This window comes from Molothrus ater, chromosome 10 (assembly GCF_012460135.2).
Source record: "Molothrus ater isolate BHLD 08-10-18 breed brown headed cowbird chromosome 10, BPBGC_Mater_1.1, whole genome shotgun sequence".
Classification (NCBI taxonomy): Eukaryota; Metazoa; Chordata; class Aves; order Passeriformes; family Icteridae; genus Molothrus; species Molothrus ater.
The window spans coordinates 8,382,678-8,623,685 of NC_050487.2; the positions used below are offsets into that span (position 1 = coordinate 8,382,678).

The 241,008-nt window shown below is 43.3% G+C and overlaps 5 protein-coding genes across 6 annotated transcripts; 2 read left to right on the forward strand and 3 right to left on the reverse strand.

Moving 5' to 3' along the window:
* Positions 1–17,783: 17,783 nt before the first annotated feature.
* On the reverse strand, positions 17,784–92,597 carry PAX3 (paired box 3). Of its 2 annotated transcripts, none has more exons than XM_036388362.1 (9): positions 92,513–92,597; positions 91,464–91,699; positions 89,950–90,079; positions 89,157–89,291; positions 42,461–42,660; positions 32,279–32,444; positions 30,979–31,193; positions 19,944–20,190; positions 17,784–19,416 (listed from the first exon to the last, which is right to left on the reverse strand). In XM_036388362.1, exons 1-9 carry the CDS (start codon positions 92,595–92,597, stop codon positions 19,382–19,384), a joined length of 1,449 nt encoding a protein of 482 aa, XP_036244255.1. In that variant the 3' UTR covers positions 17,784–19,381. The 2 variants fall into 2 exon arrangements, with proteins under 2 accessions (XP_036244255.1, XP_036244256.1); XM_036388363.1 differs by having other exon boundaries at positions 42,461–42,666.
* Positions 92,598–103,859: 11,262 nt separating this feature from the next.
* On the reverse strand, positions 103,860–108,434 carry LOC129046782 (RING finger protein 223). Its single transcript, XM_054515911.1, has one exon. The coding sequence runs from the start codon at positions 107,867–107,869 to the stop codon at positions 107,024–107,026; it is 846 nt and encodes a 281-aa protein (XP_054371886.1). The 5' UTR covers positions 107,870–108,434; the 3' UTR covers positions 103,860–107,023.
* A 15,004-nt stretch (positions 108,435–123,438) lies between these two features.
* On the forward strand, positions 123,439–158,571 carry SGPP2 (sphingosine-1-phosphate phosphatase 2). Its single transcript, XM_036389248.2, has 5 exons — positions 123,439–123,648; positions 137,470–137,628; positions 147,326–147,505; positions 149,652–149,741; positions 155,093–158,571. Exons 1-5 carry the CDS (start codon positions 123,439–123,441, stop codon positions 155,633–155,635), a joined length of 1,182 nt encoding a protein of 393 aa, XP_036245141.1. The 3' UTR covers positions 155,636–158,571.
* Positions 158,572–163,027: 4,456 nt separating this feature from the next.
* On the reverse strand, positions 163,028–198,302 carry FARSB (phenylalanyl-tRNA synthetase subunit beta). The gene is made up of 17 exons (XM_036388928.2): positions 198,179–198,302; positions 197,145–197,200; positions 196,067–196,221; positions 195,385–195,457; positions 194,987–195,102; positions 194,421–194,571; positions 193,606–193,714; positions 191,310–191,380; positions 189,954–190,015; positions 189,807–189,858; positions 188,270–188,331; positions 187,646–187,853; positions 187,143–187,223; positions 184,112–184,204; positions 183,147–183,264; positions 177,833–177,985; positions 163,028–163,293 (listed from the first exon to the last, which is right to left on the reverse strand). The coding sequence occupies exons 1-17, from the start codon at positions 198,234–198,236 to the stop codon at positions 163,142–163,144; spliced, it is 1,770 nt and encodes a 589-aa protein (XP_036244821.1). The 5' UTR covers positions 198,237–198,302; the 3' UTR covers positions 163,028–163,141.
* Positions 198,303–199,268: 966 nt separating this feature from the next.
* On the forward strand, positions 199,269–221,862 carry MOGAT1 (monoacylglycerol O-acyltransferase 1). The gene is made up of 6 exons (XM_036388737.2): positions 199,269–199,464; positions 208,196–208,374; positions 208,769–208,970; positions 211,555–211,729; positions 215,133–215,332; positions 218,209–221,862. The coding sequence occupies exons 1-6, from the start codon at positions 199,371–199,373 to the stop codon at positions 218,361–218,363; spliced, it is 1,005 nt and encodes a 334-aa protein (XP_036244630.1). The 5' UTR covers positions 199,269–199,370; the 3' UTR covers positions 218,364–221,862.
* The last annotated feature ends 19,146 nt before the right edge of the window (positions 221,863–241,008 follow it).

A 241,008-nucleotide genomic window follows, 5' to 3' on the forward strand; every position in this document is an offset into this window, starting at 1 on the left:
ATAACCAATGCTGGCCAAGAGCTCTGCATTCCAGGAGGGGACCTGAAGCAGCTCAAATCTGAGAAAAGAGACCTAACCAGTAGAACTGTGCAAGCACAAAACTGAAATCCCATGGTCACACACAAAGAGGCAAAAGTCCCATCCAGCCAAAACACCTCTTCTTTACAGAGTGTATAAATTTTAATCACAAGTCATGCCAGGACATAAACACACAACTGAAAGAGAAATCTGTTGTTTAAACAGCTCTTGAGAGTGGCTGAGAATAGGATTAGAAGTGCTGGGATGTTTATCCTTTCTTCCAGTGCAATTGTGCAGTCAGACACAAATCATGGGTAATACCTGTGGGATGCCTCCCACTCATCCTATCCAGCTAAAGGAGATTTGTTTTCTGCATGGCACAATGGTATAATTGAGAGCTGGCACAACATTCTGACTACAGTTTTTGTGATAAGCTTAAAACACCAAACACACTCCAATGAACACATCAGTGCTTCAAATATGCTCTTCTGAGATTGGGACCATTTAATTTTGACTGCAGTAAGTTTCAAGCATGAACAGCTGAAAAACTTGTATTCCCTGAGAGTCTTTTAATGCAGAGTTTGCCTTTTTGATTAAACTCATTGATTTCCAGCTGTCTGTGCAGTTGTATAGCAACTGTGTATAACAAAGCAGCTAAAAGCGTGTCACATGGTACAGGATACGATAATTTTTAAAGCATTATATTAAATACAAATAATGAGTAAAATGCTGATATAAATAAAGATTTATTAAAGGAAATCTCTACCTGTCTACCAGAGGGATATATTTAAGTTTAGGTCCCACCTAGGGATGTCAATTTGGATTTTGTGTGTTTACCCTATAGGGCCAGTAAGAAAGAAGAGCAGGTGAGAGCTACAGCCTTGCCCCTCCCCAGCCCACTCTGCTTAGGGCCTAAAGTTGTTTGCTATGAGTAACCTCCCTGTGCCAAATTTAAATGATTTTCACCCTCCTCAGGTGAGCTGTGCACCTGAGCTGACACCAATATAAAACTGGAGAAAAAAGCTGGCTAATATCCTCCACATCCTGATCTTGCAGCAATGAAACAAATGTACACACAGAAGGATAAAGGATCAAAGCTGATCACAGCTGAAAGTTAGAAAAACACATTTTTCTTTTTCCCCTCCTTCCTAAAAATAAAATTAAAAAAAAAACTTTTAAAAATTCTACACTTAAGTGACTTGAGAGGACAGTCAGGGGGAAAGCAGTTCCCATTTAGCTCACAATTCCAAGACTGGAAGCAAATTTCACCATTCAGCAGGGGATTTTTCTTCAAATGACCACAAAATGAGAAGTGTCATTTTCTAGAGAGCTCCTGTGGAAGCCAGGAGCCCTGCCAGGCTGATAGTGCTCAGTGCTGAGGGCAGATTACACTCCCTCTCCTCCAGCCCATCAGGATCAGCACTGATAAGCAAACATGAGAGGAGCCATGTGAGGCTCTGACAGAACCACTCCACTGCAATTAACTCCCTCCCTCCACGCACAGCAGTTTGGATGAATCAGCAAATACCACAGAGATAGAAGAAAGAAGAGACAGAAAGGGTTTTGACAGAACTTGTGTATATAAGTAAAACCACATGACACTGCATGACCAAGCTATTTATGTGATTATCTAATGATTCTGTGCATCAAAAACTTTCAAAGACTTCTTCAGTAAAAATGCTCTGCTGAAAATAAAACTAATACAGCTTCACTTAAAGCTATTTTATTTAGAGGGGGGAAAATCTATAATCTTGGCATTATGTCAAACAGATTTAGCTTATTCCCCTTCTCCTAAAAAAATTCCTGCGGAACTCATTGGTTCATCAAGGTCACTGGACCACACAGCTTTTACATTTTTTGCTGAAGCAAAGCCCATGCTCAGTTTTAGGAGACCAGGAGCACATTACCCCTCCTGGGGTGTCCTTTCCAAATCACAGATTTGGATGTGTCTGTAAAACCTCCAGGGTCCAACCAGCTCCCAGTGAGCCTGGGCAGCCACACCCTGAGCTCAACACAGGTTTGACTCTGTTACCACACTGACACCTCAGTGACTCAAGGCAAAGGACAAAGCCATCACTTGAAAGCTTTTGACACTTTTGCCACCAAAACTACATCCAAGTTTAGTTCTCTTCAGACACAGAGGCAGGAATTATGTCATCAGCATGCAATACAAGGTAAGGAGTGCTTAGGACAGAAAACAAGGACAGCTACCCCAGCAAACATATTGGGCCTGACCACAGGCTTCTAAATGAGCCAGAAGAAAGCACGATTTTCTTTTGACTTCTTGAATATGCATTGAGCATTTCCTTGTACACACAGTGATACCCAGCCACGTGACCTCAATTGGCAGAATATTTTATCTTTTGTGCTAATTTTGTGGCCCCTTTGGTTGTCCTTTGTCTTGGGGGATGAAAGCAAATACATGGCAGGGAGGGGGCACTGTCATCTTTATTTACTGCAGTTTCATGTGCTAGGTCACAAAGCATTCCCAGGCTGCAAAAAAAGGCTGTGTTGCTGAGAATTTATAAAACAAGTTGAAAATAGTGTGCAGTTATACTACAAGAAGTTGTCAATCAAGGCTTGCTGTGCCTTCCAATTATTTATTTTTTTTTTAGAATAGCCAAAAGAGATGGAAAGTCTCCAACTATGTCATTCTGTAATGGAGGAAAAGAGTCTTTGTAGGGTTCACATTAATTTGATTCAAAACAAACCCCCCAGAACTTACTTTTTCCCCAGAAGTATCAATTCTATTAATTTACTAAGCTTTCTTACATGGCAAAGGATTTCCTAGTACACATCCCACACAAAAAAAAAAAAAAAAAAGAAAAGAAAAAATCAGGCTATTTCAGCTGCTAAAGTTTGTACAGATTGCTGCACTTATTGAGTTTCCAAGCTCAGGAAGCAGGCAAGCTCAGGAGAACATGGCAGCATGTGTTTAATTTCCAGCATGTGCTCTCCAAGCCTCACTGCACTCATACACATGACTGACAGAAGATTTCAGTGTAGACTTGTGTGCTCCTCTGAATCCAGGCCAGAGGTACTTGAACAATTCCATAAAGTCATTTTATGTCTTTCTGTGATGAGAAAATTGTTTCCTTACTAAAGATCAGGCTCTTTTTGTCTATGCACACAGGTATGTTGCAGATGAAGAGCCAAAAGTTTGCAGCATCTGCCATGCTAACTAAACAAGGTAAAGACATTTACAGTGCAAAGCTTGCTTTAATTCAGGCACACTTAACTTTTCCTGCAACAGCAGTCCCTGCCATGAAGGGTTTTATGCATTGGTAACTACAGCAAAAGAATGCTCAATGTCTGCAGCTGCCTACAGGCTGCAGGAACACTTGGCCACCCAAATGTATTTTAGGCTCCACATGGGTGCAGGGAGCTTAATTTGTGGAGTTCAGAGTTGTAAGTAGTCAAAATATACCTATAAGATTCTGTTCTAGATGTAACTCACACAGCAGCAAACATCAGAACTTACACAGCCAAATCAACTTACTCCAGATTTACTCCAGTACGAGGGCACCACAACATATCTGCCATTCTAGCTGATCCAGCTTATTTGTCATAATTTTGGCATTCAAAGGAAGAAAAACCCTAATTCAGTAAAATGTGTCACAAGGGTATGCACATAGTCAAATAAAATTAGAGAAGACACTGATATTTCTCAGCAGGAGTTTAATCAGAAGTAAACCTTCTTGGAAAGCAGTCTGAGAGAGCTGCAGTGCTAATTCACAAAGGGTGGGTGGAAACTGCAACATGCCTGCATTTCAGTGAAGCCTTTCCTAGAGTATCTCAAAATGCTCAAACTAAATTCAAAGTGGACGCCTCCCCAAAAGCAGCCCACACACTTCAGCTGCAACGTGTTACAGAGGGCCACAAGAATTAGCAAAAAGTTGGGGAACTAAAGCAAGACCCATGATCTAATTGGTTTTAGCATGTTTCCTACTAGCAAGGAAGAAGGAACAAGAAGGTTCTTAGTGAGATCACCAGATGAGTGATGTTAATTCAGAACACCAGTAAGCAGAGAGAGGAAAAAATACAAACCAAAGACAATTAATGAATCCCTCTCTTCTTGCAATGCTAAAATTTTTATAGTTCAAGGCACTTATTGACATGTAGAACTGAGCTTGCTGCCACAAACAGCTCTCCAACTCCATTTCCTACAGCAGCACAGCCCCTTGCCTGGGCTAAGTCCTCATTGCGGTGCTTTGTAATGCCCTCCCTTCCCCAGCACTTGGCCTGGAGCATTCTGGTTATCTCAGAGGTGTAAATCATACTTCACAGCCCAGAGCTCACCATTAATGGAGTTATTTTGGCTCTCCTATTCCTGTTTCACACCCCACACACAAAACAAACAGAGGTGGCTGTAAAGGAGACTGACAAGGTTACACATCAGAGGGTTCTGTGAGCTCTGGAAGCACTGTGCTGGTTTCATACACAGAAAACAGAATGAGGTGAATATTCTCACTTTATAGGGAGCAGGTTAACAGCCTCAGAAGTTTCACATCGTGGTATGTGTGTTATTTGTCCCTGCCCTTGCCACCCTCACCACCTTCTGTTTCCAGAGCAGGCAACCAACACAGCATTCTGTGGAGGCACCAAAACTGCAGTGCCTTGTCACGTAGCCTTCTGCTGAGGAAGGATATGTACTGCCACAGCACATGTCACAGCTGAGATACACAATACACAGAGCATTTCCATACAACTTCAGAAAGCTTCAACCTATACACCATAACTCCTTACCTCATCAGAAGGCTTCAGGCCTCTGCCCATACACAGGAACATCAGGTCACTTCAGAAGGCTGCAATCAACTGCCCTTCTTGTTCTTGAGCCCAGCCTTTTATCCCCTCCTGTTGATGCCCTGCACCTGTGTGCCCTCTGCTCCCTTTGGTGGTTGGGCAGTGCCCCTGGGCACTCCATGGCTCATTGCTGTCAGTGCTGCTCACCTGCTGCTCACAGCTGTAGCTCATTGAGGATGAGGCTGGGCCAGCCCCATCCCAATCATCACAAACTGTGTGCCTACAATGTACCTTTTAACCCCCTTCTCTATGCACACCACTGGTCAGATAGGGGCCTTGCTTGTCCTACAAAGATGGCATTCAACTCCCAAGGCTGCACACAGCTCTTGTGCCACACCTCCAAACCTAAAGCTTCTCCAGCAGCACCTGGTTCACTGGATACTCAGGAAGGCAGAGGGATGTGGCTGCATTGAAGGCTCAGAAACGCTGTCATGGCTGAGGATCTGCCTATGGAGCTGTAGCATGGAATCGTCCTTCTCATTTGTTACTCATAAGGTCTCCTGGGCAGGGAAGAACAGGCTTTGACACACAGAAGAAAAAAGGCCCACAATGCCACCAACATGTCTATCATTGACAAAGAGACATTTTTCTACTGCACAGAGATAGGACAGGAAAAAGCTTCATCTCGTTCACACACACACACACACACACAGAGGCACGAAAGATGTAAAATTGTTTGAGGAACTTTCAGTCTTGTTTTTAAGTGAGTTATGAATGTTTCCAAAAAGCCTAAACTCTAGACAATGGCAGCACATTGCTGAAGAATGTTTAAGGGATTTAGGCGAATCTGATAATTGCTTGGTAAGACAAAAGCAGAAACAGCTTACAGAAATAAAGGACATGGGTTTGAAGGAAGTTTCTTTAATTTTTAAGATTACATAGCATACACTGCAAAGAATAAAAAACCACTGACTACAAGATAAAAACAGTAAAAAAATCTCCTGTCAGGAGAGCACATTTACACAGCCTTTCAGAGCACAAAAAGAAGCCAGAATTCTATGTTTGGAAGAGTCCGTCTGCCCATTTGCTCTAAGCCCTAACAAGCCACTTAATTCAGAGTGATTTCAATTTCACATACTCCAAAGTCAGGAGCATGATGTGAATACAGATAACTTGAACTTTCATTTTTCCACTCCAAACTCTGTAGATGGAGCAGCCAGGACATGCATAACAGACGAAACAGTGATTTGTGCAAGATCTGCAGCTCTGGTCTTGTTAATATAGTCAAAACCATTTAAACTGGAGTTGCATGGATTGAGCAAACGTACATCTGTGAACATTTTCTGGCCTGTTGAAAAGCTTGTGTTCATCCCTTCCACATCAGTGTTCTGCACATATCCTACCCCTGTATTTAGGCAACAGGAATGGCCTCTGCCTCAGATGGCCCCTGTTTGACCAACAAATCCTTGAAGGCTGAGCAAGTACAACTGGGAAAGTATCACCTTATTATTATTATTCTATCTTCCTTATTAATATATTAATTTTATTATCTTTCTTATTATCTTCCTCATTCTTATTATCAGAGACAGAGCACTCTGAGCTGAATCAACACCTACATCTACAAATATTCATGCTGGTAAGCAGGAAGCAAAATATTAGTTTTATGAGAAGGGGTTATGAGCATCAACCTCCCTGCTTGCACATCCCACCAGGAAAGAGGAACATCTGAACATTTAGCCCAGGCTGAATAGATTTAAAATCTTTCTCTGAATATTGACAAAATTAAAAATCCACACATCCCTAAAACAGTTCATGCATAATCACGAACACCACACACTTTAGAAAAACCAAATCCTCAACCTTATAATTCCACTAGCAGGAAAAGTTAATACATACATGGAAATTTATTTGCCCCACTTTGGCTTTGTATACATAGTAAGGAAAAATCAGAGCCTACCTACTGCCTGGAAATTATTAGCATGCTCAGAGAGGCTCTGAGCAGCCAGGGGCTCCGTGGTGCAGCCTGGGTGTAATGTATCCAAGCAGTTACACACAGGATACAAGTGGAGAGCATTAATGGGAGACCTTGGCTGAGGAGGACTCACGTCAAAGGCTCAGAAGATGAACACGTGTGCTATCACAGAGCAGTGTGTCATGGCACAGGCAGGATATCACTGAGCACTTCAGCACTGCTCTTTTGTATTAAGCACAGCAATATGCTCTGTATCAGAACTCTTCTTTTTTCAATACTTATTAAGCAGGAGAAAAATTAGTAAATCAGATGGTAGGCTGATGTGTTCAGTACAACTCTGAGCAAAGCTTGTGCAATATTTTAGCAAACATTTACTGCAGACACAGAGAAGCCCTTCCCATGGTAGGTTTATGATCAGCTGTATTTACCATTCTCTATAAATGAAACGTACACTTCAATTAGAAACTGGTGAAGAATAAATACATACAAAACATGCACAAGGCAAGGACTCTAAACTCCCTGAACACACAACCTGTTTTTCCACTAGATGCATTTTAATTACATTTTGCAGATGTTTTTTTTCAATCTTTTGCCATAGCATATGAAATTAATTTTTGAGGCAAGGGAATGCAAGAGGAGCTTTTCCACATTTACATGTTAAACAGTATTTGCTGGTCTAGGCAAAATGCATCCTGCCATTCCAGGGAGGCACTTCCCAGGGACACTACACTACAGTTCCCAGGTCTGAAGGACTCAGAAGCAACAGCATTCCACTACAGTGGGTGTACGCATAGTCCTTTGGATTAAATTCAGGGTCTCTGTGTAGGATGGATTTCCATTCCTGTTGCACCAAAGTAGAAGCAAAACCAAAACTGTCCACTTTTCACCCTCATTTTAAAGTTTATAAGATTTCTCCAAAATTTAGAAAATATATATTCCAGCAACAAATGGATTACAAGAAAACAAAAGAAAGAAAAATCTTTTTCCTTTACCTATTTCAAGCAATACTCTGCCCTATTGTGAGGGTAACGATTGTACAAGATAAATGTGTAAATCTTCACTTGAGATCTTGGCAGCAAAAACAGCCCGGTGCATTTTGCAGAGTATTTTGGTTTAAGGAGTTCAAAGAATACTTTCTTCTTCAAAGTCAAATTTCATCACCGCTGGCCGGGTCATGTTCCACTTCTTATTTCGGATCCTGTCCTCGATGAACTCCTGGTAAGGATCTTGCTTTGAAACTGCTTTCTTCGAGCGGACATAACCAAAGAAGACAGTTAATGCCAGGAAAGAGTAAAACAACATGACAAAGAGGATGAAGAAATAGGCGTTGTCATATGGTTTGTATTGTCGCTCTTTTTGTTCTGTAGCATTTTTCCTCGTGTCCAGGTTCCTTTCCAGAAGTTGCAGAACACATTGTGAGATGAGAGAAGCTAAAGCTGTTTGGTTCATTTTGGGGAGTTAAAAAAGCATGTCAGAAAATAGAGGGGAGTGAGCATCCAGGGGCCCCAAGTGATGCTTCATTGAAGTGGGACTCTGTCCACCACCTCTGGCAGAGCTGGATCTGGCCTGGAACCATTTCCTCTTTTGGTAAGGAATGCTGTTAAGCACTTATTGGGTCTCAGTCATTTGATAATGAGGCATTTGGCTGATAAGCCTGCCTTGTCTGCCTCTGAAGTCTATGAATAATACAATAATTGAACAATAACAAAACCCTGAGACACACATCTGCCAGAAAGTTTAAAATGTGTGATTTGATTTTTTATTCCCCTACCCCCACAATATTTGGGCAACAAATCTGCTCAGGTTACTAGGGGAAATGACTTTAAAAGAACCAGTGGGGGTTTAGGGGAAGAAGAAAAAAAAAGGTATTTCAGTCAACTACTATCTACAAGTTGAACATAAAAATTTAAATTTGAACTCAAATTTGACAGCCTTGGAGCTTAGGTGTAAAGTTGAAACTTTCAATGTGTTTGCATTGAGCATTAGGATTGGTAGTCTGTAGCTGTGTGCTGCCAAAAATACGTGCCACACTGGAAATATTCAAGGAGCACTATCCAAACAGAACAGAACTTCTTATAAAGTCATTCTGGAATATGAAACCTTTGACTGCCACTGACAAGTGGACTGCACTGAATATTTTCAGACAAGGAGCAAGGAGGTTAAGTCTTCTCCAGTGTGGTTTGTCACAGGTCATGTCTACTTGCATAATAATAGCAGAGCAGTGCTCCGTGGATTCCTGCTTCCTATTGTGTTTTACAGGCTGGGTCACTCTAAAGTAAATTGTTGTTTTACAAAGTAGTGAAACCTTATCTCGCTACAAAAAAAAAGTCCTTACTGCCACAAACGACAATACCAGCTGTTTCTTTCTGTGATCTGAATTCTGGGGAATAAGCACCATGACTTTGAAGTGGAGAGCACATCACCAGACTAGCAGTTTGCCAACTCTGCACTGTTTCTTTAGGCCTGACCCCCTGAACTGATTGTATGATGACTAATTCACATGCTAAGATTGCAGTATATCGGTATCACTAAACAGCCTGCGTTTGTCATTAAGGGTTTCTTGTAAAAAGAAAGATGAAAGTGAAGTCTGTAATTTTATATGAGCAGCAGACTACGGTATAAGTACATTTAGAATATGCAACTTCTAGAAGAAATGCTCAGCTCCACATTTTAACTATTTGTTTTAAAATCAGCCCTTAAAAAAAAGAAAATAATAGAAAGAAAAAAGATTTAAAATTCCAATAAAGAGCATTGCCAAATCTTGTTCTTGGTTGGAGCCAAGTTACAGGAGAGATCTAATTCATCTATTCTTGTCAGTAAAGGAGAAGAGATTCAGGGGACTGAATCTTGTTTTGAGGCAACAGAAGAAAAGTTTTATCAGCAGTCAAACTACAAATAAAATACATGCATTCAACTAGTATAAAATATTCAGGGGAACTATGCCCAATTTATATTCATGTAACTGGAAAAGGATTTTCATTTAGGTTTTGTAACTTTTCCAGAACTCTGTAAATTCTTACTGTTTGTTTGTTTTTTAAGGAATTTGCTTCAGTAAAAGAAGCCTGCAATTCTGCATAAATTAAGTTGGACACATGTTAATTCCTGCAAATTTCTTGCCTGCTTGAGAAACACATAACCTCTGTTGGCCAGTTTCTGGGGCTTTTGAGATTGGCAAAATAATATTTAAAAAATTAAAGGGGATTTTGAGGAGTAGGACACCCCAATGGAGTCAAGAATTGAGTGACAAAAATCACACCAGTGAATTCACAGTGGCAATTGCAATGAACAAGGGATGCTGTGCTTCACCTTGCCTATTAAAACAGTTTCAGCCTGATTCCTGAGATGCATACTCATTATTTCCTAGAAATAGGTGTTTCAACTCATCTTATGCTATGCAGTGTACTGGCATCCTCACATATCTAAGCAGGTTTTTAGTGCTTGACAACAGGCACAAAAAAGCTTTCTTTCTCCAGCATTCAGACAGTTAGAGACACATCAGCCTAAGCCTGGAAGATAAATTACTGTGTTAACACTGGGCCATGCTGGTATCTCACAAACCCAGAATTCTGGCCCAACAAACTCAGTGTGACACATTACCTGTCCCACACCGGGCTGTGACGTGCCCAGGTCACCCAGAGGAGGGGCCACCCTGAGCAAAACTGATCCTGTATGTCACCAGCTCCACGTGGCTGCTCCCACACACCTGAGAAAGGCTGCTGCACAAAGGAGGACTTGCTTGGGGTGGTAATGGTGGCCTCTGCAGGGAAGGTTTAAAGGGTTTGCATGCTCACAGCACAGCTCATCCCCTCCAGACTGGGAGGAGCTGCTCAGGGTGAACACAGAGCTCACCTGTGCTGCTCTGCTTCTTGGCCCCTCCTGAAATGCCCTTGGCCAAACACACCTCCACCAGGAGCCAGATGATGGGATCCCACCCCTATCAAAGGCAGATGCTTATTTATCCTCCTGCTCATCTAGAGTAGTCTGGTCTTATTTTAGCTTAGGGTGGTTCCAGACACTGTTTCTGCATCTTGTGTTCTGCTAGGTTACACAAACAAACAGGGCTTTTAAAGTTGCTTTTTCTCTCCTTTTTTCACCCTCCCCCAAACAGTTAAAAGTACATAATCGTGCTTTGAACAAGATCCTAAAGAGCTATTTCCATAAAGTGATCCAATTATTTTTAGAAATGTAAGTACATGAAATTCTTCAAATGCAGGGGGACAATGAGTGAAGATTAAAAAGAAAGTAAAAGATTAAAAGGAAAAGACCATAAGAAAAACTCAAAGGGGGGGAAAAGATCAAAAAAGAGGATTAACCATGTTACTTGTTGTTTTTCAGAAATTAAAGAAGTATGGAGGATAAGGAATTTGTTTCCTTTTGGCCCTAGAAAAATGCCAATTATGGTAGCTAAATTGCCAGGATCACATATCAGTATGCTTTGGAAATGTGAGAAATGGATGGGAAATATAAACACAGGGCAATAGCTTACAGTTATGTTATGAATTAAGCCACAAAAATATCAAGATTTAGTCACTGAACAAGCTGCCAAAGTTAATCTTTCCTGATGATCTTGAGCAGAATCAGAATAGAAGTAACAGAACTGTAGTTTCACAGATTAAAATTGCCTTGTCCTTTGCTATCTCTGGGTCCCCACACACCTAAAATTTCCACTAAAAATCAAAGGAAAATGGGTGCACATGGGCATAAGATTGAGCTCCTTATCTATTCTGTGTATTTTTTTAGGAATTTGTTTTATATTTAGCAGTAAAAAAATTAACAACTCCAAGTTCCTCTTTGGCAAGAGCACTTGTGATGTTATCCACACTAGTAGAGATATTTTCCTTTAGATGGGTGCTGGAGAAAATCCAGATCCAGATCCTTCAAATATCTGGCATTTATGCAGCCCTTTATGAATAAGGATTACAAAAGGAGGTGGTAAGGGTTTCTGCCACAAATTTGATGCCTCTCTAAACCCCAGGATTTATTTAGAGAATTTACAGGGTTATTTTAGCCAAACCAAGTACCTTTACTGAGCCTCACAGGTGGTTTTGCTGTGCTTGGTTCTCAGCAAAGCAGGGCAAGCCAGCCCTGCAGCCTGTCCCTGTCCCCAGGGGCAGCACCTGGCTGGGACAGAGACCTCCCTCCCAGGCTCCCCCCTGTCTCAGCACAGCAGGCACAGTCTGGGTCATGGCTGGCTCCACAAAATGCTCTGAAACCAAAGCCAGGCTAAGGCACAGGCTCTCAGCAGTAAGCCAGGCAAGTGCAGTGACAGAGCAAAGCCCCAGAGATCCTGGTGCCCACCATGGCCCACTGCTGCTCACACATGGATCACCTGGGACCTCTGCAGCACTGGCACAGCCCTGCCATGTCCCAGCAGCACCTGAAAGGGAGGGGATTTCATTTTCACAGTGCTCCATGCACCAGGAACCCACTCCAGAAGTGGCACACGCTGTTCCCAGCCATTCTCAGAGGATAAACTGAGCTCTGCCCCAAGGCGGCACCTCTGGGAACACTTCTGGCTGCTCCCCTCAGCCACTCCTTGCTGACCCCACACACACGAGAAAAATGCACTTTTAGGGACACTGAGGGGCCACAGCACCATCTCCCTCCCACCCACTCTACAGCAACACCCATGTGGAAAACCATATTTGGGGCTAACCCTCAGCAGAAAAATCCCCTCAGGTTTCTCAGAGGATTCCCAGCAGGGTTCCTGCTGTCTCTGCACCCACCCACGGGGAGCGCGGAGCTGTTTCCGCTGCACGTGGCATCTGCACATGCTGGCACCAGAGGCTCCAGATGGCTGCCACACACCGGGCCCAGCTCAGCACCTCCAGCCCAGCCTGGCCCTGGATGGGCCCCAGGCCCAGCAGGCCACAAGCTGCTCCTGGCACTGGCTCTGTGCTCTCCTCACAGCTGGCTCCTCTCAGCTGGTGAGGTGTGGGGTCCCACTTGTGGGTTTCCCTGGGTCTGGATTGAAGGCACTTGAGACAGTAATTCATGTTTGGACTCAGGTGTTTATTATTTCTCATCAGTAAAACAGTCTCACTACTGTGAGTTTGGCAGCTTTTCATTAGAAGGCACAAAATGGCCAACAGTCTCTTGTTCCAAGGTCTTTTAAGACTAAACTATCCAATTAAGAACTGACACCTGGATAATTTTCCCTTTTAACCCAATAACTGATCCCACAGAGACCCCAGTGCAGACTTTTCTGCCCGATTACAAAATGTCACCCAAACCCATGAAGAAGAAGGAAGAAGAAGCATGAAGAAGAAACCCAGGATGACACCCTGTGTCCTCCATCTTGCTTCCATCCACAACACACTAAAAATCCCAAAACCTAAATTCTCACCAAGTGATACACCTACACTACTCTCTATTATCTGTTTCACACTTTTGTGGATTCCAGTCTATCTTGAAGTCTAGAAAACTTTCTCCACGAATGAGGGTCAAAGTCAGTGCTCCCCTGAGGGTCAGGGCACCCCAGAGCAGACAGAAATATCCCAGTGCCCTGGGTTTCCACAGTGAGGGACAGGTTCTGGCTGCTCCCCTTGACCCCCCACCATCCCCAGCCCACACCTGGCATGGCTGCACTGCACTGCACTCAGAAACCCTTCTGGGCCTAAAGGAAAAGCTGAGCTCCACCTTGACTTTTCACACACATTCACTATCCCCTTTTCAAGTCAGGCAGCCATGACTGTGCAAATATTTCCCTCAGGTTTCAGTGCCAGATCAAACAGTGATGTGACTTTTTGGGAGCGCTGTAGTTGGTGCTGGTGCTGGTGCTGCCGGTCAGAGTCTTTGGGAAGAGCAAGGGAAAGAGAAATTCTGTTGAACTGATGCAGGCACTGGGATAAAAGATGTGGCTGTTGGACACCTTCAGAGTGGCAGGACTCAAGTTTGTTGGAGAGCCACAAGGGAAAGGATGCAATGAGGAGAAACCATGATATTGAGGGCAACGTGTGTCTTCCACCACCTGGAGACTTCAGAGGGGGACGGTGGAAAAAGGGTTCAGTCAAACACTGTGTCATGAACTCCACAGAGGGGCAAGACCCCAGTGATGCCCTATGGCTCATGTAGTGCAGAACCAGGTGGTCCCTGCAAGCCACACCATCCCCAGCCCCGACAGACCCTTCCCCAGGATAAATACAGCCAAAACAGCATTTCAAAGCACTCAGGAGATTTGTACCCATACTAATTATTCTGGTACTGACCGTGGGGACACTCACATGAGAGTGGCTCCAAAAACATTTCTTCCATCTCAGAATTTCTGAATTATAAAGCATCACGGTTTGAGTGTGCAGAGTACCTGTAAGCATCACCCTTTTAAAGCTAAAATTTTAAAGGTATGTACATTTGAGATCATTATGAATAAATGCATATATATGGGGAGAAAAATGTTTGTGCAAATAAAACTGAGTCTGTGAGGAAAAAAATTGGATAATTGTTCAGAGCCATGAGAAGAACTGAGACCATAATTGTGTACAGCATAAGCAAAGATACCCATGTGAGCACTGAAAGGAGGGGAGTGTGGGGAGAAACAAGTAGCTTAACATTTGGTTATGGCCTAAGGGACAAACTTTGCTGAGGATGAAGACACTGAATGGTTAATAAAGCTTCTGAACTGTTTCCAATTCTCAGACAAGGAAGCAATAGTTCCGCTCTTACCAGCAACTGCTCTTTCATATTTGTGTATCAAGCTGGCTTTATTAAATTATTCAGCAAAGGTCAAATGTGATGTGTCTTCCTAGTTTTATTATGATTTTTCATGACATTGCCTGAGTAGCTGAATAATAAACAGTGCATGTCAAAATGTTGCAGTGCCCAAGCTGTCCACAGCCACCCTGGGTTAATCAGCCACTGGTTCTGAGGCCATGTAAATGCACTAAGCAAAGATTTAAACTCTGTGTGAAAACTGCAAAGTATTTTTGTGGGAATCACGATGGCAAAACAGAGCCAAACACTAGCACTGTGTACACATCCTGATTTTGAAGCCTGTTTGTATGATAAATACCTGTAAGTTTTTCAACCTGACTAATCCTCTAGCTGTGGCATTTTGCTCCCCAAGACTGATGAGAATTTCCCAGCCTGTGATGAGCTGCCCAGAAGTGCTGGGACTGAAAATCTGACATGCCAAATGGCCTCTTACCTGCAATGACCACAGAAGCAGACTGCAAGTTTTATTATTTTACAATAGACAAATATCTTGAACAGCTTCAAATCAACTCACATGCTTCTTTGAATAACCCTAGGACTCTCCAGTTGCTCCAGGGAATATCTAGATGTTATTGGAAAAGTGAAAATAAATTTAAAATGGGATTCTAATCAGGATTCAGGTTTCCTTCCAATTAAGCAGAACATTGAAGTGAGCAATACAAAAAAGTTTATAAATTCAAGCTGTTCCAGGTTTCTGATGGTCGCATTGATATTGCCTTAAATTAATTTCTTATTTCATAAAAAGGTATCTTCTAGTAATCCACTTTATAAACTTTAAGGCCAGAAAACTTTATGGATAGCAAATGCTGAGAATGTTCATGGTTACTAAAACAGCAAAAATGTATGCTTTACACATCAGCAGTAACCAGAGATAATGCATTTCTTAAATGTGCGAGAATAAAGCACAGAATTGAGACATAACAAATAGTTTACATGCTGCTGTCCGCCATACTTCTGAGAAATGCAGACATCCTTGCTACCAAAAAATATTAGTAGCATGTGATAATTTGGGTTGGGGTTTGGAATTGCAAAGTTAAGCAGCTTTATATTTTTTCATTACTTTTGGAGATACAGAACTCTAGCCAGATATTTTGTGTTTGAATTTGCACAGACCTTAACCTAGGAATTAAAAACCTAACTCTAATACCACATAGGTGCAGAAACAGATTTCTGAGGACACAGAACCTGTTGGACAATCAGCTATTTTCAGTGAAGATTTGTAGATTGGGATAGGCATTTTGTGCCTTTCAAAGTAGCCCAGAAAGATACACTTCAACAGCATTTGTTATTTGGATGGAGACTTTTGAGCAATACTGAGCAGAAAACCCTGTGAGATCATTGGAGAAAAATGTTTCTTTCTAGCTTTTATTTAATCAAGAAATACTGAAATATCTAGGGAAAAGGATAATAGGTGTCATTAAAAATTAGTCTTTTCCTAACTCATTCATTAATGCCTGCATAAAGGAATAGCAAGAGATACTAAAGTATGGCAAAGTGCATATACTGGGTATTATGATGGGAGTAGAAGTCATTTTTAGATAAAGGAAGACTTAATAATAAATTTAAAATCATGGTTGTGACACAAAGAAAAAATTTTTTTATGAAAACCTGTCTCTCAAAGCTTCCAATTGTAATGAGATGACAGTTAGTTAAGCAGCTGTGGTGATTTATTTCCATCTTGTAAAATATGCACACTCACACGCAGAAAAATAAGAGGAGGGACCCTGAGACCTGCCCTTTCTGCACTCATAAGTGAGTGGTTCTTGGACTCTATTGCTGTGAGCACATTCCTCCCAACTTTTGCATGGCTTTTCTGTCAAATGCAATATCCATATCAGGCTCATTCCCCTTTGACTTTCTGAGCATTCAGGATTCATATCCCAGAAGCTCATGTGGTTCCCAAGAACTTCTTCAGTCTTGACAGTGATAACAAGAATGGATCAACAGCATCCCAAGTTATCCTTATAGCTCTGTCAAAGATTTCTGCAGCACATAATAAACCAAGATACTGCTCAGTCTCTCTGCCCAGGCTCCTCCCCTCCCATGACAAGAGCTCCTCCCAGTTCTCCATTGCATGGCTTGACTGTAAGAATGGGTGATTTTCAAAGAATCATAGAATGGTTGAGGTTGGAAGGGACCTTAAAGATTATCCAGTTCCAACCCCCCACCATGGGCAGGGACAGGGCCTTTCCTCCCTATCTCTCGTTTCCAATCTCTCCTGCTCTGCATTAGGCTCTCACACAGGAAAGTGCTTGGGGCACCCTTGAGAAGAGGATGGAGCAGCTAAAATGCCCAAAATTCCCTAATGTGAGGTCAGTGGAGCACCTCAGTGGGATTGAGGGAATGGGGAGAAATCACAGCTCGCCCGGCCCTGCAGCTGCTGGAACAGAAAGGAAGGTGACATTTTTCAATCACCCTGTGACAAGGGTACACTCCTCTTGGGAAGGAGCACCCGGTTCCAAACTGTGCAAGCAAGTAGGATTCTATCCAGTGGTTTACAGAAAAGGGATTACAAGTGGGAGATAGTTTACATGGCCTGTGCAGCAAGGACGTGAGGCCCCTGCCAAGGGCCAAGTCCTGGGAAGCAACATTGAAAAAAATCAGAAGAAAAGAAGTTTGGAGAAGGGAATACGTGTTAATAAGAGAGTTTTAAATTTCACTTTTCTCAGAAGTTAAAAAGTGTATCAGAGAAACAGAAACTGGAAAGGAAAAAAAGAAATCTCTTCTCCATTTTTAATGTCCCTCTGTTCAAGAAGTGTATTCCTTCCTTTTCCAATGGAAGTGGGCTAGACTCAAAAGAACAAAATAAAAATAAAATGCACACCGAAAAAAAGGCAGAAAGAAATTAAAGGTGGTTACATCCCCTACAAAATAGTGAGGAAATTAAATGCTCACCAAGCCTAGGGTAAGTAAAATTCCCTTGCACACTGATTTGGCACTAAAATTTACTCCACCCATTTTGAAGGGTCTTCTCCATGTTACAAGCAGTTTGTGTGTAGGCCTATTAAAAAATTCTTGAAGCTTCTAAGGAAAAAAAATATAATTTAGGACAGATACCACCCATAACAGATTACAAATTCCCTGCATTTTCTGAAGCCATCCCAGTTGCCCTGCTTGTGCTGAGTTTAAACCTATGATATTTCATTTTGAATGCATGGTAAGGGCTTTTCCCTTGTTGGAAAGAGGTACTGCTGGTACCCACGGCACTCAGAAAATGCAAAGTTTATTATCTCACACACAGAGTTCCACGTGGCACACAAGCAGCACCTGGGCACAGAGGCTGCCCAAGCCCCCCCAGCCCAGGATGTGTGCAGAATACACTCATATAATGAACACAGGCTGCATCGAAGATAACATGGTTTATTTCTTCATGATATTCAGATTAAAATGTATCAATGTATTTATCACAATACTACATTTTAGGACAAAATCATCAGTGCTTTGAAAGTCTTCATAATGTTTATTCATTATAAATAGTAAATATTTACTGAACTTTTTACATGAAAGACATTTGTTTTTTGTTTTCTTTTTTTTATTTTTTTTTGTTTGTTTGGGTTTTTCTTTTTTTTACAACACATTTTGTTGTAGAGGCTGCAACACAAAGATAATATTTCATGTTTCCATTACCCTTAAGACCGTTGTGTGAACTAACCTCTGTACTGAACCTAGTCTAACTCACTACTTCATAGTCCTTAACTCTAAAAGGAATGTATTTGTGTTCTGCCTCCCTCTTTGTTCCAAGAATAGAGAGAAATAAATAATCCCACCTTCCATCGTCCTCTTCCTCTCAACATCACAAAACACAAATTTATTGACATTCTAAAATGTCACGATGCAAACTTCTTGTAAACCTTGGTTCCTATAATTATACTGTCTATATTGGATATTGCTGTATAATTTAAACAGATGTCTCAAATACAGGTCCATCTCTGTCTGTGTCCTGTACAGCACTAAAAAACATGTAAACGTAATTTCTTCCTATTGTTTCCTGAAGATGACCTTTAAATCATGATTAGCAAGCTGGATTTCAGTAATCCAGCAGACTGCAACATTTCTGTATTTTATCATCAGGAATTATGCACTGCAAAAATAAAAGTACCTGCAAAAATATAGTTCTGATTCTATATCTATGACTTTGGATGATCCCAAAGTTTGTGTGAGGTACACAGTATTGCACATTGCTAGGCAGTTATGAAAAATCAGTCGCGTTGTTGGTGGTGTTTTTTGTCTCCCATATTTGTTTAAAAAGGTAAAACACACTGGGAAAACATATACAAAAAGGTAAAATCTGGGTTTCATGTTACACAAGATCTCCTCTCTTAGTAAAGCCAAACCTGTGAGTGACATTTATTGACAAGGTGATTACAAAGCACAGCAGGGTAACCAATGAGTTGCTCAGGAAGTCTTTCACACTTATCCAGCTTCCTAGGGACAGGTGACATTTCCTCTTGATGACAATTTCCAGTGTGTACAGTGAGAGGCTCTTCCAACCTTGCTTCAGAAACTAAGCTGTTTTAAAGTTAGACTAAAGTCAGCACTGGATGTCAGATGAGTCAGAGTACACAGAGCTCAACTGCTCTAAGTTTAGTTTCAAAATGTTCCATTTGTCCCAATCAATGCACATTAATTTCAACAACAACAAAAAAATGGAATGTTTGCCAGGCTGTGATGTTAAATACTGCTCTGTTTTGTATACCCACTCATAATGAAGCATGTCACATTTATTCATTATTGCTTTTGGCCTTTGTCTTCTGTATAGCTTTGTCCAGCCTTCAAAAGTCTACTAAAAGCTATGACTGGAGAGAATATAACAAGCTTGTTTCTCTCAGTGGGACTGCCCCAGTTTAGGCTGCACTGTGTTGAGAAGATCCCTCATATCCAAGCCTTGGAGTGAGACCGGAAAACAAGACCAGCTTTAACTTGAAGTGGACAGTTCATTTATGCAATATCTGGCTTCAGATAATGAAAGGCACCTGCAAAAAAGCAAAAGAAGCTTTTTAAGTCATGCTGTGACAACCTCACAGCATGGGGCCATGCCAACTACAGGTTGACAATGTCATATTTAATACTGATGTATCAAAGGAAAGGGACTAATATTTTTATTCCTAGGACAAGTTTGACAAAACTCTATGTATCTGGGATTATATACTGTAATGATTCTTGAGCTGACCTCATTAAGAACATGTGTTTCTAATAGTGGAATGCCAGCGGTTATTTCATTTTGGACAACTCTTATGTTTTACCTAATGGCAATCAGGTTTCATGTCTCAACAATTAATAACATCAAGATGTTGTTGACATCACTTAAGAAAATAATTATGCAGCAGAAATCCTGCTCGAACAATCAGCTATCTCACCAGTGCATGGCTTTGAGGAGAAGTAGCAGTGAGCCCTGAGGATCTCTGCTCAGAACTCCCTTCCTCACAGACAGACAGACAGCCAGCCAGCTCAGGCTGTGGACAGCTGGGTGCCCTTCCCAGTGCCCATGTGCCATACTCACTTTGGCCGTACTGGCCGTACTGGTAGCCCGTGACGGGGTCCATGCTGTATCCCGTGGTGCTGTAGGTTGGTGGGCAGTAGGACTGGGAGGTGGGCAGGCTGTCTAAGCTCTTCATGTGCTCTAACCTCTGGCTGCAGCTGGCTGACACAGTGGTGGTGGGCTCCAGGCCCCCAGTTAGAGGGGACAGGGCATAATCAGTTTGGGGCTGGTGAGGCACACCACCGTGGTTAGTCAGGAGTCCCATTACCTAGAAAGCAGAAAAATAGAAAGAGTTAAAATAGATTAAGAACTCCATTGCTTACAGAACCACAGAAGTTCTCAAATCTATAATTTGATTTCCTAAACCAGGTAGACTTGATACTTGAACTGTGCTTTGAGTAGCTAATCCCAAGAGGAAGTAGAATTTGGTTGCATCATCCCCCAAAAGAAAATCTGATGGCTAGCAAGCAATAAGAAGCAATACTGGGGCAAATAAGGAATCATTTTTTTTTAACTTTTATGGTTTTAGAGTGCCTGATCCCAGCCCCAGCTGGGAGTTCTGCAGATGTTTATAAGAGAACAAAAAGAGAACAAAGTTTAACCATAATGTCCTGCATGATCTACAAACATAAAAAGCTGTGAAAAAGCTCACACAATTTTCCTCTCCAAGATCAGCAACGATTACAGTGAAATCAGTTTGGAGCATATCCCAGTAGCACTACTGGTGGAATTAACAAAGAACACCACAGAATCCTGATGTTCTGGGGTAGGCAAAGGGGCAGAGCAGCTGTACCCCCACTGCTGCATGCCCTGTTTGCTGTAAAGAAGTGAATGTGCCAGAGTAAAGTGCTGGTTATAACACCGGTTATTGATTCCAACATCTGAGTTAGAGGACACAACAGAAAGGCTCAGGCACTCCAGAGCAACTTCAAGTCAGCTGTGACTCCTTTATTAAACTGCTTCTACAGGGACAGTTACGAAATCAGTAGCTGAAAAGAGTTTACTGGAAAATACATGCTTGTGCCTATAAAAGCCCAGCCCCCCCAGGCCATCATTTCCAGTAGAAGAGCAAGAAATAATTTCAAAAGCATCTGCATTTTCAAGCACAGAACTACAGAGAAAAGTTCTTGTTGTTCAAAAATCTCTCCCACTACAAGTTGGTGAACATTTCCTCTCCTGGTACACCACTGTAGAACATTTTGAAAATAAGTGTATGACTGAGATTTGCTTACTTTTTGCTGAAATAAATTGCAGTTCAGAGCCTGACAAGCATTCTGCAGCTTCTAATAGATGGGTGACATACAACTTTTGCCAAAACTGCATATTGTGATAATTTACAGGCTCTTCTTGCTCCAAAAAGGCATTACAATTATCTGACATGTGCTATTTGATAATCATTTTGCTTTGCATCAATTCTTGCCATAAACTAAAGAGAGTTTTTTTACAAATGGAGTCTATATTTTATAGACTAAATTAAACCTCATTAAAACCAGATCTGTTTCCTGAGGTTCTGATGCTCCTCCTGAAATTTTACTTATTTTCCATCACAAACTAAAAAGCATTGTTATTGCAGGGAGCTTATGTTTCCAGCTTTGAGTTGTTTGCTTTTTTTGTTGGTTTGGGGTTTTTTCTTAATAAACAGATGAAACAAGGTCCAGATATAGTGATTTAGGTGGGAAAGAAGACGTGTCCAGTTTTTACACATCTGATTAGGAAAAGAACAAGAGGTAGAAACAGAGTAGCTCAGAAAGAGAAACTCAGATCCCTGCATTGAAAACACAAAATCTGTTTGCATCAAATACACCCAGGATATCTCACTGGAAAAAAAATGCTGAGAAAGAAGTTCAGTTACTGCATATAGCACTGGAATGTTCACTTTTGATTCACTGGGCTGAAAAACATGAGTTTAACCAGTGGTATTAGCTGAATGTTTCACACACTGAAGTATGCATGCAAAAACAAATTCCAAATTATATGCAATGACTGCGCTCAGATATTGAAATCTTACAACTTTTAAAAGTTTTTTTATAAACTTTTGTTTATAAAAACAAGATTAATTTGGATTTAGCATGTAAGATATTTTCCATTTAACTCAACAAATACATTCAATGCCCAAAAGTTGTTAAAATATAATAATTTTGGTTAATAAATAACAATAAATATATAAATAATAATTAATAATAATAAAAGATAATTGTTGTTGTTAATAATAAAAAACTCTGAAATCACCACAGATTGAAAAATAATGTTATCTGTACATCATTTTGTGCCAAAACTCCCAAAAAGTTGAAAATACTCAGCTCTCAAGTTTTTGTTCTAAAAATTCGTTGTGAAAACTTCAAAATTTCTATTATTTTAGCAATTTCTGTTTCAGAAATTCCAAGTATTTTTCTTATAACTTTGGAATTTGATATGGTCCAAAATATAGCATGCTTAATGACCTGACATGCATCAGCAGGAGACAGCATTAGAACCTATGTAAATTCAGGTTATATTAATCCTTGTCCTTTGAAATTAACACTAGAAGAGTTAAAAGAGAAAGAACTAAAAAAAAAAAAAAAAAAAAAAAAAAGGATAACTTAAACATTTAAACATTTACATTGAAAATTACTACTTTGGGAAATATTTATGTTGGCAGGAGTATAATGGTTTTGACTACAGTTTAAATTGCACAGGGGTTTATCAGAAATCTCAAGTGCACAACCCTTTCCATTGCCGTGCAGGGCCAGTGTGACACCGATATTTGCAGGACTTCCCCACGTTTTGTTCCAAGTTCAAGAGCAGAAAGAAGGGGCTGGGCTGAGCTCCCCATGTCCCGGGGGAGCTCCTCTCTGCCTCAGGGCTCTCACATCACTGCCTTGGCTGCCAGCACTTTTAGAACCAATTGCTAATTTGGGTAAATAACTATTTTACCAACTGCAGATTTCAACTAGAGGTTTGTTTTAATTTAATGTTTTCAATAGAATAAAACCCAAAACAAAATTATTTGGACTTTGCCAGCAAAAAGAGTGAGCTCAAAAACTTTCGGATTGGAAGCTATTTTAAAATTGGAGATTTGTCTTGGAATTTAAACCCGGGTCCATACAGAATCTCAAATGCCACTCAAACACCATTAGCAACTCTATTTGGATTGAAATTTCTTTCCTTTGACAAAATGAAAATTAGCATTTAGTGAGATTTACTTCAACTTTTTTTTTTAATTAGAAAATAATTAGGCAAAATTTTATTAAGTGGACATGCACCTAGTAAATATTCTGGAGCTGAACTGACTGAGCTGTCTGTCTCTGAGCTGGAGAAAACTGAAGTCTGAACAGTAACCAAGTTCCCAGAAATATCTTCCTCAGAGGCCTTCAGAATCATCCTGCAGTTGATTAGTATCTAAATAATTCGATTTTTGGTCATGTCTGTTTTGAAAGCTCCAAGGGAAGTAGCCTCAGGGCAGGAGTCTTTGCTACGGTATGTGCCATGACCTTCTCACCCATACAAGGAGTTACAGGAAGGGCATGGCTAACTTTCACCTAATCAATTAGAAATCCATTAACGGGCCATGTCTGCAAGATGCTCAGCACCCTCAGCTTAGCTGCACAGGAGACACACAAGGATCTGGACTTTGCAGCTCACATCTTCTGTGGGTATGAAGCAGAATAGTTCTAAGGTAGGATTGCTTTATAATAGTTAAGGTAGAAAATAAAGTTATTCAATCTCTATACCATCCAAATTACTGGAAAATATGTGCTTCCTTTTAAATCACTTTGGGAAAGCTAAATTAGTAATTATGAGCCTCACTGACCCAGAATCCAAGGGCTGAGCTAACACCCCATTAAAGTGATACAATAACTATTCTAGTAGTTTTAGAGTAGAACTACCATAAATGCAAAAAACAAAATCAAATTTAAGTTTTTTAGCTACATATGTTTTGTTCTCACCTTTTACAAAACACACACAGGAAGGTTAAGGCACAGTCTTTGTGCTTATACAATAAAATACAATATATAATTGATGAAATCACTCCATTTGAAAACAAAGGTGACATTAGGAATAAGCAAACAGAACACAGTGGACTGCTACAACCAAAGTCTGCAGAGAAGTTTTTAGAACACATCTGAAGCAACTTAAAATATTCAGTAGGACAAATCCCTTGCTGGTGGAGTCAGCACAGAATCACCAGCTGAGGGTACCATCAAGAAAGAGAACTGGAGGGATGAAAGCCTTAAAGGCATGAACACAATGTCTGGTCCATTATCAGCTGCTGGAAAATACTTCTATTATCACCAAAATAAGGGCCATTAAACTAAAAAAAAAAGCTTATTTTATTGAAATGAAACATTCTGGCTGTTAACATGGTTAGTATTTGAGAATGTAGGACCCTCCATAGGCACAATAAAATTCTCATATGTTTTAATTCATTTACGCATGCTTGCGTTTAATATGCTTTGTGACCATGCCTGCAATTAATATGATTTATGAGAAAAGAACATGTGCAATATTTTTTTGGGTACAGTGATACTATTTTTCCCCTCCTGTGAATGAAAGATTTAATGAAACAGCTCAAGGAAAATGGTTGGCAGTTAACATATTAAGTTGAACTGACAGAACCATGAGTAAACTTTAGCACAGTTAATGATATCCTCTTATCTGACCCTGACACATTTGCAGCATGTAATTTACAGAAGCTCTGTCCAGGGAATCTTGACAAATGCTCCTAACGATGTCAGGGCAATGTTCCATTCTAATGTAAAACAGATGTGGGTCAGATACCCTCATTCATCACTAACACTGAAAATTTTAAACTCCTTCCGAGATGAATGGCATTACCTGCTGTTAGCTCTCTTCACTGTAGAGAAATCTCTCAAAAAACAAAATATTGCACAAGAAAGAACACAAAAAGGATTGCTATCACTCACTATAATGAGAGATTTTAGAGGATTAATTAAAGTTAATTAGCTATATGGATTTATAGCTATAGGATCCTAGAACCACACTGCTGATCCCTTTTATATATATAATATTTCTATTGAACACAAGAAACCTGACAGAAAGCAATTTTTTGCCAGACGGCAAGAGCTGGCAACCACATACTTGGTTAATGAAAATTAGAGCAAAGGTACTGACTTTGGGCATTGATGATCTGACCCTCTCATCAATGAGACATGATACTGATTTCACACCACCAGGTATCACTGATACCTACACTGAATTAGAGAAGGTACACTGATCCTCATATAGGATCATTAAGAGGATAACTTGATTCTTTCATCAAATACATTTTTACCTACAGATAATTGCCAATTTTCAACACATTATTACAGTCTGTCACAAAACTCATGTCTTTTTAAAGTGCTATATCACAGAGTTCCAGAACTTGGTAACATCACTAAAATAATTCTAAGATCAGCTAATTCTTGAGCCCCTGAAAAAAACCAAAGATCACTGAAAAGGCAAAACAAAGCTCAAAGATGAACATATAATTTATGAATATATAAGCATATCTATGCAATTAAACATCTCCCAGCTTTTTCAGGCAGCCCCAGAGACTGGAGTCTCGTGACTTTAAATGCTCAACTATGGCAATATTACTCAAAAGAATTCAAAACAAGCCTAAATTTGGTATTAGGTTGCTCCTTTCCTGTGAACTCTCCTCCTCCCACCTTCTATTCATCCCCAAACACAAAAGAAGGATTCTGGCTATTATGAACGCCAACCCAGCTGTCACTAGCTCAGCTATCACACACCTTCCCTCAACAACTGGGATATATGGATTTGTTATGGCTGAAAGCAAAACTAACCAAAAGAAAAAAGTTAAGGTGGGCATTCAAAAAGATACAGCTTAAACAGTCACCTGTTTATTTTTTCTGCTATATTAATGTATTTAGTAAATATGTTATTTAAAAATGTATACTTATATAAAATATTCTATATATTATAGAAAATATGAGTATATTTGCAAAATAAATAATACTTGTAGTTATTTTTACTCAGTAACAACTACAATACTATTAAATCTCATCTATTTTACTCAGAGAAACAAAAAATAATTAACCCCATTATCCAAACTTTAAAAAAAGAAAAAAGAACAAAAACTTGTGTTCATGAAGATTATATCATGTGAATTAACTTTCTTACGAAGGAATCCATGCCTTGTCTCATGTTCTTGAGTCATTAAGCAAAGAGCTCTCAAAGCCAAGTGCATCGTGCCAAAGATCTTCAATGAGCTTCTCATTGCTGTGGGACTTGAACCCAAATGAAATGTTTTTGTGGGCAACCAGCTCAAGGTAATCCAACAGAAGGTATGGGGAAAGTATAATGAATTAATAGTTGCTTTTTTTCCCCTGCTCTTGTCCCTCTTAATGAGGGAATGAAAATTTTTAGCCCTGGTTCCTGTGCCTCCCCTAAAAACAGAGTTAACAAGACAATATGAACATATCTAACTGATTCGACAGCTGCCATCGGTTCCATACATCAGGTTAATGAAAACCAAGTGCTCTCAAAGAGTTAAGAGAAGCCCAGTGCCTGAGATCCACCTCACCAAAAGGAGTTACAGGGTAACTCTTAAACTCAGGCAGTGAAATGTTTTGACAGTAGAAGAAAGAAACCTTGAAAGAGCTTGCCTCTTTACTACTGTTCAAGGAAAAGTTTGGGATTTTCTTATCAAGATTATTCCTGAGCTCCAGGTAATGGCATGAAACTGCAAACTTTGTTAAAGACTGTTATGATCTCCTACACAGCCAATTCAATATTCAATCCACTTCCCATTTTCAAACTGCAGCCTTTAAAGCTACGGGTTTGATTCAATTATGGGGGGGAGAAGGCAAGGAAGAGGAAACAGTAGATCTGAGAAGTTTTCTAGAGGGCAAGGAGGAAAAACAATTATGCCTAGCAGGAGACAGGTTACACATGTTTGTTCTTTTCCTAGTAAAATCTTAAAACTGAAATGCTGTTTAAGGCTGGATTATCCTACAGGTTAAGTATCCTACAAGTTAAATACAGGAAGCACACAAAATCACAAAGCAGCAATCCCAGCAGAGTATTGCTGCTCCACCTGGATCCACAGCAGCCAGAGCAGCACTCTCCAAACCAGCAAACTGCCTGACCTGGTGTAGGCAAACTCTGCTGCTCTGACACTAATAAAAAGCACATGAGGAGGTCAGGGGATGCTGATGTACACTGGAAAAGCCTTTTTCCTTATCTTAAATGAAGCAGTTCAAAATACTGATATCCTGTCTTTAAAACAATCTGCCCTTCACCAAGACCATACACCTGCAGGTGGGAGACAAATGTTTCTGCAGTCACTGCTCTGCTTCACAGCAAAAAGCCAGTGATGGCCACTAATCATAAAGTGCCATGCCAATCCAAAAGCATGTTTAAGTCCTGTGTACATACATTAACATCCAGATATGCTATCCCCTCATAATTCTGAGTTAAAAAACATTTGTTAAAAGAAAATTCACTGAGCAACTAAAACCCGATTTGAAAAGGAAATACAATATTGCCATAAATGTATTCATGACAGGCAAGAAGCTGCATAATAGGCATAGAAAACATAAAAATATGCAATTTACATATATTACACACTAATAATCTCTTTTCTGACATTATATTTAAAGAGCCCTGGCTGAGATGGCATGCTTGCAGTTGAGTTGCTTTTTCATGAAATACAAACACTCCAGGCTGCCATCTCCCCAAGACATTAATCCCTGACTGTTTCCAGCAAAAGTCAACCCATTGCATGCCTGCAAGACAGAGGTTCTCTCACCACATCCAGGTAGTAATAAATAAACCAGATGAGCAAGGAGAATAATCAGTCATCTGAAGGGTATCTGCAAATCTTGTCTTGACGTTAAAAAGTATTAAACAAGGTGGAATCCTTTCTGTTCTCTTATTCTTAAACAAGATCAACAACTTTTCAACACCCAGCTTGCAAGACACGTATGTAATGGAGCGTTTTTCTTCCTAGAACTGAGAAATACAATCCCTTCTCATGCCAAAATTCAAGGGTAAAACAATAAAAATAAAATAACATCACCCTAGGTGTCTCTGCTTATCTTCTACCTTCACCAGTGTTTGCCTTAAACACCATATTTGTCCATCATATTAAAGAAAAAAGTTAGAACCATTGGATGGAGCTTTATTTCCTCTGTAGAATGGTTCCATTCTACAGAGAAAATAAAGCTTCCCTGGTGTCTTTGTGTCAGACCCCCATTTGTAATAAATCGATGACGAAGAGGAGAGAGAGGTTTAAGTCTGCTAAGAATATGATCCTGTGTATCTTAGTATTAGATTTTGTTGTATCTTAGTATTAGATTTTGTTGTGTATGTTTAAGGATGGGGTTTTTTAATCACAAAATATTATCTGGGCTTCAGACAAAAGCCCCCCCCTTCCCCCTCCCTACTTCAGTCACCACAAATTCAGCTTTAGACTCAGTTTTTCAGGAGCACTTGCCAGCAAGAGACACATGGATGGGTGGAAACATTATGTTAATTGCTCACACACCCAGATTTATTGTGGTCAAAAATGCACAGGCTAGTAAATAGACCCTCTCTCTTTCTCATCTAAATTCCATGCACGCAGGCAGGGCAGTGCAACATGCCCACTCAGCAGGAAAACTCCTGTTTCCCTTTTTCATGAAACCCCAAATGCAGAGCTGGCTTTCAACTTTACCTTACCTCAGCCTCCCTTCCAGCACCTCAGGAAGAGCCCTGAGGAAGCATGGAGAGGGGATGCTCAGTGACACACCCCACAACTAAGGACATTTCACACACCAACATTGTGACCAGCAGCTCAGGCTCCTTTGGGCATCAAGAGTTTCACTGGTTTGCTACAGTCCCACAAATTGTTGCACACAATTTACATGTTTCAGGCTGTATTACTGCATTATATAAAAACAAAATCTGAATGTGTCACTTTATACATCTCTACATTTTATGCATGTCTCTAACTCATTGTTTAGGCACCAAAACTGATATAGAGGAGTTGTTGGCAATGCCACATGAATTCAGTTCTGGGTTTTTCATTTGTTTGTTTGATGGGAAGATTTTTAACATTTGTTGAAGATAATCATTTAGTTGCCAAGAAGTTGCTCCAAATCTAAATGGATATAAGTAATCTCCTCTATGCACTGAGCAATGAAAGCATGATGTCAACTTTAAAGGGATCAGCATCCCCTAAACCTAGCTGTACCTGTTGGTAGAGCTGCTGGACACAGCCAGACGTGCTAAGCACTGGGTTAGAAAAAGGCTTCAGAAGTCTAAGGAAAACAAATAAACAAACTATAAAACAACAGAAGTCTTCTAGGGTAAAGACAGAGCTAGGTGTAAAAAAGTGCAGAATCCCCTTTTGATTACATCAAACCTCAAATCAGCAAGACTTTGGCAGGAGGAGACCTGGCCTCACATTTTTGTCCCATTTCACCCAGCCATCACAAGATTTCTTTACTGTTGTTGTGCTCCACTTCTATGTCACAGACAATAAAAGCTTTGTGAAAGGGGAAAAAAAGAGATCACATTTTCCATAGCCAGAACCAACACACATTTAAACTGACACTAACAACTACCTTTTATGGATTAACATTGAAAACCAGATAGATAATTATGTCAAAAATTTGGAAGCCTTGCACACTATGAAACTAGCCATTAAAAAAAAAAAGAAACAACTAATATAATGTCATGGATTTTGTTGAAGTTTGCATTTAGAAATCAGAATTCTTTCAAACAAAATCTATTCAAGTCTTGTTGGAAGTACATCCGTTTGTTTTTCTGTTGGCATTTTTTTCCTGAGGTTTCAAGCCATGAAGTTTTGTACCACACTCCATGCTATAGGAATCTGTGAATCTTAATTACATTTACCGTTACAAAAAAGGGTTTATGAACTTTTGCCTTTGGGCAAAAATGTTTATTTCATTGCCTTTGTTATTCATTCTTTTCAACTCCAGAGCCTTTGAACTTTTCAGCTGCACAGAGTTATCACCGTTGCACAGGAACCAGGAACTGCACTCCCGAGATGCAAACCACAAGTTGAAGAAAACGAAGGAGGCAAAGATATACGAGTCGTTATTTTGGCCACCCTTTGTGCCATTAAAATCTCATTTTCTGCCTATTAGAATGCCCTCTCCCTGCTTAGGCAGTGGTGATAGTCAGTGATTAGTGTGTAATTGAGTATAATTGTCTTTTCACTTTTCATTTGTGTCATTCTGAGCTTCTCCCTGTTTTTCTAACCACTGAGAGGAAAAAAGGGTAGAAAGCAGATAAAGCTGTTAAAACTCTCACTTTCAGCCCTGAAGAGATTCCTGATTGTAATTATAGATTGCATCTTCTTTGTGACTCCTCAGAATTTAGTGGACATCTCTTTCCAAGCACCTGGGCAAAGCTCTTGCTAATAAAATAAACTACCATCTATTCAAGCTTTAACTAATAATGTCAGCTTCAGACAGATGCCATGTGTAAGAAAATTTAACCAATCTTTTGACACTCAATTATCAAGGCGATTTATTAACCTGATTTCCTTAAAAGAGCTCACGCAAATTAGAAAAACAATTATGGTATTCATGCATTTATATATTGCCAAAGAGCAGTAATACTTCTAATTTATGTATTTATAACTCGATTACAGCTCATCTCAATACACATTTCTCAGTCCTTGGAACTCTTCTCATGCAACTCACCCATAATTTTCCTGGACAACTTGGTAAAATCTTGATGATGTTATTTTAATGAGATATTTTATTCACAGAAAAAATACAAGCTCTGTTTTCTGTACCTAGCCATGGATCTTCAGGAGAAGAGCAGTGCATTACAAATGCTTGACAACTGGATGCAAATATGAAGTCTGCATGATTCCATTATAAATCAGTTGAAATTAAATATAAGCTATGACTCTTTATTCAGCCAGTAAGAGGAAAAAAATTAAAAAAAAAAGGAAACTAGCAAACTGAAATCATGTGGCTTATATAAAGAATACATTATGGTTTAAATTTGGCAATTCATTATACTGTGGCCTGAGGGAATAGACTCTTTGGTTCTGGTATACAGCAAATCCTCTGTCTGAAAACACAGGACTGACCTGAGGTGAGAGGCCATTGCCAATGGCAGGGTTCATGGGATTGGAGGGCCCGGACGGAGGCACAAAGCTGTCTGTATAGCTGGAAAATCCATGCCTGGTGCTGGGCAGGCAATAGGCAGAGCTGCTCTCGGGGTTCGAAGGGAGGCTGCTTTGGTGTACAGTGCTTGGAGGGAGAGGCTGAGGTCTATGGACGGTACTGCTTGGATCAGACACGGCTGGAAGCAGAAGAAATATGTTGATATGTTTTCCTCCTTTATTCTGGCATAATAAGTTCATTATGTGAAGCTCAGCTTAAGAGAACTGCATCAAAACCTGCATCTAAATACTGGTTAAGTAGAAAAATAAATCTATAATTTTGTTAGATATTTAACCAGCCTGTGAATTTACACAAAAATTCTTAAACAGACTGTAAATACCATAACAAGAGGAATGCGGTTTTCAGACAACCCTTAGTGAGCACATATTGTCAGCAATATCTTTTTAATATGTCTATATATAAAAATAAAGGAAAATATTTATTTACTTATAGGACCAGCTTTCCCCTCCTGCTCACAGCTCAGAAATCCCACCACGGTTTGTATCAAGTCAAGCAATGGACAGGAGAAGCCCTGGGCTTTGAAAAATTCCCTCAATTAGAACCTCCACTGAGAGTTAGGATCTAAATCTCAAGGATGAAGCAATAAGAGGACACAAATTATTTTATAAAATCTCACTCATAAGGTTTTTATTTAATACTAAAATCTAACAAAGCCTAGATTTGAGGGTCTGTTCCCTCCCACTCAAATCCATCGCAAGTTCACAGAATTTCTGATAACATTAAGAAAAATTGAGATTGAGACTGGTTACTGACTGATTTGAAACAAGGTGGTCTGAATAGCTGTTTTTTCCACCCCCAGATAAATATTCAGAGTATTTACACAAGTTCCAATGCTCCATCAATGATAGTCACAACAAAGACAGAGTGCACATGTCCCCTACATCACACCAGACACTTCCAGCAAAGGAGGCCAGTGCAGTGGCAGGACAGGGATGAGTGTCCATCACTTTACCAAAGCTGCATGTCTGCTGGGCAGAAGGTGATTATTTCTCTGGAGAGCACCCTTCCCATGGAGCCACCCCTTTCTTGCAGCAAAACATATCTCAGTTCTTACATGCCTAAAATAAACAGGCTTGCAGGATCCTGCCTGAGTCAGACCCTAAATTAGCCAACTCATTAGAAAAGAAAATATTTCTACAGTGGATGAGCACAGGAAACCCCCCCAATAACACTATTTTAACAAGTATCTGTGGGCTACTGTACCTTGGGGTATGGAGGTGGGTTGGTAGGAGGGCTCAGAGAGCTGGTACGTTGGCAAAGTCGGCATGGCACTGGGTGGGAATCCTCCAGGGATCAGATGGTTGAAAGCCATCAGTTGGTTGGCTCCTGCCTGCTTCCTCCATCTGGCACGACGATTACTAAACCAGACCTGCAAATGTTTTAAACATGAACATTTCATTTCTGCACATTTAGTACAGATGTATCAGAAATAATGGCATTGCATTTCAAACATGGGCAGTGTCTGAGATGAGAGATGCAGAAGATGCACACTGAACTCAGTACTCCTAGACAAGAAAGTTACCCTTGGCACACATTTCCATGGTCCAACAGATTCAACACAGGAATTCTGATCCCTGGTTTCCTCTCAGATTCAGCCTCTCCTGAGAAAAAAAGCTGTCTACTCTTTCAAGCTTTAGTGGTTTTAATCACTATCATTACTGTGCCAGATTTAATGACAAAGTGGAAACCTCTCCATTTAATCTAAGTGCCAGCCAAAGCTATTTCATCTGTACTGTATTGTCTTTAAGTTGCTGACAAGTTAGTGGCATCACTTAATGCACTGTTAGAAGGTGCACATACTTATATATTGGGATAATATATTGCCCTAATGATCAACAGAACTTCAAGCTTTTAATTAGAAAAATACAAGCCCCATGTACAAAATACACAAATCCCTCCCAGCAAGTTTTCATGTGTTCACATATGCACAAAACAGTAGGTCAGAACTTCAGTACTAGATTAGCATTTCAGAACCACTTTGAAATCCGTTCCCAGGACAGCACACCAACCAGATGGGGTTTGAACTGTGGGACATTTTAGCTATAAATCTGCTTTTCTTCACATCATTCTCAGTTTGTGTTTTAAGCTTTCCGAGGCTTGGATAGTTCTTACTACATCCAAGATACAAAGAGGCAAGACATCACAAATGCAGACATAATAGGAATTGCAAAACACATTAATTGTTAATTTTGATATTTTAACAATTCCACACATCACGAATTGGAAGGGCAAAGAGTGCAGGAGTGCCTGGAAAAGGCACATTGCCTTGTTGTGGGGTCAGAGCAGGCTCCTGATGACAGCTCTCAACTCCATGGTGGAGCACTGAGGGAAAGAATGGTTGGTTCAGGTAACAGAGACTGCACACATTTGTAACCAAGCAGCCAGTTGCTAATAATCCTACACCCTGAAGCAGCTGTGGTGCTCATCTACCGATACAATTCATTAGATAAGACCTCAACTGAGTATTAATACCTGATAAAGTAGATCTGCACAGCCTGTAAGGCAGCCTGGCCTGAAAGCCACTGAGGCACGTTAGCTGATGAGCCACATATAGATGTGTTCGTAGAAGATGGGACTCAGATCTGTAACCCTTGAGCAAGCAGCCCTTGCTGGCTTATGAATCAGGCACCAGAGACTGGGATTCTAAGTGTAACACCATTTATAAACCATGAGTGGCCCTCACACTAGAGGGTAACAACCTTTTGGGCTACACTGTGGGTTTCTCCTCTGCTTGCTATTTCATGACAGGAGTGGTGGGACTCACTGAGCCATCTGGTTTCTGCCATAGGCCATCTGTCACCATGTAGTTTGTTCTGACTTCATCCTCTTTTCAGAATGAGATGCTCAGTTCACACAGCTGCCTCCTCCTTTGGCTATAACATCTACTCCTCAATTATACACACCCACTCCAGTTTAAGATCTAGGACAGAGGGATAGGTGGAGCCTCTGTTCTATGTCACAAATCCCTCTCTTGTTGTTTTGCTGTACATACTGACCCCCCTGTCTCCACATGAACCATTTCTGAAAGCAGCTGGCAGGGACAAGGCACCAGGGTGGAGATGCAAAACCTGCAATGGAGCAGTAGTTGAGGATGGGTCTAGATTCAGCCTGTAGAGCAAGAAAGGGACCTTGCTCTAAAGATCCAAAGAACACTTAGGAAGGATAATGGAGGTCAAAGAGTGACCAGGGAACAGCAAACCCTTGTTGTAATTAGTTGACCCATGTCATTAACTCTGGCTTTTTGCCTTGACACTTTCTCTTCTTCAGGTCAAGAGGGTTATCTCACGATCTCCAAGTGCTTTGGGAACATGAACAGAACTAAGCTACATGGATGAATTTCACTCAGGAAAGTGAGGTAAAAAGATTTTGTTTTCTCTACAGATAAGCATTTGCCTTCAAACTCCAGATATTTGTTAAAATGAGTCAAATGCCAAACTTTAATTCAGTAGTAAGCAATTTACATAAATGACAAGTTTTCTGTTTTTATTTATGGACAGATTTTTGGCTCATTTTGTAGACTCACATTTTTTCCACAACTGCAGCTACGTATTAGACATCTCTGAAAGGAACAGACTCCACGGTATCAAAAAGTCTGCAGCAGCCACACAATGGACATGCTTGCACAGAGCTTTGTTGCCAGCTGGAGCCCCATTATATTGTGTGAGACTCTGCAGGGGTGCAGAAACAAGGCTGTGTACTGCCACCTCAGTCCTGTGCGATTGGGATGCGCCAAATGAGCGCTACTTGATGGGCACTCATGTCACATGGCACTGGCACAGTCCTCTGGCACCAGCCTCTTGCTTTCCCTGGCGGCAGGAGGGCAGATGGCACCTGACTAGCACCAGAGTTAGTCCAAAATTAACTCACCAAAAACCCTTGAACAAGTTCAAAACTTCAGAGGAAACCTTACTGCCACTAATACCACACAAGTTCATCACTACAGAATGGTAGAGGCACATAAGAAAACAAAAATACAAAAGCCACCAGATCAAGAAAAAGTTACTAAAAAATAAATAACTGAAACCCAAATAACTGAAACCTAAGTATTTTATTTACATTTTATGTAATTCTTATTAAAATTAGTCAAATCCTATGCTTTATTCAGAAGCTTGAACAGAATTATGAATGTTGAAGTCAGAACATATTCAGAATATGTTATTTTAACTGAAATTCTTGGGGGTTTTAATCATAATATTTCCCTTAGACTATATTAATCATAATATTTCCCTCAGTCAGTTGCCTTGATCTATTTCAAGAGACCAGAATTTTTTTCATTTCTTAAATCCTCATGTAACATGGAAAATTCATGTACAATACTACCACTAAAGAAATCCTGAAAACTTTGCTAATCTCAAGCCAAAATTTAAAAATAAATTCAGTCACCACAAGCCAGTGTGTCTGCTTAGAAACATATTGTAAAAACCTGGGGGAATATTTTCTTTTGTTTATACATTTCCAATATGATTTAAATGCAATGTCCCCTTATGTGCAACAGATTTCAAATTCCACCAACATGACAAAATCCTCATCTTATGAGTGGCCTTTTCAAATCTAGCAGGTCGCCATAGGATGCTCCTTTCTCCCACAACCTCATTTGAGGGGCACAATCATCACCTGGCTGCAGGGATGCTTCCAGTACAAAGCAGCCCCTGGAAGAGATCCCAAGAGTCATCCTGTGAGAAAGTGCCACCCTGCAGTGGACACAACAGAAATCAAACTCTAAACTATCTAAAAATGGACAGAGGAAACACAACTTGGCTGAGGGATCCAAGCATTCAGAAACTATATCTGCACAGAAGCCAAGTCACACTCACTGGAGTGAGGCTTGGACTCCTCGGTTCCTATGTCACTTTCAAAGGTGGAATGTAAATGATCCAGATGATTTGGAAACAAACTTGAATCCCAATGTCTGGCCAACGTTTATAGCTCAAAAATAGAACTGAACAGGATGAAATACAGAACAAAACGGGGGGAAAGTAGTGCTTTAAGTACTGGAGGCTCCAGTTTTCCAAACACCTGGGACTGGACTGACCAAAAAAGAAATCACTCTGCCACAGAACATAAAAACAGTAATTTGCACCAGTGTAGATGGATAAGGTGAACTAATAGGTTTCTTCCATCTCTATTTCCTGATATTTGGATCCATCCTCTTATTATCATTTTTTCTTAAAGCAGTTTGCAAGTGATCATGCCAATATCTTATTTTGTTGATCTCAACAGGATATTCTTTAGAAGATGCATTTATGCACTTGGGAACACACTAGTGTAATTAGCCTTGACATTTCGACAGTCTGATCATAAACACAGAGTGTTCTATGTGCTTTTAAGGCAAAAAGATCTCTGATTCAAGAGGGAAAAACATTCAAGATGTGAATGTTACAAAAAACCCGTGGATATTTTGTTATACAAAGTCCTGACCATTGCAAGCACGAGTGCCAGAAACACAAAAGTCAAGAGACTGATGTATTGTTAATGGCACTTCTAATTTTAGATGGATTCTAGATGGGGGGAGGGAGGAGTTGATTTGGTTTTTCCTCATGATATTTTTCATGGTAACTGCCTCCCCCACCCTCTTATTCTCCACCTCTCCCTTCCCACAAAATTCACATGTTCAAAACAAAGTCTGACCATCCTGGAAGCCAGAGTCGGCGGATGTTCCACCAGGGAAAGAATGTGGGCTGTGCCAGAAGCAGCAGGGCTGCCTTGGGAAGAGGGGAGGCTCAAGAGGAAACTGCAAACAAAGCTGAGCTCCACCAGCCCAGGCAAAGCTGACTCTGCTACCTTTGAAAAACATGGCAGGGTGACTGCTACAGACACCTTCAGGGTCTGCTCCTGCAGTCCCTACAGATGCCAGACCTCGCTTACTTCAGCAGCCCTTCAAGGGCATGCACAGGAAATAAGTTTCTTATCCTCCCTTTTCTTTGTTTTTGCACTAGGGTGAGTTTCCATCCTGGCTTACCAGGGTATCAATACTATGAGCTGCAGGGAGAGCACTGCCAGGGAGCAGCTATGGAATGAAGAAAGAGTAGAAACAGAATTGCTTTTTAGCACACAGTTGAAAAATCAGCTTGACTGTGACATCTGCACACCCCCAGCCTCGCAGGGATATGGTCCACTGCATACAGATGCACACCATGTTCCCTCACAGCATCCCAAAGCCTGCTGAGAGCAGTCTGCTATGGCCACCAGAAGGAATGTCACAAAGCTGAGGGTTCCCTGCCTGCTGAAGCCTGCTCTTTATGGGCATGGGAAGTGATGCTGTTCAGGATACTACCAGTTATCAGGGTGCTAGAAACCAGAGTTCTTTGTAAACATACAGGAGAGAGGGAGAAGAGAATAAAAGGGAAAAATATACCAAACAAACCCCAAAACAAAACAAAACTGAGAAAACCCCACAAAAAAAAAATCCAAAAACAAAGAAAGTCAAAATGAAACCCAGCACACCACACACAAAATAAAACAAAAAAAAAAAACAACACAGACTAAAAGTCACTAGCCTGTGCCAAAGGGAATAGGGACTTCCAACCACCTCCCAGTGTGATCCAACATACTCCAATCTCTTAGGTTTCTTTGAGAAAACTTTGACTCAGTCCTACAAAAATACTTCTAAAACTCTGCAGCGGAATAGTTCTAAAAATTATTGAGTAATAAGCAAATTGAGCTGTGTATTTATAAGTTAAAGTGACACTAATTAGAGCCCTTAGGCAGCAGGGACCAGAAAGAGACAATCAAAATCACATCCCTCTTTTCCTTTATATTTAAAAATGTCCTCTTGGGCCCACATATGAATGCAGTTGGTTAATTTACCCATAAGAATTTCCCCTTTACAGGGGAAGGGGGACCTGCAATTACAGGGTTATCAGTAGATAATGATACACACAGCATTTTCTTTCTTTAGCCTTTTTATGATGCAAGAGATTCAGTCACAAGAAAAGGCATCAGAAATCCTCCACAAAACCACATCAGGAATAACTAAAGATCTGATGAAAGTGAGTCTTGAGTGTTCTTGAATCCATCCTGCATTCCTTTGCCCCATCTTCCCATAGGACTGGGCAGTTCAGTATATGCTCAAACTATTTCAGAGGTTTGAGCAAACTAAGACTTTTCTTTGGCACAGATTCCCCCTCCCCAGTGATTTCTCAGAGAGTGCTTTTCACTATTTTCTACTGAGAAAATACTACTAAAGCTGAGAAATTGGACTTCAGAGCCTTTAAACTTTACTACTAGCTCAAGAGTCATAACTTCTCTCACCTTTCCCCTTACTCCTCTCCAAACTCTTTCCCTTCCTGCACCACAGTGAAAAAAAGAAAATAATATCCAAGCACAACACTTAAAATACATTTTTTTAATAATTCTTCTTCTAGCTACTCAAGACATCTGAGCTCTTGGGACTTATTTGTTGAGGTTATAATAAAGTTTTTACAATAGCTAACAAGCTGATTACAAGCTTGACATGGGAACATTCAATTCCATGCTAGTAGCCTGGAGAGATGTGCCTAAATTTTCAGACATGCTCTGCTGATAAACAACTTTTTTTTTTTAATGCCTTCAAGCAAATCAGTTTAAAACTGGGATTTGGCTGAGAAGAAACTCTTCAGGGTGGGAAATAGTCATGATTCAGAATTCTTCCTGACTTGCCCTTCTTTTTCACCATTATTCATGGATGAAAAAGAATCCAAACAAATTTTTCCTATTTCATGTTGGAATTAAACAGGGGGTCCGTGTGCCAGCTGCTTCTCACAGCAGGGCCTCCTGCCCCAAGGATCCATACAGCTGGGGCACTCCTTAACATGGTCCAATACACAAGTCTCATGCCCTACATTTCTGGCAATTTGGGATGCCTGCCATCAACACACAGCCCCAAAAGATTTGCCTGCATGGCCAGCCCCTGTTGGCCAAGGCAGGTTCCTGGCCAGCCACAGGACAAACCTGAACCTTATTTAAAAATCTTTTGCCAAAAGATTGACGTCAACACTCCCCACCATCGATCTGAAACAGGCCCAAGCTGCTGCCAAAGCTTGCCCAGTTCGTCTAAAAACAAGTCTGCTGTGGGAATCAAAGGTGGCCAGAAAAGATACTACCCACTTCATTCCTGATGCCATAACTCCACAGCTCAGAAAGACCCTTTGATCAACACTGAAGATAAATTCACTTTTCAAACTTGCCTTCAGATTGTCCGTAAAAACAGGCCACAGACCTTAAGGGCCTGCAATGCAACATAATGATGGTTTTAATGAGGTTTTAAACTGGACAGGTAAAGTACTGCAATTTTGCTCAAAAAATGCAAATCTTTAACTTCACATTCCCAGAGTATCACTTTTTTTAAATTATTTTTAAGGAAAGGTCCTCCTTTGGAACTGTGCTTATCTTTCTGAATTTATCTGATAATCTCACAAGACCAAAGAATTCTCCTCTTCCTTCTGCATCTAATGTGCAGAGAAGGGCAAGTGCCTTTGGAAGAGGCAGCAGAAGAGGTTTTCCTGGCTTATATCACATCTAGGTTCAAACACTGGGGGAAAAAACTCAATGGTCCTTGAGGGGAAAGGTGCTGCAGGAGGAATTGCAGGGAGCATTTTAATTCGTTATTACACCCAGTGTTGAAATATTTGCCATGATTACAGTTACACATCTCGTGACTCTTACAATGTGGAGTTTGTTGGAACACTTCTTTCCCCAAAAGCCTTTCCTGTTCCCATGATTAGGTACACAACATTCACAGTGTAAAGTCTGTTTTCAGTTGCTTGTTGCTCTCAAAAAATTCCCCTTAGGGGCTGACATGTTCTACTCTTGATCCCAGACCAAAGGCAAGTTTTTTCCTCCACCTCCAAGCAACCAGGTTAGAAACATGCATTTGGTTACCCTTCAGCAGTGGGAAAGTGAGGAAAACCACAGTTCAGTGGTGTAAGACTCTTCCTTTCACGAGAGTAATAGACAGCCTCAGGGAACAGAAGGAAAGGGGAAGCACAGGGTGGCAGAGTAGAGAAAACAAAACATGAGATGGAAGTACTACACAGAGGGACTGAGGGAATAGCAAGGTTGATCCAGTTGTTGTCAACTAAATAACTGCCTAGGCAATATAAAACTACTGTACAGAATTGGACCTTACAGCTCCAAAGGAAATAAATAAATAAATTTCTGGGCTTAGTTGGATTCAGGCCGCAAGAGCCAGCTCTTTTAGATAATGCTTTATTGGGAAGCAGTCAAAGAGACCTTTGTGTATATATCCATATAAAATTTGGTATCTCTGATCTCTATCATAATGTTACCAAAAAAGAAGTGTGACTAAGAAAGCCTGAATGCTACTTCAGTATGGCTATCCAGCCCTCTCAGCCTCAAGTCTCTTAGGGTTATTTTCTTTTCACAGGTCGTCTTTTATTTCATGCCCATAATACATGGCTATTTTAAGGGGCTATAGAGAGGTGCTGAATGCTGATAAGGCAAATCCTGTATCCCTTAATCCACTGCTAAATCATTCTGCCAGCCTTCAAGTGTACCAGACAGATGGAGTGCACTAGGAAACTGCCCACAGGCTGGTTACTTCAACCCCAGCTCATCTTTAATCCAGAAAGGTTTTGTTCTGGTATTTTAATCATTGATTGACTGGGAACTCTCTTCCATGCTGGGTTAGGTAAAATATCCATGTCAGAGGTACTGGGGAATTCGTGAGGCTGTAGATCATACGAGTGGTGTGAGACAGGATGCGTCTCGAGGGAACCAAGGAAGCCATGAGGAATGCAAAAAGTCACAGGGTTAAAGCCACATTAAGACAGCTGTTATGTTAATGAGAGTTCTGCTTTTCTTCTAGCTGTGGGTCATTGATTTAGAAAAACATGAACAAGGTCTTTTTCATTTTATCGTATTTTTCCACTGAAGCTAACATAGACCAAAACATCATCTCCAAGATCCCATTCGTCTTGCTAACACCACTTGTGAAGCAAGTTATCTATGTAATGTTTGTGTGCAAATGATTCCTGGGGCTTGATTTGGTCTTACCTGGCCCACGTCTATCTATGGAGCTGTTTTGCAAGCATTTCACTTAGTAAACATCTTAAGAAAAGAGTCATGCACAACTGAGTTTGCCTTCCAGACAAATTCATCCACCCATCTGATTTTCTCCCACAGTCATAATAAACACTTACAAGAAATGTGGCGTGAAGTTTTCTGCAAAAACATTTAGCAGGTAAAAAGTCTGAGCCTTTCAAGACAGACACTCAATAATACAGCCATGCTGCAATAGGTGTGATTGTCTTCAAAAGTCAGAGAGGTGTTTTGTATTGCTTATTTCAGTTTGCAGAGTCTGAATGCCTCAGGGTGAGTTTTAAAGGTCAAACCGTAATAAGAGTTTTACCAAAGAAACCAACTTCACCTGTATCCTTGGTCAGACCACAAGTCACCATTCATTTCTCTTCCTTTGTTAGATCACATGCTTCAACATCTTGCTTGTCACCCAACCACACATTGGCTTGGTAACACTTGCAACTCAGACTGATTTAAAAGGGGCATACTTTTCCCAGCAATTTGTAGATGTCAAGTGGTGAAAGAGCAGCAGAAGATTCTGCCTGCAGTATTAAACTTTTCACAGCATGTGTTTCTTGGATATTAAACAGGAGAAGTCCTAATCAAAACTTGAACTCTGAGGTGCAGTTTATTCCAGGATAATTTGGCAGCTATTTTCCTAGGTTTAGACAGCTAAAAATCCAGGCTCATGCTTTTTAAAAAAATTTAAATCAACTCCATGTTACTGCTCTGGTACATTAGCTTGCTTTAGCAACCCAGATATATATGAGGCTGTGAAGACTTAGAAGTTGAGACCGTATTTTCTTTTGAATTAAACTCAGAGTGGGGATAAAAGAGATATTACAGAACTTATACCAAGTCAACTTCTAACCAAAATCTAACCTAAAAGTGAACAATAGATTCTGCACCAGCCACCTTCCTCACTTGCATGGCTCTGTAGACACATTTTCCTTTAAAAACGTTTTTCTCTCCTTTTTTAATGTCTTGAAGACCCAGACAACAACAGATGAAATCAGTTAGGTAACTATAAACTGGCCCAACAGCTGAGCTGTTGTATGCAGAGTGCTGTCAAGTGCATAAAGCAAACAAGTGGGGATATCAGACTTTCTTCTTCTTTTTCAAAGATTCTGTACTATGTTCATGGTAAGTATGGAACAATTAATGGGAAGACACAAAAGTTTTTTCAAAGCAGTTCTCTTAAACAGTTAAAAAAATGTCCATGTACAGATGTAAAAACTCTACAGCTATAAACAATGTTGTTTCACATTTTCCTTCTACTCCAGAGCAGGATCATGTAGGAATATAAAAGGGCTCACATGCTAACAGAAAAAGAAACTCCTTTCATTAGGCAGCTTGTATTATACATACCTGGACACGAGCCTCTGTGAGCTTGGCTCTTTGTGCAAGTTCTTCCCTGGTGTAAATGTCAGGGTAGTGTGTCCTCTCAAAAGCTCTTTCCAGCTCTTCCAGTTGTTCTGCTGTGAAGGTTGTCCTGCTGCGACGCTGCTTTCTTTTTAAAGGCAAATCTGGTTCAGAATCAATGTCAGAGCCTTCATCAGACTGAGGTGCTGATGCTCAAAAAAGAAACAAAAAAAAGGGCAAAATTAGCTTTAGTTAAGGAGAGAAAGAACAGCAAAATATTGACTCAGTCAATGACATCCTTTCATATGGAGGCTGTCTTGGACCAAATGCCCCTCACAAAGCCTGAGTGAGAACTTGAGAAAAGTCAGCAAGAAACAAACCACATACAGCATGACCATGACCCAGGATGGGGCTATCAATTCTTGCAATCAGCAGTTTCTAGAGAAATCAATACGGAAACTCCTTCTGGACTTCACAGACATGCAGATAGGGAGGTCATAGACAGGGCCAGACAGATCCCAGCAGCCCTACTTATTTCCCCTGGCCATCAAATGAACTCCAGCCACAGCTGAACTCAGAGCTATAACTGTGAAGGCAGCAGAACCTCTTCCAGTACTCAACCACACTCACTCTCTCCAGTAAATGGTAATGAACCAAAAAAGCAGACTTTCAAAGCCAGTCTTCACTTGCACCAGCTGCTGTCCAGGCAACCAGCATTCCTTCTTGCCTGAGTCTTCAGGGGAAACCACCTAAAGAGGGCAGACACTCCCCAGTGATGCTGAAACTGCTTGTTCAATGGAAATACAAGCATTGCTGCTACTACTTCAGCAGTGCCAAAAAAATTATTGATATAGACATTGATTTAATATAATCCTTTTAATGTAATTGATTTGGAAGCAAACTGTTTCTCAAGCTCCAGCTAAAACCCCCACCAGGTTCATTTCTAGCTATCTTACATTTCCAATTTCACTCAAGCTGTTTGAGCTAATAAATACAGCTAATCTGTTTACTTAGAGCATGAGAAACAAAGTGCTTTTTCAGACAATTCAGCTGAAAAGTTTATTAATTTCTACACACCAAAAAAAAAAAAAGAACAATTACTGCTAGACCAGTGGCTCTTTTGTGAAAGGTGTCTTCATTTTCCACACTTCATCAATGTCTTGAGCCCAGCAAACACTGACATAAGGAAAAACTCCTGTGGATCTCAGCATCAATATAAGGAACAAATATCAGCTCCCAGAGTCTCTTATTTGCAGTGAAGGTTTGTCCCAAGACTGGACAAAGAGGTTCTCATTCTTGAGAATATTTTTCTCTAGAACAAAGGAGAATCAGCACAAACATCCTATCCTAAACAGTTCAAGTCCAGTCCTTATTAAACAGGCAATCTGGAGTATCCCAGAATTAATATTATACATTGTCTGAATTAGTGACAAATCCCAAATCTTCTCAGCTAGACACCTGCATTCCTCAGCAACTGCCATGTCACAACCCTGCAGGATGGCTCCACACTGTCATCCAGCAGCAAAAAGAAACATAGGCTATTTTAAATATAGTTCCCCTTTGTCCCTCTGAGATACAAATCAGCCACCTTAAGCAGAACAGCTCTTACTGCCCAGCTGGGCTGGGGGAGAGCACACCAGCCACACCACCAGGGTCACACTGGCTACCACGGCACTCTGCCCTCACCTGGTGGGGTGAGATCTGAAACAGAGCTCAGAAATGTCCCTTTTGGAGACAACTTCTCTGACAAAAGCTGCCTTTAATTGTGTACAATGAGTTAAAAGAAAAGGAAGTTGTCAGGAAGATGTCAGGAGCACTTTCAATGCACTCACAGACTCCACGTGTATGAGTAAAACCTCTTCACACATCTATGTATATGTCTATAAAAAGCCAGCTTAAACTGTGCAATTTAAAGGGGATATTTACTGCTGAATTCCTGAAGCAAACTCCCTCACCAACTGAGGGGGAAGTATCAGGAGACACACCATTATCTTTTTAAAAATGTTTTATAAAGACTTAGCAAAATCTTGACGTGTTTCCCTGTGCTCTCATTCCTTTCTGCAAAAGAATGTAGAACTAAAACCCTGGATTCATTTCATTTTCATTTTATTCATTTTCATTTTATATTTCATTAAGCAGTATATGAAAAGCACAAAGGTAAACCAATAAAAAAATAACTATAGTATCTAAGAGTCCAGAACAACATGTGTAATCAAGGGCAAGAATTTAAAGAGAAAATAGTAAAATTAAAGTAGGGATAAAATGTATATCACATCAAACTACTTCAAAATCTATCTGCTTTCATTGGCATTACTTTTTGCCAGGCCTGGCTGCTATGTGCAGCTTTATTGAAAACATTGGCTTCTTTTGTCTTATTTGCCCTGTAATATGAAAGTCAGGCAAAAGTAATCTCAAAGGATAGCTACACATCTATACTACAAACTGTACCGTTCTTATTTCTTACAAAGTATTCTTAAATATCACTATCATCAAGGAAGCCTTTATTCTTATTTTTTCCTATTAAAATATGATTATGAGACTTTTGTACAGTGAGAAGGGTCAGAGTACTAGCTGAACACAAAAATTGGATACACCTCAGCCTTTAGAAAAGCAATATATATATATAATATATGTCCAATACACACAGCGCATTGCCCTCTCTCTAAGCAGTCTCGCTAACAGTTCTACTGACTCCCATGATATACAAAGATATTATTCAACACTGGCAAAGCTGGTGAGATTTTAGCTGAGTTATTTCTACATCCATCACCTCCACAAACAAAAAACATGCATATCACTAACCTTTACATGTGTCCTACTGATCCTAATTTTCCAATCCCTCAAGTCATAAATAGAAGGAGACTCACTGCCATGGGAGATTGCCTGGCTGGGCCCCTTGGGATCACCAGAGCCCCTCTCACTATACAGCTCAAAATTGGAGAGACAGCCAACAGCACTACCAGTTGCTGAGTCACAAAGAGTAATTAAAAAAGGAATTACAGAATTAAAGAGAAATTATTTGTCCCTTAACTGCTCATGACCTATCTGGTGGCCTAAGGAAATGCTGCATGCTGATTATCACCACAAATGCACAACCCCACTGCCCAATGTCACAGGCATTTGGTCACCTGGAGTTCTGCAACCATCCCTTTTCCAAACACTGTAAATAGACACATGGGGCAAAAACCCAACAACAAAATGACACACAAGGGGTCATTCTGTGGGCTGTTCTTCCTCCCAGCAAGACATTTCATTTGAATAATTAAATAACAATAACATGACAACCATTTAAAGCCCATGCATTAGGGCTGCAACAGAGTGCACCTGACAGAGGCAGGCAGAGGGGTTATCATGGAGAGGTTATCATCCTGTGACCCGGGGAAGCAGAACCTCTCTCACAGCTCTTCACACCCTGTAACATTTTTAATAACACATTACACAGTCTCTTCCTCCTAGTGTAACAGCCAGAATGAATTATGTCTAGCCAGGGATCTCATGAAATAAGGCAAATGAAAAAAAAATTAAAAATAGCAAAGGCCAGGGAAGGGTTTGGTAGCAGTTTATTAGCTAGCTACCCTCCACACATCCATCTTCTCAGTTCTTTATTTAAGCAAGATTAATTTCAGAGTCTCCCCCTTGTGCCAGCTGCAGCTCTGGAGCTCCCTGGGATGTTCTCTCTGCCAGCCCTGGGGCTCCCTGGGGTGTTCATTCTGCCAGCCCTGGGGCTCCCTGGGGTTGTTCTCTCTGCCACCCTGGGGCTCACTGGGGTGCTGTCCCTGCCAGCCCTGGGGCTCACTGGGGTGCTGTCTCTCTGCCAGCCCTGGGGCTCCCTGGGGTTGTTCTCTCTGCCACCCTGGGGCTCCCTGGGGTTGTTCTCTCTGCCACCCTGGGGCTCCCTGGGGTGCTGTCTCTGCCAGCCCTGGGGCTCACTGGGGGTGCTGTCTCTCTGCCAGCCCTGGGGCTCACTGGGGTGCTGTCTCTCTGCCAGCCCTGGGGCTCACCATGGCAGCGGTGGCTGCCGGCGCCCGTCTGATCCCCGCAGCCATCCTGGCCGAGGCGAGGCGAGTGACCTCCTCATGTTTGCTCGGGTGCAGGCAAGGGGAGTGCAACGGGGCCGCCACCCCCACACAAACCCACAGCAAATGACAAATGACACTTTCTCTTTGTGATCTTTGGGATTTTTGTTGACTTATTTGGAGGCTTTTGTTGGGTCCTAAGAAATGGCCTGTGGCTGAGGCCTATTGGGCCGATTTCCACGCTCCATCTGTGGTATCCATCAGCGGGGCCTTTGCCCGCATTCAGGGCTCTGACACCTGCCTGGCAGGATGCGGGAGGCACAAAGGCGGCTGCCGCGGAGGCGGGGGCGCTGGGCCGGGGGGCTGGGGAGGGCAGCCGGGTGAAGGGGATGCACAGCAGGGGTTAATCCAGCTCCCCCTCCCCAAACCTCCGCACCTGGAGGCGTCCCTCCAACCCTGCCTCCTCCAGCAGAGGTGAGGGGCTCAAACAGCCCTCCTCACACTGAGGGGGAATTAAGGAGGAAAGGGAGGGAGAGCAGCAGAACTGCCCCAGGATGGGGGTGTCACAGGCACCCGAGGAGCTCCCCAAACACACCTCTGGTGCTGGCTCCCCACCATGGAGCAGTAAGGCATTCCTGCCTGCATCCTTGTTTGTGTTGGGGTAGGCTTTCAGCAGCTGGCTTTTAACAGTCAACAAGATAGAAACACACCAAGCATCCTTTTCTTCCCCAAAATAAAGTCCACAGAAAGATAAAACAGCATCCTTATCCCTCTCTCTCCTTCCCTCTCAGCAGTCCTGTTTAGGGGCAGGCTCTTATACCCATACAAAATATAATGAAGACTCTAGAGCACCTCTCCCTCCCAGCACATCAGCCCTTCGTTTTTCTGTGTTTGCCTGGGGAAACATGACGCCAGGCTCCCCCCTCTCCTCCTCCTCCTCCCAAAACCTCACTGTCACAGCAAGGAGCCATTAAAAAGAAAATACACCCTGCCAGGTCTGTGCTAATCAAACCAGGACAAATAAACTCTGACACTCAACAACTCCCCGAGTGCCTGCAGCCCAGGGAGGAGACTACAGATTAGTTATGAATATGGCAGGCAGCAGGGGACGAGCTCAGGGGTCCCGAGTCACCCCACAGCCACCTGTGAGCTCTTTAGACACAACTGAAGCTGTGTTTATCTAAGATAAAGCATGCTTCAAGGAACAGGAGAGCACCCCTAAAGTTGAGGTTCTCCCCCCAAAGCACTTTTGGGCAAGGTTACTGATACTCAGAGCTGCAATTTTACCCAATTCAACGTTTATTTTCTGTGCTTCAACATCCATGAGGTAAGAGGACAGAAGGGAGATTTGGACACCCTAAGTTTCACCCTATTAAGTCACAGCCCAAAACTTGTTATCAACTGGACTCCTTTTCTTTGAAAGGAAAAATGAAATCAGATTTCAAGAAACAAAGAATGAAATAAGAAGCCACAAAAGATTTCTCAGATGGGTTTATGATAAAACATGCTAATGCTGCTACATGCTTCTTTTTTCCTATTAAAAGTGAAAATTTAGGAATCAGCAAATATATAAAGAAATTCTCAGCCTTGCTAGAAAGTAGCAGAGTACCTAATACAATACCCACAAGTAGTAGAATTGCTTTTAACCAGTTCTACTGGCATTTTGACTATGATATATCAAAGAAGGAGAAATGAAACCAAAAAGAAAGCCTCTGTTCTAGACAGGAATATCACTCATCTAACAGGGATTAAGTCACACTTCAATTACTCCTTTGAAAACCGCTGCTATTTGTAAAGGGCATACTTACAAAAAAAATTGTAAATGACTTTAACTCCACAGGCACTTTAAAAAAAGTCTGCAGTGAGAGAATGAGAGAAATGTTGAGAAAATATGTTGCTACTAAAGTAAACTCGTTAATAAGAGCAATTAATCCGTTGCTGGAATTGGAAAAGATCAAGCCCATATCCTGTGAGCTCTAAGCTGAAAAGTCAGCACAGAAAGGAAACAACCACCACAGCAGTGATAAAAGTGATCTTCTCGAGAAAAATTGATGGTATTTTTATTTTGTTTGGGCTGATTCACATAGAGAAATGTGCTTTGTACGGCAAAGTGAAAAGGAAAACAGTAGCTGCAGTAAAAGGAAAAGGCCAACAGTGACTTTTATTTACAATTACCAAGAGACAGGCTATTATTGACCATATGTGCCACAATCGCCCTCCTTATCATGGGTTGGCCATCATGTCCACTGGGAGCTGTTAATGAACTGGGTAATTGAGCTGCTGACATGTGTTACCAAAACAAAACAATAGGAAGAAGAGACAAATGAACATTTTATTTGCCAATCAGAGTAGGTTCCGCTTTTCAGAGAACTGTGCCTAAGTAAGTGGCTGAATACATAAAACAGTGCATTGAAGGCAAGCAGATGCATGCACAATAATGGTTAACTGACAGCCTATGGCCCATCTGTGCTTAACATTTTGTTAAAGAAATTACTTGACTTGCTAAAGAGACAAATCATACAGCTGCCCCAAGTGCTGCATTATAAGAGATAAATCATTAGCTAAACTGTTTCATGCTTAAAATGACAATGCATATTAACAGTTATGCAGGGACATTTTGTCAGCACAGCTTGATGCAGTTATAAGTGACAAAAAATGTGACAGCTCATAGCTATTCAATGATTTCAACTTAGAAGAGAATGACAACACTGTGAAAACAATTTCACCGCATAAACAATAGACAATTCACAGGCTCTTCTTTTTTAAAAATATATTAAATTTTTTTTGCAATGATGAAATAATATGGAAAAGAAAAAAAAATGCACAGCGTCTAACTGTTCTGCACCATTAATCTGCTAGCATGTACTTCATTCAAAATCACAGAGCATCAAAAAGGAACACATTCCATTTTAAATATCAAAGACTGCATCGCCAGCACTAAGAATAAATGGCTAATTCTCAACTGTGCATGAAAGGATAAAGAATTTCTAGAGTGAAAGGAAGGGAAAAGGAAACTGCAAATACAACTACAAAAATCTCTTCTTATTCCCCCACCTCCTTTGCCAAAAAGAGATTTGCTTTGTTGATACAAGTAACGCTAAAGTACTTACCAGCTTTGCATGTGGGTCTGATCCCAACTTTCACTGCTGTAAATTTACACTGGGGGATTACTATTATTATTACTATTATTGTCATTATTATAATTATTCTTATCATCATTATTTACATTATTATTATTAATTCTTATTACTTACATTGAAAACTAAATATAAAGGAACTGCAGTTAGCACTTAGATCCTGGGTCCAGGGACTACACACACACGTATTTAAAAAAAAAAAAAAGTCAAATAAATAAAGTGATTTGGTAAAAGCCATGTAGCCTGTGGGAGGTTTCCCTGTGGTTTCAGAAGTTGGTATTTATGTAAGGGTTAGCTCGGGTTTAATGACTAAATAAAATTTAAGTTGCTACAGTTTTCCCCACAAAGCCAAGACTTCCTCGCTGACTGCGCGGAGTTTCCATTCACTAGCCTCAAAAGGCTGCTCTGCTGTTTCTAGTGGTACACGAGCAAAGCCGGATCCGGGCAAGCTTCGCCCCTTGCAGTCTGTGTGTCCCAGCTTTGCCGGCGGACCCGGGCAGAGCGCAGCGAGCGGGAGCCGGCGCTGCCGTGACCGGGCGCGCTCCGAGCGCACCCCGGACCGCGCCCGGCCCGGCCGCGCCGAGCGGCTCCGCGATAGCGGCGAGACCAGGCAAAAGCGCCGCTCGTTGCTTCTCTCCGGGAGCTCACGAGTGCCCACGTCTGGGGGCTTTTCCAGCCCCTTCCCACAGGGAGCACCCCTGGTAACGCTGAGAACTGTATTTAAGTGTTGCGGCATGTTGTCTGTTCACTTACGAATACTAACTAGGACATTTCAAGGAAAAACTTCCAGAGGATTAAAGAATTTTGCCTCCAAAATTAAAAAAAAATAAATAAGGAAACCAAATAACCTCATTTGGATTTGTGTTTCTCCCAAGAAACTTTAAGAATTTTAGGTGACATTTTAAAACAAGACAGGGAGACTTAGGAGGAAAGTGAGATCTCTCTTGCAGAAATCCCAGAACACATTAAGAAAGGATTGGTGTCATGTCTTCAAGCCAGTATCAGCTGATGGAAGAGCTAATTGATAAGCAATTAAGACCGAAAGCATTGAGTATCCTGGGAGATGGAATTTGTCAGTTGAGAAATTAAATAAAGCAAATGAAGGAGTCTCTGGACAAATAATGAGACTGTATTAGTGAGTTAAAGCACTGCAAATAATTGAGTTGTCAGCAATCTCTCAATTGTCTAAGGCAATGTGGATTTTTCAGAAGAAAAAAAAATCTATAAATTATATTTGCCTCAATCCTTTGCAACAACACCATGCAAAAAGAACTCTTAAAGTTATATGAGTTGATCAAACTACTGATCACACCAAGATAGAAAAGGCTTACAAGCATTTGTCAACATCAGCTCTCTCTTCACTGATTCCACTTGTAGCAGTGCTAAAAGATTTTTGAAGAAAACAAAAACTGTACAGATGGCTAAAGTAAAAAAAAAAAAATATTTTAATAAACTTCCTATTTGTCTCAACTAGTTCTAGCACCTGAATTAATAACATTCTTGATTACAAAAAACACTAGCAGAGCAAGCTGTTATAGATAGCTTCATCTCCATGCCATGATTACAGTCCTCAAAGTCTCAGTGGGAAATCAAGTTTATCACCTTTTCTTAAACCCACAGCTGCAGCCAGACTACCCCTCAAGCCACTTTTACCCACTACAGAGGTACACTATTATGACCATCTCTATTTATCGCTTTCAGGACTAAGAATGGCCAAAATATTTCCAGATGTTTTTTTTTTTTCCTTAAATAGAATATTGGTTTTTGTCACTGAATACAACTCCATTTCCTCTAGAAATTACTTAAACTCAGCAGGAGACTTTTGTGAAAGAAAACTAAAAGTACTGACTTTTTTCCCCTCCGCTTTTCAGATTTCAGTCAATAAAAATAGCTTATCCTTTTCATCAAATATTTTTCCTATGATTGATTTCCAAAGACACTACCTACTCCTGCAAAATGCTTATTTTCCAGCCAAAGCTGTTAGTAACTCTAGGTCACTTCCATCACAACTACATAAGAATTGGGGTGCTGACCTCAAAATCCATCATCTTCTGTCATGAAACCTGGTCCTACTGGGTATTGAGCCCTCCAGTCCCACTGGTCAAAGACAGCCCCTGCCTTTATGGTTGTTGCAGTGTTTGGGATAAAAGGACCCTACAACGGGATAGCAGCAGGGTGCTCAGTACCTCTTTGTGTTACTCCCTGTGGGGTTTCTCATTCCAGCCCCTACTTTGGGTGCCAGCATGGGGGGGTGCAGGACTGTGCCCAAGACTCCCTGAAGCACACAATGCTCTTTCATTCATTACAGTGCCTGTGATGCTGTTACAGTAATTACCTTGAGTCCATCCAAGAACTGGTCACCTGCAGGTGCTCCTTGTTCCTCACCCTGTGAGGTTTGCACGCCCATGAGCTCCTGGCATCATCCTTTAATTACATTTCCTAGAGACTGTCTTCTACTAACCTCACAAAAGCTATTGGAGTTCACAGATGTCACCTGACCAGAGCACTGCCATAATACTGACGCTAAACAAACACAAGAAAATAAAGCACACACACAGTGCTTTGAGGACATGGACCCTGGCTTGCTAATAATGAAGCAAGGTATACAGATTGCTATCTATTCCCAAGAAACAGGGGGAGCTTCGTTTCCAAAGAAAACTCACAATTTTTCAGTCCAATAAAGCAACAGAACAAAGCCCCCCACCAGCTGACCCCAGAGCAGTCAGTGAAAGGGAGTGATGGGCTGTGCTGGGCTGCAGCCAGCCCCACAGCACCTTTATAGCATGGAAAATGTGCCTGCTGGGAGTCACTCTGGATGCAGTCTCTATACCACAGACATATGTAATTCCCTCACATTTGCTCTCATTTACTGCTTGTTGACAGATGCTGATAAATGTTCTTGAAAACCTGCAGGAAGGATGGTTGCTGGTGAATGCCTAATGGCAGAGATGTCAAAAATTATTTGACTAAATACACACATACTTAATATCACCAGCTTTGAAACCTCTACATATATTAACCAATTTATAACTGCCTCTCTGAATTATTAGCAGTCCTAAAAACTGAAAAAGTAACTCTGCACCAAATTTAGTGCAATAAACACACTGGTTTCTCTTAACTATTCACCATACACATACAGCAGAAGTGGTAGGATGCCTGTTGATGAGTCCTGTAGGCTTTTGCATGGACACTAACATTACAAAATATGGGTTCACTCATTTCCTTTTTTTCCTACTCCCACAGTGTCCCTAACATAAGCATCCAGAATTTCAATGACTTAAAATTATGTGATTGTCTAAAGAGAGTATTTAAGTATATATAAGGTACAAAACCACACATACAACCAACTCATTTGCTCCCTGCCATTCCCAAAAAAAGATATTCTGAAGAATCTAAGTCTACATTCCTACTATTAAATGGAAGTCACATTGTATCAGTGGTCTTTGGATCCACCCTCGAGACTCAGATGTAGCCCTCACCCACCCTCAGGCATCAGGAATGTTCACACTCAGAAAACACAAGGTTTTTACTTTAGTTCCTTTTACCCAAACGGGGAACCCAATGGAAAAACCCTGTGGGGTATTTTTGGAGAATGAAGAGAAACTCACTTTTTGATGATCTCCCACAGACTGAAAATCAATGGTTTCATTAAAACTGATTATTTTACCCTCCAGAAATAGGGCAAATTCTCAAAGATAACAGTGAAAGTAGCTCCAAATCAGATTCACAATATTTAAAATTAGAGGGGAAAAATCGCCAAAACACAAACAGATTAATCCAGAAAAGCTAAAATACAGTCTTTCATCTCTGTAAAATCAGCTATCTTAAATTGTTAGGCTGTAGGGTTAATTGATAGCATCTATTTAAAGGTTCTCTCTGTTTCCCCAGAGGTCCTCAACATTTCAGTGGGAAGCAGGAGAAGATCTGGGAGAAGCTTCATGTCCTCTGTAAAAATCCTGGCTCCTGCTTCATCTTGCCTTTCAGTGCTCTGGCACCACTCAGAGTTCTTTTTTGCTTCCACTTGTACTTAGCTAAGAGCACCACAACCTGCAAGCACTCTTATGTGCACTGCTGGGTATCCAGGAACAGATGAGAGTCCTAAAAGCTCCATCACAAACATGCAACAAGTGAGCTTTCTTTGGTGGGAATAAAAGTAGTCCTCCTTGTTTCTAATTTCTCCTGAAAACATCATATTATAGCACATTCAAAACCAAGAGGGCTTCTCAAAAGCAGACTCTGCAGAGCGCTTGGCATTTTCCTGCCACCATATGAAAACATAACAGGTCCTAAAATGGAAGTTTGAGTATCTCATCTCATAAATCCAGACTGAAAGAGAAATACCTCCATGATGAACACTGGAAGAACACCAACCAGTAACACACAGCCTGCCTTCCCTTCCTATGCAAACAAGCAGCACATATTTTCCTGGGCTTTTCTAGGAAGCTTAGAAAAGACAAGCATTCAAACCCAACTGAATTTCAGCAAAAAATCATGCTCTTTCTTTTTATTTGACAGCAAATTTTTAAAATGCTAATTTTTTCCTTCAGTTCATACCCTATGGATTGTGAGATGTGATTCTCCGCCTGCTTTAGGTCAAACCCTGCTGAGAGCCACTTCAAAGTGGTTAATACAGATTAGGAAGTCAAAACTTGGCCTGCAAGCCAGCCGGACAGAGCCCGAGGAGGGGCCTGACAGATGCCCCAGATGCGTCCAGGGGGAGGCTGCCAGAGTGAACCCTGCACAATAGCAGAGAGACAGAAAAGAATAAAAGCTGCACACTGCCAGCCAGCCTCCTGTGTCTGCAAAGGAAAACCAGCATCAACGGAGAAACCAGCTCTTGGCAGCTTTTCTAAGTGGCTTCCTTTTTATTGTTAGACAAGCAGGACAGGGAGATCCAGGGTCCCAGGTTTAATCCTGCCCAAGGGGATCACAAAGCACAGAAACAAATGCAAGAGGGCTACTCTGTGAGGGTAGTGGACTTTTTGCCTTCGTCTACTGTTGGCCAAGTAATCAGTGTTCTTCTGTGCCTGGTAGCATATAAATGTGTCTTTGGGCTCACAGCAGAAGCCTAGGACATTTGTTGTCTCAATAGACATCTAATGAGACAGGAATTCTAGAGGTGCTTTGCTACTGTGACATCTTGCCATCGCCTGCTGCAGTTTTTGGGTACCAGTGAGCTCAATAGCCTCCATCTCTACTTAAAAGTCTAAATGTGTCTGTGCACCTTCATGTGCTTACATCATTAGGTCCTTTTCACAGAGAAATCCCAAGATCTGTGTTGGTACAGCTCCCAGCACAGTGGCAGTCCACAAGCAGGGCTCCTGTTTACCATAGAAATACAAATAACAACAAGTGGCTGAGCGACAGATGGCCTGGAAGCATTTCTGATGTTTTCAGTGACAATTACCTATTCAGACACTCCAATCAGACTTTCCAAATCACAGTCTAAGGGCAGTTGTAAACAATATTTTACAAACAAACTTTGACCCAGGCTGTATTCTGATGAACATCCACTTAATTCTAACATACATGATCATATATAAATGGATTAGCTGATATGTGCAGTGGAAAATTTCACAGTGAACGCTCAGATTTGGTATCTTCAAAGAAGAGCCTGCATCTGTCATTAAAACGAAATAACAGTCATGCTGTTCTGCTCAGGTACTAGAATTTGTTTTGCCAAAATCCTTGCACTTTTTCAAAGTCACCTTCAACTTGAAAATTGTTTTGCAAAATTTAAGCATCCAGAGTTTTGGGTTTTTTTTTCAATCTGACTGCTCAGGAAAAGAGTTTGCAAAAAGTGTTTCAATCCAAACAAAATCTCATCCAAGCTTCCGTGCTTTGTTTTGCATTTTTAATCCCATATCATTTGGAATTATTCCTATACTGTTTTATATAAGACATGAAACCACTAGAAGTGCCATTAAGATTTTTTTTTATTAGGATCTAACCCAAGAAACCTAACAACCAGGGTCTGTCTAAGGAAGGGTCTAGACCATCTTCTGTCCAACTTGCAGCAAGTGGGACATCATTGCCTGCCTCTGAACAGGAACACATTTAACTAGAAAGACAAATATCAAGCATCTTTGCCTCCAGGAATGCTCTTGCATTGGAGACTTCAATTTTCATTATAATCTGGGACCATCAAGGTTCAGTAGGAGGTTTGTGATCTTTCTAAGCAAACCTGGATTCATTTTGAATAAAAAATGGGCCTATTTATGGTTTTGCATCAAAGTCATGAGAAATGTCTGGTTTTGCATGGATTCAATTAGAGACAAGCCTAAGGCACAAAAAGTTCAGATCCTGATCAGGATCCAGACCCACCCAAAGCTGAGGGACATTTAGACTTAGTGACTTGGTTCTTGTTCATCGCTGATTCCAGCATGAAACCCAGGTGGGACTTTCAGCAAACCCCAGATTTTTGCAGCTTTGCTAGCTTGGCATGTCAGCAGCAGCAGGAGGGTTCCTATGACTTCTGATGGGATCTGAAACCCATGAGACACTGAGTCCCCGCAAACCAAAACTGTGGCATCTTCCCAGCTCTCACAATTAAGCTTTAAGCCATAAGAAAAAAAAGAAAAGCCAAATTAACAGCCCTATTGACAGTTTTATAGACCCCTGAGGGCTCTGCCTACATCCAAAGACAGTGGGGCTTTTCTAAATTAAAGTGAATTAGCAATCAAGTTCCTAAGAAGGATTCATTTAATAAATTAAAGGGCAGAATTCAAAACAATTTGAAAAGTAATCCCTTGGCTACAAATCATTCTCTGTACAGTGGGAAAATGGAACATTGTCATTCTGATGCTTGTCTTAATTGGCATTCAGTTGTTTTCCTCTTTTAAAGTAATTGTTTATTATTTTAGTAGGCACCATCTTGTAGTAAACTAATGCTGCCATAAGCTTCATTAGGAACACGATAAACTCCTAATTTTGTTTGATAAACTCCAGTTACTTGGTTATTTTTTGCAACCAGAATTAGAAGTAAATTTGATCCTGTTAAGACACCAAAGGAAGCAAGATTGCCACAGTCCTCCTTAGCCTTGGAGTTCATGAAGACACTGAACAAACTTTTGGCTTTCTGAATTCTGTGCCACACGTACAGCATGGTTTCAGGAGTCTGTTCCCATGCCGCAGCTCACATTTTTTAGCAGAACTCTGTCAGGATCAGGCTCTAGCACCAAGTACTTTACAGAGTTTCAAATCTCAGTTTGGCAGAAAATATATTCTCACAAAGTTAAAGTCAACACCACAAATTTCCTGAGAACTTATATCAAACTCAATGCAGCTACCATTAGAAGTGACGACTTACTGACTCCCAAAATGCCGTTCTCTTTAATGCGATTTCCTGTGGTAACACACAATTCACTGGAAGGCCTTTGCACCTATTTAGGAACAGGCAGACTTTCAAATTAACTTCGGTGGAGCCATGACAGATTATAGCAGCAAAGGTTCAACTGCTCTGCCTTTTGGGTATGTTTCCAATTGATGTCATTTCATGCTTTCAGACCATGGTTGCAACTTGGTGAGAAAGGGAATATTTGCCCTTCTCTTCATTTTACATTTCTCCTTCCAAGCTTTCTCCCCCGCCTTCCCAATTCTGTGCTAGTGGAAAAAAACCCAAAATCTAGTTAAAGTCTTTTGTGAAAAATGGAAAGACAGAAGGAATCATTTGTCTTCTAGAGGGAGAGGCATGTGGTCATGGCAGTCACTCAGGATGCTTTAGAGTGGAGACCAACAGAACAGTCTAGGACACCAGTAGCTCCTTCTATATTTCCACTCTTCAGAAGGTTCAATGAGTGCTTGAAAAAAGACAGATCAAAAACCAACCGAACAAAAACCCAACACACACCCCAAAATAAGCCCCAAGCATCTGAGTTTTACTCTCCCACACTCCAAATACCCGGTAGAGCGTAGCTGAAGCAGAGGATGAAGTGGAGGAACTTGGAGGACCTAGAGAGGTCTGGTTACAGCTTTTACCTCAGTGCCAGGGGAAACATATTCCCTTCCTAATGCAGGGACATGCCCTGCTCATAGCAGACAGGACAGGCACTTTCTCCCTTACTCCCAACCAGGAATTCCATCGGGAGTCAAGAAACGTCTCTCAGCAAACATTATGTGCTCCCAAAAAAAGTCAGTTTTTTCTGACTCCCAGGGTCCAACAAGAAAAGCATTTTGTCTAAACAACATTGAAGTTTGTTACAGCTCAAGGCTTTTTCTTAAGACTTTCTTCATATATTTTACCAACACAGAAAGACTTAATGAAAAACTTAATTAAGAGGCTGGGACTCTTCTGTTATAACCGCACTGAAGAGCAGCAAGCACATGACTGTTTTCCTGAGCATGCCAAGGCTTTCCGATATGCTGATGTCTCTGGAGCTCAGGACTTTCCAGTGCACAACATGTGTACTAAATGCACAATTCAGGTCTACAATATTCACACTATACAAATAAAGATCCAACAGATAATCTCTCTTCTGTCACCTCTTGTCACACTGGTTCCCAGAAATACTCAGTTATCATTGCATATTATATTCCAATCACCATTCAATGCAAACATAATGGGCTTTAGTGAACAGTCATATTTATTATTCCTACAACCATGCCATTCTCTGTCCCTCCAAAGCATAAGCAAAATTGCACCGTTCAAACACATCTCTTTAGAAAGTCAGGCAAAGTGCCTCTTAAAGGCATCAGAATAACAGTTTTTAAAAGGACCGTATTCCATTTTTTCTTCTTTTTTTTTGGCCTGTTTCAATGGGGAGCATCTTAGCGTGGAACTAAAATAAGTCAACACCACGCAGCACAAAAGATTGCAAGGATTTTCTGCAGCATGGGCTTGTCAAAGCAAGTAGGCAGCCTTTGTGTGCTCCGGCACAGCAGGAGCATTCCTCCAGGTCTGAGTGGCGGAGCGCCCCCGGCCACTGCTGCCCTGGGCGCCGGGGTTCCCACACCCAAGGCGGTGGGAAGAGGAGAAAGCAGAGCTGCAGAAGCAGCGTTGTAAATGGGATGAACTGGTCAACACGCTTCTTAGGAAATCCATGGCTTCCAGGAAGGATCACGTGTAAAGATTTACAATACCTCCACATCAAAGGGTTTGACATTGGCTATACTGGTCCTTTCAAAAGAAAGACGTGTCTGTCCCCTATAGCATCAACTCTGACTCAGGCAAGAGTGCAAAGACATTGCTGAGAATCCTACAAAAATTAAATTTTATCTTTGGATTTAAAATATAATTGAACAAAACACACCACCAAGAGTAATTGAAATAAAATTCCTATTTTCCTTTGCTCCATTAAGGATGCTCAATTTAAGTCTTAGTCTTGCAAAGTGTTCTGATAAATCACCAAGTTTTCACAGTTTTTCTATTTTCCCTTTACACCTTGCGCCAAGGCAGCTTTAAGGATAACGCCTGTGTTAGGACCATGAATGGATGACCCTCCCATACACACTGACCCAAAGATAAACTTTGACCTGATGTTTGCTAATAACACTTCTTCTTAAGATGCCTTGTTTCTTTTATGAACTTCTGCTTGACTCTAGGATCTAGAAGCTGACACGCATTAATATACATCTCTGGGTGCCCTTTGACTTGGCCATCAAGACCCTTTGACCCCAGACTTGATTCCTAAACCCTGTCAATTGTTTTCAAGTGGAAAAAACTTATTTTCTAGTAATAATTAATTTTAGACATGTTTTATTAAGCATCTCTTGAGTCTTTTTAACTTGTTATTTGAATTTGAGTAAAATTGATGTTTTCTTCATTTAGTGGGTTTCCAGATGAAAAAAAAAAAAAATAAACCTAAAGGTACTCCTTTGGAGTTTAATCTTTTGTTTCCAAGCTTTGTAAAACTCCCAGTAACACTCAAGCACTTTGACATTACAAAAACCTGCCCATGAATGATAATATATTCTAAAAAGCCTCCTTTCATGCTTTTCAGGTTAGTCTGTGTATTTCTGCAGCTTCACAGCTTTTTTCAGATCACTTTATGGCATTTTTCAGATGCAGTCCCACCACCAAAAAAGCCAAAGGCAAAACTTCCATAGATTCCCATGTCAGCAGGATCCAGCCTTTCAGCTGAGGCACTCAGAACCACTTTCTAGCTAACACTTGGTGTTTTTAGACTTAATTCTTGGAAGAACTTTCAGAGTCTACAGTAAAAAAAAAAAAAGATCCATTTCTATAGACATCTATTCCTCCCTCTGTACCCTCTGTTCTTGCAGCCATACACACGCACTGTGCACTAGAAGGAGAGGCTGAGGAGCCCACCACCAGCCCATCCCCGCCGGCACAGGGTGTGCTGCTGCTTCCTGGTACATTCAGAGTTGGAAATCTCTAATTCCTGGAATCATGTTACATTATGGCAGGAATTGCTGCACTTCTGCCTGTTTTACATCAGGCCTGAGAGACTGCACAAAGGGAATGAACGCTTTCCAGTGCTTAGATGATGTATCGAGTGTACATTGCACACACAGCACTACAGCAATCAGCATCTGGGAAGAAACATCAGCAAATAAAAGGCCTCCAGCCTCCAGGAGAAGCCCTGGGACACAGCAAATAAGGGGGTTTAGCAAAGCAAATAGACTACCTGTTATTTTTGTTCAGAAAATGCAGTATAGCCTCATATTCTAAGAGCTGGCTTTGCTTTCTTGCTAGGCAAAAATATTTCCCAAAAGCTCTGAGAGAAAAGCAGCAGAAAATTAAGTTTTGCATTTATAAAGCTAAATCCACATAGCATAAACCAACACTCACTGAAGAAATCAAAGATGCTGGACACATCAGGCACTTGCACCAACAAGAAAAAACAGGCCCCAGTTAAATGAAAAAAATGCTCAGGTTCTACCTCTTGTCATGCAGCTAAACTAGACTTCAGTTTAGTTGGGTGGGGGAATAGCCAGATAAATTTTATGCTTTCAAGCATCCCACTACCCCCTAAAGGATGCATCCCAAGTACCCACCTCACATCTTAGGTCTCCTGGCTGACAATCAGGAGTGGCTCAGGGCAGTGTCCAGCCTCAAAGCACACTCGTCTCATGGACAGAGGGGACTCAGTCACACACACAGCACCTAGGAAACTCTACCAGGCAAGCAGCAAAAATCAAGGATTAGGGTTTTTATTAAACCCTTATGCACATCTGAGAAGACCTAAAATGTTCTTTCCTCCTTCCAAAAGAGAACATACCCCAAACAATGTGCGATTTGGAGTAATCTTTTCAGGGTTTGGGGCTTGATGGCTCCCTTGGATCAGGCAATTGGACAGATTTCTGTAGGACAAAACCATGAGTAGAGACAACTGCAATGAAGAAAGAAAACCTGTTCCAAGCAAGGCCCTGGCTGTGCCCACCAAGGCATGTTGCAGCCAGGGCTCACTTGGTTGGAAACCAAAATCTAAGGAAGAAACAAAGCTCCCCAAAACTCATGCAAATGAGATTTGGGCAGGTATCCCAACTCTCCAAGTTTCCACAGAATAGGGTGTTCAAACCCCAAGGGGTTTGCTGTATGTTCAGATAATAGGTAACACATGTCATGGGACTTCAGTGCTTTCTGTTTCCTTTTGTCAGCTCACTTTGCCAGCCATCCTTCTTTTGCTCTGGTCACATCATGAAGACTACTGCTTCCTTTTGCAGTATTTTGCAATTTTACCTTGGCAGAGCCCATTGAACTGGTATGCTATCCAGCAGGAGCAGGAACCACCCCTCTGGGACATGCACTGACCTTCCTTGCTCTGGGCAAACACAGCTACCCCAGGGAGTGAGAACAGTGTACTTTCCATTTGCAGCAGAAGAAAGAAGTTTAGATAATATCAGAAACAGCTAAAATCAAAGGAGAGAGATGATGAAAACAGCCCACTAGCCAACTACACCTAACAGGACTGCCACTGCCACGGATCCTGGTCCAAGTCCAGCTGGAGATACAGGCAAGGCAGCTTATACCAGCTCAGCTCTATGCTCCCTGTAGAAATCCTCTCTATTTTCAGCTGATGAAATGATACTTTGTCAGTCTTGATATATTCAGAGGGATCCTTATAAAGCCTTATCCCTCCTGTAAGTGGAGAACCTTTTAAAACTGAACTAATATAATTTATGGCTTTGACTCCAATGAACTACAGCTAAAACCTATGGACATCAGGAGGGACCCATGCAAAACAATGGTCATTGGTTCTGTACAGTTATTCCAGCTGGAATTCTTAGACAGTGAAGTGTTCACACAGTGCCATTTTTTCTATTACTATGTAACTTTAAAACAGTGCTATGCCTAACATATACAAGAATTCCTCTTTCTTCTGCTCCTAAAAAAGAAAATACAGTGGCCACTATAAAAGAAAAGATGATATTTCTTCTTTTATGATGGCAAAAGCCTTCATGCAAGCACAACCACACTGAATAGCCTTTTAGATTATTTGTTAGACTGAAGTTCAAAGGAGGGTGCAATGTAGCCAGGAAAAAAAAATAGTCCCTCTGGTTAAAATTTAGCATGCAAGATCTCAACAAAAGTGATTTTTTTGACTGTGCCAATGCTTTTGTTTTCTCAACAACAGCAACAAAAAATTATTTCTTCCTTCTCCTCCACAGTAAACCATTACCAGCTGTTGACAGAGTATTTTTTTAACATGCGTTAAGTCATATTGTATATTGTCCATTTCATGTGTGTGGAGCATTTTTTGCTACAAATCCTTTACCATATTAAACCAAGTGTACCACCCAATCTTGCTACACAGCTTAGGGCTTGTGAACACAAGTGGGATCCCACCAAACAGGACCATGCTGGAGACTGAAGCTACATTTACACCAAGGTAGCCACAGCAGAACCCACAAACTGATGCAAACCTGTGCAGTAGATTTAACCAGCACAAAGCAACAGCCACTCTTTCCAATTAAAAGCCATTCACATTAAAAACAGAAAAAAAAGGAAAGATGAAAATATCAAGACCTAAAAAGCACCTCCAAGATGCAAGTAGCTTGGTAATGTTGCAAAACGTCACATATTTCAAGATAGTTCTTGCCACACACTTCTGCTCATACTTATTATACACTCTTCTGCATCATCTGGATCAAGGCCAAAACACTTTCTCACATTGCAAATTCATTATTATTTCCTTGTTTCAATAATTTGACAATTTAATGCAACTATGAAGATAAGTTCAGGAATCTCTTCTTACGCCACGAATTTAAAATATGCCTCTTTATGGGCACATCCATTTGGGCAAATAAAATAAAATGCTTTTCATGTGCAAATTCGGGCCAGTGGAAAATCAAGCCCCATGGGGATAATTTAACCAACAATACAAAAAAAAATTGTGAGGCAAATGTGAAACTTTGTCCTTAATTTACCCTGTTAGGGCAAAATAAGGCAGGAATCTCATACCATGTGTGCTACATCACTTAGGTAAAACAGCATATGCTAAGTTAGGAGAGTTGCAGTCTTGGCTCTTAATCTCATTGTTTATTGTGGTTTAAAGTCTGACCCTTCACATTATGTGTGGTTTAAAACTATATTTGGAGGAAAGATCGAAAACGACGCTCCAAGGTCTGTAAATGTGTTTGTCTTTAAGGTTTGTTCCAGAGGAAACCATGCGTGTCTTAGCTCGCTCCATAAGCAAACCCTTACACGATTTTAAACATGCTAATGCTCACATTCTGCATCTCAGGTTAATCGAGAAGGGTTTTTTGTTGGTTTTCTACTAGCAGCTTGCCTACAATCCACCAACCCACCACTCTTTATGTATATATGTTGAATAATTATGAAGCTGTGAGTATTTATCACCTTTTCTGAGCAGTAAGCAGAAAGAAATACAATACTATTACTTCCAGCTACTGGCTTTCCCAAGATAATTAGGTAACACAGTGGACTGAAGCCTTGGTTAGCCCAATGCTGTTCAAGTTAAGTGATTGACATGCCTCTGTCTGGCTGCTCTATTAACTGTTTCATTTTGTTGCTATTTGCAGTTTGCTTGGCTAATACTTCGAACAAATACAGACTGTTTCTTTAGCCCCTTTTTTCTCTTTGACCTTCTCCTGCCCATTTTCTTTGAGTCACTTCAAACTGCCTTGAAAAGGCCTGTTGAATGTGCACAGTCCATCAGAGTCCCAGGTTCATCCCATTCCTTGCCCTGAATGCTCTACTTCAAAGATGGGCCGCATTCTTTAATTGCCCTTTGAATTAATATCAAAGGGTCACAATGCGAGTGCCAGAAGAGAAAGAGGCTTTAATGAAGCAAAGAGCTGCCATTCATTTGCAGATAAGCACGTTTTTATGCCTGACTGGTCACCATGGCTAAATGCTGGGTGAAGAGGAGGCAGGGCAGGCAGTGAGGCTTTTACTTAAGTGGTGATTAGTTCAAACAAACAAGAGTAAACAAATAAAAAACAACGCAAACATCCCCACAACAGAAAATAAGTTAATATGGCTGAATGTGTTAAAAAAGCATCAACATCCCATTGTGTTGATAAGGCCTTAACCCTTGGCAAAATGCTGGGGTCTAGCTCAGACTCTGCTTGCTTCCCTTACCCTCCACAAAAAACACTTTGGGGTTTAAACTTTCACCCTCAGACTCAGGCCAAAGAAACAAATAGTTTTAATATGGTTTTTTTCCAGGGTTATAAAGAAAAGGAATCAGCAAGTTAACTTTGCTTTTTTTTTTTTTCTGAGACAAAGCACATTCAGTAGTTTGCATTTTAGTGCCTAAGGAATAAAAAAGTCTTTACTTAAATTATTACAGATTTACATTTTCCTAATTAATTCAGTACTGTCTTAAAATGTGCGGCTGTTCAACTTTCTTAATTGCCTAAAGGTCTTGAATATTTTGTTTTAAATTATAATGCTTGGGGATTTTGTCAGGTTGACTTGATAAGTTTTTATTATTTGAGACTTAGGAAGCTGCACTAGGAAAGCTTATTGAACTTCTTAATTCTGCCTATGAAGTCTTCTATTTTCTCTTTAAATAGCAAGAATATAAAATTGAAATGAGAAGCTTCAACATAAAATATAATGTAATATAATTACAGCCACAATGCAAGTACACAGAAACAAGAAGTTCCCAGGTGTCCTCTTTATAAATTCTGACTTATTATTTATAGACTCAGCCTTCTCTTTACACAGAAATAATTTACTTAACAAATACAAGGTTGTTTCCTTGCAGAAGAATTACTCCCCCATGAAAGAGGATTAGCTATACTCATAACAGTGTAAAAGTGACTTATGAGTGCATTCACACCAGGAATTGTGCTGGTATCTCCAATAACTAAGAAGGCTGTAGGAGTACAAACAACCTGGAAAAAACACAGACCACATTTCTAGCCCCACTTCTTCAAAAAGGTTTTTTCATTAATATTGCATCCACTCAAGCCTAATTCTATGTGCAACCTGTCACAAGACTTTCCCTCACCAACACTTCCTGGGATTTTTTTTTTTTTTTTACTCCTCCACTGCTACCCTACCCCTGCCTTGCTTAGCAAGAGTGTTCATCACCCCAACCCTGGATCAGAATCTTTCTTACTCACCAGAACGTGGAGAACTTTGACCTTAAACATCCAGCTGGAAACTCAGTACTGACAAACTCTGGAAAAGCATCTTGCATTTATGAAGGGAAAGAGAAGCAGCACAGCAATGAAAAACATGCAAAAGAAGAAAAGGTCTCAGCTGCAGAAGAGGGACAGAAGAGACTTGAGGGTTTCACTGCCAGCACCAGCATGGTTAAATTGCTCTTTTTTTGGAATACAAAGCCATATGTTGAGCAGCCTGCTAGAAAACTGCTCAACTGCACTGCATTAAATTAATAGTACTACTGAAATTTGGATGGGGTTTTTTGAGCTATCCTGGTTCGCAATCTTGCTCTAACATAAGTCAAGACCCTCAAAACTCAGGATTAACTCAGATTTATTTCATTTAATGTTAAACACCACTGCTGCAGCGCTCCTCTAACACCTGATGCTCTCCTGTTTCAGAAGCATTACTATCTTCTAACACATTTTTCATAAAATATTATTTAATTTATTTTCCCTATATTTTCCATACTTCACATTATTCATTTCACTCTTCTTCTTACATTCACAGGCAGCTCTGTACACTAGGGTAGATGACACTGTTAGCTGTCAACATAAAACACACTGCCCCGCTTGGATTCCTCTTCTAGAAATCCCAGCCTCGGAAGGGCACTGGAAGTAAAACTGCGTCCCAGTACATTTAGGAATATTCATTTATATGCCACCTCCACTCGTAGAGCAGCAATGTTTCCCAGATGCAGTGCACTTCAGAGCAAGGCTGTGGGTGCAGTGGGGACAGCAAGCTGCCTGACACATGGCAGGAGCTCGGGGCTGGAGATGGCAAAGCTGTTGCCAAGGGTTGCTCCAGGCTGAGGGACTGCTCAGCCAGCTCCCGGCCCTGAGACACACACCCTCCTCCATGCCACAGCCCCACAGGAGGCAGAGCAGCAGCCCCAGCCAGGTGCCACCAGGCTGGTTTGCTTCACAAGGCAAAGGTGAGGCTCAGATACAAGGTGGCACAGCCCCAGCCTCACCTCCAGGAGGGATGAGGGATCTCACCTGTGACAGGCACCACAGTGACATCACAGGAGCTGAGACTTGCATTTTGACCACCATCAGGTCACAACTAATAAGTTAAATCTACATACACACCAATTGCCACAATTATTACATTATTGAAACAAGCACTAAACACACAGACTGTCCTCTCTTAACTAGCAGTACAGTGGGGTTTACAGCCTGTAGAGATCTTGGATACAAACTGCTCTTATTCATTATATACAGCCTAGAAATACAGCAAAGTGCCACAATAATTCCTGACTATAATGTATAAATTACACATGCAAAGCTAAACACAAGTCTCCAACAAGAGTACATAAACTTCCCATTTGGAACATGTTAAGAATCAACCCAATAAACCAAAACAAATAGCTTAGATGCTTTCCATCTTTCAAATTTTGGTAAATTGCTTTACGCTTATACATTAACCCCCCCAACACTAAACTGGGGGAAATAAATATTTCCCTATTAAATTTATTCTGTATTTTGTCCAATCTGTCACTCCAGCCTCTATCACTACATAAAACATACACAGTGTTTGGATAATAGCAATTCTAGAATAGCCTAATGCTGGGCAAACCAGAAAAATATTAGTCAAGCCATCTTACATATTCACTACCATAAACAGATAAATCACAACGTTTTGTGAAGCAAAGGGACCATTGATTATTGTCATTATCATTATTGAATTATCAAGAACCACCATAAAATTTGAAACATAAGCAAATGGATTTGTTTTGTATTACATCAGTTCTTTGGTGATACAAAGCAGAACAGAGCCATTCATAAAGACAAACCACTTCACGCTGGACAGGGGCATGCACACAACCAGCCCTGCTCCCCTACAATTAGCTGTCCTTCCAGCACTGCCTGGGGCATGCGTGCTCCTGGACAATATCCTCCTGAAAATTGTGTGACAAACACCACAAGACCATTTTGTAATAACTGGATTCAGCTATTCTCTGCTTTTTGTCATTTGTAGTATTATTTCTGGTTTTGGTTTTCATGTAAATAGCTTCACCACCATGCTTGAATGTCTGATTATCCAGCTTTTCTTATTATCTGCAACTTCAGTAGTAAATCCTATACAAAGTAATTTAATACTGGCAGTGGGTTTATTACTGTTACTAAATACAAAAAAAAAAAAGGAGGGGGCAGGAGAAATTAAATACATAAACTGAAAAAAATAAGCCAAAATACTTTAGAGCTTAATAAGCACCATCTAATCTTATCTTCAGGGAATTGACTGAAAGTAGCCAACTTAAATTTTGAAGAACAGCATTCCCCTACCATCTATGTCCTGTGGGTGGAAATACAGTCCCAAAAGTCAGATAATCTGCTTTTTGCTACCAAGAGTGCCAGCACTCCTGGGGTTTATGCAGAGCCTGATGCAGATGGGCACATCCTCCTTCATCTCCTGCCCAAGCCCCACCTGCTTCCAGACATTTTATCAAAATTTTAGGTGGTCTTTAAGAGCCCAGGATGTTTCTGTACAGAAGATCAATGAAACCAAGTCTGGATTTATTTTTTTTTAAGAAAAAAACAAAAAGAAAAATCTTTAAAGATCACTGAAGCTGAAAATTAAATTGAAACTTAGAAAACATAAAAACTCAAAGACAAGTTTGAATTTCCAGCAAAACTCCAATCTATGGGAAAGCACCCAGATAAACTGATCCGTGCAGGAGCATTCCAGCTCCTCTGCAGGACAGCTGCTCTCCCAAAGCTGTTAGTTCTAACTTCACAGAGTCCAAGGAAGCACCAAAAGACTTTGGACATATTTTATGAAGCTTTCTGTAGTGAATTTTTATTTCATAAATTTCAGTCTTCCTATTTAATTTCAAGACATTCTAAAGTTCTGAAGAAAGGGATTAATGTGTATTTAGTTTTTATTTTTTTTCCCCATACAAGTTTCATACTACATCTGCTTAACCTTTAGACTAAATTAACAAAAGCGTTTGGAGGTTTTTGGTCTGGAAATGTTCAGTGGCAAACTTTTCAGAAAACAAACACTTCAGACAGTTACAGAACAGCAGTGTCTAGCTTTCACACATACAACACAACCTAATTTTCTTTAAGGAAAATTAAAAGCTGTACAGTAGAACGAAAATGTGACCATATGTTCATTCTTTAATCTTAAAAGATCACTGGTATGGCCCCAAAACACATGCTCTGATATCATCTGTCCTGTGCTCAGCCCAGAGGGACCAATCCCACTCCCACCAAGGGAGCAAGAAGCTCACATTGACCTTGGGAAGAGGAGGATTCTCCAGGAGCAGCTCCCAGACAAGCATGGCAGTGCTGAGATGCTCTTATCAAACCACCATGTGTGAATCCAGAGAATACTTCGTTTCTCCCTGTGCCCAAACAAAGCCATCGTTTGAATCACCCCCATTGGAAGAGTTAAAGGAGAGGCAGGAGAAACCCACCTGAACAGCTCTCCTCCACTTCCTACCCAAGCATAGGCATTTTACATAAGCCCTACTTTTTTCTTCCACTATTAGACCCCAGCAGATCCCAAAACCTCGAGGTCACTTTTTCTTATCCACCATAAAGAGCAAGCAGCAAGTACTGTGCAAGCTAACAGGATTTAAATAGCAAAATAAACAGGATCCAAAGACTTCCAAACAGCTATCTGCTGAAGGTCTCAATAGAAAACATTTGTTATGATATTTTAAGAATTTGCATAATTTTGAGGAATACTTTGTTTTCAAAGTAATTCTCTTTTTCACCTGCTTAGGACTTGACCATGTATGGCTTTAGTTAAGTTTTGTTGATGGCAGCTCATGTTTAACCAACTGTTTTTAATTTACAAATTAAACTTGTCAGAAGTAGAAATCCTTCCCTTGGAACCCTTCCAATATGTCAAGAATTAATTCTAATGAAAACGGCATTGCCTAAATGCAGGATGGCCAGTTACTTACTTTATTTACACAAAGTCCTTCTCAGTTTCTTTGATAAAAGCAGCTAAATCTTTTTCCTCTTTCATGTTTTGTCAGCACTTGATTCCTTTTGTCCCCTGGCTATTTGCCTAGCTGTGGACAATAAGGCAGGAAGAATAGAAGCAGATTGTTGGAATGGCCCTCAATAAACCTAATTATGACATGTTGACTGCACTCACCATGACATATTCAGGAGATCCAGGCTTATTCAATTACCCTTGCCAGGTTTCTCTTTCAGACCTAAAGTTATCCTTTGACTGTTTGTATTTCTGAACAGTATTCATGTTCATTGTGAAAGAAAATCCCCTGGACTTTGAGGGGTTTCTAAGTTGATGCTGTTATTGTAGCTAATTTTTATTAACTGAATGATAACATGATAAAGAAATAGACTTTTGTTATGTAATAAGAACAAATCAGTGTGTGCTTAAAGTTACACCTTTCTTTCCTTTTTTTCCCCCCTGCAGAAGACTGGCAGCACACATAACTTGAGTTAATAAACAGAACTCATTTCTCAACCTGTATTTAAATTTCAAAGGCACTGAATATAGCCTCACTGAAAACTTCTGGCAGCCCCAGAAGTCTTACAAAAGCAAAAAAACCTCCACATCCTTTTCCCCACAAACCTTTTTACCCCCAACATCCAAAAGGCACAGAGGTGCTCAGTACTGCCAGTACCAGACCATCCTTCCACTCACACCTTCACACCAAGAGATATTTCTTCATCTGTTTGAAACAGTGTGGACAGAGCTTTTAATTAAAAGTCAGGCTATATGTTGGGGGAGCAATTTACTCCATGGAAAAACTGTTCAGGGATCATGCCAACAGTTTCTGCAAAACCACTTTAGAGAGGCTGTGTGTCAAGTGGACAAAAGAATGAAAAAATGAAGGAATGCTAAAGGGAGAGAGAGAAAGAAGCAGCCCCAATCAAACTCAGCTTATACGTCAAGCAGCTTTAAAAGAATTAATATTCATGTCTCTATTCCAAACCACTGCACAGTCATAATTAACTGCTTTGCTGCTAAGTTGCCTGCTATTTCCCTCAACAGCTCCTATGATTTTAAATTAATAAAACTCTGCAAAACAAACTAAGAAAAAACCCCGTTACAGTTATTGCATAAATCACTTCTTTCTAAGCTAAGTGCAAACCAAATTTGCTCAATACTAACACTGCACGAGTGGGGAAAACGCTGCTCTGGTGCAAATGAGTACTCCTACTGTTTGCTGTGACAGCCTCTTTTTTCCTCTGAGGGACTGTCCCAGCTGGGGAAGGCAGAGCTCACACTCTGGGTCCTTGCTGCCAGCTCTGGTGCTGCTCTCCCTGTGCTCAGCAGCACCACAAAACCCCCCCTGCTCCTCACCCTGCCAGAGACTGCCAACTTCTGCTCATCCCACGGGCTGAGTGACCCCGGCAAACCAGTCTGAGTGCTGGGGCAAGGAAAAGTGAAAAGATTGTTTCTGACATTTCTTCTCAGCCAGCCCTCTAAAGGACACTTTGTGGAGTGAGAAACTGTCCCTAAAGAGTTTGAGTGTCTCAGCATTTGTTTTCCTCCTGGCTAAGAGAAATCTAAATATGTCTCAACAGTAGAAAACTGCAGAGGAAAATTGTTTTTTAAATGCATTCAGAATAATAATCAGGTCTTTAATCTTCATTTTCTAAGAATAATTTTTTTTAAATTACAAACAAAATTTTAAAATTAACGAACAAAAATATTTTGTTCTGCCAAATGTTGAAAAGAGTGATTTTATGTAGCCTGAATTCTTCCTTTTGTTTTCTTTAGAACAAAATGTTGCCATAACTGTCATGATTTGACAGAGTTTCACATTCAATGGACTTGTATCTTCCCAGCAGAAAAAAACAGTGCTGAGATCTCCAGAGCAGCACAACCTCCAAATAGTATTTAGAAAGACAATAGCACCAAGTGACTCAAAAGATATTAGCAGTGTTCACATGGAGGGGTGCCAGAGGAATGTCTTGAGGATATAACCTACTTTCCTAAATTATCTACCACACAGAACATATCCATAGGATTGGTTTTGTGTGAAATTCGAGGGTTGGAGGGGGTTGTTTGTTGCTCTGTTTGTTTTATTTTTATTTTAATTTTGAGACTTTAATGGGTGCTGACAGCAAGCCCTCTGAGCAGTAAAATAAATGTTTCTTAATCTGCATAAAATCCTCCATTTGCATTCTTTTACTAATAAAAAGAGGTACAGCTTTGCTTAAATAGTTACAAACTCATCTTTTGTACCAAGTACATGAATTTCTTCTGGCTGCACAAACAAGGTGCCTGGCCAGACCTAGCTCTGAAACCCAGCTTCACAGTTTATGTGTATCTGCAGAATGTGTGTGAAATGTGACACACACAGAACAAGCAGAAGTTACTAAGCATCATTTCTCAAAATCTTCAATATTCCCTAACAGTACATTCAGGGGACTGATATCAGTAGGCACATACATCACACTGAAGTGTGCTTTACCACCTTTTTACACAAGCTGCATTAAAAGGGACCAGAAATCTTTCAAATTCTTCCCAAAATAGAATATTCTTGATTCTATAACTTGTTTTATATTATTAAATAGAGCAAGATTCTCTATAAAGAGCAACTATTATCCCAAAAGAAAAATGAGAAAAATAACCTCACAACACAAATAATCCAATATCTGGCTGTGCATTCTATATGCCCTTGCTCAGAAAAGACCCCTCAGTTATTCAAACTACAAAATGTTCCATTAGCCAGGTTGAGATCTCTTATATTCCTGGAAATCAAGGAACTTCAACAAAGGAACCACTCTGATTTGATGCCAGGTCCAGGATCTTATCTAAAAATATATTCTATACTGTAGCACTATTTCCTGACAGTTTACTAGAAAATCAACCTGAAAGTACAAATTTGTAATTCCTCAATACACTATTGCTTGTTCCACAAGAGTCATTAAGACAATATCTCAGATTTTGTTGGTTTACTCTTTGTAACCCATCAAAATAAACAAAAGGAAATTAAAAATTGTTCTTTTACTAAAATTAGAATCAGGGATACACAGCAACTACAGAAATATACAGGAAAAAGGAGAGAATGGCTGAATCTACATGGACTGAAGCTGATGCTGAGCTCCTTACCCAGCTCTCCTCCCCATGCAACAAGGGCAGAGACAGATAAATGCCCAAACATATCCTGAATATTTGTGTAACAGAAACTTGTTAGACAAATTGTCAAGTTTGTATTCTATTTTGATATCTTTAGAGATTCATTCTACAAGTGCCTGTGGCACTCCATGACTGATGAACATCTGATGAAAAGTGGCAGCAAAATAAGAATCACTCCTGGTCCTTAACTTTCCCTATCTCAATCTTTAGCAAACAGAGACTGCTTTAAATTTGGAGAAGGAATAGAGTAAAAATAACACCCTGAATTTATCTAGAATTTTTCTACCAGGAAGTCAAAGGACATTTATTATTTTATAAAAACAAGCACTTTGGAGATGGGACTACAGAGACATTATCATGGTCAAAAATGTTCCATTTACATTGCAAGAGTCTAGAATTGTTTCAGGAAAGCAGGAACCAAATTCTTTAATTTCCCAAATATGTTTAAGGTCTCTAGAGCTGATGCAAAACAAGGACTATTACCTGATTTCTACTAATGGTCTAAGACTGTCAGCCCACAACACAACAAAAATCCAAAATGCTCCTCTTTCCCTTACTTTTGAAAAACTAAAATCAGCTGACAACACTCCACCAAATTCAATTATATTGTCCCGTTTTTAGCTCTAAATCCTATTTATTCTTTCACCCTTTTCCTGAAATGGAAGATAAAATCAATGTATGTGAATGTTCATATACTTGATTTTCAGGGAGTTAGATAGCATTGGGTTATGCTGAAAGTAAAAAAAAAAAAAAAAAAACAAAAAACAAAAACCAAAAAAGATCGGTTGCAGGATTGCACATTTCGAAATTTATTACAAAGTATCATTGTTTCAAATGACCATTTTTCACAACTGCATGTCTTCCTTGTGTGAAACACCCCTTTGCTAAATGAAATTTTCTCAGCAGTGAAGCTGAACTCATCTGAATCATTAATGCAGTGGGAACCCATCTTTTTTTCACTTAAAGAATTTTTTCTCAGTATGTGTGCAAAGACTTATACAGAAAATTTAAGCCAGCCAACACTAATCTGGCTTTTCTGCCACCTTCCACTGCTGGCTTCAAAGCAGCTCATAGACTGTGTCTAGATAAGTCATGCAATGCACTCCTAGAGACTATCACAACTGCTGCTGCTGCTGTGGGCAAATCATTTATTTTGAACCCAACCTTCAGAGAAACCCCATTTCCTTCAAACAGCCTGACTGAAGCCAAGGATGCCTGAGCACGTAGGGCAGGCTCGAGCCAAGAGACAGAGCATGCAACAGAGATCTTCCACATCATCCCAAAGACTTATTTTCCATTCTTGCAGCCATCAACTCAAACACACCATGAAACAGTTACTAGAACACAGCATTGCCAGCTTGCTCATAATTACTGGTTCTTCTTCCCTGCCTAATGCATAGCTAAATGAATGAGGGCTGTCATGGAAAGGGACTCAAATGTTAAGTCTGGCAGAGCTGGATGATCAGCATAGTAACACAGAGAAGGCACACAAAAACCCCAGAGCCTCATCTTTGCAGCAGTGAAGTCCCAGATCCAGGCTTGCACCACAAACACTTTGAGAACATCCTACGTGGCCCTTCCCTGAACCTCAGGAATACTGCTGCAAATGTCCTGAGAAAGAACAGCCAGCACTCTGCTCCTACAGCTTGGCTTGGCCCCTGGCTCTGTGGCAGCACAAGTGGCACCCAGGGATGCTCACACACTGCTCATGGCCATGGGCTGGCAGAGGGGTCACCCACTCACCTGGGCAAGCATTTTTCAGATATTGGAGACAAGATGCTGCAGGGTTTCCTTTGTAACCGAAGGGGCCTGACCTTCCCTACCCCACCCCCCAAAAATGTGAATAGCACTGTGTGCATCAGCAGGAGCATCAGCCCTTTTGGGCTTGCAGTACAGACTGCTCTGCTTTGTGCTCCTGGGAACTCAAAAGAGCTGCTTCCTCCATCAGACAGCCTCTGGTTTCTCTGTTGTGTCTGCCTTTAACAAAGACTGATGTGACACACACAGTCTTCTAAAGTAGTGCCTCTAAGCACAGCCTCACAGGTAACACTAAAACTGCTCCTTAAACCCATTTTAAAACGAGATAAATCTCTCTAGACTGCAATATTGAACATAAATAAATTTCCAATCAAAATAAAGTATTTTAAAATTCATAAAATGAAATTATTAGGACAAGTTAAAGAGATTTCTCTGGATGCTATTTGGAGTTTCTCTTTCCTATATTGGAGAAGCATCTCCTTTACCAACCCTGACCTCTCCATAGAGAGACACACAAGACATGTCTCCATGTCTTCTTGCAGACATGAAGTTTAGTTGCTGTTTTAATGCACAGCAGTTATACCCTTGGACCACTTCTATTAAAACACACTGAGGCTGTTTTTTCCACCTTAAAAGCAAATTACAGTGTATCAATAATGAGTGTTTTTGGAGACAGAGAAATGGATCATCTTCCCCCTCCATCTGGCATGGTGCCTTTCCAGCAAGGCAGAAGTGGAATTTGAGACCTCTTTATGAATAAGCAATAAAAGACTCATGAAATGGGATGGTTTAGCAACTTCCAAAAAGGCAAATCTGGAGACAGAGATAGCTGAGGCTGGGTACCTCTGTTTGCACATGATTTATTGCAGGAGGAGAGCTCCAGCTCCCAGCACAAACAGCTCTCCCCATCTTACCTCAAGAAGAACCTGTCAGGAAAAAAAGAGCCTAGCAAGTGTTCACATTAGCCTTTGAAGTTCTTCCTTGGCTGACTGATGCTCATCCATACATAACTGGAAGAAAAGACTTCCATTGTGCAGCTCTTTACTCCAAGTGCATTATTCTCCAGACAAAAGCTTTCGAGTCTTAACTTTTAAACACACCTCTCTTTAGGGTGCACTGTTTCTAACCCATAAAATCTTTTTCTGTTCTTTAAAAAAAAAATAGACAGCTTTCTCCCCCTCAGGCAACCTACTCTGCTTGTTAGTTTATTGCAAAAGGATGCCACAGAGCAGCCAGCAACAGAACAGCCAGCTCTGATTCCCAGAAATACAGTATTTTTCTCAGCACTGTCTCCCATGGCTCACCCAGCCCAGCTTTAAATGTGAAATACAGGCATTGTAGGAACTCCCTGGTTTTAGACAAGACTTGGTGAATAATCGCCCTACTGAAAACATCTCCAACATCTGGCAACTTGCTGCTATTTGCAGGGTCTGAGCACTGGGTCAGGCAGGGATGCAGGAGCAGGGCAGGGGGTTAAGCAATGAACATGCTCAGCACCTGCTTGCTCTCTGCCTGATTCTAATCAGTATTCTCCTCTCATGCCCAGGAATGCTAGAATTCCTCAGTTTCCTCAGAAAAACTCAAAACTTTTTCTGCCTCAAGGAAAGGAGAGGAGGAGGGGGGGAAAGAAAAAACAAAGAGAGAGACGGGAAAAAAAACCTTTCTGTTTAGGGTCTGACCAAATTTCTTTAAAGACAATGCAAGTCTCACTATTAAATTCAATAGGCCTTTTTTCAGATTTATGAGCAATCTCACATGCTTGACACTATTAATTAGAGGAATTAGTGGTGCTAAGAAAGAAGAAAAACACACAAAACCAACCTATAAATTTACTGTTTAAGGAATAGACTGTAACAATACAACTTTCCTGGAAATTTTAGAAATCAGTAAAAAATATTTGTTTCGCCAACTCTGGAAATCAAATCTTGCCTTACTGCAAGTTGTACTGCAGTCTTTAGTTTTAAAACTTTTCTTTTTTTAAGACCTGTTGTCAAGTTTAAGCCAGTCTATCAATTGCAACTGGCTCCCCAGTTTTTTGTCTCATAACTTCATGTCCAAGTTGCTGGACTATTTCTCTTTGTCAAGAATAATGCTTATAAAATAAATTACAGACTTCATTTATTGAAAGTTTAAAATCAAACAAAGTAGTTTATCTCTAGTCAGCCTGTGTAACACAAAAATCCCCCCACTGAGAAAGGCATTCTCTTGCATAAGGATGGAAAGTTACAGTTTTAAACTATAAATACTGGTAATGTACAACAAAAGAATGCTTAAAGCATGATTGTTGCCTCCTTTTTTCTGCTCAGTACATGTTTCTGTTTTAACAAATACAATAGTAAAAAATAAATATAATTTTAAAAGAAGAAAAAAGTTTTAACAGTTATCCAGGAAATATACATTTTTAGTATATGCAAGAGCAGTTGTAGAAGAGAAATCAGTGCAAGACCTGCGTGCCCAGTCACAACCACATAAATTTCAAGCATTGAATGCTTGCTTAGAACCAATGATTATTCATACATATTATTGAATAGATTTTTCACACCACATATTTAAGAGAATTGCAGGGTATTCATGGGAGACTCAGCAAAACCAGCAAAAAATATGTATCAATTCCTGCTGTACTCCAGTAAATACATGGTGGCTCAGAGCCTCAGTGTAAATTGAGGTAACACCTCCAGATTCTTGGACTTAATCCCAGCCCACACTAGCTACTGATCTGCTTCAGCTTTAGAAAATAGTAATAAAACTACTAAAAATAAAGGTGCAGAGTGTTTACCACTTCACCAAAGCACACCCTGCTACTCTGTGCATCTGGTGAGTTAAGTGGTTCATACCATGGGCCACTGGACCAGAAGGGACCCAATGTCCCCTCTACAAACAACCCCTGGTGTTCCCCAACTCTGCAAACCCCAAAGTTGAAAGCCCAACTGCTCTTCCAAGGACAGGCTGCAATCCTCTCTAGCCACAAACACTCATTCTAAAGTATCATTCCTTCTGGATTTGCAGTTTCAGCAGATGAATGATGACAGCTGAACCTATGGAACACTTTTGATTCCTGGACACCAGACATTTGGAAATACCATTGAGGGAGGAAAATATCATTGGTCCCATTTCTTAAAAAAAAAAAAAATGCAAACCAAAACACAAAAAAAAAAAAAAAAAAACACAAAAAGAAAAAAACCACCACAGATACAAGGAGAAAATTTAACCACAGAGGAGCAAGAGATCAGTAAGAGGGAAGGGAAGGAGGAGCAAGCAGTCCTATCTCAGCTGGCTCCAGGCACAAGCAATGCAGAAAGTCACTACAAGAAACACAAAGCAAATTCCAATTCCAACCAGTTCTCCCTCAAACTAAAGCCAACTCTTCCAGCACCAATTTTGCTATAACCACACTTTTGTTGTTTGTTTGTATAGGGGTATCACTTACTTATAAACACATTAGTCACTAAGATCACTCCTTACTACTCAAAAGGGGTATTAAAAAAGTTCCTTTAGCCCAATTCAAAGACACAGAACCACACTCACCCCAGCCCAGTCAGAAGAAAGTCAAAGCCTATGGAAAGATGGGCTGGGCAGCCCCTTTTCTACAGCAGCAAACCAGCAGCAGCTGTGCAAGGGTGGGAGCAAGCCCTTCAGTCCAAATCCCAGGGACCTGAGGCATCCACTGCAACAGCTGAATGCCACCAAGTGCAAAGCACCACCTGCAAAGCACCATTGTGACCCCCCCTTGTCTGCACCTCGAGAGCTCAACGGTCCTGTGCAAGCTTTAAACCTCACAATAAATATTAAAAAATCACTTGCAAGCCTCCCAGAAGGAAAGGGCAGAGTGAGGAGCTGCCTGGGCTGCAAACAGGGCAGCCCCAGCTCCCACCTGGGCTGGGAGCCAGCCCTGCACCCAGCCCTCAGTTGCAGGGACTCTGCTCACTGCTTCAGCTCACACTCAGAGAGGCACAATGGCTCTTTCAGCCAAAGGATCTGGCCCTGAAAAGGGGCCCAAGGCACCCTAAGGGCACAGCACTGCACAGAAACCCCGAGGCTGAAACAGGAGGAGCAGCACAGAAGTGCATCCAAAGGGGTTCTCCCTTTGCCATCCTGGAAAGCCACTGCTGCTCAGGTCCCCTGTGCTGCCAGCAGCCAAGCATTCAGCACCAGCTGCTTATTTCTTTAATAGGGGTCACTTTTCTGCATGGTAGTACCCAAGAATAGGAACAGGTGAGTCCCCCCTACACTTTCATCACCTGGAGGATCTTTTTTTCCCCCTCATAACATTTTTCTAGGGTGGTTTATTTATAACTATCATTACCAGGATTCAGATACTAGCTATAGTTATGATTTTTTTAATATTCACTTTAAGTTTCTGTCTCTGATTTAGTCTTTCAGGACTGAAAATTCTGTTTCTGATATCAGATTAACAGAAGGATTTATGTCATCAATCATCACTCCATCTTTTCGACTGCCAATACAGGAGAAGCACAGTAACATTGAATTCTGATTTAAGTTCTTCCTTGGCTAAGTGGCCTCATACAGCCTGGGGACCAACCCTCTTTACACCCATCCTAGTATAAGATTTGACAACCATTCAAATTACATGGTGTCCTTCCAAATATTTCATTTGTTGTGTTGACTGGGACCAAGGACAGGAATGTTGCATATGGGGACAGAGTGTGCCTCCCCTCTTGATACCCTTCAGCCAGGGAGGAGCCAGAAATCAGAGGGAGCAGCACTGCCTCCCACCCTGCCAGGACTGGTGGAGCAGATTGGTTACAGAGCTCCGTACAGCAGAGAGCTGGGGGGGTTGTTTGGTTTTTTTTTTTTTGCTAAATCATATGTTAGAAAAATTAAGTGCCATTCTCTAAAGCAGCTTTTTTTAATTTGCTCTGCTTGCAACATTTTAACTACACTTACTGGCTATGTTAGGTCTTTACCAGCAAAAATAGATGTTTAGCACTCTAAGGAGTGCTAAGTCTGAGAAAGTGAAGGTATTCCCTCAAATCTGGAATGTGATTAAACTTTCATGCAGGGCCAAATTCAATGCTAAATAACCTGCACAACTCTGCTGAGAGCACAGGACTGGTCTGATGTAAATGCCAATACCATTTGGTCCCAAGAAACTTTTAAAACATAGAGATGAAAATAACAAATAGCCTGAAAATATATCTGCTGTATGCAGCCATTTTGCATTCTCACCAGGACACGTGAGCATCCTGAGACCCTTGCAAAGCTTCTGGCTGCTTCAGCCCCTGCCCCAGTGCACACACATGCAGCTCACACCAGTCTCAGAGCTGTTCAGAAGAGGTGGACAAGCAGCTAGCTTTAAGGGGTTTTCAAAAGACAACACTGTATTTGTTGGAAAACAAGTTGTGGGTACTAAAGCAACAGGGGTTTGTGTGGTTTTCTATGCAGCTGCCAAATATTCGAGCATTTTTGCTTGAGCCTGTTGATTTAAAAGAGAGCAGGTCAAATCAACTGTGCTAAAGCAGGGATGAACCCACAGGGCTTTTTCCTAACTGTGACATCTATTGTATAATCTTCTAAATAGATTCCTGAATGTTTTCTTCTATTATTTTCCAGTTCCACAGACAAAGAACACAGTGAAGTCATATACCATACAGGGAATAGCCACCACACACAGCAAGGGAGGTACACACGATGCCTTTCTCTGCACCACATGTGTTAAAATTCTACAGAAAAAACTTTGCAGATCTTCCCCTATAACATCACACCATAAAGATTGGATGACTGCTGACTTAAACCAACACTCCTTAGCTAGCAGTTGTTTGGAAGAATCTCTTCTTCCATGCAAATACTGATAATTTAATTCAGCGTTCGCTCACACAACAGCATCAGTTCACCATCTGCAGTGGAGTTACTTGATTTATCCCTTGGTAAATGGAATTCCAGAGATTTTTATTTTTTTTCAAAATCTGTACTTTTCAGGATTTCATTGGGAAACAGTGTATTTCACTTCCCATTTTCTTCATTTTCTTTAGCTGAATAATTTCCACTTCCTTTTGTTTTTTTTAAAACACCTTCCTTCGGAAAAGGACTTATTTTGCTGTTTGTGAAACCAGCTGAGTCCTGACTTCCAGCTAGATCTGTGCGAGCTTTTTCTCAGCACTCAGCCTGACAGGAGGGGCTGGGTAGGTGTCAGAGTATTTACTGGGGCACACATCCTCCCACCCCACGCTCTGACCCTTCAGCACTTCACACCAGATCAAACAGCCAGCCCTGAGGTCAAAATGAAAAGGAAGTCCTGCCACACCATCTTCAGTAAAAACGGATTTTCTGTGGAAACATTCCCTGCTACTCTGTTAGCCTGGTTTCTGTAAAGCCTGTCTGCACTCATCTCCATCCTCCCTGGGACAGTTAAAAACAGAGATGAAAACCAATTTTAAGTACAATTTGGTTACACTGAGCATGGCTGGTGCTACTGCCTCACAGGGGGTAGATGGGTTACATTTTTAACAAAGTGCAGGGTGATTTTGCCAAAAGAGCTGTGGTTGCTATTGCTTTTCCAGGCTAGTACGTGGAAGAGATTCTGGTTATATTGGCATGAACAGTCCTGCTCATTTAAGTAAGGTGAATAAGATTTGACAGGGGCTGAATAAGCTGTCTGCTTGCAGAATTGTCAGCCACAGACAGTTTATTCCTCATACAATTCAAAGCACAGCCATCTATGTGACAATATATCTGATAAAGAAATTACTGCGTAGTCATTTTTAGATCAGACATCCAACATGAGGCATATCATAAATATAAAAATCCTTAAGACTGGTCCTTATATGGGCTTGTGCATGATATAAACATTGATTGTGTTTGCCAGAAAGTCTATAACCAGGCAAAAATCTGTTTAAAAAAAATCAGAAGGTAGCATGGGTATCACTGTGTTCACCACAGCTCTCTATGGAAACAAAAAAGATGAGTTCACAGACTTTGTGAGGAAATTTGTATCTAAAATGCTTTCAAAGAGTGGTAGCTCTTACCCTGAGACAAAATGTCTCCTAAAGTAGCTGAGCACTTGCAAAGCATGCATGGACTGATATTTTAATCAGCGGTAACCAGACAGAATGGAAACAGAATGTATTTAAGAAAAGGAATGAGAAAATGATTAAAAATTTTGTCTTATCCTTTGCTATTTTTCATAACAGCAGAGGAGACCCACCCACCCACCTAAAAATGCAACACCAGGAGAGGCTTCCTGGTTTTACCAGGCTTCTTACTACTTACTGTTTGTGAGGCTAAATTCACAAACTGTGTCTGGTGGGCGCAGTGGGACCTGGATCTAACACTCCCATACCTCACAATTCAGATGAAAACTCGTGTCATAATAACAAGAAAACACATCCAGATTGCACAGCCTCTTCTACTGAGGATGTGGTGGGATACATTTTACTGTCTCTGAAATAAATATAGCTTTCTGCCATGCACAAGGAACTGATTGTTCTCAAGGACTCTTGCTTGTTTTTCTGCGCAGCCTCGTCAATCCAACTTCCCTTTTTTTGGGAGAAGGCACAGCACAACTATTCTAGCTGAGGCAAGTAGGGGCCATAAAATACAAACTGAAGAAAATGACCAAACAAATGTTGCAAGCTTGTTTGTGTCCCCTATATTCTGAGAGCCCAGTCTGGAGAATGGGCTGGCTTCTCAAGCTCCCTTTCTTTTATTGGCAGCCCTGGATTATTTATCTCCTGTGTGATTTGGTATACAAAGATAACTTTTTTTTTCCCCTTTAGGCTACACTCATCAAAAAGATTACATGCAATAAAAATAGTTTTAGTAAAATTCAGTTAAGTACATTGTATTTTACCTGCTACAATAGTAACATTTCAATGCTCTGTATACTAAAAATAAAGTGATTAAAACAAAATCAAATCCAGTAATGCAAAAGGAAAAAAAAAAAACAAAAACACAAAACTGTAAAGCATACAGTGTATACATTCAACAGACCATGCAAAATAAGGATTCCATTCAAATTTCACATCTCATTAAAGACAATTTGGCCATTAATCCATACGGGTTTAGGAGCAAAGAAGGATTTTCCAGGACAGATAAACTGAAATGATCCTCCTTTGATCTCCGAGGTTAAGAATCAGCAACAATGGAAGATGAACAACAAGGGGCAGAACCACTGGCCTTTTTATGTGCCACAATGGCATCAGCAAACAACTACTTAATCAATATTTGGCCAGGGACACTGAAAACTTTCTTTTCAAATTTTAATTCCTAGTTGTAAAACAACTGTAGAGCAACCAGCAAGATAAGACATTAAACTGACTGCTTAATTGCCTTTTACTGTCTTACTAGTTATATATGCACATTCTTAATAGTTCGTGAATCTTTATTTACTAGGATGAATAAACGACCTGTCAACAATTACATCAAACTCCCCTAACTAAATAATCTCAGCACATGACACACTTTAATGTGTCCTCAGTGAGTTTTAATTTCATTAGGCTTCACTTTTTTCTAGGCAGAGTGATTTAAACTGAATTAGTTTAACAGCATGGGGCAGGAGTACTCTAGGGCAAGTAAAGTAAAATGCCACATTCACACTAGGCTAAACAAGATCTTGTGGTGAATTACATTACTGTACATCATTTTTATTAGCCAGAAAGCTCAGTGTTCAGGGACCACTTGGAAGTACCCTGCCTTTTTATTTCTATATTTTGTTCTTTCTCTGGCCACATACGTTTGCTACATAGGATTTAAAGTGACATTTACATGGAGAAATTCACATTGACTGGCTTGCTCTGATTTATTGCTTTGTGTTTCACTCAATTTCTTCTTAAATTAACCAGAGAGCACTTTGTAGTTCTGCTTCATTTCCCAATGCAGTTTTATTACACAGCTCTGGGGACTCATGATAATTTATCACTATCAGCTTTATTGGCTTCCCTCTCCTAAACCCTGTTCCAACCCTTATCAATAAGTAAACCCAAATCAAACTAAATGATCCCCAAATAAGTGTTAGATAAAAGTGTTGTATTTGCATGATATTACAGAGAATCACTATTCAAACTCAGACACAGGAAATTATTTGTTTTAAGAATTTTATCGGTATTGGCTATTACTTACAGAATTAATTGGTAATTTGCTTTTTATCTAATTAAAACCTCTGTCTGTCTTCTGATTCCACTGCTTCCTCTGTGTAAACTGAGACACAAAGACCCTTGCTCTCAGTGAGAGTTTTGCCAGAGTTTCACTCGGGATTCAAGTCCCACTCTGTGCAGTGGGTACTTTTTACTGAGAGAATAGAACAAATTTGGGCCCCATTCCTGGCTGGCCCAGCCCACGTGAGCAGCGTTACACACATGAATAGGCCCTTTGAGGGGACTGCTCGGCACAGCCCGTGCAGCATCTGCAGGGCTGGAGAGTGAGCAAACCCCTCTTACATCCCAAACCTGAGCATTTCCCCCAGAGCTGCAGTTCCTCAGCACACTACAGAGCTGGTGCCAAGAAAAGCCTGATGTCTGCTAGGGTAAATTCCTACTGACATCACAGATCCTGCAATCACGGGAGAATCTGGAAACCAAATACATAAATCACACTCTCAGAGGAAGTCCTAGCCACACCGAAGTCAACCAAGTGTTTGTTGCCTCTGCCTTTCTGGAACGACACCCTTTTAGTCTAATAGATGAAGATCTTCAAAGCAACCAAATAAGGTGCTAACTCGGGTACAAATTCAAGTTAATTGACTGCTGTGTGTGAAGCAATCCTGACATTTGCTGAAATAACATTCAGCTTTGTTCTAGATATACGCAATTAGAAAAACTGGAAAGGATGCCCACAGCAATTCTGCTTGAACAGGCGCTGACTCCTAAGTTGAAGAAAGCGTCCCTCAGATGGCAAAACGTTCAAAGCCACTAATAAAATCATGATTTCAAGCCAAGGATATGATGTGTACATATATTACTTCAGAGAGTCGCTTCTAGATTAACACCCTTTCTTCCCACAGCTGGAAATATTACTGGTGCTTTTGTCAGACGATTAGCCTGCAGTTAGTCTGACAATTAGCTCTCTCCTCAAAATCCCCACTTCAGGACAGGAGGGAATGGGCTGCCCCCGGCAGCTCTGGAAGAGCAAACTCCACTTTGAAGTCACCCTGAAGTCAAACATTTAGCACCTTTCTAAAAATGTTCAGCATGCTGGGACATCACACTCTCACTTGATGGTGAGGTCTTTATTCACTGCTAAAGTCATCAGTTGTTATTATTATTATTATTATTATTATTATTATTATTATTATTATTATTATTATTATTATTATTATTATTATTAATTTCTTCAGAATAATTATTTTGAAGAAGAAGCCTGGCCCAGAGCCCCACAGTTATGATGGGTCAGACAGAAGAAACAAAGCTGTGTTGGGTTTGCATGGAATCACCTGGACCAATTTGCACCTGTGGAACACCTGGCTTTTCTGCCTAGGCCTGGACTCTCACTATTAAGATATGAGGAAAGAGAAGGGGAAAAAGACAGACAGAAAATATAGTTGGCACTGTCTCCCTTCAGCCAAATTCTGGACTCACTAGGGAGTTTTTCTTAATTAAGTACTGTTTTCTTGTCAGCTCTGAGAGCCCCAGAAGCAACACTGTTCAAGTGACACAAGTTGATTTTTTAGACCTGCTAGTGACCAAATATATCAAATACTGCATGAAATTTCAGGCTCAACTGCCTGCAGCCACAGCCATCACATCTCACTCAATAAGTGAATCTTTACCATGAACACTGAGCAGGGGAACAAACTGTGCTTCTCAGCCACAACAGAATTTCAAACAGCACCTAAGTGCAGCACCTAAGTGCTCCTCCTACCACTGCACTTTGGGACAGGACACCAGAGAAAAACCAGGACAACCTCTGCAACCCAATTCTAACTCAGCAACTGACTCATCCCATGCTCCAGCCACTAATCCAACAGTCTACTATGCAGAAATGAATGACTCAAACTGATATCTGGTGCCTCCATGTTAATCTCCCTTAATAAAGTGTCTTTATTAGTTTAGCAATCTAAAAATAACTGGCTGCATGATACTGACCAGCCCTAATCAAAACATCTGCCAGCCCATCTAGCTCGAGCTACCCTTTAGATCATGTGCCACCACTTCAAAGCCTCCTGCATCAAGTCAGTAATTGTAACATTGCATCTAAATATTTAAGCTAGGGGCTGGTAGTCGCGTGTCCCATTTACAGTCAGCATCTGTCCTCTAATTCCATTACAGTACAAAGCAAAAATGTTTCCCAAAACTCACAAACAGGAAAAGCATCACGCAGCTAGAGAGGCAGCAGCAGCTTGAACTTTTGAGCTGCTGAGCAGGGCTTTTGTGCTAAGGTCCTTTTTTTTCCTACCCCCTCAAACTCCCCACATACACACACTAAAATAGGGGTGGTGCCGAAATTGTATTAATGTGAGCCTCAGGCACACAGAAAAAAAGAAAAGAGGAAGGGGAGGGAAAGGGGGAAGGGTTTGGTCCAAGATGAAAGTAAGAAGAAAATAAAGGAGGCAATTTAGTCTGCTGTAGCCTGAATTGCTCTCAGTAGAGCCAAGGGTAGAGGCTTGGGATGAGTAGGGCCCTTCTTGGACGGGTGCGCATGACTGGGGGAGGATCCGCCAGGACAGGGCCCGGGGGCCAATTCCGCTGGCTGGGAACAGAGGCCCACTTTGAGGCCAGCAGGGGGGTCCCGGCCCCAGCCCCCTCCCCAGCCCGCTCCCAGCAGCCTGGGGACCAGCTCTGCCCCATCACTGCGGTGCTGAAAGCCGCTGGGTGCTGCCAGAAAACAACAGCTATCTTATGGAGGGGGGAGTTATCGGATTAGTCAGCAAACCATGCTGCACAGAACTGCCCCCAAAGGTACAAGCAAGTCCCTCTTCCGTAGTGGTTATGCTAAAAATAAGCTCTGATGTGCCTCATAAAGGCACAAAACTTTCTGGTGTTCTATATTTATGGCTTGTGCCTTTCAGAAAAAAATTATCACATGTGTAGAAATACAGATATGCTGTTATAGAACTATCAGCCTCCTGATTCACACTCTGACAATTAAGTTTTCTTTAAATATATCCCCAGAATCAGAGTTGAGGGTGACACTGGCAGAAACACTGAAATGCAGCATGTACAGGGCTGCACATGTGGCATCTGTAAACGGTGTGAGAATCACGTGTAAGTGTCCAAGAAGAGAGGATGAAACAGAATCACACCAGCCATACAAAAGTTTACCTACACCCATAAATGCGGTGGGAGAGATCCAATGATTCACTGTTTCTATCACACATTTTTTAAAAATATCACGTTTCCATTTTCTCTAATCCCACTCTGCTGTAAATACTCCCTAAATCTTGAATTAGCTACCATTAAAATTACAACTCTTGTCCTTGTTCTTGGAAAAAATGCCACTCCTTGAGCCACCCAAAGGCCCATGGCGAGGAGGGGATTTCAGGCAGCGCCAGTGAAAGTCCAGCACTAATGTGTGCTCCCGAGCAGAAAAGCCATCATGAACAGCCTCAGCAGTCACTTTCTGACCTATCCCACAGCCTTCCCTGGCACCCAAGCTCCAGGACACACCTCAAGCCCCCAAGAACAGAGCTACAAAAACTCCTCATATTGCACAAAACCCCGCACTTTCTTCCCCTCAGTAACGTAGAGCACTCAGTGCTGAGCTGGCACTGAGGGGTTTGCTGCCCAGCACATGGACACCCTTTGGACATTCTGTAAACAACCCGAGTGTCAGAAGGGTATCTGAGCTGCATTGCCAGCAGGCACCCTCTGCCACAGCAGGCCTTGTAGCCAAGCTGGTGGGTGCTGGCAAATATGATCCTGCAGCATCAAAATCCTTAGGAGCACTGCCAGTTATTTTAGTAACAGACCAGGATTGTTTTTATAGGTGGAGTGAAATCAAAGCTCCTCGGCTGGCCATGGAGTTGAAGCAGAACTTTTTTTTGTTGGTCAGATACAGAAAGTAGTGGTGGGCTTCTTTTATGGTTATTCTTTTCTTGTAATGGTGTCACTGGCGTGCTGTGGCTATAGAATCACACTCCATGCAGGGAACGAGGAGGGTGGCAACAAATGTTTTCTGGAGCAGCAGCGCGCTCGCACTGCAGCATCCCAGCCACTCCAGTAACGAGATTAAGCAACAGCTTGCTAGTCAGGGAGGGGGAGCAGTCGTTGCTGTGGGGAAGAGCACACTCTCCCTCACACTGCCAAGCCTTCCCAGCCACTGTCACAGAACAGATGGGATTACCAAAGCTGCCGTTTCCACGGAACTGTCCGGTCACGTTCACGCAGCAGAAACCTGCATGCCTAGGGCAGGAGAGGACTACACTACCCCATGTAACCAAGGGGAAAATTGCTACTGATTGAACTCAAAACAAATAAAGTTAGACATTCACATCCACAGAAAGTGAAAGAGAGGGTATGTTGCAGCCTCCTCCTACGACTGTGCTGGGAGGCACGAGCAAGCCACTCTTGCAGCAAGGCATCACCAGCCGCAGTGGCATTCCTGCAAGAATTCTGGGGCTCCCCGGGCTGGTTGCAGGCAATGCACCCAGACACTGATTTATAATAAATCAGGAGCCCCACTTTAAAGGCAGACAGTCAAAGAACAGGAAGACTGTTTCAAAGAGAAACAGGAGGATGGGTTGTATCGATAACAGCATTTTTTCTCTTGCTTTCTCTATTAACTACTCTTCCATAAAGCAGTGATATTATCAAGGCTTACTTATCTTCTGTTTCTAATCTCTGTCAAGAAATTGAAGAAGGCAGCAAAGCTGGACAACTAGGGCACTGAATTTAGCTATTTTTCCCTTGGTGCACATCCCTCTTGAAAAACCCTCTGTTGAACGAGATGCTGGAGGAAACTCTGGACCCATCATATGAGGGCAAAGAGACCAGGCAATCAAACTGTGCCTTCTACCTTAAAATCTCTAATTTTGTTAGCATCTTCTGCATGTATGTATTACACACCTCCTTGCAAACACAAACACACAGAAGATGAGGCTTCCCTGAAAGTTTTAATAACAGTTGAAAATGAAGTTTTAGGAGGGTTTAGTGGTTTGTTCTAGCAAAACAAGGACATGTCCTATTGTCAAACAACGGATTTCTGTTGTCCTTGCACAGCACCAGCATCCCTTGATGCCTAGAAATGCTATAAACATTTTCTCTCTAAAAACAGCTATTTTTTTCCACGTTTGAGAGTCCATAAAACTGCGTGGAGCATCAGCTATTAGGGGCTCATTGAATAATTCATCCCTCATTGCAAGCCCATAATGTCTTTTCTCAGCCTTTTGTGGGGCTGTTTTCTCTTCTTTTCTCCTTGAATTATAAAAAGGTTGCCTTCTTTTGTTCACATCAAGCTGCTGCTAGCTGAAGCTTTGTCTGTGCAAAGCCAAAGTGTGAGTTTCAATGGACTCCCCCCTCTTTGTTTTCCAAGTTCATCTCCAAGTGTAGATTGTGTATAGAAGGCCTTCTTTGTAAAAGCTGGAAAAGTTGTACAAATGTTTGACCAGCTCATTTGGTACTTTTGTCTCGCCTTCTCCAGCGCCTGTGCATGTGCTGGGCAGCGACTTCCACAGACAGGCGGCCGGGCCGGGCCCTCGCCTGCCCCTGCACCCCGGCCCGGCCGGGAGCCAGGCACGGCTGCGGCGGGAGCAGCAGCTGTCCCCCCGCAGCAGCCCTTCACCTCCGCCTCGTTCAGGGGGCAGCCTCCTCGCAGGCCCGGCCCAAACACCAACACATGCTCTTCCCAGCAGTTTTAAGAGCAGAAAAAGCAAAACATGTGTCTCCTTGCCCTGTTTAGACTGCAGAGACTTGAGGCTCTGCAGGATTTTGCTACACTGTCCCTTCCATGCAGCTGCAGCCCTTTGCTGGGTTTGGGAGAGGAGCCCCTGCACGGCTGTGGTGAGGGGCTCTGTGGCGGCCCCAACCCTCCCTGGTTCCTGAAAGCCAAACCAGCAGTGCCTCCCATCTTTGTTCCAGCCCCTGCGCCATTCCCGCACACTGCAGGGTCGCTCTGCTGGGGAGTGGGACACGATGGGATGGCAGGGCTCACTCGCCCTACACCTCCCGCTGGGCTGGCCCCAGGACAGCCTCTGGGAGACGGGCAGTGACAGCCACCAGCACCCGGGACTGGCATTGGCCGTCGCAAGGCTCCACGGAGAGCAGGGGCAAGCGGGACTTTACCTCTTTCGCTGAGGATGCCATCAATGCTGTGCTTGGCCTTCTTGTCGCCTTCCTCCACCTCTTTCCTTTCCAGCTCAGCCTCCTCTTCCTCGCCTTTCCCAAACTTGCTCCGCAGGATGCGGCTGATGGAGCTCACTTCAGGGGGGAGTGCAGAGCTGTGACCGGCTCGTCCCCAGCAGCCCCCCGCGGCTCTCGGGCCAGCCCGGGAAGCCGAGTCCCCCCTCAGAGCCACTGGCCTGTGTCCCTCGGCCACCGCCAGTCCGGACTTAAGGCAGGCAGCCTGTCACTCCCGTCCCCGCGGGGGTTTCACGGGGCGCCGTCCCGCGCCGGACTCCAGCACGGGCACAGCGGCCCCCGGGAATCTTTCTTCCCCCCGAGCCCGCATGGCGGGTGATAAAGACCCCCGGACCCCTCACAAACACTGCTCCGGCTCCTTGTGCCCCCCGGCCCATCCCGCACACACCCCGCCGGCACAGGGAGCTGCTCCCCATCTCCTGCTCCCCAGTTCCGCGTCTCCGGCGAGCTCCGAGCCCTCCTGCGGCAGCAGCCCGGAGGGGACGGCGGGGAAGCGCCGGGAGGAGGAGGGGAGGGGGATGCAGTTGCGATTTAATTGAAAACACCCCGCCGAGAGCAGGAATCCTCCCGGGAGGGAGGCACCGCGTGCTAACGCCGGCCGCTCCGTGGGCACCGCTCCGGGGTGCCCGGGGCTCCGATCCCGAGGGGATGGGGCTCACCCGGCTACCGCGCTGCCCCCCCCGGCCCTCCGGGACACCCCGAACCCCCTGCTCCGTACCTGACGGCACCGAGTTGCGGTCACACACGCCGTCCTTCAGCAGCTTGTCCCGGATCTCCCAGCTGAACATGCCCGCGTTTTCCCGCTTGTATTCCTCTATTTTCTTCTCAACATCCGGCGTCGTCACCTGCTTCAGTAAAGACAAGGCGAGCGGGCACAGTCTGTGGGGCCGGGGGAGCCGGGGCTGCCGCCGCCACAGCCCCGGGGCGCTCGGAGCCGCCCGCGCCGTCGTCAGCGAGAGCCGACACCGGCCCCGCTCAGAAACGCCGATATAAAACACCCGAAAGCGGGCAGGGTAAAGAAAGAGGGACACAGAAGGTAATAACGGGCCGCATAAAACGAACACACTCCGTGTTAAACGAAACGTCCCAGAAAATCCTCCGGGGTTACCGGGAAGGTGGGACAGAGTCTTCGGCACGGAAAACCCCGAATTAGGCAGCACCGGCTGCCGTGCGGCCGAGAAAATACCAGGCTGCGACCAGCGGAGGACTCCAGGCAACGAAGCTCCAGGTCAGTAAAGTTTCGGCTGAACAAAGTTTGCAGTTCCGAATAAAATTCAGCGTAATAAAAACGCATAGAAGTTCGAGTACCGGCATTTTTCTTCGGTAGCCTCGTGATTTTAAAATAAATCTAAAAACCAAACAAAAAGAACGATCTCCCGGCTGGCAATAGCCTTACGTTTGAGTAGCACGCTTATAAAAAATTACCTCTACTCCTAACACGGAAAGGAAAAGTTCGGACATGCTTCGCTACTTTAGAAGAATCAAAGAAAGGGGGGGGGGGGGAGAATCTAGCAACAACTTCCAATAAAAACTCAAGCCTATACTTCACTTTAGTGGGAAAGAAAAGCTAGAGAAGGAGAAGCCTAATCTTGGAGAAAAAATTTCGTCTCCGTTATTGTTAGCGCAAACTTTTCGGAGGCGTAGCTATAAATACACGCAGCTCTAGAGCAGAGAGAAAAAGTAAACAGAGCAGGAGAAGGAGCAGTAAAGAGACCGACACAAATACAGGTCGTTTTGTTGCGCTTTCAACGAAAGCGGGAGGGCCCGATCCAGCCGTGCTGGGTCAGCTCCAGCACCGGACCGATCGCGTCCCGGTCCGTCCCGCAGCCCCGAGCCCGCCTGCGCTCCTGCGGGGAAAATGAGCGTGGGGCACGCGGGGCTCTGGGAAGTCAAGTGCTCCAAAAAATGCCCTTTTCGCCCTATTTTCATTTGAGTTTTTTTTTTAAATAGAATTTCCTTAATTAAAAGTATTATTATTTCCAAGAACTCCGACAATATTTTCTAAAACATCGGGAAGTTTGAAAGCAACAGGTGGGGACACGGCGGGGGTGCTGCGTCCCATGAGTGTCTGCGCCCACCCTCGGCCTCGCACGGTCCCCCGGCCCTTCCGGGGGCCGCCGTCCCCACTGTAAACCCCGGTGCCGACCCGCCTGGGCCGTGTCCCGGTCGGAACTCGCTCCCCGCCACCGCGACCGGGGTTTGCCCGGTTCCGGGCAGGCGGGAGAGGCTCACCTTGGGCTTGCTGCCGCCGATGGCCCCCGGCCGGATGGAGCCCGTCTCCTGGTACCTGCAGAGAATTTTGGAGACGCAGCCGTGGGACACTCGCAGCTGGCGGGAGATGACACAGGGCCTTATGCCATGGTGGGCCATCTCCACTATCTTGTGCCGGATATGGTTGGGTAAAGGCCTGCCATTGATAAACACTCCTCCGAGCTGATTGACTCTGCCCTGGCCTAGAGGGGTAGAGACTAGAAAAGGAGGGAAGGGAGGCAGGGGGGTAAATGGCGTTAACGTCTCCTTCGGATCCTGCTGCGTCTTTTTATTTTTTGATGTTGTTGTTGCTACTATTTTTTTGTCTTTGCTTTTCTATAAAGCAACTCACCCCCGCCCGCCCCGCCGCGCACCCGGGGCCCGCAGCTCCCGGGGCGACCCCGCCGCCGGCCCGGCGGGCAGGGCAGGGAGGCGGCCGCGACTTCACCTGTTGCACTCAGCCGGAGCCGGCTTCCAGAGCCCGCCTGACTCCGGCGGAGAAAGGGGAAGCGCTGCGGGAAGGCCGCAGTGTCCCCGGGAGCGGCGGTGGGAGCCGCGGCCGCCGCCCGTCCTGCGTCGGGCACGGGCCTGGCAGTGCCGGCCCCGCGGGGCCCTCACACCGCCGCTGCCTTCAGAGCGGCCACTCGCAGCGGCCCGACCCACGGCTCTCAACTTCCTTTCGATTCGCATTGCTTTTACCCGAATTTAATTTTTTTCCTAACTTTTCCCCAACTTTGGGCTCCCCAAACCAGCCCCCTTCACTCCACTAAGAGAACCGGGGCCGGCTGTGCTGCCGACCTCCCGCTCGCGGGCCGGGCCGCTCGGGGGTGCGAGGCCGGAGCTGCAGCGGTCCGAGCCGTGCCCGTCCTGGGACAAGCCCTGCTCTGACAGCCCAGGGGGAAGCCGGGCGGCTGTCCTGGAGGACTCCGTGCACCGGTTCTAGGCGGGCCGGGGGGGCCGCTTTGTTCCGGCGTCCCGGCACGGAACGATTATCCCTTTCCCGACCGGGAGCGGCACAGGCGCGGCCTTACCTTCCAGCGGGAACCCGCTGCGGGGATAGTTCTGCCCGGCCCCGGGGCGCATCATCCTGGGGACAGCTCCGGCCAGAGTTGTCATCGCAGCGGCAGCGGCCGGCAGGGTTATATCCAGGTGAGGGCTGATCTAGGGGAGACCCGCGCTGTCAGCGGGCCCCGCCGAATCAGGAGCGGTCCCGAAGGGGGTGGGGGATGCCGCCGAGGGGCGGGGAGGAGGCAGCTCCGCCGCTGCCCCTTTGTCAGTGACCCGCGCTGCCCCGCACCGGGAGGGCAGGGGCCGGGCCGGAGCCCCGCCGGGCTGGGCGCGGGGAGGGCGGGCGGCCGCGGGGCGGGGGGCGGCGGCGGTGTCCCCGGTGCGGCGGGGAGCGGCGGCCGCGGGGCCGGGAGCATTTATCGGCTCCGTGCCCGGCGCGGCTCGGCGGCGGCGCCGCCGCGATTGGCCACCGCCGTCCGGCCCGGCCGCGCCGCCCCCGCTGATTGGGCGAGCGGCGGCTCTCGCCCATCGGCCCGGCCGGCGCGACGGCGGCGCGGCCCGACCGGCACCGGCACCGGCACCGGCACCGCGCGGCTCGGCTCGGCTCGGCTCGGCACGGCACGGCAGGACACGGCCCCGCGCTGAGCCCGCGGGCAGAGCCGCGCTGGACCCTTTCCCCGCAAGCGGAAGGCGGCCGGGGATGGGGATCTATTCGGTACCCCGACGGCCGCCCCAGCCCCGGGAGAGAAGCACCAACCGGGCCGGCCCGGACATCGCACCCCTCAGGACCTCGTGTCACTGCGGGACTCCGCGGGACAGCACCCGCCTGGCTGCCACGAAGCCTTTTGTCTCCTGGCTCCGCTCCCCGAGCATCAGCGGCGGGGTGGGGGCAACAACATTTTTAATTTTAAAGAAAAAAATGCTCCTTTATTCTTTCTTTTTTCTTATTTACTTTGAACCGAAATCTCCCTCCGTCCAGAAGAAACATCTCTGGAACAAATGGTGCTCACTGTTTGGAGAGGAAGAGCTGCCAGTGAGATCTCCGTGGGGATGTCTGCGTTTAAAAACCGATGGGACAAGGGTGTCCCTGCGTTTCACGCGTGTGCGTGAGCGTTTATATGTGCATGGGTGCGAGGCGGTGCATGTTAAAGTCTTACTAACAAGCGTTTGTTCCCAGGAATTTATTGTAGTATTCAAACTAAACTGCTGGAAAAATAAAAGAGGTAAAGTCTGCCTCGGAGCTGGAGTGCCCACAGCAGGATATGACGCCAGGAGTGTTGTAAAGACTGTCTGTCCTTAGAGAAGGTACCATTGTGCACGGCCTTTTATTTATAACTTGGTAAGTGCCAGCAAACTCGCCTCCTTTACACTCCGAAGTGCCAGCCCGGCTTTCCACAGGGCTTTTTATTTGCAATCGTCTATTCAGGAACTGTCACTCCCGAGCTTCAAGTTATTCAAGACCTTAATCAATCAAAAGGATGAGAATCGCTCAGGTTTCCTCCTTTGAAATGAAGGGGAAAAATGTTTTCTGGGCTCCCAGTCCACGTTCCCTTTTCGAGCCGGACGATCGTCGCGGGGCCGGGGCCGGGGCCGGCCCCAGGGTGGGCGGGGGTTCGCGTTATTTAGGCAGAAATCCGGAGCCTCAATAATAAACGAACCGGCCGTCAAGGGACCGGCAGCAGCACGGCGCGGGCCTCGGGGCAACTCGGAGTTTGCATCGGGCTCGGCTCGCAGGGAGGGACGAGGGGTCCGCAGAAGAAGCGGCACCCACTGCCCGCCGAGGTCCCTCTGGCCCGTGGTCCCTCTCTCTCCAGCCCCATGCGCCGGCCACCAAACTGAGTGGTTTCCCTCGCTTTCAAATGCACACAGACAGACCCAAACACCGAGTGCTGCCCGGGAACGCTCCCGCACCCCGAGGAAGAGGCTGGCAGGAAAAGTTCACGCTCAGTGAAAGTCAGCGTGTATTTCACAAAGCGTTTGTGTCCTACAAACCCCGCGGTGGCCGGAGCTCTGGGAAACCCGTTAGCGAGCCCTATGGGAGCCCAGTCCGGTGAGAGCCGGGCCGAGCCGGGCGGCGGAGCGCCCGCGGCAGGCGGGGAGCGGCCGGGCCCGTGGCGCGGCCGGGCCGGGGCGGCGGGAGCCGTGCGGGCTGAGCCGTCGTTCCACGGACCGCGCCGCGCCACTCGCCACGCGCCTTTTACTGGAGGGGAGAAGTCGGTAGAAGTGTTACTTAAGAAAAGAGATTAAACTCCTTAGGGTTTAGTTCTCGCTCGGGAACCCCGCGGCGGGGAACAGGGCCGCACGAAGTGCACCCGGCGCTAACAGCATCCCCGCGCCACCTCACTCCCCTCCGGTGCATGGGAGCAGAAACCCTCCCTTCGCGACGGGTGCCATCGTGATGCTGTGGGCAGTAATCCTCGTCCACGCCAGGAGGGGTGCGAACTGGGACTGTCTCGACCCCTCACCCACGGAGGAGGAGGAGCGGAGCCCCTCATCCCGGCAGGAGAGCCAGCCTGGGCAGTGTTTTCCAGCTGCTTCCCCGCTCCTTTAACGCCGCGCCTTCGTGTGCGTGCCGCGTGGTTTTGCGCGGAGCCGGGGTCGCGCCCGGGGCCGCCCCAGGCCCATCCCGTGCCGGCCCTGCCGCAAACCCTCTCGGCAGCTCGGAGCTGCTCCCCGCGATCGTTCGGGGATGGAGCAGGGCCTGGACGCTTCCCCCGACAGGGCTGGCGGCTCCCGCAGCTCCAGTTCCCCGTTCCGCGCCCGGCCCCGTGGGGCTGCCGTGGCTCCCGCAACCCCCGCTCGTCCCCACAGCCCCAAAGCCGAGCCGCGCTTCCCCAGGACGGGCTCGCCTGGACGGCAGGGAAAAGCCGTGTGAAACCCACCTAGTCTCGCCCTCGCGGTCCTGCGCTACCAGACACCAGTGCCCCGCGATGAAACAGCCTCATCTTCCCGCACGGGAACTGTGAAAAATTCAAGGCAAAAAGATTAGGCACGAATGCCTGGCCCCGCTCCTCCCTCCCCTCCTCGCCCCCACCCCCATATTACAGTCCTTTAGGCCAGCAGAGATGATTTCACGGTTTTCCAGTGGAAATAGCTAAAAACGCTCCTGCTAATTACAGAGCCCTTCCAGGCCAGGTGCACTTTTAATTGGATTAGTAAGTGCTCTATATTAAACCTGCAGCACATCAAATGGACAGTGAAAATTAGAGCTATTAAGAACACAGGCAATCATTTCTGAACGATAAACAGTGTTGGTCTCCCCTCTATTAGAAATAAATCAATTACACTGTTTCCGGTTTTGCGTGCACAAATTCATTTCTCATACGGGTTTCGAAGCGAAGTCCCCGGTTATTTCCAAGGGAGGTGGAGAGGAGACTACACAGTTTGATACATATAAAGTGTGCTTGGAAAGAAGGAAGGAAAGGAAAGGAAAGGAAAGGAAAGGAAGAAGGAAAGGAAAGGAAGAAGGAAAGGAAAGGAAAGGAAAGGAAAGGAAAGGCACAGGTGGAGAGAGAAAGCAGAGGAGAGAGTAGGAGAGAAAGAGAGAAAAAAAGAGAAAAGGAAAGAAAGAAAACCGAAAAATACCACCACAAAAAAACCCTCAGAAAGAACGAAGGAAGTCAAGGCTGGCATAACTATTGAGTATGGACGCCTGTAACTGCTGTTTCTCCACGCTGTCCTCGCCACAAACACCTAAAAAAAAAAAAATGGGTTTGGGTCTCCGGCCGAGGACGACCTCAGGGCTGCCCGGTTCAGCTTCACCCTCTGCCTCACAGCTTTCCCTTCACACAGCCTCTTTCCCCCTCCCTCAGAGCGAGCGGGTGTGTGTGTGTTTGGGGGACCCTCTGCCGCCCGCTCACGGCCTCCCGGACGGGGCAGAGCCGGGAGCCGCTTCCCTCCGGAGAGGAGCGTGTGCCCGGCGGGATGGGCAGCTGGGCTTGCGGGGCTGCGGCTTCCAGGGACCGCTGTGCGGCCCCGGCCGTGTGCTCCGCGTTAGGGGGGTCCTTCCCCGCCGCAAGCCAGGCGTGGGGACATGCGAGCGCTGCCCTGGACCAGAGGCGCGTTAAGCCAAACCGGTACCGACGTGCTCGGACGAGAGTGACCCCCGTAGCACGGCGAGTTGTAAAATGCCACAGAAGAGAAACTTCAATACTCTTCAAGAAACTCGGCATCAGCGTAACATGAACGGTTGTTGAATCGCTGCTTCGAGAGGGGACGCGATGGGCAGTGTCGGGGATGGTGGGACGGAGAAGAGGAGCAGGTAGAGAGGCAGCAGGTGGTGGCATCCCGCGACACCCCGCCGCGACAACCCACGGCCACAGCGACAGGCAGCTCCGTACAGCCCAGCCTCACCCTCAGAAATCAGCTCCGCCAGGGAGCCCTCCGAGGAAAGCCGCTCTGTGCCCTATTTTCGCACATCGCCCCTCCCGTTTATGGACCCAGAGATGTCCGGGGACATCGCTCATCGAGCCGGGGGTTGTGAGGGACGGAGCCCCGCGCCGTGCTCTGGGGCAGCCACCGGGGAAGAGCGGCGGGACGGGGCGGTGGGACCGGCGGGACGAGGCGATGGGACCGGCGGGACGGGGCGATGCGACCGGCGGGACGGGGCGGTGGGACCGGCGGGACGGGGCGGTGGGACCGGCGGGACGGGGCGGTGGGACCGGCGGGACGGGGCGGTGGGACCGGCGGGACGGGGCGGTGGGACCGGCGGGACACTTCCCCGATCGCCAGGCTGTAAGGCTGGAGGGAAGCAGCCGCAGTTTAGGAGGGGAAAGCACCCGCTCGGGCACCTTCCCTGGCCCCCAGAGCCCCGCGGTGCGAGGGCAGCGGGGCCCCTCCGCCCCGGAGAGCCCCGGACCGCGGCCGATGCCCCGGGAAGGCCCGAGCCGGCGGTGGAGCGGGCAGGAGGGGCCGGCTCCTGGGCTGGCACCTGGGCCCAAACCTCAGCAATAAATAGAGACAAGTAGCCTAAAGATTCATTTTTTTTTTTTTTTTACTGAGGGTTTTGTTTTGGGTTTTTCTTGTTTTATTATTATTTCTTTAAATTTTGTTTTATTCTTTTGTTTTATTTTGGAGTTTTTTTGGTGGCAGAAACATAACACTATTTGGTAAAAAATATTACCAGCAAAGGGCCGGGGAGATTAACATTTGGAAACTTATGAAATGTAATCTGCATATCCAATTGATTCCCAGCATATCAGTTGAAAGGATAAAGATGCGTATCTCCATGATGGATATTGCATTAATAGGCACATAAATAAAGGTTGAAAAGTCATCACTGAAAGCTTTGAACCTTTTTCCATCGCTTTTATGTCCCATCCGCACGTTTCAGCACCATCCTTTTTTTTTTTTTTCCTTTTTGAATTGTTACGTTTTCATTAATTTATAGCCACAGCACGCCTGGCAGTGGGAGAAGGGGCAGCTCAGTACGAGGAGGGTCTGCAGAAGGCCAAGAATAGGGGAAATAGGGGACAGAACACCCTCGATCCCCCGAGCCGAGTCCGGGACCACTCTCGAGCTCGGCGGGCCAGGCCGAGGGGAAAGGAGGGCACCCTGCCGCTGTCACTGCTGAGGAAGAGCTTCCTCCGAGGGGTACATCCCCGGGGATCGCGTGTGCCAGCACCACGGACGGAAGAGAAAGCTGCAGGGGAACGGCAAAATATTTCCGTGGTGGGAAGATCCGAGGTAGAGCTCATCGCAGGGGCCCCGAAGGGAGCCGTGAGAAGGAGCAAACACCCAGGGGTGAGAGGTGGCCCCGGGAAGGGCCGAAATCCATCCCCCCGTCAGCGGCGAGGCTGCCAGCGGGCGAAGGCCGCCCTCTGTCTCCCTGTAAACTGGCAATAAATACAACATTTATTTCACTAACTCCTCACCTTTCTGATTACTACCAGATCCTGCAGTAAGCGATACTACAGCTGCCACTCCGCACCGCCACGTGCCCTCCGAGCCAGGACAGGGACACATCTGCGCTCCTGGCAGTGGCTGCGGGCCCCGGACCGCAGAGCCCGCGCTGGGAAGGGACCGTCCTTCCCTGCCAACAGACGGGAGGGAAAGGCGGCGTAACTCATTTATTTATGGCTTTAAATGTTGCCATCGAGCTCGGGTGCGTGTCAGAGAGCGGCGGCAGCGCTGTGTCCCCGCCGGGTCCCCGCACACGGGCGGGAATCGCGCGTCTGCCGTGCGCTCCTCCTCCGCAGTTAACGGCCCCATTTCTAATCCTCGTTCATCACCTGTAAAAACACCAGAGATTGTTAATCCCAGCAGTGTCACAATGGATTTCCATCGGGAGTTTCACTGCAGCAGAGACCATGAGGCTGTAGGAGCACGAAGCTCGGACCGTCCGATATATTTGCCTGCGGAACAAGGGGTTTGCGCAGCGGCTGGAGAAACGAGGAACACCCGCGGCCCTGTGCGACCCACTCCGGGTCTGCCAACAGACAGGCACCGGCAGGCACCCAGCACTCCATCCTAAAGGTCCCAAATGTCTCCCGGGACATTCTTACTTCCCTCCCTGTTTCCTCGCCCTCCGTCCAATACGATTGAGCCAGGAATCAACGATATTAAGGGAGAAGCGGCCGTTCTAGCACAGACATTGAATTCATTAATCGGTACTTCGCCCACAGCTATATGATTTCACCGGTTATTCTTTTAAAGACGAACTGAATTAAAATTTGGGAAAGGATAAGGAGAGTGAAAAAGAGAGTGAAAAAGAGAGTGAAAAAGAGAGAAAATGAGAAAGAGAAAAAAAAGAAGAAGAAGAAAATGAGGAAAGAAGAAAGAAGGAAAGAAGAAGGAAGGAAAGAAGGAAAGAGAAAGAAACCACGAAGGAGGGGAAAGGACCGGAGAAGGGTCTTGCCGGTGCCGGGGCTGCGGCCGTGCCCTCCGCCGCAGGGGCAGGCGAATCCCGGAGCTGGGGCAGCGGGCAGGAGGCGGCCAGCTCCAGCCCCGGCTCCATCCCCCGGCTCCATGCCCCGGCTCCATCCCCCGGCTCCATGCCCCGGCTACATCCCCCGGCTCCATGCCCCGGCTCCAGCCCCGGCTCCATCCCCCGGCTCCGTGCCCCGCCTCCATCCCCCGGCTCCATCCCCGGCTCCATCCCCGGCTCCATGCCCCGGCTCCCGCAGCGGGCACTGCCCATCCCCGCGCTGGGCTGGGAGCCGGCTGATGCCGCTGTTTTGCCTTTTCCTTCTCCGCCATCCATCCCTGGAATACAGGGATCCCGCTTCCCAGCTCCCGTCAGTGCCAAGCGCTCACTTGCAACGCCACAGCATCACCGGGTTAGCAGAACGCAGCGGGGCAGGCACAGCGAGAGCTGCGCGGCTTCGGGGCACCCTCGGGGGGCACCTCCCGGTCACAGCTCCCGCAGCGAGGCCAGAGCTGCTGCTCGGCCTCGGGCCACAATTAAACAACTGCCCACGAAAAATACAGAACTTAGGGTGTTCATTTGTTGGTGTTGTTTGTTTGGGTTTTTTTCCTGTTTGTAGGGGTTTTTTTTGTTTGTTTGTTTTTTTGTTGTTTTTTTTTTTTTTTCCGGGGGGCAACAGACCTAATTAATATCTGGATTAATATATTAGTAATCGTCACCAAAGACCGAGTTTTCCCTCCCCTTCAGAAAGAAAGCAGAAGGAACTTACAAACTAGAATGTCACCTATTTTCCGAGCAATGTTGGTACTTACATAATGCAGGGAGATCTAAATTTATTATCACATAGAAAGGTTTGCCACCTAACTAGAAGAAAGTGTGTTTTCTATTTTATGGTATCATTTAATTTACTTTGAGTTTTCAAAATTTTCAGATTTTTTTTTTTTACAGAGGAATACTTTATTTCTCCTAATATTAATTGTCCAACTAACAAGTCCTTATTTTCCACATGGAAACCAAAGTGGCATTATTGCTTACTATTAGTTTTTCTAAGTCATAAAAAGTTTCATTCTTCCCATTTTAAAGGAAAGCAAATTTGATCTTTATCTCTCTCTTCACTCCTCAAATTTCACTCACGAAAATAAAAAAATTAAACAAACAAACAAAACCTTAACCAAAAACCAAATGCTGTTGTTGCTATTTATTACTAATAAAAATATCCCAAAATAATAAGTACAATGGATTTGTTAGATTTTGCTAAACTTTCAAACAGTTTAGAGGCAGGATGGGGAAACGTAGCTTACATTTAGACTTGTAATGAGCTGAAGTCTAAAATTTAGGTTTCCTGATGAGTCAGAAGTAGCTTTGGGGGAGAAAAAAGAATAAGAATAATTCATGTTATTCCCCTCAAATTTCATAATCCAATGAGACTAATCAACCTCATGGTATTTGATTACTGTAAAAATCTTCTTAAAACAGCTGAAATATTTCTCATTTGAAGCTATTTGTAAGAGATTATGATCACCTTGATGCCAAATCTCTCAATCTGCATGACATGTGAACAGCACGCTGGGGCAGCTCAGGCGCGGCGCTGTGAAGCCGGTTTCAGACCCAGGTGTTTTCAGTAAGACCAGCTACAGGCAGAAGGCCAACCCTGCTCCTTCCCCGAACACAAGCAGGAGTATTTTATGCTGTATTGATCAAAGATCAGCCTAGTTGAATGTGTCTAGTATGAATGTATGAGTCCCCCATGACACAAACCATATTTTGTTAATGCAGTTGAGGCATTTCTTCCAGCTATCTCCATTTCTGCATGCACCTGGATAAAATGTGAAAGCAGGCTAAGTTGCAGGATTTTCTAGCTTTAATAAAAGTGAGCCACCAAATTTAAATATCCTTCAGAAACATTAGGAATAATTGCCATGAAAAATCCATTGTTTCCTTGACCTGTTTGTAATATGAAGGAAAACATTTGTACTGTTTGTGTAGAGATTTTGCACCAAGGGACAACTGACAGGGAGCTGCCTCTGATGTGGTTTAAAGGAGAAGAGATGATCACAAGCAAATATAAACGTTTATCTTTTTATCTTTTTTCATTATCTTTTCTTTGTTTTTTAGATTCTTTGGCAATATAGCATGATTAAAAAAATTGACTAACCTCCAGTCAGAAAAGCTTCTCCTCTAGACTGGTAGAACAGACAAGGACAGAAGAGTTAGAAAACATTCATAACACAGGAGAAAGGGCCATTGAGCTCAAGAGGGTTTAAGTGCACACAAGGAGCTCTGACAAAGTCAGACACATTTAATTTCACTGAATTTTAGGCTCTCAATTTTGTGTCCATAAACATCTCTCACACCCTATTAATAACAACTGCACTGTTTATGCTTAAGCTGGTGGGTCAGAGATGGTTAAAAACCATTCCTCTGGACACACTCATGTTTGAATATTGGCTTCTCCAGCAGCTGTTAAAATTTTCAGTGATGCAGAGAAAACACTGTTATGGGCAAGAGATGGGATTGTACCAGTCATGAGCATGAGCAAGGGGCATCAGCCCCTTCCCTTGGGATTCACCAAGACCTGAGCAAGGCTGTGAGCCCCAGGGGTGAATGCACACAGCACATACACAGAAACTGCACTTCACACACACTTCAATTCCCACTCAGTGGCTTTTGTCTGTTTGCACAACCACTAGAGCCAGCTGGAGGAGTTCTACCACTTCAGTGGTAGGATTTAAACAGGGAATCCACATTAACTCTGTAATTATACCTGTACCTCCCAGCCCGCGGTGGCTGCCTGTGTGCAGAAACTCACTCTCCTATCATACATAAAAGGTGTTTTATCTGGTAAAGGTAGCTCACACAGTGAGCTACCTTGGGATGCAAGCCTTGAAAACACACCCTGTGAATGATGATTTGAGCTACAGAGAAAAAGCATTAAGGTAAGAAGAAACGATATTTCCTTTGCACTTGTCCTTCACCATATTTAATTTTTTTTTATAATACAAGGAAAAATAATAGAAATAGAAAATTTATTATTTTCTGCTATTTGAAGTATAAATGCCAATAGAAACTCACTTTTCAAAGTAATAGGGTTGAGATTCTCAGCCCACAGTACTATGATTAATTCATAGTACTATGATTTTCAAAATATACTTCCAAAATGCTGTCTCAACCCAGACAAAACTAGATGGGAGGCAAACTACCAGTCACTTCAGGAAATACAGGTCATTGCTCTATTTGGAGGGATGTACAACCCGATACCCACTGCTGTTAGCTACTTTTTTATTATTTGGATTTGTGCTGAATTTCAAATTACCATAAATTTCAGAGTAACTGCTATGCTGCTTTATACATGACAAAACAGAAAATTCTATCCATAAACAGGCCTTTTAACCAATCAACTAGACAATATTACTTCCATGCATTTATGAAACACTTCAGTGTTTTTCTGTCAAACCTGCCTTTCCAAGATGAATACCCACTATTATATAAATGAACATTGTGTGATTCTTTACTCCTTGTGAGCTAGCAGTAAAAAAATAAATATAATTTCTTGTCTGCAACCACAGGATTTATTAGAGACACTTTCAAAAAGAGAGCAGAAATAACTGTGTCACCGAAGGTGCAGGATTAATATTAAAAACATAATTGTTTTTAAAAAAATGAACTCTCAAGCACAAGTTACACAGCAGGACAACATTAAAGAAGCTGTGGCAGTGATCCTCCTAATGCATCCCCAAATATTGTCAAAGGCAGAACCTGCCCACAAATAGCACATATTGATCTTTGTCCTGCAGCTGCTGTTTGGTCCAGTGAGAACTTTCCTCCAGCAGAAGTTGCCACCTGTCCCAGGTGAGACAGAAAAGCCCAGTTTGCAGCACATGACTACTCACCCAGGCTGTGTGTTGTGCCCCTGTTTGTCTCTCCTTCTCTTGCTCTAACATGACTGACATCTGGAAGCCTATTCCACATCTCCAACTTCACATTTGATCTTCCCATTTGGAGTCCAGTACACTTCAGTTAGGCAGAGGAACTGGGGATTATTGCCACAAAAATGTTAAGATCTTTAGGCACAACAGGAAACTACAGATCATTCAGAGTTCACCCAGACTGTGATCATGGAGAGGTCAAAATTTTTTTGAGAAAGCATCAGACCTTTGTTTCTTTTCTTGGTGTTTCCATTTCTTGTGCCTCAGACTGAGTAACACAGGGAAATACTGCACAGTAGGAAAAAAAAAACGAAAACAAAACAAAAAACTGAGTGCAAGAAAAAACCCCAGCCTGTAGCTTGTATTTCCCATGATTTCTCCCATGGTGTTGTGGATTACCCTGTCTCTGTCTTCCCTGCTTTCCCACAGAGAGCCCCAAAGTGACACTTCTCCTGCAAGTTGTGTGGATTGTGTGACTGATGCACAGTCCTGCTGCATTTCTCTGTGTGGTTTTAAACAACCAGAACACACAAGTGTTGTGACTGAAATAGCTACAAGAAAAAAACACCACCAGCCACGCAGATTTTATCTTTCTGTATTTTTACTTAACTTTTTTCACTGAAACTTGAGCAAAGTTTGGCTTTGGACAAGCAATCTGTACACTCAAAGGAACCCAAAATACAAATATAATACTGGGATTCTACAGTAGCCAGAGATTTATACAATGCATGATTTTTTTAAACTGGTACTGTGATGTGGATCCAGACTAACACTCCTGAAACCTGTGGAGTTTCCCAAAATTTGTGTAAGCAGAGAGAAGGATTTGGCATAAGATCAGACTGTCCATTTTAATTTGGCTCTGATATACTTTTAAATATATGAGTAAGAACCTGATATGTAATATGATCATTCAATGTGAATAAGCCTGAAAATCCTGTTTAGGCCTGTGATCTTCAACTTTTTGTAATGTGCCAACCTCTAAATCCTTTAAAGTTGACCCTCACACAAAAGATTTAAGTTTCTGATGATCAGTTTGCTTTTCTTACTTACCTTTTTCAGCTCTTTAAGTAGTCCATGGATCCCAGTTGAAACCATTGGTTTAGTCAAAATGGCAAATACTGTTTACAGAGAAAAGGCAAGAATAAAACTATGATGTGGAAAGTAAAGAAAAAGATGGAGTATACACTCCTTCCTGTAATCAGTATTTCAGCTCCATACCATCTTCAGTGGGACAGCAGCTCCCACACCCATTCATTCCCACCTGGGAGGAGCTCACTGGTGTGCCCCCAGTGCTGGCAGCACCCCTGGCACACCCAGCAGCTGCCTGCAGCCCAGGCCTGCAGGACTAAGGCAAAGTAAAGGAAAGAGCTGTGCAGGGAGCTCCAGCTGAGCTCCAGGAGCCCTCAGAGCCACCCCTGACACCCATGAGACAGAGCTGGAGTGGTGACAGCTGGCTGGGCTCACCTGGACTGCCAGGTACTGGAGCTGCCTGGGCTGAACAGAGCTGCAGACACACACACTGCATTTGCAGGAGAAGCACAACAAGGGAAATCATATATTGGTGCATATGATGTACACATGTACATATTTTATATATTTATTTTTCTTAGAAAACATTGCTGCTGTTTATGTCCATTAATTTACATATATTTATTCCTACTACAGTATCATTTACAATAATACTTTCACTTCTATAGCACCTCCTCTTCAAGGATCTCCAAGTGCTTAAAAACATTAATAAATAAAGCCTCACATCTTGCCTGTGAGGTAGGTCAATGCTATTATCAAACTTTACAGATGCATTAACTGAAGAACAGAGGTTAAGGCCCAAATTTTCAAATATTTGTACCTGAAGTCAAGCACCTAAATTCTCATTTAGATGCTTAAATAAAAGTCTTGTGATTTTCTTTGGTGCAGAATATCTACAACTACTGCTGAAGTCAACAGGGGCTAATGGTCAGGCCTGATTTTAGGAGGCATAACCTTTTAGACAGCTAACAAGCGACTCCAAGTTGGAAAACACTGGTCTAAATACACAAATCTCAGTCAGAGCCACAGTTGATCCCAGTAATTTATCTCCTCAGGGCCTTTATATTATGATACACAACTTTAAAAGGCTGGTGTGGATCTTTTTCAATAGACATAAGTGACACAAAAATCATCTAGTGTTTCCACAAACTGCGTCCTTCATCAGAGTCTGTACAAATACCGCTTGGTTTGTGGGTTTCTTGGGTGTCAGGGGGTTGTTTTTCACACATTTGTGATAATCAAGACATTGCACAGCACACACCACTTGTGCAGTCATGAAACACATCACACATCTTCACCTGCTGTCTTTACATTTCTACAGAGTCAATTTCTTTGCACTTGTGATAGACAGAAGTGGTCGAGTAAAGGTCTATTAAGAGGATACTTGTCAGAATATCATGCAGACAGCTTGCAAAATACACATACTAAAAGATCACTTTTAAAATTCTTGAATTGTTAAGCACGAAAATAATTACCTCATTCCATTACAGTACTGTGTAGAAACACGGAATAAGCAGCATTATCTTATTCCCAATAGAATAGATTATAACAACTAATTAGGTTTAAAAAATTCAGGCACCAAATGAATTATCCTGCAACATAGAACAGTATCTATATAGAGTGCTCTCCTTAATATACTACAAAACCAGCTGTATGGCAATGTTTTTCCATTTCATATTATGAACATTTTGTCACATTTCAAAGACACCTTTGATGTTCCAGCCTCACAGAACAAAACCGTTTTCTATTGTCCGTTACAGAAACTCCCAACACAGAAGATAAACTTGCCCAGAGGGAAACCCATTGTCTTACTACAGCTACCTCGACCGAATTTTCAATCACAAATTACACTACTGCATTCCACTTTTACAGTGAAGCTGAAAGTCCATACTTTAATGTGGGCTCCTCTCACCACATACAAATTGAAATCAGTGAAATATTAATCCCTATGACAGGAGGCTCTTAGCTCTATTTTAGAGCTCCATTAATTAAATAATCGCCCATAAATTGTTTCAAGTGCTCAATGTTGTGTTTCAGTCTCCCACATTAAATTAGAATTTCAAAGAATTAAATAATACAGCTTATTTTAAGCAACCATCAGAGGGCTCAACAGCCTTCTAATAAAATTATAATGAAACCATACTCAGTACACTGTAGGAAACTTTGGCTCAGTCTCTTTTAAGATAATACACTTCTGTTACAGCTTCTTCTATATGTTAACTTGGTAACGTCATAAAAGGGAAAATACAAAGCGCATTCAACATCGTGTTCCTGTTCTGCTCCTAACCACAGTGAACCTCTCCAATTATCTTCCAGGTGGGGGCAACAGTAAGCCAGTTTTCCTTAATCGCGACCGTGTCCTTCTGCATCAGGAGCTCAGCACCCGGGGATGCGCTCCCGCAGAGGCGGGGACCGCGCACATCCCGAGCTCCAGCTCCCCAGGGAGGCCTTTCCAGCCATCTCTGCCGGCAAGGCGCGCCCTGCCCTCCCTCCTGAGCGGCCGGACCCTCACCGGGTCACCCTGCAGCCCGTCCGCACCGCCTCGGGCCGCGCCAGCGCCGCGGGGCTCACCGTGACACCGCGCCGGGGCCGCGGCAGGGCCGGCACCTGTCACCCCGCGCCGCCCGTGCGCTCACCCCCGGCCGGGGCTCCCGGAGCTGCGGCCGCGCTCAGCTCAGCCCGGCCCGGCCCGGCCCCGCTCGGCTCCGCCGCGGCTACGTGTCGCTCCTGCGGGCGGCCCGGCCCCGCGCCGAGCCGTTGGCCGTGGCCCCGCCGGTGCCCGCCTCGGGCCGGTACTTGAGCCAGCAGATGAGCCATGTGACGACCACGGAGAACAGGGCGAGGATGCTGGCGATCGACAGGCAGATGGGCCCCACCGGCGAGGGCGATGCCGCGGCGCCGGGCGCGGCGTCCCCGCCGTACTGGTTGACGAAGATGAGGCCGGTGAAGAGCAGCACCACCATGGAGAGGAAGGAGACGACGACGCACACGCAGCCGGCGCTCAGCGCCGCCCGCTTGCAGCTCTGGCAGCTCTCGTAGCCGCCGCCCGAGGAGCGCGGCCCGGCGGGGGCGGGGGGCGGCGGGGCGAGCGCGGCCGCCGCCTCCCGGGCGCGGGGCGGGCGGCGGGGCGGCAGCGGCGGCAGGCGGTCCTGCGGCACCGGGTCGCGGGCCCGCAGCTGCGGCGGGCAGGCGGCGGCCAGCTTGGTGTTGACCGGGAGGCCGTGGACGCGGTGGTCGGGCAGCGCCGTGCGGTGGCGGCAGAGCGGGCAGGCCAGGGAGCCGCCGGGCGAGCGCCCCGGGCCCGGCTCGGCGCCGGCGGCGGGCGGATGCTGCGCGGCGCGCAGGTGCAGCTGGCTCAGGCACTCCTGGCAGAAGGTGTGCAGGCACTCCAGCAGCTTGGGCGCCCGCCGCTCCAGGTCGAAGTAGTTGTAGCAGATCTTGCACTCGTAGTCCTCCGAGCTGGGGGCGGCGGCGGCCGCCGGCGGCGCCGCCACCGCCGCCTCATCATCCTCCCGCCGCCCGCCCTGCCCTACGCCGCCCGTCTGCGCCGGCTCGGCCATAACATCTCGCCGGAGGGGGACGGAGAGCCGCGGAAAGGCGGGGAGCGCCGGGCCGGCCCGCGGGGAGCCGGGGCAGCCGCGACCCCGCCGCCTCCTGGCCGCGCCCGCGGGCTGCGGCGGGGCCCGGCGGGGAGGGCGGGGGACGGAGGGAGGGCCCGGCCGCCTGCCTGCGTCGCCCGCCGCGCTGGCGGCTGCCGGGGGCTGCTGGCGGCTGCCGCGGGCGGGGGGCGGGATCGGCGCCGCCCGCCCCCGGGAGCGGCCGCCGGTGCGCGGCGGCGGCTGCGGTGCCTCTGTGCTGCCCGCCCGGCGTGCGGGGCACGGCTCGGCACGGCACAAGGCACGGCACACGGCACACGGCACACGGCACACGGCACAGCACGGCCGTGCGGCGGCGATGCCGGGTCCCAGCGCCTCGCTGCTGGCTCGCCGGCGGGAGCCGCCCCCGCAGCACGACCCGGCGGGGCTCGGTGCTCTCCCGCAGTCCCTCCGCCCTGCAGCGCTGCGGGCAGCACGCCTGGGTGTCGAGCAGCCTTTCAGTCCTGGAGTGCGATTTCTTGAAGCGTTCTGTGGGTTTTAACAGTTGACGAGGATTCCCCGCTGTCAGTATGTCATCGGAACCCGCAGTTACAATGACATGACACTCGTTAGGCACGAACACGGCAGATGAAGGGTTAATATGGGAAGGCAGGGTGACATCTCTTTCATACACCGCAGCTCACAGGCTAAGTGATATTTTACTGCTTTTCGGAAAGAACATTTTGGGCACCCTGATTCTCGTTCATTGTGCACGCTGAAACATAAGAGGTCTTTTATTCTGGAAGCTGAAGGCCGAAGGAGCTGCTGATGTTGTTATTTACATCCTGACATCTCTATACAATTGAGAGCTTTCACCCAGTTTAATGAAGAACCATCCAAACAGTGAGATACCCACAGCTGTAATGTGATATGTTAAACAACCTGATAGATTTCACTGCATCAAAGCCTGTACTGTCTCATCAGGGAACTCTCTGGAGAAACTCTTTTATCTCAGGTGTAGCAGAGGCCATAACAGTGATTATTTCTCTCTGCAGTTCTGAGGATAGCTCTAGGCAAGTAAGGCCCGTGTTTCAGGTACATTGCCTTGCCTTGCTGTCTTGCTAAAGCTACATCTTGGTCAAATCAGCTCTGGCCTGAGAGCTGTGTCATCTTGGGTGCCTTCTGCCCTCCTCTGCCATGGGACATGCTGGATCAGGAGTGCTTCACAGCAAATGCTGAGAAAGCTCTCTCCTCCTCAGTGCTGTCTGTGCTAGGGCTTTGCTCTTGAGCTCTGAGCATTCTTGAAGAGCAGGGGAACCATTGTTTAGAAAGACTGACTTGTTGGAAAGATAAAAAGCAACGTATTTGTAAACTGTGATGACAGATGTGATGATTGTTCTAGCCAAAGGGGGAGCATATCTTAGCTCAGCATAAACTGAAATCATGGGCTAAAGTCAAACAGTGAAAAGTAGGAATGCTCTCTGTACAGAGAGACATTGTTTTTATAATTTATCCTAAGAGATGCTTTAAAATCCTTTAAAAATGTTGGTTGTGTCTCTAAAAAAAGAAAGAAGGTGACTTTTGTTGTTACTGTCCATAGTGCTACTTGGTCTGTGCAGTCAAAAATTACCCTTTTTTAAAGGCCCCCACTGGTTTGCAACCTCAGAGCTAATCTGCCTGATGAATTTGGACTTTTTCATCTAACTCTGGTAACTTTTCTAAAATTAAATCTCATTGTATTTACTCAGGCATTCTTATATTCAAAAATGTATGTTTCTGGTAGTTTGTCTATTTTGGTTTTGGGTTTTTGTGTGGGTTTTTATTTTGATTTGATTTGGTTTGGTTTTTTTTGCTTGCTACTCTTTCCCAGTTAGCATCATCTTCCTGTTAATTGGTTCACTGTTAAAAGATGTCAGATTATCCCAGGCAGTGCACTTTTCTTTAATATTACTGCCACTTCCATAACTCTACAACCTTCAACAATCTTCAAAACCATGAAAGTCCTCAGATCCACACAAAAATGAATTAATATTTCAAGTACTTTTTTTTTTTGAGGCACTGTATCAAATGCTTTAATAAGGTCCAGATACATCAGCTGCATTTCTGGTTCAGAGTGCTTCACCCCTGCCTTTTGTGTGCTGAGTTTTCTTATCTGATGTATATCTGCCTTGAGGTCAACTGAAACTCCATCTAATAAGTATATGAAAGTCAGCACTGGAAAAGCTTCCTGTAATTGAGGCATGAAAACTACACAGGATAGATGGGGAAGTTGAGCATAACTGAAAAAATAATAACCATTAAAAACAGCTAAATGCAAAATTAGGACTAAATTTACTCTTTACGAAAACTAAGAATGAGGAAAACTGGTGAGTGGTCACAGAAACATCCTAGTTCACAATGACTCCTGTGAACACAGTGCTGGATAACTCAGTCCCACACAAGTGAGGTTATCCTGTGCTGAGCAGTCCCTAGAGAACACTATTCAGCACAGCCTGTAAAGTGCATGGGCCTCACCCCTGGTGAGATGCTGCTTTGTTCTGGACCAGTACAACTGCTCTTCACCTCTTTGTGTCCCTAGTGGCACTTGCAGGTTCTGTCCTTACCCTTCTGCTAGCACAGGAACTCGTGTGATGACATGGCCAGCCAGTTCTTGGAGACAATCCAGCTGAATGCTTTTTACTTTTTCAGTGAGTTTTTCTGCTGAAACAGCTCAGGGAAGCAGGTTGCTGCCTGGGTGCATGAGGTCTGCAGCCAGTGGGAGGAAAAATGCCAGAGGCTGTGTGGTCAGGAGAGGAAATGAGGTGGGACCACAGCGTGGCTGATTTACGTACATTCACCTTACCATGGAACAAAGCCATGAATGATTTCAGCCCTCCTGTCCTAGTCCAGCATCCTGTCATGTGTGTATTACAGCTGGGTGATGGGGACAGAGCCAGCCTTGGCAGCCCCTGGCAGCCCCATCTCTGCAGGACAGGGTCCCCCTGTGGCTCTCTGGGAGGCTCTGGGCTCACCAGGCAGGGCGTGTGTGCCTCACCTGCTCCCTGTGCCTGCTGCTGCCCTGGCTCCCCGGTCACTTGGACAGGGAGGGTGCCCAGCCTGCAATTAAAGGTGGCTTCTCTACCTGGATCCTTCTGGTGATTGACCCTGTGATTCTTCACAAGCAGAGGAGCTGGACCACGAGTACTGGAAAATGCCTCTGTGCTGAATTGAAAGACCTCCCCGGCAGGGAATGAAATATTTTTTCAGATTTTTGGAAAAGTTATCATATTTACAGAGATTCAGATGTATTATCTCTTTTAGTCAGTTTAATGACGATGAATTATTATTTTTTGGATTGTCAGGTTGTAGGGACTGTTTTTTATTGGGAAACATGAATTAGTTATTTTAAGCAAACCACAGAGTGTAGCTGAGCTGATTCTGAGGGCTGACTTTTGTCTGAAACACAACAGAAGACTTTGGATGTTATTCAGCAGAAGTTGTGTTAGAAATTCAGAGCAGAAGTGGCAAACAACCCTTACAGAAGACACATTTTTCCACTTAATCTGCAGTTGGTAAGAATTGATTTTTAATATGGTAAATATTGGGCCTCATTTATCCTGTGCAGTGTGCCAGTTTCATGCTGGTGCAAGATTTGGCCTAAGAAAAGTTGTAACAGTATAAATTAACACATCAATGAGTCAAGCCCAAAAGCTCATAGAAGAATCCTCCTGTTTTTCATAAGGGACATATTGACATACACCCCTGCAGCAATAATATCATGTTAAGGTAGTTTAATTCCCCAGGAAAGTCTGTGTTCTTATACAATAGGTGTTTTTCTCTTTTGATGGGTGGCAAAAGATATGTCTTATTTTTATGCCCCATCATTGCATAATAGGATGGTGCATCATCTTCTGCTTTCTTCAAGTTGACATTTTATTTCATATAAAGTATTTCTGAATAATTTATAATTAAAGTGCTTTTTTACCTTTTCTGTATTGGAACTTCTGTAAAAGCTATTGCATGTTGGTCTATTGCATTCAGTACTGAAAGGAACGTTCATTTTCAATCATATTTGAAAATGGCCATTTCAGGGAGCTGAAAAAGAGAAAATGGATTACAATTATGAGCAATTCTATATCAGTCACAGCCATATAAAAATATGTTAATCTCTTAATGTATGCAATAGGAAAGATGCAGAAGTAGATGCAACGTTTGACACCACTCTCCTCCCAGTAAAGCCTTTCTTGTGTTGTATCTGCTAAAATGTCCTATTTCGATTGGCTCAGGAAATGAGAAAGTGTGAAGGACAGACCTTTGTTGACCACTCACCTCTTTTCTCCTGGGTTATTCTCAGCTTCTCCTCCTCACAGAGTGTTCACCTGCAGCCCCAAGCACAGACACACTCTCATTGGCATCACTCTGATGCCAAATTGTGCAACAGGTTTATTGGCAATAAAAGGGTGAGGGCTTAAACCTGGGGGTGATGCATAATTTCTTGTTGTTCCCATCCATGTCTTTTCCATAATGTGTTTTCAGCACATCCCAAATAGGTAACTGCATTACAAGCTTTTGTTAAGAAATTATGAGGAACCATTTGAAATTGTGAGGCCATGTCCAGCAGGTGCCTCTCCTTCTCCAACAGCTAAACTTGAACAGCACAAAGAGATCCCCACAGATGTGCTATCCACAGGAAACTCAGCTCAGAAATGTTTGAGCTGATGGCAGATATGGGGTGGCTCTGCAGTTTGGGCAGAGGTGGCTCTGGGGTCCCCTGGGCACACCTGGGTTGGGTCCAGCCCATGGGAATCTCAGGTTGGATGGTTTGGGCTCCAGAGCTCCAAGAGAGTCCCCATCTCTTGTGGTGTGCCACAATATTAATGGCTCCTTGGAGCAGCAGCTGTGTTAGGGCAGATCTGCCCTGGGTCTTTGCAGGCATTTTATAAATCTTATAAATTTTATAAATCTTTTAGAAAACAGTATTTAAATTGGTGCAGTCTTCCAGGTTGGCTGCAGCTTTTGAAACAAGTGTATTTGTAAAAAAAATTACCTTCTCTAAGATAATGGCACTTCTTCAAACCATGTGGTGATGATACAGTTGAATCAAGAATCCAGGAATTTCATTCTTGGATTTAACTGTTGGTTTTTTGTTTGTTGTTTTGGGTTTTTTTTTCCAAAAAAACAAGCTAAAATGAGAAAAAGAGGGAAAGCCTCAGAGAAGTCTTTTGTTTTAGCCAGCATTGTGTCTTCTGCAGTTCAGAGTAATAGTGAAACTTTATTCCAACACTGGGTGCTGAATGCAGTGTGGGGCTGGCAGAGCCTCTCTGGGCTTGCTGGAGCAGCAGCCTCTGCAAGGAGAGGGATTTCTGTGGAGCAGGGCATTTTAAATGTGCAACTGCTGTGTCTTAGTGGCACCTTGGGGCTCAAAATTATGGTTCTGTTTGCCACAGTAAAGCAGCTGGGTAGGAAAATGTATGAAAACAAGATTAATAATTATTATTAATTGTGATTAGAGTAATTAGTGAATGCCAGCATGGCTATTAGCTCTTGGGCAGTTATTTTATGCTACCCAAATTGTCCTTGCAATGACACAGTTTATGGAATCACTTTAACAGATTACTTAGTCCTTTTGGGAACTCTGTTTAGAAGACACAGTACACATTCCAGTTACTGATTTTATTTCAGGATATCATTGGCAACCTTGAGTTAAAATAGGGATGGTTATCTCTGAACTGAAATACTGAGCCAGTGAAGCTGGTTAAGAATTTTTGTCATCAGCTTCAAATTGGCCAAGTTTTTGTCCTTGATAATGACAGGGACATTTTTTTTAAAGGCATCTTGGAAACAACTACTATTATTCAGACGACAATATTATGTATATGTGCTTGAATCAATTCATAATGAGAAACAGATTAAGAATTTGGGATTTTTTTGCATTCATACTATTGCATATATGCAGATATTAAAATTAAAATTGTTTGTTTTAAGCTGAAGTGAACACATGGAAGTTGGTTTGTTGGGTTTTCTTGTGGTTGTAAATAAACATTAACATCTTCTCACAAGAAACAGCAAATTTAAACATTGCTTGACATGAGCATAAAACCTACCTGGGTCTTTGCAACCCTGGAGAAGCCCAGCCTCTGCTTTTAAAAGAGGCAGAAAAGCAAAAAGCAAGTGTTAGGGATGAATTGGGAACAATTCTAGATTCCAACAGAAAACATTGTTTTGTTGCTGTATCAACCATGTACTGAGCACTGTGTGCCCTTTGGTGCCTTCCCTCTAGGAAGGAAATATTGTAAAATCAGGGATTCCCTGAGGCAGGGAATGATTGGCATCTGACTCCATTGCTTTGGAATGCTGAACACTCACTTTATTAGAACTATACTATATTGTAATAATACTATATTACATTAAAGAGAGATACTAAACTATACTCCATCATATCATACTTTCTTCTAACTTCTAACTTCCTTCTAACTTCTGAAAACCCCGTGACTGTTAGCTGATCCAGTTGGTCACCTTGGGTAAGCAATCTCCAGAACACATTCCACACGAGCACAACAAGAGGAGCAGCACATCAGCTAAGAATTATTTTTTCTTTCTGTGCGGTTCTTCACTGCAATTCCCAGGATATATCCTCGGGAAGTTGTGCCTTGCTTTTCTCTGTGAAGAGAAATGTGGCCACAAGGAGATGTTGAGGCAGGAGCAGGAAGGAGCAGGGACTGGGAAGATCTTGCATGTGAAGGAAACCCCACGGAGCAGGACTGCACAGCCTGTGGAGGGGGTGGCTTAGGGGGATGCTAGAGCAGGCTAATGGGCTCTGCTGAACCAGCCAAGTGACTCAGACACAGTGCAGAGATCTCCAGCACCACAGGGGGATGGAGACTGCCAGGGGGTGCTGCCAACTCCTGAGCTGGCCCTGCCAGGGGGACTGTAACTCCAATGAGAGGGATATCTGATTTGTTACTTGGCATGCCCCTGCTCCATTGTCCCTGTGCTGGCCCCCTCATTCTCACAGTACTGACAAGTGAGGAAGTTGAGAAGCTTGATTCTAATGGGCTGATTCGATATTAAATATTTTGTAACAAAACCAACTAACGACTGAGATGTCTTTCTGATGGGGGTGAGAACTCAGGATGTAACCTTTGGAGAGAAAACTCTTCCATTAGCTAAAAATGAGGTCCTAGCTGAGTCAAGAAAGAGATTCCTTCATCCCAATTTAAAATCTAAACTACATTAATTGAAGAGTGTATGGTTTCTGAGTTTTATGAGTAAGAATAACTGAGAATTGATTAAATTGACATTTCTTATTCACAGTTGTTTTCCCCACAAAAATGTGGACTAAATTTGTAGACCCAGTAGTAAATGCCAGTTTGGAAGAATTCCACCAGATTCATTGCAGTTATTCTAGTTGCACCTTCCTTAGCCAATATAGAATCAGACCTTGCATGCACAAGTTTTCTAATTTAGACCTGAGGGAATATAATCAGGATCCAGGCTGAGGTTCCATTCCAGATCAAGTCTTTCACATGCAGACCATAAAATCAGTAAAAAACAAGCTTAGTTTGGCAGGGACTTCAAAAGAGACCTTGGGATGATTTTATCAACAACAGAAGAGGCAATTCATTCTCCATGCTGGAAATCAACATATATCTCATTTTAGGAGATGTGATCTATACTGACTGGGCTTTTGTGTAGAGAGAAAAATACCATGTTTGAGAGAATTTTTCTTAGGACCACCTCAAGTCTATGTAAACACTTCAGCCTTCAAAAACCTTATCCCCTAATCTCAGAGAAACATTTTTACCCAATGTATTTAGATCAATATTTTTGGTTTATTTATTTATGTTGTCTTGTCTTTTTGATTGTCTAAGGCTTCAAATAAGATTTTAGAAGTTTTTCCCAAGTTTCTGTATTAATTCTGCAAGAAGCTTGAACATTGATTTAAGAGCTGTGGTTTGGATTTGTAGATGCTAATGCAAGAAAGCTCCCAAGGAATGCAGCTTCTCTCAACTCTTGCACTGAAAGAGACATCAAAACCACTAAGGAAAGGAGTTAAAACCTGGTTTTCTCTTCAGCCATTGCCAGGAAAGCTGCCAGCCAGAGGGATGATCTGTGGTGGATGGTCACCAATCATAGTTAAAAGTTCTGTGTGCTGCCATTGCTTTTCAAAACTGCATATTCCCCAAAAGAGCACAAATAAATAGAGAGATAATGGGGTGGGCATGGATGCCTTCTCTAAAACAGTCACTGGATTTCTCAAGTCTTGTTGGCTTGCCCAGTGTGTGTGCAAGAGCCATGGTAAATGCTGCCCTGACACCCCCAGGGCAGAGGGTGCAGCAGCTTCTCTCAGGTGTGGTTGAACACCTCTCAGATGACATCTGATGTTCAAAAGCTTGATGCAGAGGAAATATTTTACTAAGATACTTTAAAAAATTAAAATAACCTTCCATGCAGTTGAGAGAGTTTGCATTAAAAGGAGATAACCAATTATGATCATATTTCTCTCCTGCAAAAAAACAAAAGTTCAAACTCCCTTCTCCCCCCAGCCAGCCATTTGGTGATATTTAAATACATTTCAACAGCAAAATGTTTGGTCTGGTATGAGGTATAGTAGAAAAATCTCTCCTACTATAAGTTATTAGAGGTGAAGGATCATTTATAATTCTGTTCTGAAGAGGGAGGAGGGAGCTGCCCAGGCAAGCCTCCTGCTCTATCTTAAGACACTATGGTTTCCACAGAACTTGAGTTTTTGCTTTTGATTTAATGCCTATCAAAGTTCAAATAAAATCCAGTTTGAAGAAATGTTTTTCGAGAAAAAAAATTCAATTGCCTGCCCCCAGTTCAGTGATGTCTCCACAAGGAGGTCTCTAAATGGAGCTTAGCCCTGTATTTCTGTCTTCCATATGGGCCCCTTTTCCTTTTTTCCTTCTGGTCCAAAGATGGTCACATTTTTAAGGGTTTGCAAACTGCTTCAGAAAGGAAGAGCAGGACAGGCTCAGGCTCTGGAAACACACTGGTCACACCTGAAAAAAACCCACCTTTTCAGCTTCATTTATCCACATGGAAGAATAGCAGGGCCCCTGCTTCACCAGCAGCTCAGCAGTAGTTTCTAGAATCAGGGCTAATTCACAGATTATTAAAGGTTTTTCCCACTGCCCTGTGCAGTTAATTTCACAGCTTCCTCTATATCAAGTGGATAACTTGTATTATTTTTAATGAATCAAGGTAAATGCTGTCAGGCCTCCTAATGGTTTTTTCTATCTACTATACCTTAAAAAATGTATATATGCATCCTCCTTGGTTTACTGCCAGTCAATCAATGTCAAAGTGTTGACAGATGGATGTGGGATTTTTTGCTGTCTTTAAAATAGGATCAATGACATTAAAGCTTGTCATGTAAATAGTAGAAATAAAGCAGAAAAACCCAAGAGCTATTTATGTTTTTTAGGATGACATCTGTAATGTGGGTGGCATAGAATGAAAAGTAGAAAATTTCAAAGCTGTTCATAATTGAATGAATTGACTGAGCATATATTTCTTAGTGGTTTAAAAGGCATTAGTTATGCAAAGTTCGTGGATGCAAACAAAATAAATGTATGAACTAAAGTAAACCTATGAACCGGTTGCACAAATCTCAAACCATTTATTTGCTCATTTTCCACTCCCACCCTTTTTTCTCTGGACTGTTTGCTCCTGAACAGTCTTTATGCTGAAACTCATAAATTGCCTGAAAGAACATAATTTAAGAGGTCAGCAGCTCCCAGCAAAAGCCTCTGTTGCCCTTCACAGGATGCTTTTTGTTGGCTCTGCAGGGACCAAACAACGCTGATGGCCAGGCTGACCTACCCTGGCAGTGCCCAGCTCCCTACTGCAAATAGATTTTAGACAAAAGAAAAGAACCCTATGTCTCTTGCATTCCAAACAAGTGTTTGACAGCAGTGACTCATGCTGCCATAATGCAGGATAAACACTTGGAAGGCATAAAGCTGCAGCTTTGGGGGTGATGGCAGGAAGCTTGATGCATGTAAGGTGCCACAAAGAGAAGTTATCAAGGGGCAGGGCAGAGAGGTACCTGGCTCTCAGATCCATCCTCTGCTCTGAACAGGAGGAGGAACCATGGAGAACATGCTGGGTACAGAGGGCATTTGGAGGTGCTCTCTGGCATGGCAAGATGAAGCACTGCTGCCCAGCCCTGGGAGTGTCAGTAGTGCCCCAGAAGAGGTGCAGGATTGAACTCAGCCTCTCCTGTCCCTGGTTTTTGTTCAGTTTCCTGTGTGCTGGCTGTGAGCTGCCCATTATTAGCTGACTGCTCCAAGGCTTCCTGCTGTGCATGTGGGCTCAGAGCAAAACTGGCTTTTCCAGAGTAACGGCTTTCTTGAAGGAAAAGGCAGTTGTAAAAAGTAGGGTATTACTCTGTATTTGATAATAATTACTCGAGAACTGTGATCTTGTCTCCATTCCTATACTTGCTGAATGAGGATTCATTGAAGAGCCCATGCCAGGAGATGTCTCAGAATGAAGCAAGCAAAGGGAAAGGATGTTTGCCCAGCTGTGCCCCTCCAGCAGTGCTCTTGCCTCTTCAGCAAAGCTGTACTGCCAGCCTGGCCATTTCCAGGGGAGCTGGTTGTAAGGGTCTGGAGCTGCTCACCCTTAGCAAAGACCTTCCCAGGCCCTGTTACAGCAATGATTTACAGAACCTGCTGAATTCCCTTGTGTTTGAATGCCCTTGTCACTGGATCCCCTTCAGTGCAGGCACTGAGTGCTGTAAGCAGAGATCCCCACACAGCAGCATGGAGCTGCTGCAAAAAAACCACTAAAAACCCTTTCCACAGCTTCAAGCACATTGGGGCAACACTCAGCCCAGAGAAAGAGAAGTTTTTACCATTTTAAGCCTAGACTGTTGTTGATAAAATCAGATTTTTTTCCCAGAGAGCTGGTATATGGTATTTTAAATAAGATAATCAGGCAGGTCAATTCTTATGATAGTTGAGTTTTTAAAAATTCTTAGGAGTTTAGTTCAACATTTCAATACAACATTATTCATTCTTCTGCTGCTGTTGTCTCCTAGAACACTGCAATAGCAAAGGTAGCCTACAAATAACCAGAAATATTGTGAACAGCTCTAGGAATTTCACAGTAGACATACGTGCAATTGAAGTGTCCAAGTGATATGGTGCAGAATAATTATTTAAATAACATGCTAATCTTCACTGGAAATTAGCAATACCATTTCAAGCAATGCAAATCATAAGCAATTACATGGAATTATCTGGTTACTTACACTGCAAACAGAAAAGTTAATTATTTCTACCCAAGACAGCAGCCACAGCTTTAGCACATTCCCTTTCTTGCAGTTTTTGGAGCTGCTTTCATCTTCCCAAGTTCTAAACTTTGCTTTGCTTTTGTACTTACATTCTCTAAAACTGAAAATACAATCACATATATATATATATCAAATAAGGATATTTTTAAAAAATTATGTGAGAATTATTAACAAATGGGTCTACAGCTCCATTTCCCTCCATGTCTAAGTTGCAGGACTTGGTGAGCAGTTTGGAGCCCAAAGGACTGATGAATTAACACACAGTGTGCTGCAGTTTTACATTTTCTGACCATCTATGACAATTGCTGTGTGTTCAGTGCATTGAAGGCTGCAGAAGGATCACAGGTTCCAATCTTTCTCTATCACTCAGCTAAACTAATGAAGATATTGGCATAGAAAACATTTTCTCCTAGTCAGAAAAGACCTACAAAATGTGCAGGCTTGAGACCCAGTACAGCTGTGCAGACTCCTGTTGAGATTCTTTCTTTATTGACCTTTCCTGCATTTTTTTCTGTAAAAACATTCCTTAAAACAGGATTTTATTTGACCTTTGTTAGGTATTGAATAAAAAGCAAAAACTCAAGTGCTGTGGAAACCACAGTCTCTCATGTGTTGGTTTCCAAGGGCACTTTCTACAGATTTTTTTCATCTCTTCACCATATTTTAAAATCTTCAGTTCTTCCAGCTAATCTGAGAAAGCTCCATTTTCTTGCCTGCAAGGTTAGTGGGTGGTTGGGTCTGACATTCAGTACTGAAAGTCTCAGATCCAAAATAATGTGTTCAGTAGCTTGTCAACTAAATATAATGAAAAAGCAAAAGTCTTATAAAAAGAGTACTTGTAACTTGTAGTATTAAAGCATACACATTTTAATGGTTTCTTTCTCAGTAGAAAGAGTAAAAAATGCAAATTGCCAGAAAATGGTGAAGGAAGATGAAATTAAGAGTTGGGCTCTGAGTATGTTGAGAAAATGACTGAGGAAATGAAAACACGTGGGATGAAGCTGAGGAGAAAATTTGTTCAAACCTGTTGAAATACAATGCTGTGGTACTTGATGAGTTGGTGGGGCTCTGTCTTGACCTATGGCCAAAGGATGTCTGTGTGTAGGATTCCTGAGTGCCACCCCTCCCTCTGGCACAGCCCACATCTCACTGCCAAGGTCACTGGTCCCAGGCCACCGTGTGCTGGTGTTTGCAGCTCTGCCACATCCTCAGCATCCCTCCAGGCACCAGAGACACTGCCAAGGCCTCTCCCTGGAACCAGACACGTCCCACCAGGCAGGGGCTTCAATTTGTTCATGCTCCTGTCACTTCAGTGGTTTTTTGTTTGGAAAACCACAGTTCTGACAGTTGTGTTTGTAAATCATAAGCCACAGCCTCCTCAGAGGGATCTCAGCAGAAATAACTGAGTGTGAGCTTCCACAGTGAAATGTGGCTGCTGTCTGTAGAGTGACAGTAAAACCTGTGCTCGTATTTTGCTCCTCCAGACCCATTCTCTCAGCCTAAGGGAAAACAAGGTTTGTGTGGCTGTCAGGATTGCAAACTCAGGCTGACATCTGAAAACTGAGCTGTGCTCTCCTACCACCACCATCCAGCCCTGGAATTTGTACTTCACTCTTAACTTTGTTGATGCTGAAGGCAAAATTATCCACCATCATGACAATGACACCCGTTGTTGTTAAGGAAATGCCTTCAGCACAAGGCACTATTCTCAGCTTTCTCAAAAGTTATCTTTTGTATTCTCATCTTTCATGCTTTTCCTCAGCCCAGGGGTGATTTTCTTCCCTTGTGAAAATGTAGCTAAATACTAACCAGCTATTAAGCTTTTAGTGAGATATTTTGGCTTTGGATGAGGCAGTTTCTCTAGATAAAGCTCTAAAAGCTTTTTTTTCTTGCTACTAGACAGTTTATAAATGACTTCTTTTAAACACTCTGAGAATCTACACATCTAGTCTTTTGCTGTGCCATTGATTCCACTGGCATATTAAAATTAACAATAAGTAGAAATTGTCCCCTTATTTTTTCTCTCTATTAAGTTTAGAGTGGGTTTGATTAATAAAACCTGAATTCTCATCAGCTGCATGCTGACCTCCTCACTGAGACACATTCCCACTAACCTACCTGTGCACCTGCAGAGGAATTAGAGAGAAGCTGGCTGTGAATGCTGAGTTCTATTTTAATACCTGGGAAGTATTATAATGACATAACTATGTAGGCAGATCAGATAAATATTGACTTGTGGTTGACAAAGAGATGTTTTAAAATACCCACCAAGTGCTGGCTCCAGCCATGCACTTTCATTCCTGCTTTCCACTGTGTCCCTGGATGAGATCCTATCCCACTGGCATCAGTGGCAAGGCTCCCAGCTGCAATTTTACTGTAATACAGCCCTGTAAAGGGCTGTAATTTTACTCTTCAAATTAACATGTTACGAATTTTTGTGCGTTTTTCACATATCAAAGGAACAGGAAAAAGAAGACAAATATTCCCCAGGTACTCATGAGTGCATCTAGTAAATTTTACACTATTAAAAAACAAACCCAGAAGCAAACAATAAATAATTCCCCCAAGTAGGAGTACAAACACAGCACAGGCTGCCTCCCTCCTCAGTCCCTGTGCGCTGGTTCTAACAGGGGAGCCCAGTCATCATGGCCAGGGCTGAGTGTGTGCACACACCAGCAGGGAGGAGAGCACCCAACACATGATGTGGGCAAACCTCTGCTGACAGAAGATTGTGTTTGGAGAAGATAAAAGAAAATTAATCACACAAACAATTAACTGAGATCCATGGAGTCTGCCCTGGACTGTGGATGGGATGATGAAGAGCTGTCCCTGGGATTCCTCACAGAGGCCATGTGGCCCCAGCCCAGGCTGGGTGATGAGATGGCTCTGCCATCTCGAGAGCAGTGGTACTCATGGGGCCTCGGTGAGCATCTCCTGCAGACAGCCCAAACTGTGGCACAGGAACACACTGGCTTGCTAAAAAAGCAAAGGAACATGGCTTTGGTTTCCAAGTGCTCTGGAAAAAAATGCCTTGATGCAATCTTGCATAATTTGGGGTATTTGAGAATGAAAAAAAAGCAACAAACTTTAAATGAGTGTATGTTGAGCAAATAATGATTGTGCAATCCTTGTACAAATGGGGCTGCTCTAAAAAGAAAAAAAAATGCATTGATGGAACTAAGGTGCTAAATGTTTCAAACATAGGAATCAGCAGGGATCACCTGTGGCAAGGTTTGCAGCCCTAGAACTTCAGGGGCATCTTCCAAGGGATAACTCCTCTTTTTCTGTAGGAAACTCCACAGCTGTATTTAAGGGATAAAATATTTAGAGATGTATCCTTAGAGGTGTATGTGTACATGTGATGTATACAACGTAGGTGTGCAAATATTTGGGAAAAGAAATAAAAGCTGGCTCCAAAACCGAACAAAATGAAACTGGGGACAGCTCAGGGTGCATTTTACACCATGAGATGAATTGACAGAATATGAGCCCATGTAGCATGGCATCCACACCTAACTGTTTTTCCCAAAGATCTTGGTGCGATTTAGAGCATTCTATCTTCAGGGAGACATCATGGCAGGAAAAACACCAAAGAAAAGGAACACGCTGAATGTCCTTCCTTGCCGGGGGGTGACCGCTGGGTTGGGAGCCGGGGCGGGGAAGCGCAGGGCCGGCAAGGGGCGCTCCCGGGCGGGACAGGGCACCTGTGCGGGAGGGACAGGACAGGGCACCTGTGCGGGAGGGACAGGACATGGCACCTGTGCGGGAGGGGCGGGACAGGGCACCTGTGCGGGAGGGACAGGACATGGCACCTGTGCGGGAGGGACGGGACATGGCACCTGTGCGGGAGGGGCGGGACAGGGCACCTGTGCGGGAGGGACAGGACATGGCACCTGTGCGGGAGGGGCGGGACATGGCACCTGTGCGGGAGGGGCGGGACATGGCACCTGTGCGGGAGGGACAGGACATGGCACCTGTGCGGGAGGGGCGGGACATGGCACCTGTGCGGGAGGGACGGGACATGGCACCTGTGCGGGAGGGGTGGGACATGGCACCTGTGCGGGAGGGGCGGGGCGGGACAGGGCACCTGTGCGGGAGGGGCGGGGCGGGACATGGCACCTGTGCGGGAGGGGCGGGGCGGGACATGGCACCTGTGCGGGAGGGGCGGGACGGGGCGGGGCGGGCGCACCTGTCCGCGGCCCCGCGGCCGGCGGGGCGCGCTGGGGCCGCGCAGCGCGGAGCTGGCGGCAGCATGGCCCGCCTGCTGGGCACCCTGCGCAGCTCCCAGCCCGTGGCGCGCTTCCAGCGCTCCTGCGGGCTCTTCCCCGCCGGCGAGGAGGGCGGCGGCAGCGGCGAGCCCGCGGAGGGGCCCCGGGACGGCGGCGCCTGCAATGGAGCGGGCGCGCTGCGCCGCCCGGCCGGCGCTGCCCCCGGCGGGGTGCGGAGCGGCCGCGGCCCGCAGGTGAGTGCGGGGGGGAGGCCCGGCCGTGACTCAGCAGAGCCGCCCCCGGCACCGAGCGCGCAGGGATGCCCCGGGAGGGTCCCCCCGCATCCCGCCGCCCGCGGGATGGGAGGAGGGAAAAAGGGTTGGGGCTGCGAGCGGGGAGCGCTGTGCGCTGCCGCAGCCCGGCTGCATCCCGGCCCCGCCGGGGAGGCGTCCGTGGGCTCTCGGCTCTCCCCCATCGCTGAGTCCCCGGGATGGGGCACTCGGTGCGAGCGGAAGTTGCCTGCGGAAGGACCTGGGAGGCACCGCGGTGTCGCCCCGGGATGCGGCAGGGAAGGAGCAGCTCTGTTCTGTCTCCGAGCGGGGCGCACCTGCCGTGGGTGGTGCTGCGCTCTGCCCGGCCCCTGCCCGCTGCCCGCTCCGAGCGGCTGTGCCCGGTCCCTGCCGCTGCCCACGGTGTGCGGCTGTGCCCCCAGCCGGGCCCGGCCCCTGCCCCTGCCCGCTCCGAGCGGCTCAGCCCTGCTGGCGCAGCCGAGCTGCCCATGGAGACGCGCAGCGCTTCCCGCTGGCCAGGCAGGTCGCGGCGTTTGCCGGCACAGTCAGTAATTCCCCCGTGTATCAGAAGGAGCAGGGAAAGGTATGATGCAAGCCGTGTGTACAGGTCGGACGACCTGCTTTTTGTCTTACTGTAATGACTCGAATTCATTAGCAGATCCTTTTGTGGTGCCTTTTGGAAAGCAGGCGTGATAATGGGCTTTCAAATGCTACCTGCAACATAAACATGGACCAGCCATGAATGTCGTAACTCTACCACTCCTTCCCTTCCATGCTATTTTACTCTTCCCTGTTCCTCATCCAGTGATCAGATTCCCATTTCAAGCATCTAAAATTCTTCCTTAGCTGCTGCTTGACACTTTCTCAATTAGATGTAGTTCAGTGTGTTCACTTCTGAACTACAGTAAGCTCTATTTTGGGTAAACTATGCAGGTAATTCACTAAAAGATTTACTGTCACTGCTTTCTTTTGAACAGTGACATAGTTCATGTAGCAGTGTTGATACTAAATCCTGTCCAAGTTAATGCTCCATGAATGCAGCTGTTCACCTTAAGCAATTGTTTTGGGTTTCATGAAGCAAGGCACAATTACCTTTATGTGAAGGGTGAATGTGTTCTGCTTGAGACTCCATGAAACTTGGAGATAGAAGCAGAAGGATTTGATTCCACATAATTATGACACTCTGAAACATGAAAGTTGCGTTCAAACACCCCCAAAATGGAGATAGGAGTAATAGATTGAACAGTGTTTCAGTGAAGTGCTAGAATTATAAAGACATGCTCTCTCTGTTCCTTTTTATCTTAACTGGAAATGGAAAGTCCATTTTTACGAGGAGCATCTTTTGCAACGTGATAAGAAATGTGAAAAGTGAATTTGGGTCTCCCTTAGGCTAAGGCTCAGACTCCCTGCTTTGTTGCTAAATGACCTGAGGTTACCCTGATGTATCTGCAAGTAAACAGGTTTAGGAATCTCATTTAAATAGCAAATTCTTGGCCATGAATTCTCTATGGATAGTGTCATTTTCTTGCTACTAGCTGCAGGTGTTTGCAGAAAGGTGCTGAAGTGCTGCTCCTGCATCTCCCTCCTGGAGCCTTGTGTGGCTCTGTGCTCACCCATGTCTTCCCGAAACTTGGGAGTTTCAAAGTCCTTGTCATCAGGACAGTTGATTTCTATAGGGTTGTAACTTTCACACTGCTTTGTCTTTACTGTCACAACTGTCTTACACAGGAGAACCTGAGAATCTTTAAGTTCTTGGACAACCACTAGGTTATACCTGTAAAACCAGAGCATTTTGCATGCAGTGAAGAAGGTGTGAATGGCTTACTGGATGATGGGGCTGCCACAGCTCCAAGTCTCCAGGACATCCCCCTGTTCTTCAGTGCCAGCTCTCAGGTGCCTGCATCTGACCTGGGCTGGACGTGTGCCAGGGTGGCCCAGCTGGAGATACTGGGGAGAGGCAGCTGAGGGCTGGTGGCACTTTGGGAGGGGATGGGCACACCTGGTAGGGAAGATGCCATACTGTAATGAGAGGAGAGAGGATGTCTCAAAGAGGTAAAAGGACAGAGCAGCTCTTCCTTTGGAAGGAGGAGGATTTAATTATTGCAAACATTTGTGCCAGGAGCGTTGCTTGCAATTCATGACCGTCTTTGTTTATGTTTATGTATAACCTGGGCATGAAGTGTGTGTTAAAAAAAAAAAAAAGCCACAATGCCTGATTACAATGGCCAGCAGCAGCATGAGTGGCTGTGTTTCTGAATCTTTGTAAATCAGTCCTGCCTGCCTCACAGGAGTTGCCATGAGATTAGACAGGGAATGAAGTGCTTAGGTGTGACAGCTGTGGCTGCATGCAGTTCTTAAATATTGAATCAGTCACCTAGCCTGCTTGCTTGATGTTCCTTGGTTACCAGATTACTTAGAATCACTTTTGAATACCTCAAATGCCAGCTCTGGTGTCTGGGTGATACAGAATGGTGCTAGTCCAACACACTAACTGGGTTTATGTCTTGGCTTGGACTAGATATTGAATCTATGGGCTTTTAGTGGAGAACCTGTCTGGGTTTATTACTACAGAAGACAAGAGAGCAATTCCTTGTAATTATCCTGTCTATGGTTAATACTAGTTTCTTTTTTGTACTGCTTTCTATTATTAGTTTTTCACCAGAAATGTAGTTCTGGAACAGCTGAAAGGTATCTTTTCCTGACACTTTGTAGGAAATCCTTGAGCTGTGCTCTTAAAAACACAAATATACTACCTGAAGCTGGTGTTCTGTGAGTGGTCAAATAAAGGCCATGTATATTTTTAAAGTGGAGCTTTGCTTATCTCTAATCTCCTGGTGGACTTTTGCTCCTGGAACTGATAGCCTTAATGAAAGGGTACGAAAGAAAACAACAGCCTTCTATTCGAAGTTCTTTGTAGAGATTTGTTTGTCTTTCTCCACTCTTCCTCTCCCAGATGCTTTATCATCTCAAGATCTGTCTTCCTGCCTTGGAGAGAGTACAGTTCATGTTTACACTGTAGTTATTCCTTAACTGTCAGAACTGCTCTGAGCTGGCACCATGCTTACAAACTGCCTGATGCTGATTAGTGATTGTATGGTTCCTGCTCATGCTGTAGGTGAGGAGGATAATAACCAGGATAACAGCCAGGTGGTGGTAACAGAAACAGAGAAGGTGGGTACGAACTGCACCTCCATGTCAGATGTATTACAGTCCCCAAAAATGTGGTAAATTACTTGCAAGATATAGATGAAAACACTGATTTTGCTGTGATGGGATGGTTGGTAATTTGAAGCATGTTTGCTCTAGAGCCTGAGTCAAGGTCTCTCTTCTGTGGTGGTCCCTTGCTATAGATTTTTGTATCAGCCTCAGAGTATTGCTTTTTCTTTTTAAATGGTTTTGCAGGCTTACTTTGTTTCATGTTGTTTCCCCTTCCATGAAGCAGTAAGTTGGTGGTAGCTGAGGCAGGTTCAGCAGGAGAGGCAAACCCTTGTGAAAAAAGCCCACGAGCACTGCTAGGAGAACAGGCTCTAGTGCTAACACTTTGTGCCCCTAGAGAATACAGCTGAACTTTTGGAAGCTCCTCAGTTTGGAGCTGCAGCTGGGGAAACATGAGCTGCAGTTTCTGGTTTCAATGGGCTGAGCACAAGGCTCACACTCCCCAGCATCGCTCTGGCACTCTGTGGTCAGATCTCCCCTTCCTGGAGAAGGTGGGAGCTCGACCATCCTGCAGGTGTCCAGGTCTTGGTTTGAGGCTCTAGCAGCCAGTGAGGGATGGTGTTCATTCATCATGAATGAGATGGCTTCATGGAGGGTTTTGGCCAGCCCTGAGTGAGGGTCCTTTGGAAGATGACAGCAGAATCACATCCAAGATTCAGGTAGTGTGGGCAGCCCTGGGAGAGTCTGTTAGCACTGGGTTTGCCTCTCCTCAAGGAGCAGCCTTGCATCCCCTCTGGAGAATAGGCTGCAAAGACAGCTCTGTGCTGTTTGTTACCATCTCAGCTTCAGGATCCTGCTGCAGAGTCCCCTGGAGCTCACAGGAGTTTGTGAAGCTTTGCTGATTGCAGTGGATATCCTGTGTGGTGCTGAGAGAGTGGGTGCTGGCGCAGGGGCTGTGCTGGCAGCCCAGCTCCTTACACTGATGATGATGATGTGCTTCATGGCTCACAGCCTGAGTCATCTTTTTGGAGGCCACTGGACCTCATAATGAGGAGCTGTCAGGATCGCAGGATTAATTCCAGTGCTTGGAGGTGAGCCACTCACTGCTTTATAATTCTGCTGACTGTCTTGGGCCATTACTTCAGATATCAACCAGAATAATAAAAGTTAATCTGCTGTTGTTTTTCTCGTTTGGGTCTCTGGAGAACAGGAGTGCATTTAACAAACAAGAAGCCAGAAAAAATGTGTTCTGGAAAATCCCTTTGGACAGCCAGTTCTTGCAATTTATCTCATTGTTATGCTCTGCAGAGAATGTGTATGGGTCATCTGGGCAGTGGAAGATGACTAATGACTGCTATAGCAAGTAAATCTGTGGTCTAGAGGGTACAGGTAGTGTTGTCTAAACCATGATTTTTTTATTTAAAATGTCTCTTCACTTTCCTGCTTTAAAGGCTTTCATATCAGTCTGGTTTGGTGAGCACCTGTAACTTACTTTCCCAAGGTAAACTGCTATTGGTCTAGATGTAGAGGAGTGTGAATGCTTTAATATGGACCTAAATTGCTGATTTATTTATTTTATTACTAAATTTTGGAATATTTATTACTAGATATAAAAATAAAAAACATGTTTAATCCTTCCTTTTGAAGACAGCTGGCAGTTGCAAACCACTGTTAATAGGGTTCTCTGAGCCTGTGGGTTCTGGCACACAGGAAATGGTCACTATCAGCCCTGGTCAGGTCATTTTTATCCCCGTTGCAGCTTGCTCCACTGCATGGAATTGTGGCTGCTTACTTAAGTCAACCACTTTATGAGGTGTAGTGCCTTTAGTGTTCCCCATTATCATTTTCTTTGCCAAGTGAGACTGTTGGGGTGCTTTATTTTACAGGAGGAGTCAGTGTCAGACACCTCAGTTATGCCACAGGAGCAAAGCCTGGCTGTTTGCAGTGGAAAGGGCCCAGAGGCATTAGCAGTGAGGAACCTGTTCCCTGACAAATGTACAGCCCACCCACCAGGGTCTGTGCCAGGAAGCAAAGGGCAGAGCAAGCAAAAGACTGAAAGAAAGGTCTAGGGAGGAGAAGGGAGTCCCTATGGAAGGGCAGTGACACCTATGCCACCTGCAGGTGTGAGGTGCCAGGGTGAGTTTTGAACTGGGACTGACTGAAGTGTTAAAGCTTGCAAGCACCTGCCCAAAAGTGCCACCAGCTGGTGCCAAGCTGTGCTGGCTGGGGGAGTGCCAGGGGGCTGCCCTCCTTCACTGGGGTAGGAGATCCAGGCCTTGAAGCAGCACTTGGCAACATCAGCTTGGTCTCCTTGTGTGTTGCTCCATGAGAAAGAGAGCTGACATCAGCATGGCCTGCACTAAGTGCAGCTAACAATGAGGCAGCAGTGAATGAAGAACACCTGGTCTGCAGCTCTCCTCCCAGGGGCAGGCTGCTGAGCTCTCCTCCCATGTGCCTCTCCACAGCTGCAATTGAACACATCCCTTCCTCCTTACAGGGCTCTGTGCCTTTTGGGAGCTCAGGGACAAGGTACCTGCATACATGGCATGGCATTTAACCCAAATACTCAGCACTACCTTAGGAAACTGCTCTTTGACTCCAATCTTGGAAATATCTGCTGGCAAAAATGTCACTTCACCCTGCGCTGGTGCCTGATTGTAAGAGATTGAAACAAATAGTTTAGCTGGCTGAAAATGGTATGGTGTTACTCTGTTTATGTTCCAGAAGCCTTGCTGCTCTGTGCCTCTCAGAGCAGACCTCTGCCATGGAACTAATCTTTGAGCAAAATTAGCTGACTGGAATCATGATGCTGCTGTGTAGAAAAAAGTGATTAATCTAAGGTGTCTATTCCAGGCTGAAGTTAATTTCTAAAAAAAATCTGAATGTGAGAACAGGCTTTTTGCTCTGCAAAGAAATCTAACAGTGAAGTCCTGGTTCTCCATGGTCATTGGCCACTCCTGCAAGTTCTCTTGGGTTGGATTAGGTTAGGTTAAGTGAAGCTTCTCTTGAGGATCTTCACACCTGGTGTGCTGGGGCAAAAGTGAGTGACAGGCTTCCCATTCCTCCTCCTCCTCCTCAGTCTCTCTGCAGAGCACCTTGGGTATCCAGCAGCCATGCAGGCCCTAGTAACACTCTGACTCATTTGGTTTTGGCAGAAAGTCAAAACTAAGAGGTGGTGCTTGAGGGAGATGGGTGGGTGTGTGGGCAGGGTGACCTCTAAAGCTGTGCTGCTGGAAAACTGCTGTGTTGTGGCACATCCTTCTACCCAAAACCAGTTTTAGTAACACTGTACCTTTGGAAATATGAAGTACAGTAAGTTTCAGAGGAATCTGATATCTGTTTTGAAGCTGGAATCTCCACCTTTCTGAACTGCCTAAAATTTGCTTCCTCTGTTTCTTAACTTGCCTTTTCCTCCCTCTGTCCACAGACACTGATGCTACCTAATCCTTAAAACACCTTCCTCAGACATTTCCAGGTGTAAGCTCTGTGTTGCACCCCATAAAATTGCAGTCTAATTCTCATAAATTAAAATGCAATTAAATAAACCTGTTCTTCCACTGTAAAACAGGGAAGAAGGAAACCTTTTCCTTCTGTCCTTCCCCTGCCTGCCTCAGTTGCCCTGTTATTTCCACCTTGCACAAATTGGCCAGTTGGAATGTGGGAGGATGCTGAAGTGCACCTACCACATCTGTCAGGGCAGCTGAAAGAGCCCAGCCTCTGCCTGGCAAAACAGAGCTCAGGGGATGAAGGAGGTGAGCTGATCCAGGAGAAGTGCAGCCCTATTTGTGCTGCTGTTGTGCAGCTTTCTTGGCAGAAAAGTGCTGCAGGCACACATCAGTGATTTGTAACAAAAGTGTCAGAGCTGGGCTCCTGGGAAGTTACTCCAGCAACTGGAATGACCACGAGAGGAGCAGCTTTCCATAAAGAGTGGGCAAGGAAATAAATGCAGAGCTGTTACCCTCCATGCTGGAAAGGTGCCTTCAGGTGTGTGCTCAAAAGTCTGAAGATTATGGTGGAAGGCAGACCTATTGGAAATCCTCAAAATTATACTGCAAGAAAAGTGGTGAAACATAATTCTGATGCCAGGACACCACTGTGTGGAGGGAGGTCAGACAGCCTTGCTTTTTCAATAGCAACAAGCAAAAACTCCCAAGTATATGAGCTGCTAGGTTTGAGGTTTGGCTAGATGATCTTTAAAGGTCCCCTTCCAACCCAAACTATGATTCTCTGATTCATGGATGTCAGCTCTCCAGGCCTCTGCTAAGAAAGGACATAAGAAGTTAAATGGCCTGTGAGTTGGAATGTCACAATGGACACCTTTTGGTGGAAAGTGATGAGAGTCTCTTCAGAACAGGTTTCAGAGCCATGTGGAAACCACCAGATGGAAATGTGGCTGTGAGAGGCATGATGCCTGTGAGGTGAACTTAGAAGAAGGTGCAGATAGGCTGGAGGATGAGAACAGAAGTCAAATAGTCTTGTCAAGCTGAAGGTATGGTTGAAAATTGACTTCTATTCAACAGGTGCAGATACTTATTGAAGAAGCAGATGTAGACTCAGCTGTAGACTAGAACAATAGATGTGGTAGACATTTCATGGAGGAAGAAAAGTTGTTTGAAATCACAGGTTTGACATGGTTCAATGGTGATAAACCTCTGAAAATGGTGACTGCCTGCAAAATGAATGACGTTGTGCAGGACTGTTCCTTCAGCATTGCTGAAGTGTCACATCTGATCTTTGGGCTCTGTAATTCAAGACAGGCATGGTAGGTGCTGTGTCTGCAAAATGCTCAGTACCCCCTGTAAGAATTGCCAGGTGTTTAGGGAGTGAAGGAATTATGTCATTTTTGAATGCTTGTAACAATCTTCTCCTGTGCCAGCCTTCACAGGAAGGAAGCAATTTGTTCCTTGTCTGCAGTAGATAAGAAAATAGCCATAGGTTTCAATTTCAGCAAGAGTTTCAGGCTAGATGGCAGGAGAGCAAAGCCCTTGGACATGGCCTGGAGCAAGCAGTGGAGTTTCCAGCTCTGGTTCAGTAAGGACAGGTTAGACAAACTTCCACCAGAGTGGTGGGAGTGTAAGCCATCCATCCTTGGTGGACAAGCTGGACCAGCCTTGGTTTAGGCTGTCTGTCAGGAAATGTGAGGCTGTCCTTCCCAGTGACTGCAGGTATGGTCCTCCACAGGCAATCTCAGCCTCCTGAGCAGCCACTCCCCTTTCTATCTGAAAGAGACTTTGGTTTCTTTAGGACAGCTTTCTTTAAGGAAGACAACATAATCAATTTCTCTTCTTTGATCCTTCCTATTAATTGCCTGAACAAATGCTCTGTCAACACTAGTCTTATGTTATTCTACTTTATATTTAAATGACTTGGCAGGTTCTGTTACTTCTACATGTGTTCCCAAGGAAGGAGGCTAATCATGTTACTTCTAGAGCAAGATACAAAAATAAAACCTGTAATTCACTCATCTCCCAACTACTAATCAGAGTGGAAGGAAAACAATATGAAGATTAAAAAATTAAATCTTCACACATAAACTGAAGTGTTTTAACTGTGTTCTGGACCCATTCCAGCTTCAGTGTGCTGCTTGATGTGCAGATGTGTGCATCTGTCTCAGCTGGCCATCCTTTACAGGCTGAAGGGAGACTTTGGATGAACACACTGATGTGTGGTGACGGGATGGGCATTGTGCCCAGGGGGGCAGTGTTGGTGAGAGACTTTCATGTACCTTTCCCAGTGACTGTTTGGGTGGTCCCAGCCTTTGGTCTGGCAAACCACAGCCCCTTTCAGCCTGACTGCTTCCAGCCCTCCCTGGTGCTGCTGGCTGTGCAGCACTGCTCTGCTATTGTACCTTGCTGAGGATTTTATCTAATGCCTTTTGGAATGAGTTAAGAAATTGCCGAAATGCTCCCAGCATTCTGCCTGATTTTTAGGCTGCCCACTGGTTCTTTACCTGAGACCACTGAAAGTGCTGTGACTCTCTGGCTTGAAGGTTGAGCATTATGTCTCATGCAATGGTTGTCTTGCTTCTGCATCAGCTGATGGTTGCAGGCCACATCCCTGCTCATTAGGCCAGGAGTGCCTGCTGCTGCCTTTGCTTGCACAACAGCTGGGAGCTGGATGTGTCCTCTGTGTGCTGCTCAACAAGGACCTGCTGCAACAGCAGAGCTGGACAAGATTTTATGACATTTAAGGAGGATTTTCTTGTGATTTCTGTTTGTCTTCATCCCCACATTTCTGAGGTTTTGGTTGGCTCTAGGTGTCCCTCCAACAACAACACCCTGTAAACCCGGACAGCTCTTGAAAACTGGCTGCTTCATGACTAAAAAATTAATTCCTTGTTTTAAAGCATTTAAACAGAGTGGGAAGCTGCACATATGTATGAGTTTGGTTAGGTGTATTTTTGATGCCTTGGGGCTCCTTGTGTGTCCTTTGTGGGCTCTGTGTGCTGTTGTCCTGCCCCTGGTGTCTCCTGACATCCCTGCAGTTCCTCCCATGACTCTGCTGCTCCTTTGCTGGCTCCCTCACCCTACCAGGGGTGCTGTGCACCCAGCCAGGGGCTCATGGCCACACCAGGATCTCCACTGGGGCACAGCCCCTGTCCCTGGACACCCCTTCCTTCCTCCTGGAGCAATGGGTTGCAGGGTTGGTGCTGCCTCTAGCTGCTTGTTGGATCTTCAGAAAACTCAATGTGTTTGACTGCAGCTGTGCTGTTGGATGGAAGAGCTGAAGCTTTTGATAATCATGGGGTTTGCTTTTTCTTATTTTCCAAAATCTAATTGCCACTATCTAATTTTTTGTTGTTGTTGTGACTTGATAGGTTACTTTTTTAACTTGCACAGTTAATAAACATAAAGTGATGTAAAACTGTCTGCTTATGCAGAATATTCCAGTACAGAAGGCTTTTCCCACTGGTTTTACTCTAAACAGTACAGCCCTGTGGAGCTGATTTGTCTGATTTACATTGTCTTTGTGTACAGCAGCATCTAGACTGGAATTTTTGGGGTTTTTTTTCTTTTGTGCTTGAATTTTGGTGGCTTCTCTAAATTTAGAACCCTTTTTCTTAGTGCATTAAAAAACCTTAAAGTGAAAAGTATGTAATGTGTTAATTAGGGACTTTGGGAGGGAAACTCCTAATCTTTTGCAAGGCAATTCTTGGAAGGGGAGTAAGGGACTTCAAGAACTTCAATTAAACATGTACATCTTCTGAAAGATCCACAGTAATTGAGAGCTGAGAACAGAGTGTTGGTTAATGGGATCTCTGGGTCACACTCTGAGCCTTAGAAGTCTGATACTGCACAGCTTGTCTCTAGAGACAGGGCAGGAAAAGCTGGGGCCTGTTTTGCTCTCTGACAAGAAATCTCCCAGAGGAATTGCAAGGAATACTATCTTTGCACAGTTACTTTTTTTTTCCCAAAAAATACATTTTTGGGAATGTACAAAAATATATTTTTACATTTATTATGTTAGTGGCTCAGCTGCTGTTCCTTTGCTTCAGCTTTGAAGGCTAAACACTACATCTATACATGATTTCTAAAAGGATGGATTCCTCCTATGCTGTGTCATTGTGTGCTACTGTATCCTCAGAGCCACCAGGGTGTTGGTTTGCCCTGCTCTGCTGGCCCTGGGGGAATGTTTGGGGATGCTCCCCTGCTCCAGGGTGCTGTGGCAGCTCCTGCTGTGGGTGACCCACCCCTGTGCTGAGACTGCAAATGTGGGATGACCTGCAAGAGCCATTTCTGTGCCAATAGCTGGGTAGTTTATTTATGAGACTCATACATCCATGAGAGTTTCTTGTAGCCTGAGCACTTGAGGTTTTCCAAAACAGACATTCTACAGTTGGTGAGAAGGGTCATTTTTGTGAAATTACCTGTTTCTGTGGCTGTGAATGTTGAGGCTTATTACATCTTGCTTTAGAAATGCTCTAAAAATTCTGACTTTATCTACAGATTTAATTGCTGCCCATTAAGACCTCTCTGATCCAGACTGAGTAGCAATGGAGATGGATGGAAGAATGATATGCTGAAAGGGCTTCAGGCACTGTGGAAGGCATCAGGTCACTGCAGTACATTACGAAAAACCAAGTCTAAAGATAGGAGTTACTTAAAATTAGAGATTGAATGAATTTCTGGGAATGTTAGGAGATGTTAACACAAATAATGGATTTTTCTGCACTGGGAAGGCACTCCACAAAGCACTGCACTCTGCTTTCTGCAGAAACAGTGTGTGTAGATGGTAAATGTGAGCTAACTGCAGTCTGAAGGTGCATGGAGGAGGCTCGCTGTACCTACAGTGCTTTGGGATCACAACAAATGCAAGCATCACTTTATTACCATGCACTGCCAAGCACCAAGTGGAGCAATTCTGTGGCACTCTGAGTGCCTGACATGTGGCTGTGGCAGGCTCTGTTTGTCCCCTGCCACACATTGGCTGTCACAAGCGCTGGTGTGGAGTTAAAAAAAAAAAGGTGCTAAAAATCCAACCAAATGTGTGTGTGATTTCTAATAGAAAAGGAATGGAAGGAAAAGAAAAGAAAGGTTTTAAGAATTGGAATGGAATCATGTGGAATGACTTGGACCTGGAAATATTTTTTTAGCTCCACATTTCTTTTAGAACCTGATAAATATACTTTCCCCCACAAAACAGTTACTGGCATTAGAAGGCTTTATCCTTCATCCCATGAGGTTGCAAGTATAAAAGCATTACCTTAGGGATGTGTCTGATCCTCTCTGAGCTAAAGCACACATAATTCCCAATACCTTGGAGATTAATGCTTAAGTGAGGAGTTAGTGGTGCCAGCAGAGGGCTTTCTGTGGGGCCAGGTTAAGTGTCACCAAATTCAGTTCCAGGATCTCAGACAGAAGCATTAGAGCTGCTGATTGCACTGGGGGTGTTTTCTAAGTGGCAGATGAGACTTGAGACACTTAGACTGATTGCTCTGTCACACAGCCAGACACAGCATAGGGCTGTTACCCTGAAGTGATGCCAGTAACTCATCTGTGGCCTCTGTGACTGAGAGATGGGGGAACACTCCTCTGATCCTGGCACTTCCAAAAATGTTGACTCATCTTTTCTGTTCATTGGTGCAAAAATCAATTTAAGTTGTGGGGTTTTTATGGTACTTGAATGGATGCAAGTTCTTTCCATCTTGCTTTTGTCATCTCCGTGCAGTTTGCCTCATCTCTGCATTAAAAGCAGATGAAGAGACTGGAGCTTCTAATGGCTTTTGCAGTGAGTCACAAGTGCATGTCCAGACTCCTTAGACAATTTTTATGTTTTCTCGCTTGCATATAGGGTGAGAGTTTCTCTTTAGTAAACTAGTTACACAGCCAGCTCCAAGCATAAGTTTTCCTATTTGGTGAGTCAAAGCTCTCTTAACTTAGTGTGTCTGTGCTGAGACCTTCATGGTGCCTTCTCAGTTCCCATCTTTAGGAAGTTCTTTTGTCTTGTATTTACACAGCCAACGTGCATATTTTTAATTTTTTGGGGAGGATGGAGTGAGACTAGATTGGCTCCTTAGCTCCTCTCCTGAATCAAAAACTCCTATTTGTCTATCTGTCTATCTCCTTATTTCCTGAAGTGACAGGTGTACCTACAAAATGTGATTCACTTGCCTGTTGCTCCTGCTAAGAGTGTGAGGCTTCTTTGTGGTGTCCTAGTCCCAAATGGCAGCAGCAGCAAACCTTTTCTAGACACATTCAACGAGTGGCCAAAGTCATGGCCTAAGCAATGTATGCTGTTGTGTGGCTTCCCAGCTCTGGAGGGCTGGGTGTCAACTTTTGGAAGAGAGAAACATGTTAGGTGGGGTACATCTAATGAAATAATCTAGCTACCAAATCCAGACACCAAATGAAATTTCATGCAGAGTAAAGTGAATAAATGAAGCGCTAAAGTGTTGCTGTTTGCAATGTATCTACTGGTAATGCTGAAAAAGACAACCTTGTGGTTGTTACTTAAAATGTTGGAGTGAAAATCTGCTGGTGACAGGTGCAGCTCTTCTCTCTGCCCACTCAGAGCCGTTTGTTGCCCTGGCCCTGCTCTGCAGCTGTGCTTGCTGAGCCCAGTCCCAGGCAGGAGCTGAATCTTCCAGCTGTGGCACCTCAGTGTGGGGTGATCCTGTGAGATCCTGCACAGGGCTGGAGGCACCTGGGAAAAATCAGTGTTGAGGGCTGTTGTCAGCAGCACCTGGCAGCAAATTTCAGGGACTATAATGAGGCAATTTTTAAATGAAGTAGTTCGGTAATTGCATTTTAAGTTTTTCACCTCAAAATGCATTTCCAGTGAAAGCAGCAGGTGACTTTGTCTACTGATGTAGAAATTTCAAACTTACATGTCAGTACCTTTTATGAAACACACCTGATTACCCTGGAGGAAAGGCTGATCCCTTCTCTTGAAAGTCTTTGTCCACGTGACTGCTGCCTTAGTTAGTCTGAATGGATTTCTGCTCTGCAGGAAATGTAGCTGCACTATCTCTCCAGTCTTCATTCTAGTACAAAAGCTGAACTTCATTTCTTGACACTTCTTATAACAAACTGTTTGGTTTAAGGACTGGAAACTGTAGCAGTTATAATATTTCAAATGCTTGTTATATTTTTCTACTTCACTAAAACAATAACATTCTCTCATTTCCAGGGTTGCACACAGAAGTATATTGTGAAGAACTACTTCTACTACTACTTATTCAAGTTTTCAGCTGCTTTGGGTGAAGAGATTTTTTATATCACTTTCCTTCCATTTACCTACTGGAATATAGATCACTCTGTGTCTAGAAGAATGATAATTGTTTGGTCTGTAAGTATTTCTATGATTAATTTCAACTTTAATTCTGTATCCATAGCAATTTAATATTTAAGAACAAGAACAGCCCTTCAAATGAACGAAATCCCTTCAAACCAAAGAAGCACCAACACTATTCATGTGCAGCTCATGTTTAGGAGGAAAAACCATTGCAATACTGAGAGAGGAGGCGAGAGGCATCATCTGACTCAGGGTTTCTTCATCTCTGCCACATCTTGGGCTGACTTTTTTTTCAGCACAATCACTGACTGAGCTGCTTTTGATATAGGTTGCACAGAATAGTTGGGAAAACACTTCCCAGTGCATCATAGTATTTCAAGGATTGCTTTTCATCACTTTAGGAAATCTTTCTCTTATTCTCATTTTTTCTGTGTAATTTCATATATTTCTGACTTGGTTGAAGTTACTATAAACCTGATAGTAAAGAGATGTGCAGGCTGCAGTGGAATAAGCAGGGTGTTTCTGCAGTCACTTGAGGGGGGAAAGATCAGATGGTCTGTTGAAGGCTAAGACTTGAAAGCATTGATTTTTATTAATAGAGAGCATTCACAATTTAACTGACTTCAGCATTGCTTCAGCATGGGTTTGAGGTATCCAGAATAATGCATTTCCATTGTAGCACTGAAAAAACAGGAGATAACCAGGCACTTCAGGCCAGGACTAGCTGTTTTGTCACTGCCATTGCTCATCTAGGTATTGATCAGACATTGCTGCCCAAATAAAACCATTTTAGAACAGAGAAAGGAGGTAGGGAGCACCTCTGCTAGGTGCCAGAGCCTGGAGGTTTTACTATCAATCTACACTGATTTAAGAAACTGAATCTTGGTAAAAACTTAAATATGATATCCAAGTTTATCTATTTACAGTAAAGCTTCTCCGTGATCCAGTCAATTCTGGTTAATAATATTTTGTCTTTTGACCAAATAATATGATAAGAAATAATAAAAAGAACTTGAATTGAGTCATACACTTCAAATACACCTGGTCTTGGACAGAATACATCAGTTGCTTTGTGCCAATAACTTTAGTCAGTACATTTTATAAAGAGAACATGAAAAATATCTTGCAGATGAAATTTAGAAGTAGGTGGACACAGTATAACTAGAGCTGGGTTTTAGCCAGGAGTACACCTACAGCTTCTGGAAACATGCCACAGAAGATGAAAATTGGTATTCACTGCCTTCTGGATTTGCATATTGCTCAAAAAAATGAGCCTTTGGAGCTCTTTACATGCATTTCTGTAGATTTGCTTTGTCTTTTCCTTGCAAGGAGTTCATCTGAGTATTAGCCAGACCTAGTCTGACTTAATTAGAATATTCAAGCATCTGATATTATGATAATTATTATTATTTTTCACTTACTGAGTTGTGGAGCTGCACTTTATACTGAAAAGGGGAAACTGTTTTAAATGCATGGGCTTGCAACAATCTGTATTTTTAAAACATGAATTGTATGTAACTGTGAAATGGCTAAAAATGTCCTTGCAGGCCATGTGTTAATGCTGTGGCATGTTCAGCTGGGAGGGTCTCTGCAGGTGAGCAGGGAGTGGCACTCACAGTGCTGCTGCTGCTGGTCTAACAGTCATAAAATCATACAATGGCTTGGCTTGGAAGGCACCTTAAAAATCACCTGTTTCCATCCCTCCTGCTGTGGGCAGGGGCACCTTCACCAGACCAGGCTGCTCCAAGCCCTGTCCAGCCTGGCCTCAGATGCCTTGGTCATGGATGTGACGTTTGTCTCAGCTGCAAGGGAAACACCAAGGTGTCAGTGGCACAGAGCTGTGCTTTTAACTGAATTGGAGGTTTTTGGTGATGGACTTTTGAAGAAATGCTTCTGAATGCATGATGATGATGTGTGGCTAAGAACTGTGTTAGATGACGGTAAAAATCCAGGCAGCCTGATAGTGTCAGACAACAGCTGTGAGTGGAGGGCTGGGAGGAGCATGAAGGGATAATTGCAGGACCCAGGCATGTCCTGCAGAAGGCTCTTATCCATCTGGGGAAAGGGGCTGGTATCAAAGGAGAGCCCCAAGGGAAAGGCAGGAGTAGTTCCCCTTTAAAGGGGTGCTCAGGATGAGGAGAGGTTGTTAGCGAAGCTCTCAGGGAGAGAGAGTGGACCAGCAATGACTTTTTCAAGAACCTGGGACAAAGCACATGGATATGCTGGGAACATGCTTGGCAGGGATGATGGTGACATGGAGGGTGACACCACTGGCCAGGAGAAGTGGCTCTGGAGAATGAGGGTGCTGAGGGTGGTACTTTTTGGGCTGTTTCCCACTTAAACCTGTTAAGTTTCTGCTGCAAGTGGGAAATGACAATGTTGGTCAGGATGAATCATGGGAGTTTCTTCCCTTAAAAATTAAAGCAGCATTAATGGTGTTTACGAAGAGTTCCTGCCATCTTATCTGTAATAGTTTATGCAGAGCCAGTCACCCCCTTTTGAGAAAGATAATTTCAAATTGGAGCAGGGCCAGGGATGATTAAAGAACACACTATTTTCTGAGCAGAGACTGAAAGCTTAGATAAATCCCTAGCAAAATGAAGTTGGAGAGAGAATGGGGCTGGCTGCAAAAACCATGGGAAGGAAGGAGCTTCTTAAAATAAAACTACAGTCACAAGAAGAAACATGCATAAGGCAGTCATGAATAATTTCAGTTGAAGCCAAAGGTTGTGAAATAGCTCTAGAAGGGTGAAGGGCAGAAAGAAAAATTATAAAGTTTATTTCAGCAGCAGCAGAGGAGTGGACTTGGAACCCTGGAATGTCTTCTCCAGCCCTGGGTCCCCAGAGCCAGCTGCTTGTGCTTTCCTGTTCAGGTGGATGGCTGTGGGAAATGCTGACTGGTTTTGCATCCAGATGCTTTGGCAGCCTAAAGCAGCATGTTGTGCTTCCATGGGGCCTTGCCTCTGAGGATTCAGGGTATATATGCAGGCTTTAGCTTTACCTTTGTGAACAGATGGAGGAAATAACTGCATGAAACCTCTGAGAAAGGTGCTGAGTCAGTAATGAAGGTCCCCTGGTGTCTTCGCTTCTCTTCTCCAGCAATTTGAAGTAAACACTCTTGAAACTGCACAGGCAAGGCTTTCATGCCTGTGACTCTTGCAATTTCAGCCAGGAAGTGCAGAGATGAGAAACAGCTTCACACAGTCCCCAAATGTACTTTAAATTTACTGCACATCTCAGCTCAAGAGGTGAAAGCTCACTTTATTTCTGTTTGTTTGTTTTTTACTTTTTGTACTGCTTCAAGTTTGAAATCTTTATTTTGGTGTGGAATTTCAAGGGCAGAGACCTGGAAAAAATACTTACTGTTTCAGTTTGCTATTCAGCATGCCTGGAAATCTCCTTTTCTGTGTTTTTTCCTCAGGCCACACCTCTTCATAGCCTATAAAACTTTAATTTATGCAATGTAAATATGAGCTGGCCAGCAAGGACTTTGTTGGGGCAGGTGTGGGAGCCTTTGGCATGTGACAGTGATAAGTGCTGACTCAGGGGTAGGTGGCACCTCTGAAGGGAGGCAGAGTTTGGGTGTCTGGTGATGCCAGGCTGTGTGTGCCCCTTGGGGCTCCCTGAGCAGCACTGGGTGGGGACATCTGCAGCAATCTGAGAAGGCCCTGGACCTGAGTCCATAGGAGTTTAGCTTTCCATCTTGCTTTTCAGAGGAACAGTTTTCTAAAGCTGAAAGTGTCAGCATTTAGTTACTCAGCAATGATCAGCCCCGAACTCCCTCTCAGGGTAAGCAGGAGTTTCCTAACCAGCAGGAGCTCACCTGCAATTGTGATGCCACTGATATTTCTGTGCAGTGATTGAAAACACCCTTGGAAGCAAACTTTGTGTTTAACAATTCTTATGTTTGTTAGTTTTAGTGCCTTTGCAACACTTGACTGAAACAAGCCTGGAGCTGCTGACAAACACAGTCACTTGAAAGCCAAGCTCCAAATATTGCACTGCACAAGAACATGTAAAATTGTATTCAGGCACATGAGTAACTACATGTCAGCATACAAAAATAAATGGTGTGTGCAAGTTGATAAAGTGTTGATTGAAAGGGAATTTTGCAAGAGCTGGCAGCTGTACTCCACCCTTGAAGAAAAAGTGCCAATAAGGCTTTCATAACTGAGACAAGCTCTGAATCATTTAAGGTGAAGTTTCAACTGGAAACCTTTTGTATTTCAATAGAACTTCTAGGTGTAACAATTTACAGTTTTAGATGTTAGATGACAAACCAGATCAATGTGACAGTACTTTTCCCTGCTGCCAGCCTTCTCTAAGCCCATTATGAGATAGTCAACTACCTTATAGATTTTGTCTAAAGGTTTCTTTTAAAGACAGAGTGAATATGTTAAGTGTTGGCTGGTTGTGCTTCTGGAGGCTTGAGGTTCTACTGATCTGGTTCTGGTTTTGTGTTTCTGAAGCCTGAATTGAGACAAAGTCCTCTTTCCTTTTATATATATAGATATATACAACTTTTTTGGAAGCTGCCCATGCTGTGTCTTCCCTGTCCCCCTGCCTCCTGCTGCCCTGTGCTGTGAATGCTGTGCTCCTTGGGGGGCTGGAGACCTGCCTGTTGGATTTGCTATTCCCATGGTGGCTGGGACAGCCCAAGGGTTTGAGCATCCCACCAGCTGAATGTGACCTTGAGTGTCCCATGGACCCTGGCCAAACCCTTGGAAACGTGCAAAGCTCCTGTGCAAGGTTGATGTATTTTCTGGGAAGCAATACCCACACTGGAAATGGCAGGTGCTGGAGCTCTAGGAGAGCCAGCTGCCCTCTCCCAAGGTGTGTGGGGCTCTAGGACAGCCAGCTGCCCTCTCCCAAGGTGTGTGGGGCTCTAGGAGAGCCAGCTGCCCTCTCCCAAGGTGTGTGGGGCTCTAGGAGAGCCAGCTGCCCTCTCCCAAGGTGTGTGGGGCTCTAGGAGAGCCAGCTGCCCTCTCCCAAGGTGTGTGGGGCTCTAGGAGGGTCCCAGCCCTGCTGCTGGGGTTGGCCCATGGGGAGCAGCCAAGGAGGGGCTGGGGAGCAGGACACAATCTGAGGGGGGCTTAGGGCCCCAGGCTGGTGCTGTCTGGGGCTCCTCTGCCCTGCAGGGTTTCTTGCACCTGGGCTGCTGCCAGGGCAAGGGGCCAGCAGTGCTGCTCAGTGACTTCCATGGTGTGCTTTCCTGGGGCCAAGCCTTAGCTCTTGGCATTGACTGGGGTAGGAGGAGTACCTCCACAAGGACAAGCTTTTCCTTGCCCTGCTCCTCTTCCTCTCTGAACCAAGTGATGCTTGAGGGACACAGTCACAGCTAGAATCTGCTACAGTGTTTATCTGGTCATGGGACAGTGCAGGCTGGGTGCTTGGCTTAATTTCTGTATGAGAAATCAAAGTCACGCCTGCCTCAGCAACCACATACAGTCTTTACTGCTGCTTGACTAATCTGCAAATGTTTATTAATAGTGCATCCTTCTTTTCTTTCTTCAATATGCTTGGTCACTCCTATCAGTGCACAGTGCTTGTGAAAGAACCCCAAAGTAACATCATTTTCAAGCTGTAAATTTCCTTTCTGGGAAGATGACATATACCACTGCAGATCAGGGTTTCTAGAGCCAGGTTATAGAGTTTCTATTTTGGAGCTAAACCAGCAGATTCAAAGTCAGGCTGCCATACTGTGAGTCTCAGAAACTGCCAATGCTATTTGACCATGTGTCTTCTCTAGAATTTTGTCTTGTCCTTTTAACAGATCAATAATGAAGATAAGGACAGCTGCAAAATCAGAAGCTGAAAACAAATATTATCTGCTTCCCTCTGTTTAGCTTAAATATTACAGAATTTAAAAAAGAATTGCTCCTCCTGACCTTCATATGCCAGTGGGAGGCTCAGGTGTGTCCATCCTGTGCAGGGATTGTAGCAGGGCAGGGATGAAGGAGGATGTCACACACAGCCCACCTGCAGCACTGAGCATGTTTCCTCAATCCTGCCAGGCTCAGGGTCTGGGCAGCTGCCATAGGAACTTTCCAGAGGGGAAATTGCACTCTGTGGCACTGCTGCCACACCTCTGCACAGGGCTTAGTTGTGTCTGTCTGCACTGTGGTGTAAATCTGCTTCCAGAGCTCTTGCTTCCTGTCATGGGAGTGATGCATGTGAGGAGTGAGGGGAAACCATTGCAAATGCCAGACAACACCTGCAGGTGAGAAAAAACCTCCTCTTAGATGGTTGACTTACACACCAGAGGCATGGGAATGTCAGGGAAACAGGTCATTTGATGGCACTCAGATGCTCAGAAGGAGGGGAGCAGCCCCTCATCCCAGAGGGATCTCCTGCAGATGTTGGAACAAATGAATACCTGTTCACACCTGTGTGGATGCTAATGCCTCGAATTTGGTTTTGTAGCCGTTCACTAAAGCAAAATCTGTTAAAATACAAAGAGAGGTTTGTCTTGTTTATCCTGATGCAAAGGCTCAGGTGAAGAAGTATTTTTGGAGATAGACCATATATATGACTCAGAGCAAATTAAGAGGAAGCTCTCAGAAAAAACTACAGAGGCTGTCTTGCTGCTATAGCAACTGCCAATTGCCTTTGTGTAGTAAAATGTAATGCTGTTCACCCAAAGTGGCAATAAAGCCTTGCCTTTCCTTCACCTGGCTTACTGTAAAGGACTGCTATTGCCCTTAGCACAGGCCAGCCCATCTGTAGTGGTAGGCAGCAGAGTTTGAGCAAGGTCTTGGGTTTAAGTTGCTTACAGTTTTGGGATTTTTTTTTTTTTTGTTGTTTGCTTGTTTTTATTGCTGCTTAAATTTGTTGATTGTTGCAAGGATTTAACCCGGTAGAGTTCAGAGTCATTTTCACTGCATTTGGAAAACATGGATGTGCATGAGAGAAGGGCAGGGGTGGGCACTGCCCACTGGGTGCCACTCCTGCATGGGGCTGTCCCCAGGGAGGGCACCCACTGCTCGGGGCAGGCAGCTCTGCCAGGAGCTCTGTTTGCTTTGCTGTGCTGTGAGCAAAGAGCCTGGGCAGAGCTGTGCTCCCCCAGCCCCTGCAGCCTGGGCAGGGCCTGGGCAGAGCTGTGCTCCCCCAGCCCCTGCAGCCTGGGCAGAGCTGTGCTCCCCCAGCCCCTGCAGCCTGGGCAGAGCTGTGCTCCCCCAGCCCCTGCAGCCTGGGCAGAGCTGTGCTCCCCCAGCCCCTGCAGCCTGGGCAGAGCTGTGCTCCCCCAGCCCCTGCAGCCTGGGCAGAGCTGTGCTCCCCCAGCCCCTGCAGCCTGGGCAGTGCTGTGCTCCCCCAGCCCCTGCAGCCTGGGCAGAGCTGTGCTCCCCCAGCCCCTGCAGCCTGGGCAGAGCTGTGCTCCCCCAGCCCCTGCAGCCTGGGCAGAGCTGTGCTCCCCCAGCCCCTGCAGCCTGGGCAGAGCCTGGGCAGAGCTGTGCTCCCCCAGCCCCTGCAGCCTGGGCAGCTGGCAGTGCTGTGCTCCCCCAGCCCCTGCAGCTGTGGGGTGCAGGTGACACAGCCCCACCTGTGCAGGGTGGCCTTAAGCAATGTGCACCTGTTGTTCACTCTCTTGGGCAGCCTGCCAGTTCAGCTGCTGGGGGGTGTTTTATCCCACCTACAAGTGCCATAATTCACATTAATGTGTGTAAAGTCACGTGCACAGTACCCAAATAAGCTAAAGGCAAAGGTCTGGTGCTTCAGAGATCAGTGCTTAGTCTGGGCATATTCTGGAGTCCCCTGCATGTTTTATGAAAGTTGTCTCACCTCTCCTTACCGCCTGTACAATTTGTTTCTAAAAAGTAGAAGGGTCAGAATTTAATCTGGGATGCCAGGAAGGGGAGGGTGTTGTGAGGATGCCTGGTATTTTCACTTACCCATCCCACCTCCAGCATTCAGTCTGTTTTTCACCATCACAGGAGTCCTAGCATAGCCTTCATTTTTGAGATGACTCATTTCCTTTTCTGCAATGCTCTTATGTTCTAGTGCTAATAATACTTCCACAAGTGGAAGTCATTATTATAGAGGACTGCTGATAAACTGGCTCATCCTACCTTGCCTCTCAGATGGTATCACAAATGGCAGCCTCAATGTTTTATGTTCTGCCCGAGAGAGCAATTTTTCTTTCAACCTTGGAATTTAATTAACTTCCAAACATGTGCCTGCATCCATTTGGAAACTGAAGGCATTAACTAAATAAACCCACACAGAAGGTTTTTAAAAGATGTTTGTTCCTTGAGTCTTTGTTTACTGTGGACAGTGTGGGGCAGGGTATTCACTGCCTTCTCTGAGCTGTGTGTGCCCATAGGAGCAGCCAGGTGTGTCCACCTGCTGCTGATAATGAGGCAGTAATGTGATTCACACGATGAGGGATAAAGGATGCAAAGGCACCAGCAGTCACTTTTCCAGGCCCTGGTGCTGGCTCTAAGTCTAGCACTCTCTGGCATGTGCTGTGCTGTAGAGAGAAGGATGAAGGCATGACTGGCTTTTTCCTGGTTCTGACTTGTGAATCCCGAATCCTGCCATCTTTCTTTTCATGTGAAACCATTTTTTAAATGGCTGATTGGGAGAGAGAGGGATGCAGTGTGCCTGGTGACAAATGTGGCAGTGGGTGATTGTGTTGCTGTTCCAGCATATGGCCAACACCAGTAGCAAGGGAAGGATGTTATTTTAAGCCCCCTCCTTTGCTGGTGGAAGCATGAGAAGCAGAAGAGTGAGCTGTCTCACACAGCAACTGAGCTTTCATGGCAGACATCAGTTAGCCTGATTTTTGTACTAAGAAAAAAAAAAAAAAAAAAAGGTTTGCTTGGCTTTGTTTTAAAAAGCCTCCTCTGCCTATGTGTGGCTACATTTTGTAAAGGGAGGAGGGCTACAACAGAAAGCAAATACATCCTACAGGGACAGCCTGGTTAACTTTTCTCAGATGTCCTCACTGTGGATGCTGAGAGCCTACTGCCTTTGGGAAGAGGGTGCTAAGGAGCCAGGATGCCCATGGCTGGATGGGCAGCAGCTCTCAGGGATACTGGACAGCACTGCCCCTTACCTCTGCTTTCCTTGTTGATGTGAGAATGTGACATTTCCTCTAAAAGTACTGTGTTGCTGTGCTCCAGAGTGAATTAATGCAGCCCTTGCTTAAACCTCTGGTGTCCCAAGCAGGGAATAGAAGCCTTTTACTGGGGAGATAGGCAGGAGAACTGGTAGCTCATGTTGCCTGTCCAGTTTTCCCTCTGCTGCCTCTGCGAGGATGCTGAGGCTGTCATTTAATAACCACAGGGGTGCTGTGTCCAGCAGGCTCCTGCAGCTCTGGGTGAGTGGGAGCTGCAGGGAATGGGGGAGCTGCTGCTGGACACAGCTGTGATTTGAAGATGAGGTGGAAAAATTTCTCTTGTGGCTGCTTTCTTTGCAGGAGAGGGGTTGTAAGGGATAGGGAGGAAACATAAACTTCTCTGGCATGGGGTGGGAGCCAGCTGTCTGTCTCACACTGTCCTGTACTGCTGAATCTCATCAGCCAACCCTCCTTCTGGTCCCACTTCTGCTCAGGTTACCACAGAGTGCAGCAAAACCACCACTTCCTTCGCTGGCTGAGCTAATGGAAACCCCTTTAATAATTCAGGGGATAAATTCTCCGCTTGGAGGGCTGGATTCTGCAGAAAAAGCGCAGAAATACAGGTGGTTCTTGGGTGGGCTGCATGGGGATTGCCTGTGCTGACTGACAGCCTGTGGCCTTTCCTGTCCCCAGATAGTGATGTACATAGGCCAGGTCTCCAAGGACATCCTGAAGTGGCCTCGGCCCCTGTCACCACCTGTTGTGAAGCTGGAGATGAGGACGAATGCAGAGTATGGGATGCCATCCACCCACGCCATGGCAGCTACAGCCATCTCCTTCTCCTTTTTCATTGCAACCATGAACCAGTACAAGGTAGGGGTACAAAAAGAAAACAGAAGGAGAAAAAGAAAATACATTAAAAAAAGACAAGTCTGTGTCTGCTTCCAGCAAGCCATATAAAGCCTGCAAATCCAAAGATGTTGCTACTTCCAGAGGAGTTCTTTATTTATTTTTACACGTGTGTATTCTTCCCTGTGCTTACCTGTAGCTGGTTAATAATAGACACAAAAAGAAATTTAGTGGAAATGTCCGTTTTTTATGCATGGATTCCTCTCAGAGCTGCTGGCAGGCTGCACTGCCCTGCTGTAGTTTGTTGGGGTCACTGTGTTTTTGCATGTGGGGTGACCATGCAGGGAAGGTGCTGGGAGCCAGCACTTTGTGCTCACCCCATGCCCACCAAGTCAGTGCTGCACACTGGGACATGCTGGCTCCCAGGGAAACCAAAGGAGCTCTGTGTCACATGGTTTCTGTATGAAAGGAAAAGCATTCCTGGAAATCCCCTGGCTCCAGCCTGTGTTAGACTAACAGCGCACAACATGATTGGGAAGCCTGCTTGTCAGAGGAGTAACAGCAACTTCACGGCACTGTAGGAGCTGCAGACTGCTTCGGGAAGTCTCATCATTTTTCCTCATCATCTTCCTAAAATGTTTATTTCCTGGAAACTCATTTCTCCATGCTAATTATTTTCATTCCATTTAATGAATCCAAGCCTGTGTTTCCTGTACTATAGCAATAATAACTTCCTGGTTGCATTGTATTTAAGAATGTTTCTCAGCCTTCTCAAGGGATAAACCCATGTGTGGTAACTGGTCAGGGCAGCTTGACAGTGACATGGGGACAAGGAGCCATAAGAGGGAATATTTGTCATATAATAATACTGTCATATATTTGGAAGCCAGCTCCATCCCATGTGTCAGGGCTGCCAAGATGACCTGGTCAGCATCACCTTCTCCTCAATCCACAAGTGACCAGAGGGACATGCAGCTCTTCACAGGCTGTCTTGTGCTTCTTGGAAACTGCCATAAAACTATAAAGCTGCTGTCAAATAATTAAATGGTTTAATTGCCTCTATTAAGATGGAAAAATCTCCCAGTACATTATGCTGCTATCTTCTCAAGATGCCCTAATCATCAATTACTGATCTGGACTAGCTCGAAGGCTGCCTGCTGAGGGAGGAGTCAAGTGGGTGCAAATGTTCCAAAGGCTTAGAGAAATGAGGAAAGTTTGTGTTTTATGAACTGGGAGTGACATCTTCAGCTGGGTCTGAGCTCTTTATTCAGCAGGCTGGAATATGCCAGGGGAAAGGGTCAGAAGAGAGCTGTTATGCTTAGAATTTCCACAGAGGCATTTTTGTGCTGACCTGTGGCCACCCTGGTCAGTCATGAGCCTCAGGCAGAAGATAGAGACCTTGTGTCAAAATCGATGAATTAATTGCCTTAATTTATATTTTGAGTTGATTTACTCTTTACAGAAAAATCTCCCTTATGGACTGAAAGGAGCCAGCAGCCCACTCAGTTTCATGGTTTGAATGATTGGATTAAGGGCTAATATGTTAAGCTTATTCTTTACCAAATGTGACTTTTAAAAATTTTTAATGTTGATTTATTTAAATGGTTCTTTCTATGTTTTTAGACTACTCAGAGAGGGTATTAGGCAAAACCAGCTTCATAAGAAGATGATTAAACCTTTAAGTGTCACGGGGAAGAGTGGTCCTGACTGCTTTAATAGCTGGATTGTGGTTTCAGCCCAGACATTGATTCTCCCCACTCAGCCCACTGCTCGAGGACTATTGATCACACTTCTGGTCACACTCTGCAGCTGTCACAGTCCCCTTGGCTGGGCTCAGACTGCAGTGCTACCTCAGCCATGCCTTGTACAACATGCCTTTTTCCTTAAGCTCTTCAACACTAACATGGGTTTTGCAGATAGATATTGTAGAGAACAATTCTGCAAATACCATTTATTACCCAGATGTCTCCACAGAGAGAGACCAGACCTTGCAGAGGATGAAATGACCTTCCAGCAGGGTTGAGTGTTGGTTGAGGGGACCTTGTCTCAGGTCACATTCATCTCCTGGGGAAAGCACAGCTCAGGAGCCCCTTCCCAGAACAAGATGCTTGTGTCAGCCCAGCTGCTTGGTTTAATGATGTACTTAATTATTTTTGTCCCCTTTTCACAGTATCCATTCGAGCTCGGCCTCGCAGCAGCGTTCGTGTTCTCGACGTTGGTGTGCCTGAGCAGGCTCTACACAGGGATGCACACAGTCCTGGTAAGGATGTGCCTCCAGCTCTGCTCCCCTGCAGCTCCCCAGGCTGGTGGCCATGCCAGCACAGGGACAGACGAGTTGTGCCGCTGGGTTTGGGGCTGTGCACTGAGGGGAGCTGCGGGGAATCCCTCGGGCTATCGCAATTGGAGTCCTCACGGGGTGATTACAGCGCGCAGAGGCCGCAGCGCCCGGGCCTGGGCCGAGCCGGGTGAGCCCAGCCCGGCACCTCAATGGAGCTCTCCATTTCTAAAGTTTAATTGCGAGGAATGCGCTTGGGCAACCGAGCTGCTCCTTAGCAAAGGCCTTTGTGCAATAGTATCGCTGTTTTCAGCGAGCAGTGGCCGGGGCTGGCTCAGCCTGGGAGTGCCGCAGGGATTGCAGCCCGGTGAGTCACGAAGCGTGGCCAGCGACCTGCCCTGAGGGCCGGCCCGCAGCAGGGCTCCTCCTCAAAAATGACAGGTTTCTTCTTTTCAGCTGGAAGGAAATGCTTCCCAAGGGATTGAGATGCACAAATAGTTTGGCTGAAAATAATTATAAAATAGCTGTGATTTTCTATGACAGACTTGCTGGGCATAGTTGCTTAGAGACATCAGTGCTGCTTTAGGAGGAGCTGATTTCAGTGTGCCTGTGATAGCTGGTTCATTCCTGACAAGATGAAACTTTATTGATCTGTTCTATACAGTGGACAGAGGGGCAGTCCAGCTTCCCAAATATGGATAAAAACTTCGGACTATTTCGTCACAGGAGTTTGATATGTTGTGGGTTGCATATGCATAAATAATTGAATCTTTTTTACTAAGTAATAATTACGTGTTTGTAATGCGACTCGATGGCTGTAAGAAAGGGAGCCCTCATGAGATTAAGGTTAGCTATAAAATATAGCTTGACCTTCCCTTTCAGGCCCAGTGGATCAAAACAATATCTTACATGGAGGCTGCAGACACCCTTTCTGGGCTACTGACCTTAAGTCAATCAGTAAAAATTCTTTGCATACTTCTCTTGCTGGCCCATCATAATGAAAGACCCCTCTAAATTTAGATGGATTTTAGGGTAAAGAAGAAAAAGTCCTTTGTGTTTTTGACATGATGGAAAAGGGCTGTAAAATAAAATTTAAAAAAAAGCTTCTTAGCTGAAGTCTGAGCAATGCTGCCTTCCAAAAGGGCAAATGTCCTTGGCTGGGGTCTTCATCCTGTGTGTGCCATGGTGGGGATGGAGGTGGGAAAGGCCCAGTGATCACATACAGCCCCTCTCTGCAGCAGCTTGTCACCACAGGGACTGGCTCTGCTGTGCCACCTGCAGTGATGGCTCTTTGGGGAAAAAATGTAGTTCAGAGCTGTTTGTGTCCCTTGGTGGACAGCTCCTGCCCACCAAGAGGCTGAGGCACAGCAGTGCCAAGACATCAGCTGAAAGAGCCTCTGGGTTTTTAACTGAGGCCTTAACAGAAAGGATGGAATAATGTATTAAGTGGCCATAGCATTTTAGTAAAGCAAGAATGGTAACAAATATCCATGGACTTGGTGTAACTGAATTTTTCTTGTTGGAGGAACCAGAGGAGGAGTGACAAGGGCAGTTGCATTGTTTTTCTCCAGTGCATAATCTCATCTTCTGTAGTCTCAGCTCAACAAATCTGTTTGTATTCTAGCACTGCTGGCCTTACTTTTGAATGAGGAGTGTATCAGAAAGCACAGTGATGTCATTAGAAGAGATATTACCATTAAAGACCTCCTGTAGAGGCAGTCAGCTGGTATGGGAGCTATCTGCATCCTTCCAGCTGTGCCAGAATGAATACTATGCCCAGGGAAAAGGGAACAAACACCATGGCCTGGGCTGTTACCAGGACAGCATCACCCAGCCAGAGAATGGGGTGGCAGCAATACACTCATACTGCTGACAAGCAATTTAGTTACAACCATCCACGTCCACCACCTCAACATCAGAGTGTCCATGTGTGTGAAAAGCAGGGGAAATGCAGGGTTCTTTTTTTGTAGGTTTCAAATGATGGAGTCTGAGGACCTGCTAAAGAGGGGATCTGGAGCTATCTGGAAAAGGCAAAGTTAAAAAAAAATGTAAAAATTTGGACACACTTTGAAATAGTGAATCTGTAAAGTTTTAGAGGTTATTTTTGACAAACAAGAAGCAATTGGAGATTATATGAGCCATTCCCTCCAGAGCCGCAGCTGATGGGAGAACCTCGCTGGCACTGCAACTGCCCTGAGCTACAAGCAACAATGTCCTGTGCAAGGTCACTTTTTATGGTCACAAGGGGGTGGAGGTGTGTGTTCTGAAGCTCCCCCCTTGCCCCTTTGCTGGCCTGTATTTCAGGTTTTTTCATACTACCATTAATCCTGAATTTATCTTAAATATTTTAGAGCTGATAAACACCCAGCATAGTCCCAGTACTTCACCCACTGTGTAGCACAGTCCTTAGGAGTGGAGTTCAGCAGTGTGAGTGGTGTCTCACAGTAAATGAATGTAAGGGGATGCAGGCAGGCAGTGACTGTGCACCAGACAGAACGGGAAAATTGTTCTTTCTGCTCGGATTGGCAATACCAGGGAAGCAGGGCAGATGTTTGGTGCTGTGTGGGAGCAGGGCTGAGCTGCATGCCAGTGGAGGGGCTTCAGGGGAGGCAAATGGAGCCTGGGGATGACTCGTCTGTGCCGAGGCAGCTGGAGCATCCCAGCAGGATGGATGAACCTCCCAGCAACCGGAGGTTTTAAATTCTGCAGGTAGTTCTGCACCTTGAGCAAAATCCGTGCCTGCCCTTATTTAAAAATTCCTTTATAATTGCGGGCTTGGCGAGAGGCTAATCTGTTTACACAGGCAGACGGGCAGGAATGTGCTTCCTGGGCGTGCTAACAACAGCTCCACCCCCGGGAAAAACTCAGCTCCTGCTCCGGGGGGCACAGCAGGGAGGGTCTGCCAAGTTCTCGCAGAAATCGGAGCCTTCCTTGTCCTTAATTGAACAGGCAAGGGGAGACATCATTAATTCGGCATTGCTAAATGTAGCTGTTGGTCTGGATCTTGCCCACCTCCTCTGGGTGTTCAAAAAATCAAATTTGCCCATGCACACCGGGACTGAAGGGACCACCACAGCTAGCCAGGCGTGTCCTGAGCTCTCCAGCAGCTTCTGGGGAGGAGTTTCCAAAATGAGAAGCCCAGATATTGGTGGATGGGGGGAAAACAGAATAAACCACTGACCTCCTATATCTATCTATCTATCTATCTATCTATCTATCTATCTATCTATCTATCTATCTATCTATCTATCTATCTATATATATATATATAATGTATACATGTACTACCGTACTGATACATATATATATGTTTATATATATGTATCCATTTACTTACAAATTGTATACATGTACTACTGTACTGATACATATATATATGTTTATATAGATGTATCTATTTACTTACAAATTGTATACATGTACTACTGTACTGATATGTGCATTATAAAACACACAAAATTAACAAATATAATGATGAAATAAGCATTACTTCTTAAAAATGCATGTTTTATTTTACTTATGAGCAGTGCAAAAAGTATGTTCTCCCCCCAGCCCGTGGGTTGCTTTATGCACCCAGTTTGGAGACCATGGGTACAATGCCACAGGTCAGAGCTGATTGTCTGGGTCCTGCTTGAAACTTCCAAGAGCCACGTTACTGTACTGGGGCTGAATGGGAGGATAACAAAATTCACAAAACTTTAATCAGGTTTCTACATAGGGACTGTTTGCAACTGGGTTGGGAACTGCTGGAGCCAGCTGGGTAAATCTGAGCAAAGCTCTTGTGAGGAAATGTTAATGTTTGGTTACACTTCTTTAATTGGAACAGAAAAGCATGTGAACAGCTTTTGAGTTTTGCTCCTTGATCACCCATAGAGTGGTAGTGAGGACTTTTTCTTTTAACATGAGCTGGACAAACATCTGTGTGGGAAATTGATGTACAGAGTGGGTGTGGGATTTCTGAACATCAGTGCTGGGACCAGCCCTCAGCTCTTTTGTATTGAGGCAGTTACTTAATGTTGGGCCAAAATAAGCTTTGTATGTAAAAGTATCATCTAAGAATTTACATCAAAACATGAATTACTGTGAAGTAAAGGTATATAATATAATGGTATTTTACATACTAGATATCTGTGATCAAGTTTGTGTATTTCCATGGCTAGCCTCATGTTTTGGATGAGGGAATAAATGGAAATTTGTATTAGGGATATGCAAAATGGCTGTAGGAATTGTTTAAAACCAAATGTGCTGTGAATCTAATGGAAGTTGTAAACAGTTGAAGTTCAGCCCTACAGGAGTAATGCACTTACCAGAATGTCACTAAATATTTCTGTTGTGAAGAAGTTCCCTCATTCCTGCCTAACTCGAAGTGAAGCTCCCATAAATAATTTTTAGACTGTGACCAAGCATGGTAGTAGTCAGCTGTCATGACTCATGAGGAAGATACAATCTTAGAAGAGGACATTTCTGTCTGTGGCTAACTTCAGCTTTTGCACAGCTTTTTGTGGCTGTACTAACACTGCTGCCTCTACGTGACACTGGAAGGGTGGCACAGGGAAACTTGTTTTATTGCTTTTTACCTGGCTGCTCCCATACAGAGAGCTTTTGTTAGGGGCTACCTCCTGTCTCAGCTTTGTGGCTGACAACAGTCAAGTTCTCAAAACACCTTATTTGCCTCTGTTAATAAATTAGGGTTTAATTATATGCTTGCTTCAGGCAGTGTACTGAAAGCCAGATTTCAGAGACTTGGGCAACAAATTTCTCCTTGCTGTATCCCTGCCTGGAGGTGCCTCCCTCCCACTGCTGGCGGAAACCATGGCACACGCACCACGTCTCACAGCTCTGCACTTTCCATCCCTGGAGCTTGTGTTTCTGGGATGGGAGCCTGCCTCTGACAAAGGACAGCATCTCCCCCTTCATGCAAAGCAAGCAAGGGATAATCACACTGATGTGATGAAACGGATTGCAGGGTTACAGGAGGGAGAGGGTTTCTGTGAAGGCAGCTCTCTGCAATGTTGTCCCCGAGATAGAGCTGTGCACGTGCCTTTTCCCAGGTCGTAGGTGGAGAATGCCCTCAAAACATGGGAGCAGGTGAGGAGGAGGATGTGTGTCCACAGACACATGCATATGCATAAGCTGAGGTTGGGTTTGTGGATTGTCATGTTTTGTTTAGCCTGTGCTTCAGGTTTTCCCTGCACGTGGATAATGCCATCGCTGGATTCTGGGTGTTCCTCCACTGCTGGGCCCCACCAATGCAGATACTGGTCTTTTATCATCACCCAAACACCTGGTTTGCCTTCCAGGTCTCACAAAGCCTTTTAAATGTGTTTTCTTTACAGGATGTGATTGGAGGAGCACTGATTTCAGCCATGCTGCTTGTGCTCTTGTATCCTGCGTGGGACACAATAGATCACTTGCTGTTGACCAGCCCCTTCTGCCCATTGTTCTCCATAGTTGTGCCTCTTGTCTTATGTTACAACTACCCCAAATTAGACTATTACAGCCCTACCAGGGGAGACACCACTACGATCTTAGGAGCAGCAGCTGGAGCAACTGTGGGATTTTGGTTAAACAACCAGTACTCTGCTTCAGCCCACACTGGCACAAGTGCTCAGCCTGGGCTTCCTCTGACCAGCAGTACAATGGTGTTTGTGCTGGCCAGGTTCTTCACAGGGATCTTGGTTGTGCTGCTGACCCGCTGGCTCACGAAGAGTGTGGTCCTTGGTGTGCTGGGCTATCGCTACCAGTTCCCCATGGGTGACCTGCAAGCCCGGAGACGCCTGGAGGTTGAGGTGCCCTACAAGTTTGTGACGTACTCCTGCGTTGGCCTCACAGCCACCGTGCTCGTGCCGCTGCTGCACCAGCTGCTGGGGCTGATGTGAGCTCAGCTGCTCCTCACAGAGCTGCCTGCAGCACCCCCGCTGTGGGGACAGGACACTCCAGGCTGCTGACTCGACCAAAAAGTGTTTTTGTGCCTTTCTGCACTGGTGTGGTGGGCTTGGCTCTGGCTGTGTGCCAGGGGCTCACCAAAGCTGCTCTGTCACTCCTCTCTCTCCAGGGAGAGAAAATATAATGAGAGGATCATGGCTCAAGACAAGGGCAGGGAGAGATCACTCAGCAGTTTTACTGTCACAGGCAAAACAGACTCGACTTGGGGAAGTAAGTTTAATTTATTACCAAACTAATCAGAGTAGGATAATAAGAAATAAAACCAAACATTTGCAACCACCTTTCACCTACCCCTCCCTTCTTCCTAGGCTCAATTTCCTTTCTGTAGTCTCTAGCTCCTCCTACCCACCATCACAGGGGGATGGGAATGGAGGTTACAGTGAGTTCATCACGTGTTGCTGCTGCTGCTCCTTCCTCCTCAGGGGTAGAACCCCTCACACTCCTCCCCTGCTCCAGCATGGGCACCTTCCCACAGAATCCAGCTCTCCAAAAATGTCTCCAATGTGAATTTTTCCATGGGCTGCACTTCATCCAGCATGGGTCCCCTGAGGGATCACAAGTCCTGCCAGGAGCCTGTTTCGCTGGTGGTCTTTAAACCTGTCTTAGGGCATCACCCTGCTTCAGTGTGGGGTCCTCCACTGATTGCAGGTGGATCTCTGCTCCCCATGGACCTCCACGGGCTGCAGTGGCACAGCTGCACCATCATGGGCTTCACCACAGGCTGCAGGGGAGTCTCTGCTCTGGCACCCAGAGCACCTCTTCCTCTTCCTTCTGTGATCTTGGTGTCTGCAGAGCTGTTTCTCTCCCATATCTTCACTCCTCTGTCTGCCTGCACTTGTGCAGGTTTTTCCTCCCTTCTTAACTCTGTCGTCCCAGAGGTGCTGCTACTGTTCCTGATGGGCTCAGCCTTGGCCAGCAGTGGATCTGTCTGGAAGCCAGCTGGCATTGGTTCTGCTGGACACAGGGGAAGCTTCTGGCACCTTCTGAGAGAAATCACCCTTATAGCCACCTCCCCACCACGACCATGCCCTTGCCACACAAACACAAAGCAACTGGCCTAAAAAATCTGACTTATGGGAATTGCTGTGCACAGACAACTTTGGGTTAGAAATCACTGACCCCACTGTGTCCCATAATTAGACACCCTTTGCACAGGCAATTAAATGTGATAAGCACACAGCCAAAATCCCTGCCAGAGCAGTAGCAAAGGCTGTTTTGCTGTGGGGTTGGGGTTGCTGGAGAGCAGGGCTGTGCCTCTGCCTGCCTGGCTGTGGGGCTGCTCCTGAAGCAGTAGAGCACGCCAAGGCAGGGCTCAGGTTTGGGGCATCAGAGAAAAAGTGGCTGGTGGGATGGGGAGAGATGTGACCAGCAAAATCAAAATGCCATCATTAGGCACAGCTCATAATGTCCTCTGATGGCACTGCCAGACCAGGCTAGTTTTGTGTGGATAGTTTTGCTCATTATTACAATCTAAAATAAAAGAAACCAAACCCAAAACATAAAAGAGAAGGAAAAGCTAGCACAAAATGTTTAATGTGATTTGCAACAAATTTCCTTGGATATTAATAAGAAAGCCTCCACTAAAAGATCCTTTGCCTGCAAACAACTGAGCAGAGTTATTAGCACAGCACTGAGGCTTGAGTTCAAACTGTTTAACTCCAATTTAGTTCCCCTGGCTAGGGAAAAGGAAAAAGTCCTTCCTGTCATGCAGGGGTGACAAGTAGAGTCCATAAACTGCGTTGTGGAAGGAGCTGAGCAGTGACTCTGGTGACTACAGCGTGTGACAATTACAAGATGCCATCATTTTCTGCTGCTGCACAGCATCACAGTTGGTCTTCCATGCATCCTGCAACACTTTGTGTGCACTTGTAGAATAGCAGGGAGGTGTGTCCATAGGAAGGGCATCCCTAGAACTCAGGCTGCTTATTTGAAACAATATATTTCAGCTGTTGGACCAATGAGCTGTTGAGAAACACAGCAGTGAACATGGTCTGCTTGGCTAGGGAAATGTACAGTGCTATTGCTGCAGAGCTTCAAGCATGGCCCCTGTGCCTTGCCTGGCAGAATGTACAGTGAGAGCCAGCTTTCTAACCATGCCCACTTGTCTTCCTGGCTGCAAGAAAAATGAACCTGAAGAATGTAAAGGGGGTGCTTTGCCATCCACTGACTGCCTGGATAAACATAATCAATTCCAAAACTGGAATAGCTGGGAGTTGTCTGAGGAGTGTGAGGTGAAAGAGCTGCACCACTCTAAACCCAGGTTGCCATTCTCCAGAAGAAATGCAGGCAGAAATTGTAACCATTTTTAGATTTTCTCAGGTTGTGTGGACTTTACACATTGTGCATGCAATGTGGTTGTGTGCATGCAAACAGCTCCAGTGAGCCTTTCAGCAGGGCACATGGCCACTCACACCTTCCCCTGAGTGAGTGCTGGACATGGGCCACCACAGCCATGGGGTTCCATCCTCAGCCTCTGTCCCTCCCATACACCACAGAAATTCTGCCATCAGGTTTAAAATACCTTTAAGCACCTTGTGTTAAGACAGCTGCATGACACACAGGTGCAGTGCACAACTGGAGCCCTGCAGAGGAGCCACATCACAAAACTGGGAAGAAACTTGGCAGCAAGATGAGCATTTAAGCTGGGGATTGGAATTACTCTCAAGAAAGGCACAGTTTGACAGGGACATTCATGCAGCTTTATGTGTAAAATTTCTGTTCTGATTCACAGCTATTTTATGCTATGAAGATTTTATAAATTATATATAAATGCTGCACAGGTATTTTTATAGTATTCACCTGCATGTGATTAATGCAATAAATGCAAACTCTATTTGGTTCAAATTTTAAAATAAACCTATTTTGCAGAGTTTGTTGTCTGTCTGTTTGTTTTACACCCTCTATTGATACTTGTAAATGACTGATGTAAAGGCAATGAGTCCCAGCTAAAAGAGCTTCCCAAGTGCAAGCACCCACTTCTCTTCCCAAGCTGTCCTGCTTCTCTCCTGCTCAGTCTAGCTCCATGCTTTGGCAGCTCCAGAAGGATCCTGCTTTTTAAAAAGCATTTTAAAAAGAGATTACTGCTCTACCAATTACTGGTCTATTTGTTACAACATTTACAGATGTAAATGAGCGAGTTGCATGTAATTAGTGCTGGGGGACTTTTGGGCACTGGAATCTCCTTCACCTTCAATATCTGCTTCTAATAGACTGAACAGTTAACTGGAAAGCAATTTAATCTGTGCAATGACAGCATGACAGCCCATGAACTGCAGAATATTTTGCATTAGTTGAGGAGCCTAACAAGGTTTTGTGGTCAAAAAGTGTTTTTGAAACCAGATAGTGCCTCATCCTCCTCTCAGCATCACATCCTGCCTGGAAGTGGTGTCACTGCAAGTGCCCACAGTTGATCAGGATTAGCCCAGTTGCTGCAGCATGCCTGGGCCAGCTGGGGTAGGCAGGGCTTTCAGCTGGGCTCTGTGCTGGGGCTGTGCTCCTGGGATGCTCATGGGATCATAGCCACTCCTGCAGGGCCAGGCTAGGAGAGGCAGGGTGAGACACATCACCCTTTCTGTATTTCATTAACCTGAAGCACCAGCTCCTCACTGCAAATTTGTGTCTTTGCTGTCTTTGGAAATGTTTTTCATCCCTGCAGTGCAGATGCCTCTGTGTTTCCTGGGTGGTGGGAGAGAATGAGGTTTTGTGGTGGGTTTGCTGGCCATGTTCTTTACTTTGTAAGACAAAGGCACCAGCTGAATCCTCTCCAGTAAAACACAAGTGTGCTTTGGAGTAAAACACTGCTTTTGATGTGAATGGAGTGGGAGGTGACTTCCAGAGTATCAGCCTGGGCTGCTGTATTCTCTGTCTGTGCTGTCTGCTCTGCTCCAGTGCTGCAGCTCTCCCTCCTGTGCCTGCCTACAGCTGGAGAGGTGATGCAAGGCAATCTCATCTGCCTTTGTTATCTCTCAAGAGGGATGTAGCAGGCACCTCACCCATAGCTTAGCCCTCTTAGCTTACTTTGCAAATGGCTTTCTGGGCATGTGGTGCTGACCCAGGCTTCCCCCTCTCTGGGGCATCTCTGTGTGCTGGTGCCCCAGTGCAGAACCAGCTACTCTGTCAGAAGTCTAATGGATATTGCACCTTTTGGCAGGGATTAAGAGCCAAAGCAGCAAGCACTGAGTTTCCCTGCTTTAATTTTCCAGCAGTAACTTTGTCATGACCCCAGTCTCCTAATCCATCCAAGTTCCTATGAAAAATCACAAGCAAGCTCATGACTTGCCTTTCTGCATGTAGTTGATGTAATTCAGGGAACAGAAGAAAACAGTCTCAGTTTCACTTTTGACCCTTTTCAACTGTGCTACAAGGAGAAGTTAGAAAACACAGGTACCTCTCTGAACAGGGTGGAAGTGTGGCTGGGATCTTGCACATTTGCTGAGCCATGAGTAAAGCAAGGTCCTCACTTGCCTCCTGCTCCTGTCAGAGCTTCCCTGCTGTCTCACTGACTTCCCACCTGCCCAATGTTCCATGGCCACCCCCCTGTCACCCCGCTGCCACCCCGCCCTGGCAGCAGCTCGGTTTCAAGGTCACCGGGCGGTCAGAGGTGTCGCCTGTGCCAGGCCATGATCCCCTGGCAGCCTCCTGGCAGCACTTTTGCCCAGCCTATTTCATTCTCACCTGCCAAACCAAGGCTGATTTAAATTTCAAGTGAGCACAGTGCCAGCCTGGAGATGGAAACAGTCCCAGGCATTACCTTTACATAAACACCCTTGTGCAATAGCAAGGGTAACCTGCAGGCAGCAGGGCCTGGGAGCTCTGATCTCTCTGTCACCAGCTCCCCAGCCTTTTCTGCTTGTGCTCAGATCCCCAGCAATGACCCAGTACCCTCAGGGAGCAGGAGCAGGCCAAAAGTAATCCATTATTGAGGAGCAGTAGTTAAAAATCCCACTTCCAACTCTTGTTTAAAAAGAAAACCCAAGTTCAAAAGATGTTTAAGAACTGCTCAGAAGTCCCCATCAGCAGCAAATGTTTCCTTTGCTAGAGCCCATGGCTCCAGCAAAGGGCAAAAGCAAATTTCAGTGCTTAGTGGCTGGCTCCAGCACGAAGCTGTGTAATACCTACTCAAGTACTGCACCCAGCTATGAGCAGGCTGTAAATACCAGATAATTGCTTTGCAGCTATGAAAGACAAAGCCTTGCAATAAATACACCAGACTTATATGAAGTGTCCCACTCATCAGGAATCACAGTTAATCCTGAGCTCAGCACTACAGCAGAGCTTGAATTTCATTGCAAGGCTGCTGGCACCATAGCTAACTGGAGGGGTCAGGGACTCTGAAGAGGCTTTTTAACCTTTCTCTCGATTCCCATCCTCTACTTTTAGCAAGTAATGGTGCTTACCTGGGACAAAGCTCGTGGTTTTGGAGCATTTAGCTGCCAATGCACGAGCAAATGGTATGAAAAAGAAGCGATCCCTGAAAGCCTCACAACACATGCCACTGCAGCTCAAGCCCTTAGTCCCAGCTTAATCTAGTCTTTATACTCAAAGGACAGCTAAATTCACAGGAGAATTGGGACACCCAAAGAGTCAGAAAATCTTGTGTAGAGAAATATATTTAGTGCACGCAAATATGCCTGTGCTCTGCTGCAATGCAAATCTGCCTCATTGTCGTCCTAATCCCCGTGCATGACACACCAATAAACAAGGGGGGGTTAATGCTTTCCATCTGCCTTACACATTGCTTCCCACACTGCGAGCCTGCCTGCTTACAGTTGTGTAGGCATCATGGAGAGAGACATCCTGCAAATGCCAAGCTGCCTGATCCCCTGGGAGGTTTAAAATGTGAGCTGCAGTTTTCTCACTCTCCGTGGGCACTGGAGTCAGTGGTGCAACGTATGGCAAGAGCTGTGTTCTCATTTCACGTCTGTCATGCAGAGATAATTAAAATCTACACTTCCATCTGAGGGGAACTGTAGGGTTTCCAGATGGGTCACTGTAGTGCATATTTCATACTGGATTATCACTTGCACCAAAAAGCCTTGCCTGTTGCCTTCCCACCTGTTGAGATTATTGATGGCGCTGCCGTTGAAAAGCCCTCGTGGGCCCAGTGATAGGGGTCTGTGCAGCTCATACAGGCTTACCTCACACTGCACATCCCTGCTCAGGGGGGCAGTCATTGTGACACCCTTCCCAGATGGCCACTCTTGGACAGCCCCTCCTGGCTCTCACAGCAGAAAGGAGCCACAGTGCATCGGCCTAACACAAAATCCTGGCTGTTGTTGGCCTGCAGCATTAGCAATGGTTATAGTATAGCAAAGGAGGGACAGCCAGCTCCACAAGGCTGCCAGTCAAGAGCTGCTTCAGTGTACTGAGCTGGCCACCCACTTGGTGACATTCCTGCAGAAAGGAAGGATTGGCCATCACTATGCTGGATGGAGTTTCTCAGTTTCAGAGAGCAGAGGCACAATGCATGAAGCTGTGACACAACTGCTGCCAGAAAGCCACCTAGAAGGAAAAGCCTGGCCCATGAGAGGTTCTCATGTACTGGCAGGGGTAGAACTGCCAGAAAAGTAACCCTGCCCAAAAGCTGCACGGTCCTGCTGCACAGCTGGGGTCCAGAAAGCCCTGGTGGGGCTGGGAGTGCAGCGGGCCCACGCTCACTTGTGCAGACAAACATGCCAGCCTCAGGCACACAAAGGCTTTGATAGTTTTCTGCTACTCATGCAAAACACCACTGGCATATGCTCTTAAATGCACTTCCCCATTTGGTTTGGAGCTTCAAAAACCGCTAGGCTGACATCAACAGTGAAAAAAATTTAATTCCACCCCCTCCCCTTGCTGAATTTAGAATGATAAAGGACCAGCAGTTATGTCTGGAGCAGGGAAGCAGATATTACACACATTTTGCTTACAAAATAGCTCTGGTTTTCATGAAACAAGTTTATTTTCCTCCCTCAGCCATTGATGAGCACATGACAACCGTATAGAATAAAAGCTCAACTCCTTAGTTCTGCTCACATTCACTCAACATTTGCTCTAATCAATTATCTTATTTCATGCACTAAGAAAAGAATGAGATTCCTGTTATGCAGCCATAATCAGTTACAGTATGAAGCTGTGTCTGTGGAACATTTCTGATTTTGAAAACTAATCATGTGCTCTGCCATTACATTTCTCTTGTAAAACCCTGGGCTTTGACCCAACTTGTTTCTTCCCCCCTGCCCTTTGAAAACATTGAGGGCACAGCCTAGTCTGAGATCCCACATTCCTTCCCTGCAGAAGCCAGCCAGATTGCACTGCACACAACACATTTACTCAGGGAGACAGGGTCTGTTTTTCTGGTTTATTGGAACATAAAAGCATAAGAGGATGTCCCCTGGGAGCAGACAGGAGAGGGTGCTGCACGTGACAGTGGGAGGCGGTCACAGATAAAAGTCACGTCTTCACACAAAGGGCTCAATATTGATCTCCAGGACAGAGCAAGGCATGGTGAGCTCAAACTTGGTGATAACATCAGGGTGTACCACTCCAAGTTTCCCAATGCTTTGACCTTTGGCAAAGACCTCAGCACAGCGACCAGGAAAGAAAGCAGTGCCTGGAAAGAAAGTGAGAGAAAAATCAATATTTCTTTGGGCTGGAGGAGTCAATAGGCATTTAACGTGCAGAACAAAGCTCTCAGTATTAAATGGTTCTCTGTGCTGAGATGCTCAGAAGGGGCTCTCACATTCTTGCATTAAGAATTGTCATGATTGATAGAGAATGAGAAAACACTGAGTTAAAAATAAAATGTAAAGCCCAAAGCGTGGACATTTTTCACACTCAATTGTTTTGACTAAGTTCCTCCTGCAATAGAAATTAGCACAGTTGAGTCAGAGGGCTACTGAAATGAAGAACTTTTGCAGCCTTCAGGCTATTTAACATTTGAATGTCTCCCACCTTAGTCTGTTTAAAGAAATAAAGCTTGCTGTCATCTAAAGAGTAAGTAGGCATGTCACCCTTGTTTGCCTATTACATAATTAAAAACAACCTGAATTCCTCAGCTGGGGAAGAGCTTTTTAATCAGTCTCCTATACACCATAAAACTGTGAAACAATGAACATTCAAAGAAAGCTAAAGATCATCTTCCTCTTACCTCCAACCCAGATCCCAATTTTTAAATGTTACATGGAAGCTTTTTCCTAAAAAAGTAGTTAGATTTGCCATGAAGAACTTTGAAGCAGCTGTGCAGATCTTTTCATGGAAACACTCTCCTACCTGGGAACTTCCCTGTGTGTGGTGGCTCTACCAGCACTTTCTTCAAGCTTGTCTATTGCAACTGAACTTGCATTTTTTGGCCTCTGTCTTGAGGTGAGAGGCATTTTTATCTGATAGCCCTTCTAAAGACAAACCCAAGCCAGACCAGCCAGTTGCTGCTTCTGAAAGCACCTCTTTCCAAACCAGTGTGTGGAAGCAAGGCACAGTGTGTGGGACATCCTGTGAGCTGTGCAGCAGGCAATGCTGGGACATCAAAGGGGAGGGGAGAGGATGAAACAAGGCCACTGAATTCTACAGATTTTGAGTCCTCAGAAAGCTCCTCCACCCTGCTTTTAATGCTGCTGCCTTCAGTGTCCTCTGCAAAAGGATCACAAGAATTTCCTGACAGCAAGTTACTCACTGGTTGCCCCAAATGCTGCTTAAGCATCAGGATCAGCCCATAACTTTTACTGTGTGTACAAGGAGCTACTTAAAAAGGCAATAATGTCCAAATGAACCTCAAATCTCAGGAACATTTTCATGATCCTCTGATCACTAGTGGTCAAGCCCAGAGATATTCTCTGTTAGCTCCCCAGTGGAAATAATTCATTTAAGAAGTGTCTCCTATGAGGTTTGTAGTTGTAACTTGCAGCTACAAGAACAGCAATTAGGTCTTTTTCTTGCCTGAGTTGCTGCAGGTGCAAATTAACTTCAATGTCCACTTCAATTTTGGCCACCTTGAGAAATCTGACCACAGTAGTAAGTGAACACAGTAACATTGCTTAAAGGCTGTTTTAAAAATATCTGGAAGCAGAATCTTTTAAATGATCCAGTTCCAGTCTTAGCTACAAGCACAAACCAGCTACTTACACTGGATGTACAACAGTGAAATTACCTCACCCTGGATGCTACTGGCACATGACTCCAGCCAAAGAGACACTTGCCACTGCCAGGCTGCACTATTCAAAACAAGATGAAACAAATTTAGAAAAGAGTCAAATGTCACACATACAGATCACTCTGCAGACTGTGGGTGAAAACATAACCTAAAAATAAAGTTGCCTTTTCCTTAGTGGTAAAGGCTTTCCTATTTGTAAATAAAGATGGTATTGTACCAAAGATGTGAGCAGCACACAGAGACTTTCTTTTAGACACTTGACTGTAAGCTTGAACTGGCACAAGAGCCAAGCAGAAGTTCATAATGTTGGTATGGTACCCCTCTATAAATCTATAGGGAAAAAAGAGCTTTGACAGTAGGGTCAGATAAAAAGCTGTGAGTCTGACTTGTCTGTTCTGAGTTTCCTTCTGTGTAGTCTTGGGAAAGTTGTTTTATCTTCTTGCACATCTAGAGCCAGATATGTCATGAGACTTAAATTGTTTTTAAACTTCTTGTAGATATCTGATGGGGTCTAAAATAATACTGTACTCAATCAATCTAACAAGGGCAGTTTCCCAGATCTGTGCCACTTCCCATTGTGTGAAACAATGCTGTTTTCATACACAACAAATGCTCTGCTATCCATCACCAGTTGTTGGTCTCCTAGTCCCAGTGAGTTCCAAATATGCTGCTCCAGGCTATGGGTTACACACTGAGCAGAATTTTCCATCCCATGCAGCAACTGATGCTGGCCCATGATATTCCTTTTCTCTGCACTTCCTTGCAGCTAAGAGGGAAATATATAATTAATACCAAGGGGGAACATTTAGGTCCCCAAAGTGCAGGAAATGGGACCTTCAAACAACGTCTCAATTTCTAGTTAAGCTGACCCTGAAATGTTGGGCAGTCACCAGTGTGCCCCATGCTCTGCAGACATGGCAACTGCAGGGCACAATTCTGGGGCTGGAAAAGATCAGACAATAAGCAAATAAAAATGAAAGAACCTGTTAAAAACTTTAGAGCCCCCATCTGTCCAGCCAACACATAGCTCTTGCACCAAAGAAACATGAGCTGAGAAACAGGTTTACAGAGAGTTTATGAACTCTGGCTCATAATGGAACCATTATTATGGTAATTGGCTGCACTACAGAATGCTTCAAAGTATATTCCTGCCTGCCAAAAGGGCCTCCAGACTGCATCCCTCAGGGGGATCTAAAGCCTTCCCCATCTTAGTGACTCTTCCTTTGACCACACAGGTGGTGAGGGAAGGAGCTTGGCTCATACATTGGACTGGGTGCTGTTGCTCCATGTGCCTCTGCCATGGAACCAGAATTTGGAGCAAATCTAAACTCCAGGTTAAAAAATTCAGACATTGAAAGGGAAGCAAAGAAGGAAAAAAAAAATCTCAGAAGAAACATGAAAAACCTGAGCAGGAAGGGGGCAAGAGAAACAACCATTTGCAGCTGGGGGAGAGTTTTGATTGAGGCACCCACCACAAGCATAAAAGGAGACCTGAGCTAGAGGAACCTGCTGTGCTGGGGTAAGACACAGGCTGCAGGAGGATCTGAGAAACCCATGGAGCAGGGCAGCAAACCAGGAGGGTCCTCAAAATAACCAGGAAACAAAGGTAAGGACTGTTTTCATCCTAATTTGTGTGTTTCTGGTATTATCAAGTAAATAGCAATGGTGGTTAGGATTTCTAACAAAGCTTCTCTTATGGACTGGGCAGTGTTATGTGACTTCAGCTCTTGAAGTAAAGTAGAAGCTTCAGAGTGAGAGTCAAGGCTGTATGAAAGACATGTGCTGAAGCTGCTTGCACACATGGGACAGCAGCAGAAAGTGCACACACCTTTACTTTGTTTAAGCCACACTAGAAGCTGAAGGCCAGCACTCTAAAGCTTCAGCAAAGCCTTCATGCCAAAGGGAGTCTTTCCAGAATCACTGGCAGTGTGAGCTGCAGCTTGTGAGCAGGAGTTCACCGTAGTTTGTCCTGTCTGTCCGTGCAGCATCATCCAAGAACAGCATGGCTGTGAAGAGCATGGTTCAAGAATCTGCCCCTCATCAGGGGAGCACAAAAGCAGGCCTGGAGGCCCCACTCTGAGCAGGTGTGTTAGGAAGGGATTGTGTTTGCTGCTGGTGCAATTAGCCTGCCAGGCTGCTCTTGTAGGTGCAACTGGTTGGTTGTACCATCAACTACACTGAGAGTCAAAATTCATTTGAAAATTGTAGTTTACTCTAACTTCTGTTTTAAGGGTAACAGATTTATCCCTCTTGACATAGTAAATCCTTTCTGCTCTGCACACAAATAAACTTCATAAACTTCACCTTGAAATCTAGTTAGAGTTTGTATTGTCCTTGCTGATAGAGACCCAGACAATGCCAGAGGAAGCCTGAAGGTCTAGCAGTGGAAATCCACCTCTTAATATGTCAGGTGTGTAAGTGGTAGTTAGGAGAAGGGGTGGGGTGAAATCCAATCCACCTTCCTAAAGAAGGGATGCCAAAGCCAGCCCTGCCTAATGCTGACACACTACACACAAGGCAAAGACAAAAGCTGCTTCTCGTGGCTGCAAGTAAGAATTTAATTTCTAATGTTCAGTGATGTAGAAGTAATACCTTTAATTAAAGCTTCTGTAGCATGTCCTCAAAATCTGTAATTGCCTTTCTGTATTCAGGCAACAGGGCCACTTTGATTGCTTTGGGGTAATTCTTTGGCCAATAATCCAACAGAGCATGTAGTCTTTAGCACATTTTCTGGCTAATTGACCCTCAAAGAGCTCTGAGTTCGCTGCACTCTTTGTTGTCAAACACCTTGCACAGTTTCTTTTCTCTACCTTACTCTCCCTTCCTTTCAAAAAGAAATAGATTAAAGCTGTATTATAGGCCTGCAGTTGCACTAAGCCTTCAAACCCACTTGTTTGTTCCTGTAATTTGAAGGAGCACTGGAAGCTGAAGCTTAAGGAGGTAACAGAGCAGAGCTTATCTGGCCTCAGTGCCCTTTCATCTTCATCCTCCTCCCTTTGGTGACTCCAGCTGCCCTTTCACTACCTCACCCCAGCTCACCTGGGGAAGGATTTTGCCTGTGCTGCACTGGATGGAATTTAGTTTTGTGAGGTTAGATGTTGGTTTTAGGATCAAGTTCTTCACAGTTTTGACTGATTTCCTTCTTTAGGCAGAAAATGCAAATCAAATGCAGAGTCAGGGGGCACTTTCAGCCCAGCCCCCTCTTTCTGCCCACATACACAGCACAGAAAGGCTCCCAGAACCTTATGCAAACCAACAAACTCAAAATCAGGTCTTGTCATGGAATGGTTTACCTCCAGCTAATTCTTAAAATCACAGACATCTCAAATCTTCCATGATTTTTGGAACAAACTGAGAGACCAATTGTTCTCATAAGTTGCACATTGTCAGCAGTTCTTCTCCCTTATATTCTCAAGCCCAGAAAAACCATACTTTGGGATCAGTGAGATATTTGTTATCTTTAGTCTCTTGATTTGTAAATCCTGACTAAAGTTGTGCCAGAATGACAGCCATTTCCCCAGATCACACCTAACTGTAGTGACACACCAGGGAATTCAAATTAATACAATTAGATTTAAGGCACGTGCTTTAATTACCCCTCTCAAGAAAATAATTAACACTTGACAAAAATCACAGAATCAGTATCTGTGTGATGGGAATGAATATGTCCTTGTCTAAAGGGCATCTTTCATTCTGATCTCTTCCTCTGTTTTTCCACAAGCCTCCTCACACAGGGTAGAGCAGAAGAGGGTAAAGTGACAATCAATTATTTACCTGGGCTGCTACACTGGATATCCAAAAATAGAATATTGGAGTCCTTGTGCAGACAACAAGGCTGGGAACATGGAGAATGATCCACAGATCTGCAGTGGTCAGTCAGTGAATCATCTTCTCCTATTACAACTAAGTCAATGGCTGAGCTCCTATTAATTTGTATTTCAGGGAGGGTGTGAGGAAAACTAACTCTTCTATCTCATCAGAACCCTCATATGCAACCCTATAAGCTGGATTTGTTTTTCATTCTTGCTGTGGAGTGTCCAGGAGCTTTAACAGAGGTTGTTTGGTGCTGCTGGATGTCAGAAAGTGATTGAAGAATGCAGTAGGTTTGAGGTATCTCTTTATTCACCTGTGTTAGCCTTAGACACAAAATTATCTGGGTAAAATCACTGTGCCCCTGCCTTTCCTAATGGAAGGTAATACTTGGGTGGATGCTGAGGCTAAGGAATGCAGGTATTTGGGGTTCTCTTATTAAATACTGCTTGCAGAAACAAAAAGAGTAGGAAACTTAGAAAGAAATCTATCAAATTCAATGTATTTCTGTAGAAATCAGTACTTGTGTATAAAGCTCAAAAAATTTGCCTTTGTGGGGCAGCTGTGAGAAACAGCAACTCTCCATGCAACCAACTCTCTGGAGTTTAGTTGCTTTGCAGAGTTACCATTACACAGCTAATCTTTGCTCTTAGGCTGGTTTATCTGATTTATCCAGATTTATCTGAAACACTATACTTTGTCTAAAAGTCACAAACCTAAGCTATTATGTCACAGCTATTTTGTCTATAAAACTAAGCAATTCCTAATCCCAAAAAAAGATTTAAAGATTTAAAAAAAGGAAATCTTGCTATTTCACTTGAGCTAGAGAACACCAAGATTTGAATATTAAAAAAAACTTAATTTATTTGTGTCCCATGAGTGTTTTAATCCCTTTTGGATACCTAGAGGAATGATTTATCCTTGCAAACAGCAGAATCTGTGAGAAACTAGGAAACAATAAGCCATATGCTTTCTGGCAGGGGGTATAGCATACTCTGTGTGTGCACAGCAAGGCAGCAGGTTTAGCTTGTTAGGCTCTGCTTTCATACAGGCACTAGAGAATAACAAGAACCAGCACTAAGCCAGGCTGCAAGTCTGCTTTAGTGTGTCACACTTGGTTTGCTTGTTGTTTAATCACTCCTGTCCTAGACCAAGCTGCCCTCCTCTCCCAGTGCCTTGGCTGAGGTAACCAAGAGCCACCTCATGTTTTGCTTTCACAGCTCCCCCATTTCATGCCTTTCAGAAAACAACCTGGCAGGGAATAATACATCATTCAACAATGAATCTCAGCAGCCACTGCAACTGTGCATCACTTAGTTTCAGCAGCTAAGGCTCATGTTGCAAAGCAATGCCTGGTGGCTGAAGCACAGTGGCTCCAGCAGGAGCAGAAATGGAATGTAGAAAGGCAGAAATGCCTCAGCTGAGGGTGAGCTCAGCATTTCTCTGTGCATCTGCTCTTCTCTAACACCACAAGCCAAGATCAAGTCAGTTCCTCCACCATGGGCAACAGGTATCCTTGAAGCCTGCATTCACACTGATCTAAACATTTGAGGCAATATCTTGCAAATTCATGTTTAAAATGTTACTGCAGAAATAAAAAGAAAACAAAAATTAAGATTAAATTTGAAGCACCACCCCTCTGCCTTCATATCAAAGTTGAAAAATCACACCAGACTGGAGAACTGCTAAACTATCAAGTATAAAATTGACATGCTCACATTTGGTGGCATTAATATCAGCATGGCAGAGAAAATGAAAGGTGATACAGCCACAGCAGGCTGAGCAGATGAGAATGGAGTTGAAAGGTGGAGCTGTAGGGGTGGGCAAATGCAGCATTTCTTCAGAGAAGCCAGAACTTCACCCTGAGAAAGGAGCTGTGCTATTGCTGCTCTTTCTGCTACTGCCTTGGATTAATAATTTCTTTTATAGAGAAGGCTTTGCAATATTGAAAATATAGTTGATTATTAAGAAATAATTTTCTATTTTAAAATGTAAAAAGTTGGGAATTGCCTAAATCTATAATTATACAATGCAGAGCTGAGCCAGACATCTAAAATTCTTGATGCAAGGAAGACTTTTATCTGTTAAGACTTGTTATGATGTGTGATTAAAAAAGATAGTTGCCTTTGGGGGCCAAAACCAAAGGAATTAAACTCTGAAGAGGCCCCTCCAGTAAAGGAACAGCAGAAGAGCAAAGAGTTGTCAGGGAGAAGACATTGACATCTTCAGCTCAAGGAACACAAATGCCAGTGATTCAGATGGTTCTGGTTGGCAAAAACTGATAGAAAATGAAAACCCTTAACTGTCAGGAGAAATGCTTACTCCTTGGAGCATGCCTAACCTGTCAGAATAAAATGCAATTTTATATTCTGAAGAAAAATATTGTAATCTTTAACAGTTAATGCTTACAAAAAGAGGCACTAGAAGACAGCTTGACAGTAGAAGATAGCTTCTGTCTCTTTCCAAACTCACTTGACACCTTTCCTCACAGTGTTTTTGCAGTTGCCATAGATTTTTTTCCCCCCCTCCCACTACAGGACACATAGTTCTAAATGAGTCAATTAAAAGGAGTTTCTCTTCTAAAATAATCTCCTGGATTTGAGAAACTAATACTTTCTTTGTTCTCTAATTGAATTTCTTTAATTTCATATGTGGGGGGAAAAAAGTGTGTCAAACATTATTTGGTGATGAAAGTTTAAAAGACAAAGAAGTCTAAGCCTGTCAAACCTTTTATTATCCCATGCTGTGCTAAAATAATGTACTTTAACTCACACAGCTTTTTGGGGACAAGGGTTGATACTTGAAGGGACATTCAAGAAGTTTAGAGAAGAGCTGAAGTGACCACAGGAATGGAAAAAGCCCTTTTTTCATACTAAAAATCAACAGTATAATGCAAAGCTAAAGAAATGAGACCTATTTCTAAAATCCAACTCTGGGTTTTGCCACAAATTCGGTGCTGTTTGGCCTACCAGCATCACTTCCAACAGCAAAACACCTCTGAGGTGTCCAGTGTCAGAGCTGATAAACCACATTTATCTGGAGATACTCCAAATACTGTAAACTCCCACTTTGGCTACATCAGTCATACAGGCAATCATCCTGTTTCACATCTTTCTTGGGTATCTCCTTGGGTATTAATGCAGTTAAAATCAAATTTGAGGCATTAAACCAGAGTGGGAAGATGCTTGATAGAACAGAAACAAACTTGGCACAATTCATAGGGATTTAGTTCCTATAAATCTGAAGACCTGTATTACAGAAAGGAGAGACCAGAGATAAGAGACAGTTAAAGGGACATAAAGCAAGCAGCCACACCCACTTTATTAGATAATTTAATGCAATTTTGAATTGTTGGAACTGTTATTCTTCAGGTAACTAAGTTCTCTTGATGCTACAGAAAAATCTGTTCAAGAGAAAAGGATGAGAAATTAATTAGATCTCAAAAGTAGTGGCCAACATTGGAAAAGCAAGAAGAGCTAGTGACAAACATCCAAGTTAGTGAGATAATTTATAATTAAGCTGTTTTAATGATCACTGCTGGCACTTCTGAAACCTCTTGCAGAATTAGGGTAATAATACATTTTAAAGTACTGAAATCAGTCAGGTTTGAAAAAAAGCACCTGTTCTTACCTCTCACTATTAATTCATTAAGCTGTCTGGGAGGTAGGGAGGGAAATAAACAGAAACAGTGGAAGATCTTCAAGAACAATTTATTTGATAAATAAGTACTAGCAGTTTCATAATAAAAAAGAAGAATGTTTTTGTCCAAAACCCTATTCCTATTTAGTGCTGAAATGAATGTGGTCAAAAATCATAAAGTTCCTCAGAGACAAAAATGAGAGAAATAATTTGCACTTCAGAAAATGTGATTATTAATGGTGGCTGAAATTCATCAAGGAACTGAAAAAATAAGGAAAGATTAATAACTGGCTGCAGTAAAGACAGCATTTAAAAAAGACTTGGGGATATTGGAAACAAATTTTAGGCACTTTCATTTACTAACAAGACTGGCTAAAGATACAGAAATGTTTTAAGTTGTTAATAAATCTTTTCATCTGGGATGGGGGGGGAAGTACTATTGAGTAGAGTAAGGTGTTGTCCTTACTCCACTGAAAAAACGAAGAATAGATCTGGCTACATCTGCCAGGATGCTTCTAAAACACCAGGAGTCTCAGGCATCAGAATTGTGGTGCAATTCTCAGAGCAAATATCCTGCCTGCTCCTGTTAACCTGGAGTCCCAATACTGGAAATTCAGCAGTACTAGAAAAATGTTCATGTGGTGCCAGTATTCCAAGGTGGATGATCTAAGTTGATCCTCAGTGTTAAAAAAAAAATTGTGGGGTAGTGGCAAAAGTGAAACTAACAGGAGTGGAGCACAGTGAATTGCTGGCTGATGTGTTTAATTAAGAATGGATGCTTTCAAACAAATGTGATTATCTACAAACTTGTAATTTGAAAGACTATGCAATGGCACCTATAAGAATGCCAGCTAAGTGGACTAAGAATTGTCTGATACCTCCCAGTATGTCAGAAATTAGATTTGGAGGCCTGGTAAAACAAAAATTGGCACATATCCTTTAGTTATCTATGAGTAAATAGACAATTATTGACATCTGTGACCAATGCAAAGGCTGCCAAGACAGGCAGCTGAAAGGCCAGGATTGCAATTAAGAGCAATCAAGCTACAATTTCTTAAAATAAGGCAGATATTAATAATGCCAGGCTCAATATAGGCACTAAATATCTGCATATAGCTCAGTCTCCCAATTTGAGCTGATCACCAGAGATAGATGCTGCAGTTCAATTCCATACCTCTAACTTGGAATCAGTCCCAGACTTCCCTCCTCTTGTCTTGTGAATTGAGGTCCATGGTGTAAATCTTCTTTTCAAGTTGTTTATTGTGTAATTATTACTATAAAAGCCAATGTTTATTGATGTTCTTAGTTATGGAGCTAACTATTACACCTCTAATTTCACAGCTGAACCTTATTAAATGGGAAGCTATTACTATGATTTACTGTGGAACTAAAATTTTCTACACTTCACCACACCTTTCATTTAATTAAATGAGGGCAGTAAAAAGAAGGGAGTGCAACTTCTTCTGGTGTTTTTGGGGGGTTTTTTGAATTTTTTTTTCTCAAGACAACTGTCAGTTACTGAATGCAGCAGTATTTATTATGTACACCTTTCACATTGAACACAAATAGGCTGACTTCCCAGCTTTGCTAAGCTGATCATTACCTTAAAAGAATGAATAGCATGAACATTTAGTTTAAAAAATTAAATTAATAAATTCAAGAGGTAGCTGAAATCCCCGAGAATCAATCCTGTAGAAAAAGGAAGCTCCTGTCACAAGTTGATTCTCTTCAGGGGTTGCTTGTTTTCATGAGATTGCTATTTCAGTTTTGTCAGGGAGGCCAGTGGGGCAGACAGGGGAGAAGATTCTCTGTAACATTTTCTGTGAACCTGTCAAGTTGTTTCATTTTGATAAAACAGGGATATCATCTTTCCTTTTCAAACAGTTTGTGCTAAATTCCATGTGCCAAGTATGGAGACTCCTGAAAGGTACTGCCAAACCAGGGGTTTCTTTCTTAAATAAGGGACTCTTAAATGTTACATTAGGAGTGAAGATAATTACACCTTCCACTTCACACCACTCCTTTGAAGACTCTGATATATAATCCACTGTCAGGATTTCCTAAGCCCTTCTTTATTCTTTTCAGCCTAAGTAAGGCTTTACTCTGGACCCAAACCCCATGATTAACATCACCTCCTGTGATGTTAAATTGTCACCTCAGATGGTCATGCAAAAGCACAAGATCACTAAAATATTGCAGAAAACACTGAATAAAACTTGAAATTAAGAATATCTTTCAATATAATAATGCCTCAATTATTCTGTTCAAGGGAACTAAAACCAATGACAGTGAACTAAAAATTAAATAATTTTATGAAATTACGTGGGAACATATACCTAAATTTGTTATCTCTTTCTACCTGTATTTTTAAATTTAAAAAATTATTTACTTCTAATCATACACATCGATACTGATATTTACATTTTATTAATGGTATGGAATGGTTAAGTCTCAGAAGTTTGGTGGTTTTTTTTATTATGGAGCACATACAAGTTTGAGGATTGATCTTTTCCATCTATATTTGATTATGGATGCCTATGCCATAAAACAAAGATAAAAACTAGAATGCTTTTCTAGGCCAATAGGATTCACTGTCAAAAAGTTAATTCTATGCATTTTAAAGCAATGGGGAGCATTGCAGACTTCTGTCTTTACAACTTTTAATTTTGTGTGTTCAGTGGCAATAAGAAGGTTCCATTAGTAACTTTTAAGAAAGTGGAAGGCATTGAGTGTCAAATGTATGTTGAAATCCCCAAATTCAGTCAGTCAAAAGCCTCTCTTCCTTAGGGCTGCTGTAAGCAGCTCTTCTCCATTTATTACCTAGCTCAGATTACACCAAAGCACAGTGCAAAGGCCAGGGGAACATCACAATTTCACCCATATTTTCTAGCATCTGTACTTTTTTTTTCCCAGGTGTTGCTAGAGAGGCAAAACCACTCTGACCCTGAGGTCAAATCTCAGGGCACTGAGGTGTTGGCAGAACAGAAGGAGCTCAAATGACCATCACTGCACATATGGACCAAACAGGACCCCAGCACAGGCATTTCAGTTTCCAGAGGGATTTGGAAAAGTGTCAAATATGTGCCCAGCACATCTCTATCTGTTCTCTGCTGCTCATTTCAAGCTAGATTTTATTCCCTGTATTGTTTTTCAATAATCAGTGGAACTATTTTCATCAGTTACACAAGGAGTAAAAATAACTGGCCTAAACTCTACCTTACACTGTGTTGCTTACTGGTTTCAAGCTTTGTTTAAGATTATGGACAGAGACAATGCCTCTAAATCTCTCTAAATCAGAGCCCTAGGATAAATCTCACTGTACAAATTTGTAATTTGGCACAGGCAATAAAACAGCTTGGTGCAGATGCTTCTAAAAATCTGTGCCATGTGTAAATGTCCTGATTTCAAACCTCTGAAGTAACTGGCACTGCTCTTATGAATTATTTCAGTATCCTGAGGTCTCTTTAAGATGTTGCAGGGTATCTTTGTTTCACTGAGCAAATACCTTACTCCATCATCTGCTGGCATCTCTCTCACACATGCTTAATTGACAGATTGTGAACCTTAAGAAAAACTAAAAATAACAAACAATTAAGCAAACCAACCACTAAAAAACCAAAACAAAATTCTCCAAGTTACTCTGACTTCCAACCACCTCTGCAGTGAAGGTCTCAAGCTAAGTTGGTGCAGTGACACTGCACTTGCTATGGCACTAGAGTATCAGCCATCTGCATTGATAGATAGCAAGGTTAAATTCCAATGTCAAGAAAACTGCAAGGAATCCATGTGCCATCCCAGGAGAGTCTCTGAATCACTGGTGAAACAGAAAGTAAGAGATGCTTGCTTTTTTTTTTTTTTTTTTTTTTTTACCAAAAGCCACAAACTGCTTGTAATATATTGCACATGACAAGGCATAATCCACCCTGTGCACTAAATGTGTGGGGCAGTAATGTCATGGGAATGCAGGGATTTTGAGTGAGCATTGTAAATCTCACAGTATCAGGAATACTGAGCAGCACTAATATCTAGAAATAACTTCTTCCCTGGGTTAGGATTATTTTTGAGGCCTTTTTCCAGTTTCTTGACATCAGCTGTCATGTTACAACACAAAATATAGAACATTTGTGAATATTTTTCAGTACTAAAGTAAACTCTTGGTATGTCTATTCAAAAACCAGCTACAGAAGAGTTTTGAACAGGAGTAGAACGTTTCAGTTTGACTTCAATGGCAGCTGAGTACCCAGCTCCCAGAGGCTCTTCCTAACTCCCCACTACCACACCCCCCTTCCAAACAAGAGGCTTTGCTATTACATGATAGAATTAGAACCACAAGTATAATTGTATTAAACATTCTTCTGGTCAACCTGGGCATCCTATTAACAATATTCTAACAAGCCCATTGAGAGTTTGCCTAAAAAATACTGAGCAAAGCAGTACTGTCTCAAAAAAAGCATCAATATGTCTGACACAAGTGTGCACTCAAGTGCCAGAAGACCACTTAGCTCAAATGTTCTGTTTGGCATCTTGGCAGCACACTGCAGAACAGGGAGACCCCTAACAAGCTTCCATTAAAGTTCTCTGAACAGCAGAGTTGGGTCAGGCTGCCAGGGCCCCTGTGTAAGTGCCACTGTTCCAGAAGTGCAGAATGGAGGCAGCACTCCTTCAAGCTGAGTCAGTTTGAGTCAGTGTCTCATCTCTCTGAGCAGCACTGCATGACATGTACATAGAATCATAGCTGCCATCCCTGCAGCTGTGCTTTTCTATTCTGGATTTTCTACACTGTTATTTTAGGTAGCAGAATAGATGAGTTGCTGGTGCTGCTCTCTTCCATCAACCTGTATTTTTGCAATGAAGGAATCAGGTCAGCCTGCTTGCTTTCTCTCTTACATGTACAGGCACATACACAGAGGAGATTCTGCATTTAAGGATGTTATTTTTAATTCATGTGCAGCTCACCCTGTATGGAGAAGGAAGAGGGCTGTTATACAACTATCTAAGCAGCAGGGTCAGTCTCTAAGACAGCAGCTCTTTGAATCAAAGATATATAAGGCATATGTCTTCACATGAATGTATAAGTAAAAGGTACCTATAAAAAAAAAAGCTCTAGATAAAGCTAGAAACCAAAAGATGAAGTACAAGAAGTTGCCTTTTCCAGGCTGTGTTAGCCAAGGAGGATACAGTGGGTGTCTGGCATGTGCATCAGGTCAGTGAATTCCTATGTACCCTGTTGCCATCAGCAGATTAAATCATGATAAACAGCCCATGAAGCTCAGGGCATATGCTTTATTATAAATTCCCTTGAAAAGCTGTGAACTCACAAACTACATTAATCTACTCAGGGCAGCTCCCACAAAGACAACAATCCCATTTTACCATCAGTGAATGCAGACAATGCCTTTTCACTATCATTCCATCATGCTGCAGTATGACAGCACATATAATATTAATCCTTAGTCTCTATGCTGACAAGAACCAAAAATTCTCCTCAGGTTGTAGGGGAACATTTAAGTTCCACAACCACCTCAGCTGTACACTGTAGCTCTTTCTTCCTTACCTTCAGCTGCCTTGATGGTGTAGCCATTCTCTTCATTTGGTGGTACTTCCAGGACCTGCATGACTCTGTCCAGCAAACCATGGATGATCTCAAAGCCTGGGCTTTTGTTGTAATAAATAGCACATAAATGTCTGTAGTTTCTTGCCCCTACATCTGCAGAAGAAGGAAGCAATTATGTTACCTGGGAAACTTTATCACACTTGTAACTAACCTTGCCTTTTGTATCACTTTTCTTCTTCTGTCCTGTGAGGCACTTGTGGCTGAAAGGAGAAATAACTATGTAAAATGGCTTCTCTGACAGACTGCAATGTAGCCTGAGGAAATAATGGAATTTCTTTAACCCAGTCAGAATGTAAAGAAAGATTTCAAGTACCCTATGCCTTGAGCAGGAAAGAGGGTTGCTATATACCAGGATCTTGTATGCAATGACAGGTACCAAGTGTAAAGCTAAGTGTTAAAGAAATTTAAAATAGACAAGCCAAAATGTAAATACCCAGCAGGCATGGAGAAGCTTGTGATGCTGGTGGGAAAGCTAAGTATTTATAGAACTCAGCTGTAGGACAACTACCAGCACAAAACAACCTGCCCCCAACCTGAAATGAGTGTAATAATGTTAGCATGGTGATCTGTGAAAAGATCTTAATTCACAGAGGTTCCCAAATCACAACTGATGCTTTCTGGGATCGTTTTGGACATCTCTGCAACCAAGTGATGATGAAAAATGTGCTGCACTGCACAAACCCAAGACAGTGACATAAGTATCTCCCACTTGGGACAAATCCATGAGTCAAACCCCTGCCTTATGCCTTCTGACATTATTGATTTCAGCAAAATGTTTCCCTTTTTTTTTAAATTTTCAGAATAAGTATGTAGTAGCATGTTGTTACACTTGTACCCTGAGGCTACCCCACTGCAATGCACACTGTCTGGGATTAGTGGGGCTTCTGAGGCTTTACTAATCATGGCTTTCAGCATTTGGATCAAGTCAACAAGAACCAAGCTCAAAGAAACAAGAAGAAGAATGGGTTTTTCAGGCAGCAGACAGTTAAGCAGTGAAATATCTTCAGCACGGGCTTTTGTGGAAGCCAGGAGTTTGCACAGCTCTGAGGAGGCAGATGGAGTCCATAGCTGATAAATCCACTGCTTCTTACTACAAAGAATCACATTTATGCTGGGAAATCCCTGAGCTACTCCTGGCCATAGAGCAGGGGAGCCCTCTGGCAGCATTACCCTCCTCTACCTCAGAAGCTCTCCTGCTTCTGCCCTGACAAGCTGGAGGTACAGTCAGGGCATTAACCTAGCACATGAGAAATTAGAGATTAAATGAAATTTACATCTTGTTTATTTGCTCCAACTAAACATTTAGTGCCAAAAAAAATCTGTCAGGAACTAAACCGGAAAAGATTTATTGAGTGACCAGAAATAGGTTAAAACACAGGAGCAGAGCCTAAACACAAGATGAGAGCTCAGCCTTTTTGAGGCAGGAATCATTCAAAATTTCTAGGGCAGCTACTCAGTACCACAGCTGCAAGTTCTCTCATCAGCCACTGAAAGCTGAACTTACAGTGGCAGTAAGTCTCCAATTTGTCACTCCATGTTTTTTTCCTGTCATTATAATAATGTGCAGTGTTAAATAATGCTGGAGAATCCAATCCTGAAGTTACAATGGCAACACAGGAAAGTAAAGGCTACAGGGGGTAAATATCAATAAATGCAGTGTCTGGTTTTGGGTCTGAGCACTCTGGCTGCTCTCTCTGTGTGTCACTTGTGTCTCTGTTTCCCAGCCCTAAGATACCAACAAGTAGTGCTGTCATAGATGGTCAACCATTTATCTTCCTGTTATACTGAGCAACAGAATAGAAAAATATGATTTTTCCTTCCCTAAGACAGCATGTTCTTTGGACTAGAGATTCAGTAGAATGGTTTCTTTATTTTATGAGTAATTATAGTAGCAGATGTTGTGACAACTATCTGAATTTTAATTTCATTATGATTAAGATAATCAGTGGTGCCTTCAGACCAGAGTTCTTAACTAAAGCATCAGAAATAAACATACAAACATTTTTATACCTCATGTTTTCAATTTTAGGAGTATTTGGTAAAGGAAAGGTTGTTTTTTTCAAGTGTTATAAAATTTACTCCTTTACAGAGTTCTATCACAACAGAGGAAGTTCATTCACCACAAGTGATAGGAAGGAAAAAAGATACTGGGATTTGTAGGCAAAAGCTGGCAGATGTTAGAAATGCTTCAGTTCTTTATAAGTCACTTAAGAGCTCTCATGTCATGCCATGAAACATTTCTATTTTTCAAGTGAGCTTGCCAAGTATGTCAACCCAAATTATACATAAATATATATATGTGTGTATATATTTCTGAGACTTCAAAGCACTTCCTGGGGATGCTGCTGAAAAACAATCCAAAGGATGGGCAGCTGCTTAGGAATATGTGAGCCAGAAGAGTGCAGAGGAAGATAAAGCACTGTTGTACACTGCTCCCTTGAAAATTAGAGCTGCTTCAGAGAAATGACCTGGTGATCTGAAAAGGGACACCTGCTCATGCAAACTTGTCTTTTAGCCTCCCAAACTATTTTCTGCAGAAAACCAACACTTCCAGACAGTTGGAAATATGCTTCAAAAGGTGGCAGCAGCTGTATTCACAGATGATGTAAATTGTGCCAAATGTGTGCTACCATAAGCTTGCCAGATTCTCCAAGATCATTGGTCAGAGATGATTTTCTAATGGATTAATTTCTTTTGTTGTGGTGAGAAAAAGGGTATTCTCTCTTAGGCCTGGTGGTAAAGGTGCTGATTTATACCCTAACCTAGTGTAACCATCCTACAGAAGTGATTACCTAGTGCTACAAATTACCCACACAAATGCTGTGCAACATAGTCAAAATCAGCACATTTCCTTCTGCCCTGAGAAAAACCATTTTTGCTCAAATTTGGTTCCATTTAGTTATATTAAATCTGTCACATTTTGCTAATTTAATACATCAAAACTTTCTGTGAGGTAAGTCTGAAGAGAATTATGTTCAGTTCACCTTGGTAAGCACAAGTTCTGTGTACTTTATGAAAACCCAGAGTGTTTAAAAGAGCTGGTTCATTCACACCTGGATCACTGCAAGACGCCATTTCAAATACAGTTCATTTCAGTGCTCTTTTGACCCATACTTTTGAAATTATTAATTGGGAATTCTGCATGCCAAAATCATGAAATAATAAAATTAAATTAAGTCAGTCTGATGACATAAGCCTTGTGCAAGAAATCTCATTCCATATGTGAGAGGACAACCTCACATTTTCAATGTTTGCCTTTCTCCACCACCCCCTCCCCACCTCCAAACTTTTTATTAGGCAAGTTTAATTTTGGGAGAGAATTTGGGGAAGACAGTAGTGATTCTAAACACAAGATTAAAACCCATTTCAGATACTGCTCACAGTCTGCAAGGGCTCAGTCCATGAGAGGGCTGCCCAAGAGCAGACAGCACAAAGCTGCTGTCTCAGAAGTCTTTGTCTGTTGCAATGATTCCCATCAAAATTAAGTACACCATAAAATCATTCTTTATAAAACTGTTAAGAAGCCATCTACATAAATGAAAGCTTTCAAGAGCTGCACTTGACAAACCTGAAATAAAATTAGGAATAATTTAACTCATAAACTTTATAATGCCAGACTAAATGTGCTCCTTAGTCCAAGATAAACAGCCCCACTCTTGGTTCTAAAGAAAGCTGATGCCATTCTGCCATCTGTCCCACGTTTTTGCATTCTAGCTAACTGCATGCCCAACAAGGAATGAGCTGCACCACCAAACTGTCTGTATTTAATAAAAAAGAGCCTACATGGTTTGCTAAAGCTGCTTGTTTTGCTTGGCAAGGCTCTTTTTTCCTTCAAAAAGGAAAAAAGGTAATCTACCAATTAAATTCATCACCAAAGCAATTTACTTGCCTTTTTGTTTAGGCCTTATATAAAACTTTGGTTTGCAGATTCCAGATACTTTAAACACCAGCAGTAAAATCTGAAAACAGATAATGAAACAACAGAACCATTGCTACCACTGAATTTAAAGTAATGTCAGCCTTTTTACTGAGGCAAAACTTCATTCAACTCCTCCCAAAAGCTGTAGCTTGGGGACTCCTTTTCTCTCAATATACCATAGATAAAGACATGAATCAGTAAAATTTAGGCAAATTTTTAACATTTAAAAATCCGTTTTTACGGTTCATTTTATTGGATATATTTTTCCAGATAAAGGTAATTTGAAATTTTGAGCATACACAGGGAAATCAGTGCAAAGAGGCCCCAAAACACAGGAAGGATTTCACTGAAGCTTTTGGAAAGTGAACCAGCTGCTTTGCCTGTTTCACTTACAACAATTAAGGCTATATAGCTTAGGGCAGCCATGCTTTCTTAGCATAGCTGGATGAAGTGGAAAGATAAGGATAATAATTTTATTAATGAGAGAGGAAATTTTATACTGTGGAGCTTTTTATTTATGGATACAGTTTTTTACACAGACTTTTCCATTCTCTATCCTGTATCTCTGCTACCAATCTTATTCTTCCTATCAGTTATCAGCTTCTCAGAAAATAATTTGGGAGAACAAATACAAGCAATCATGTTTAAAGATGATGGAAAAAGGATTCATGTTGAGACACACTGACCCCAAAATCTTCCTCTGAATAACTGCTCTCTAGCTCTCTATAGAACCTGCCTATAAATAAAACCTGCTCTTCCCAGGCTTGAGACATTCTGCTTTCCAGCTGGCACAGCCCTGCACATGACTGAGACTGCAGTGGCCTAAGCAGGCTCTAGAACTGTAACAGCAAAATGCCTTTGGTATTTCTGCTTTCCAGGGTTTGTGCCACTTGCAAACACTGCCAGCAGGTTCTCTCATGAATACATCCCTGATAAAAATATCAATTATGTTCCTGATAAGAATATGAAGGAGCACTAGATTAAAAGCAACAAAAATTTAGAGCAGATTATTTTTTAGTCTTGTTTATGCTTGCAGTTTTTCAGTATCTGTGACAGATTTTAATGAATATTTAGATGCCTAAAAGCAGTTTGCAGTGGATCTCCTTGTACTTTTGAGAGAGCATCTAAAATGAACAATGTTTCCAGCCACTCTAAAATCCAGCCTGTAAAACAAGCTCTTAAGTCTTCTGCTGTGCACATTAACACAAAATCCCATTGTAGTTATTATTATGGAAATGCCTATTTTAAAAGAAATAGAGATTACCTTTACTATTATAATTTGGTATGTAAATGTATTTCCATTATCAAAGATTCTGAGGAGCCTTCTCTTCTTACCTGCATTAGGATCTTTTACTACAATGTCAGAAATCTCAAAGAGTTTGAGAGGCAAGGGCATCTTTCTGTTGGCAGCAATAGTTTTCAGCAGCCCAGGAAGGAGGGTTGTACGTGCCACCTGCAGGACAAACAGAGATGCTGCAAGTCAAATACCTTCCAAAATACCTAGTTTTCTTCTTTTTTGTTTTGTCCATTCATAACAAGAATTTAATTTAAAAGTAGTCAAGTGGAAATACTGCATTTATCTCTTCTGTTTAAGCAACTTTCATTTAGAAGTTTTAAACATGGAAATGTACATTCTCTCCATATTTTATATACTGCATTTTCTCAAAGAGTTTATGTGTGAGCTTCAGAACTGGTACCATTTCACAGGTGGCTGAGTTGCAGTGCAGCATAGAAAAAAATACAGAAAGTGAAAAAAATTTCCATACATTTACTCTCACTTATACAAAAGGCAAATTCTAAGTTTGCTCCAGCTAAGATCAAATTACCTAGAAAGAAGTATTAAAATACTTCAAGAGCATCACAGAATTAAAAAAAAAAACAAACCAAGAGTAATAATAATGATCAATATTTAAAAAAACCCCAAATGTTTCCTACCCAAAGCTCAGGATGTTTAGAGACTGCCAAGTCTAATAGTTCCTTCTATGCTGAATAGGTTTTCTAGATAAAGGAGCTGATCAGCCATCTGGGATTTTCTGAATAAGACTGCTCAGTTTTGCCACATTCTGCCACACAGGGCATGGTACTTTGCTTTCTTGAAAATCTGATAGTATTTCACACTGGAAGAGAGATTTCTCAGTGCAGTAACAGAAGATGACACATTCAGCACATAAATATACACAAGCCCTTTAATGCAGGATATGCAGCTTATAGTTTATAAATTTTGTTTCCTCTAAGTTCCTTTCTCTCCTTTTTAAATATAGAACCCATGACAGTATTGCTCTGAGTGTAAATGATGTCACCTGAAATTCTGCTGTTTTGGGGTTTGCGATGCGCACGGCGTTTGTGGCAGAGATATCTGTGAGAAGTTTATCTGCAATATCTTCTTGAGAACACTGAAAATGAGACAAAAACATATCAAGGTCAAGTAGTTAAAATAGACAGTAAGGCAATGATGAAATTTGATCTCAAGAATGAACAATAGAATTGTAGCACTGCCCCATAATATAGCCTCTCACATGTAACACTCGTAATACAAATTAAGCCTCAGTCTTAAACCAGTTTGCCTACTTAGTCTTATTTATAAATGTTAATTACTAAACAAAATTAAGCTGGGTTAAAGAAAAAAAGCAAGTGTTTATTTAGGCTTCTGTCACAGATTGTTGTAATTTATTTTAAAAACAGGCTCAGATTCTGCAGCCTGACTTGCAGTGGGTGAAGTACTTTATTCTGAAAATAGCACTAGTAGAGTGACTGGTATCTGTTCTTTCACACAAAGTAAAACAATCCCTTGAGGGGATTTTACTTTACTTACATACAGTACAGTACTGTCTATGAAAAACACCTCAATTTTCAGAGCTGTGAATAAGATTCTTGTAGTTTGTTCAATTTTTTGGGTTGAAGTGTTTTTAAAGCCTGTATTCTAAAGGTGTGGTTTTAAGCTGGTAAGTAAAACAATATCCATTCGCTTTATCAGGTGCAGCCCATGTCTGTGCACATACTGCAATAGATGCTACTTCTAAGATCCACACTTCAGATTTCCAGAATTTATAGCTTTATTAGAGTAATAAAGAAACAGTAGCAGACTAGGCATGTAATTGAGGATTTGCTTGTGTACTGTAGTCTCCTAGAAGTGTTCCCTTTGCACTGGCAGCACTCACAAAGTGTGTTGATAGACCAACTGTGAGAAAAATGAGCATCTGAAAAAGTGGATTATTGAATAATCATTTCTTAAAAATCCCAAATAACACAAGGAATGCTGAATTTAGGAGGAGAGAACTGTGTTAAACAGTTTTCAGATGTGTACCTAAACTACAGCATGTTACTGTGATTTAACTCCATGGATTCTGGCTAAACTGGAGCTCCTCACAGAAGGCAACATTATTGTGTACAAGTGTAACTTGGGGCTCTACCCAAGAAATAGACTGAGTGCACAAATACATAAGCAGTGTTTGTCATATAAAATTGGGGTACAGAATGTTGTAGCATAAATTCTATCAAAGTCATAAGCCTCACTTAATCAAGTGTCACTCAGACTGTGAGTTTTATCCTGCCACAGCAGAAATACAAATAGGAAATGTGATACCATGACACACTGCATGACCTTCAAAAATTCTGCTGTTGCAATTCATAAAGGTTCTCAGTTGTAGCAACATAATGTATTAAATATTCCAGACATGTTACCTTTTTGGTGCTGAAAAAATGAACTATGTGTTCTAAGAATCAAGCAAGAGTGCAGCACTCAAAAATGAATAATGAATTAAGAAATACTAATTTTGGATAATAATATTAATGAATAAAGAAAAACTTTAAAAACTGACTATATGTACTGCTGCCTCAACATGGCAGTAACCACAGGCCTGAATACCTCTGTCAGATATTAGCACTGCAGCACAATACTACTTACTGTCCTGGTTACTTAAATGAGTTAATAACCAAATATTAAAACTGGAATATATTTTTCAGAATGAGATCAAATTTTGCTTTTCAAGCTCTGTGAAATCTGAAGGTGTTAAAATTTTATTCAGTCCACTCAAATTAGCAAATCTGGTAGCAATACCTGAATCTTTCAAATGCCAGAAGTCTTTTTAGGAGCCTGAAATGCTGCATCTTAAAATATTTGAGTAGATTAGTAAAAAATAATCTGTGAGTAGGCCACTCTCTCTTATCTTAAGAGGTTGTGTACTTTCAAGGATTTATACCTCTGACCATCTAGTAAGTTTTAGGTTCAGGAAGAAGTTGAGAAGTTCCACAGAGATTTTAACAGAGTATGTGATGGAGCTCCCCATATGGTAAAATGTGCACAAACTGGACATTTAGGCAAAGGCTTTGATCTTGCAACAGAAAGGATTTTTAAAAATGTATATTATATTTTCAATAGCTGCCTATGGCAGTCTCCATATGGGGATAGTTACCACATACATTTGGAGGGCATAGGAGCATATTTAACATCTTTGTTTTTAATAGCAGATCAGGTGCTCTGATCCAGTTCACAGCTAAGGGGTATGAGCAAGTGGCCATGACAAAGATGTTGTTTCCTACTGTATATTCTGGTTTAGCACATTATCCTGCTGTATAATTTCCATAGTACAAATTATGGCATCAGTTAGTACCAAAGTGGCACTTGCTGCTGCAGAGTCCTAATTCTTGGTCAAAGACTACTGCATGGCTGTAACAAAGAATACCTAAAACCAGTGATAACAATACTATATTTTTTATCTATATTTGTTATCTATGTACCATATATCAATTTGTTATCTTTATTCAAAACCCTACCCGTGGTGAAATTTACAAAGGATGTCCCCCTAGTGTCTGTATACTGTAACTTTTTTATGAGTATTCTTAAAATAAGCTCTTTGCAGACTGAATGCAAAAGAATCGTGGGCAAGTGACAATACTAAAGAGAAATATAGAAACAGGTAAATCTCAATACACTATAGGAATACCCACCAGAAAGTACTAAATTTACATGTTGTTTTTCCAGATTATTGAATTAGGATGAATTTCACATCTGGTGACCAAAGTCTTGAGAGAGATTTGCTGTCTTACAATTTCATCCTATCAAGTTAAACTAAAACCAGTCCTTCAGCAGCTATTTCCCTCTCTATACTTAGAACCACATTAACAGTGACTCATTTAATTTCTCTGACCTACAAACTCACCAAATATTATACTGTAATTCCAAAGCCCTAGTAAACAATCAGCTGCCAAAACAGCACTGGATGATACTGATACATTTATACAATAACATATCCTCAGACCTCCCTCTGCAGTTCTGATTGCATCACTGTTCAAACATGCAATTAAGAAAAATATGAAATCAATGTAATGTACCAGGGCAAAAGTGAGTGCTTCAGTGAATCCAGCAGCTGCCAAGTCCAGCCTCAGAAGTTCTGCAAGCTTATTGAGGGGGAGCTAAAATGAAACAAAACAGTTTTCAGCTTCCATCTAAAAGCATTTTGCTATTCTTTCCTAGGTGATTCTGCCTGTTACGTGATGGTGAATTCACTAGGGAGGGACTATGTTTGTGTGCTTAAAATTTTTGAAAGCATTAGCCAGCTGCCTTTAGGCTTGCCTGAGGAAATGAATCTCCCAATTAGAGATTTAATACGGGTTCTCTACTTAAACCCTGTCTTTTTTCAAGAACCAGCAACCACTGGTCTTAGACTTATTCAAATCAGCGGGGCATCTGTTTTGTATCCCATCCATGGTAAATACTTCTCAAGGCAAAGCATGTCAAAATATTTAATTCCTAGGTTCTGTTTTCCCCAAAGCCCTTCTGGCATGCAGCAGTCATTTACTGACAACAGAGCATTTATTTGAAGGAGCAATCTTACTTGATTAGCTATGGTGTACGTTTTCGGGATCTGCATCTGAATGTTGTTATAACCATAAGCTATTGCTGCATCTTCTACGATATCACAGGCATGGATAATGTCTGCTCTGGTAGGAGGGATTTCAACCTCTAGATGGTTCCCATTCCCTGTGACGTGGGACTTCAAACACATCCTAGTCAGCAGCTTTGCCAGGCTCGATGGAGTTTCACTGAAACAAAACAAGAGAGTGGTAATTTATGGATGTTGCAATGTATTGACTGGTTTTGTAAAGGAATCCATGTTTTCTCTGCATTGCCTCATATCCTGAACGATCTGTAAGTGCTTTATGGACTGTACACAGACTTAGCATTCAAACAGAACCAGCTCAGATTCTCACTCATGAGATGGTCATTTTCCTTTACTTAATAACAGTCGTGGGAAGCCATAAAGAATCCTTCACTTTCTCTGAAAGCAGGGAACTCTGTTACAGAGTCGATCTAATTACCCAAGATAACCCCTGAAGTTTTGATAAATTAAAAAAAAAATCACAAAGTCTAAACATTTTTAAAACAATGCAATAATTAATGTCTTCTAGTACCTTTGGCATGGTTAATAAAAACTATGTTTTAATTTGCAGTAACACACCTGATTCCTACTTTCTTGTTAATGTATTCAGGTTTCACCTTCTCTGTTCGATAAGCCAGCTCCTAAAAAGAAAGAAAAAGATTTTAATATACATATACAGTGCCTGCCATTTCTACCTAAGAGGATTCAATCTCAGTAATCTAGCTTCTAAATGCCATACTAAAATGACACCCACAGAAGACAAATATGGAATATTAGGCTATATTTAGCATTCTAAAGTGAACAGGATTGTTGAAAATACACTCCAGTATGTGATGCAAAAGCTGTTCTTGGTTAAGCTGGAAGGGTGAATGCAGCATGAAATCCCCGTTGTTGAAACTTCCGATAATTTCTGATATATGCAAGTAACAGAGTCACTGAAAGTTTCTGGTGAGTTTCTGGTGAGTTCATCCTAAGTCAAAGCCCTAAAGCACAGAATGGTCATGCATGAGATCTCATGGTCTTGTACAGATCAAATGACTTTTAAGAGGAAAAGGAAGGAAAACTTTACATATTTTATATGTATTTATGTCTTTCATGTTTTTCTAAACTTCTTGATATACAAATATAGCATCTGAATTCTTTTTTTTTTTTTTTTTCTCTATCTTATCTAGGGAAGCTGCTTTTGTTACTGCAGAGATTTCTGTTTTGTTGTATATCTTTTCAGGATTCTACATCTTTCCTCAGGTGATTTAAAACTGACATTGTGAAAAGAAAAAGCTAAAATGACACTAGAAAACCTCTCAGCAAAAATAAGTTTCTTTCCCTCTAAACAGTTTGTACTCCCTTGGTGTATCTGATTTTATGAACTCAACCAGAGTTCATAACTCAGAGTTCACAGTTCATAACCAGAGTTCAACTCTGTCTTCAGTTACTTTCAGGAAACAGGAGGAATTGCTTTCTTTATACTTATTAAGAGGATACAAATGTAAGACTCTATTACTGTGAACAGATCTGTCTGGGGCTCTGAACTGAACTTGAAGTCAACATTCTGCCTTTTAGACTTTTACATAGTTGGTGTTTGTAAAGTGAGAGCCTGAAAAATGCAGCGTTACAAGGTTATTTCAACTGAAGGGCATTAAAGCTTCCAGATCTGATAAGTACATTATGCTGAGGCTGATTTCAGTTGTCCATAGGTTCAAGGCTGAAGGACTTCTTCCTGCATTCATTTTTCCTGATTTGGAACATGTAGGTTTTAAAAGCTTTAGACATAGATGATGACCTTTGATTGCAATCTTTACTTGTTCCTGAAAAAGTTCCTATCACAGACATGCTACACCATAATAGTGGTTTTTTAACCTCATCACAATTCAATGGAACTTCAAAATGACTTTCCTTGACAAGGAGAAGCTGGAGCTGGAGTTATTTTTTGTGGGGTTAGAGGAGGTTCTGTCTCATTAATATAGAGAAAGTGCTAATCTGGATTTTTAACATATACCTCAGAACCAGCAGATGCTGCCACTGCAGGAAAAGAAAACAACATCACTGTTCCCAGACTCTGTGTAAATCAAATCAAGCCCTCTCCCTAAGGACACAGATATCCTCATGCTGTGCTTACCGGATAGATGTGGGTCTTCCCATTGGGATAAACCACTTCTACTGCTTCAACACTGAGAGAGACAGAAAAATATAAGTAAAACTGTTTTTAACACATGGCCCAAATGTGGAGATTTACATGTATGTGGCCCTGGAGATTTATACTCACGTGAATGGCTTCTCACAATATTCACTGAACATCGTGACTATAATATCAAGAACGATTTTTGCCTAAAAAACAAACATAATAATCACATTGAAATCTGTCATCTACTTGTGTTGAAGTAGACAAAACATCAAGACAAGAAACAGGGAAAATATCTGATTATACACCCTCTTCATTCTATTTTAATTTCCTAGCAGTCTAGAATATTAGACTGAATTTTTAAAAAAATTTCCTTCTAATGCAGACATTTGTGCAAAAGCTTGAAAATCTAGTTTTCAAGGTTCTGAAGCCTTTGTGTATCTTTTCTAAACACTGCTCTTTAGAAACACAGGGTTTTTATTACCATTTGGAACTAGGTCTTCCTAACCTAATTAGTAATTTTACTGAAGTTCAAGTAAGAATGGAGAGGCTGAAGGACTGCATTGTTTAGCAATACATTATCAAATAACCTCGTTTGCAAATTTTTTTTTTGTTTTACAGTTAATATTTTAAGACATTAGTATAATGAAATGTAATAATGAGATTCAGATGAACTTCTCAATCCACAAAGGGTTTTTTTGATGCCTGACAGTGTAATTTCCTTCATGTAAAAGAACAACCTTGTATTTATTTTTACTATCAAGACAAGCAGTAGCAAGAAATGGTTATTTATTAGTTTGCTTAGAAGCCACTCCCTATCATGCAAATTTATTTGTGTTGGTAACATACCATTTTGTAGTAGAGTAAGTTAAAAGCAGTTTTGCTCTTAAGCATGAAGTTACACACTTTAGGAAACTATCAATGAATGCACAACCTATATTCAAGAACAGGCAATTATAGCTCCTTGGCTTTCATGCTTCAGCTTTGAGTTACAGAATTTGCATATGGAAAGACTTGAATTTAGCAATTATTTGCATGGCATCCCTGCTTGATAAAGATAACTAAGTAGAAAAATTCTTGTCTTTCTTCCCTCAGCCCAAATTTTCAGTAGGAGACAAAATGAATCTTTACAAATAGTATTCTGCCAAAACAGGAAGTCTTAGTAAATTTTACTCTTTTCTAAGTCTTTCAGATTTAGAAAAAGTGCTCAAAAAAGAACAAACAGTCTCTAATTTACTTGAATTATTTTCTCATACAAGCTGAACACTTAGTGTCAACATAAAGATACAGTTAAATCAAAATTCAGTGAAAACACAATGCTATCTACAGAACAAGCCTGAAACTGTTTCCAGGGAATTCCACAGTCCTACAACTTTTACACTGGAAGGTTGGCTCCATACAGTAAATGCCCTTGGTTGTAGGTCTTTGTATTGGAGCTCTATTATCCAACAGGAAAACAATTATATTAAAGCATATCAAAAGCAGGAAAGATTAATTTACCTTGGTAATATCTGTGCCTGTACATTCAATAAACACATTTCTGGTATTTAGCGTTATTTTTGTATGATCTCCTAAAACATGTGAAAACAAAAACATGTTAATATTAGTTTTATTGCAATAACACTGATACTGATTTTGTGTCAGAAAGATCACTGTCATTTTCCACAGCTTAAAAAAGCCACTATCTACTGCACCAACATTCACAGTTGTTGGCAGAATAGCAGCTCTTTTTATATTTGAGTTTATGAATCAAAGAAAAGGAAAAAGGCAGATCAGACACACTGACTGGGTTATGCTTTACACTGCAAGACACAGGGATCTTCAGGTATCCTGGCAGCCAGCTGGGAAAGCCAGCTAAAAGAACAGTGGCCATCTGCTGTTAGCAAAGGGCTCTGCACTGCCACAGCATCCCATCTTCCCTGGGTTTAGTCCCTCATTCACATCACATGTGTGATACATGTCATTTCCTTGGGCAGGAACAAATGAAATGGGTTTTAAAAAGTGATTTAGACTAATGACTATCAATAGTCATTCTGTGGTCTCCTGACACTGTCTGCTGATACCCTAAAGGTTGCACTACAGTAGTGATTTAGGTCCTAGTATGGGTCCCTTCTAGGAATGAATTTGCTTTGTCTGTACTGGGAGTTATGATGTGTGCACCAAAGCACATCCCTGTTGCACTCAAAAATTTTCTTGTCTAGAAAGTGTCTCTTTTGCAAACTGGATGTGAAGGCCCCCAGTAGATGGTTGCCTACAAAAGTGGGGTCTGTTAGTAAGGCACAAGCAGTCTGGAGCAGCTGTACAGAGATCTCATTCTGCCTGTTAGGTACAGATGGGCAGTGCACACCTGGAGAGAATCCATGGCTGGGAACCATGCAGGAATGGGCACACACACTCCTAGAACTGTGTGGGATCATGTCAAATGCAGCCTCTTTGTCCTTCTTGCCTTTCCTTGCATCATTCATTAGTGCAGCTGCACCAGAGCCAAAGAAAGCATTAGGCTATACGTGGGAATTCCTGCTTCCTTTGTTTAACCCTGACTTAGCTTCTCTGGTTTAGTTTTCTATCTGGGAAATGAGGTCACAGCCAGACTGGGAGTTAGGTGCAGCAGAGATCTCAGGACTGAGGGACCTTGTACCCCCTTACAGCTGTGCTGTATCTCTTTGCACATGGAATGTAGTCAGCATCTCTGGACTCGCTTCAAAGCAAACACAAGCCTTCACTTCAGTGCTTGTAGATAATCCAAACAACCAATACAGATGTTTACATTGCATTATCTGCTTAAAAGGACCTTTGACCTGAAAGCCTCTCTTAGATACTGTTCTCTAAAGCAGAGGCAGGTGTTAAATGTAGCTCAACCTTTTTAATTGGTAAAATATAAACAATATGCAGTGCTAATACATGGAGCACCCCCAAGCTGGAATGAACCTAACAAAGAAGGATCAGGCACAGTGGTTGACAGCATCTTCAATTCACAACAGTTACTGTTACAGTCCCTGCCAGAGAGTTTGAGCTGCCTTTTAAGAAGATTTGGGTTAGCTGGATAAGGTCTATTAGGAAGCATATATCCAAAGAGATTATCACTGCAGATCTATTGGTCAGTGCAGGGAAATTTACTGATTCCTCACCTATATTTCAGTATATAGACATACTGAATTATCTTTCTTTGAGGAGTAATTCTTGACATGCCATTAAATGGCTTCAGTAAACCTGGTTCTCAAAAATCACCCATGGTTTCTTTTGCATTCAGAGGAAACCCATACTTAGAAACAATGCAAAAAAAAAAGTCTAGACCAATTTTTTCTTTTCAAGCAATTAAAGTGTTCTGAAATCATTTAGCGTGATAGCAACAGGAGCCATGAAAAGCTAGTTCCCATTGCTGGGAAGTTCCCTGCTGTGACCTCATAAAATGGAGTACAAAGTTGCAGTTACCAGTTTACAAAATAATTTCTTGCTGGCTTCTTTTAGCCAAACAAAATGTTTTCATAACAACAGTTCCAGTCACAAGGAACTTTATTGAGTTAGGAAGAGGATGAGAAGCTCAATGCAGATGTTTGCAGTATAATTTTTACACCCTTCTGATGAAGATGAGAAAAATGAGCACTAGAAGCTTAGGGAGAGAGCAAAAAACCTGACTATCTTTAAACTGAAAGAAGGAGAAAAGACTTATGAAATTGTAAGTCAAACAATTTTAAGAAAACAAAATAATCCCCATGACACATCAGCATTTCTGTCAGGCACCAATTCACACACAAAACAGCAGTAACAATACAGAGCAGTCACAAATTAATCTTACCATTGATGATTGGTGGCATGGACAGAACAACCCCATTGCTGTCATAAATGACAGGGTAACGTGGCTTGTTTTCAATCAGGTGCAGGTAGTGCCGAAGGTGGCTGTCAGTCTGGAGAAACAAAGCACAAACTGAATTCCACTTCTGCTCACAGGTGAACTTCCACAGAGCCACAATCCTTTGGTGAGTGATTAAGGGGAGTTTTGAAGGTGGGAAAGGTTGGGTTAGAGTTAAGTACTTTACTAGCACAGTGTTGTCTCCCAGCAGCAGGAAAAGTCTGAAATTAAAGAACTGGATTTTTGGTTTTCTTCAGAAGTGCTGAAGATTATTTAAGGATGCTCTCAAACATGTGTAGGCCATTCTGTCCAAATGATACCTTTGTTCACCACAGCACACAAACACTGCCAAATATCCTTAGTCTATAGGAACTCTTCTTAAAGTGATAAAAATTAGCACTGTAATACTTTTAGTTATGAATTGCTGGATACTGGCACATACCTAGATTTGATTCAAAATTTACATTTGTTCTAATGACATAAGTATGTGCTGTACCAAAAACCTAATTTCCTTTTAGCCTCTCTTGTTTCTGAGCACTCTTACTCTTTAGTCAGAGACACTTGAGGATTTGTCTCCAGGGCCAGTATGTGTTTTCCAACATGACAAGCAAAATAAGGAATGTTCAATGGCTGTTAAGCTACAGAAAACAACTGTGTTTTATTTGTAAGAACAACTTCTAATAACAAGAATATAAGACATATTTAGCCTTGAAAATTTATCTTCCTCATTTACTGCAACAAGTCTGAAAAATTCCACTTACCCTATACAGATCCATAATTTGTGAGGCTGTGTACTCCTGGGATTGATTCAAGGGCTTAAATTTAATTTCAGAAGGTGCTTTGGCTGTATAAGTAAATGGACCAGTGATGGTGTCCAAGTCATGGGTACCTATTGCTACTAATGCTCTTTTCCTAGAAATAAAGAAGATGAAATAATGTTTTTACTAGTAATACTTGGGAGTTTCTTAGAGTATGATGCTTTATGAAAAAAGAGCTTACTGAAAAAGCATAAGGATAATTTTGAGAAGCCTAGAAATTATTTGATGAACAACATTTTAATAAATATTATTATGTATAGCAACACAATTGTCAAGGCAAATCCAATGGGAATGTTACTAAACTGCTGAATGAACTGTAACAGCTATTTATGTTGAACAGTATTGGCAGCAGACAAGAACAGGCAAGGAAATGAGAAGGATCAAGAGAGCTCCTATAGAAGATTTTCCTTGGCATATCCATAACACCTCTCTGCAATAAGGATGTGCAGTTTTAACACATGATAAAATCATACACACAGACGCTATACACTACAGATTTAAGCACTAACCTGCAAATATTCTGGTGTAGTTTCTCTTGGAGGTCGATGAAGCTGTCGTAGCGGTTCTTGGTGAGAGTTATGTTCCGCAGGACGGCAGCCACAGCGTGAGGCCGGACCTGGGCAGTCTGCAATTTACAACAGCAGCTCCTCAACAGATTTGATTTCAGCTGCATCTGAAACTTTGATTTGATCTGCTACTAGGTTCACCCAAAATAATTTGTCTATTGCTCCTCCCACTCCTCATTCCTAAGAATAGATCACAACTAGTAGAGATATTTAAATGTCTTCTGCTTTTGTTCTGCAAATAAGATTTCCAGTCTCATTGCTCTTACAAAATCGTACTGATATGGATCTTGCTGCTTCAGCAACTCTCAATGCATTTACAAAGGTGCAGTAAACAACTTTACCTGTTCAGTGATAATCAGCCTCTGACCTTCACCCTCAGCTGGTATTATCTTTTCAAACCTAGGGAGATTTATCCTAAAACAAAAACAGAAGTAAGTCTGTAGCTGAAATGCAGCAAACTCTAGAAATGTAGCAGAAATTATATCTTAATATAATTAAATAATTATAATTAACATATATATATTTTATGTATAACATTATATATATATATAACATATATGATTACATGTTAATATAATTAAAGAAAATTTTCTTGGTAACGTTTCTTGGCTAATGTAATTAGCTAACTGTGCAGAACTTGTTTTTTATGGGATGGACAACAGATTACTGAACTAGAAAGGAAGAACTCAGCAATATAAAGTTGTTGCAGAAAAGGGAAATAAATTATTTGTTTTGGTATTTATTACAAAGGATCACAAAGAAGTTTCTCTGCAGGAGTTCTTTACAGGGGGTAAGTCTCAAATGGAGCAGCAATTGAAAACTTTTTAGAACAGATACAAAACCCAGAAACATTGTAGTCTTTTCTTTTTAAGTTATGCAATAGATCCTCTCCAGAGGAACACCTGATGAATCTCATCTACAACACATAATTATATTCCAAATGCAAGCAAGTAGGAAGTTCTGTTTACTGACCAGAAATGGACCCATATTTCAACAAACAGAGATCTCACAACTCTGCCTTACCTTTCCTTAAAGACCTGCAGTCCTCGGACCAACCCTTCCAGGCAAAGCAGATCATAGCGGTTGGCAGGAACATCAATTTTATAGAGAACGACATCAGACGCACCCTTGGCCTTTTCTTCACCTTTTTCTTTACTTATAATGTCCTTCTCAGATGTCTGAAATCAAGCAAAAATGTGGTTTTAATCTGATATATCTTAACATTGACAGCAGTAGGATAGTGATATGATAGGAGAAATTGTATTAATTAGAAGTTTAACAGTGTAATTTGCATTTATACAGCAAATGGACACACCAAATACAAGAGATGACATAAAACCTCAAATTCAGAAGCTGTAAAGCAGTGTACCAAAAGAAAAATTCAGTATTAAAATTTTAATTTCAAGAAAAAATATTATAGAAGCAAGAACCTCCAGGCTGTCAGATCCCAGTAGAGATCTGAGACCTTATTTTTGGCAATAGATTGGCAAATGACTTGTCATAATCAAGTTTATTCTGAAATAAAGCATAACATATGACATTCAGATGTCTTTTGATAAACGTCATTAAAAAGCCAATAAATTAAAATTAAATGGCAAAACCAAAACAGGTCTACTTGAACAAGATTTGCATGGATAGAGTTATCAGGGCTAGCAAATCTCCACAAGTACAGAATCTAAATCAAACCATTAAATATAAATTAGTTACAACTCAGGTAACAATGTCCAGGACAAATACATTTTTGTGATATTGCACAGATGACTGCATATCAAAGCCAAACAGATCTTATAAAATATGATCAATACATGTTCTGTGGCCATATTTATGCTGCTAAATAAAATGGTGCCTGAGATCAAGCATCAGAGAGTGCTGATCTCTCTGTATTGCAATATGCCATCTTGGAGGCTCTTGCTTCCAAAGCAGTAACTTTTGTATGTCTGAGGGGATTTTTCCAGATTCCAAACATCTGTGTTAATACAGTCCACTACACCATTGCAACAGGGGATGTGCTGGAAACAATGCCATACAAACTCTTACCAAAAATCAATGCTGTCAATATGCTACATCTACTCAAAAAGCAACAAATAAAAACATTACTTACAATTTCATCAAGCTCCAAACCAAACTCAAAGCAAAGCTCATCAAATTCTTCATCCGCTGTGAAGGAAGAGGGTGAATTTTGGTTAATAAGTAGAACTCAGACCTAATTTTTGTGTATGTGATTACAATGTTTTCAAACAAGAAAACAAATGCTATTTTGGAAAAAACAAAAAGGTAAAAGTAATTTGAACATGTTTCCTTATATTTGCATCTGAGTAGCAGCTTCTTTAGTATATATGTGATTTATTGATGTGGTATTCTGACAGTCACAAGGGCGGGGCCTCAATGATCTTTGGAGATCAGCTCCTCAGCCGGGTCTGTCAGAGCAACTCCGGCTTAAATAAATAATGAAATCAGAAGGGCAGCTTCTGCCAAGTGCTCTTATTCTGATCAGACAGGTTGTTCTACAGAGGTTGCGTTGTAACACGTGAGTAACGCAGCCCTGTTCTGACAACGCCGATCTGCCAATGCCCCGCTCTGACAGTGCACCGGGCTGTCTGTAGAGCCACAGCTTCCGTCTGCTCGAAACCACTGCGTGTCCTGAATGCTCCTTCAGCCCAGCAGCTCTGAAATCTGCATCGTGAGCCAGGACGGAAGGACTGAATAAACCCACACTATTCACCGCTCGCTTTGCCTGCTCCCCCCTCTTCCCCCTCCTTCTTCATTTAAGCAGATCCTAACACAGACAGTGAAACTCCAACCAGAACCGCCATGCGGGGACGCGCGGTTGCACTTTCCGAGAGATTTGGGCTCTAGCAGTGCGTGTCAGAGCAGTGGGCTGAAGGGGCCGGCGATGGCACACGGCTGTGCCTGGCGTGCCGTGGGCTGGCGAGGAGCAAGCGGCAGGGGAGCCACCGGCGCTGAGGCCTGAGCTTCCCTGAGAGCCCCGGCGCAGTCCCGGGATACGGGACACGCGGCCGGCGGCACCGTGCGCGCACAGGGCGAGCAGCGGCGGAGGGGCCGCGGCGATGGCAGCGGGCGGGCGCGGCGCTGGCGGGCGCGTCCCGCGGCACGGCGGGGATGGCGAGCACTCACTGTAGCTCCTGCCCAGCGCCTGGAACAGCAGCTCCCGCTTCACGCTGACGGTCGGCATGGCGGCCCGGGCCCGCGCCGCGCCTGCGCCGCGCTCTCGCCAGGCCCCGCCGCGCTCCCGCCGCGCTGCCCGCTGGCCGCTCTCAGACCCCCGGCCGCGCCCCGCCGCCCCCCGCGCTCTCCGGCGCTGTGACGCCGCGCCCCGGCGGCCGTGGGGCTGCTCGGAGCCCGTGCTGCCCCTGGGGAGGGGGCGGGCGGCGCGCCGAGCCCCGGCAGCGCGGCGGGCAGCTACGGCGGTGACATCAGCCCGCGCCGGGGCCCCGCGCTGTCACCGGCGCTGGGCGGGAGGGGCGGCCCGTGTGGGACCGCGAGTCGCGGCGGTGCCGCTGTGCCCATCCCCGCGTGGGGACCGCGGCTCCCAGCGTTATCCCTGTCCCCGCGGGGAATGGTGAATCCCGACGCTGTCGCCGTCCCCAGGGAGAAGGAGGGGGGGGGGGTCAGCTGGGGCAACGCTGTGCAAGTTTCGGGGGGTGGTTTCTTTTGCACGCCGAAGTTTTATTTACTGACGATCCCTGTCACGGACGCCCCGGGCAAAGCGCCGCGGGCGGGAGGAGGCTGTGCGTGTGCTGGTGTAATTAAAAACGAAACTCTTGACGCCAAACACTGCAGGAACTCTAAGTTCTGGGTCAGCTCCATAAGCTCTTTAATGGTAAGAGCCTTAAGCACGCCCCGGAGTGCCGGGTCTCCGGGCGCTCCCAGGGGAACAGCCCGGCAGGGCAGCGCAGGTGCTGGATGTGAGGGCGCACCTGGGTCCGCAGGCGCGGGGCTCGCTCTGACACAGCCGCGGTGCCCCCGCCCGGTGCCGCTCATGCCGAGCGGTGGCAGGCGCGGCGCTCCGGGCCGGGGGACCCACTCCAGCCGCCTGTGGGCGGAGGGGGTGTAGCCGCCGCCAGCCCCCGCAGCCGTGCCCGGGCTCTGCCCGCTCCCGGTTCCAGGATCAGGTTTCCCGCGGCCGGGGCGGGCGGCACCGCCTCCCCGTCCCCGCCTGCCGGACCCGCGGCCGTGGGCAGCGCCGGCGGCGGGAGGGGCGCGTCCTGCCCGGCCGGGGCCGCGGCAGAGCGGCGCGCAGCGGGCAGGTGCGGCGGCTGGAGCCGGAGCCGGCAGCTCCGTGCCTCCCGCGCTGCTCTCCGTCAGCATGAAGGTCGAGTTTGCCCCCATCAATATCCCCCTAAAGAGGAGGATCCAGACAGTCGCCGTTCTGCAGTGGATCTTCTCCTTCCTCCTGCTGGGTAACAGCCTTCCTCCTTCCTGCCCCTGCCCCTGAGAGAAAAGGGCGAGGAGCGGCTTTTTCCGTGACCAGCGTTACCCGTGGGCATCGCTCGGTGCCAGCCGTGGCTCCACGTGGGTGCAGAAGCGGCCGGGGGCGAGCAGATCCCCGGGCGGGCTGGAGCATCGCACTTCTTTCTTCCCTGAAAGCTTTGGATGTTTTTTTCTCTTTTATGGGGGTCTGTTCTTTCTGTGGGTTCTGCTTCAAATATGAGCCCAAAAAGCTAGTGTCGCTAGCTCCTCATTGGGACGCCCAGTAGGTTTCTGACAGCAACTTTTTTATCGAAGATGAGCATAAAGTCTGCTACATGACTAATGCTGTTTTCATTCATAATTTCGTAAAATAACTTTATATGCTGTAGTTCAATAAAATTCTCATTTAACAAGGTAATGAAAAATAATGGACATTGTCAGTGAATTGATTCATATGCAGACAGTTCTGTAAGTGTATGAAAAATATCCTCACTGGCTTTAAGAAAGTGTTGCTAATTCTACTTGGTAATCTTTTTCTACTGATTGTTACTCTATAATTAATTTTCCTAATATCTTAATAGACACCTATCATTAAGCACCTATTCACAGCAGCAAATTGTATTCACATGGGTAGGTATCTTGAATCTGATGAAATGAATCACTTGATAAGGTAAGATAAACCTTAACTCTATGAGACTAAATCCATAGATTATATAAATTGGGAAGTAGTTATTGAATAGTATCACTGGAAATGCTGGAACACTTCAAGATCATCTATGCTGTAGGATTTACAAGGTAAAAAGGGGGCACTTATTTTCTTTGTATGTCTTACAAATATATTATCCTACAGGTGGTCTGATGTCTTTCAGGTGGTTTTTTTAGATTGTTAACTCACACATGAAAAATTTGGGGGAAGTATGGAGGGGTATGAAGCATCTTCGCAGATTAATCAGCAGATGTTCTGTTACATCAAAATTATATGTAGTTAAACGATAAACAGTTTCTGTTTGTGGCTACGTTTTAAGTAGTCTGTACTTATTTAGTTAGGTCTTGGCATGAGCCATTATTTAAGTCTCATAAAGCAGTGGAAGCTCAGGGGCAGTGGAAGAAAACTTTTTTTTTTTGCCTTAATGTAGCAATACTGCTGCAGAAAACCATATCTTCCTGTGCTTACTAGAAGTGATCAGGATGCAGAAAATCCCCTCTCTGCAGTTTAGCAGGCAAAGTAGGGAGCTGTCATCTGCAGCTGGCACTGCCTGGGAATGTCAAGGAAAATCAACTCAGAAATGGTCTTATGGCTGGTTATGTTGAGTATAGTGAGTTCATGTGATCATGAAAAAATGGATTTGCAAGAATGCTTGATTAACAATTTGATTCTAATAATAAGTATCTGCTTGTGCACCATAGGGATGTTTATCTTTAGAGCTGACCAATGTGACCTTGTCATTTCGTAGGCGGATGCTTTCAAGTGAAAGGGCAGCCAGTGATCTGGCCAAAACGTTTCACTTGGCTGCAGGAAAATTCAGGTGGATGAATCTTAAATGACTTAAAGCAGTAGGAAATGGGCTGATTTCTGATGTTCTGGACTGCCCCTATGTCTGGATTTTTTAGCCTTTATTTTTTTTGTGAACATTTGTTATTTCTTTGTAAGCTTTGGATTCAATAGTGACACTTTCAAATCAGGGAGGGGATGCCTTGGGACAAGTGAAATACTGTGTGAGTTCATCACAGATTAGGTTGGAGGTTTAGGTGTTCTTTGGGGGTTTGTGTGTGGCTGGAACTAGTTTATGCCAAGCACGATCTTGATTGTCTGCCTTGTGTTACATATCTGCATGTGAAAACTTGAACAGATAATGCCCTATTACAGCTAATGATTCATGATATAGATAGAGGGATTCTGTTTAGAGCAGTGAATAAATGGGGTACTGGCTTAGCTGCTGAAGTTGTCCATCTAGGTGTGTTGTAATGTGCCATAGCTTAGTAAAATGAACTGTAGGACTAACAGATGAAGTAAGATAACTGTAAATTAGTGCCCTGAATTGGTCAATGATATGCTTCAAATCTGAGGAGTGACATGTGAAAAAGTGATTTTGCACACTGAGTAAGCTGTAAGGGGAATGTGAGCTTATTACAACTTAGAATTCACAATGTGACTTGGATAAAAGACTCTTGGTTTTATCTTCCTGGCTGAAAAATATAAAAGCCCTTGCTCTCCAGGCTTGCTTTCTTGTAATGCTGCATGGTTTTCTGAGACTGTGGAATTGATGACTGAAAATGCCCTCTTACTTGTGCAACTCACAGGCTGGCATGAAATATAGACATGCAATAGTTGTTGAAGCCTAAATCTCATCCTCACTGTAAAAAGAGTGAATCAGTCTGCAAATACTGAAAAAAACAGCAGCAGCAGCCTGGAACAAGCAAAGTTCTGCTTCTTCATGCAGTGTACCAGCTTGGGCTGGATCTGCACTAGAGATCCATTGCTTCTGCTGTGCAGCGTAGGCAGAGTAAACATGCCTCTGTCTCAAAAAAGCTGTACAGATGTGCACAGAATTTCATTAGGTACAAAAGGAACCTCTTTAAAATTCTGGCCGCAAGTTCCTGTACTTCCTTGTTCTGTGCTGCAAGCTGCCAAAGTTCACCCTCAAAGGGAAAAGACAAGTTTTCTTTGTAACAGTGATTTGCCTGTTCATTATCCAGGGGCATGACACCAGAAACAAAAATAAGTTCTGAAATACTGGGGGTGAATATAAGAGTTTCTGGATTAGATGAGAGAAATGCCCATTAACAGATTCCCACCGTGTGTTGACTGAAAATGCCATGTGGTTTTCTATCTTATGTTCTCCAAGTCAGCAGACCAGAAAAGTTTGGATATAAGTTCCATGAAAGAGAGAGGTGTTTTAATTGGGCTTCTGTCTTTTGAAAGACAAATGTTACCGGTCTTGAGTCCAGAAAACTAAAGCTGTTAAAACTGAAAACTGGCAAATGCTATTTCTCACTGTATTAAGCACAAATCCAAAACAGCTTCAGGCTGAAGCATAGTGTCAAGCCATTAGTGTTTTACTGCTGAAACAGCAGATACATGAAATTTTGCAATCTCATACTTTGGATAAAAGGCCAAACCAGACAGTTTTTAGAGATGGTAGTTTTATGTCTGTAATTACAGTTATTTGGGATTTGTTTGCTTGGCCAGGGGCTGACAGTCCTGGGGCAGGTCTGGCCCTGTCCCAAGTTCATGCAACACCCACACCATGTCTGCCTGTGAGCCTGTGTGCTGGCTGCTCTTTGTCACTCTGTGCCACTGTCCAACCCAAACCCAGGCAGAAAGTCACCCGGATAAATAGCATCTCCAAGCCTGTAAGTGCTGCTGGACTGACAAAGCAAAGAGGTTACATAAACCCCATTTTTGGATCATAGGTTCATTGTGGACATGCACTAAAGGAATTGTCACTGGATGCAATGGATGTACCCAGTGTTTGCAGGAAATATTTGTTTTTAAGCTTGGAGATGTTTTTCTAAAGAACTTTGAATTAATTTTGCTGCATTTACCAGTATGCTGATATCCTGATATTATTGGGAACAGGTGTAGGTTTTCTGTTTCTCACACAGCAGATGGGCATTTATCCTTGGTGTGTGCTGTGAGCTGTGTGCCTCATACTGCACATCTGTCAGTGAGGGTCACTTTGTATCAGGAGGTAGAGCAAAGGGCTCATTTAAAGGCAAAACCATTAAAACAAAGAAAAATAAGTCAGATTTGGTTGAAATGCTGCTTTCCTAGTGCTTTAGCCTTTTGTTTTCCTTTCTCTCTAATGTATATAAATCAAATGACAGAGTTTTGGAAGGAAGTAAAACTAGAAGGTGAGTTGGTGAGCTATGTGCTCCTGCTAACTTTTGTGCCCCTGATGTGAAAATGGACAGTGGAGTTTGAACATGTACAAAATCAAATACGAAACTGAGCACCTTGGGTGGAGTGGTGGTGTCTTGGGCCAGATAATGAGAGAGGGAAATGGGAGTTTAACTCTCCAGCAGGGATACCAGGGTTTTTCTCTGAGAATAGGTGATGGTAGAGGAGAATAGTGCATTTTCTAAGGCCCACTTTCGTCTCTGGTCTCCTCACTGGGGATTTAGGAAGTGACTGTTGTGCAGGTACCCCTGTATTTATTTGCAAACCCCTTAATAATGCAAAATCAGTATATAATATAAGGTATACTTTAATATGCACAAAACCACAAAATAGTATGCTGAAGACATTGGTATATATTAAACTACATCCTGTTCTCTAGTGATTAAACTTCTGTGCATGTAGGATGAAGCAGCCTGTTAATTGAACTTGCTGGAGACAGTTTTGAGTTGTGGATCTGGCTTCCCCAAAAGAACAGAAATGATGAAACGTTTGCCACAGAGCGAGAGATTGCTGCTGGAATAATAAGTGGTTTCTGTGTTGAGAAAGAAGGTGTCAGTGTAATGTGCTAAAGCAAATATTAACCTTTCCTGCAAACATGCCACGATGATTTGTTATCTGGTGCTGATTTAATTCATCAGCTATAGCTGGATAGCTAATATTGTTCTTCCTCAAAGCCTTTAAAAAAAAAAAACAAAACTCTTTTGATGCTTAAGAAACCTCAGCTAAGCTCCATAAGCCTTTTCTAGCAAGCTGGCTGGTATTGCTACTTGTTTTTGTCACTCTGTACTCATCTATCCATGAAATTTATTGGTGGCCTATGGGTAGGGACTGAAGTGTGATCACAGAGAATAACAGGGTACTTACTGACTAGTATTTCTAGGAATGCTGCCTCTGTTACCTACATCTTAGGGAGGGAATTTAACCAAGTATTTGTTTGTATTTGGGTGTATTTGTTTGTATCTCTCAAAAATACTAAGAAAAAACCAGCTCTGCTGTGTCAGGCCAGAGACCCTAGCCTGAGAACCCCTATGTGAACATAAGTGACAGTGAATGCCTAAGGAGAAAGAAAAGAAGTGGGAAACGTGTAGACTAAATTTGGCATGCTGTCTTGGGATTTGGCAATTGATAACTTGGGGATTTATGGTATCCAGGCCACTCTACCTGCAAGTCAGTTGTGTGTAATGCTCTGTATCTCTAGTTTATCAGTATTTGCCAGCTGAAGGTCTTGGGAACTTGGAACCAAATTTCAGCATCAACAGGCCTCTAAAGCTTGGCATCTGAGTGTTTGTGTTTGCTGTCACAGCACTGCTGAGATACAGCTGCCTTGGCAGGAGTGCTCAGGTATCTTTGTGGCTCCCAAACCAATAACCTGACAAAGGCCCTTCACAGGAGACTGATCCACATCCACCAGATGCTGGCTGCCCAACCAGTTTTGGAGTGAGTTCCTTTGCATGGTTTTTGGAGCACTGCAGAGAGCCTGTAGTGCTGCTTGGGGTGACAGCAGCACCCCTGGCACCAGGGACACACCTGCACTGCCCATGCTGTCCATGACTGCTCTGAGCATAATGGGAGATTTCTCTTCCAGGGACAATCTTGCATTTGGTGGCTTTCACAACAGATGTTAATCAAACATTTTTGATGCCTTAGTAACTCCAAATGCATTTGAAGCTTCCAATTTCCAGATTTAACCTGTGCTTCCTATCTCTGGCATTTGACTATTTCATAAATCTGGTGTCCCCAGTTGCAAACTCAGAGCCTGATTAATGATTGAAGGATCAGGTGTGCAAACATCATTGGGCAGGATGGCTGCCAGTGCTGGTTGCTCACACTACATAGAGTGGTTTTCACCGTTTGTTGCAAAATATGAGTATCCATGTGTTGCAAATGTGAAATGGAGGAGAAGTGACACACCAACATTGGTTCACAAACCCAATGTACAGAGTTCTCTGGCAGTGATTTGTCTTTTAGTCTATATTTCCTCATCTCCCCTCACCTACCCCCAAAATCTAGTACATCGCAGAGATACTTTTCAAAGCTCAAATTCAAGTTCAACCAAAAAAATTACACTTAGATTGTACACTGGAACTACATCCAAGGACATGATGCAGTAGAGTGACAAATCCCAAGTTACTCACCTTTTTACTGGAATTTGTTTATGAATTTACTTAAAATGGTTGTTATTTATTTACTCACTGTCTTGTCTGAAGGAGAAAACATCAGGTTTGTGTTTACAGTCTCATTGGTTTTGAGTCATCAGTGTTTAGCTCATCTTGCAGGCTGCTAATTTGTTGAAATAATGAGGAGGTATGGCAAAAGGAATTTGCCTCACACGTCTCATTGGGAATGCCCTAATCAACTTTGTCCTACAAGATGCTGAGCTCCCCTGAGGAAGTGCTAGCAGCATACTTATCTCCCCACACCTTGCCTGCACTCAGGAAGGTGTCCTAGCTAAAGCAAAGCAGCCAGCTTGTTATCTGGTGGATGTTTGTCTGCCCAGGATTAAGTACTGCTATCTGGGCCTTCTCACTGCTGATGTAATTAGCTCTCACAGCAAGGATGCTTGGCTACAAAGCACTTTTCAGCTGTTGGCTAGCAAACTGATAGTAAAAAGCCATGTGATTCTGTGTTAAAAAAAGCCATGTGATTGATTCGGTGTCAAGTCAAAAGTGCTTCTTTTGACTTAACACAGAAAGGAAAGGTAGGAAATTTAAATACTTATTAACTCTTGCATAACAAATCAATTGATTTATAGCTGCTAGAAAAAACTTCTCATACTTGTTCAAACCAAGAACCTTGGCATCCTGTCCAGATTAGCATTCCTAGAAATGTCTATAGTTTCAGGATCTCTTCTTCAAGGACCAGGTAATGACTTTTCCTCAATAGACATCTGTGCTCTATTTTGGAGTGATGCTGTTGTGGGATTCCCTGTGAAATTCCCTGTGGAATTGGAGTGTCATATTTCATCTGTGTTACTTGTCCTGCATTAATGATGTTCCTTAGAACTGGTTTCAGTTCTTGTGAGTTTTCCACATTGACTTTGGGGGTCTGTGGGCCTCAGTTAGCTGTGGTGTTTTCAAGAGCTCTTGCTCAAATGCTTTTCTGTGCAAGACCAGGGTTTCTTGCTTGAGGAAGAAGCAGTGAGCTTCTGTACTGAAGAATGGAGTATCCTTGAAAATGGTACGTTTTGTCCTGCTCCTGCTTTTGTTTATAGTCATTTTTCTTCTCCCTTCCTCAGAGCAAATGCAATTCCTTATTTTTCTGCTCATATTCCTGCTGGAAATGTGAATGCTCATCCCCTTCTAGACAAGATATCCAATTCTATTCTGAAGGCACAGTCAAACTAGGCTCAGGAACAAACTGGTTGAAGTTCAGAAAAAGTAAATATTCAGGTTGGAGGAAATGCTAGTGTGCCTGTAGACCAAGCTGAGATCTCAGCTCAAAACCTGCACAGTCTAGGGAATCTGCTGACTTTTCAACACCCAAGTAATGTCTCTCCTGAATGAAGGTGATCTGAACTAGGATGAGGGGGTTTTACTCTTGGTTCATCTACTTATTCTAAAGTTTTCAGTTCTGGTGATATTTTACATTGTGTGAGCCAAATTATTGCCTGAAGTACTTCTAGTGTTTGTTTTTAAATCTGCTCTATTTAGTGATGTATTTAGCTCAGTATGTTTCACTGATGTAACTTCTTTTAGGACTTCACAGGATATTTCCCTCATGAAAGCCAGTCAATTGTGAGACATAAATTACTGCTTCTGCATTGTAAAATATCTCTGAAAAACACTGGGCTCTTCCAGCTCTGCCCATTGAGTCTTCAGTGAGAGCTAGGTCCTGTTTTGCTTGCCACTGTATAAATTTGTGATGTTAAAGCCCTGGCTCCCTTGCAACCTGGACTTCAGCATCTGACCCGTGAGCCTGATGTGGTTTGTTCAGGAGGAGGCAGAGCAAGCAGGCTGCTGCAGGGCTACCACAGGGCAGAGAGCAGCAGCTCTCTCCTACTCCTCAGACATCTCAGACCGCGGCTCTTCAACACAGTCCAAAACTAAAATTCTGCAAGTTCTACAAAGAGAAAGTTTCCATAGGATTTCCCTGAGTAATTATGTCAAGGCTGAGCCCCAAGTAACACAAAATATTTAACCAAACAACTTTTTTCTGCTCTTTGAATTGTGTATAATACAATTCTTATGTATCACTACTGTAGCAGGATGTTACAATTCTTTCTTAATTGGCTTTGAAAGTATCAGGACTTACCTGCTGTTGTATTCCCACAGCAGCACTGAACTTCCCCTTTGGCTGAGGTGTTTAGTGGCTGAAGTGGAACCTCTCCATGTTCTGGTTTTGTCTAGTGTATCTCCTTGGCCAGTGACAGCGCTTTTGGCTGGGAGTAGAACTATCACTCCATATTCTAGGTAGAGAAGCTGAGAAGGAGAATAGAAAATGATTGCCCAATATCCCTGTAATTAGAAAAGAGAGGTTGCTATGGCTCCCTTTCCCTTCTTTCCTTCCCCAGCTTTCCTTTCTTCTCACTCCCTGAAGCATTACATCCTTGTTAGCTCTTGCTGTCTCCTTTTATTTTGCCTTAGGTAAACCAGATGCTCTCTACCAAGCATCCAGTTGTGCAGTAGAGGGAGAAATAATAGACTGAGATGATACACTCTTGTAATGTTTCACCTTCACTGTAACAGCACCATGTGGAATAAGCTGAGTTCAATTTGCATGCATTTTGAGTAAATCTCTAAAAACATATCAGGGTTGGGCATTCTTAAAAGGACACAGATGTGATTAATGCTTGCTGTGCTTTCACTTTTTGTCTCTTGTAGCAGAGTTTTGCTTTGGATTCTTTGTGATCCTGATCCTGGGCAATTTCTGGTTCCTTGCTGTTCTGTACCTGCTGTGGCTGTACGTGGACTGGGGAACGCCATGCACCGGGGGCAGACGCTCCCACTGGGTCAGAAGCTGGACTGTCTGGAAGTACTTCAGGGAATACTTTCCCATTCATGTGAGTAAAGGGTTTCTCACAAACAGCTTGAATAGCCATAACCATGGACAGACATCTGAGACTCATCTTTGCTAAAATTCTAATACTCTCTCTGGAGTGAACTTAACTTCTTTTAAAACATGGGAAATCTGAGATTTAGTGACAGAAGGGGACGGGGCCTGGTTTTCTAGTTGGACTGTTGGGTGACAAGGTAGTGCTTCAGCACAGTAAATCTAGACATGGTATCCTGACATATCCATTTAAGCTTTGTTTATCTGTAAAGCAGGACAGTAATTTTAAGTGCTTAAAAGGAAACTCATTGTCATTGCTTCTATGTCCTGTCAATGTGCAATCTCCATAGGTGTTGTTTTTGGGGTAAATATCATAATGCCCATCACTGACTCTTATTTTTCAGCTTATAAAAACTTCAGAACTGAACCCAAATCACAACTACTTACTTGGCTTTCACCCTCATGGGGTCCTGGTAGCTGGAGCCTTCGGAAACTTTTGCACTGATCCTCCTTTCAAAAATTTATTTCCTGGCCTTACTCCATATCTCCATATCATGCCCATCTGGTTTGGCTGTCCCTTCTTCAGAGAATACATAATGAGTGCTGGTAGGTAAAAGCAGAATGTCTCAGCTGTTGCTCCATATTTTAGCTTCTGTTACAAATGTAGAGTCTATTCCTCTACTTATATATGGTAAGTAATTTCAGAAGGATCACTGTTGGTGCTAAATTTAACCTCTATTTTATGATGAACTGTTGTGGCAAAATTGGAAGGTTTTATTAATAGTTTTGTAAACTATGTCACTGAGTTGTTTTTTCTTTCTGAAAAGAAATTGCTGCTTTTCCTTTGAACTATCAGATAGCAGTCCTGAGTACCCAGTATATACAAGAAGAGAAGGGCATAATAATTTGTAATTTTATTTAGTCATTAGCAGGCACTTGTAAAACAAATTCAGACTAATCTCTTACCTGAAGGGCTTAGTGTTATACATTACAAATATCTTTATACTCAGAAATTAGTTACTTGCTTCTGATTGAAGTCCTATGTTGCAAATTTGTGTAATTTTGATTGAGATGTAAACTCTAAAGAGAGAGACCTTTTTTCTCTGTTGTGAGAAGCATTTGTCATCAAGGGGTGATATTCATGACTGGGACTACAGCAATAAAAGATAAAAATAACAAGCAGTTGAGTTGGGGGAACTGAAAAAAGAGAAGAATGAAATAAGAACTAGTGCTCCCCCCCCAGTGGTTTAATACATGAGTTATTTTACTTAAGTTCACTCAACAGCATTTAAGCATGTTCTGATGCACAAGACTAAGTTCAGGAGACAGAGATCTAACTTTATTCATGACTGCAACACAGACACTGCAATCTCAGAGAAGCTGTTCCACTGTTCCATGCACAGAAACATGCCTAGGATGTTTCCCAGATTAATATCAGAATTACTTATCTATGTATACTTCAGCATATCAGAGAATGCCTTTCCATGCAAATGTAATTTCTGAGGGCGTTCTTTGAGGCTTGCAAAGTGAGGGATTGGCAGTGGTAGAACATTGCAATTTTAAACACTGTTGTTTAATCATTGTCTGGAAGTCAGATGTTTTTGGCATCTTGACCCATGGGAACAAATATTTACCTGTAGAATGAGAAAGAGCTGCAGTAAAAAGCACACTGAAGAAGAGCCAGCATTGGAGCTCGGTTTTCACAGGTATGCAGCCGATAAATGAGAGGGGACCTTTGCTGTAATACAGATCACCACTCCAATAATAAGACTCTTGCAAAATCTTCCATGTCCTGAAAGCCACACTGCTGGCACAATGTTTCATGTCCCTTTCTTTCTCTGTCTGTGTCTAACACGTGCAGTTGTTGCCTCTGGCAGCACAGCTGCAGTGTGAGCATGGAGCAGTGCCCTGCATGCAGGGCAGCTCTGCTTCAGCAGGAGACACATTTGTCCTGGGGAAAGGCAGTGATTTCTGCTTTTCTTTCCAGAGAAAATGCATGGTGACTTGAATGAGCACCACTTGAATTATTTGTGAGTCCCAGGTCAGCTGAATTTTCAGAGTAGCAGTGACTGTGAAGGCAGATGTGGCAAATGGATGTTGCTTTTTGCTGAAGTCTGGACTTGCTCCAGTTGCAAGCTATTCCTCTTGGTGGCCAGCTCCCAAAAGTAGATCACAGTCATCTTCCCTCTCTTCCCAAATTTTTGTAATCCAAATTGTAATGTCTGTACTGGTAAAAAGACCAAGCAGGGAGCAGAACATCCAAAAGTGCATTTTGATACCAGCTCTGTAAAACCAACAATGTAAACTAGACTTGATCTCTAAATTGTCACTTAGATTATATGAATTCAACACAGTGTAATTAAACATGGCTTCTGGCTAAATGGGATCACTATAAGCCTTTGAAATGAAACAGAGGGCAAGAAGGAAGAGGAACCTTTGAAAGATTAGATGCATATCTGGTGGAATATGGATTTTTCAAAGCACCAAGTCCAGAGCAAGACCTAAGGAGATGATAAAGTCCTGTACAGCAGTGTACCTCCAATTAGAAGTATCTATATCAGCAGGAGTACCAGAAAAGCTTCATATAATCTGCTATTTTAGCCTAAATATTGATGAGTGCCTGGGCCTGGTTACTAGAGAATGAGCTGATGCAGTTATTAGGAATGGTAGAAGTGTGTTTTTCTGCTTCTTCTAATGCTGTCAGGGCATTGCCTTAGATGGAGCTGCTGCTTTATAGCTGTGAAAAGAGTGGAGGGATCTGCTTGGCACTGTAGCTCCATATTTGAGTTAACAAGTCCTCTACACATTCTGTTAACCCCTCTGTGCCCGTGTTTGTATGCACCTGCTGTACAGCTCTAGCTGCTGCCTCTCAGCAGTATCTGCTGCCATTCACCTCCTGTTCTTGGGCACAGAGGCTCTCTGAGGGGGAGTTAAGTTGCCAGAAGAGCACACCCTGAAGAACTCAAAACTCTTGCAATAGGCAACAGCATTTAACTCATCAGTGTGAAACCAAAGCATGTGCCCAAAACCAAATCTGTTCCAGAGTAAGGAGCTTGACCCAAACCTTTGAAATCTGCTCTGTGCTGTTATAATTTTGAAACATCAATTATATATTTTAAAATATTCTTAAATTCCACTGTACTTGTACATGAGGATCCAGTGGTCACTCTTAAAATGTTTCCTCCTGAAGGAATGGTTTCTGCATCCAAGGAAAGTGTCTCCCATGTGCTGAGCAATAAAGGAGGGGGCCATGCATCTGTCATTGTCATTGGAGGAGCAGAGGAGTCTCTGAATGCACATCCTGGAAGTCTCACCTTGAACATCCTCAAGAGGAAGGGCTTTATTAAAATGGCCCTGAAACATGGGTAGGTCTTCCATGAAGCATGCTTTGAATGTAGGTTGATTCTTAAATATAGTTCATATTATATAAAATTAGAGAATTTGGAAGAGTTTGAGTGTCTAAGAACATGCAGATATCTGGCACAGGAGCCAGTCTGTCCACCTAGTTCCACTCTGGGAGTGTTGAAAATTCCCTTTCTCTTTCATAATTTGTAACAGTAGTTGTTGTTAGCATATCTTGTTTTATTTCAGTTGTTTCTTGTACTAGCAAAGAGTAAGAATTATGAAACAATATTAGTAAATCTTGACTGGTTTTCTGAGTAGGGCCAACATTCTGCTTTCTGTTCTGTAAATTAAAGATACATTAAGGTAGAATTTTCTTATCATTTTAAGCAAACAAACAAACAAATTGGATAGCCAGGCTCTGTTTCATTAAATCACTGAGAATTATGATCTAGGAAGATTTGTTTTCTGAAGACTTTTGAAGATTGCCATTTGCAAAAGTAAATTCCTGGGAATTTTTGGTGAAAATCTCAAGAAAAACTAGATAACTTTTTACTATGAAGCAGCCATCAGTGTATTACTAAACAGAGATGGTATCAATGTCTTTTGAGTGATTTACACAGTCTAAGTTACTGTGTTTGTTCTGGACTGGTCTAGATGGTTTGTATATTAGAAATATTGAAACCAATGCTCTGTTCCAGCTACACTTTCTGAACAGCTCCCAGGATTAAACATTGACATGTGAAGCAATGAGAAAAAATACTAGTCTTGAGAAATCTGTAAGAGCTTTTTAAGCTATTAACTGGAGAAAAGGTGGTCTCTGAGAAGAGGGGCTCTCTGCTTTTACACAGAGTGCAAAAAACTAGAAACTGTTCTGTGCCAAAATTCCAAGGGTGTTTCTTACACATATCACTAGGATTCTCATAAAGAATTTTTTGTGCCAACAGAATGTAACATTCTAGTCTAATTTGTACCCAGAAAAAATACTTGTTTATTTGAATTAGGAGTTTACTGACTAAATGAGTCCTTAGTCCAACTGTTGATTAATTCAGTGGGATCCTCAACACTCACTAGCTTTTATTTGTTTTAACCATAAAGATTAGAAGAATATTTAGATACTTTTTTTTTTATTAGTATGTTGGTAGATGTCTGGTCTGTCATATCACAAAGGTTGGTGGTGGTTATCTCTCATCTAAATTCATTTGGATTGAGAAATCAGATACACCTGTGCCTCTCAAGACATTGATTTCAAAAGTATCTCCAACACAAAACAGCAAGAGTGGGACACTTACAAAACACAGGAATGGCCCCTTAACCCCTTCACTTACTTAGATTCCAGTGATGGTCCTCATCTTTCTGAAAGGGTCATGGCTGCCTAGAGCCCTCCTCTGGGTGGCAGTGCCTGTCCCTGCCCCAGTGGCTAAGGGCTACAACTCACATGGCCATGTAAGTAGCAGGCTCCAAGTCATTCCTACAAACACCAGCACAAACACCTGCTTCTGTGGGAAGCACAGGAATTCTGACTTCTCATCTGTCCAGCAGGGCTGGGGGACCGTGCAAGTCTAACAGAGCTCTTGCCCAAAGACTTGGCATCCAGTAATTGCTTCTGCTTTTGAAGTCTTGTTTTTAACAATTAACAAAATGGCAAGAAAATTTCCAACTCAACTGGAAATGAAAGGGCCAAGTAGATGACAAGCCCCATCTGCCACCAGTGCCTGCACACATTCCTGATGCTCATGATCTGCAGCAGCAAATACCAGCTCAGGAAGGAAGGGGCAGTGCAGAGGCTTGTGCTCCCTGGTCCTGACTCCTGTGTTCCTCAGCTAGGAGCTTGTCAAATGTGGCCTGAATATGTCAGCAAATGTCCTCTGCACTTTTGCAAAAGATATTTTGGTCCAAGGTAGTACAAATATCTGATACAAAGTGAAGAAATCCTAAAGACACAAAACAAATGATGAATCAGATAACTTATCTTTAATTTCACAATCATAAGTTACTTATTTCTCTGTCTCAGCCTCCTACATAGCATCTTGCAAAAGTCTTCACTAGATTAAAGCAAATCCCACAGTGTCAGGGCACCACAGCTATTGCACCACAAGATGTTCCTGTTTGTCTTAGTGTTGTAGTAAAAAGTTGTGTGTTTACACAGCCACAGTAAGTACCAGGCTTTCTGATATTTCTTTTACAGGTGGCAGGGTGATAAATCCACTGGAGGAAGAAACTTTGAGCAGACACTGGTCAGAACAGTTTGTGGGAATGATAGTCTGTGTGAGTCCTCAGGCTAAAGAAGCTGCTGAAGCAGTTGTTTTTTACTGTACAGGTGGATATTGACAGAACTCAGTGCTTCCAGCCAGGTCTGTCCTCAGTGTGTCCTCCTCAGGCATTCACAGCTCTGCAGATACTCATTCTGACAATGTTCTAGCAATACTGCTATTTTACAGTAAGGTTTTTCTCAAAGGTAGTGGGGACAGAATAGAGCTAAGATACAGAAACTAAGATTTAAGTAAAGAAAAAGTCCCTGAATCCTTCAGAGACTGCTTAGGATTACCCTGCTTTTTTTTTTTTTCTCTAAACTCTGTAGAATAGTTAATGAAATGAAGCATTAATCAAAAACCATACTGCAGCCAAGGTTTTAAATACAATGCTGGGTTTACCTGCACTGATTTATCCACTCAGACTGTTTGTCCAGGAGCTAGTCAGTGCCTTTCCTCCCAGGCCAATTCATGAACTGAATGAGAATTCATTAGGCTGTGCAAGAGCCAAAGTGGGTTCACGTAATTTCTGTGGGCAAGATGTGACCTCTGGTAATAATGGATTACAGCTTCTGTTTTCTAAGAAGTCCGAGGAAGCAGGGTTTGGCTGGAAATTGGACACAGAGAAGGAATTTGGCATTGCACTCGTGTCTGTGAGGGTGTCTGGTTTTTATCAAGGTTTTTGTGCTGAAATCAAGGGCACGCATTACTCCGGTCAAAAGACAAGGGAAAGCCAAGATCTGGTTTTGATGCCACCCAGCTGGGAGCATTATAAAGTTAGCACTGAGTCTCCTTTGCTTGCCAAGGGAAAAAATGTAGTGGAACAAGGGTGGACGTGCTGAAATAGTGGTGGATAAAGACATACTTATGATATATGCAATAACTCATTTTCATAATTCCAAACAGTCACAAATTGCAATAGGTACCAACCAACTAAATACTGCCAAAAGCAAGTTGCTAGTTGTGTGCCAATCACTTTTTTTTTAAACACCAACCAGCCAAGGCATCCAAAAAGCTGCTGCACATGAGAAGAGTTGAATGCCTGTTGCTGATGAAATCCAAAGCTGCTGAAACTCTCTGTGCTAGTTATTGTGAAACTTTCCATGCTGCTGATGTGAACTGCAGTGCAAGCGCAGGCTGATGTAGAATTCTCAGTGTCCTCTTTGTTTCACAGGGCTCATCTGGTCCCAGTGTTTTCCTTTGGTGAAAATGAACTATTCAAGCAAGTTGCAAACCCCAAAGGTTCATGGCTTAGGAATGTACAGGAGAAGTTGCAAAAGATAATGGGCTTTGCTTTGCCATTATTTCATGCTAGAGGAGTATTCCAATACAGTTTTGGCTTAATACCTTACAGGCAACCTATTCACACTGTTGGTAAGTTCCCTGCACCTTTTCTAATGTGTTTGCAAATGTTTAAAAATTCATCAATGTGCTGCTAATATCTGTAAATTTATAAATCTGTTCTAACAGAATTAATTTGTGTGCATCTAAACAAGTATGTGAGCTTTACTGTCCTTCCCAGTTAAAGGGGGCAGTTCTTATCTTCCTTTCCCTTTTCTGGCCAAATCTTACTCTTCATTCTCAGTTATCCATAGGCTCCTATCCTTGGCAATCCATAAAGAAATCCAAGAGTTGTCCAGTTTTTATGAGAGGGCTGCCACAGCTCTGCAGCTGTTGCTGTGGTTTCTGATGTTTTATGTGAAGCCCAGAAGTTCATTTCTTAAGCTCTGCAGAGAAGTACCAGTTGGATGTTGCAGCTGAGGGACAGCAGAGCTCTGGATCAGGGCTGCTGGAAGGAGCTTGTGTGGTGCTGAGCTGGTGCTCATCAGGCCAGAGGGGGAGATGCAGGAGGAAGGGAGTGGTGCCACAGCCCTTGGGCAGGCTGCCACTTAGGTGGCTTTGCAGGTCTTTAGGGTGTTTCCTTCCCTCTTGGCTTTTTTCCCTTGGAAAGGGAAAAATGTTTAATTGGGAGAGTGCATGCCACATCAACAGGCAGTTTGGGAGAGTGTTTTTCCCCAAAAGCTTTCATTACTGCTCATCTGCTCTCACTGAACATATTTTTCATGGTTTTACTAGTGCTATTGACAACCACACCTTTACAAAATAGGTGCTGCTGGGTCTCATGCAAAGGCAATAGTTGTCTCTCTGTAAATTTTTTTTAGCCAGATTCTGACCTGAGTGAACTAAAGAAAATTGAGCTTTTCTACAAAGGACTTTGAAGGTGGCCCTCCCTTTTTATGGCGTTGATTTGATTATAGTATTAAACAAATAAAAATGTTTAAGACAAAAACATAGCTCTTTTTATGTTAAATTTCAAGCAGATCTGTGTTTTATCACTTCATGCAGTTGAATATTTTGAAAATATTTAATTTTTAATGCCTGCATGGTTCACAGGCAGGCTAAAAATGCCACTTATTTTAAAGCCAAAAAGTTATCAAAGCTTTGGAATGAGATGTATTGGATGAGATCTATAATCTGCTTTTTTATTTTTTTGGGCTGATGAAACCAGGGCTGTTCTGAAGCTTAAAATGTCTTATTTTATGAGGCATTTCTTCATCATGACAAAAGCACAGGAGTGCTACAAATCAGCAAGACCAGAGTCTTGCAACAGAACTTGTAAGATCTCACAAGGTCCTTTGCCTTTTGTGTGTCTTTCCCCGTGTTTGAGAATCATCACAATGTCCCTGTGTCCTTGGAAGTGTGTGGGGTGTTCTTGGCTTCAACATGGCTTTGAAAGCATTGCCTCAGCTCCTGAGAGCTGCAGTGAGCTCACCTGGGGTGATGAGCTGTGCTGCCAACATGGCCAGGTATGGGTGATTCCAGTCCTGGGTCAGAAGCCATGGATCCAAGAGCCATTCAGCCAAGCCAAGATCTGTGAATTTGAGTGTTTTGGGCTTGATGAGTGCTTTTGGTTTTCCTTTATTTTTTTAAATTTTATTACTGCTCTACAGAAATAGAAACAACTCTAAAATATCAAATTAAGCAAGTTCCTTAAAGCACATAATATTAGAGAGATGAGTGTAGTTTTCCATCCCACAAGAAATCTTCATTCTTGGGAGAAGAGACTGTTGCAGAAGGGTTTGGGGGCTGTTTGCTGTTTCCTGTCCTGCCTCTGGAAATCCTGTATTGTATGTATATTGATTTCACACCCCTCTAAGGTATTGCTCAATCCAGGCATGGGTTCCCACCCCAGCTGTGTAAAGTCTGAGTTTCAGCACCACACAGGCCTGAGAGCTGGTGCAGCTGGAGCTGCAGCAGGAAAATGCAGGCTCAGCTCTTTGTGGTTCTGGTTAGGCTTCCCTTTAGTCATCACCATCCAATCTGAAGTGGCAACATCTCTTAACAGGAATTTTCAGGTGCCTTTGGAAAAGTCCAGAGGGTGCTTTTAGCTCTCTGTTTCTCTAGGCTTCCTCTGTAATCCCAGTTGGGTCTGTTAATGTGTTGGTGCTTCCAATGCAAGAATAGCTGTCAAAATCTAATGACTGAATAACACAGCAGAGACTGAGATCATGGGAAGGTTCTCTTAGCAATCCACTTTTTAGCCATAGCCTTTTGTGGAAGACAAGGCTGCTCTCTGGATTTCCATGGAGTCACCTCCCATGGAGCAGGTAGCAGGCTTTGCACGGTGCCTGGAGAATATTTTGGTTCCAGTGACATTTGTGGGCAATGGATGGTTCAGAGACACCTCACAGGTTTAGGGAATTTACATGCTACCCATCCCTAGGCTGAGGTCACATTTCTGGTGCAGTGATATCCATTTTGAATAAATTGGAAGATAAATATTTCCTTCAGTCCTGTCCATGTGACAGTGTTGTTGAGGGCACCACTGTCCTTTAAGCACACCTCACACTGAGTGGTTTTACTATTCACATCAGAAGACAGTGAGACAGTACATTTTTTAAATACTGTGTTGAACTTGTAGACAGCACATAACCCAGAGGATTGTACCTTGAAGTGTAAACTGCTCCTTCAAGTTAGAGTTTATCACTCTTCTCATTTGCTCGTCTGCTGCCAAACTGAAATATTGGGGGGTGGGGGTGTTAATTAATTTTATCTGAACTTCAGCAAAAGTCAGTGAAAAACCAGACCCAGGGCTCAGGCTTGTGAAAGGCAGGATCAGGCCCCAGGGTAAGAAAATTGTGCTGTGATTCTGCAATCTGGATGGGATTACAGAATCTTAATCCCTTACTTCTTACTTCTGCTTAAAAAGAGATGCCAGTGAAGCTAATGCTGTTGTGTTTGATTTACAGTGGGAAGCCCCATCCCTGTAAAACAGAACTTGAACCCCACCACTGAAGAAATTGATCAGCTACATGCATTGTATCTGCAGAAACTGAAGAAATTATTTGAAGAACACAAAAGCAATTATGGCATCCCTGCACATAAATCTCTCATCTTCGAGTAGCAAGTTGCAATTTGTAAATCCAAATCTCATGCAAAGAAACAGTGTCTGCTCAAAGATGTCTTTCTTGCAATCCATATTTTGCAATCTGTAATTATCCTTATGTAAGGAATACTTTTAAGAAGGGATTGTTAGAGGATTTAATGATTTTTATCTTATTCTTGGGTGGTGTGGGGAGGGATCATTGGGATGTAAGCCTTGAAGACAGTGCTGTTTTGAGTTGCCCTTTTAGGTTCATGTGTGCCAGAAATGTGAGTGAGGGATTCCACACAGATGTTCTTACCACAGCTTGAGGACAGGAAATTGCCCCAGCATGAGATCAGTAGCAGAAGCATAAATCAAAGAAGCCTTTGATTAGAGGTTGAGAGATTTACCAGCGTTTATCAAACATGACATCAGGTTCTTCTCTGAATGTCAGAAACCCCTGCTGCTCTTCCACAGGAATGAAGGTGTATGTTTTCAGCAGATGGCTGCTGTAAACCACTTACATGAGAATTTAAGAATAAATAAGAGTCTTCAGCCCTGAATTGAATATTGGCAAAAATGGTTTGTCCAAGTCATGGAGCAGAGCAAACCTTCTGTCTGGAGAACAGTGTTGAGATTTTTGTGTCCATGTGTGTGCTGGGTGGTGGGAAGCACTGAATGATGTGAACTTTTCTGGACAATCTGTGCTTTGGAACATAAGTTTGGAAGATGAAGCAGCTTTGGTAGTTTCAGCCTCAGAAGAGGTGGCAGGCACGGGACAGGAGAAGGAGGGAATCAGTGAACTTTTCATCCTGTGCAAATTAAAAATAATCCTATGTCAAGGACTTGCACAGAAGGAAGTGCAGCCCAGTTTGTTCAGTCAGTTCTGAAATTTCACCAAGGAAAATGTACTTGATAATTCCTTTTTTTCCCCACTGACAGAAGTGGGGATGTGTTAAACTGGTGCTGTAGGGTGACACAGCTGCAGTGCCAAGGCAGTGTGAGCATAGCTCTAGGGTGCAGCAGGTTAAGAGGGTGCGTTGTATATAAACCAGGTGCCTGAATTTGAGAAAAGGTTTATCCTAAATGTGGAGATCCACCTCAGAAAAGAAAAGAAAAAAAATCTTAGCCAAACTCTTTTTCAGTGAAAATGCTGGGTCTTGGAGATTATTGTGTATGGAAAAAAAATTTAATATATTACTGAATTTTTATGAGATAAATTGTTGTATTTGCACGTACTTTCTGACTGCCTGCAGACTTTGCAGTCTGATGTTAGTGAAGAGTTTGCTCTGCTTTTAGTAGTTTTGGTGCCTGAATATTCCATCAGTGAGGTGCTCTGACAGGTCAGGCATGGGCTTGTCAGGCAGCCTGGGCATCTGCAGTTGGCTCAGCTGGGCATGGAGGTGGCTCCAGGAACAGCAGTATTGGACACATTGTGTATTGCATGGGCTGGAGGCTCTTGGGAGAAACACACCTGGGGCTTTGAGAACAAGATAGAACTCTGGAAATTAAGTTACAGAGAAATTCTGGAAATCCTTAGAAAGAGGAAGGTGTTTATAGAAAAGAGTGGAAATTACTTCTGTGGATTGAACTCTGACTGAACCAACGCCCAAAGCCAGACAAGTATTTGCCAGATAGAGACCTGCTTGTGCTCCAAAAAACCCTCCAGCAACAAGTTGGTTTCCTTAAGAGGCTCTTCCTTCTTGTCATCCTATTGTCATCCGGATGTAAACAACACTGAGTCCTGCTCTCATTTTCTCTACAATGACACAAACAGTCTGGCAACCAGGGCTGGAATTTGCAGTGCCTTAAGAAACCCCTCTTCCCTGACAGACTGCTGTCAATGTGCCCACAATTCACCTCTTCCTGAGCTTTCTTGGTGCCATGTGTGCTTGCCCTCCCTTCCCATGCCTTTGCTGATCACTGATGATCACTGTGCAGGCACCTTGCTTCCTCACTTTCTGCCCACCTTACCCTGGGTTGAGATCTCTGGTCTCTATGCATGGAAATACTGAGTGGTGGCTTATCATTCAGCAAAAATGGGGTTTAGGAGCAGGGTTTGAGAAGAGGAAGCACTGTGCCTGTGCATGTTTGACACCAGCTTAAGATCAGGACTGTTTCAGCTCTGGAAGGGCATGTTTCTAGGGAGGTCAGACATGGCAGGTTTGTTACCTGGGAAGAGGTCTCAGGGTCCTGAGGATTGTACCAACTGATGATCCCTGAGCAGTTGCTCTGTCTTAGCCAGCTATGTGAAATTTCCTTTGGATTTGACTCTTTATTGCTTGCCCTGATGAGTAGTGAGGATTATTCAAGAGAGAAGGATTTGGAGTCTGTCAGACTGTGCTCTCCTAGATTACCTGCTCTAATGAGATATTTCCTCTCATTCTCAGTCTGTTCTTTTTCCATTACCTTAATGATACAGAAGATCAGGCTGTAAATTTAAGAATATTAGCATTGGGTTGAGGGTGGAAAGTAACAATGTTTTTTTGTAGATTAAATTAATCAAAACTTCTAGGGAATATGTGGATACTGATTTTGGGACAATATCTGGTCCAAAGGGTACCCTATAAACAGGTTTTCCTCTGAATCCCATGAGGAAATTATCTGTGGGCTCTCTGTACCATCCATAACTGGCTCAGGTAGAACAAGTAGGGATTGTGTTGCTATGGCTACTGATACTGTCATTGCTTTGTAATAATGGAGATGGTAAAAAACCCAAAACCAAAAACCCAACAAAAAAAAAAAACAAACCAACAAAATCTCCAAACAACTCAAATATTTATTGTTGCTCAGTTACCCACTGCATATTGCTTATCATGGTCCTTCCAAACTACCTTTTATTAACCAATTGTCTAGTGTACTCAGGGCTATTTTAAAATAGAACTTCTGTCTCTAAATGTGATAGACATGGTGTCATCTGAAATATTTACCTCTGTGTTAGTGTGGATGTGTAAAGCAGCCCTGCAACCCTGAGCCTAAAGGCCAGAGCCCTGGCAGCCACAGACCCATTTTGGCTACCACAGGCACCAATGCCAGCCCTGCTGCAGGCAGAGGAAGCTGCCCACGTTTACTGCAGCAAGAGGCTCCAGTTGCAGCTCATGCTGGACACAGCAAGAGCAAGGAGCTGGTAGGAATGGTGACACCCTGCCCAGCTGCACCTGGGAGAGCTAGGCAGCACTCACATTCCTGGTGGGATGCCACTCTGCCTGGGGCCTGCTTCCTGGGGTGTTTCTCTTTGTGCCCTTCAATGCCACAGGTAAAGCCAGCCATCCATCAATAGGAGAAGCTCTGCCTCTAAACCTGCAAACACTGCCTGCCTGCCACGCTCAGAATGAAGTTTCTGCCTGTTCCCTGTGTGTGAACACCTCTGTGCCAAATTCTGTTGACAGAAAGTCAACCCTCAAGTATTTTTACTCCGTGAACTACACAGTGTAATTTACGCTTTGTAACTTTTTATGGTACCTGTAAAATATGAATGTCAGTTGTTTCAATGAAAGCTGTGGCAAGGAGGTGTGAGATAATAAAGGTTTGTACCAAAGGAGGCTTGTGCTGACTGGAATTCAGGTACTGGAATTCACTGCTCTTGGATCCTGGCTGAACTCGAGGGTTCACATTAGCCTGGCTGTCAGGCTGTGCTCATACCACAATGAGAAATCTGGATGGGTGGCTTGCTGCAGGCTCCTGAGGAGAACCTGAAGCCAGGTTCCTGGTGGGGTTCCAAAGGGTCTGAGGGAGAAGTGACCCACAGCAAGGGTGGGCTGGGCTTGAAGAAAGGTTTGAATTTTAAGTGAAAGTTGCATGGAGTCCAAATCTTAGTAACAGTACCCTGGAACAGAGGCTCTGCTTCACTCTAGCAGCTGGGGAGATAAACAGCTGCTTGGAGTAAAAAATGGATTACATTTGTCTGCTGGGAAGAGGAAAACCACCCACCTGACAACAGTGATGTATTTAATAGGATTTGGTTGTTTGGTTTTTTTTAGAGTACGGCAGCTAAATGCAGCACTAACAGCTGTAGTGACAGCTATCAATTCCAAAGACTGGCAAAGGCTAATTGTATTTTGTTACTAGCTAAATACTTTTTAATATGGAATGATGCCACCTTGCATCTCAGAAAAGTATAAAGAGAAAAAATGGGTTAAATGTGGCCTTGGATTGTTTTGAAGTAGCCCCATTATGCGTAAATGTGCACATGTGTAATTTACATGTGTAAATTGGAGGTGTGTCATGGTTCATCAATGGATCAACATCATATCCTGGTTTTGCTGAAGTACAAAAAAAGAAACAAGTTATACCTGTAAAGCAAGAAATGGAGAAAAACAAGGAAAGGAGAGGAACTAGACATTCATGCTTCCCAAGGTGCTGCAGCAACACCCATCACCTTGCTTGTGATAGGTGAGTGATGTTACCTCCTCAGCCAGGTAGTGGATTCTGAAGGCAGCTGAGTGGCCTGAGGGATGGAGATGGTGTTTCAGGCTGAGGTTTCTTTAGGTTGGTATCAATTCATGTCAGCTGAACTGATCGAGCAGTGCTCTGCCTACAGTGCAGATCCCAGAATTCCCTTGTATTTTCCCAGTTTAATAGACAGAATAAAGCTGCAGAAAATGATTAGGAGAGGAAAAAAAGAGGAAATAGATTTGCTTAATGTAGTCATATGCTGAGAAATATATCCACTTAAAAAAGTAAGGTAAGAACCATAGATGAGGAACCATATCCTTTATGGTTGCTTTTCATATCTAACATTAAATTTCACAAATAGCACAAGCTTGAGAAAAGCCTTTTCCAGTGCAAAAGAGAAAGAGACCCCCTTAAACCATTCTGGGATCTAGAAATACTTGTTGCTTAATTTGGTGGGCATCTAGCCTCTATCCTTCTCCATCTTGGACAGTAGTTACAACTAAAACTGTTGGCCAGCTGATGCTTGTTTGTCCAATATATTTTCAGTTAAATTTCCCTCTGGCATAAATGGAGGCCCATTGCTTTTTAGAATGGCTATGATGAACTTTAATGAGCAGTCCAAGAGCCTGTGAGCTTTCCTTGGCTAACATGAATCAGCAGTGGGCTCACCTTTCCCTCCTGCAGTCAGCAGGCAGCATTTAATCCTATGGAATAGGTGTGTTACCTGGAAATCTGCCATTCTCCTGTTTACAGAACATGGACAGTCTTCTACAGAGGTGAGTGATAGTGTTTTCCAAGGAAAATTGTTTAGGACTAAGTCTTACATGTAATAATAAGGATATATAAGTGCTTGAAAACACACTGAAGTCCACATTAGAATGGAAACCAGGTGATGGATTTATTGCTAAAGTTTATGCTGTTTCTCATTTCAGTGGTGCTTCTGGTAAGTGACACAGCACTGGCTTCTAAAGTTTTAAAAACCTTGGGCTGCGCGGGGTGCGCGGGCGGCGCTGCGCCGTTCGGGCGCGGCCCAGGCGCAGGGAGTTCGGTGGCCGCGAGGTGGCGCCGTCGCGCCGCGCCCCGTGAGGGGAGCCGGGCCCCGTGAGGGGAGCCGGGCCCCGTGAGGGGAGCCGGGCCCCGTGAGGGGAGCCGGGCCCCGTGAGGGGAGCCGGGCCCCGTGAGGGGAGCCGGGCCCCGTGAGGGGAGCCGGGCCCCGTGAGGGGAGCCGGGCCCCGTGAGGGGAGCCGGGCCCGGGGTGCTGAGAGCGGCCGGTGCTCGGCTCCGGGGGACGGGGACGGATGGTGCCATGCTCCGTCCCTGGGTACAGGATTTAGGCACGCGCTAACGCGGAGGGACGAAGTCGTGCCCGACAGTGCGCGGCTTCAGAGTGCTTCTCTGCCTCCCTCCGTCCCGAGCAGGAAGGGGAGGCGGGGGCATGAGAGGGGACAGCAGAGGAAATGAGCTCTTCCTCCTCCTCCTCCTCCTCCTCCTCTTCCTTCTCCTCCTCCTGCTCCTCCTGCCGGAGCTGCGGCGCTGGGGCTCGCTCGGGCTCAGCGGAGCCAAAGCAGGCTCTGCCGCCCGTGTTCCGTGCTTGGAAGGTGCTGCTGCTCGGATGCCTTTATTCGCTGCCTGTTTCCCTTCTGATTGTGTCTCACCTGAAAAATATTCTGTCTGCGTATGACTTTATAGCCTGATTTTAACTCCTGAGGCTGGGAGGAGGAAGGAAGGCACAGGAAAAGTAACACAACCATTGCTGCTGTGGAAGCTTTTGAAAGATGCGACTGCTTTTTGATCTTCAACAAGAAGAAAAAAAATTCTGTGAAAGAAATGTTTAATCTTTTAATCTCTCATCTTTTTTGCTTGCAAAATCTAATTTTTCAAAATACAAATGACTTAGATTTCTAATGTAAACAAAGGATTGATGTGATTTAGACTTGATTGTACTCCTTTAAAAAGAAGGATTAAATTTTACTGCATTTGTAAGTCATGTGGAATAAAAAGGGCTTTTGAATGAAGTTTAGTGTCCCGTGCCCTGACTCTCAGCCAGCGGCAGCCCACCTTATCCCATATTCTGTCATCATTACTTCCATCAGTCAAAGTTTTATTAGCCATGAACCAGAAAGAGAAAAATCTCTAATTTGACCGTAAAACCTACTGAGCTGGAAAATAATTGCTTAACTGTCATATAATGTGTGGGTTGGGAAAATGGATGTTGTTAGTGTAGCTGGGTTACCAAAGGTGTCAGGTGAAATGCTGTTCTCCTGGCTACCTCTTACAAATCAAGACTACCCATATTATTTCACTCTTTAGAACAGGAAAAGCTGAAGTCCTGAAATACAACATGCCATTAATTGTTGGGATGAGCCATTAGAACACAGAGTATTTGCACTCTTTCAGGGAATAAGCAGGGCCTGTGTAAACACACCTTGCTGCCAAAGGGCATTTCACCTGAGTAATGGCTGTAAATCAGTCCTGTTAGACTGGACTCAAGTGGAGAGAAGTGCAAGTTCCCAGGAAGGTCTCCCTCTACCTTTCCATCTTCTCCCGCCTGGAGGGACAATAGGCCTTTCAAACTGGATGGTTTTCTGTGACCTCTTGGTGTTCATTTTGAAGGAAACATGTATTAGGATTTTTTGTTTAATATGTAAGTAGGGTCTGGTGGCTTGAGTTCACCATGGTTCATGTCTTGATGTAAGGATGTCTTTTGTGCATCTGTCTGCTGGAACTGAAAATGTTTCATCACAAGGTGCAGAAGTGGGGCATGGGGTCAAAGCTGACAATTTCCTCTTGAAATGAGGGGGGTGATACCATTTCTAAACTTGCCTGGTTTTCATGTCCAGCTTTTGTGCCCAACTCCTCCATTCTGGGTGTTGCAGCTGGGGAGCAGCACATGGTTCTGTTTCTGTTCCCAGCACTGGTCAGCACCTCCTCAGCATCTCCTCTGGTTTCCCTGTGGAAGGGCCAGCCCTGTTACATCAACTGCTCTCCCTGCAGTAGCTGACAGCACTAATCTGCATTAGGTGGGATTAAACAGGCACAGTAATTAACTTGCATAAGCTCTTTAGCAACTTTCGGCCTTTGAATTGCAGCCTGTCCTGTATATGTGGTGTAGGGCTCTATAGGCTGGGCACAGCACAAGGGGAAGCTGGGGATAAGCAAAGAAAGATGAAATTTCACCTGCAAACAGTGAGCAGGAGAGAGGAAGCACACAGGGTCACAATGAAATAGCTGGTGTCATTTTTTCAGTAGTCAAGGTGTGCTGAAGATCATACAGCTGTTGAAAAGGCAGGATGGGCCCTGGAATCCACAGCTCTCACTGAACCCACACAACTATGGGAGCAATGTCTCTTTTTCTAGCCCTATGTTGTCTTATTCCTATGAGAGAAGTGAAGCTGTACCTTGGAATTTATTCCTTCAGTTTTATAGTTTTTACTCATCAGGAATCATACCTTTAGCTAATTACTGCTACACTTGGGAGATGCAGTTCAAATGTGCAACTCTAAGCTGAACTAAAATGTAGATATCTCCATAATCTCCACTGTCCTTGAGTGCTGGATTCTGGTCATTGGCCAAATGTCTGTTGACTTTAAGGCATCCATCCCAAGAAGCACTATAGAAATATGTCAAAAGCAATGTGCCTTTTCTCTTAAATATATCTGATGCAGCCAATTCAGATCTGCTTTGAATCAGAGGAACAGCAGGGAAGGCTGAAATGCACTGGCCTGTCTTTCTTTGAAAACATATGGTGCCAGGGGAAAGGTCTCAAAGTCAGCAGGAAAACTTGAGATTTCACTTTCCCACTATACAATGTCTTATCCTGGGTCTTGTGTGGAGCTTGTTTTACTTTTACATGAGACAAAAGTGAGGAGTCACCAGCAGGTCAACTGAAATTTCTGCACCTTGAGGAAAAAGGGTTGATCCAGTCTGACTCGAAGATAGATGTGGGTTTCTTGTTTGTTTGACTTGCAGACATAGGGTCCTCCTGCAAACCTCACAGGAATGTGTTCCCAAGACCTTTTTGCCTTTCTGGGTGTGTTGTCTTCAGACATTTCAGAGCAAAGCACTGCAAATTTTCTCATCACCCAAATAGTGCCATAGCAGTGCAGATGCCTTAGGAACCATTGAGAAATGTGCACTGCTGATGTAAACAGAACCCTTAGGTATGATGGACCTCAGAGCAGTGTCACAAACCCTGTGGGCATGAGGCACACCAGAGGGGCATTCAGACTTGAAAACCTGTAGTGACCTTGGCAGAAGTTACTGCTGAGGAATAATCAGCTCAAGAGGATTCCACTTACAGGTGCTGATGGTGCAACAATTTGCCTGAAGCATGTGAAAGCAAATACAAAAGAGAAAATTGTCCTCAGACCTTTTAACCAGCTAACAGTAGGTCTGGCTCAGTAGTCTAGACATGGTCTAGAAGTCAGGAGAGTGGGTTGGCAAACAGGGAACAGGTTGACAAAGGACTAACCATTTTGTAATAAACAAATCAGTGTTCATTAATTGATTGCCTTGGGATTGGGAATGGGAACTCATCCTCTGTGCCCTGGGTTAAATTCTATGGCACAGCATGATTTCTGCTTCCCGGGTACCTACTGCTGCAAAGGGCTGGAAGGATCCCAAATCCTGCTGGCACTCACTGGCAGGAAGGGCTGTGCCACGGCTGCATCCCCCATGGCACCTGGAGCCCCACTTCTGACAACAGTCTGTACAAACACTGGTGTAAAAACTAGAAGAGAATAAGGTATTTCTGAATTTGCTTGTCTCTCAAAATCCAGCGCTGAAACCCTGACCCTCGCTGCAGGGTGAGCAGCCCTACCTGGAGTATCTTGAGAAACTCATTCCCCTCTGAAGAAAACCGCTCATGGGTGTGAAGTGCTCTGATTCTTATCTCAGTCTGAGCATGCTGTCAGTGGAGGTAAAACTAGTAAGTGATACTATCATCAACTTGGATCTTCTTTTCTGAGTGCTGAAATTTACTTTCATAGTAGGAAGAGCTCCTAGATTCCTCTTTTAGTCATTAATTTCTATTTTAAAATCTGGTATAAACTCCATATATGCTCTATTCTACAAGAGATGGAAAATTAAGTAGATACATTATTTACATTAGTAAAATAAAATAGTACAAGAAAATGATCCCCACTTAAAAGAACAAAACCAAAAGTATGAAAGTAATAACATGAAATGACTTTGAAGTTCAAGTAATTGTTTTATAACTGGATTACTAAACCCCATGTCTTGTTTCTACAAGAATCTCTTCACCTGATTTTGTTTGGTGATAGCCTGGCACTCTGAACCTTTGGGAAAAAAAACCTAACTGGTTTGGATACCTGCATGGAAATTACCAGTTCTAAAACTGTTTACTACACTATCTGTCTTAAGTCCTTCATGGTGGTAGCTGAATAATAACAATGACCTGCTTGATATTTGTATAGCGTTATTAAAGATTTTGTTTACATATGGGATGTATCCTTTTCACTATTGGAAGGATATTTTAATATTGCTCAGCTGTATTGCTGTTTGCTGTCTAGGATTTCACAGTGCAGGATTGTAAGAGCTAGAAAATGTAGAGAAGAGCATGAAATTGATCCTTTCCCTGTGAAATTGCTAATCACATGCCATTACAGTTTTTACACAGTTCATCAAAAACATCTGATATTGCTTCCAATGAAGATTCCTATTGCAGGACCCCTGTGACCCTTTCTGATATAAATTCAACTTCTTTGCTTAATGCAGAGTGGTATTTGTGGAAGGGTGTCCTTTTAGCTGTGTGCTGAGATTTAAGGTGTTCCTCAAAGGCCATCTTGGGTATGATGTTTTCTGCTTCATCCACATTTCCTGTTCAGCCTGCTGCCACTCCTGACGGGAGGGCTGCTCTGCCCTGTGGTGGTTCAGTCAGGCACAGCCTCCCCAGCCTGGCCTGTCTTACAAAGGGCTCTGGATTGCCCTTGCCATGTGCTGTCCTACTGGAGTCACCTGTGCTCCCAGTCAGAGGGTGGAGTGGGACTGGGGCTGAGCCAGGCCTGACATCAATGGGAAGTGGTCTCAGTGAGCTCTGGAGACTGACTGGCTTTACTTAATCTGGGAGAAGGCAGAACCAGCTGTCATTGGGCAGTGCAGAGGGACAGCTGTGCTTTAATCACTTGCATTAAAAAATATATGAAAATTAATTGGAGTATTAGTGTACAAGTGGCCCCAGCTGTGGCTCCTGGGCTCCACTGTGGCCACCTGCTGGCTTGTCCCCTCTCCAGCCCTGGCTGCAAAGGAGGATTTGATTCCTTCCCTGTTTTAAGCTATACCCTTGATTGCACATGAAAACTGCACCCTTGGCCACTGTCCAGAGTTGTAACCTTGTTGCCAGAATTTATTAAAAAGCCCCAGCCGGTCCTTTGTATCACTTAATCTTTTCTCTGATCATGAACAGTACTTTGTAATGGACCAGCACTGTTTGATGTAATGCCAGTGCTGCTATGGGCTTTCATTATTACTTGGGATAACTTTCAATTAAATTTTCAACAGAAAAAAATAGCTTTCTATTATGTGTTCACTGGCAATATATTTGAATTTATCAGGTATTGAAATAAACAGTATTGTTTAAAAAACAGGCTGAGCTTAGGTAAAACATGATTTCTCTACAGCAGTCAGCTACATCTCCTATTTCAATAATTTATGAACATTTGAAATACAAAGAATTAGAACATAATTTCCAGGTCCAGTTAATGTTTGAAAAGGGATGTGTAGCCACCCTAATTTTAGATTAGGGGATTGCAGCAAATGAGCTACAATGGATGGGAGATACAAAAACTTAATTAATGAGTAAATAAGTAACTCTACATGCATGTGTGTGCATATATGTAATAAAATGGCAGAACCTTCTGTAGCTGATTACCACTCCTAATAGCTCTTAAAAATTTTGAATGATGCTTTTCATATCTTGGGTTCTCTTAATTCTCTCATAAAGCACTTAAGTCTAATTTACTGGAGTATAAAGCAATCTGAGGGCTGTGATTGCTCTACAATAGCTCAGATCAAATTAATAGTGAAGGCAAGGTTTTTCTTTTAAAATGTGCATTAGTTCCATCAGCACTCTCATCATCAGTCCCAGGCTTGTTCCATTTTTTTACATGAAGTGCATATCTGGATTCTCAAAACTATTGCACTTAGTACAGCAAAATTGATAACATTAAATGGAGTATTTAAAAATGTATATATACACAAAATTCACCTGGATTTCTGTTCTGCTCAGATACCTCAAACGTTTCCTGATTTATCAGTAATTTCAAATAAATTTTTGCAACAGAAGAAATAGGCATGAAGAACTGGAAAAGGGGTCTGACAGAGGTTTTCTGATTTTAAGTTTGAAGAATGCATACCTGAAATCTGACTTGACACCTAAAACTCATGTGTAGTTAGGTGACCTGATGCCATGATTTCAGCTGCTTTCAAATGATTCCCCTCCACTAAAAGCAAGTGAATGAGGACTGAACAAATGAATTCAGTGTGACTGATTTTGGCTTTAATTACCTGTGGTGTAAGGTAATGACACTCTTGGGCTGTGACAGCAGGGTGCTGGTATTCTCACTGCTCACCTGCTGCTCATGCCTCTCCCCCAGGGAGGAAACTCCATTTTGTTTATTCCCTGAGCTGAATCATTCCAGAAGTCTGGCTGGGGAGGCAGCCATAGCCAGAGGAGCTGAGGGGGCTGAGCAGAGCTGAGGGCACAGCAGCTGAGTGGGGTCTCTCAGGAGCCCCCCACGCTGGAGGAGAAGCTTGGTGGAGCTGAGCCTCAGATGTGGGCCAGGAATGCTGCAAGGAAGCTGAGGAGCAGCATCATGGATTTCAGCAGGACAGGAGAGCCACCCTTGGATCTGCAGCCACCTCAACTCCAGAGGTATTTACTTATAGAGTGAAGTCTTTACCAAGAGATGTTAGCAGAGGTGCTCTGACTTGTGGGGGCAGGGGGTTTGCTCATGCTGGGTTTAATGCACCAGTGGGAAAAGGAGTGCCTGGCTTCACTCTGGAGCTGGCCATCACTGCCCAGGTGTGTCTCTAATGTCTGTCAGCACCTGGCTGGTGCTTAGCCCTACAGCCCAGAAAGAGGTTTATTGAGCTAGCTCTGGAAACCTAGGAAGGTGTTGAGATTTGGTTGTTAGTAAATACAGTGTGTCTTTCTGTTTTGGTATGTAATCTTTTTATTTAATGGGCAATAATATTGCATAGAGACCTAGCAATCAATTAAAAAAACCCAACCTCATAAAACAGTTTCACAGGAAAAAACCCCATAGATGTGTTAAGAGCATTTTTGGCTTGTTTTCCTTATGGCAAGCCCCTTCATGTTTCTAAGACCTTGTCTGCAATGGGCTTTTAGTCTCTGCTTGCATTATGGCAGTGATGCAGACTGCTGGTGCAGATGTGCTGCACCAAGCACACAATGGCTGGAGCAGCAAATACGCACTGCAAATGCAGATCATGGAGAGAGGAAGGGAGAGGAGCATGCATGGGGCAGGCTGTGCAGTGTAGAGTCTGGTGGTAGCTTCTGGTGGTGTGTTGGTTTAATTTTGCTCAGGAGATGGGTAAGAGAGAAGGCAAACAACCACCACTGTGGCATGGTGGTGCCAGGGAGGTGGTACAAGAAATGGTGCAGAGTCACCTGCCCTCCCACAGGCAGGGATGTCAGGCACTGGCATGCAGGGAAGTGTTTGAAATGATGCTGCTGTGCCTCTGCTGAAGCAAACAGGCACACAGGGCATGTCAGCCTCCCAGGTATTTACCCACATACCTCTGGCCAGGCTGTGAATTCTTTAGTTCAGCAGCAGCCAATACCCACTGAAGGCAAGAGCAGTCTGGCTCAAGTGAGAGGGATGTGATTTTTGCCTTTCAGTTACCAAGTATTGCATCTAATTGAACCTGCAGGGGAGAAAGGCTGATCTTAAGCTGATAATTCCTTGTTTAGATGTGACTTAAAATAACTGGCTTTGGGGAGCAGCAGTGCCTCCACTGATCCCAGTGAGAACTGTCATCCTGCCAACACTGACTGCAGGTCCCAGAATTACCACTGCCAACGACTTCAAAGGCCCAGTGTCCTGTGTTCCTCATCACCCACCAAAGGACTGACTGAAAATCAAGAGCAAGAGCTGCTCAGGGCCACCAAGCCCTGGAGAAGCTGGCTTAGTTTTAACTCCTCTCCTTGTCTCATTTGAGCAGAAGCTGCCAGCCACCTCCTGGCCAGGCTAAGGGGCCTGGAATGCAGCTGATGAGAGGTGATCGCCATCCTGTCATGTAGAGAGGCTGTTACCACAAGTAGTGCTGACAAAACAGGATACACATGCATGAACTTCCCATTTTTTATATATTTATCTGGCTTTCTGTGAATAACTTGTCAGTTCAGGACATCCATAACTAGCTTGTACTGCCACATTTTGAAATTTTAGCTCATGATAGCTAAATAAAAGCACATAGGGGGAGGTGTCACTAAAAGCAAGTGACGAATCCTGGCACTGTCAGCATTTTGGATGATGTGGACACATTTCCATGCACTCAAGAGCCAGTGATCTGTATCCTTGTTACTCATCATCACGTATCTAACCATAACTATGTTTTCTGTTACATGGCAGCAGAAGTATGCACATGGTTTTTCAAGTATGAAAAGGCCTTTTCCTCGTGACTGGAGTCCCACATGGTAATTTGCCAGCTGCTAGACTTTGATCCTAGTCTAGCACAACTGCTGTGACATCAAGGGCTGTGTTCCATTTAGCACAACAAGCACTGGGGACATGGAGAGATGGGTTATGACAGCTGAGTTGTGTGATGTAGTGAGTTACAGCCTGCTCCAGAAAAAGTTGTACTTGATGCCTACAGCTCTTGCAGAAAGGGGAGAATCAGAACTTTCAGGGGACCCAAACATTTAATTCAACAGGAGGATTACCTGTGTTTTGGCCTGCCCTTCCCTGTGCCAGTTTTGTTGAGCTCTTGCTGAAATACAATATCTTCTTGAAATACCAGTGGCAGTTCTCCTGCCTGCATTTCCAGCTGCCCACAGCTGGCACCCTGCAGATGGCACCTCAAACATGACTTTTTTGGGACTTAGGTTAGCCAATCCCCTATATATAGCCATAGCATATATATATATATATGTCCAAAACCAAGAACTGGGTTCTGTAGGCAATGTGTGTCTCTTGAAAGCCCAGTGCAAGCCTCAATCTAAAAAAAAATAAATCTTTACTTGCACTACAGAAAAAAATTGAAAAATGTTAATAGCAAATCTAAGAATCATCCTTCTAGATTCAAGACTGTCATAATTTCAGACTTTGTTTATAGGAACATCACTGTCTTATTTGCTGGGATTTTTTTAGGTGAAGATTAGTTTTTCTTTTGTACTTGTCTCTGGCAGATGAAACATAGGAAAACTGTGTTCTTCCCCAAGACAGACTGTGAGGGCTGTGGTGTTTGGGAGTGGTGTCTTCAGGAGGTTGGGAGATAATTTGATTCCTTAAAATTGAAAGTGGCTGTTTAGTATTCCTCTAGGCAAAAGCCATTACTAAATATCATATCAAACTATTAAATAAGGGTGATGGGGTGTAGATCTTTTCCACACTGCATGATCGTGTTTGCAGCATTTTACCAATTAATTTCTAAGATCAAACTGTAAACTGGATTTTTTTCTCACTTAAAAACAACTGCTCCTTTCATGATGTAATGACTGTGATGTTGATTGTTACCTTCAGTGCTTGGTACTGAGGAGTGATAAAAAAGTATAAAAGGCTTCATGAATTAGCATTGTAAGCTGTTAAGTATAGAAATAAAGATGGAACAGCTCATCGTGTTTTTTCCAGGAGTTTTGTCCTGTCAGTCAGAGGAAAGTTAACGTTGCTATAAAATCTGATATCCCTTGCACAAGTCAAATAAGGAAGTAGTAAGAGAGTTGAAAGCATTTTAAAGTAAGTTTCTTAATAAGTACTAGTTCTTAATGGTTTGTACCATGTTTTTTTTTTTTTTTGCCTCAGATAGAACAAAGCAAATAACACCTACTGGCAGTTCTTCTGGCTGATCCTATCCTGAAGGTATCCAGATTTCACACACTGATTTGTAATTCCACAATATACTTTCAGCAGCAACACTCATTATTCACCACTACCTTTATATCACAGTAATTGCAGTGTCAGCTGAGTAGTCTACTTGTCTATTGCAGACTTAGTATCTTGAAAAAAATCTGCTCTAATATATTCTAAGAATACTGGACAATAAACTAGGCCTATAGTTTGCAGGCATTTCTAACACATCCACATAATAAAACCCTATTGCTTTATTCTTTCAACGTAAGAGACGAAACAGAACTTTAAGTGTATAATGACTCAATATTTATCAGACCTGAGATTTTACATCCATACATCTTTGCAAAGTCTTAACAAGACTTTTATTTAGGTCTCCAGAAAATATCATTCATTTCTGCTTGTTTACATAAGAAGCAATTATTGCCAAACCCTCCCCTGGTGAACAGCAATACCTTACTTCAAGCAAAAGCAATGCTGCTGCTGTGTTAACATCCTATTCTGGAAGGAAAGGGAGCCGACTCAGTGCATGCAGTCGAGCCCTCAGAGTTGTCTTCCAGGAGCAAAACAGGTTATGTGAGATTGTGACCTTGGTGAGCTGTGCTAATGACTGTGATTTAGAATTCCAGGCCTTTGTCTCAAGTAGAGAATTAGATGAGACAAAATGCTTTTAAAGCAACTCAAATTGCACTAAGCGAAGTGCAGATACAATTTAAAAAATTTACTGTAAGTAACTGGGTGATCTCCAGCTAAAGGATGGTCAGTTTTCCCCGAGCTGGTGTGTGTGGGAACTTAGCGTACTGAAGCACAGAATGTGTGTTTGCAGGAGGTCCCTTGAGTACCTGTGCTGTGGGGATGCTGGCTGACAGCACAGGAGCACAATGCTCACAGCCCACACCCACTACTGAGCACACTGGCCCAGTAACTACACTGGCTGGCAAACACCAGCCCCAAGTGTATTTTGTGAGGGATTTGTAGTTGTGAGGAGAAATTCATGTTCATTGTCTTCCTGCCAAAGGTAACAGCTATTTGGATTGGTGTTAGAACTTCTTGGTGTGGGTGTCTCCAGAAAGGTTCAGCATCAGCATTCAGGAGCAAATGCTGCTTGTGCTCAAGCTGGACCACATTCAGAATAAAAGACTTCTTTGAATTGTGGTGTACTCCTGTGAATGTAGCAGGGCTTTGATCTCATATGTGAAACATTTAGGAGATAGCCCTCAAAAAACATTCACAGCACATACAAAGCATTTGTTGTTTCCAATTTTTACACATTTGTATACAGTTTAGGTTCATTTCTTGGGAAAGTTTATGTCTTTGAAATGTCAGAGGAGTGAAGAGATACATTATGCAGTGTCTTGAGGGACTCACATATGTTCCATTACCTGAGAAGTGAGCATTTTGCAACAATGCAGATCATGGTCTGTGTGTTGTTTAGCAAGCATGGTTGTAGTCTTCCTCACACATAAACTGTCTGCCTTAATCTTAATCCTTCAATCCTTAGACCTTTCCTGTGGCAGGTGAGGATGAATGCTCCATGTGCTCCCAGCTACCACTGGCCTAGTTTCCCTAAACCCAGACCACCCTACATCTGAACTCAGGGTTGGATCACTTTAATCAGCAAAGAGATCACACTGCCTTCACTTACTTATGCCTTCATAGATTTACTTCAGAATAATGCCAAGGTGTAGGAGGATTATAATATCATACTTTCATTATTGCACCTTCAGCTCTGAAATCTTGAATGAGACCTCGCTCTTAAATGCTCCTGCCTTTATCCTATGCATACTCTTTTTTTATTTTCTGTGTATTTTCTGATTGTACTTGTTACTGTGAATTCTCAGTTCTATATGTTTCTAATAGGTTTTAATATGTTTTCATGGTATGGAATGGAATGTTAGTGTATGAAAGTATATTAGTATTCAATTTTAGATTTTTTTTTTAAATCAGTGATCCCTTTCTCTAGTATTTCAGTGGGATAGCCTTAAAATGTATTGAATTTTGCAAGTACTATTACTGAATTACTGAATTAGGCTATTACTTTATTTAACATACAATTATTTTCTTATGCATATAAAACTTATCTGCTAGGGAAGCTCTGTTTCATAGTCTGTTGTTTCTGATACCAGATTTTGAATCACTAAGGAATTGTAATGAAGCAAAGGAGTATGTCCATCAGTCAAAACTTAAATGAGCCTCATTTTATCATTACTGAGGAGTGATTTGGAGAGTGAAGGTTCCCTTAAGCACTAGGTTGTGTGCACTGTCTGGTACAATCAGTAAGGAACACTGAAAATATGAAATTGAGCAGATCTGACATTCAGCTCAGCATTTCCCAGAAGAACCCATGGGCTTGTAAGCCCCTAAATAATCCCTGATTTAACACATGTACAAATGTCCTAAGTGAGGCTTTAAGGAAATAGTTCACTTTTTTTCTCCACTCTGCTTGGTACATGTCTGGTACTCCACTCCTGCATAGCTGCAGTATCTCCAAAGTGCTCTGCAGAAGGGTGATGGACAAATGGCACTAAACAGAACAAGCCCTAAAGCATTGCCTTGCAGGGGCCAAGCAGGAGACAGCCTGGCCCTGATCAGCTCAGCCTGCCAAATCAGACACCCCTGCTACAGTCCTGATTGTTTGAATTCCCTAGTTAAGCTTACTGAAACTGGGATGGCTTTGGCTTCCTTTCCATATCTCTGCCAGAAGAAAGACGTCTCCTCCTTTATAAAACACACTGAAAGCCATTCTTTTGACAATTTTATGGAATCATTGCTGTACTACAAAGAAATCCAAGTGTGTTCAGTGAACTTAAGTTTTGTTGACTAAATTTCAGGTGACTGATTTGTTATCCCAAAGTGAGATCAGATGCAACTATTAGGATGTAAGCAATCCCAAATTCAAAATCAGCTTTATGTATGAATCATAATGCAGTTTGAATAGTCATTCCTGCTAACAGCACCTTAGAGCTGTGAGTCACAAAACATTAACAGCTGGTTTTTGCACAACAGATCTGGAACTTACTGCAATATCTTTCTTTTTATAGTTTTGGCTTTTACACGCCCAGCTGTGAGGGGCAGCTCCACCATGAATGTGGTTTGCACAGAAGACAGGATAATTGGAGGATGTTCTCCCAGAACGTGGCCTGGGTACATTTGGGCACCCACCTAAGCCATGGCATTTCTCAAGCTGCCAAAGATGTGGTAGTTTACCTCAATTTTCTCAAATAACCCCAAACATCTTTTCTTTACAAGAACCCAAATTTCAGCTTCTGTTTTGGAAACCCTTGGCCACATTTGTTTTCTGGTTGAAGCCTTAGACAGCAAAGTGGTTTTATTTTATGAAAACATTGTACAGTAGTTGACTAAACAAAGCCCATTGAATAAAAGCAAACTATTGGAAGCCTTCTCAGCCTTCACCTGGTAGACCAGGAAAGCACTCTTGGATTGTTTTGGCCACTTACTGTCACGTTACAGAGTTTATAATGTGCCATCTGTATCTGTAACAGTGCTTGTTTACCATGTTTATTGATTCAACATTTCAGAGGAAAGCAGATCTGTCCTGAGAAGGGGCTTTTCTCCACCCTTCTCAAAGACCAGATACACACAGGGTAATCCAGACAAACCTACTAAGTCTTACTATGGTGGTCTAAAAAGCAAAAGGGCTCTGTGCCAGTGCTGCTTGAATGAAGAAACACTCAAACCTGTGCTGCACCAAGGTGGGAGGGTGGTGGGCTGGGCTGCAGCATGTCCAGTGCATCCATGGGGAAGCCCAGTCTGGGCAGCTGCTGGAGTACAGTGTGGAAGGCTCAGACATGGACTTAGGCCTGGGCTTGGATATTTTTATGGTCTAATTGATGATTAAATTGTGAGATTCTCAGGATACCACTGTCTTTGGAGCCCATAGGGATGTATGTTTTTCTGCAGGTTTGTGACACCATTTGATGATTTGTTCCCTCTTGGCTGCCTTTGACACTCAGCTCCTCTGTAAGGTTTCACTGGCCTAGAAAATGACAGGCAGCTTTTGAGCAAGAAAGTTCAGGAGCAGAAATAAATTCTATTTTTAATCCTTCCCCCGATTTTCCGTGGGTGACACAGTTTCTCATGGCATGGCAGTTCCAGGGTGTGGCAGTGTTGCCGAGTGTGCCTTGCAGCTTGTTTTACAGATTTAACCCGTTTACATGCTTTCCCTTAATTAGAAATTTCAGGTTTGTGGGGTTATCCTACTATTAATACCTGAATGACACTGATTTATCACAGTGGGTTGGTAACAGAGCTGGAGGATGAGAACATACAAGCTAGGAATTTAAAGAAGTACTTTAAGCATTAACAAAGCTGAGCCTGTGTCAAGTGGTGATAAATTTTCCACTATACCCTCAATCACCTTATTATTAATGTCATCAATCTCTCTGTGAAAAGTGGCTCTGGGCATGCCCATATGACCAAGTGTTCTGCTAAATAATTAATCATTGGGGCACACTGCCAGAGTTTGCTGCTTTCCAATTTAATCTTAGCAACTTACTCATTTGTTTCTTTATTTGGAAACAAAAAGCTTCACAGATAAAAATGAGTCAAATGCACTGATATGTACATGAGGATTATTTAGCATTGAAACCTCATGTTGCTTGGTCTAGAAATGTTTTTCCATCTTTTAAAGCAACAACCCAAAATTAACAGCTGTGAGAATGCTCACCTCAGGAACACAACCTGTTTTTGCTGCCAGAACCTGCATCCCAGCTGGCTCTACCTGCCCCTTCAGTAGTAGCTCAGCCCTCTCTATGAATGCTCTTAAAATGGCATTCAAAATGCCACACTAAAAGGATATCTTTGGATATAAATTATTACAACAGCAGTTTGAGTCTTTAATTAAACATGGTCATGAATATGAATCCCGTTGTTGAACAGGTAATTTTTTGTAACTAAACCAAAATAAGTTCTAAGCAAACTGTTTAAAAATGTTATCTTTAGTTACAATTAATTTAATTTAGACTAACACTGATACAAAGTTGTAGCATTCATTTAATGAGTCATGAAGACAATTTTGTAATTTTAGAGTAATTAGTTTTCACAGTTTTGAAGGCATACACTGAAATTTATTCTGTTGAGAGCATGAGCTTTGTCCCACTCAAGCCCTTCTTTAATGGTTCCTGTTATTTCACATAAGCAGTTTGATTTTACTTTAAACATATGTACTGTCCTGCACTCCTAAATTTTGTGTCCCTCCAAGGATTTTTAGTTAAAGGCTCCCACATCTGTTATATCTGTGGCACTGTGGGGTTTTCCCCCTCTAGCTTCTTCCCAAGAATAGGTGGGCAGCAGCCTGTTCATGAAAGATCAACGCCAACCTTCACACATATTTACCCATTCATAGACTCTCCTCTTTCAGTGTGCCTCGTGGTTTTGTTTTTATTAATTCCCCCTGGATATTAGCTCGAATTGGCCAAATATAACATTGGCTTGCTGTTCTCTTTCCTGATGAGTCAGTTGACTGTACTTCCCAATCAGTATTTTCATAAGACCACTTGCAATCTTCCCTGCTATTTACCACTTGCTATTCATTCTCTGTTGTTGAACAAAACATATGGCAATGTTTTTTTCTCCTTGACTGCATGCCTGAAACTCTTTAAAAGGGAACGTGAGAATAATTAATGAGCTTCTCCTTCTGGAAATCAAAAAGAACCAAGCCAAACAAGAATTTGTGAATACATGAATGTGGTTAGGAACAGCCATGCATGTTTTCCCAGATACTCCTTCCCTGCCTGAATGCTCTTGGGTGATACAACTACTTCTTTCCTGCCTTTAATTGTGCTGTTGTGCCTTTTAATGAAAATATAAATAAGCTACTATTCAATTTCCTATCATTATGCACAACTTGTGTAGGAAAGGCCAGGGTTCCTCCCAGTCACTAGTGTAGTGTCTTCTGCAGGTTAAATTTCCAATTATAAACATGTTATTCCCTCATTTTATTGGTGACTCTTATGTGTACTATCCCCACATTCTTTGGTTTCCCCATGGAATACTCAGCATGGGCTCATGCAAGAAAAGTGCTAAAGTAACACATGACACCAGTATCTTTCAAAGCCCTGCCCTGTAAAATCCACATTTAAGCAAAAGGTGTGGTAATATCTCTGATATCATAAAAAGCTTTACTTCTGCTGTATGTAAACATCAGAAATGTATGAAGAACCTTGTGAAAATACTGCATAAATGTAGGAATCGTTAAATCAGCATGCTGTTGTTTGTGTATATATGTATAATTTCTTAAGCCTTAGGTGTTGTTAAAGTTGAAGGTGCTTTATCACTGTAGGCTGCAGTTATTGTTTCTCTTCTGATGCTGAGCTGAATCAGGAGCCATCAACTCCTCATTTACCCTGAGAACTGTTAGGGATACAGCCAATAGCTGTGTCTATTTGGAATAAATATAGCCAGTTACAAAGTTAGTGTTTGGATTGCAAATGACTGAAAAGTTCAGGCAAACTTAAATTGATGCACCCTGTAATAAAGGTGAGGCTGAAGTACAAAGTTTACAACAAATCTGTATTTGAAGTTAAAGTTTATTTGAAAACTCCTTCTGATAAAACTTGATAGTATTCAGATCCTGTAGTTTAATAAGGATAATGTTTAATTTCAAGTCACAGATTCCAAGCATTTCTCAAAGTGAGGCTTTTGACAAGGTGTTTTATGGCTGAGTTGCTGGTGCTAACCCAGAAATAAATAAGAGCAGAGGGTTCAACATGAGATTTGATGATGAGCAGATGAGCTCTGTGCCGTCCAGTGCTTTATCTCCCATCTTCCTTTACATCAAATAACTTTTGTAGTTTTATCCTGAGCCTTCCTTGCCTTGAAAGAAATGTGAAAGATGGTGTAACACAAATCTAGGACTTTTCCCCGTGCTAACGTTCACAACGAATTTATTAACTTTACTCTGTCTGCACCAACATTAGTAAATCTTTTGGCAGAGAAGGCCTGAATTCCCTTCTGTTGCACAAATGTCTGCGTTTTTATCTTTCAAAACTGAGTTTCTTCTCCTTCCATGTCTGCTTATCCTTTTTCACTTTTTTCCAGTGAGTGTGCAACTGTTTTCAGTATGTCTCCACACTCCTACCCATAATTCAGGGAGCATCCCTTTTGCTCAAGCTCATGACCATTATAGCTCAGGTAACTCCTGTGGATAATGTTCTCCTGCCTTTCAGAACAGTCAGCAGCCATCTCCTGTGTTCCAGTGCTAAACACTTGGAAGTGTTTTT

What these genes read in the sequence shown, in the direction of transcription:
- LOC129046782 (XM_054515911.1), bottom strand. Translation starts at nt 107,869, where the DNA reads ATGGCCGAGCCGGCGCAGACGGGCGGCGTAGGGCAGGGCGGGCGGCGG.
- MOGAT1 (XM_036388737.2), top strand. Translation starts at nt 199,371, where the DNA reads ATGAAGGTCGAGTTTGCCCCCATCAATATCCCCCTAAAGAGGAGGATC. An exon ending in CTTCTCCTTCCTCCTGCTGG is followed by an intron (nt 199,465 to 208,195) that starts GTAACAGCCTTC and finishes TGTCTCTTGTAG; the next exon opens with CAGAGTTTTGCTTTGGATTC. An exon ending in AAAATGGCCCTGAAACATGG is followed by an intron (nt 211,730 to 215,132) that starts GTAGGTCTTCCA and finishes TTTGTTTCACAG; the next exon opens with GGCTCATCTGGTCCCAGTGT.
- FARSB (XM_036388928.2), bottom strand. Translation starts at nt 198,236, where the DNA reads ATGCCGACCGTCAGCGTGAAGCGGGAGCTGCTGTTCCAGGCGCTGGGC. An exon ending in GGCGCTGGGCAGGAGCTACA is followed by an intron (nt 197,201 to 198,178) that starts GTGAGTGCTCGC and finishes CTTCCTTCACAG; the next exon opens with CGGATGAAGAATTTGATGAG. An exon ending in CTGCAGGTCTTTAAGGAAAG is followed by an intron (nt 195,458 to 196,066) that starts GTAAGGCAGAGT and finishes TTTTTGTTTTAG; the next exon opens with GATAAATCTCCCTAGGTTTG.
- PAX3 (XM_036388363.1), bottom strand. Translation starts at nt 92,597, where the DNA reads ATGACAACTCTGGCCGGAGCTGTCCCCAGGATGATGCGCCCCGGGGCC. An exon ending in TCACAGAGGCTCGTGTCCAG is followed by an intron (nt 32,445 to 42,460) that starts GTATGTATAATA and finishes AAACATTTGCAG; the next exon opens with GTCTGGTTTAGTAATCGTCG. An exon ending in GTACGGCCAGTACGGCCAAA is followed by an intron (nt 19,417 to 19,943) that starts GTGAGTATGGCA and finishes GCTTTTTTGCAG; the next exon opens with GTGCCTTTCATTATCTGAAG.
- SGPP2 (XM_036389248.2), top strand. Translation starts at nt 123,439, where the DNA reads ATGGCCCGCCTGCTGGGCACCCTGCGCAGCTCCCAGCCCGTGGCGCGC. An exon ending in GGAGCGGCCGCGGCCCGCAG is followed by an intron (nt 123,649 to 137,469) that starts GTGAGTGCGGGG and finishes TCTCATTTCCAG; the next exon opens with GGTTGCACACAGAAGTATAT. An exon ending in CAGGGATGCACACAGTCCTG is followed by an intron (nt 149,742 to 155,092) that starts GTAAGGATGTGC and finishes TTTTCTTTACAG; the next exon opens with GATGTGATTGGAGGAGCACT.